Raw genomic sequence first — 240,562 nt, forward strand, 5'->3', positions numbered from 1 at the left:
TCACAAGTGAGAAAATTGAGGTTCAGAGAGGTTCAGCAACTCACAAGAGGCCACACAGCCCTCTCTTGAGCCATTCGCTGTGGCTTCCCTAAGGTTCCAGATGGCACTTTGGGGACCAAAGATGGACAGTAAATACTTGCTGAAATGCCTGTCCCTTTATGAGGGGACACCCCCGGCTAACATCAGCTATGCCCACTTACCATGCGTGGTGTTCCAGCATGCTGTTGGCGGGGTAAGGTAGGGGGGTGGCAGGCATATTTAACCACATCCGTTCATTCCATCATAAGTCTAGTTTCTATAGGACAGACCAAGACACACTGAGATACACTTTGAGATTGTTAATAAATTATGATTAAATCCCCATCAAGATTTCCTGGGGGCTCAGAAGGTAAAGAATCTGCCTGCAAGGCAGGAGACCCAGGTTCGATCCCTAGGTCAGGAAGATCCCCAGGAGAAAGGCATGGCAACCCACTGCAGTATTCTTGCCTGGAGAATCCCCATGGACAGAGGAGCCTGGCGGGCTACAGTCCACGGGGTCGCAAAGAGCCAGACATGACTGAGCAACTAACGCAGATCCCTGTCCGCTCATTTGATCACCACAATTCTGCCATTATCCTAACGGATTGTTTTTCTTTTTTTCTTTTTTTTGAACCAAATCCTGAGTTCCGGGAACTCTACCACTGGTGGAAGAAGTGAGTGGGGGGATGTCCTCCAACAGGGAGAGTGGGTCCTGGGAGCGTTGGCCAAAGTCAAGGCGGCAGAGATTCCAGCTCCTCTCCCTCCTGTTTTTACCTGTGTGTCTTTCTTTATTCCTTTGTTTCTTTCCTTCCAATTTGGAAGGAAGCCAGCAAGCCAGCCCGGTGCAGGTGATGATGGAGGCTGAGCACCATCAAAAGGCAGAACTGGGAAGATGGGTGGTAACTAGAACGTTGTTCAGTAGCCAAGTCATGTCCAACTCTTCTCGACCCTATGGGACTGCAGCACGCAAGGTTTCCCCATCCTTCACCATCTCCCGGATTTTGCCCAAGTTCATGTCCATTGAATCAGTGATGTCATCCAACCATCTCATCCTCTGTCACCCTCTTCTCCTTGTGCCCTCAACCTTTCCCAGCATCAGGGTCTTTTCCAACTAGAATGTGCTTAGCCCTAAATGCCGTGCCAAGAACTGTGCTTAGCACTAAATGTCATGCCAAGAACTGAGGCTTCATTTTATGGTTACTGGGGCATGTGGGGAGGGGGTTAAACTTTCTACGGAGGCATGTGGTGGGTGGGCAAAAGCTGTTTTGCAAAGGCTTCACCTGGCAACTGTGTTCATGACTCATGCAATGGAAGAGAGACAAGGGGTCAGAGGGAAAGAAAAGAGACAGGTTGTGAGGTGTCTGGACCTGCAGCTCTAAGGGTGGGTGACCACTGGCAGGGTGACAGCGAAATTAGGGGAGACCCTGGAGATGCAGAGAGGCCAGGGCAGGGCACCCACAACAGGATGATGGCCAACCCCTCCCGTGCGTGGAATCATAGTATCTCATAGAACGTAGACGGCTGAGCTGGAAGAGTATCAGCCTGGTGAGTATCGGCCCCTCAAATGAGCACAAGGAGCCCAAGGAAGCACCAGACCTGAGCCAGACCTGACGGGCCAGGTGGTGGGCGCAAACCTCCAGGCCAGCGGGTGCAGAACTGCCAAGGACATTAGGAACCACCTGGACCCCGGCTTGTGCACTTGGGACCCCCAGGGACCTCCAAGGTGGATCAGGGCTACAGGGCTGGGGTTGTTTTCCTGAGCCCTCTAGCCCCTCACCCCACTCAAAACACATTCCTGCTTTTATTAGTTTGAATAAAGGGCTTTACAGACAATGAAGAAAGATAATTTTAACCACATCTAGGGGGACTTCCCTACTAGTTCAGTGGTTAAGATTTCACCTTCCAATAGAGGGGGTATGGATTTGATCCCTAGTCAGGAGGCCAAGATCCCACATGACTGGAGGGCAAGAAACCAAAACATGAAACAGAAGCAGACTGGAACAAATTCAATAAGACTTTAAAAGTGGTCCACATCAAAGAAAAAAATCTTTAAAATTAAAAATTAGAAACACACACACACATCAAGGTTTGAAGACAGAAAACTGAGATCCAGAGACAACAAAACCTGCCATCTGTCTAAAGCAGCTGGTTCGGAACAGTTCTAGAATGCCAGATGGGAGTGTCCCAAGGTCATCCAGAGATTCCGATGCCAATGTTCTTGCTCATTTAACAGTCACAGTTTGTGGACCTACCAGGCACCCATCTCTGCTCAGGGCTAACAGGAAGCAGGTACACCGTGCAAATCCTAAAACAGCAGCAATCAGTCCAAACCAAGGGCTGCAGAAAGGAAAGGAGCATCGCAAAGGAGAGAAGGAATGTGAGAAATGGGAGGAGACCCTGCAAGAGCACAGAGCAGAAACAGGGAGCACAGACGCGCTTTTCCCTCCCTCCCTCATTCTAGCCGCATTCACTTTTCTGTTTCTTCCGTTTCCTGTTTTCCTGTCTATGCATTTGCAGGACCTGAAGGGGGGATAGCCTTCATAAGAGTAATGGCTCCAACCAAGGAAGCCTACTCAATGGTCCACCTTCTTTACCTGGAGATGCAACAATTTCAGGTGATGCTAGTGGTAAAGAACCTGCCTGCCAATGCTGGAGACAGGAGAGAGGGGTTCGATCCCTGGGTCAGGAAGATCCCCCAGAGAAGGGCATGGCAACCCACTCCAGTATTCTTGCCTGGAGAATCCCTTGGACAGAGGAGCCTGGGAGGCTACAGTCCATAGGGTCGCAAGGAGTTGGATACGACTGAAGCGACTTAGCACACACACAGGCAGCCATTTCAAACCCCAGCAGGAGGATGCCCATCTGGCAGGCACACCCCAGTGGTCCCCATTGTAGGGTCAGCTTACAGGTCAGCCCTGGGTCAGGGCTTCTCCTGGACCCAAGAAGCAAAGATGTCCCTTCATGGAGCCATCAAAGTCTTCACATTGAATTACTGTTTGGCGTCGAAACTAACAACTTTTGTTTTTAATGATGACAGTTTGCTGAGAAAAGCCCTGGTCGTGATTTAGCTGCTGTGAAAAGGCAGGAGGAAAACAGCCCCCCTATCAGTTGCCGGAGAGCAAATTATAAACTCAGTGTCTGTGCTTACTGGGGAGAGCACCTTGGTAGACGCGTCCTCCTGGTGAAAAGACAACCGCTGGGCAGTCATTGAGCCTCAGCTGCGCCTCACCTGAGAGCTTCGGGTCTAAAACGGATGCTGCCTTCAGGTTACGAGGGGTTTCCTGTTGCAGAACAAAGGGGCTTCGACTCCAGGAGGGGAGACTCGCCTCCCTCCACGCTGGCACACGGACTCCCATTCAGGTAATGGCCTCCTCCATCATTATCTCCCGCTTCGCTATTACACCCATCACCTGAGCAATTAGGAGCAAGTTGAAGCCAATCACAGAGCTCAAAAAATGTCAACTTTTATGAAGCCTTTTTCCATAACAAATGATCATTCTGCAGGCCTCTGGCCTCAGGACTTCTAGCTTATTTTAAATTAGAGTACAGTTGGTGTATCCCTGGTGGCTCAGTGGTAAAGAATCCATTTCCCATTGCAAGAGATGAGGGTTCGATCCCTGGGTTGAGAAGAGCATCTGGAAAAGGAAATAGCAACCCACTGCAGTATTCTTGCCTGGGAAACCCCACGGACAGAGGAGACTGGTGAGCTACAGTCCATGGGGTTGAAAGAGTGAGACAGGACTTAGCAATTAAACAACAACAGCAACAGTTGATTTACAATGTTGTATTAGTTTCAGGTGTACAGCAAAGTAATTCAGTTTTATAATCATTATTTTTCAGATTCTTAATATTCTGTAATAAACTATATGGGTAAAGAATTTGATTTCCTTCTATTTTGTTTACTTCCTTCTGTTTTTAAGGCTGAATAATATTCCACTGTTTGCATAGCAAATTTTCTTTATGCATTCATGCTTTGACGAGCCTTATACCTGTTACGATGGTGATCTTACATGTATGTATGTATATATATATATATATATATATATATACACATATAAAGAGAGAAAGAGCAAGCGTTGAGGTGTTTGTGAATGTAAAATGACACAGCTGCTATGGAAAATAGTGTGTAGTTTTCTCAAAAACTTATGCCGAGAACTCCGATAAGATCCTGCAGTCCCACCTCTGAGCTAGAAGAGCTGGAATCAGGATCGACTTCCAACACACGAAATCCAGAGTCAGGCCAAAATGGGGCCTCGACCAGCCCTAGACTAGGATGGGGACAAGGAGGCAGGCCCGGCAGGGAGACGGTAAACACCAGCTCCCCAGGCTAATTTGCCCTCGTCTGGTTTTGAAGAACAGGGAAAGGCAATGATAGGTAGGAAGCCAGGTGACTAGTGGAGAACAAAGAGGACACTCAGAGTCTGGAAAGTCAAGCTTATCCCCTCCCCGCCCCAGTCCCTGGAGCCCTGTCTTCAGAGCAGCGGGACCTCCTGGCTGGGCCCCCACACAAGGTTCCCCTCACGAGTCACCCTGCTGCCCCCCCACACACCAAGCTCAAGAAGAGCCAAGAGTGTCCCAACACAGCAGGGTTCTGTCCTGCAGTCGGCAGGCTGGACCCACAGCAGAGCCACCCACCCCTCCCACCTGCCACCACTCCCAGGGTCTCCTCAACTGTGTCAGGTCAGCTGTGGGCTGAATTGTGTCCTGTTAACACACAGCATTGAAGTCCTAACCCCCAGTTCCTCAGAATGTGACTGTATTTGGAGGTAATCAAACACAGGAGGTCATTAGAGTGGGTCTGCTACCCAAGAGTCCAAGTTGGCCAGTACATACCAGATGAGGTGTTGAGCCGAGGAAGACGACCTTATTTGGAAAGCTGGCTGACCAAGAAGATGGCAGACTGGCACCTCAAAATAGCCATCTTGTGGGGGCCTGGAAGCCAGGTTCTTTTAGGGATCAGAGACGGGGGCAGGTGAGGAAACCAAGTAAACAGAAACCGTTTAATTCTTGCAAATATCTCCTAAAATGCAAGCCTCAGAGAGGGGGGTGTGTTAGTTTCACTTCCTTCCAAGCCTTCACAGGTGCGCAGGGTCAGGCTATTTCCCTGTGAGCCAAACCAGGGCACCCTAGCCCGAGGGTCAGGTCCAAGGGGGCAGGCAGGGCTCCCTGAGGCAGGCCGCGATGTACGCCTACAATAACAAAGGCGGGACAATCACAGAAGCGGATCCGGACTCAGAATTAACCCTTATGGCTGCGGGGCCTGATCCCACAGGACTGGTGTTCTTATAAGAAGAGGAAAAGACGCCAGGAGCTCATGCCCAGAGGAAAGACCACGTGAGGACACAGCGAGAAGTGGGTCCGCAAGGCCAGGGGAGAGGCCCAGGGGAAGCCAGCCCTGCAGAAAACTGGGTCTTGGATTTGCAGCCTCCAGATCTGTGAAGGGGGCAGAGGCACTGGGGCAGCAGAGCCCACGGCTCGGGGTCTCAGGTAGGGGGTGGGGTGCCCACAAGAGGCAGGCTTTGCGGTGAAATCACGAAAGGCAGGATGTAAACACACCTGATGTGGAAAAGAGACGGAGTTGGGGTGAGGGATGGACGTTCTAGGACAAGAGCATCTCAGGGAGAAAAGGCATCAATTACAGGGTCAGGAACGAAGAAAACGGAAAGGATCTCAGGTGGCCGTGAAGTCTCCGGTGCTCGGGAATTGAGACTTTGCCAAAAGGTCACTCAGCTCACACATCTAAGAGCAGGTGCTAGAATCTGCCAACCTAAGATAGTAAGAAATGGCTACTCACTCCAGTATTCTTGCCTGGAAGATTCCATGGACAGAGGAACTGGCAGGCTGCAGTCAACTGGGTCTCAAGGAGTCTGACAGGGCAAGCAAATTGAGCAAACAAGTAAGACAGAGAAAGGTGCATATTTTTAGGCTCAAAACCAACACAAAAAGTCTCGGTATAAAAATAAGATTCTTGAGGGCTTCCCTGATGGTCCAGTGGTTGAGAATCTGCCTTGCCATGCAGGAGACACCAGTTCGATCCCTGGTGTGGGAAGTTGCCACATGCCTCGGAGCAGCTAAGCCCGGGTGCCAGGACTATTGAGCCAGTGCTCCAGAGCCCGCGTGCCACAGCTGCTGAGGCCCACGTGCTTAGAGCCTGTGCCACACGAGGGAAGCCACCGCAATGAGAAGCTCGCACACTGCAACGAAGAGGAGCCCATCTAGAGCAACAAAGACCCAGCCCAGCCGAAATAATAATCAGTTCAGTTCAGTTCAGCCGCTCAGTCATGTCTGACTCTTTGCGACCCCATGAACCGCAGCACGCCAGGCCTCCCTGTCCATCACCCACTCCCGGAGCTTACTCAAACTCATGTCCATAGAGTCAGTGATGCCATCCAACCATCTCATCCTCTGTCGTCCCCTTCTCCTCCCGCCTTCAATCTTTCCCAGCATCAGGGTCTTTTCCAATGAGTCAGCTCTTCATATGAGGTGGCCATAATAATTAATAAATAAATAAGATTCTTGAAACAAAAAAATTGCTAAGTTGGACTTTGTTAAAATTAAAAAGAATTGAAATGGTATTTCAATTACCCCTGAGATGAAGGGGCTGTTAGTGCCATTACCTCACCTGGAAACTGATCTGTCTCAGGCCTTTTGTGAAGCTGAGATGATACACTCCACCTTGGTGACTCTCAGACTGAGAGTCTTTTGTCATGAAATCAAAGGTTTTACATTAAGCCGATCAGGAATAGAGTTCAGATTTTCCCATTTAAAGCTTTCCAGGGGATTCTAATGGGATTCCGGAGCTGAGAAACACTGATCTCTATGGTACTCAGCTCACATAGGAAGGGCCTCCTAAATGCTATGTCATTAACATTATTATTGTTGTCATTATATTATCATCCCATCCATTCACCCACTCATTCATGTGGCCCGAGGCAGAAGTCAGCAACAAGCCGGGGTAAATTCTCTTTCCACATCCACCCCTGAACATCTCAAGCATTAGGCACCACTGTGGGGAACAACAAATAATTGATTAAGGGGAAAAAATGTGTAGAACTTCTTAGAAGAAGCACCTGCTGTGTCTGTTTAATTCCAGCTTGAGCAAGCCCTTCCTCTGAGATCCCAGTAAATGGAACAAAACCTCCAACTACCAGAGGAGCAGGCATGGGGTCTCCATCCTAAGATGTGAGCCCATCAAGAAGAGGGAGGGGTGGTTCTAATTATGGCCACAGCTCTTCCAAGCAAGCTTCCAGCAAACCCACCTCCAGCAGATTGAGTTAACAATGGAGATGTGTACTTTCCTGGAGTCAGGGGCTGCATCCGGGTCCTTCTGATTCCTAGGACGCTATCTGCGGACACTTATTCCCTGCAGAAACCAAGGACATGCTATAACTCTGAAATCATGAGGATATATGCATGTTAACAAGGACACGTGCGCCGGGCCTCCATGACTGTGTTCTTCATTTGTTGTTATTGTTGTTCAGTTGCTCAGTCACGTCTGACTCTTTGCAGCCCCCTGGACGGCAGCACACTGGGCCTCCCTGTCCTTCAGCATCTCCCGGAGCTTGCTCAAACTCATGTCCATTGAGTCGGTGATGCCATCCAACCGTCTCATTCTCTGTCCTCCCCTTCTCCTCCAGCCCTCAGTCTTTCCCAGCATCAGGGTCTTTTCCAGTGAGTCAGTTCTTCGCATCAAGGTGGCCAAAGTATTGGAGTTTCAGCTTCAGCATCAATCCTTCCAATGAATATCCTGGGTTTATTTCCTTTAGGATGGGCTGGTTGGATCTCCTTGCAGTCCAAGGGACTCTCAAGAGTCTTCTCCAACACCACAGCTCAAAAGCATCAGTTGTCTGGTGCTCAGTCTTCTTTATGATCCAACTCTCACATCCATACATGACTACTGGGAAGACCGTAGCTTTGACTATATGGTCCTTTGTAGGCAAAGTGATGTCTCTGCTTTTTAATATGCTGTCTATGTTTGTCATAGCTTTCTTCCAAGAAACAAGTGTATTTTAATTTCATGGCTATAGTCATGTCTGCAGTGATTTTGAAGCCCAAGAAAATAAAGTCTGCCACTGTTTCCAATTTTCCCCATCTATTTGCCATGAAATGATGGGATCGGATGTCATGATCTTCATTTTAGGAATGTTGAGTTTTAAGCCAGCTTTTTCACTCTCCTCTTTCACCTCCATCAAGAGACTCTTTAGTCTTCCCCATTGCTTTCTGCCATAAGGGTGGTATCCTCTGCATATCTGAGGTTATTGATATTTCTCCCGGCAATATTGATTCCAGCTTGTGATTCATGCAGCCCAGCATTTTGCATGATGTACTTTGCATATAAGTTAAATAAACAGAGTAACAATATACCACCTTGATGTACTTCTTTCCCAATTTTGGGGTTTATTTTGTCATCATAAAAGATATTATATAATTATGGACTACATTCCCCACACTGTACATTTCATACCAGTTATTCATTTATTTTGCAACTGGAAGTTTTTACCTCTTAATCTCCTTCACCTATTTCTCTCCTCCCCCCACTGCTTTCAGACAACCGCCTGTTTTTCTCTCTGTATCTATGATTTTGTTTCTGTTTAGTTGCATTTGTTCATTTGTTTCATTTATTAGATTCCACATGTCTTTCCCAATTTTGAACCAGCCCATTGTTCAATGTCCAGTTCTCACTGTTGCTTCTTGATCTGCATACAGGTTTCTCAAGAAGCCCATAAAGTGGTATGGTATTCCCATCTCTTGAAGAATTTTCCAGTTTGTTGTGACCCACACAGTCAAAGAGTTTTAACATAGTCAGTGAAGCAGAAGTAGATGTTTTCTGGAATTTCCTTGCTTTTTCTGTGATCCAGTGGATGTTGACAATTTGATCTCTGGTTCCCCTGCCTTCTCTAAATCTAGCTTGTATATCTGGAAATTCTCAGTTCACCTACTGTTGAAGTCTAGCTTGTAGGATTTTGAGCATTACCTTGCTAGCGTGTGAAATGAGTGCAAATATATTGTAATTTGAGCATTCTTTAGCATTGCCCTTTTTGGGGATTGAAATGAAGACTAACCTTTTCCATTCCTGTGGCCACGGCTGAGTTTTCCAAATTTACTGGCATATTGAGTGCAGCACTTTAACAGAATCATCTTTTAAGGATTTGAAATAGCTCAGCTGGAATTCTATCATCTCCGCTAGCTTCGTTTGTAGTGATGCTTCCTAAGGCCGCTTGACTTGGCATTCCAGGATGTCTGGCTCTAGGTGAGTGATCACACCATTGCAATTATCTGGGTCATTAAGACCTTTTTTGTATAGTTCTTCTGTATATTCTTGCCACCTATTCTTAATATCTTCTGCCTTAGGTTCACAACATTTCTACCCTTTATTGTGCTCATTTTTGCATGAAATGTTCCCTTGGTAGCTCTAATTTTCTTGAAGAGATCTCTAGTCTTTCCCATTCTATTGTTTTCTTCTACTTCTTTGCATTGCTCACTGAAGAAGGCTTTCTTATCTCTCCTTGCTATTCTTTGGAACTCTGCATTCAGACGGATGTATCTTTCCTTTTCTCCTTTGCCTTTCTCTTCTCTTATTTTCTCAGCGATTTGTGAGGCCTCCTCAGATACCCATTTTGCCTTTTTTGCATTTCTTTTTCTTGGGGATGGTTTTGATCAGCACCTCCTATACAGTTGGAGAAGGAAATGGCAACCCACTCCAGTATTCTCGCCTGGAGAATCCTATGGACAGAGGAGCCTGGCAGGCTACAGACCATGGGGTTGCAAGAGTCAGACACAACTTGGTGACTAAACCACCATCCTATACAATGTCACGAACCTCTGTCCATAGTTCATCAGGCACTCTGTCTATCAGATCTAGTCCCTTAAATCTATTTGTCGCTTCCACTGTATAATCATAAGGGATTTGATTTAGGTCATATCTGAATGGTCTAGTGGTTTTCCCTACATTCTTCAATTTAAGACTGAATTTTGCAAGAAGCAGTTCATGATCTGAGCCACAGTCAGCTCCCAGTCTTGTTTTTGCTGACTGTATAGAGCTGCTCCATCTTCAGCTACAAAGAATATAATCAATCTGCTTTCGCTGTTGACCATCTGGTGAGGTCCATGTGTAGAGTCGTCTCTTGTGTTGCTGGAAGAGGGCGTTTGCTATGACCAGTGCGTTCTTTTGGCAAAACTCTGTTAGCCTTTGCCCTGCTTCATTCTGTACTCCAAGACCAGACATGCCAGTTATTCCAGGTATCTCCTAACTTCTACTTCTGCATTCCAGTCCCCTATGATGAAAAGAGCATCTTCTTTTGGTGTTAGTTCTAGAAGGTCTTGTAAGTCTTCATAGAACTGTTCAACTTCAGCTTCTTCAGCATTAATGGTTGGGAAACAGACTTGGATTACTGTGATAATGAATGGTTTGCGTTAGAAATGAACTGAGATCATTCTGTCATTTTTGAGACTGCACCCAAGTACTGCATTTTGGGCTCTTTATTGACTACGAGGGCTATTCCATTTCTCCTAAGGGATTCTTGCCCACAGTAGTAGATAAAAGGGCCATCTGAATTAAACTCACCCATTCCTATCCACTTCCAGTTTATCTTGATTCATCAATCTGGAGTTCCTATGCAATATTGTTCTTTACAGCCTCAGACTCTACTTTCACCACCAAATACATCCACAGCTGGGCATCATTTCTTCCACAGTGGATTAGGGCCCACCCTAGTAATCTCATTTAAACATATATGATCTCTTTAAAGACTTTATCTTCAAATATAGCCACATTCTAAGGTACTGGCGGTTAAAACTTCAACCTATGAACTCGGGGCGGGGTGGGACACAATTCAGTCCATAACATCCATTTCACATGTTTTGTCTCATGTAGGTTTAAAAATAAGCCCACAAAGTCAGTATTATCATCAGTATCTTGTGAAAATTATCACCACGGTGGTAAGAGGAAAGCAAGGGTGGTAAACCCTGGTCCACAGCCTCCGAAGCCCGATTCATCAGCCTGCAAAGCTGCTGCTGATCCAAGAAGATGTATTTTCATGCTAAAAGGAAATTTGCAGATATTATGCAGAATTCAAGAGAAGAAAAACTGAATGCTTATCATTTCTGTAACATTTATTTAGAAATGAATGTGGTCATTATTTCTTATTGGAATCAACATCCAATTATAAGCAGACCTTACTAATGAAAAAATAGTATTTCCAATATTTTCAGAATGTGGTTAAGTTTCAAACAAGTGGAGGGGTAAAAGGTGGAAGCAATGACAGAACTCCTTTTCTTGGGCTCTAAAATCACTGTGGTTGTTGACGGCAGCCATGAAATTAAAAGATACTTGCTACTTGGAAGAAAAGTTATGACAATGTTAGACAATGTATTAAAAAGCAAAGGCATCACTTTGCAGACAAAGGTCTACATAGTCAAAGCCATGGTTTTTCCAGTAATAATGCACGGATGTGAGAACTGGACCATAAAGGAAGTCAGAGCATCAAAGAATTGATGGCTTCAAACTGTGGGGCTGGAGAAGACTCCTAAGAGTCCCCTGGACAGCAAGATCAAACCAGTCAATCCTAAAGGAAATCAACCCTGAACACTCATTGGAAGGACTAATGCTAAAGCTGAAGCTCCAGTACTTTGGCCACATGATGTGAACACCCAAGTCATTGGAAAAAAAAAAAATCCCTGATGCTGGGAAAGATTGAAGGCAAAAGGAAAAGAGGGCTACAGAGGATGAGAAGGTGAATGGCATCACTGACTCAATGGACATGAACTTGGGCAAACTCCGGGAGATGGTGAGGGATGCCGTGCTGCAGTCCATGGGCTCGCAAAGAATCGTACACAACTTGGCAACTGAACACCACCACCACCAAGTGGGATGTTCTGAGCTTCTAGGTGCCTGTGTCACATTCATGAAATAGCGGGCTTCCCTGCTCCAATCGCGTTTCCCTGGGTCTCCGCAGCAGGTGGACCCCAGGAGGAAGAGCACAGCCCTGACTCCAGAGGCTCTCCTTCTCCTTGGTCCTAGCCTTTGCTGCAAATGGCATTACTCCATTCTTTGTTCTAGCTGAGTAATATTCCATTATATACATGTACCACATTTTTCTCCCAAGTGGAGATGATTCTTCTCCCACCAGATTGTCACAAAGGATAATGAGGTAGCATAGGAAACCAGGGACTGTCCTGCCTGGCTCACGACAGATGGGAGACCCTGCCCTGACTTCCAACGTGATCAGCATCAGTATTTGTATCAAATGATAATGTGAATTAGAGCTTCAGTCTGTGACAAGTGCCAAGAGGCAGGTGTGGTCTCAGTGGAGGAGTAAGCAAAGGGTGAGGGCTGGTTCCCCACAGGGCAGGGCTGCTGTTCATGACCAGGCCAGTCCATGTCGACTGCAGAAGCCTCTGTAATGGAGCAGGATCCTAGGCGGCCTGCCCATGGATAGATGACCACCCATGCCTTCTGCCTGCCTTTTTGTTTGCAAAAAAATCTTTAGTAAAAAAATAAATGCAATCAGAGAAGTAAGAAAATGCTGAAAGAAAGGAAAAGAGCCAAGCAAGGCAAAAGAACGATACTTCAGCCATTAAACAAAGTCAAGATGTGGGAGTTGGACTATAAAGAAAGCTGAGCACTGAAGAATTGATGCTTTTTAACTGTGGTGTTGGAGAAGACTCTTGAGAGTCCCTTGGACTGCAAGGAGATCAAATCAGTCCATCCTAAAGGAAATCAGTCCTGAATAGCTATTGGAAGGACTGATGCTGAGGCTGAAGCTCTAATCCTTTGACCACCTGATTCAAAGAACTGACTCATTGAAAAAGACCCTGATGCTGGGAAAGATTGAAGGTGGAAGGAAAAGGGGATGACAGAGGATGAGATGGTTGGATGGCATCACCGACTTGATGGACATGAGTTTGAGCAAGCTCCAGGAGTTGGTGATGGACAGGGAGGCCTGGTGTGCTGCAGTCCATGGGGACGCAATAAGTCAGACATGACTGAGCGACTGAACTGAACTGAAGGAGCCTTAGCCTCCTCCTCAAGGGCTATAGGTAACATTCTGAGCCATCCATTGTCTTTGGAGCTGTTTAGCAGATACAGAAACCCCCACCATATGGGAGAAGTTAACTGTGTGCTGCCCACAAACATGTAGACCCCACACTGGGTGGAACCAGAAGGTTGATGATGCTGACTCCCAATTACCTCGCCGCCAGCCAATCAGAAGACTGTCCACAAAGTGACCACACCCTGCCCTTTGAACACTCTAAGACTCCGCAGTACCTGTTCCAGGGGTGGTCACACAGTTTTGAGGGCACTGTCTCGCTTTGGCCCTCTTTGCCTTGCAAAGCAATAAAGCTCTTTCTTTCTGCTGTTGTGGTTGTTGTTGGGTCCGGGGTCTCAACCCCATGGAATGGGATTTCCCAGGCAGGAATACTGGAGTGGTTGCCATTTCCTTTCTCCAGGGGATCTTCCCAACTCAGGGATCGAACGTGCATGTCTGTCTGTGTCTCCTGCATTGCAGGCAGATTCTTTACCGCTGAGCGGTAAAGCTCAGTGGGGGAAGCCCCACTTTAACCAAAACTGTCTCCGAGATTTAATCAATCAGTAGTGTACAGAGGCTGAATTTTGGAAACATTTTCACCTGTTGGGTTGTACATTAGGATAGGGCTTTGGGGCATGAGCCACTTGTATCCTTGCCTAGCCCTGCAGTAAACCTTTCTCTGCTCCAAACTCTGATGGTTTGTTTGGCCTCACTGTGCACTGAGCAGGAGAACTTGCGTTGGGTAACACAAGCACTTCCTTACACTTTGCACCCCAGGATCTCACACGGTCCTGCCCCTGGCGGGAATAACCACAGTTTCTAGGACCCTGAGAAGCCTGCAATGCTGAGCAGAGGTCTGATACAGAACAGGCCCTTGATAAAAATTGCAATCATGTTAACTGACTCAGAGCTCCAGGCAGTGAGCTCAGGACGACAGATTCTAGCATCCTGCACACTTCTCTCAGTTCAGTTTCTCTGCAAAGTTTACCTGGAGAACATTCCCAGCTGCACAGAGATGGAAGTTAACCAGAAGCGAGCTCGTTCTTGTGCACATACCCTCGTGACATCTTTGGGGTGGTGACTGCTGTCGGACTGGGCTTCCCTGGTGGCTCAGCTGATGAAGAATCTGCCTGCAATGCAGGAGACCCTGATTCGATTCCTGGGTCAGGAAAATTCTCTGGAGAAGGGATAGGCCACCCACTGCAGTATTCTTGGGCTTCCCTCGTGGCTCAGTTGGTAAAGAATCCACCTGCAATGCAGGAGACCTGGGTTTGGTACCTGGGTTGGGAAGATCCCCTGGAGGAGGGCATAGCAACTCGGTCCACTGTTCTTGCCTGGAGAACCCCATGGCCAGACAATCCTGGCCGGCTGCAGTCCATGGAGTGGCAAAGAGCCGGACAGGACCGAGCGACTGAGCACAGCACTGCTGTCTGACTCCCGAGATCTTTCTCTAGATGGCGCCCTAGTCCAACCCGCTGAATAACACACAGGCTCCTCCACAGCTCGTTCAAGTCCATCACACCCCATTCATGGTCTCTCAGGTAACTGTCCCCTGAAGACCGGGTGCCTTTTTGCAACACAGACCGTCATATTTGCCCTTTTAACACACTGCCTGGCATTCAGTAGACACTTCATGCATGCCTAAAACACAGAATTGTCTAAAGTTTCCAAACTGTTTTTTAAGAAAAGGTTAAAATTTTCACACAATAATGTATCGTTACAGCAGTGGCAAATTATTCAAAAGAATTACTGCAGTAATGATGCAAAGTCTTCATGAGACAGCCAAAGGCATTTCTCCCGGAGTATTTTGGAACAGACTGGCACCTAACCGCATTCAGAGTTTTCCCGTCGATACCGGTTTTTATCCGGATCAGTCTTACTCTGGCAGCACTCGTGTTTGGGTTTGCTTTGGAGGAGGACCCATGATTCCAGGAAACCCGGCGGACAGGACCTCCGGGTCTCCCGGCCCCTCCCTGCTGGACGAGATACAGGGCAAACCCGCGCCTTGGCACAAGGCAGCCGTGTCTACAGCCCCCGGACCAGCACAGCTCCGGGACGTGCAATGACCTCAAGCACAAATGCGGAGACGTGGAGCTGTCCTCCCCGCGGAGTCGCGCAGACGCGGCCCGGTGGGTCGTGAGCCCGTCGCAGCGCCGCGGGGCTGCACAGGCGCTCGCGCCCGGACCCGGCGTCTCTACCTGAAGGCGCAGTGGCCCCACTTGGGCGCCAGGTGGCGCTGCGGCCCCGGCCAGCGCGCTCGGGGCGCCGCGTGGGCTGGCTGGTCCTCCCCGCTTAGGGCTCCACCAGCCGAGGGGCGGCCAGGGTGCTGGGGGGCCAGGGTCGCTCAGGCCACTGGCTCCAGGAGAAGGCGGCTGGGCCTGATGCGGGTGGCCTGATTCGGTTCTTCTTTTTTCTTTTTTTTGCTTTCAAGAAAACCCCCAAGGCTAGATTTTTGCTTGAAATGCTAGCAATTACTGTACTTTAAAATTTTTCATAGAATTCTTTTAAATGCAGTAATTGCTTACTCAAGTACAGTAGTCTTTTTTCAAATAAAGTATTTTTTTTTAAGTAAAAACAACTTTTTAAAGTGCAATAATTACTTATTTAAGTACAGTAGTCCTGTATGGATGTGAGAGTCGGACCAAAAAGAGAGCTGAGCGCCAAAGAATTGGTGCTTTTGAACAATGGTGTTGGAGAAGACTCTTGAGAGTCCCTTGGCCTGCAACGGAGAAGACTCTTGAGAGTCCCTTGGCCTGCAACGAGATCCAGCCAGTCCATCCTAACCGAGATCAGTCCTGGGTGTTCACTGGAAGGACTGATGTTGAAGCTGAAACTCCAATCCTTTGGCGACCTGATGCGAAGAACTGACATTGAAAAAGACCCTGATGCTGGGAAAGATTGAAGGTGGAAGGAAAAGGGGACAACAGAGGATGAGATGATTGGATGGCATCACTGACTCGATGGACATGAGTTTGAGCAAGCTCTGGGAGTTGGTGATGGACAGGGAGGCCTGGCATGCTGCAGTCCATGGGGTTGCAAAGAGTCGGACACGACTGAGCGACTGAACTGAACAACGGTAATTGCTAGCATTTCGGACATGCGTGAGAGACTGAACTGAACTGTACTTTAAAATTTTCAATAGAAGCTTATTTAAGGCATAGGCTTGTCATGTGGCCCATCTGGCTGCGGGAGGCAGCTCCAGGACCCCGCCCAGAGCCTGGGACTTAGCTGGTGAGCAAGGCCGTGGGTCTTAACTGGTCCCTTAAGACTTAACGCACATGGGTCACTCTGTCTCTTTGGCATCTCTGCCTAGCCTGCTCCACCCCCCACCCCCACCCCTGCCAAAGAACCCCATGCCCACCCATGAAATGCCTCCTGATATTCTTACACTTAAGTTTTAAAACTTTTTCTCCTGGAAAAGTTTAAACTTACAGAAGCAATAAGTGTAACATGACGACCCCCCATGCACCTATCACCCAGCTTCAACAACTGATGTACACGGGCATCTAGGTTCATCCATGTCCCCAGGACAATTCCACCTCTGACCTCTACTGGTTTATTTTTTAAAAACAAATAAACTGGGTGTGTGTGTGTGTTTTTAATAATTTTACTTATGTATTTATTTTTGGTTGTGCTGGGTCTTCGTTGCTGAGTGGGCTTTTCTCTAGTTGTGGTGAGTGGGGGCTACTTTCTAGTTGTAATGCGCTGGTTTCTTGTTGCAGTGGCTCCTCTCGTTTCAGAGCACTGGCGATAAGGCACGCAAGCTTCAGTAGCTGTGGCTCCCAGGCTCTAGAGCACAGGCTGAATAGTTGTGGCATATGGGCTTAGTTGCTCCACGGCATATGGGATCTTCCCACAACAGGGATTGAACCTGGGTCTCCTGCATTGGAGGATTTACCACTGAGCCACCAGGGAAGCCCTCCAGTGGTTTATTTTTAAATAAATCCCACACATCCTATCTCTTCCTCCATAAATAAGTCTGTATCTCCAACAGTTAGAAGTCTTTTAACACAACAATACCGTTGTCACAATAATAATACTATTATCACATCAAAAGTATTTCCTTAATATCATCAAACATTCATTCAATGACCCAGTTTCTCCAGCTGCCTTATGGACGTGTCCTTAATGGTTGATTTTTCTAGATCAAGTCTAAAAAGGCCCATGAATTGCATCCATTTGATTTTAAAATGTTTTTTTAATTCAGGTAAAATTTTTCCCATACCAAAACATACAGATCCTTGTTTTGTCAAATACAACCATTTATGTGATGGTTATACATTAATCAAACCATAAAAGGTTTCCATCACCCCTGAACGTTCCCTCCTGCCTCCTTGCAATCCGTTTCCCACCACCCAGCCCACCGGAAGCCACTGACTTCTGTTACCTCGTAGGAGTTCTGCCTGTTTTAGAAATTCACATAGATGGACAGGCACACTCACCTGTGTCTCACTCCTTCTACCCAAAGGAATCATGTTCTTTGAGATTCAGTCGCAATGTCTTATGTACCAAGACTTCCTTCTTTTTCAGTCCTGTGTAGTATTTCACCATGTGAATGGAACACAGCCTGTATGGTAACGTTTGTTGTTTAGTTGCTCAGTCTGTCTTTGTGCAACCCTGTGCATGGAAGCCTGCCAGGCTCCTCTGTCCATGGAATTCTCCAGGCAAGAATACTGGAGTGGGTTGCCATTTGCTTCTCCAGGGGACCTTCCGGACCCAGGGATCAAACCCGCATCTCCTGCATTGGCATTGGCAGGTGGGTTCTTTAGCCACCAGGGAAGTCCCTCCACTGTAACATAGCCTCTCAGGAAACATCCTGTTGATGGATATTTGGATTGCTCCCAGATTTGGATGTAGCTGCTCACACCAATCTTTTCGTGGCAATATGCTTTCATTTCTCTTTGGCAAATGCCTAGGAGTGGAATTGCTGGATCTCAGGGAAGATGTTTGGCTTTGTAAGGATCTGCCTGAGAGCTTTCGTCCTGGTCACGCCGCATGCATGCCCACAGCAACGTCTGAAAGCCCCCCCACCCCCGCTCCACATCCTCCCCAGAATTGGCTCGTCTCTGTCTCTTTAATTTTAACCATTCTTGTGGGTGTGTAACAACAGTATCTCTTTGTGGTTTTAAAATTGCACTTCCTGATGTTTTGGGAATGAATGCTAGTTCTCTGGGCTTGTGTTTATCTGAAAATGTCTTTGTTTACACACACACACACACACACCCCGCTTTAAAAACAGGGTATTTTCCTTGGATATAGAAATCTCCTTGGACAAACTTTTTTCCAACAGCTATCAGGTTTTGCAAAGTCTTGCCCTGGATTTGTGCAGTCCAGCCCCTGGCTAAGGCCCCTCAGCCAAGGTGTCTGCACGCCCACCCTTCTGCACGAGGCTTCTCCTCTTGCAGCACCAACCCCCTCATCGTCTCAGCAGCCCAGTCTCTAGTCTCTGCTCTCTCAGGATGGTGAGACGACTCCTCTCCACTTGGTCTCACCTCCCTGCACCCCCACACAAATCAGAGTGCGGCAGGGGGGTAACGTGACTCCAGTCCTGTGCTTCCTTTCTCAAGGATGCAACCTGAGCTGGCCATGGCCCATTCCTGCAAAGAGTGCCTCAGATATCTTGTTCCATTTTACACTGTTGGCAGTAGGAGAGTGAGTCTAAGACCTGTTTACTCTGTCATAGCTGAATCCAAGAGCTTCTTATCTGCTCTTTTAAATATATAGTTTCCTTCAGCCCCTTTATTTTTTGTTTGTTTCCTTGCAGGACGTTGAAGAAACCATGTTCCTTGTCTGCAGAGCTGCTCACCCCTGAATCTTACCTCTGCCTCTCACTGGTGCTGTTTAATAGGGACCCCTCTCCCTCAAGTTTCCTGGACACTGGTAGTTCCATCCAGAGGCCACACCTCATTCCAGATGCTTTATTCCCAGGCCCCCTTGGAGATCCAGGTGTCCACTGCCTGCAGCTTGCACACAAAGCTCCGTCTCTTTCTGCGATGTGAGCAGCCTTTCAAGATCACTGCCTGGATGTATTTTTTCATGAAGAATTTGCAGAGTTGTGAGATTCTTTTGCAATTTCCCTTCTCTGGGCATTTACTGAATGCCTCTGTAAAGAGAAACGTTCCCTAATCAGCTGCGTGGTTGCCCTGAGACAAGCTCATGTAAGAAAAGACACGTTTTCACTTGACCTTCTCCCATGCTTTGCCAGAATGGGCCGGTTTCATTAAATCCTCTGAAGGCATCCAGTGAGTTTCTTTTCTTTTCTTTTTTTTTTTTAAGGAATCATTGTAAACTTGAGGAATTTGTTTTTGTGTGTTTCAATTCACTGTAGTTTTTTTTTTTTTTTTTTGCTGAATATGAAAGTTTCCACACTTGGAGTACTGTGGCTCCTGGGTCCGTTAGACATAACCCCAGTCATCTCTGAGAGGCATCCTTGTTTATCGATGTGACAAATTAGTTTTGGGTCATCCTGCTCCATTCCTGCCCCTGATATGGAATCTACTATTATTTCCATAGGGAAACCAGGTTTCCTTCCATAGGAAACGGTACTGAGAGGACAAAACCAAGGAGGTAAGACACTCATTAACTGTTGGGTTAGTTCAAGGTCTTTTCAAGGAATCTCTCAGGAACTATGTCTTCTCTTTTACATTTTAAAACAAATAATACAGCCATTTATTTAAAAGGAGTAATACAGCCATTTAAATAATTCTTTAAAAGAATGAATTTATACAGCCATTTCCAATTCAAACTTTACTTAAGAAGGAACCTGACTCTGTCATTATGATGCTTGATGCTGAAGGGTTTTAAGCCTCATCCTTTGCACCCCCTGCCCTCCTGCATGGGCCCCACCCCTGAGGGAGCCGGTAAGACAGGCCAGAGGCTCCCTCCTTCAAAGAGCAGGGCCCTGCCACCCGCTACACTCCCGCCTGCCAGGTCCCCCTTCCCCCACCTGACACCACAAGCCAGGCTCCGCTCCTCATTCCCTCAAGCCTTTTCAGACCTGGAGAGAAGCTGCCTGCTCAGCTAGGGCCCCAGCTATCTGAGTCATGAGACCTTCAGACTCTGCTCTGGGGAGTTGGGGGGCGCCATCAGCCCCTACACACCAAACAAATTTGAGGGGGGGGTCCCTTCTCTGCAGGGAAGCACAGAACACTTCACTGCTGATTTCATGTTTATATCCCTGTTTCTTAGGCTGAAAAAACTCTCTAATGACGCTCACATAATTACCTATTTGCTTTTTCCGATCATAATAAGATCAGAATAATGATATCAATATTACTACCAATGCAATTATTGAAAACCGCTTGATATTATTTTTCAGTTCCTTTATATCCTTAGGGAATGACTATCAAGGGATGGGCCATTAAGTTATTGTGCTTTAATGACTTTAAATTATTGCTCTTTGTGTGGCTCTATTGCTGTCTCAATGTTAGTTTCACTTTCATTTCTACTTTTAGGGTTTTCTATATCTCTGATTCACTTGGTTTTATATTTAAGTAAATATTAATATGATTCAAAAGTCAAATCTATCAAAGAAGGTAGGTTCAGAGAGATCTAACCTCTTTACCTGTGCTCCATCCTGCATTTTTGCATTATATGCATTTTACATTATATAGATATTATATACATAGGTATATGTTCATATATGTACTATATGTATATTGCTTTATTTTAAAATAAGAGCAAATATGCATTTATATTCATAAGCCCATATTTTAGATGAACACAGCATGCTAGATGCAACGTCTCCTACTTTATCTTTTCATTTGATAATATTCGGAGGCAATCACTTCGCAGCAGTTTACAGAAATATCAAAAACTTCTTGTTTGAATAGGCCAGTTAAAGGTATTGAATAATTGATATATTTGATATATGCTTGATATATATTTGTTTTATTCTAAAAGGTATATGGATATAGTTATGTAGTTAGTTATTCAATATGTTATCTGTATTTTCTGCCTCTTCTGTATGTTTTGATGTTTGAGAGTATTTCTAGTCATGGTCTAATGGCTACACTTATACTAACAGCTTTATGTGATATCTTTGTCCCTTCTTTTGGTTTCTTAATATGAGGCTTCTTGAAAATTAGCTAAAACCTTCTCTGACACAGTATTTAATCTGACGTAATATTCTTATACTCCCAGTTCATACCCGGGAGGATGGGAATTACCATAGAAGACAATCAAAGAGCTTGTTTACTTTTCCATATACTCTCACCTCAACCCCACCGTAATCGTTGTTAGCTGTATTAGGTCTGCATGGTCAGAACATATACCCTCTATAAAAGATACGCTTTTCCCAAAAACCATCACTTTGCCTTAGTTCTGCACTTGCATTTTTATTTACTATTCAACAGTGAACCTTACTAAAGGCATCTTCAGTCTTGGATTCCCTAAAGCACGATCGTTCCGAGTGAGGATGGGCAGCCCCCAACCCTGAGCTCTTCCGTATTTCACACAGATTTTCTGCAGCCTCAATACTTGAGGACCTCTTCAGGGTTTGCTTTTACAGTTCTCTAGGGAAATCATTTTTCTTTTGTCATGATAAATGCCTAGGACATTCCACTGCAGTTCATGTCTTTCTTTCTTAGGTGACAGAGTCTTCCTACAGTATTAAGAGAGGAGGTTAGGACTCCTAACTTTTTGGTTTCACTCTATCTTTAGCAACAAGTGTTCCAGTTTGGCCTGTGCTTTCCTCAAGGTCCTCGACGCCCTGATTGGTGCATGGCTCCTCTCTCACCTTTGCTCCGAGGCCCCCGTCCTGCTCAACTTACAGTCGGTCACCCAGGGGAACCATCTCATCTGGAAACTTGGTTGCTTGTCAGCATACTGATTTGTGAAGCAAATAGTTAAGCTTTGCTAGTTACTAACTGCCCGATTCATCACGAACAAAACTTCCTGGCACAAAACTTTGCTGGCACAAAAAGACTGTTGCCCACAAGTAAAACAGATGAAAAATTTAAACCAGTAAGGAGAAGTATTCAACCTTACCAGGACTTTTTAAATTCAAAATGAAAAATAGATAACCAACAAAGATCTACAGTATAGCAAAGAGAACTATACTCAATATCTTATATTTATGTGCAATGGAAAAGAATCTAGAAAATATATGTATGTATATATACATATATATAGTTGTACACATGAAAATGATCACTTTGTTGTTTATCTGAGACTAACACAACATTAAAATCAATTATATTTCAATAAAAAATAAAAATTAAATATTTTAAAAAATAAATTAAAATTGAAACAATATTCCATCTTTGCCTAATCAAAGTAGCAGAGAATTTAAAATGTAAATGCTCAGAACTGGTGGCAAAATATGCATTTTCAAGCATCGCACTGAGTAGAAAAATTGTTGCAAGCCTTTTGAAAAGCATGCAATTTGATGAAAAGAAGCAAATATTATTTGATCTAGATTTTGGCCAATATAAACTAACAACATAATCTGTTATGTCAAAGCAAGGTTTTTGCCAAGATGTTCATTAGCCAATTATTTATAATAATAAAATGTTAGGGAAAACCTTAAATGTTCAAACACAGGGAATTAAGATTATCAAAGTGATACTCACCAAAAACGAATGAGAAAATGCTTACGTAATAATCCTAAATGAAAGTATAAGAAAAACTAGTGTGTGTTTATACAGATATGTACCGCTTATCATGCAAAATAACACTATACAGATAAAAATATGATTGGGCCTTTGTGTGTGCCTGTGTGTGCATCTTGGGATAACTTTTTCTTTCTTCTACACTAGTCTATTTTCCAGATATTCCATAACAACAACATAAACTTTTAGCTTTTTAAATTAAAAAAAATGTTTCTCAAAATTCCTTTCATGTTTTTTTGGTGCGATGTTCTGTCCAGTTTTTTTTCTAAGCTCAGAGAGTAGAAACCGACGCGCTGGTTCCCCTGCTCGTTTGACTGTTAGTCGGGTGTGTGCACACAGGGTAGGTCCTGGGTGGCTGGAGCCATCCTTCGCTGGTCAGGGGCATCCAGGGTGACTCCTCTCCAGGCGGGCTCTTAAACAACCTGTTCTCGTTGTGGTTCAGCCTGTCGGCAAAGCCCACTGCTCGTTCCTCCCGCAGTGAAAAGTTCCCTGGGACAGTGGGTGGAATCAACAGCCCTGAGGCTAGGAGGGATCTGGGCACCTTGGGGGAAGGAAGAACTCAAGCGGCTTGAGCTGGAAGTGAACTGGGATCAAATAGACTGAGGAGGCAAGAGGCCCGGGTCACAGTGGCCTCTAGGTCCTGGCGAGAGTTTTTAATTCAATTCTGAAAGCAGTTGGCAACCTCTGAAGAGTGTGGCCGAGGAAGTCACATGATCTGGGGTCTGTTTGCAGCAGCTCACTCAGTCTACTGTGATCTGATCCTCTCCAGAAGGTCCTGAGCTGAGGTCCCAGGGGCAGCAGGATTGTACCACGCCCCTTCAGAGCTGGGACTAAGGGAATGGGGAGGTGATGGGGAATCTGGAGGGGGAGCTGTGGCCGCACCTGTGCTTGGACCCAGATGCAGTTAGCCTCCCAGAGGAGCCAGGAATGAAGGCCCAGGAGACCCAATGGGGACAGAGGCTGGCAGTCAAGTAGGGGCAACCCCACAGACCCCTTGGTCACCCCACCTGTGGAATGCTGGCCAAGGGGAGTGGTCGAGGAGTCCAACTTCTGACTGAGATGAAAGGCAAATGGCATTCTGTGTAGGCAGCCCAGGAGAACCGGGATTTAGGGCCTGGGAGAGCAAGCCCAGCTTTGGGGCTGGAGTCTGGAGACGGGGCAGGTGCCCGGGGCGCGGTCAATGCCTGGGCGTGGGTGCTGGAGCTGACAGCGACCAGACACCGAGGGGTCCCCAGGGTCTCAGGAGGGTGGCTGACCAACACGAAGGAAGAGCTTGCAGGAGGCACTTCAGAAGGACCCCAGCCCCACCCTCGGCCTCCTTTCTTGTCCCAGATTCAGGCTTGAAGGCTGTTTCCTCCCTTGACTGGAAGGCTGGTGGAGGAGCAGGGTAAATAGAGGGTGGGGAGTGAAGCGGAGAGTCTAGGACCGCTGCTGGGGGGCTCCACGACCCCTTCCTGCAGCCAGGGGTCCTGGGGCCAGGGCGCCTGGCTGGGACCCAAGAGAGCCCATGAACTGGGATGGAGTACCTGCCCCGTGCGGAGGAGACCCTGCGGGGAGACCCTGAACTTGTGTGTGGAGGTGGTGGGGGGAGGGGACGGGCCTGAGGGGCGCTTCCCTCCTCGCCCCTTCTCTGCACCCCAGCAGGACCAGGCGTCAGTATACACAGAAGACTATTAACTGAAACAGGGATGACCAAACAACAAAAATGTCTCAGAGGTGGTGAATATTTATTAAACATAAACTCAGTTTATTGGAAGTACACGTTCTAATTGGGCGGAGGGGCGTGGAGTTTACTGGAACTGTTGAACTGTCCCTTTATTGGGTGCGGGGTAATGCCTCTTCCGGAGTTTCTGGAAGGTAAGGTGAGGAGGGGGAGGGCCAGGGAGACCAGCCAGTGGGTAGGGACCCCTCCAGCTCCCACCCCAAGACATTTTCTCAGGCTGATTAATTTCGCGCACTCGTGCCTGTCGAGTGTGAAGGTCTGGAAGTGGGTTCCCTGAAAACTCCCCAGGTTGGCCGACTCCTGTCCATCGGGGTCGGCGGTGCTTTAACTACAGGGTCCCTATTCCGGGTCCCTTGCAAGGCTGATTGTGCAAAGGGACGCTCCTCCCAGGAGTGAGACCTGGGCTTTGCTGGAACCTGGGGCTGTGGGCCAAGCGTCCCATTCATCAGAAAACACCGCTGCTCCAGCTTACCATCAACAGTTTAAAAGAGGGTCCTCCCTCAGACCTAAGTGCCCCCACTTCCACAGTCCCTGAAATCTTTCCTAATTCCCTGCTCTCGCTGGAGGACTGAAGGTATGGTGTGTGCGGCCAAGCGTTTGCAAGATTATTTGACAGGAAATCTAGCACCTCCTAGTTCTAATTAGGCTGCTCCCACAGGGTCACAGAACAGTCCTGATGACAAGCAATAATCAGAGTGAGAGAGCAGCATTTTACGGGGTGGATCGGGGATGAACTTTGATAGTGTAAAGGGGAAAAAAATGAAACGAATCCTCCAAGAAGGTTGATAGAACCCAGGCATCTACACTACCCAGCCCCAGCAGCTTTGTCACACAGGATCCGGAGCTGGAAATCCTATACAGGAGTCTCACGTTTCTAGGTTCTCTCCCACCTTCCTGTAGGCACTCTGTCTCTGGGTTGTCATTCACGAGCAGAAAGGCTCATGTCCCTTTTCATTCCTTCCTGTAGGCACTCTGTCTCTGGGTTGTCTTTCACGAGCAGAAAGGCTCATGTCCCTTTTCATTCTTAAAAAACCAGAGGACCACTAAGCCCTTTTGTTTATGTAGGCTATTAATATTTTTTTTAACTACTTTAAAATTTTTTCATTTATCAATTCATTTTAAAGCAGTGATGAACCCATTTCATTTTCACATAGAAACACCTTTAAAAAAAAACAACCTCTATTATCAAAACAAATTAGTGAAAGAGCAGCATTATTGTATGTTTTTGCAAATCTCTGTGATACTGATTTAGTAAAAACAAAAACAAAACAAACAGCTGGATTCTCTCAACTGCTTCTGCCCCGAGGAAATGCCACCCTCCATGTATAAGAAATGGCAGTGAAAAGGGCAAGGACCGTCGGCTATTACAAAGGTGCGTTTCCCTCTGCAAGGATCTGAATGATTCCCAAGGGCTCCCAGACCACGCTGTGAGAACAGCAGCTCCCGATCAAGGAAAACCAAGCTCCAAACGCTGTGGGGTGAGCTGGAGGGTGGGCGTCCCCAGTCCCCTTCCCAGCGTGATGGCCCGCGGCATCTCCCCTCGCCCGTCCAGTCACGCACGTGGAGGAATCCCGTGGTTAATTATTTTACAGTTCATCCATTTTGTAGGGCATAAGGTTTACTTATTGAGAATTCTTCCTAACAGGAAAACACAGTAAACCTTAGAAAACCTAAATTAATGACAGTCAGTAGCAAAGATGAAGCAAATTACGATTTCCAAAGCCAAATACTTTATAGCCATCAAAAAGAAAGTAAAAGAGGAAGACGTTCTCTACATCTTTATAAAGCAGTGAATATAAGTGCAGAAAAAGTGTATATTACGATATTGTTCATGTCTTTTTTGAAAAAAAGAGAATCATGTGTGTTTTACTGGGAAAAGACACAAGAGATGGCTTGTAAACAATTGGTCATCTTTAGGGAAACAGAGGAACTTAAAAAAACTGTAAACCTACCAGCAACGAGTAACATACTATGTACCATTGTTAACTGTGCTTGACCCTTAGAAAAAAGGAGGCAAGAAGGTTTTCGCGGAGGTGGGACCCTGTTGCATTTCAGCAGGGTCTGCGCTGTAAGGGTGGAGCATCCTTAACGAGCGCCCTTCCGCGAATGCACGCGAGGCCACCGGGACAACCGTGTCCGCCACACCCCGCGGAGCCCGCCCCGCCCCGCGCGGCCCTAACCCCTCAGCCCCGCCCCTCCATCCCCATTGGTCTGTCTCTACGCCGCTGCGCCCAATCGTAGCGCTTAGCGCCAAATTTGAATCCATGTTATCATTTGAATCGGGAGCGCGCCGCAGCTGCTTTGCGCGCCCGAGCCGCTGACGCCGAGAGCCTCCGGGACGTGGCTGGGCTGGGCCGTCCGGCCGCCGGCGAGGGCGAGGGAGAGGGCAGGGGGTGGAGCGGGGGCCGCGGCCGCGGCGGAGGTGGGCGCGAGTCTGCAGGCCGGAGCCCGGTCGGTCTCTGCGGCGCGGGGCGGGAGGCGGACGCCGGTGGCCTGGTCCCCTGCTCCTCCCGGGACCGGCGCGAGGCGCGCGCCGCGGGGCGGTGGGTCGATCCCCTGGTGTCGGCGCGGGAGACTCGTCCAGGGTGAGCCGCGGCCGAGGCCCTTCGGGGGGCGGGGACAGCTGGCGGGGCCCCCGAGGGGCGTCCGCGTGGACCACTCGGGACTCTGCGGGCACCGGCGCTCTGGGCTGGGCCCTGCCTGCTCGTTCTCAGTGCTAGCGTGGGGTCTCGGCGGGGACTCTGGTGGGCGCCGTCCTGGCCGCAGGTCTTTAAGGGGTGTGCCGACTTGTGGGGGGACAGCCCGGGACCAGCCTGGGGCTTCCACAGCGGTCAGTATAAAGTGTGGGTCGAGGCGGCAGAGGCATTGGTGAAGCGACCCCAGTTGGTCACTGGGGTCCAAAGTGCCTTTTTAGCTCTTTGCTTTAGGGTAACCTCCGGCTCCCGGCGTGTTTTATTTTGTTATTTCCTTCAGTGACCTGTAAGTCTGCTTCAGCAAACCTTTTGATGCCTGACCTTCCCGTCCGGGGATTATACTCAAATTCTTGTTTAGAAAATGGGTCCTACAAGACGCCTGGTTACCATCAAAAGGAGCGGGGTGGACGGCCCCCACTTTCCGCTGAGCCTCAGCACCTGCTTGTTTGGAAGGTGAGCCCTGCCGTTGCCTGGACAATTTAGACAATTTGGCTTTAGAAACCGCTCAGTGTTACTAGTCACAGGTTAACAGATGGGATGCACAGCTCTAGGCGTAGTGGTCACCTTGGGTTTGCACAGTGCTGCCTAGGTACTGTCAGTGGGACTGGTTGTTTCATGTGAAATAGAATTTGAGGACGACGTTTACATAATCGTGTGTGTTTTTAATCAAAGATTTTAAAATTGGTTTGATAAAAATCTATAATTGGAGAAAAATATAAAGGATTCTCAAATCCTGCTTGGCTTCAGGCAGGCTTTTGAAGGCCACTGTATTCACCTGAAATCTCTGTGAACCGAGCATTCCTTGGCTGCTGGGGTCTGCAACGAGTAACAAATAAGGAAGGGATCTTATTTGTTGGCTTGTTGGTCTTTTGGGGAAAAACGTGGAATGAGAAGAAGAGTCGCTCTGGTTGCGTTCTGAGAGCTTTTCTTTGGTTGCCTTCCTGCGTTGTTGGTGGTGGTAACTGGGGTCCGTGTATAAACAGGAACCGTTAATCACACCCTGCTCTCATTTTCTGAAAGTGGTGGGTGAGTTGCCATCCCTGAAGAGCCCTGTGTGGGGGACCCTGACCTCCTCCTCCCCACACTCCACCCTGCTACCAGTCCCCCTGCACCCACCTTCCACCACAGGCCCAGCTCTGGCTCACCTTGGTGCTGTTAGCCAGTTGGCACTTCTGTCTCTGGAATTTTCTCTCTACCCTCCTACATGAGCGATTCCTTTCCAGCTTTCAGATAGGAGATTCGTGTTCCCTGAGAAGCCTTCACTGAGCACTGCTCTTTTCTTTCCTAACCCACATGAGGCTGTGGTTTGTCCATTTCACTCCCAAGGTCCCGAGAACAGGAACTGTCTCGTTAACAATTATGTAGCTGGTGTCTGGTAGGTATGGGATCTGGTGTACGAGAGGAGACCACCGTCTAGCAAGCCGACAGTTGTCCTGTTGAAACATCAGCCGGAGAATTGGGTTGGAGTCAGTATGTAGCAGTGGTTGTCAGCTGAGAGCCATGTGACCCCCAGGAGATACCTGGCAAAGTCTGGAGACATTTTTTCATGTCATGATGTGGGAGCCCCACGTCACTGACATCAGGGAGCAGAGGTCAGGTTTGCTGCCAATCCTACAATGTACACAACGGCTCCCCCTACAAAGAACTGTCTGGCTGGGATGTCAGTGGTGCCGAGGTGGAGAACCGCTGCGCTATAGTGATTCTCACTGGCAGTTTCCTGCCAAACAGATTCTCATTTCTAATGAGATAGTCTTTCTCTCTTGCTGGGATGTTCTCATGCCTCAAAATCAAAATCGTTTCATTGACTCAGAGTAGCTGTTCACGTTCCATAACTTCCACTCTCTTCAAAAGGAAAAAACAACAAAAAAAACCATTTTGGTATCAAATGGCAGTAATTCTTTCATACTGTAGTTATTAAGTATCTTTTTATGCAAGATTGTTTAATCTAGAAACCCATTTGTAGTGTCTGATCGTGATATGTGTCGGAAGGGCTATTCTAAGGCTCCAGAGGTTCCTGTTGAGAACAGAGGAGTCACACGGTCTGATCAAACATGTTAAACCCAGGATGGTAACAGGGGCACCGGAGGCCCAGGGAGCCTTGCTAAGGGCATCTTGGATTAGTTTCTCTGTGATTTGGGGATTTCTCTCTTGTGGTGCTTGCTGCTGACGTCAGCTTCCTGTGAAAAGACAGATCGCATCTAGATAATTGGTTGCTGTTGCTTGTGTTTAGTGTCTGTAATGAGAGGAGACTTGTGACTTTGTCAGTTAATAGTGCAGTTTTAAAGCAATCAAAAGCTCACAAGTTGTGAGCATTTACTGTGTACCAGGCAAATGGCAGAGCTGAGTAACTCGTTTAATTGTATGAAGAGCACCGTGATGTGGGTGCCAGTGGAGCCCTCTTGGTATATGAAGAAACTGAGGCACAGAGAGGTCCTAGCATGAAATACAGCACTTTTGGTGATGATTAAACCTTTAAACATATATAACATTACCAACAAACATATGTAAATCTTTTTTATAACAGAAAAAAAAAGCAGAGTCCAAAAAATAATTATTCTCCAAACAGATGTGAAGTACTCCTTTAGCTGGGTCTCATAATTACAAGCATAAATATTTTAGCAAGAGGAAATTCAGTTTTGTATTCTAATATTTTCCATTATAATTACTTTTAGGTACTCTAAGTTTTAATGATTTAAAGTAGTTGCTTCTACAATACTTGTAAAAATTGTCAGCAAAATGCAAAGATCATTTACATTGCCCAGTTTGTTTTTCCTTTATGTCATTGCATTTACAGATCAAATATAGAGTCAAATGCTGTTTTATTTTGAGTCAGTTAACGTAATTTTTTTTTTAATCGGTGCAACCTAAAAAGTCTTTACTCTTTTGAATTAAGGGGTATCGAGTGTGACATTCGTATTCAGCTTCCTGTAGTGTCCAAACAACACTGCAAAATTGAAATCAGTGAGCAGGAGGTGAGTGGGTTTTTGGAAGTCTATTTTTAAAAACTTTTCACTTTGTATCCATTTATTAGTTACATGTTTTCCTGTGTTTTCTATTTATAGGCAGTATTGTTTAATTTCAGTTCCACAAATCCAACACAAATAAATGGATCTACTTTTGATAAACCTGTACAGCTCAAACATGGAGATATGATAACCATTGTTGATCGGTCTTTCAGGTAGGTAAGAACTAATTGGGTAAAGACAGACTTTCTAAGTCACCAAAAACCAGCTTCACAGTTCACCAGGGATCCTTCTTTAATGTGGGTGAACGTCAACATGTTTGAGGCTGTCATTCCCAACACTATGTCTTTATCTAAATTCATGAGCATCTAGAAGGAATGACAAATGGAGTTATTGCGCCCCAGCTCAAGAATTTGAGAGCACATGTCTGTGCTGAGGACAGTGACCAGGTCCTAAAGGAGAATCATGTTGTTCCAAGTGTTGCGAAACTGCATTCATTTTACTTCTCTATGTTAAAGTCAAGTACACTTATAGAGAAAGATATGAAACGAGATGCATGACCTAACTTATTGGGATGGACCGGCCTTGTGATTTCACCTGTCAGGGACTGAACTGTGCTCTCCTAAATTCACAAATCCTAACCCCCAGCTCCCCTGGAACGGGGCCATTTTTGGACAGGCCTTGAAAAAGAGGATTAAGTTAAAATGAGGCTGTTAGATTGAGTCCTAATCCAACCTTGTCCTTAGAAGAAGAGACTAGGACTCAGAGAAGCCAGGGGAGCAGGTGCTCAGAGGGACAACCCCGAGAAGGCAGCCGGAGCCTAGGAGAGAGGTCCCAGGAAGCCAGCCCTGCCCACGCCTTGATCTCGGACTCCCAGCCTTTGGAACTGTGAGGAAAGACATTTCTCTTGTTTAAGGGTGTGGCGTTTTGTTAGAGAACTAATATACCACCCAAGCCATCAGCAGCATTTCCAGAAGTTTTCCTCCTGCATCTTCTCATCACTATCTCCACTCACCACATAAACCACGAGAGAGTGGCTTTTCTGATAGCCTAAGAGGCTTCGGAGTTCTCCTGCCTAAGCTTGCATCTCTCACCACTACGGTTTTGTCTGCCTTTATTAAACTGCATACACTTGTGACTGAGTTCTGCTCTTACAGTTGTGAGATTCACAGCATGGATGGGATGGGTGGACCCATCCCAGTTGATTCCGTCTCACTGCTTAAGGATTTCTTTGAATTCACCACAGTTTTATACACAGATATACACTGTTCATTCTGGATGGACATTTGAGCAATTTTGTTTTTGAAGTGAGTCAGGGCTTGCTTTTTATGATCAGATGTGGTTAACTCTGTACTAACCTGTCCTATGTGTTTGAAAAGAACGTGTGTTCTATAGCTGCTGGGCAGAGTGTTCTATTTGTATAGGTCCATAAGATTCAAATTCCTAACTAGAATCCTGGTAATGTTTTCTGCCAATTCTTAGTTACTTGGACAGGTAAGTTGTAATCATGTATTTAGGATTTTTTTCTTTTTTGTTTTTAGCTCTGTAGGTTTTTGCTTCCTCTATTTTGAAGCCATACTCTGGGTTTAAATTAAGAATTATCTTCCTCTGGGAGGATGAATCTCCATCATGTAGCATTCTGAAATGTCCTATACCTTTTGTAATGCTTTTGGTGAGAGATTTCATACTATAGTTCTTTCTGCTTTTTTTTTAATCACATTGCTTTCAACTTTCATAATCCTTAAGGTTTTAGACGGTCTCTAGGAACTAGCTGCTAGATGCACTTTTGTCTATAACTGGTTGATCTTGACAGATTGACCCTTTCATCATTGTAAAATGTGCAATGTCTCTAAATAATTTTTATCTTAAAGTTAATTTTGTCTGGTGTTGGTACAACCTCTGCACCTGTCTTCTGGTTATTGTTTGCCTGGTGTATCTTTCTCCATCATTATACTTTCATTCTATTTGTGTCTTTTTAAGAAAATATATACTTTAAAAATGTTTTTACTGAACATTAAACGATTATAAGTACTGTAAGTTAGACATTTAACCAAAGCACACTTACTTACAGGTTAAATACAGTCATAAAGATGTCTTAAACAGAAACTCATCATGCAGGCAAATTGAGTTCCTTGATGCCCTCTTTTGGAAAGTAGAGGGTGAAGAAAAAAGGTCTTTCATCCCATATGAAAGAGAATGAAGTCTAGAAGAATTTACATGCTGTAAGCGATTTTCTGTGACTAAATCGATAAGGTTGCCAGACTTAGTAAAACAAAACAAAGCAAAAAAGCCCAGGATGTTCAGTTAAGCTTGAATTTCAGATAAATGAACATTTTTTTTCCGCAGTACTGTTTGTGTCTTTGATTCTCAACTGTATCTGTTGTAGGAAAGCAATATATTAATAGTTGGATCTTTTTTGTCATCCATTCTGCTAAATGGAACTCCGTTTTCATTATTGCCTTCATTTGTATTCAATAGATATTTTCTAATTTGAATATCCTGATCATTTCTTTTTCTGTGCTTTTTGTGAATCTGCCTTCATTTTTAAAGGGTATTTTTATTGGATAGAGACTTCTAGATAGGAAATATCTGATGTGGAATGGAGAACTAGAACTATTTCCCCCAAATGAGATGCTGCTCAGATTAAGATTGAGATGATTAAATACCTCTAGCAACAAACAGAAAATGAATTTGAGGAAGAAGGGCTTGATTCAGAGCTCTGGTACCATGAGAAACAATTCCAGATGCTTGACAGCTTCAGTCTTACTTGGTGATGTTGTTCAGTTGCTAAGTTGTATCTGATTCTTTGTGACCCCATGGACTGCAGCACACCTGGCTTCCTTGTCCTTCACTATCTCCTTAAATTTGCTCAAACTTAAGTCCACTGAGTCAGTGACACCATCCGACAATCTCATCCTCTATCGTCCCCTTCTCCTCCTGCCTTCAATCTTTCCCAGCATCAGGGTCTTTTCCAAGGAGTCAGTTCTTCGCATCAGGTGGCCACAGTATTGGAGTTTCAGCTACAGCATGAGTCCTTCCAATGAATATTCAGGACTGATTTCCTTTAGGATGGACTGGTTGGATCTCCTTGCTGTCCAAGGGACTCTCAAGAGTCTTCTCCAACACCACAGTTCAAAAGCATCAATTCTTCAATGCTTAGCCTTTACATCTTACTTAGGTGGCATCTAAATTCTTTTCATCCTTTCTTACCTGGGTACCTAAGTTCAGTATGTGTTATAAAATGTTCTGTGAATTGATACCCGAAGTCTGTTACAACAACTATGTCTCTTCCTAAACATCTTTACATCTTCCTAAAACATGCCTTTGTTCAGACACAGACGGAGTACCTGGGAAGCTTGAAGAGCTCATAGTGATCTGAAGTTAAAGTATAGCTCTGTAATTTACTCTGCAGTGAATGACATCACAAAGTGATAAAAGGTGATAGACACCACCCAGCTTCCTGGTTAACCCTCCATGCCGTCAGACGATGTCCATGAGCAAAAACTAGGAGACACCTGATTTTGTTCTATTACATAGTCGGTTGGTTCCAACAGAGTAGATGCTCAGCGATACTGTTGAATCATAAAGGCTAGTTAGGGTTCAGAAATTAATCTGGTCCCAATCTCTGACAATTGTGTTCTGAAAGAAACAAGGCAATTTACCTAAGTTTTTTGTGTAAAAACACTTCTCTAACTCTAAATGTCTTTCTTTGAATAAGGTAATATCTTGAACAAAACCGAAGTTTGTTCCTTGCTCCTTGGACATTAGATAGATATAGAAGTTTTAGTTTCAGTCACAAATCTTTAATCTGAATATGTGTCTGTGATTCTGTGCACTTCAGGTATGAAAATGAAAGTCATCAGGATGCAAGCAAGTCACCTGAATTTCCAGGACAAAGACGAGACCAGGTGATGAGGGATGTTATCCAGCTTTGGGCTCTGAGTCTTTTTTGCATGATGATAGGGAAGCATTTGTCTGCACTGACATTGTTTTTTTAGACGGGAGAACAGTTTACCAGTTACAGTAGGAAAGTGTCACTAAGGTATTAAAACAAGCTGAACTTGGATATGTTAATGTAATTTAAGCTATCGTTCCTCTTTTATTCAACATAGGAGTACTGACTGCTACACTTTGGGCCGCAAAGTCTCCTCAAGTGTCTCACAATCTGATTTTGCAAATCTTTGGTTAAGACAACCCTGACATGGAACTCAGTTTCCAGAACCATAGGATCTAGTGGTTCATTTTGTGTCCCATTTATTCATCCATTTTTATTTTTCTGAGATAATCATATCAGAGTTGTGGGCGCCAGAGATGCTTTCCAGCTTCGATGGACAGATGACCCATGACACTGAAAGAGAGTCACTGCCTTTTGTTTATGAGTGGAGAAAACACATATTCCAAATGGTCTGTCTTACTAAAATGCAGTTCTGGGAGCTTTAGTAGGACTTAGAAGGTTCCAGGTAAATCCTGAGACTTCCTGTCTATCCTCCTTTTTACAAAGCTACTCAAGCTAGTCTTGAGTGACCAGGAACACCCTGGCTTGAGAGTCTTATCACAGAGACTCCTGAGACCAGCCGGAGGCTCTGCATTTGAAGGTGCTCCTCCTGCTGCGTGCTCCTCCTTCGTGAGAGAAGTAACTAATGTCAACCTGCTCATCAGCTTTGGGGGAAGGCTAGCTTCTGAGGGCTTCCCAGGTGGTAAAGAATCCGCATGCCAGTGCAGGAGATGTGGGTTCGGTCCCTGAGTTGGGAAGATACCCTGGAGGAGTTAATGGCAACCCACGCCAGTATTCTTTCCTGGAAAAATCCATGGACCAGAGGAGCCTGGTGGGCTGCAGTCCATGGTGTCGAAAAGAGTTGGACGCAACTGAGCAACTAAACACTCGCACACACAGCTTCTGAGGTATCCCGCCCACCACCGCCCCCTGCAGCTTGTTATTCATTTGCTCAGTCGCGCCCAACTCTGTGGCTCCAGGAACTGCAGCATGCCAGGCTTCCCTGTCCTTCACTATCTCCTGGAGTTTGTAAACTTGTTACTCTAACTTGTGAGTAGATATAAAGAAACCAATCAAAAAGCTGAACTAAGGGTTTGATAGGAGGTCCCAAGGGTCTGTGACCAGAGTGTTATCTGGGTTGTGATAACGGAAATATCGAAATTGAATACTTAGAACGTGTCATCTGACTGCGATCTTTATGACTTGGATATTATTGTGCAAAAAAGTACAGGTTTATATTTTGTACAGATTTTTAAATTTTAATTCATTTTTATTGTTCAGAAACTGAGCCCTCACACAGGGAGTTTGAAAAGCAGTGCATTCAATACCAAGAAATTGGAAATGAATTAAAGACAGAAGTTAAAGTATTCGCCTTTGGGTGTATTTTGTGACCCCCACCCCCGGCCCCCGGTGATTCAGAGGACATGATTTTTCTAACTTTGGAGCAGGACTGGCCTCTGAATCGTGCATTCTAGTTACTCTGTAGTCATTCTTCATCTGATAAAAAGCTGCCTGGGAACGATCAAGAAGGCAGCCAAGCAGGAAAGCTAGATCCGACCCCGGTGCTCTTTCTCCTCTGCCTGAACTCCTGGGCTTTCAGATACACCTCCAGTCTCTGCCAACAGAGCACACATGCCTAACTGATCCCACTTCACCCACGGATCCCGTAGCCAATTTTTGCTAAAACTGAGTGTGAAGTTGATGACCCTGCCTTTGGTAGGTTCCCAGACCCTGAGGGTAGGTGATGTTGACTTTTAGCTCTGATTCCTCTTTCACAGAAGTTCAATGGAGCTATAAAAATCACTGAGGTTTAATTTAAGCAATTTTAAGTTTCTGTTTCTTATTCTAGTACTATATTTGAAAAAATCATCTGAGAAATGCTTGTGTTATGAGCACTAGCACCCGAAGGTCTGGGCTCATTTCCCAAAGTCTCTTCAAGTCCTAAAGAACAGTAGGGTAGAGAAGGGCATCCACCGGAAGAATATCTTAGTAAATGTCATTTACTGTCAGTATCTGAAAAGGCCTCTAAACCACTCTTTGTATTTTGCCCCTTCACAGGAAACTTCGTGTCGGGTCTCAAGATCCAGCTTATCTTCTAACCCAGGTCAGTAGTTCTTTATTTTTGTTTGTTTTCCTGAGATCCTGTAAGATCAGTTCTTCATGTAGATTTGTGGTGAGGAAGGGGCAGACATAGGCAGGCACCCGAGTTAACCTTTCCCCCAGGTGATGTTTGGGCGCCATGCTTGTTGGAGGGTCCACATGGAGACAATTGTCTAGCTCAGTTCCCCCCTTACTTCTGAGCAGATTGGTAGCACTGGATGCCTGATACTGGCTATCATACACTGAAGTGATTTATTTATTTGGCTTGTAATGCTAGTATCAGAATACTGTCACCATACATTTTGGACATTAAGAAAGTTTTAGGCCAAGTGAAAAGCTAGGTTTTTAAGACAATTTGAAATAGTTTCAAAAATGTGCATATTGTACATGTTAAAATCATTGAGAAAATATCGAACTTCTTCTTATTTCGTAATTCATTGTCAAGAAGGGAAAGCTCAAGATTCCAGTGTCCGTTCAGAAGTCACAGAAGAAGCTGTTTCGGGAAGGCCTGTGGCCCACGGGGAGGACGTCACGGCCGCACATGCCGTCTCAGGGCGCTGGGAAGACCATGTTGCCAGGAAAACACCCAGTCGTGTTTGTTCCTCAGAACTTCCTGGAGATAACCGCAGAGGTGCGATGGATCCCACCCCTGGGGACTTGAAAGAAGATCCCAGTGTAGCATCAGGGGCCTGTCGTGAAGAACCTAAAGCTCTTTCCTCCATTCAGTGTCTTAAGAGGAGTGACCAAAGTGAGTCTCCCTTTAAGAAGCTTTATGAGTCAATGAAAGTGGAGCTGGATCTGAACCCAGGAAAAGGCAATGTTCTGCAGCATCGCAGAAAATCAGGATCACAGCATCACTGCACAACAGGCAGAGAAAGCGCTGATGGGTTACAGGACGAGACTCTGGTCTCACCCAAATCCAGACTGAAATCAGGCCGAAGCCCCCACATGAAGGCAGACCCCGGTTTGGGGGAGCGAGAAAGTAGCCAGACTGAGGGAGGGGGGAGCGGGGAGCTGGTTCAGACACCCAAGGAGCCCAGGAGTCCTAGCGTCACCCGCATGGAGATGGAGACAAGGAAAACCAGGGCCCCCCTGCGATCACCGCAAGCCGCCGCCCCCGTGCGACGGTCACCACACAGCCCCTCCCCAAGGCAGCAGAGTGAAGACCCGAGTGTCATCAGTGGCCGTGCATCTCCGAGTCTAGACCAAAATGAAGGCTCCAGGGCAGAGGATGAGACGTTCACTCCCCAGAAGTTCTTGCCTGGAAACCAAACACCCGTTAAAGTTGGGAGTTTTGGAAATATACCAGAAAAGCTTTTCTCCAGAAAGAGGAAGAGTATGCCTACAAATGTTGACCGTCTGATTGCAGAAACAGAGATTTCACATCTGACGATTTCAGCTCCACTGGTCCTTCAAGTTGAAAGGAAGATTCAAAGTGATTTTCTCAACAAGCCTGAGAAGCTGGGCCCGGCAACTGGACAAGTGTGCCCTGGGTTATCCTGTCTTAGCACAGCTGATGTCAGCAGCTGCAGTGATTCCATGAGTAAGTCTATTTAACTGCCCATTTATTTTCCCCCCAAAGTTTACACCTACCTTGTGTCTAGATGTGAATTCGTGATCCCTTCCTTCATTCGCTAATGATTTGCTCTATGAGGATTAAGGGACCATGATAAGAGCCATATTCGTCATCTGCTCATAGATTAATGTGAAAACCCTGATAACTCACCAACCAGAGGAGGTGCTGGCTACTAGGGAAGAATTAGCAGGGGTCTAGGGTGAGAAGGCAATGGCACCCCACTCCAGTACTCTTGCCTGGAAAATCCCATGGACAGAGGAGCCTGGTAGGCTGCAGTCCATGGGGTCGCTGAGAGTCGGACACGACTGAGTGCCTTCACTTTCACTTTTCCCTTTCGTGCACTGGAGAAGGAAATGGCAACTCACTCCAGTATTCTTGCCTGGAGAATCCCAGGGACGGGGGAGCCTGGTGGGCTGCCGTCTATGGGGTCGCACAGAGTCGGACACGACTGAAGCGACTTAGCAGTAGCAGCAGCAAGGAGATAGGGTGGCCCCAAAATGTATTTGATTCTCGGCAGAATAAGCTTGAGCATAGTTGCTTTTCACAGGAGTTCAGTTCTCAACTATAAGTTCTTATATCCTATAAGTTGAGCCTTTAGAATAAGCAGTGGCAACCCCTTGGAAATGTTTTCACGTGGGGTGGTTCCTAGAACACCCTTGGACCACCTCCATGGGTTTACGTGCCAGGCGCTGCTGTGGGTACCCTTCAGACACTCGCTTCCCAGCCTCCCTGCTGGCAGCAGGTGGGCCCGTGGGGCAGGTGTTGCACTCTCCTCCTTTTGCAAGTGGGGAAACCAGTCACCTGATGGCATGCCACAGACGGCAGAGATGTGACCCGTGGAGCAGGCGTGGCAGCTTGGGAGACTCCCACACTGCCTACGGGGCCCCGGGGGCCCTGAGGCTGTGCCCAGCTCTCAGTCCTCACGGGGGCCCCGGGGGCCCTGAGGCTGTGCCCGGCTCACTGTCTTCAGGGGCCCCGGGTGCCCTGAGGCTGTGCCTGGCTCTCAGTCCTCAGGGGGCCCCGGGTGCCCTGAGGCTGTGTCCGGCTCTTGGTCCTCAGGGGGGCCCTGGGTGCCCTGAGGCTGTGCCCGGCTCACGGTCCTCAGGGGCCCCAGGGGCCCTGAGGCTGTGCCCTGCTGTCGGCTCTGCATCTGCAGGGAGCCCGTGGGGTGAGGTGTGTGGTTCTGAAATCAGACTCACGTGTATATCTTCACGGTGCCCCCATGAGTGTCACAAATGGGGCATGTCACTTAGACAAGGGTTCGTGTTGATGAGTGATTCACAAAGGTGCATCATTGGGCCTGTCTGTCCAGATCTCTGGGAGAAGCTTCCAGCTCCTGGTTCCACTCACATGCAGGTCTGGGTGAGACCCGAGTGTGAGTCCCTTGGGAAAGCCTCCTCAGGCCACTGGTGGAGCTCATCACTGGCATCTCCCCCGGTCCACAGTGGGAACCATTGATCTGGAGCTCATCACTGGCATCCCGCCAGTCCACAGTGGGAGCTCATCGCTGGCATCCCCCCGGTCCAGAGTGGGAACCATTGATCAGGAGCTCATCTCTGACATCCCCCTGGTCCACAGTGGGAACCACTGATCAGGGAGCTCATCTCTGACATCCCCCCTGGTCCACAGGGGGAACCATTGATCAGGAGCTCATCTCTGACATCCCCCTGGTCCACAGTGGGAACCATTGGTCAGGGAGCTCATCGCTGGCATCCCCCTGGTCCACAGTGGGAACCATTGATCAGCCATGGCCTTCACTAGGCTCCGTCCGTACAGGGCTTGTCACTGTGTAAACAGAGTCCTTGCACAGTCACGTTGGGCCTTGGCACTTCGTGATTTGTCCTGGATCTTCCATTAGCTTTGTCAGCATCAGGAGAGGATGAAGGTGGTGAGGTGCCAGGCCTCAGTGAATTTGCAGTAGGTTTGTCTTTAATGGTAAGTGGAAGCAGGTCGCACCTGGGGTGCGGTTTCCTCTGCACTCTGACGTCTGAACCCGTTCCTCTAGATAAGACGGAGGGCATGGCTGCGAAGAGGAGGCGGGTCTCCTTTGGGGGTTGCCTGAGACCTGAATTATTCGATGAAAACTTACCTCCCAACACACCTCTCAAAAGAGGAGAGACGCCAAAGCAAAGACGGTCGCTGGCCGCCCACACGCCCACCGTCCTGAAGAAAATCATCAAGGTGAGGTTCCCCGCGGGTCTCCCCCTGGGGTCTGCTGATGGCGTACATCCTTGGTCCAGACTCTTTCCAAGGTATTCCCCTGGTGGTTCAGTGGTAAAGAATCCGCCTGCAGTGTAGGAGACCTGGATTCGATCCCTGGGTCAGGAAGATCCCCTGGAGAAGGGACTGGCAACCCACTCCACCATTCTTGCCTGGGAAATCCCACAGAGAGAGGAGCCTGGTGGGCTACAGTCCATGAGGCTGCAGAGTTGGACATGACTGAAGAGACTAACACTTTTTTTCCCCACTGTTTCCAAACCCCTCACACTAGTAGAATGACAGCAAAGACCTTTTTCTTTCTAATAAAAAAGTAAAAAGCATCAACATCTCTGTGAGAACGCATTTCCAGGGGTGTTGGCAAAGAGACCCCCTGAGTTCCGATCCGCAACCCAAGGATGGCTGAGCACAGGTGGGTCCTCAGGACTTCCCTTCTCTGCAGAGGCCTCCTGCCGACCACACTTCTGGGCCAGGTGGTCACGCTTGGGTTGTAGTTAAATACCATTTGGAAAGACAGAGCTGTAAGATTTTTTTTCCCTTTTAGAATGACAAGGTGAAAAGATAAGAGCTTGGATGGCAAGCACACCGTGGTTTTGACCGTCAGCTCTTTAGAATTTTTCATCACTGACCGTTTAGGGGTGGGATCTTACATCTCCAGAGAGGTGCCCCCCCAGGTCCCCTTCTTTAGAGGGCTTGGGCAGTCTTTAATGTCTTTTCCTTTCGGTTAACTTTCTTTTCCTGTTGGTATAGGAGCATGAGGTATGTCTCCTTCCCGTCTCTTTTATATGAGCCCCGGAAATGTGCTGAACCCATCTTTCCGATGGGTTTGGAACCCACGCTGACCCGAGGTGGTTAAACTCCCACTCAGGGTGTTTCCTTGGATATATAGATCAGAGCCCCACTCATCAGGAAGCTCCTTCCACCTTTCCACTGGAAATGCCTCAGTTAAGACTTATTCAGTGCTTTCTTTTCCCCCTTCTTTTTAAGTGAGAAAGACAGACTCCTGTCTCCACTATACGCTTGACAGACACTGGTCGGAGCAGTCGGTGCTTCAAGATTTACACAATTAAAATTGTTCAGTGGGTAGGGTTTTCACATTCATTACACAGATGTTATATTTGGGGTAAGGTTTCCTACATACATTCCAATCTTGCCAGGAGCAGCCCCCACCATCAGGGAAAGAAGAATCTTCAGAAGTCCGTCTGAAAGTGACCTCACCGGATGGCTTCATGAGCTCTCCGGCTCCTAACACCGTCGCCCATACTTCTCCGGCCGCACCCGACCGATGCCTCAGGCAGTCCAAGGCGTCTTGTGTGTCCTCCAGGGACGGCAGGTCCCCGCGTCAGGCAGATGTCCCCAAGAGAGCAGGGAGACGGAGCAGCGGCCTCCCTCCCCAGAGAGCGACTCTGGAGCGGAGCCAGCACGGGATCCTCCAGACCATTTTCTCCAGGAGAAGGAGCGGTGCCTCGGAGGCCAATTTGATCGGTGAGTGTGTGCCGTCTGCAGATGGGGTTCGGGGAGGACTTTCCTGCTGGTGCCGGTTTGGGAACATCTCTGCATCTCTTCCCTGTGACAGTGGCAAGATCGTGGGCAGACGTGGTGAAACTCGGTGCCAAGCAGGCCCAGCACAAAGCTGCAAAGCGTGGCCCTCCCAGGCAGCTGGGCAGACGGCAGAGGAGAGCCGGCACTCCGAAGGTGCGTGTTCCAACGTAGCGTGTGCTCTTGACGCGTCCGGGGTACATGAAGGGTGGCTTTCAGGCTTTGACATTTTGTTGATCTCCCGATTGTTTTCCAGAAGCCGCCCGGCACCGTTCACAGTCAGTTCAGCACTGGCCACGCAAACTCTCCCTGCACCATCGTCATAGGGAAAGCTCAGCTCGAGAAAGTGACCGGGCCGGCTCGGCCCTACAGGGTGATAAACAACTTCGTGGTCAGCAAACCAAGGGACTTCAGTGAAGATCTTTCAGGTAAAAGCATATCCCTGGCTCTTATAAACCAGAGCCCTGTCCTCCTCCTGAGGGGCCCCATGTGGGTGGGCATCTCGTTTGTTTATCTGCTGTGCCTGGGACAGGAAGATAAATAATCCAGACAACTTGAGGGTAGGGGACGGGGTGCAGCATGGTGTTCAAGGAAGAGGGAGCTGGACTGGAGAATAAGGACCGGTCCTTGACGATTTGGGGTCACATGTCCTGCAGGAAGCAGATGGGAAATGCACACTTGTTTTCCCTTTGGATTGAAGAGTAGTTGGCTTACAGTGTTGCATTAATTTTAGGTGTGCAGCACAGAGATTCAAATATATATATGTATATAAATTTTAAAAAATATATTTCTTTAGCTGTTTTACTCATTTGGCTGTGTCAGGTCTTCTTTGTGGCATGCAGGCTTCTCTCTAGTTGTGGTGACGCAGGCTCAGTAATTGACACATGCAGGATTAGTTGCCCCTCTGACATATGGGATCTTAGTTCCCTGACCAGGGATCAAACCCATGTCCACTACATTGGAAAGCGAATTCTTAACCACTGGACCACCAGGTGACGGCTGTATTCTTTTTAAAATTCTTTTCCATTATGGGTTACTACAAGATACTGAGTATAGCTCCGTGTGCTGTTTAGTAGATCCTCGGTGGTTACCTAAGTAAACGCACATTGTTACCTGGGAGAGCAGCACAGGTCCAGGAAAACTGGCAGCCGCTTTGTGGTGAGGAAAGCAGGCTTGCATTTCTACCAACAGGTTACCCCAGAGTTGGAGTCATTGGTTTAAGCGATACTTTGCTTCTTGAAGACTTCCTCCCCTTGTTTCGTGGAACAAAGGCCTGTGGAAGGGCTTCCTTGACCTTTTCATAGTTGAGCCAGTGTTGCCATTTTTAAAGTGTGATGTGGCCTGCTCACACTTGGACCAGATCAGGACCACGGCAGGGCCCTGGGTTTGCGATTTTATGCTATCAGTGCATTATTTGCCCAGTGGTTTCCACTCTGAGTTCCCACTTCTGGTGGGAGGTGACGCTTGAATCCGTTAGGTGGCATCCCATTTTTATCTCCTGGCAGATTTTCAGGTGGGAAAATATTGTACCGCTGATATAATGATGCAAGATACCCTCTAATTAAAGTCACATCTGGAGCAACGCATTTAGCTTTTTAAAAGCAAACTACGAAAATGTAGAACAGTGGTAACCAGCATTCTGACAGGATGCTCCATGAGGGAAAAAATAACTTTGAGCTCGGGCTTCCCTGGTGGCTCAGTGGTGAAGAATGTGCCTGCCAATGCAGGAGACATGGGTTCAAGCCCTGGTCTGGGAAGATCCCACGTGGTGTGGAGTAACTAAGCGCATATGCCACAAGTACTGAGCCTGCGCTCCTGAGCCCGTGCTCTGCAGCAGGAGAAGCCACCGCCATGAGAAGCCTGCGCACCATAACTCAAAAGCAGCCCCCAGTTGCCACAACCAGAGAAAAGCCCACCCAGCAGTGAAGACCCAGCACAGCCAAACATAAATAAATAAAAATTGTAAAAAAAATATTGAGCTTATGCCACCCAGTATGCAGCTCCATGTGTATCTGGGTATCCCTGTAAATTGTGCGCACTGAGAGGGTATTAAGGTATATGTTGTGAAACAGTGAAGACCAAGATGAAGAGAAGTTTAGATACTCAGTACGTGGGATGTGGATTTTCTCAGCCTTCCTTCAAAACATTTTGTAGACATGCAACAATGGTCACCCTCAGTGTGAGTACTTTTATGACAAAACAATAACAAGTGAGGAAGCCTAAATATGCTGGATGTTTTCAGTGAGGCCTGAGCAGTAGTGGAGCGATGAGGTTTTAAGGGGCTTGGCTGGCTTGGGCACCTTCAGAACAGGCTCCCAAACACACTCTGCAGACGCTGCCACCCTGAGAGCATTGTTTTGATCCATTGTTATCAGAATGAGAACAATAAGGAGAAGGGGGGATAATGAATGCTTGAGAAACTTAAATCTTCCCTTTGGAGAACTGCATCTTTTTTTTTTCCCTTGAGATTTTGTTGGTACTGCCTTTTGGTGTTAAAATGAAAAGAAGGTGATATTATTACTTGAGAGTGCTAAAAATGGACAGTCCTATGTCACTTGTAAAATCTGGAGACATTTTGTTTGCACATAAACTCCAGAAGTGCGTCCCTGGGGACTCAGCTCCTTTTCAAGGAGCTGCAGGGGCCTCGGTTTCGGCAGCACGGGTGGGGAGACCCCCTGGGGCAGTCTCCGCCTTCTCAGCAGCGCTCACACCTGCAGAACACGAAAAGGCTGCGGACGTCGGCCTCCTTTATTCCATCTTCTTTCCAAGAAGAAGGGCAGAGGAGACGTGATATATGATCTAACTCCCCAGTGCCCGCTTCTAAAACTGGGCTCACAACCAAAGCATCACCCTCTCCTAAGACCCTGTGTCCCAGGAATCCTAGGGGGTGACCTGTTCTTTGCCTTCTGCCATCCCCTCCTGGATGGGATGGGCGTGCTTGTTTGCAGGTATAGGCAGTCCACTAACTGCTTGTCCACTGTTGTGTAACAGGGCTGCCTGAAATGTTCAAGACACCAGTGAGAGAGAAGCCACAAAGGATGAGCATGTGTCCCCCATCTTTTCCAAATTCAGAGGATTTGCTTGGAAAAGAGCTTCCAGGACCTCACTCAGGAGAAAAACCTCTGCTGTGCACTTTGGAAAATTTTGGTTGGTTTCCTTTTTTTACCCCAGCACTTTGATCTCTTCAGCCAGAACTGTAGACAGTCTTCTTTTGTTACAACAGCTATGGTATTTTCTCTCTACGACAGATACTCCTGACAGAGTATGCTGTCTAGCTTCTTTGTCCCATTGTTCATGGGAGGGAGTTTCTATCGGCAGTGGAACCAGCACTGGCTTTCAGAGACTTGCATAAAAAGGCAAACCCGTTTACTAACCATAAGCTCCCTGTGTGCACGTGGCCTTCTTCATCTTGCATAAGTGAGGAGGTTGACAAGCAGCCAAGTGTAATCATCTCTCATCATGCGTGTGCGTGTGTGTGTGCTAGGTCTCTTGTCATGTCTGACTCTTTGCAACCCCATGGACTGTATGTAGCCCACCAGACTCCTCTGTCCGTGGGATTCTCCAGGCAAGAATGCTGGCGTGGGTCACCATGCCCTCCTCCAGGGGATCTTCCCCACCCTGAGATCGAACCTGTGTCTCTTACGTCTCCTGCATTGACAGGCGTGTTCTTTACCACTAGCGCCACCTGGGAAGCCCACTGTCATCATGGTGGTGGTTTAGTCGCTAAGCTGTGTGCGACTCTTGCAACCCCATGGACAGTTACCTGCCAGGCTCCTCTATCCATGGGATTCTCCAGGCAAGAATACTGGAGTGGGTTGCCATTTCCTTCTCCAGGAAATCTTCCTGACCTGGGGATCGAACCCGGGTCTCCTGCACTGCAGGCCGATTCTTTACCAACTGAGGTATAAGGGAAGCTCTCATCTTACTTGTATGTAAATTACTTAGATGTGAAAGTGCTGTCAGCAAAGAGAAAGACAGCAGGTGTGCACTGCACAGGTGCTGAGATTTCTCCTGTGTGGACCCCTGTCGCAGGATGAGTGTGAGATGGACACACGATGTCTATCTTCTCTGCCATTCACACTGATCACCAGGTGCCTGTCGTAGAGAGAATAGCATGCTGTGCTTAAGGTGCTTCCTGTCGCTGAAAAATAGATGTTTCCTGTGTAACACAGACCCTAAGCACACTAAGTATAATCCCTGTTATTGCATTGGTGGTCCAGCAGCATTGAACAGCTGTTTCTCTGGTTTGATGAAAAAAATGTCTGTGTCACTGAGACCTGGGTGGCAGCCTTCAGAGGACCCTTCTTTCTTTTTTAAGATTTTGTTTTTTAATGTGGACTATTTTTCAAGTCTATTGAATTCATTACAATGCTGCTTCTGTATTATATTTTCGTTTTTTTTAGCCAAGAGGCATGTGGGATCTTTGCTGCCTGACCAGGGATCGAACCCATACCTCTTGCATTGGAAGGTGGAGGTTTAACCACTGGACCATCAGGGAAGTTCCAGGGAACCCCTGCTAAGGAACTTTTTTCTTTTACCTAATTCCTGTAGCTCCTTACCACCGCCTATGATGACCCCACTCTACAGCACCTGTAACATTATTCATAAGTGGGTGTGATTCATGACAGACAGATTTATCTCTGTCTGATAGAGACAGCCTCATGTCCTGGGGTGGATGGGAGCCAATACTAGCTTTTAAGTAATATTTTATGAGAATCGGATAGCAAATTGGCACAACACAGTGAACAGAATCTGTTGATCATGTGTGTTTTAATATCTTACAGGCGAGAATGTGTTTTCTAGGACTCAGGATACAGCGAAAGGGGCATTTGATCAAAGTTCTGCAAGCCCTCCCTTGAGACGCCCCAGTATTAAGATGAGCGAAGACACTGCGAAAACACCAAGGAGCGTGAATAAAGCCACAGCTGCTGAGATGAAAACTCCAGTGTCCACAGCAGCAACTCCAAAGGCAACATCAAGTGCAAACAGATCTAGAAAGTCTGCGGAGCTCAGCAGTGTGCAGACACTGGGTACGGGGCCAGAGAACCAAGATGCAAAAGCTGACACTGTTGAGGACACCTTGGGAAGACATCTGAGGAAAACACCACAACCAGAGCCGAAGCTGGAGAGAGACACAAAGGAAACGGAAAAGTCTTTCGAACAATGTAAGCAAAACATCGAATCAAAAGAAAATTCTGAAAAGGCGATAGCTGTGAGGAGATCAAGGAGAGCCTCGGAACTGAAGTGTGAACCAGCGGCGGACCTGACCACCCTCCAGAGGTCGCAGGACTCAGAGCCTGAGGAGGACCAGGTGGACATCCCGAGTCTCCTACAGACGCCAATTCATGCCAAGGAAGTGACAGATACAGAGAACATAGCCACAAAGATGAGCTGTGAGTCTCCCAAACCAGGAGCAGTCAGCACACCCACCAGGATGAGCACACAGCTCAAGACACCTTCCCACAAAGTGGATGTAGGAGGTTCCTTGGATCTTAGGAAGCCCTCGGAAACACCAGGGAAAGCCATGCCCACTCACAGAGAACTGGGAGATGCTAAAAGCATCCAGCTGTTTAAGGAAACTCCAAAGCAGAAAATGGACCCTGCAGAGAATTCTGTTGGAAGTAAGAGGCAGCCAAGGACACCCAAGGGAAAGGCCCCACCTCTGGAAGAGCTGGCTGGCTTCAAAGAGCTCTTCCAAACCCCACATCAAGCCAAGGAACCAATGACTGATGACAAAACCACCAAAACACCCTGTAAATCCCCACAATCAGAGCCAGTCAACACTCCAAGTAGGAGGGGACGTCTCAGGACACCTTCCCAGAAAGTGAATGTGCAGGAAGGCCTCTCGGCTCTCAGGAAACCTCCACAAACACCAGGAGAAACCCCATGGTCACCCAGCGAACCAGAGGGTAGTGACAGCGGCATTGCAGTGTCTCAGGAAGCTCCACAAGAGATGCTAGACCTTGCAGAAAAGGTGCCTGCAGCCAAGAGGCGACCAAGGACACCCAAGGGAACAGCCCAGCCCCTGGAAGACCTGACCGGCTTCCAGGAGCTCTTCCAAACCCCAGATCAAGCCAAGGAACCAATGACAGATGCCAAAACCACCAAAACACCCTGTAAATCTCCAGCAGAACCAGTCCACACGCCAAGCAGAAGGGGAGGTCTCAGGACACCTTCCCAGAAAGTGGACATAGAGGAGGAGCTCTCATCTCTCAGGAAACCTCAACAAACGCCCAGGGGAACCAGGCGCTCAGACAGGGAACCAGCAGATGGTGATGGAGACATCAAAGTGTCCAAGGAAACGCCAAGGCAGAAAACGGGCCCTGCAGATCATGTGACTGGAGTTAAGAGGCAGTCAAGGACACCTAAAGAAGATATCCAGTCTCTCGAAGACCTGACTGGCTTCAGAGAGCTCTTCCAAACACCAGTCTACACCAAGCTGCCAAGGGCTATTGTCAAAACTCCAAAAATGCTTGGCCAGTCTCCACAACTGAAACCAGTCCACATAACGCCAACTAGAAGGGGACGTCTCAGAACACCTTCCCAGAAAATGGACGTGCAAGAAGACCTCTCAGTTATCAGGAAGCCTCAACAAACACCAGGAGAAATCACACAGTCACCGAGAGAACCAGAGGCTGGTGACAGAGACATTGCAGTGTCTCAGGAAGCTCCAGAAGAGAAGCTAGACCTTGCAGGAAAGGTACCTACAGCCAAGAGGAGGTCAAGGACACCCAAGGGAAAGACCCCACTCCTGGAAGACCTGGCTGGCTTCAAGGAGCTCTTCCAAACTCCACATCAAGCCAAGGAACAAATGACTGATGACAAAACCACCACAACACTCTGTAAATCTCCACAATCAGAGCCAGTCAACACGCCGACCAGTAAGAAGAGACGACTCAAGTCACCTCCCCGGAAAGTGGGCATAGAGGAGGAGCTCTCAATGCTCAGGAGGCCTGCACAGACTCCAGGGGGAACCAGGCACTCAGAAGGAGAAGCAGCAGGTGATGGCGAAGACATCAAAGCGTTCATGGAAACGCCAAGGCAGAAACTGGACCCTGCAGAAAATGTGACTGGAATTAAGAGGCAGCTAAGAACATCCAAGGAAAAGGTCCAATCTCTCGAAGACCTGTCTGGCTTCAGAGAGCTGTTCCAGACCCCAGATCACACCAAGGAGCTAAGGGCTGTTCTCAAAACACCCCAAATGCTCTGCACATCTTCCCAACCAGAGTTAATTGTCACACCAACCAATAGAAAGAGACAGCCCAGGACACCTCTTGGGAAGGTGGATACAGAGAAAGAACTGTCAGCGCTTAGGAGACCCACGCGAGCATCAGGGCAAACCACGCTTACATGGTGCAGAGAACCAGGTGATGATGACAAAAGCGTTGAATTGTTTAAGGAAACTCCAAAGCAGAAACTGAGCCCTACAGAAAATTCTGCTGGAAGTAAGAGGCGGCCAAGGACACCCAAGGGAAAAGCCCCACCTCTGGAAGACCTGACTGGCTTCAGAGAGCTCTTCCAAACTCCACATCAAGCCACGGAACAAATGACTGATGACAAAACCACCAAAACACTCTGTAAATCTCCAGCAGAACCAGTCCACACGCCAAACAGTAAAAAGAGACAACTCAAGTCACCTCCCCGGAAAGTGGGCATAGAGGAGGAGCTCTCAATGCTCAGGAGGTCTGCACAGACTCCAAGGGGAACCAGGCACTCAGAAGGAGAAGCAGCAGGTGATGGCGAAGACATCAAAGTGTTCACGGAAACGCCAAGGCAGAAACTAGACCCTGCAGAAAATGTGACTGGAATTAAGAGGCAGCTAAGAACACCCAAGGAAAAGGTCCAATCTCTCGAAGACCTGACTGGCTTCAGAGAGCTGTTCCAGACCCCAGATCACACCAAGGAGCCAAGGACTGTTCTCAAAACCCCCAAGATGCTCTGTCAGTCTCCACCGCTGGAACCAAGCAACATAACACCAGGTAGAAGGGGAAGTCTCAGAACACCTTCCCAAAAAGTGGACATGCAAGAAGACTGCTCAGCTCTCAGGAAGCCTACACAGACCCCAGGGATGACCACACACTCACCCAAAGATCCAGAAGGTGGTGACAGAAGCACTGAAGTGTCTTGGGAAATTCTGGAAGAGAAACCAGACCCTGCAGAAAATTTAACTGCAAGCAAGAGGCGGCCAAGGACACCCCAGGAAAAGGCCCCACTCTTGGAAGACCTAGATGGCTTCAAAGAGCTCTTCCAAACCCCAGATCGTGCAAATGGACCAGTGACTGATGACAAACCCACCACAATGCCCTGTAAACCTCCATCAGCAGAACCATTCAACACGCCAATAAGTAAGAAGAGACAACTCAAGTCAACTCCCCAGAAACTGGACAGAGAGGAGGAGCTCTCGGTGCTCAGGAGGACCGCACAGACTCCAGGGGGAACCAGGCACTCAGAAGGAGAAGCAGCAGGTGATGGTGAAGACAAAGCATTTAAGAAAACTCCGAAGCAGGAACCAGGCTCAGCAGAAAATTTAACTGGAAGCAAGAGGCGGCCAAGAGCATCACTTAAGGAAAAGGCCCAGCCCCTGGAAGACCTGACTGGCTTTAAAGAGCTCTTCCAAACCCCACATCAATCCAAGGAACCAATGACTGAAAACAGTATCCCTAAAATGTTCTGCCAGTCTCCACAACCAGAACCAGTCAACATAACACCAGATAGAAGGGGACATCTCAAGACACCTTCCCAGACGGTGGACATGCAGGAAGACTGCTCAGCTCTCAGGAAGCCTCAGAAAACACTGGGGGAAACCACGTACTCACCCAGAGAACCAGAAGGCTATGACAGAGGCACTGCAGTGTCTCAGGAAGGTCCAGAAGAGCAACCAGATTCTGCAGAAAATGTAACTGCACGCAAGAGGCAGCCAAGGACCCCCAAGGAGAAAGCCCAGCCCCTGGAAGACCTGAGTGGCTTCAAAGAGCTCTTCCAAACCCCAGATCATGCAGAGCAACCCGTAATGATCGAAGACCAGCCCCCCACCATACCCTGTAAATCACCAGCAGAACCAGTCACCAGGAGAACAGGTAGAAAGAAACAACTCAGGCCATTGCCAGAGAAAGCGGGTGTAGAAGAGCCCTCAGCACTCAGGAGGCCCACCCAGACTCTGGGGGAAACCGCAGGCACACGTAGAGAAGCTGTAGATGATGAAAAAGACATCCAAGTGTGTAAGAAAACTTCAAGACGGAAACTGGTCTCAGCAGAAAATGTAACTGGCGTCAAGAGTCGGCTAAGAAATGCTAAAGAACAGGCCCAACCCATGGAAGACCCAGCCAGGGTCAAAGAGCCCTTCCAAAAGCCCACCCAGACCAAGGAATCAGAGAGTGATGTAAAAATCCCTCCAGCGCCCCGCCAGTCTCCACCAGCACAACCAGTCCCCAGGAGAACCACCAGACAGAGACAGCTCAGGTCACCACCAGGAAAAGTGGATGTGGAAGAGCCCTCAGCGCCCACAGGGCCCACACAGACACCAGGGGATACACACCCAGAGCCTGCAGGCAAAGGGAAAGACAGCAAAGTGTTGAAGGAAACTTCAGGGCAGAAACTCAGTCCTGCAGAGAATGTAACAGGCATCAGGAGTCTAAGACCACTTAAGAAAAAGACCCAACCCCTGGAAGACTCAGCCAGTGTCAAAGAGCTCTTCCAAAAGCCAGATCAGGCCAAAGAAGCAGACGATGATGTTACAATGGCTCCAGTGCCCTGCCCATCCCCACCAGCAGAACTGGTCACCAGGCCAACAAGCAGAAAGAGGCGGCCCAAGTCATCACCAGAGAAAGTGGACAAAGAAGAGCCCACACTAACCTCAGGGGAAAGCACAAGGGGCCAGCCTGCACGTGATGAAAAAGACAGCAGAATGTGGAAGGAAAACCCAAGGCAGAAACTCAGTCCTGCAGAAAATGTAACTGGAGTCCGGAGTCGGCTAAGAACACTGAGGGAAAAGACCCAACCCCTGGAAGACCCAGCCAGTGTTAAAGAGCTCTTCCAAGACCCAGATCAGGCCAAAGAACCAGAGGGTGATGTTACAACCATTCCAATGCCCCGCCAGTCTCTGCCAGCAAAACCTGTTACCAGACCAGCAAGCAGAAAGAGACGGCTTAAGGCGTCGCCAGAGGAAGTGGACGTAGAAAAGCCCTCGGCGCTCAGAGAGCCCACGCGAACACCAGAGGAAACCATACACAGCGAGTCTGTACGTGATGAAAAAGGCAGCAGAGTGTTGAAGGAGAATTCAAAGCAGAGACTCAGTCCAGCAGGAAATGAAACTGGGGTCAGGAGCCGGCTAAGAACACTGAGGGAAAAGACCCAACCGCTGGAAGACCCGGCCAGTGTCGAAGAGCTCTTCCAAAAGCAAGGTGGGGCCAAGCAACCAGTGAGTGATGTTAAGACGGCTCCAGCGCCCTGCCCGTCTCCACCAGCACAGCCAGTCACCAGGAGAACAGGTAGACAGAGACAGCTCAGGTCACCACCAGGAAAAGTGGACATGGAAGAGCCCTCAGTGCTCAGCAGGCCCACACGGACTCCAGGGCAAACCACATGCACAGAACCTGTAGGCGATGAGAACAAAATCAAGACGGCCAAGGAAACGTCAAGGAGGAACTTGGACTCAGCAGAAAACGTCATTGGCGTCAGGAGTCGGCGAAAAGCATTTCAGAAGAAGACCGTGGAAGACCCGGCCGGTTTCCAGGAGCCCTTCCAAAAGCCCAATCAGGCTGAGGAACTGGAAAACAATGCTACTGCCATCAAGAGAGCCCCAAAGCAAACAACAGACAGAAGACCTGTAGAAACATCCCGAAGAGTCCTCAGGGCCCCTAAAGTAAGAATCACGGAAGACCTTGTGGGCAGCAGAGAGCCCGCCAAACCCGCAGGTGAAAGTCGAGTTTCCCCGTCCCCTGAGAGGGAGCACCGGGAAGACGGGAGGGTCACAGGCAGGAAGAGGCTGCGCCCTGTGACAGCTGCCCAGGACCCCGGGGACAAGAGGCCACTCCAGAAGAAGCAGAGGACAGCCCCCGGGGAGACACGGGAGCCCCCCGAACCCTCAGGAGTAAAGAAGAGAAGCCTACGGACTTTGGCAAAAAGGACTGAACCTGTGGGAAACCTGCCCGGCGATGACCTGAAAGCTAAAGCTACGGATCCGCAAGGAGAAGCAGCACGTGCTCTCAATAAGGTGATGGGAGGAGTGACGTGATCATACCATGTGGGCTTCCCAGGTGACGATAGTCGTAAAGAACCCGCCTGCCAATGCAGGAGATGTAAGAGATGCGGATTTGGTCCCTGGGTCAGAAAGATCCCCTGGAGGAGGGCACGAACAACCCACTCCAGTATTCTTTCCTGTAGAATCCCATGGCCAGAGGAGCCTGGCTGGGTACAGTCCACGGGGTCACAAAGAGTCGGACACGACTGAGTGACTTGGCACAGCACAGCACAGCAACTTGGGAGGATGCCCTCCGTTCTGGCATAAATTTGCCATCAACTATCACCCCAGTGTAAGTGTGGGTCCCCTTTCCCTCAGGGTCCACAGTCAACGCAGTGAGTAGCTGCAGACCATTGGAAAGCATCCCCTTAGGATCTATAGAGTTGTTGTTCAGTTGCTCAGCCATGTCCAAGTCTGCAACCCCATAGACTATATAGCCTACCAGACCTCTGTGTCCATGGGATTCTCCAGGCAAGACTACTGGAGTGGGCTGCTGTTTCACTCTCCAGGGCATCTTCCCATGTTCATCTTCAAAGGTGTGTGGAGCTTTGTGCCAAGAAAAAGTGGGCAACTCAGTTCTGCCTTATTCTAGACACTTGAGAACCTGAGTGCTGAGTACAAGTAGTATCTACATCAGTACTTAAACAATTAGAACAATTTACCCAGGGTGTGTGTGTCCTGGGAAGACCATAACTGTCAGGGTTGTCAGTGAAGTGTTTGTCGCTTAGTTGTATCCAACTCTTTGCTACCCCATGAACTATAGCCCTCCAGGCTCCTCTGTCCATGGAATTCTCCAGGCAGAATACTGGAATGGGTTTCCATTCCCTTCTCCAGGGGATCTTCCCGACCCAGGAATTGAACCCAGGTCCCCTGCATGGCAGGCAGAGTCTTTACCATCTAAGCCAGTAGGGAAGCTATAAGTGTTGTTAGAGAAGTTTGTAAATTGTATTCCAGAAATTGAAAATTTCCTGTCCTGCTCTAGCAGTGACTTAATGGATTAGGAATTCATTTACTGTCTGAATAATGGGGTGCTTTCCTGGAATACCCTTTTGATACTTGTTATAATCACACTGACATATATGACAGACATTGTGATTGGAGTTCATACTGAATTCCTTACTTAGGGTTTATTGGTGGAAATAGTGATTTCTCTGTAGGAGCAAATTGACAGGTACACCCCTGACTTGCTTAGACTTATTGCATCTTAGGATATGAATCAGTGGAAAATGTTGCAATTGATTCCCCTTTGAGTTCACTTTCAAATGATGTTCTCCATGTTGAGGTTTATAATTTGTATTCCTCATTCTCGACATTTTGTGGATGTCTTTTGAATTTTTTTAGGGAGTGTCCCTGCGTTCCAGGCGTCCTGCTAAAACTTCTGTAGAGGAGCCTGAGGTTCTTATATCAACAGAAAAGGTGAAAATAAACAGAAGCGAAAAGAAGTTCGTGCAGCCCTCCCAGGAGATGAAGCTCCAAAGCCCTGAAGATGCAGCTGAGAAGCCTGCCTCTGGGGGCAAAGTTGAAGAGAGGCGAACCCGCTGGCGACCTGGGAGGCAGAACCAGACGCCTTTGCCTGAGGCTGCAGAGGAGAAAGCGAGGGAGGGAAGGGTGGGCATCCGGGAGAAGAAGCAGGAAGAGAAAGAAGAGACAGGACATTCAGACCCCAAGGGTTCGAGATCCAGAAAGGTTAGCATCCGCCCTCAAGGAAACCCTTCGGGGAGTGCATCCGAGCAGAGAGCAACCCGCAGTGCCAAGAGATGTGCCCACAGTCTTCAAAAGGCTAGTAATTTCCTGTTGCTCTTTTTTTAAACGCAGAGACTATTTCAGTAGAGTTTTTACCCCACGTCGCGAGAGCAGACACAGCACATGGAATAAAACGCTGCCACCTCCCACTTAGACTAATGTGAGAAGCAGGAATCTAAAGCATATTCTGTGGCTCACTATTCAGGTGGATGTGGCTTGGGAATTCCATTTCAAATAGTAAATTCACATGGTGAAGTCTTCTTTCAGGGATTTATCCAGTTAGTACTTTCTGAGTTCTCACTGCACACCTGTACTAAGATTCCAGGCACTGCCTTCATTGTGTGGTTAGAGATTGAACAAAACTTCCAGAAAGGTAACGCTTGATTTCAAAGGCGTCCCCTTGGAAAGCTGGGACACAGAGCGGGTGGGGTGTCTGTAGGCACAGTCCTGTGAACACTTCCCATTCAGGAGGCAGTCTGGTGTCCTTTCTCCCTTCCCGAATACGGCAACCCAAGTGTGGTCTCCGCTCACACTCAGATAGCACTGATGTCCCCTTTGGACACACCAGTTGTCTAGAAGGTCCAAAAGACTTCAGCCTGATTACACATTTGAATTCACTTTTTATGAGTAGTATTGATAAAAATCAGTGAAAAATGAATGTGGATTTTTTTTTTCTTTTTTATGATGTATTTATAACTTAAAAATAGCTTACCAACCTGTCCGTCAAGACACAATATTTAACTTTAAAGATGTAAATAGTAAAAAGAGTTTAAGGCAGCTTTTACAGCCTCTATTTTAAAGCTCATTTCCAGCCTCAAGATTAATTTTCTAGAACTAAAGGCCTGCATCACACCCTGTAAGGATTTGGGTTTTTACAGAGTAGAGTTGGTTACACAAACTGTTCTTTCAAATGACTTAAGAGATATTTTTTCTTTCCAAACAGGAAAGTGACAATGTGTGTGTCAAGAAAATAAGAACCAGAAGTCGTCGAGACCCTGAAGATAGATAGCTAAGAAGTTTAAAAGGGAGAAAAAAAAGTAATGAATTTAGTGATAAGTTGTAGTACAATATTTGCCATAAGTTTTAAAGTGAATTCTGTAAATAATGCTGTTGGGGGTGGGTGAGGTGGGGGTTTAAGGGAAGAAGGCTTAGAATTTTCTAACTCAAGAGTTTATTCAAAAGCCCCACATGGAAATTATGAAGGAGACTGCTGAGCTTCCTAAGTTAGTAACAAATGTAAAACTTGAGTAGGAGGGTGGGGGGAGTTTGCAAGGTGTGGCCTGCATCTCGGTGAAACGAAGCCCTGAGGCTTGTGACTGCCGCGGTCAGTCCCCACTGGCCGTGGGCTCTAGCACTTGCCACGCCGCTGTGAATGCTTCCGTGTGTGTCTGTGTCCTCCATCCCAGTGTGAAAGGCAGGGGCTTCTCTCCAGCACCCGGCAGGCACTCAGGAAGCAGGAATGAACGGGCAGAGGACTAGAAAAATGAAAGTTAGGGTGTCCGCCTTCACCCCGGGGAGACCGCGGGTCATCTGCACAGGACGGTCCTCTGCTTGCCGCCCTGGCCTCGAAGGGAAGAGACGTGATTCGGAGGCTGGTTTGTGATGCCACTTGCAGGGTGACGTGACGCTTTGTCTGAGGAAGGCCTGGCAGCTTGCCTTTTTCACGTGAAGTGCCTCTGTCTACACCAGGACTGCTTTCATCTGAGAGGGCGCCTCCCGACGCGGCCTGAGGGCCGCTGGCCCGCATGCCCCTCGATTCCGCGCTGTGACGCCCCTCTGCACGCTCGAGTCACGTCTTCCGAGCTTCCTCTGCTCGCGCCTGTGCTTTCTCTGCCCACACCTGTTGGCCTGACCTCGCGCCTCACCTCGGATGGGAAGCCCCACAAGCTCAGACGCTCCCCACCCCGAGAAAGAATGGCCATTTCTTACGCCCGGACTTCGCCCTTCTTCGGTTTCAGAGCCACCCGTCTCCCTGCTGTTCCGCTCAGTCCTCCGGCTCCTTGGTGTTCCCCGGGTCAGACACGGGCGCCCCGTCCCTCCACTCACCCGTGTGGAGGCCTCCCTGTCTGCCTGCCCTGCCTGGTGGAGGCGAGGCTGGAGGACGGGAGGGTCGCTGCCCGCGCGTGAGCTGTCACCCCTGCCTCCGTCGACTCTTGTGTCCACCCCCCCCCGCCCCCGCCCCCGCCCCCGCCCCGGGCCTGGCGTGGAGTGAGGTCTACATCACAATAAATGCTTTTGAACAAATGCATGAATCCAGGCATGTCTGTCTGAGTCAGCGGTGTTTGTTTTTGCTATTTTGGCTGCCGTAATACAGTTTTAGACGACGTTGCCTGAAATCGGGGTCGTCGTCAAGCGGGGCTGGAAAGAAAGTGGGATTCCGACGAGCAGAAGGGATGGTGTTTCAGAAAGCGCGAGCCTCCTTAGGAAAGGCCTTCTGGACGTGTGAGTCACTAGGGCGTCACTTAGGCAAAGTTCAAGGAAACGTAAAATGGGAATTTTCTATGATTAAGTTGTTCTGCCAACACTTCAGATTTAGCATTGTGAACCTCACATATAGAAAAATTTCAATTAGCTGTGTTCCTGGGGAATGGGATTAAAATTAATTAAGAAGCTATTAGGGTTCATTTCTAACCCAAAAATCTCACCGAAATATATCAGCATATTTTCTTGCTTTCATAAGTAGAGTATTTCAAGAGCATAAGAAGGGTGGTTTTATCTTATATGGTTGTAGGTGCTGAATTAGAGAAGGTCATTCAAATGTGTTTAAAAAAATGCACATCCACAGGACACATCCTTTATTTAGCATTTTTTGGGGGAGGAAGCATCAGATAGAAATATTAACCATTACTATTTAGCCAGGCTAATTGTGTGCTTGAGAATGGGGTACGAGAAATAAACATCTGCTCGCTGTGTGGTTTGGTAACTTCTCTGAGCCTCAGATTCCAAGTGAGTAATAACATCCCTCTGGTGGAAAGCTCTCATTAAATGGAAGCTAGTTTTACTATCTCCAAGCTTTTCCATGATGTGGTTTTTTTGCTTTAATTTTCTACCAGTCAACTCTTGCCTTCCTCAGTTAAGACTCTACCCCCAACATGTAGTATACACACATGCATACATGAACACATACACACCCATTCATTCACACACATGCATACATATGCATGAATATACAAGGTTCTTACATATGCTCATACACACATGCACGTAGTACACACACATATATGTATAGACACACACCCATTCATTCACATACATATGTATGGATACACAGTATCTTACATGCACATGCTCACACACACATGTAGTATATTCACATGCATTCATGTACACATACACAGGCACACCCCCATTCATACACACACATGGATACACACCCATTCATTCACACACGAACCCATGCTCACACACACACCCTGTTCTCTTCCCCATTCCCTGCTTCTCTTCAGCCCTGAGCTCAGCTCCAGTGAGACTCCCTCCAGGAAGCCTCTTGCACCCCTACCCTGGTTTCTCGGGCTGGGTTGGCCCCCTGTTTCATGGCCCAGAGTCATGCTGTACTTCCTGGTGGAATAGAGCATAGTGGGAACTAGGTGCCCCCCTCTAGGATGAAGCTTTGTCCATCCAGGAGGGCGACCGCAGACTGACGAGTCTCTACACTCTGATGATCAGGGGCAGGAAGTGTCTGCGATGAAATGATGTTAAAACTCACAGTAGTTGTGTTAAAGGGAGGAAGGCAGAAAGAAAACCATACCAAACCAGACACTGAGTGGCAGACGGGTGGGGCAGAGGGCCTGCTCCCAGCCTCCTGCCTGCATTTCCACAACTGCCATAGCCAGACAGGGACTCACCCCAGCCCCGGCCAGGAGGCCCACTGGCCCTGCAGGAACAGCCCTGGTATTTGGGGGAGGGGACTCCCCACCACCCAGGCCTTGTCCTGCTTGTCTGGACTCCAGGGGAGTCACGGGACTCCAGGACAGGGATTTGGCCCAGGCTGCAGAATCAGCAAATGACAATGCTTGTTGCCCAGAGGTTGGCCGCCCTGATGTGACCAGATTCTGGGAGTGAACTTGCAGGCAAGTCCCAGGGGTAGGAGCCTGTGGTGCGTTGGCTATAACGTGAATAACAAAGGGTCAGTATCCATGTTTTAAACAGAATTACTATAAATGAATTTGGAGAAGGGAATGGCAACCCAGTCCAGTATTCTTGTCTGGAGAATCCCTTGGACAGAGGAGCCTGGCAGGCTACAATCCATGGGGTCGCAAAAAGTCGGACGTGAGTGAGCGACTAACACATCATAAATGAATAAGGCAAAGTCAAATGACTCAATTAGGAAGATGGATAAAAAATACAAATTGGTGATTCACAGATGAAGTACAAATAAATGTGAAAAAATATTCAACCCACTAGAAGTTAGGGAAATGCAAATTGATAGGAGGCATGGGTTTTTTTTTTCTTTTTTTTTTTGCCTCTCAGCTTGACAAGAGCTCAAAGGCTTGCCATTATCCATGGTTAGTGTTGGGGAGGGAAATGGGGATCATCCACACCATAGACGGTCTTCAATTATTGAAAAAGCCACAGAGCCTGCTAAAAGCCATGCCCCTAAGCTGCGCCATCCAATCCCAGCCAGGTGCTGACCTCCTCTGGCCATCGGCTCACCTGCCGACCCATCCTGAGATCTGTTATCACAGGGGGTGCATTGGTGTGTTTCTGTGTGACAATGGGCTCCTCTGAGGCAGACCTGGGGTCTGTTCCCTTTCAGCGCCTCACACCCTCCTGGGTCTGTGCACCCCAACAGGTGGTCAAGTCCGTTGACCCCTGGTTGGCTGGGGGTGCTGGTTTCTGTCCTCATGGACCCTGCTCCAAACCTCCTCCTCCTTCCCCCCTCTCCCCACTGTTGCCTGCCTCAGGCTGCGTCTGCACCTTCCATTCTCCTGCTCTGTTACGGGGAAGAGAGCCCCTACCACACCAAGAGCAGTGGTGTGGCCCCCCCTTATTCAACAGATGTGCAGACAGACAGACCCATATGTGCGTGCTCAGTCATGTCCAACTCTGCAACCCCATGGACTGCAGCCTACCAGGCTCGTCTGTCCATAGAATTCTCCAGGCAAGAATACCGGAGTGGCTTGCCATTTCCTTCTCCAGGGACTCTTCCCGACCCAGGGATCAAACCCGCTTCTCGTGTCTTCTGCATTGGCAGGCGAGTTCTTTTATCACTAGCACCACCTGGGAAGCCCACAGACCCGTAAGGCAAACCCAATAGCTAGAGGGTCCATAGGAGCAAACAGCATTCATTGCAGGTGAAGGGGATTAAAGGTTTTCAAATGATCGATTTTAACAACTATAACAAAGCTTATAAAATTTATTAAATACAACCAATAATAAAAAGCATATGCTTAAATTTCCACATTAGGCCCAGAATATCTGAAAGAGGAAGCTGGTGAGTGTGAGTTAGGGAAGGTGTGAAACTGAAAAAGAGTGATCTGGGGCCCCAGACACAGATGTAGAAAGGAGACCTAATAGGAGTCGAGGTTTTAGGAGCAGAAGCAGTGTTGGAAAGGCTTTCTGATCCCACCTGGCAGTGGACTTGGAGCATTTGGTCCCCTTCCTTGTATATTCTGAGAAACCCCTGTTAAGAGCTCAGAGCTTCTGTTTGGACTCTAGGAGGGTCGCCCTCCGTAAGGTGGTTATAATCCAGTCTTCACGCACCACTCAGGCTGCTGACCAGTGCATTGGCCATCGCACCCTCACATGCTGGGGTTAGGGGGCTGTGTCTATGCCATGTCTGAGTTAAATTTTACAAGTCCTAAAATTGTCTACATAAATCCATGCTTAGCTCCTGATGAATGTCTTGTCTAGAAGGATTTAAGGCATAGGAATGAGATTAGGAGACTTCACTGAAGAAAGAGACGCAGGCTGGAAGTCAAAGTAAAGATTTATCCTTGCAACAGAATGTTTTGGATCTTGCAATTTGCATATACAAATTCAGCAACATTCACTGGCACTGGAATCAGAGCAAGATCAAATGATAAATGGAATAAAATGAAAAAAAATGATAGTTGAAACCAGAATACATACATATATTATAAAGATTGTACATAAATTAAACACAACTTAGTGAAACACAACAGAAATATCAGTAATCATACATTTAAAAAAAGGCATATCTCCAAATGCTGAAACAGAGGCATCAGGCTCATTTTAAAAAGTTTTAAAAAACACATAAAAATACCTTTTAAAACACTGGTACGCATTCTTCATTCATAGAGCACATGGAGAGAAACAGTAAAGAGAGTCACACAGTGACCAATAAAGCAAGGAGATCAGAATGGTCATCTTCTAATCACTATTTGGCATTTGAATGCAACCGCATGCAACAGAGAAAAACGTCAAAGGAAAAATGACTTTACCAGCATGGCACTCTTCAGTTATGTACAATGGACTTTCTTTGACCCAAGGGGAGGAGGTGCCAACTTTCAGGGCAAGACAGACAGGATGCAGAGTCCTGGCACACCCACCGAGGCTGCAATCAGAGCTGCAGGGTGGTGGCGGGGGGCCCGGAGGCTGGCAACTGAGCCCCCCGGGGAGGCAAGTGCTGCCGTGACTGTGGAGGGAGCAGGGTGCTGCACCCCAGGGCCAGTGCCGTTTGCTCAGTTCTCAGAACCACCAGGGTGGAGCCTCAGCAGATGTAGGCGATGGCCCAAGGGGCAGGAGATACACACAAACGGAGTGCTTTCCTGAGGGCACCCCTGAAGAAGTCTACCTTAATCCCAAGACACGAGATGTCGGCTAGACCACGAAAGGGCCTGCAGGATGCTGAGTAAAGGCTCCTGAATTTGGACCCCCATCCAGGCCCTTGGACGCTATCCCTGTGTTGCCATCGCTGCCAACAGCAGCTCTATTTCTAGGCTTCGGTGCTCAGTTTTCTCTCTTCCCCTTTGGTCAAAGAAGGACTTCGGGCTCAGGACTTTAACAGTGAAAACAAATGGGGCCACCTGGTGCATCTCACAAAGCTCCCTCCGTGCTCCTGTTTGACTCAAAAGCATCATCAGTGTGCCCAGAAGGGAGAGGGAGGCGGTCAGCTGTGTGAGGAGCCCAGGGCTGCCTCTGGTGGCATGGCAGCACTCAAAAAGTTGTGCTTTTGCCCGTCCAGCTGGGCGCCTCCTCTGACTTTTGGGTGGGGCGTGGAGGAGCTGAAGAATCTTAATTACCTGTGGGCCTGTTATTAGGATACCTTGGGTTGTACTTGTGCAATTGGTTACCAGTGGAAATATCAAATTAGGTCTTTAGATTCATATCTCTTTTAGAAAGCAAAAAAAAAGTACCCCAAAATGAACATGTTAAATGAATTCAGAAAGGTAGACCAGATGTCTTTTTTTACATTGTGCTCATCTACTCAGGCACCTAATGACCATAGACAGGAAACTGCCATTAAATTGAACCTTTCCGTGTTCACCCTCTTTTCTTTTGCCCCACAAGCCAATCCTGTCTGGCAATGAGATCATTATTATCCAGTGTCAGAAGTCTCAACAGGAACCATTGAAAAATAAGTTAGTCTTTAGAGTAAGGATTTCTCTTTCCTTTTATTAAATATTAAGGAGTGGGACTTTAAAAAAAACTGTATAAATCTAGATTTTAAGATTTGTTTTTCTTACAAACAGTCTTAACTTTTACAAGACATTTTTTTTTTTTAAATACCAAAACGCTTCTTCTCAGAAAGTTTAAAGCATAATTGCTTGTGGTTGCCTGACTGTTTCTTCCAAGCAGGAGCTCCTGGCTTCTCTGTGCGTGTCAGATGCGTTATCTGACCTTTTGGAATGGGACGTGATTTTTCACTGTGCCTTGAGGCATAGCTCACGACTAGCAGGGCAGAATGGTGGGGTGTGGGTGGGGGCAGAAGAGCGAGAAGGGCAATAGGTGTGATTCTTGGAGGGTCGAGACAGAAGGGCAGCAAGCAGCGCCAGGGGAGTGAAGCTCTGAGAGCTGCTTTGCTGGACCCGAGGCCACATGGCCACTGGACCACTGGCCTTCACATCTCTTTTGTCTCGATAAGATGGCACGACACAGTCTTGAACAAATGCATTTTTAAGTATCACTACATAGCCACCGATTACTCCAGTGTGTTTTAGACCTGGACTCGGGTTGTAAAGTCTTCCTTGATCTTTAAAAGGTAAAGGTAAACCACATGGGCTGAGACTGAGGACTACAAGACTTGTTTATGCCGTATCTTCACGAACAGTTTGCCTTCAAAAAACTGCCACTGCTCAGGGCTGTGAAATCAATATCAGGAAATTTTCCACTAATTTCTGAGTCCTCGACTGTTTCCTAATGAAGTTGTGGTTAGTACCCTGCATAAATAAACACACTCGGCATATTAAGATTTTTAGCATTTAGAAGCGTTGACTGTGTGAAGTTAAATGATATGAATCTAATGAAAAATTAAAATATTTTTTACTGATATTAGCAGAAATATATATTTTATGGGATATTATTTGACCTTAATACATTATTCCAGTTTTTAAAGGGCATATTTAAGATTTAATAACTTTACAGCAGGTGGCCTTTAAAGCATAACAGAATATATACAAAGAAATTAGGAAGGATATTAATGTCAACTATGAAATAAATTAACATGATTTTTACAAAATATACTGACCATTAAATTAAAAAATATTTTAAGGCAGGAATTTTCATTTGAAATTAGCATAATCAGAAAATATATCAATAAAATCTTGTACCACTTTGTAGCAGAATTCATACTGTTCCTGAAAAAGAAAACCAAGAACATATTAAAATAATAGTAAAGATATATTTAATTAACTTAATCAGAAGAAACACTAAAGAGAAGACATAGGAAAGTCTGACCAGTTATTAAACTATTGTATATCCTGATGCGGAGAAGGCAATATCCCCACTCCAGTCCTCTTGCCTGGAAAATCCCATGGATGGAGGAGCCTGGTAGGCTACAGTGCATGGGGTCGCACAGAGTCGGACACGATTGAAGCGACTTAGCATAGCATAGCATAGCATATCCTGATGCATATAAACTTCTGTTACATAATTTAGTTTTTAGGCACACAATGTTTCCAAATAAAGCTATTTTTCTACATAGAAAATGTCAGTGTTTCAACTCAGTGTATTTTGGACTCACTCTCTGAGTGAGAGATCTCTAGTTTTCATATTTAAACTAAAAACCACTACTTTGGAATGAAAAAATAATAGCAAACCTAACATCAAACTTCATAATGCAATGAAAATAACCTATAAAAGTTAAATAAGATGGAAATATAGATTATTTTTAAACCTAAATTTACACTACAAAAGGTCATTGCTTTATATCAATTTTACAAAAATTTGAAAGAATGATGCCTCGCATCTGTGGGTGCGTGCATCTTCAGTTGTGTTAGATTCTTTGTGAACACACAGACCGCAGCCCGTCAGGCTCCTCTGTCTGCAGAATTTTCCAGGCAAGAATACTGGAGGGGGTCACCACTTCCTACTCCAGGGGATCTTCCCGACACAAGGCTTGAACCCCCGGCTCTCGTGTCTCCTGCACTGTCAGGCAGGTTCTCCACCGCTGGGCCACCTGAGGAGGCCCCTAACTTACTAGCGTTCTTGGACATCGCCTGACTTCTGACCTTCCAGCAGCTCTTGGAGGTTGTGGGACTAGAACCAGGTGATGGGTCAACGGGGGCCAGTGGGCGGGGCTTGTGACACCACCAGCAATGAGCACTCAAAAGAAGAAAGGGGGACTTCGCTGGGGTTCCAGTGGGTGAGCCTTAGAGCTTCCAGTGCAGGGCATGCGTGTTTGATCCCTGGTTGGGGAACTAAGATCCACATGCTGGGCAGTGTGGCCAAAGGGGAAAGAAAAAAAGAAGAAGAAATGAAAGAGATGGGGAAATGGCAACGCCTGGACTTTCTTGGCGAGCCTACCATGTGTCTAGGAAAACCATGTGAGCACAACAGGAAGCAGGCGGGGGCAGGGGTGGTGGTGGACCCCAGTGGTTTGAGGAACAACGATGGCAGCTACCCTTGCAGACCCTTGCAGACCCTTGCAGACCCTGGTCACTTGCTGGCCCAGTGAATATGGGAGCTAGGGAAGCAGGGGGCCCAAGGGAGGCTCCTAGCCCCCTCCTCTTCTTCCCCAGCACCTTGGGTTCAGCCTCTTACCTAAATTCACATTGAACAAGAATCTACCGGCCTTTGGGTTAGAAGAGGCCAAACATTAGCCCGTCTAGCCCTTCTGGGGTCTCATTCCAGCCAGCATAGGACAGAACTGTGCTTTCTAGGGAAAGAAAGACGGAGCCGAAAGCTGCTGTCCTATGGTTGCAGGGGCGTTGGGAGAGTCAAGAGTCACTACAGGGTCCTCCCTTCCAGCTACTAAGATCCCATCCAGTCCCAGCCCTTGGAAGGAAAGAGAAAGTGCCTGTGTCAGGACTGAGTGAGCACAGAGAACCAGTGGGCTGCGCCAGGGAGCTGGGAGGGCAAGTCCTAAAACAGGAAGCCTTGGGGAAAACTCCAGTAATTTGGCCACCTGATGCGAAGAACTGACTCATTGGAAAAGTCCCTGATGCTGGGAAAGATGGAAGGTGGGAGGAGAAGGGGATGACAGAGGATGAGATGGTTGGATGGCACCACCGACTCAATGGACATGAGTTTGAGTAAGCTCCGGGAGTTGGTGATGGACAGGGAGGCCTGGTGTGCTGTAGTCTATGGGCTCGCAAAGTGTCAGACGCAACTGAGCAATTGAACTGAACTGGAACTGAACTGGGGAAAATAAATATGTCCCTGGAGAAGGGCATGGCACCCCGGCCCAGTGTTCTTGCCTGGAGGATCCCATGGACAGAGGAGCCTGGGGGGCTACAGTTCATGGGGGTCTCAAAGAGTCGGACATGACAAACACTTTCATTTTTCTTGGGAAAAGCAATGGGTTATAACAGTCTTGAAAACTGAACTTGCTGTTGCAGGACAATCACCGAGTTTGGTAGGGAGGCATCTCTTTTGAAAACCAGAAAGGGTGGGTTTTCACCACGTAATGAAGGAGAACCTATGGGCAACTGTGCTCTACATGGATTCCTTAAGCCCCCTGGGTGGCGTCTGGAGGCTGAGTGAGACCCAGCCAAGGACAAGAGCCTACGTGACCCGTGGGAGGCAGAAGATGACAAGAATCAGGATTGTAAATGTCACTGCCGTTTGTGAACGTCTACGTCTGTAAACATAGACTGGAATCTGCCGAACAGTTTGCTGACATGCAGCTGGGCCTCTGTCCAATGGGTCTTCTAATCCAAACTCAGGGCTGTGCCCCTCCTCACGTGTCTGCCCAGGGGACAGACCCCACCCCGATGCAAGGGAGGAAAGGAGTCTGTGAAGCTTGACTGTACGCTGTCTGGGACTTTCAGCTCTTTGTCCTGGAAACGTAACCTCCCTCCTTCCATCCCAGCAGACCTGAACTCCTTCCATGCAACATACATCAAATGCAACATGAGACAATTCCCAACTCCTCTGGAAGCCGTTTCTTACCAGGGTTTGCACCATGTGTGGCCTCTGAAGTCGTAAACTCTTCACAGCTTGGAATACATCTAAAAGCCCCTCAGCCTTGACCCGTTCCAGGATGTTGCTGAGTGCTATGAAAGTCCCCGTCCGCCCAGCTCCAGCACTGCAGAGAGAATTGGAGTGAGACCCTGAAATTCGCACGTGGGGATGAGAAACCCACAGCCTCCACCAAGCCCTACACGTCAGCGCTGGTATGACCGGAGCTTGGCTCTTTAATGGCCATTTTATATGTAACCTGGTTCTGGAAGGAGAGTCAGCAAACACAGAAGTCCTCAAGAACGTGCCTAAATGTAACATGAGTCAGATCAGAACCAGTGACGAGTTTTCAAGCTGGTGGACCCATTTCCCTTCCTCCTTGTGGAGGGACTCTCAGAGGATGGCCCCTGGACTGGCAGCAGCTACATCACCTGGAAACTTCTTAGGAGCGAAAACCCTCCTTGTTCAGGCATAGGGAGCTGCAATCCTAGCCCAGATTCCCTGTGTGTGCAGGGACCACCTTCCGAGACGGGAGGCGTGCAGGTGGATAGAAGGGGTGCTTGGACACAGGACAGCCCCTGTCAGGAACGGTCATAACTGACACTTCCCGGCAGTGAAGGTCTGCATCTCCTCCATTTAACAGGATCTTTTGGATAAACCCTGCAGGAGCAGACCCTCTTGGGAGAGAGAGAGCAGGCCTAACAGAGGCAGGCTTGGCTGGCCTCTTCCACGGAGCCCTCGGTGGAGGCGGGGTTCCCACAGGGGCCCCAAATCCCGACTGTGGGTTTCACTCACCTTTGTTTGCATCCCCGGTGCCCGACACCCATAACATTCAGTCTGGGTTTGCGGAGGCAGAACAAGAAGGAACTCAGTTCTCCTTTATTCTAAAGGACATCTACGAAGGCACCAGGGACTGAAAACCTAGGTGTGCACCCCCTGCTGGCCATGCCGGATGTGCGCCTCTCTGGGTCCAAAGTCAGGAAAGAGGCCAAACCAACCCTCCTCCAGGTTAAGCTGGGCTTTGCTGACATGCGGGGTAAGCGGGTGGGGATGAATGGCAGTCAAAAAAATGGGAGCCACATGTAGACAGAGGCACAGAAGTGCAGTATTAGAAGCAAATCAGACCCCATCCCAAGATGAGACACCCCAAGCTTCTGCAAATCAGACCCCAACCCAAGATCAGACACCCCAGGCTCCCCCAGGAAGACTTTTGCAAGGGTGGTCAAGGTCCCTGCCAGCAGGGGTCCTAGCCCAGAAGGAAGGAGGACTGGCATGTCTCCACAGGATTGACCCTCCGCCCCCATAAAGCTGTTTATCACGTTTCTTGCTGGTGGGGTGTCCTGCCGTGTCCAGGTGCCCCCCAGTGGGTCCCTCTGTCCACGGTAGGGGGTGGGGGGCTTGCGAGCCAGGCTGAGTGGTGTCAGGGTGGGCTGGGGCTGCGGACCCTCTGCTATGGACCCCGGCCTGGGCATCCCTGAGTAGTTTAAGACAAGCTTCCTGCTGTGCTGGGTGGCATGCCAGCCAAAGCCCGCCGGTCTTTCAAAATGAAGATAAGTTCGGGGTTTGTCTGAACTGTGCTTGAAAATGTCTCTCTTTTTTTTTTTTTGGTGACTTAAAAAGCATAAAGAAATGTGTCTGAGTCACTTCCTGACTCCTTCTCACCAAATGCTTCTGCAAGTCTAGGAAGATATTTATGCATTTGTGTTAAGTCTGGGAGCGGGGAAAGGTGAAGAAGACAGTCCAGGGAAGCGGTGCTGCCGGGAGCAGTGGACTGAGCGTGGGGTCCACGTCGGGCCCACCGGGAGGGGTGCCCTGGCCCTGGGGCCCACTTGCCTGCAGTGCACTGTGATGGGGTGGTTGCCGGTCTGCTGCTGCTGCTTCTGCACGGCCGCGATGAGGTCGATCATGCCCTTGCCCTCGGCCGGGATCCCAATCTCGGGCCAGCCGTGGAAGTGGAACTGCCGCACCACCCGCGTCTGCTCCTCCGGCCGGGTCAGGGGCTGCTGGGCAGGAAGAGGGTCTCAGGGCTGCGCGGTCACAGCCACCCAGCCTCCCCGACCCCAACCCCGCCCGGGGGATTCGGACCACAGTCTCGAGCAGCCCGCAGAGTTCCCATCTGGCTGGCCTCCCAGATGCTGGCTGTTCGTAGGCTGTGGTCACCATAAAGCAGAAGGCCAGCTGTGCCTCCTTCTGGGTGGCGGTCACGACAATCAAAGGATACTCCCCGGAGCCCCCAGGGCCTGCCAGGCCCTGTTATGGCAGTTTTGCTTGAGATGACAGGAATCATCCCTTTTTTGTAAGAAGCCAGGACCCACTTCCCTGAGAGCTCAGTTGGGAAAGAATCTGCCTGCAATGCAGTTAGATTCCTGGGTTGGGAAGATCCACTGGAGAAGGGATAGGCTACCCACTCCAGTATTCTGGTCTGGAGAATTCCATGGACTGTATAGCCCATGGAGTCACAAAGAGTCGGACATGACTGAGTGACTTTCCCTTTCAGGACCCACCATGTCCCTTCAAGGCTGGGGATGAGCAGTTTCGGAGTCTAAGGGCTCTGGGTCTTTCTGCGACCCGTGTGGAGGAGACCAAGTCTTTGGGCAAAGCTGGGTTTCTCTGTACTGACCATCTTGAGCTCAGAATTGGATCCCATAGGTGGGTCGTTTTACCCATGGTTGACATACAGGGAGAGTTCCCAAGACCTGGCTGGTGGAGGGTGGTGAGAGGCTCTGAGAAGGTGTCTGGCAGAGAACCCCGGGAGGCCTCTGTGGCTTCACCCACGCACTCCTCCTGCTCTCTGACCCACGGAGGTTTCTCCCAGGGACTGGGCAGCGGTAGGACGCCTCTTGGAGTTGGCTACTTGGCCCTATAATCCCTGGGCTCCAGCAAGGAGCTGGGGGACGATCATGGAGGTGAAATCTTACAGGAGATCAGCCACTTGGTAACACAGCTGCTTACTGCCCACACTGACCACTGACACAAGCGTGGCGATCTGGAAAGGCCTGAAGGACAGGACATTCTGGCACAAAGACAGAGCCCACACGACAGCTGCAGGGGGTTCTGTCCACAAGAGACTAAAGGTCTCTGGCAACAATACCTGATTGAAGGTGACCAGGAAGTCTCGTATACTGATGGCTTCAGAAAGGGTATCGCTCTTTATTTCGATCGTTATTTCTCCGTGAGTCACTGAGCCCTCTGTTGGCCAATACTGGTAGCATTTATCCTGGGGGATAAAATAAAAATGTTATAAGTCTCGTAATAAAGAATTTGCTGCCAGCAGTTTTAACAATAGGATGCAAACGTGCTGTCAAACCATTTAATGTATTTCATCTGAACAAGAAAATAACACATGAACATAAATGTGAATACTACTAGTGCCTGCTAGTGACCAAGGGAACAAAGCAGACGGTCCAGGAACAGACGTGCGTGTGTCTGCAACTTTGATACAGGAGAGAAATGACGACACAGAGGAGGGGCCAGTCAGTAACTGGAGCTGGGAAATCAGTTCTCTGTATGGGAAAAGTGAGCTGGATCCCTAATTCACCCACTGCCTGGGCTGATATGAATGCCCTAGCCCCTCCTGGAGTTTGGCAGTGTACAACCTGCACTACTGTATATGGTAGCCTTGAAGTTTAATAAAAACAAACCAAGACAAGGGAAGACTTGAAGTCAAAAATAAAACTGTGAAAGCCTTAGAAAAAATATCTTTTCATTTTGGGGTACAGATTTACCAAACAAGAGCCCCAAAGAGCTAACTAACCATGACAAAGAAGATCTCACCATCAGATTATATTAAAATTAACTGTGTCATCAGTAAACATTTTGTTGTTGTTTAGTCGCCAAGTTGTATCTGACTCTTTTGCGGACCCCATGGACTATAGCCCACCAGGCTCCTGTGTCCACAGGATTTCCCAGGCAAGAATACTGGAGTGGGTTGCCATTTCCTCCTCCAGGGGAATCTTCTCCACCCAGGGATCGAACCAGCATCTTCTGCATTGGCAGGCGGATTCTTTACCACTGAACCACTTGGGGAACTCCAACAAACATTGAGAGAGTAAAAGACAGGCCATCAACTGAGATGAGATACTTGCAATACATAAAGGCAACAAGGAATCAGTACCAAGAATATATAAAGAATCCTCTGAATCAATAAGAAAAGTGCAAACAACCCACAAGAAAAATGAGTGAAAGGCATGAACAGACACTTTGCACAAGAGGAAACATGTCATCATCTATAAATATACAAAGTGATGCCTGACCTCAGAGGGATCAGAGAGATGCAAGTTAAGGCCACAAAGAGATGATATTTATACCTATTTAATTAACAAAAACGAGGATGCCAGACAATCCTAGGGATGTCGATGAAAGGTGTTGATCCTGTGTCCGCTTTGGAAACCGTAACTACTTTGGAAATCCATTGGGAACTGCCCTGCCAATCCAAATGTTCACACACTCTCCAACGTGGCCTTTTTGTCTCTGAACCCTATGATTCCTCATGCATCATAAAACACATACGAGAAAGTACCCACAGCACTGTTTGTAAAACAACAAAATGGAATCAAACCAAATGCCTATGACAGGAGGAGGGGCAAGTCAATGGATGCAGTATGCACAGTTTGTGTCATGGAGCATAAGGAAATAATGATGAATGAGCCACAGTTATAGGCAGCAACACAGCAAAATATCGAATGCATAACTTTGAGTGGAAAAGTCAAGCCTCTGAAGACTGTATACCTTGTGTGAATGTCACTCAGTTGTGTCTGACTCTTTGTGACCCCATGGACTGTGCAGTCTGTGGAATTCTCCAGGCCGGAATACTGGGGTGGGTAGCCGTTCCCTTCTCCAGGGGATCTTCCCAACCCAGGGATCGAACTCAGGTCTCCTGCATTGCAGGTGGATTCTTTACCAGCTGAGCCACCAGGGAAGCCCCATTGTATACCTTAATGGTACCCTCTTATATGAAGTTGAAAAGCAGACAAAACTAAACAGTGGCTTCTTTAGGAATATATATGCTTGATAAAAAAAAGATTTCTTAAAAATCTAAGAAAACATCCACTAGGATAGCTTTAATTAAAAAGATAACATAAGTGTTGATGAGGGTGGGGAGAAACTGGAATGTTTGTACATTACTGGCGGGGCAGCTGCTTGAACAGTTAAGTGATATGAGTTTGCAAGATAGTTATGACAGGCCCCAGCAGTTCTACACCTAGGCATCTACCTAAGAGAAATAAAAATATATGTCCACGTAAAAACTTGTCCATGAATGTTCAAAACAGTATTCGTAACAGCCCAAAGTGAAAACAACCCAAATGGCCAAAAACTAATGAATGAATACACAAAATTTAGAGCTATACTATTAAAAAAAAAAAGAGTGAGGAACTGATTCATGAATGCACCTTATAAACATGCCAAATGAAAGTGCTCAATCACAAAAGACGGGTGGTATGATTCCATTCCATGAAATGTCCAGCTGAGGCAAATGCATAGAAGGTAACTAATCTGGGTAGTGGTCATTCATGGGTATGGGGTTTCTTTTCGGGTGATGAAAATGATCTGGAATTAGTAACATTATACAACTCTGTGAATATCTTAAAAACCACTGAACCGTACCCTTTAGAAAGATGAATTGTATGATATGTGAGTTATATCCCAATAAAACTGTTTTAAAAAAGCAAAGAAGTTAAAACCCACAAATTCAGGGTAGTGGATACCTCTTGGGAGAACACCTAGGTAAGTATATGTTATCAGCAAAAGTTTGGTTTTTCAACTGGATGATGGGCTCAAAAGTGTTTATGATGCTATTAAATAAAAACAAGAAGACTATGTGTCTCTGGATGGATCTCTGGCAGAAAAGAAATATTTAACCCATTCACTTCTACCAGGACTATATTAATTAGGCACACATTTCAATACCTCTTGTCTTTTTGTCCCAAGAAAACTGAATAAAGTTCTTTTTCTTCAACAGGTTGTGATCAAACATGTGTTTGTGGCAAACACAAAGTGGCAGAAATTCAAGGCAGATTAAAAGGTGGCTCAGATGATAAAGCGTCTGTCTACAATGCGGGAGACCCGGGTTCGATCCCTGGGTCGGGAAGATCCCCTGGAGAAGGAAATGGCACCCCACTCCAGTACTCTTGCCTGGAAAATCCCATGGATGGAGGAGCCTGGTAGGCTGCAGTCCATAGGGTTGCAAAGAGTCGGACACGACTGAGTGACTTCACTTTAAATAAAATGTAGGTTAAGAACAACAGCCAGTGGGGTAGTTACAATGAACGGGAGTTCCTGGGGCGAGGGGAGGGGGTGGAGTTGAAATAAACCCTTTTTCATTTCCAGCCTCTCTCCCTCCTCACTAGTCGTGGCCTGGCCTCGCAGCTGATGGCAGGTGAGACGTTCCCAAGGCACAGGCGGTCCATCGGGTGGGCTGCACCTTGCCCGTGAGCCGCCCCGGAGGCGGGCGGGGGCCGGGGGGCGGGCTGACCTGCTCTCTCTCCTGGACTTCAGTCAGCATCACGATTGTGTGGCACTTCCACTCCCAGACCATCCTCCAGAAGTCCTCCACCGTGTGTGCCAGGGGCCCCTGGGTGGCGATGAAGTAGTCCTTCTGCCGGTAGCCCTTCAAATGGGAGCAGAGGTTCAAGTCTGGCTTCCTCCCATGCGGGGACACGTGGGTTTAGGACAGCCCAGGGCCGCAGGAGGGACGGGATTCTCCAGGCTTCTGGGGCCTGAGCTGAGCCCCAGATGGCACACACTCAGAAAACAGGTCAAGGGGCCCCTTCACCCCTGTACGGATGTGACAGGACCCTTGCCTGGACTGGCTTTGATTCTATTCAGAATGCGTCTGTACGTGTCACAGCTAACTTAGCATCAAGGCAGGGCAGAGAGGGTGCAGAGTTAGAGGGATTGAGTTAATTCCCCGGTCCTGGCTTGGGGCCCACGTGACCCGCCTCCGGCACAGCGTTCTCTCGTCTGTAAACCAGAATCCGCGCACAGACTTGACTGCATGCTCTCTCCCGCCCATTCAGCTCTGCTGTGCACAAGGCAACCTGAGACCAGGACTGAACTGAACTGTGCTGTTCACGCAGAGGTCACCGGACAGAAAGCGCGTGCAAGCAGGGACAGAGGGCTGGAGTGTAACAGCGAAGCAAAAGAGAAGTTATGATGTATTAAAGGCAGAATGGAAAAGCGGCCAATTATCAAGTAGCGCAGGTACATCCTCTATTTCAAAGTTCCTTATTCATTTTTTTTTTTTCCAGCCAGTGTTTGCTAATGAACTGGTTTGGCTTTCTGGGGGCGTGTGCACCCTTTCCGATTGTGAAAACAAGTAGAGGGAGAGATTGTGATCGCGGGTGAAGGGAGCTGTCATGCACGCACGCTCGGCAGGGTCCCGGCACTTACATCTATAAAGGACGCGTTGATGTAGTCCGTGTACTCCTGGCCCCTCTTCATGGAGAGAATCACGCGGTTGAAGTCATCTGTAAAGCAGTGCGTCCCCTGGGTCAGAAGCGACCCCATCCTGCCTGGCAAACTTGAACTCACTGTTAGGGGCTTCCGAGACAAAGCTTATGGATAAAATCACTAAATACAGTCAACCCCTTGGAAGGTTTCCCTCCTAAACTAGGTTCCTTCAAGAGGCCCCAGGAAGCTGTGTTTTGTGAGGCAAGTTCTAAAATAACTGACTCATTGTTTTCATTGGAAATAAATTGAGGTGCTGGGCTGTGCTTAGTTGCTTCCCCTGGGTCAGAACCAACCCCATCCTGCCTGGCAAACTTGAACTCGCTGTTAGGAGCTTCCGAGACACAAAGCTTATGGATAAAATCACTAAATTCAGTCAACTCCTTGGAAGATTTCCTTTCTAAACTAGGTTCTTTCAAGTGGCCGGGGGAAGCTGTGTTTTGCGAGGAAAGTTCTCAAATAACTGACTCATTGTCTTCATGGTCATAACCTGAGGTGCTGGGCTGGGCTTAATCGCTCAGTTGTGTCTTGACTCTTTGCAAACCCGTGGACTGTAGCCCGCCAGGCTCCATGGTTCTTGGGGATTCTCTAGACAAGACTACTGGAGCGGGTAGCCAATCCCATCTCCAGGGGATCGTCCCGACCCAGGAATCAAACCAGGGTCTCCTACATGGCAGGCAGATTCTTTACCAGCTGAGTTCCCAGGGAAGCCCTAAATCGAGGTAATCCATACCAAAACATAAGCAGTAAGGTAAATTTGAGGAGTCAAAGGAGTGTGGCTGGGCAGGCAATGTGGGGTAGTCTGCCGGAGGCATCACAGCCATAGAGACCCTGGGGTCTGAGGCTGGAGAGGGCTTGCCCAGCCCCACGCACTGCCGGCCTGGGCAGGTCCACGTGAGGGCCTCCTGCTGCGGGAGTCCAGGAGGGGGTGCGGAGGGGAGGTCTGGGGGAGCCTTCCCTCGTCCCCTCAAGGTGGGTGCCTCCCCCTCCCCCTGGTGTTCCTCCGGTGCCTCTGCTCCTGCCAGGCCTGTAGGCTTTCCCTCCCTGAGACCCCAGGCTGCCCAGTGCCTGATGCCTCCCTTGCCCATGGTTTGCCGGCCCCAAGGCCTCTCCCTGGAAGGTCTCAGCTGAGTTCCCTTCGGGCCCGGCTGCACAGAGTGGGCCAGGACCCTGCTCTGTGTACAGGGGAGTGTCATGCCTCCCCCTAGGCTTAGGGGAGGACATGATGACATCTGATAGAATCAGGAGGCACCACGTCAGTCCCGAATCTCATCTCTCCACTTCCAGGAAGTCACCCTCCCTCTCCCGCCTCCGAGCCCAGGTCACAAGCTGCCGCCTGACACCCGCGGGACAGCCTAGGTCACTCACGTCTTCACAGGCGGGCGTTCATTTCCCCACACTTGACAGAGCTCCCCGAGGGCACACCGCCCCGGACCCCTGGTTTACAGGAGCGGGTGGTCAATGACCTTCCAGCGACTGAAGCCCCAGGGTACCCGCCCAACAGCTCCTGCCGCGAGGGCCTACACTCCGCGGGCGGCCCCTTACATGGAATGATCTGGATGACCCTGGCCTTCTTCATGTTCGCGGGCAGGTTGCCTGTCCTCATGTTCTCCTTCATGATGCGGACATTTGTCAGTTTCTGCAGCCAAGAGAGACACAGCTGCACAGTTAAAACCCTGACGTTCCCGAGAGACTGCTCAGCCTTCTAACCCCACTGCCATCAAGGACACCCGCTCAGAGGAAACGCCTATCTCCATCTCCAGACATGACCCGAGTCTTGGGAGATAAAGACGCTGCACGACATCCCCCCTACCCCACCAACGTGGCTGCGGAGCTCTGAAAGTCCCCATTGTTCTTCCCTTGAAAGTCACGGGCAGGACGGACCCCCTGGCTTTTCTGGGGGTTCCTAAGGGAGGAAGCAGCTGCAAGCAGCTTCATGTGAACGGGGTCGATCCTCCTTGAGAGCAGGTCGGCGCTTACCCTGAACTCCTCCTCCAGCCCGATCTTGTCGAAGTGGGCGGTGGGGCCGTGCAGAGCCTGCAGGTGCTTCTCCAGGGAGGACACGTCCAGCTCGGTGTCCCCGTAGAGGTAGTACTCCAGTAAGGCTTGGTAGATGAACGTGTACTGCATCTGCAGAGAGACCCAGATGGGCTCCAAGGGGGGGCCTTGGAGTAGGGGGGCCCTTCTCTTTGTGCAAAGGGGAGGGGGTCAGGGGGACGTCAGATTAAGGGCTCTCTGTAATGACCATCTGCAGCCTTGACGAGGGCCAGGGTGACATGGTCCCGGCCAGGCACCGCTCTGCCTGCACCTGACACGCATCCCGGGGCGTCGGGGTTTGCTGAGCCAAGCTCACACCAGCACGGGCTTCTGGGCCAGAGGAGGGTATGACTCACGTCCGTCTGAACCATCTGAGGTCGCTGATTGCGGATTCTGGACACGAAGTCAAAGACGTCCACCTTCTGCTCTGTGTGCATCATGTCCATCATGGCGTCGATCACTATGAAGGTGCCCGTCCGGCCCACGCCCGCGCTTGGGGAGAGAGGAAGAGGCCACGTCGTGAGTCACGTGTCCCCAATGCAATGATGGGACCTTGGGACACGCCTGCAGTCCGGACCGGAGGACACGCCACCCTCAAAGACGAGCCTCTTCACAGCGCAAAAATTTCCCTCCAGTAATAAAGACAAATCCAGGTGAGGCCACCGGAGAGCACCAAAATCTCAGGGACAAGATCTCAAATCTCCTTCCGGGTCATGTCTGACTCTGTGCGACCTCAGAGACTGTAGCCCGCCAGGCTCCTCTGTCCATGGGATTCTCTAGGAAGGAATGCTGGAGAGGGCTGCCATTTCCTCTTTCCTCTTCCAGCGGATCTTCCCAACCGAGGGATCGAACCCGCGTCTCCTGCAGGTCCTGCAATTGCAGGTGGACTGAAGGCTACTAACAGGCTTATGGAAAAGGGCCACTGTCTAAGCTTTGTGTGAATTGTACTGGTGATTTTTCTTCTATTACCGAATGCTGTCTCCTCATTATCACTTGTGCAATTGAATTTTTTTTAATTGTCACACTTGATGTGCTTTTCCAGGTTCTTCATAAGAAAGTGGGACCCCAGGCCAGGTCTGTTGGCTCTGGAGCCAAGGTCATGCAAATGGGGGCACCAGCTGGCTCTGTCTGGGACCCCCGCCCTGAATTCTGGGCTGGCTGGGGCCGGCTGGTGCTCAGGGGCTCCACCGAGAGGCCTCCTTCCTCGGGAAGCTGCCCGATGCCACTCTGGGCTTGGGTTTCCTTTCCCGCAGGGCCTCCCCACGGCAGTCTCTGGCCATCCTCCCACCTCCACCCTCCCTGTCCACCCAGATCCCCTCCAACCGATGCAGGCCATTCATATGTGTCTCCCCAACACCCAGGACTCAGCAGGTACACAAACAAACTCAGCCAACACCCACGGGACGAAGAAACCCCCTAATGGTCCAGACCACAAGTGCACAGAGCAGCCAAGGGTGCCGGGTCACAAGGTTGAACTGGGCTTGCCCCCAGAACCCCGACCCCCTGCAGCTTCAGCCTCTTTTTAAAAAAGAAAGTCATCTTTTAAACAGAAGGTTCACAACTTCAGGAATGACACCCCCTCCCACCATGTTCCTCTTTTGAGGGGAAAATGGTACCACTCTTTCCAGCTAGTCTCCAAAATGGCACTAGACAGGCAGGGAAGACCTGCCCCCTTGGAGACTCCCTGCTCATCACGGGGAGGGGAGAGCGGACAAGACATGAGGGGCTCCTTCAGGAGTCTTAGTTCTTTACAAACAAAGGAGACAATCGTCAGGTGCGGAGCCAGGTCAAGACAGCAGGTGCATGGAAGGGGCCAGGACGTAGCTGACTGCAGGCTGTGAGAGGCTCATGCCCGGGGGAGCGGGGAGCGGGGGACTTCAGTAGGGAAAGGGGCCAGGCTGGTTCCACCAGGTGAAGCCCCAGGCCAGGTGGCCTTCCCCTTCTGGACTCTGGATGCTGTTGTGAAGCTCAGGGCTGCAGTGAGAGACCTCTCCCTGTGGTTTCATCAGGGCCCGAGTGGCAGTTTTTTTAAGGGATTGAAGGGGGGGTGTTGAGGTTGACTGCCAGAGTGGAGAAGAAAATGGCTAGGCACCCACCCCCAGATCAGACACCCTCTGGAGCCCAAGGAGACCCAAGCGAAGGTACATTTGGAGGGATGAGGCCATCAAGTCCGCTCTGTCCTGAGGACCAGGGGCTGCCAGCCAGTGGGAGCCTCTTCCGGGATGCTGGGGGGCTCTGGCCAGCTTGAACTCCTGGTGGGAACCTCTGCTCCCAGGCATCGCCCGGACCACCCATCTGCCCACATGGGACTCAGCTCGACGGGGACGCACAGACCAGAGAGACGGGCATCCCTTCCCTGCACAGAAAAACCCACTGGCAAAGCAGAACACAGAGAAGTCAGGAGCTGCTGTGGCAACACTGAAGTAACACACTCCCCAGGGAAGAGAACCTCTGTGCCATGGCAGAGGCTGGAATTCTCAGCCACAGATGGCGGCAGAGGGTGGAAACCAAGATGAAGGGCAAATGACCTGCGCCCAGCGCCTGTGGCGAGGGGGGAAGTGGGCAGGGGAGGGGCCAGACGCTGAGGTTCCACTAGCACCAGGGAATCTGGAGGCATCAGAACAAAACAGAGCTGAACCGCTCCCTGCAGCCAGCCCTGACCCACGCAGAGGCGGCTCCTTCATCCCCTGCCGTCTGGAGCCCAGCCGGCTGACTGTCGGCTGATGGGAACAGGAGTGCGCCTGCCCGCCTACCGCAGGCCTTTCAAACTCCCCACCTTGCGGACATGCTGCTGACCGGTGTCCCTTCTAGCTGGGGCCAGGGCGGGCCTGCGCCTCGCAGGGGTTTCCCTGCGCAGGGACTCAGGCCGGTGGCCCTGCTCTTCAAGCTGGAGGATGGACGGTCCTGCTCATGGGGTGTCACACTCACTGGACACGGGGTTTCCGGCTGTTACAGGTGGAGTCATTCCAAGTATCACGGTCCAGCCAGGGACAAGAGGCACCTGCCCCCCTCCCAGGGACACAGGGGCACTGAATCTGCCACAAAAGTGTTCAGCAGAAGCGACACACCGACTCTGGTTTTCAGGAAGTCTGAGCAAGAACGGGGGTCTGCCCCCTTGAGAGGGCCAGACGGGGCTGGACCACGCCCCAGACTCTCCAAAGCAGGTGCTCAGAGGCGCGTGCAGCGTCAGGTCACAAGGCGTTTGTCTGTTTTCGATATTAAGGTTCCCCGACAGGTGGTACTGATGAAGGGCTCTGCCCCTCCGGGATGGGCAACATCCTTCCAGCTTTCGCCCTGAGGGATTCTCTGAGCTGCATCCGGTATGTGGCAGGTACTTCCATGTCACCCAAGCCACCCCTCTGCCCACGCGGATATCCACCCACTGGTCACTTTCCCACTGGAGGCTGGATCCTTCCTGGAGGCCGCCCAGCCCCGCCCCGCACAAACCTGCAGTGGACCACAATGGGCCCGGCGTGCGCGGGGTTGAGTGTCCTCACTTTCTTCAGGAACTTGAGCATGCCGATGGGGGTGAAAGGCACTCCGAAGTCGGGCCAGCTGGTGAAGTGCAGCTGGCAGACCAGCCGAGGGGCTTTGCAGCCGTCAGGGAGCTGCTGTGGGGACATGCGGAGACGTGAGCGGGAGGGACGGCCCCTTCCCCCTCCCCACCCCCAGCATCACGGCTCCAGGGACACTTGCTCGAGGTCCCCCTCTGCCGTCCAGGCGTGAGCAGCCGTGGGTACTCATGCAGAGAGGGGTCCATCAGTGAAGACTGGATGCCCGGGAGTGAGAAGACCCCTGATGCTTACTGGACCCCATAGCAGCAGGAGCGGCAGAGCGGGGCTCACGGTCACCTGGGCCAGGACCAGGCTGGGCCAGGCCCCAGGCAGCCAGGCAATTCCCTGCAGCCGGCCCTAGGGCTCACGGACCAATCGGCCAGCAGGCTGGCTGCGTCCCAGTTTGCCGCGACTTTATGTTGCTGTGTAACTGCCAACAGCATAAGCTTTCACTCTCAAAAGTGGCTTGATTTGTGGGGAAAACATATGGTTGGTCTACCCTTGGGAGACCCCACCCCACCCCAACCCTTCCCTCAAAACCTCTCTCCACTCTTCTACCCAGAACCGAGGAGTTCGGTTCTCTGCCCCAAGCCATGGAAAGTTATATAGTGTATTTGGAAGTGTGTGGGTGTGTGTGTACATGTGTGTTTCTGGGAGGAGGTAGGCCAGGCCGGGGACGGTAGTACAATAAAGCTCATCCTCTTGCTCCTCTTCTGCTGTGGCTTCTAGGAAGCTCAAGCTCATATTCTGCGATCTAACCACACCCATCACTCCTCTACCTTTGATTCTTGATAACAACACCTTCCGCTTTTTTCTAATTTGTTTTTAATCTCTGAAATCTCTTATTTCATCTGCCTTGAGCATAGGTGTCTTTATTGAAGACTGCCTTAAATCATCTCGGGGGAGGAGTGACTAGCAGGAAAACAGTTTGAAAAATAATGAAAGGTTTCAGATATAATTTTGAAACTGTAAAAAACACAAAGGAAAACCTCATGTCTCCATGCCAATGTGTGAAACGGCCCTGTGTGACTGAGTGAGGGACCCCTTCCCACCGCCCCCAGGATGCTCCAGCTGGCTCAGCTTCTTCCACCCAGACGGTCTCTGGGAGCCAGGAACGTCGACCCTGACTCAAGGTCACTTGCGCCTGCCTGTCAGCTGCCCTGCAGACGAGACGCACATCTGTGGCCCAAAAAGGACCGTCCCGGGGCCCTGCCCGGCACTGCCTCCAGCCTCGTCTCCCCTTGTGAGAGCTGCTGGGGTTGGGGGTGTCGGGGTGAGGTAAGCGCTTCCTATGATAAAACACGCACACGTGTGTCTCCTCTCAACCCTGCCTCTGCAGGAAGTCGCGTGCTTACAGACTGAATGCAGAACTTCCGGATGGTATAGTCCACCAGCACCACGCCGTCCTCCACACACACCCGGATGTTCCCGTACGTCCAGCAGCCCTGGTCCGGCCAGTACTGATAGCACTTCTCCTGCGTGGGACAGGTGGACAGAAAGAGGAGGTCTGTTGGGGGGCCTTTCATCACCTCGTCACCCCCCGCCCCGGCCATGGACACAAGGCCTCGCGCACAGCAGGCTGCAGGGACACAGTCCTCAGAAGCCGGGGCAGTGTGTCTCCACCTCATTGGTGCTGGTTAACGGCAGGACTGAGACTGGAATCGGACCCCTCTGATGTCTCCTTTACTCATCCCCTTGCTAACCACACGTACTGACTGGACCGTCGGGCTGAGCTACTCTACAGAGCTGGGGACCCACGTGGAAGCGGCCTCACCTGGGTGGGGCTTCGTCAAGCCCCAGAGGACCACGTGCTCCCCAAACACTGCCCAGCGGATTCGGTGGGTCATTTTTCCTGCCCAGCACTAAGGGCGAACTTAATTTGCATCCCACCCACCCTCTGTGGAAGAGTCATGGACTTGTAGTCAGCTGAACACTCCTGACTTTTCTCCAACCACGGATAAGACTGATGCAGGAATTTGTAGAGCTGGATGGGTGCGTGGTCACAGAGAGGTCTTCCTTTGCTTTGCCTCCCCCAGGACTACAAATGGACCACAAACGAGAGGGTGGGGCCTGGGCCTCCAGCTCCTGACCCCAGGGTGTCCTCCTGCAAGGAGGGCCTGAAGGCATGGGGTCCCCCCTGCTCCACGGCCGCAGGGGTCAGCAAGCCATTGGCCCTGGACATTGCCAACCGGGCACAGCTCACAGGCCAGGTCACGAGGATTAATAATCTTATAAAACAAGAGTCAGCTGGTATTTACCAGAGCCCAGTGCTTGTGTGATGACACCCACCAGACAAGTTCCCCTCCCGCAGCCTGGCCCTGGGCAGCTCTGAAGGGACCCCGAGGAGAAGCCCACCCTGAAGGTCATGGTTTGGGGCAGTCTTGGCCTCCCGGGGGCCCTCCAGAGACTCTCGCCTTGGCAGACTCTCACTCGAGGACCCGAGGGCTGCTTCTCAGACCCCCACAGGGCCCAGAGTGTGCTCCGTTTTCACGCCCTTGGCACTCCCGTTTGCACAGCAGTCACCACCACCCCCCACCCCCGATCAGATCATGAGATGTCAGCTTTCACAACACTGAGCCAGGATGCTGAAGCCAAGGAGACCACAACAGAAGTGTGAGCAATTCAGAAAAGGGGAACTCGATTGAGAAACGATTTCATCTGAGACACTGAAAATCGAGGCCCAAAGGCAGGCTGAGTCTGAGTCACAGAGACGGAAAAACACAGTAGGAGGCTGCAGAGGAAGAGCCGGGGCAGAGTCATGTCAAGTAATGCGGCAACGAGATGACGGATGGGGGAGACCGGGGCGTCTTCCGAGCCCCACCATCCCTGCACCGGTCTCCTCTGTCTCTTGTTGGCAAACAAGCCCCCGAAAGCCTGGCCCAGAGATCAGCTGGTCCCAGGGGACGCCAGGCTCCAGGTCAGCCTCCCCTTCCGGGGCCCGTGCGGCCACAGCATCCGCTCAGAGCGCGGGGACACCTCCTCCACAGCCCCCCCGACCCCCCAGAACGTGTCCCTGCCTGGGAACCCCCTGCTTCCGCCCATCACTCTTTCCGGTGAGAGAGCACGGGGCCTGGGCAGGATTCACAGGGAGGAGGCTGGCCCTCCCCAGTCCTGTCCTAGCTCCCGTGGAAACAAAAGAACACCCCTTCCCACTCCCCAACCGGAAACAGTGGGGTGGGGTTGTAGGCTTTTCTGTTGCTTTTCTGGGTGGAATAAATTAGTGAGTGATTGGGGGGGAGGTGGGGGCCACCTTGTGGCTGCCCTCCCTGACGGCCAGCCTCCCCTCTCCTGCCCCGGCTGAGTTCCCCCACAGTCTGTCACTTCCATCCCAAAGGGCAGCCCCTGGTCCCCTTTACCCTGAGCCCTAGCCAAGTGGCTTGGGCTTCCCTGGGGACAGGCCAGCCAGCCCCCGGCCAGTGAGTGACGATGGAGGTCACCTATGTCCGACTGCAGCCAGGACCACACAGACCCTGGGACAGACGTCTCCTGCCAAGCCGGGTCTCCCTCTTGACCCACTTGCCACCACCCCTGTTCGGGCCCTTGCGCTGGAACATGCCGCTAGCTTCCCATCTGCCTCCCTGTTCTACAATCAACTCTGGAGCATGAGCTCACTTCCGGAAGCGCAGGCCTCTGCTTACTGCTGAGAAAGCCCTCCAGGGCCCATCCATGTCAGCCCGGTATCGAGGCTGCAAGCCCTGGTTGGTTCCCTGATCGGCATTTCTAGCCGTTCTGTTCCTGGCGTGGACATCCTGGTTCTGGGTCCAGCAGATTGCTCCCCGCCTCACAAACACGCCCCAGTGCTTCCCTCCTGCTTGCATCTGGCACAGCTCCCCCACCCCACGCCCAAGTCTTTAAGACCCAGCAGCACCATCATCCTCTGCATGAGTCCTCCTGCCTGGCCTGGCCCAGGACCCAGGGTGGGGGGCTGTCTCCCTCTCCACCACATCTCCAGAGCCCCAGTCATGCTGTGCTCGGGTTTATTCTACAGGTGTCTGTGCCCTTTGAGTTGAAAAGTGAATGCCTCAGCCTCTCTGAGCCGGACACGGAGCCCAGCAGGGCCTCCACCTGGCCTTACATCTTGCTCTGTCCCTCCTGGACCTCCACTGTCCCTGTTGTATTTTATTTTCTGTCTCCATTATGTTTTATGTCACCTCCTGACATGACCTACAGCTCCTCACATTGGAACTGGAATTGTATGAGGGGTCTGCCCAGGGGCTCACTGTCTGCACCCCACCCGGGGCAGTCCTGTCCAGGAGGCACACTTAGGAAATGAATCAGCTTAACTCGCACTTCTTTATAGAGATTTCAAGTTCTTCTAATGTAAATGCATTACTTTTTGAAGTCGAAACAGCTAACGAACACATTGAAATACCAAATCAATACAACTTCAATACACCTTGTTTTTTCCAATGCATTTCTCTGGTCTGAATAATAAGGGGAAAATCACTTTTTTTTTTTAATGGTCTGGGGCCCAACATGTTATGTTCCAAGATGGTAAAAAAATCTCTATATTAAAATTCATTGCTCCCACTATGGCGTAAGAACTGGTGGGCCAACCAGGGATGACTCTCTACTGAAAGAAGAAAATCCCTGCATCATTTTATATCGTAGTCTAGGATGTGAGAGTTGGGCTATAAAGAAAGCTGAGCACCGAAGAATTGATGCTTTTGAACTGTGGTGTTGGAGAAGACTCTTGAGAGTCCCTTGGACAGCAAGGAGATCCAACCAGTCTATCATAAAGGAGATCAGTCCTGGGTGTTCATTGGAAGGACTGATGCTGAGCCTGAAACTCCAATACTTTGGCCACTGATGAGAAGAACTGATTCACTGGAAAAGACCCTGATGCTGGGAAAGATTGAAAGCGGGAGGAGAAGGGGACGACAGAGGATGAGATGGTTGGATGGCATCACCGACTCAGTTTGAGTAAGCTCTGGGAGTTGGTGATGGACAGAGAGGCCTGGCGTGCTGCAGTCCGTGGGGTCACAAAGAGTCAGACACGACTGAGCGACTGAACTGACTGACTGACTAGGACAGTGAGATCCTGGGAACACAGACAACATATTTCAAAACAAAAGTGCTGTGAGCCCCGAGGTGCTTTTTCATCTGCCGCGATAAGCAGGAGGGAGAAGGGAAAAGGAAGTGGTGAGCGTACCCCCAGCCAAGCAGCAGCAGCGGAGAAGAACACGCTGGGGACTCGAGGCTGGGCTTACCTCTTTTCTTTCTTTCAGATTCGTCAGCATGACGATGGTTGCACATTTCTGCTCCCAGATCATTCTCCAGAAGTCATTCACTGTCTCCTGCTTGGGACCTGAGAGGAAAGGATGGTCCGGGTCAGACAGAGCAGTCCCCGGAGCCCCAGGCCTGTCACCCTGGCTTTTGGGCCTCAGGATGACTGCTCCCCCCACACCTGCCCCGAGGAAAGGGGTGATGGGCCCGTTCACTCCCTGCAGAGTCCCAGGACTGGAGTAGGGGGCAGCCTCCCTGTCTGGTCCTGCCTCTCTCTCCCTGATACCCCCCCAGGGGCTGGGAAATCCTCGGGGGCTAAGTTAGTGCACCCAGTTGGGTGATGATTGTGGGCCACAGAGGCTGTTTAAATGGGAGCTGGTTTGCAAGCTGTCAAAGTGGTTTGTGGCCACGGAGGGGCTCAGAATAAGACCTCCCATCCCAAATCGCTGAATCAGACTGTGTGTGGGGGTGAGGGAAGGGAGAGACACTGCTGGCTGCTTGACCCACCTGCCATGTCTAACCCCCTTTCCTCTGAAATAAAAAAAAAAATATCGCATTTCCCAGCTTCCCTCACAGCTAGTGATGCTGTATGGTGAGATATGAGCTGAAGTCCCTGGGGAGGGGGTCTGAACAAAAGATTAAGTGTCCCTGGAAGAAAGTCCTCTGCCTGTTGCTCTCTTTCCTGCCTGACTAGGGACAACAGTGCCTGGAGGTGCGGCAGCCATTTTGTGAGCCCGAGGATGACACTAAGGAGGACAGAGGAGGAATGAAAGAGGCCCCTCTCCCTTGCGCTGCTGCCCCAGCCTTGGGCTGCTTCCTCTGGATGTCTGCTTACAAGAATGAAAAAGACATTTTTATTGGTGTCAGCAAGTATCTGCCAGGTTTTCTGACGTTTTTGACGTTAAAAGCTGGGCATGTTCCTGATGGACTGTGGGTTTATGTGTATATCTCCCTACTTTTCAGGGCAAGTGAAAGTGCTAGTCACTCAGTTGTGTCCGACTCCTTGTGACCCCAGGGACTGTAGCCCACCAGGCTCCTCTGTCCATTCTCTAGACAGGAATGCTGGAGTGGGTTGCCATTCTCTTGTCCAGGGGATCTTCCTGACTCAGGGACTGAACCCGGCTCTCCTGCATTGCAGGCAGATTCTTTACCATCTGAGCCACCAGGGAGCCCATTTTGTGTGTATGCATTTAAATGTGCATTTGAGATTGCTGTCTACACTGAATGTTGGTACCCGCTGCTCTAAAGACTCTTGCTGAGGAGTGAGGATGTGCAGGAAATCTACTTTTAGCTCCCTGACGCTCAGCTTCATCAGCCCTGGCTCCCAGGGATGACAGCCCCAAGCAGATGCTGATATGCTGGATTGAAAGTGTTTGAAAACACAGAGGGTCATGTGCGAGGTTTAAGGGCGTGCTTTCACAGGAAGGTCCCCCGGAGGAGGGCACGGCAACCTATTCTGGTATTTTTGCCTGGAGAGTCCCATGGACAGGGGAGCCTGGCGGGCTACACACTAACACACTTCCACGGATAAAAGCATCCTCAAGGTTATATGGGCTTGATCCGGAAAGTTACTTACTCCCCTCCCTGCTGCTCCCCAAGCTCAACTTGGAAGTCAAGTAGAGCTTAGTCAGCTGAGAGAAACTCAAGGTTTTCTAATGCAAATCTCTACTGCAAATTTCTAACGCAAATATCAACACATTGATGTGCTTGAGACGGCAAGCACCCGTTGGGCGTCTGGGCTTAAATCACGCAGGCGCAGAAACAGATCATGTGTCTGTCTCTCTGCACACACACATCGTGTGGCTGCACACCTGACATGGCTGTGTATGACAGACGCCCCCACATGCTCCCTGTCTGTTTGCTCTGACCACACACACGGAGGCATACAGGCTCAGAGCTCCAGCTCTTGCGCCCGTTTGAAGCCCTGTGCCGTAGAGGAATTCCATCACCTCACAGCATAATGCTCCTCAAACTCCACTGTGCAGAATGACCTGGGAATGCTGGCTAAGGGACAGGGACAGCAGCTGGTCAGGGGTGGGGCCCGCATTCCTGACCCCCTCCCAGGGGAGGGGACACCCCTGGCCAGTGGAGCAGACGCATTGAGTGGAAAGCCTGTGAGATTCATCTTTCACTTCTGAGCCTGGGGAGAGCCTGGACGACTCTGATGAGCTATGTAAACCTAGCAGTGCACACACATACAAAAAGCCTGTATAAGCCCTCAGAATGGCTGGTAACAGGTAAAACAGATAACGAAGCAATCGTCTTCCATGTCATTTTACCAAAATCACGTTCAGACGGTCACTTCATGAAAAGCTTACCTTGAGCTGCTATGAATTTATTCTTCTCTTTATAACCCTAGAGAAATAAAACCAGATTTATGATTTTTCAGGATTGTCATTGTGGAAGGACTTTATGGTTAGGAAAGTAACATTTATTTGTTGTGGGGAATTTGGAAAACACAGAAAACCAAGAAGAAACCTTGCCAGGAGTTTCAGAAATAACATGCTATTTTTGTGCATCCCTTGCCAGTATTTTTCTGTGAATACCTTTCCAGATATGCAAGCAGACACACAGGCACAGATATATATTTTTTAATTGGTTAATATGTACACATTTTCTTATACTGAATTCTTATAATAATTCATAACTTATATTAAATGATCTTTTAAGGTTCAACTAAACTAGATTCTTAACAATCCATTCTATAGGATTTTACTGCAAATTATTTAACTGGTCCTCTCTGTTCTGTTTGGCCCATATAAATGAGTATGAGCTTCCCAGGGGGCTCAGTGGTAAAGAATCTGCCTGCCAAGCAGGAGACCTGGGTTCGATCCCTGGAGCGGAAAAATCAACTGGAGGAGGAAATGGCAACCCACTCCAGTATTCTTGCCTGAGAAATCCCACAGACAGAGGAGCCTAGTGGGTTACAGTCCATGGGGTCGCAAACAGTTGGACGTGACTGAGTGACTAAGCAGCCGCAGCATAAAGGAGCCTCCTTTGGGCTTATCTGCAACTTAGGAATGAATCCTCAGCACAGACGCTAATTCAAAAGGCCCAGCGCTTTCATGCTCTCTGTGTTGGGGGCGGTGTGGCCACTGTGTCCAGGAAAGTGGGGACAAGTTACATTCCTGGCCCCAGGAAGAAGGGGTCCAGTGGTCACCACCCACCCTCAACCAGTCCAGGTGGGAGTGTCGTGCTGGGTTGGGGGTACTTACATCTATGTAGGAAGCATTGATGTAGTCTGAACACGGGGTTCCATCCACTTGGCTTAAAATCACCCTGGAATGGTCATCTGCAGAAAAAAACAGCGACACAAAAACCGTGACATCAGGCCAGGGAATCACACGGACAGGATTAAACACTGTGAAGGACGTAACCATGGTGACCACGGGGAAAAAGGGAAGCTCTTCTTCAACGTTCCCAGGAGACGCTCCGTGTCCTGGGGACAAGGACGCACCTGTTCCATCGAACACAGCACCTCGGCACCCAGGCCAGGCCAGACCCCAGAAAGAGCTGAACACACCCAGGGGATGATGACAGGAAAGAGCTTCAGGGCGCAGGAGTCGGTGTGCTGGCCCTCAGGAGCAGTTCCAGGGGCCACGCTCCCAGGCTGTCGAAGGGGAGCCTGTCCACCTCTGCACACGTGGGCATCAGGCCTGAGGGCTTGGAACTCCAGACCCCAGTCCTCACGCTCAGGTCTGCCCTGGAGCAGGAAGGTAAGTGGACTCACACGGATGGACTGTGCAGGACGGATCACTGCCTGGAACATTCCGGCCTGTGGTTCCAGCAGTTTTCCAGTGTGCGAGGGCTGACCAGGGAGGGCTATGTGTGTGTGTGTGTGTGTGTGTGTGAGTGGTGTGGGTGTGGGCGGTGTGTATGTGTATTTGTGGGGTGTGCAGTGGTGTGTCTTGTATGCAGTGTGTGTAGTGTATGTTGTATGTACGTGAGTGTGGTGTGTATGTTTGTGGTATGTAGGTACACATACATGTGGGGAGGTTTTAGCCGCCCCATATGACTTACATGGGTCCATGTCACTTCTGCCTTCACGGACCCCTTTCTCCATTAAAGAAAAAAATTACACATTCTATTTTATGACTATTGCGGGCGTGTGTACTAAGTTGCTTCAGTTGTGTTTGACTCTTTGCGACGTCATGGACTGTAGCCCGCCAGGCTCCTCTGTCCATGGGATTCTCCAGGCAAGAACACTGGAGTGGGTAGCCATTCCCTTCTCTGGGGGATCTTCCCGGCCCAGGAATCAAACCCGAGTCTCTTATGTCTTCTGCATTAGTAGTTGCTATAAGGATGAGGATGAGCCAGACTGGGCTAGGTATATATTTTCTTCTGATTCTCAAAGAAGTTCGACCATTTCGCGAGTCCCTCCAGGTACAGCAGCTCCAGCTCTGGGTCTCCACACTGGTGTGTAAGCTGCCGACCACTTACAGGAGTAGAAATGTGTGAAGGATGCCCAGACTTGGGCCCAGGGCTCTAGGATCCAGCTGCTTCCAGGTTATTATTCTGTGCTGGGCAGTACACGGTGGGTACTCTGTCTGTATTCACTGCATTAATTATTGGATAGTTTTGTGTCCTGCTCCCTGTTTTGTCCCCTCTGAGTGACCAGAGGACTGAACTGACCGAGGAGGGTGTGTGTGTGTGTGGTGTGGGTCTGGGGCAAAGATCCCGGGCCGCAGACTGGATGTCTCCCTTCTACATGGAGGGCTGCTGGCTTGACAACAAGCGGATGGGCCTGGACACCTGCTGTCTGGACACCATACCCTGCTCCTAGTGGAGGACAGGTCAGCACAGGTCTGGGGCAGTCACGGCCCGCAGGAGGCGGTCAGGGTTTCAGACCCCAAAGTCACTGTCCGCAAAAGCTCGGCCCTGAGACTCTTGGCCCTGAGGCAGAAATAGCACCGGTGGAACACGTATCAAGCTAGTTAAACATGCTTTGGAACAATTTACCCTTCTGAGGACAGCTGTAGAAAGCAGGGGGTTAAAAATAGCCTTTTGGTTAGATTTAGCGTCTTGCAGTTCTAAGAGCTTCCTGTCTTTTCACTCTAAAAAGTCACACTTCTCCCTGAAAACATCATTTCCTAAAATTATCCCTGGTTGGCGTCTTTTTCCAGAAAAGAGGAGGATGCTTGCTCGCCACTGGCCGTGGGGCCATTCCCACACGCAGCCTCTCAACACCCCGGGCACCCTGACCTCTGTCCTCAGAGCTCCCTAGGTTCACACCCAGGACTGATTCCTACCCCAGGGGCATCTTGTAAATAGGATGTACTTACAGGGCTTCCTAGGTGGTGCCCATGGTAAAGAACCCACCTGCCAATGCAGGAGACTCAGGAATGGGGGGTTGGATAGCTCAGTCTGGAAGACCCCCTGGAGAAGGCAATGGCAACCCACTGCAGTATTCTTGCCCTGAGAAAAATCCCAGGGACAGAGGATCCTGGCAGGTTGCAGTCCCTGGGGTCTCAAAGAGTTGGACACGACTGAGGGACTACCATTTTCCCTCTCTTTCTCTGCATGGGGAAGGGGGCGCGAGAGGGAAGGTATTCGGGGCTGAGGGACTTGGGCCCCTGCCTGTCACCTGCCTGTTGACCCTGACCCCACCCCAAGTATGAGCAGGGTCTCCCAGGCCTGGGAGCCCCCTGCACAGTCCTCCTATGATCCAGCTGCCCCAGAGCACCTCTGGCCAACCGCCCAGGTTAACCAGATTGGCTTCTCCTGGGTCTCACTGATGCCAAAGCCAGATGCCCCCAGCTGGCCTCCTCCAGGGTACACCCCGGTGGATCCAGGACACGGTTCCGTAAACAAGCCCTTGGACCAATGTGAAATGCTCACATTGGACAGAGTCCCCGAGCCCGTGGTGACCTCCAGCACCTCAATTTCCTCTGGCCTGGCACTCCTGGGCCGGGAAGGGCTGGGCCAGGACCCACACTTTCACACTTGCAGAGAATGCCAGCTCCCTTCCGTAATACAAGCCAGAGGACGTGGCTTAGACACGACGGGCATGAAGCAGGCCCTGCTGGGTCCTGCTGGGGACCCTCGGGGTGCAGGGGAAGCCCCACCTTGGGCCATCAGAGGTAATTCCCACACCTGACACTCCATGGAGCTCAGGCTGAAACCACTCTTGATTAGCCACGTAAATGTTCCCTTTAGAAGGTAAAGTGTTCCATGATTAGGACAGAAACGTAGGCCAGGAACCTCGGAAAGGGCTAGGCAGTGAGCAGGTCCTCCACACACACATCATGCAGTCAACGCACAAACTAAGCTAGTTAACTCAACTAAGAACAGACACTAACTTCCAAATACCCTAATTTTTATTCAGCGCAAATTATGCCAATGATCCCCAACCTCCTGCATGGCGTTTCTTTCCTTTGAGCTGTTCAAGCCATGGAGCTTGCCTCTGATAAGCCTCACCCAATTTAACAGCAAGTCCTCTGAGCGTGACCTTTGCCCTGAGTCTAGAACCTGACCCTGGTCTAAGCCACCCTCTCTGCTTGGCTGTGTGACCTGTCGTCTCCCTGGTGCTCTCTTGGCTTCCTCTGCAAATATGCGTGGGATAGTACTTCGTTAATATCTCTGGTTTTAGTTGACCCAAGCTCATGGGGGACTCTACAAACACACACACACACACACACACAAACCAAAAGCACAAGTAAATCCTACGCATGCAAAATGGGAATGAATTGCTTCTATCAGGTGCTGAAAATCCAGGGACCACATAGATCAGGTGGACCACAGCTTCTCTTACTCACAGGGCAGACGGACTCAAGTCTGATCCTAAAAAGTCAGCCAAGCACCACCTCGCTGAGGGCCAGCACAGGCCGGCTTGCTCCACCTCATGGAGGCTCTGCCCAAGAAGGGAGGTCCCCCCTTTGTCAGGCCTCCAACGTGAACTCACCGGGGTCCTCACAGGCCACCCTTCTGCTAGCCTGATGGTGAAGTGGACAGGTGGGTCCAGGCTGGAGAAATGACGTCACAACCCGCCCCACCCCCAGGCCAGCTTCTACAAAGGCAGCTTGGAACTCTGGGGGTCTATCTAGGCACCGAGGCCCCCCAGGGCACAGCCCATCCAGCAACGCTCCTGGACACGTGCGTCTGTCTCTGGCCCCACCACCCCCTGGAGGCCACACCCCCTGCCCATGACCCCCGTCAGCTGCAGTGGCAAAGACTGGGATGCTTTCAAGCCTTCCCACAGGACTGCCAAAGCCCAACAGCTCTTTGAAGTCTTGTTACTTCTGTTCTTGTACAGGAGCCTTGATGTTGGTGGCCCAGGGCACCGTGTCCAAGATGGGGAGATGCTCAGGACCCCTGGCTGCCCGAGACCAGGGCTCAAGGCTGGGTCCACAGCAGGAGCCCTGCCAGCCGGGGCAAATGGCATCCTCCTGCCCCCATCCCCTCCCCCAAGCAGCTCAGGTCTCAATAGTGAATGCAGGCTTGGCAGCCAGACCACGAATGGCACAGGCTCTCAGAGCCCCAGGTGGGAGACAGACACCTAGACTCCCATGCATGAAGGCTGAGCAGGTGTCCTGACCTGGGCCCTGCCCTCTGAGCACCTGGGCATCTGCTGCCTGGACAGGTAGAATCACCAGGAGCTGTAAATCAAGGCTGAGTGTCGTTGGAATGCCACCGATCACGCAAAAAAAAAAGAGCAAAATCTTACTGGGAAGGATGTTGGGGTATCGGTTTTTTTCTCTGTTTTCTTCTTTATTGGCCAGTTCAAAACTTCCTTGCACGTGTCCAGATGGCAGAGACTAGAAGAAAATGCAGAGTCAGCAATAAACGTGTGGAATCCAGCACCTCGTCCATGCAGTCTCCCTATCAAGTGCTGCTGCTGCTGCTAAGTCACTTTAGTCGTGTCCGACTCTGTGCGACCCCATGGACTGCAACCCACCAGGCTCCTCCATCCATGGGATTTTCCAGGCAACAGTACTGGAGTGGGGTGCCATTGCCTCCTCCGCCCTACCAAGTGCGGGAATCAAGAAAACGGGTCTCTGAGCAAACTACCTCCCTCACATTGCCCGTCCCTCTGCTCTTGCCCAGAGAAGCCTCTGCCTCGGGCACTGGGCCGGCCCTGGGCGGGGGCTGGGATAGAGATGCAGGCCTATCTTCCCTGAGGCCTCCTGTCCAGTGAGGCCGACAGGGATGTGGACAAAGTGATGACCTACAGCTGGACCCTGAGCTGCATCCAGGCCGCCATTGGGCCCTGCATGGCCAACAAACCCCCGGGACCCAGAAGCCCTGGTCCAGAGCAGGCCCAGCTCAAGGAGGTAGGAGGTGGCCATGGCAGAGCTCTGATCCAGTAGTGAGGACACAGACGCTTGGGCTGAAGGCCGAGGAGGGTGATGGTGAAGGACCGTCCTCCCCCAAGGATGCGGCGTGGACCAGCGGGACAGACACCACTGTGGGCTCCTTGAAAACGCAGACCTGGGCCCACAACACAGTTACCCATATCCCAGGGGGCCTGCACGCTCCGCCCTAACCCCCCTTTTGTCTTGAGGGGAAATCGGGTCTCGCGGCTCAACTAGGGCCCTAGAGCTGACAGGCAGCATAGCAGGTGTGAGCCTGGCATCCTGACTTCTAGTTCTTTCCACGCAGAGCCCCTCGGTTCTTGTTGGAGCCACACCTCTTCCCACGTTTGCTCGCTGCTGGGAAGGGTCCATGCTCAGGATTGGTGGCGGGGGGGGTGCTCTTCCAAGAGCACAGTGGAAAAGAGCCTTCTGAACCTCCTTCAAACATCCAACCTGACCGTCGGGTGAACCAGGGGCCACTGAGACTCGAGTAAGTAGTGTTAACGTTTGTCGAGTATTTTCGATGGGCTGGGCACTGGCAAAGGGCTGGGTCACCGGCCTTCACAACCCAAGCTGCATCACGTGACACTGGGGCCATCAGTCCTGTTCTGTAGATGAGCAAACGGAACCCCAGGGTGGATGTGGAATCGCCCAGATTCCTGGCTGGCGAACAGCAGACCGTGGGAGGGGACCCGGAGCTGGCACCTGGACCACGAGAAGGACACTACCTTCTTTAAAGCAGGGGCTTCCGGGTCCAGTGGTCAGTGCCCAGGAGACTGGGGCCCAGCCTGGGATCAAAGTCCTGAGTCAGGGTCCCCTTCTCCCAGGGCGGGGGTGTCTCCATCACAGACTCAGCCCCTGCCAGCCCATGTCCTCTCCCTGCTCCACGCCCAATGGCCACAGGAAGAGGCTCTACCCAGGTCAGTGTAGAGGCCAGCCCAGTGGGCACCTGGGCAAGGCCGGTGGGCAAGGTCTCCGCCAGGCCAGTACCTCTACTGCCGCAGGGAGCTCTTGGCCCCTCATCAAAGCTCTTAACACTGAGCTTCCTGATCAAACCTCAACATGAAACGTGTGACCATGTTCTAGAGCCTTCTCTTTTTCACCTCAAAGCTATTTTTGACTCCAGCCCTGAAAATAAAAGAGGCATGAGACCATCATGGGGGGGCGCGTGATGTGATGGGTTAGTTAAAACCCATAGAATGTGCAGCTCTGGAACCCTGATCTGACCTTTAGCTGTGATTTTGAGTCGATATTGATTCAACAGTTGTGACAAATGTAACACACTCAGGCAAGATGTCTTCCGTGCAAGGAAAGAATGAGTGTATGGGAACTTGGTACTTTCTGCACAATTTTTCTGTAAACCTAAACCTGCTCTAAGGATGCTCTATTACAATTAATTTATTTAAAAAAAAAGAAGCCTCCCTTTTCCTCAGAAGGTAAGGGGGAAGCATTGCGGGACTGAAGGAGTGACTTGGGGACGTCCGAGTGGTTAGGATGAACTGGGCTCTGACACCTCCAGTCGTGACCCGAGAACAAAGCCGGGACACGGGGTGACGTCCCGACTCCTTGGGCGGCGGCACAGGGGGGCCACACGGGCAACAGAGGCAAAGTGCTCTGAGCCGCGCACCCCGTTTCCACGCGCATGGAAAGAAACAGCCCCTCTGAGCAGGCCAGCCTTTCTCCTGCTGTCAGCCACCCAGTGAATCACATCTCTGAGCTCCGATGGCTCAGGACAAATAAGGGGGGTTCCTGGGGTGGGGTGGGGGCTCTGCCATTCCTGGGCCACTGCCGTTGTGCCCAGAGTGAGTGTCATACCTGTGCCCCCTGACAGATAAATAACTTGTGATCGATTGTCCTGTTATGCACATTGGCTGAAAAGGGTTGTTGGTTTGTTTGAGGTGAGGTGTTACAGTAGCTTAGTTGGTAAAGAACCTGTCTGCAATGCAGGAGACCTGGGTTTGATCCCTGGGTCAGGACGATCCCCTGGAGAAGGAAAAGGCTACCCACTTCAGTATTCTGGCCTGGAGAATTGCCTGGACAGAGGACCTGCCAGGCTACAGTCCACGGGGTCACAAAGAGTCAAACATGACTGTACCACTAACTTTCCCTTCCTTCCTTCCATTTCAAGGAGCGTGCGTGTCGCACACAAGCACACGCACACAGCCCTTTCCCTCGTCCTGGTGTGAGCTGTGCCGGGCCCTCCCCTCGGGGCGCCTCCCTGGCCCTTCCTGCAGCACTTAGGGTTAGGTCGATTCTGGACACTGTGCTTCAAATAACCCGCAGGGGAAGGACAGAGGCTCCTGGGAGGAGGTGTCTGGAGAGAGATGTCTGCATCACTCAACCAGGGGCCTGGAACAGCCTCTGCAAGCTCAGCATTCGACCGCGGCAGGTGGATGACCTTCACAGAAGTCGTCCTGAGCAGGACGGCGCTCAGACCCCGCTCCTGCAGACGCAGGACATACGCCTTAGCTCTTTCACGGGCTGAGACACTCCTGTGGGGGCTGGGAGGCCTCGTTTCACAGACGAGGGAACCGAGGCAGAGGGGCACATGTTGCCCAAGCCCTCCAGGCTGGCGAGAAGCAGACATGGGGCAGGCACGTGGGCCACCGGCCCCGGCATCGGCGCCTCCATCGCCCCACGAAACGGCTCCCAGCCTTGTTGACTTCAAATTCATGTGAGCTTCGATCGGCCAAGGCGCACGAGTCCAAACTCCTCTGGCTCGACTACTCTGAGACCCATCCGTCTCCCTGCACAGATTCTGGGCGGGAGCTCAGGACAGAGGGCGAGAAAAGGGAAAAAAAGGAGTGCGGGCCCCTGGCAAGCGTGGGCACCTGCGGAGGCACACGTGGGCTGGTCCTAGTGGTCACGATGCTCCTAGCAGGGGCTGCCCGCTCCCTTGAGAGAAGAGCCAACTGGCGTCCAGAGGGGGGCGGGCAGTTGCTCAGGGTCCCCCGGAGCCAGGACCGGACTCCACGTCCTTGCTGGACTCAACCTCTCGACCCTCGGTCTTGGCCCTTCCCTGAGCGGAGGCAGTGGGCAGGGGGCTGGCCAGGAAGGCTGCTTAGTGGCAGCGGTGGGGTGAGCAGGGCAAGGCGCTTGCTTTGGTTGCAAAAACAGAAAGGAGTATTCCAAAAATCCCAGGGGTAAGAAAAATCACATTTGATCTCAACATCTAAAAGACCCCTAAATTAACATACACACACACACACACACACACAAATCCATGATGACCAAAATATCAAACTTTTAAATAAAGGCAGGATCAGTCAACAGTGGGGTCACAAGCCCCGTCGGAGCCTGGGGTCACAGCAGACACCAGAGGGACCCTGTCTTTATTTACAATTATTAATTGCTATTTTGTTCAACATGGATGGCTGGCATCTATTTTTAAAAGCTGTGTGAAAATAGTATCTATCCAGACAATGAGGTGTTTTGGCGTCCCCTAACACACTGCATCTGGGGCAAGGGCCTTACCTGCCTGACCCTCTTCTCGGGCCCTAACTTCTGAAATTTGTGGCTCAGCCAGTGAGTTCTGACTCAGCCCTCCCTCAGCAAGGCCAGTCACCAGCATCCACGTGGAGAAACACAAATACTGGAGGAAATGGGACGAGAAACGGGGTGGGGAAAGCGGTCCTGTAGCCGCCAACTTGGATAGTCATTTTGATTTTTTTTTTTTTTGGATAGTCATTTTGAAAACTGGAGAATTAACTTCTGTTGTCAGGCTGAGAGGCTGCAAAACAATACTGCCTGGAGCTGTCTTTCACTCTGACCTAATTTCCTCAAAAAAGGGACACATTTGGAAACAATTAAAAGGAAGCAAGATAAAGGCAAAAGAGGACTTGTGTTAAAAAATAAGCCAAAAGTACAGTCTAAATGCGCCATCAGCCTGCTGTTCCTTCCAGGGTTGCTTCTGGGTGGAAGGTCACTTGTCTGCAGCAGGAGTCACCCTGTCTTCAGAGACCACAATTGTACCATCTTTGCTTTTAACTAAGTCCGAGCCTCACATTTGACCTGTGAGGTCATTAAGGCATCCTCCCACCCGGCTCGTTCATGATGAAGGAAACCAGCTTCCAGGAGACGAACTGATGTGTCGGGGCCGGGGTGACACAGGCAGAGTCAGGACCAGGCGGCCCTCCTGCTGGAAAGCCGCCCTCTTCCAGGCTCGACATCAGTGCATGGACATTTACGAAATGAGGAAGATGCATAAATGGAGACTCAAAACATGATCGGGGTAAACACTGAGCAGCCAAATCCGAGACAACGTTTCCCAGTGTCTGTCTGTTTGCTTGTGTATCCAAGCATCTATCTGTCTATCCATCCCTCTATTGTTACCTATATGTCTGTCTACCTATCCACCTACCTATCTACCTACATACGTATCTATCTATCTCTCTACCTGTCTGTCTATCTATCTGTCTGTCTCTCTACCTATCTACCTATCTATCCACCTATCTATCTATCTAGCAGCTTCACAATTCATGGGACATTAAGAAAAATATTAGCAACACAAGGGGAGGTGTCATTATTGTACACTTGTATTTTTGTCGAGAGTTAGGAGGATCTGTTTCCTATCAGCAGGCTGGACCAGTTGGTTAAATTCATCTTAGTTAGCTTTGCCATTGTCAAGTTCATCCAAAACAGCGGTAACAGGACGAACACCCTGGCTCGGGCAGAATCAAAGGGCTGTGGAGGCAGAGAGATGCCCCCTCAGGACCGCCCCCTCAACCGTCTACCTGAGGTTGTGCAGGGAGGTCCGCGGGCTCCTCTGCTCTCAGCGCCAAATTGTTGCCCCACGGTCTGCTGGCCCTGCTCATGCACATCACTGGGGTAACGGTGCTGCCATCTTACTTGATTCAGAACTCAGTGCTCAGGGTGTGTGATTTGGAAGGAGGCTCTGAAGCTCCCCCTCAACCATCTCATCTTATCAGTGGGGATGAGGGTCAGCGGAGGGCATTGCAGCAGAAACCGGGACCCCGTTTTGGGGGCTGTGTCGTGGTGGATGCGAGCGTTCTGCACCTTTGGGGTAATTTATCGTGTAACACAACACCCCACATCCCAGCGCCCTTCCACAAGACGAGAAAGAGGGCCTAGACTCACGTTGAATTCCTCCCGAAACCGCTTGCAGTCGTCGGCCGAGCGGGCGCGGATCTCGTCCTCCAGGTGTGCCACGGGGATGGGGAAGTACTTCTTGGGCCCCGACGGGGACCTGCTGAGAAGCATCACCCTCTGCTGCTCTGTGGGGTCAACAGAAATACGGGGCCGTTGAGCCATGCCCCCAGATGGGCGGGTGACTTACTAACCAGACGGACGGACAACCTGCTGGAGGAGTGAAGCGGCTGGAGGGGGATGCTCCTCTCAGACCGTGAGCAGCTGAAGGCAAGCTCTGTCTCCTACAACACAGGCACATCACTCATCGTGATGGCTGCACAGCTGCCTCTGGCTGGTGTGACCTGCTCTTGCCAACAGGAGATGCCTTATCCCCCCAGCTCACTCGCCCACCCACCTGTCTTTCCCTGTCCCCTGCTCCTTCTACAAAGGACTTAGGCACCTTCACCCTCTAACTCTACTGTCCAGGCTTGGAACTGAGTTGACTAACGACAGGTTTCTGGGCACAAACTGGCAACACACTGGGAATCTGTCCAGATAGGAGGCCCCCATGGGCACAAACTGGTAACACACTGGGAACCTCTCCAGTTAGGAGGCCCCCATAGCCTTGTCTTTGTAACAGATAGTCCTGGTTAACAAACGTTAACGACAGTAACCTTTGCAACAGTTACTCAAACTCCATCAGCTCCAGGAGAAATAAGAGAAACCACCCTTGGGTTTTTGAGGGGGCGGGGCTAGAGGCTTCGAGAAAAAGAAGGGCCAGACTGCAAGCGGGTCCCCGGACAAGCTGCTTCCACAAACTCAGAGCAAGACAGATAGCGACCCCCGTGGCATGTGCTTCCCATCCTGGAGAGCAAGCCGTTGTCCTCCACGAGGCCCACGTCGCTCTGCTGTCACTGGCGGCAGGGCCAGTCCCCACCTGCAGAGCTGTTCCGACGCCCAGACGCCCAGTCAAGAGCTCCCCGCAGGGCTCACCCCTCCCAGAGACGGACACTCCAGGATGAGGTAGGCGGTCTCGCCAGCTGCACCGTCTTCGCCCCATCCAGGCTGTTGGGATGGGCGGGGCAGGAGCAGGAGGCAGGAAGGAGGGGCCTGGGGGCCACGTGCCATCATCTAAGCGGGGTCGTGGGTACCCCCTGCCCCGCAAAACTGCCCTTCTGGGTCTGGCCGAGGTCTCTCGCTGCTGATGACTCTCTGCAGAGTCTTGGGTCTGTTGTGCAATTCAGGTGAAGTCTGATAGCACCCCTGCTCCCCCAAACCACGGAACAAGTCGGCAGCAAGCTGACTGAGGAAGTTGTAGTCACTGGTGTAAACTGGTATTTTTAAAAGCCTCTGCCTCACATACCTCTCTCGGACATCTCAATGCGTGGGAAGAAAACCAATGTGCCTTTGTAAAGGGGCATATACAAGTTAGTAGCTGAATTTGGAACCTAAAAAATAAATGGTAGGGAATGCCCCTGACCCTCCGCGTTGCCCCGTCGATTCCCTTCTTTCATCTGATCTGAAAAACAGTGCGGCTTCGAGGAAGGGGGACCCTTCTGAGAATTTGGTGATGAGCCCACCTGTCTCCCTGAAGGCTGATCTAAGACTCCCTGATAAATGCTAGATGTTTCAAAATCCTGTAAAAAGGACAGGATGTGAAACACTGTCTCCCTCCAAAGCCACAAACTGAAATGCCTCAAACGTCTGTTTCACACCAGAGAGAAAATGACAAAAACTCTGAAACGGGGAAGCGCTGATTATAAAAGACAGCATGATGCCAGGTAACGCCAGATGAGAGGCACAAAGCTGGAGGGGTTTACGTTTAAACGTTAAGCTGCGAGGAAGGCACGCCCCCGCCCGGCCCCGTCCGGGTCCCCCCTTACCTTGCTCTTCGAGGATCCCGTTGGGCATCTTCTTGTCGTTGGCACTGACCACCGCCTTCCTCTGCTTCCGGAACCTTAGAGACACAGACCGTTAGCGCTCAGCCCAGGGAGCCTGCCCAGCGCCCAGGGCCCCAGGGTGACCCACCAGGGGATACCCATCAGGGGATACCCACCAGGTGAGCCGGGAGAAGCTGCTCCTGCTGCTCATGGCTGAGCCGCTGCCCGCCCAGCCCGGGACCCTGCCCGCCGCCCTACCCTCAGCTGCCCGGCCCCGCCCGCCCGCCCCCAGTCACGGGCTCCCTCTCTGCATCATTTCCTCCCCAGCAGGTCGGGGCGAGTCAGCGGCCCGGACACTCCTACCTGAAGAAGTAGGCGGCGAGCAGCAGAAAGAGCAGGAAGACTAGCAGGGGCAGCAGGAGCCAGGCCAGCAGGGGCTGCGGCGCGCCGGGGGCCGGGGGGCCTGGGGGTGGAGCGGGCCCCCCGTCAGGACTCCGACACGAGGGCAGCGGGGGTCTGGGCAGGGGGCGGTCCCCAGCACCAGGCTCATGGTGTGCAGAGCGGCCCCACCCCACCAGCCCCTCTTCCCTGATGCCAGACCTCGCTTCACAGGCCACCGGCTAGCCCCCATCCCATCAGCCCTTCTTCCCGGACACCAGTGCCCCGCTTTACACAGTTTGCAAACTCTCTCCTTCCAGAGCCCCTCACCTTGGACGCCGCCTCCCCACTTCACAGGTTTGCCATGCAGTCCACCGCCCTGGTCCCTGGTCCCTGGTCCCCTCCCAGGCGCCTCCATAGATGCACAGCGGTGTTGCCGAGAAGAGCCCGATCCGGGGATCCGGTTACCTGACTGGCCCAAGGCCCCTTGCTGCAGGGCAGGGAAGGCCCAGACCCCCATGTGGCCTGTTTCCCCAGGTCCTGGGCACCTGACACTCCCCATAACAGGAGATGAAGGGTAGTCGGGGTGCAGAGGTCCCCCTGCTCTGTCCCAGGATGGGTGCGGAGCCCCCCAGGCTTCCACACGAGCTCAGGGTACAGGCCAGCAGCCTGGCCCTTGGCTGGACAGAGACCTGTCGCCACGTGGTGAGCCGGCCTCTCAGAGCTGCGAGCTTCTGATCCCACCTGCCCAGATTCACCCTCGCTCCCCCTTTACCCCTTTCCTCCACCGGAAGGTCCCTCATCCCTGGACACAAGGTGGCTGCCCGCAACCTGCCCCCCAAGCCTGAATTCCAGCGGGCTCTGGTGGCCTGGCTGCCACCCTCAGACCCAGCTCCTTCCGTGATGCTGACTCATCTCCTTCCTCCTCAGGATGCCCCCTCCTCACCAAAATGCCCTCAACTCCCCAAGGAGCACCTCACATTCGAGGGCACGCCTGCCAGGACTAGGGCCGAATGGCCCAAGCCCCCAGAGAGGGGCTGTGCATGTGGACAGAAGCGGCCAATCACAGTGGCCAACGGGTTTCCCTGCTCTGCTTTCTGTCAGATGTTGCAGCTGCCTCTCTTCTGGAAGGCAGAGGTCAGGTGGGGACCCCCAGGGACCAGCGGGCTCGGAGGGGCTCGGAGGAGCTGGGGGCATGCGTGTCTGTCTTGCTGGACTGGCCATGTCTCAACCCCAGCCCACTGAGACCAAGGAAAGGCGCAGCTCGAGAGCTTAACTCTCCAATTCACCAAAAGGAGAAATCTCTATTTTTATGTAAAAATGATCAGATTTTTAAATATTGGTGAGCAATTCAACCAAAATAAAATTTTGAAAGCCAACCTGGGCCTCCGCAGGCTGGGTTGTGTCCCACCCAGGGCCACCAATGGGCTCTGCATGGGAAGTCAGTGTGGTGACTAAGAGGAAATTTGAGTCACTTTCTGTTTTCATTTCACACTGAGGTAGCTCAGACTGGGTGGGGCTGAGGGTCCAAGCGGCGGGGAGCAGACGGGGGCTTTCCTGGAGGTAAGTAGGCTGGTGGTCCACTCGGAGCAGGCTTCCCCCCAAATCTCCCCCAACTCTATGCAGCCAGTGCTCCAAGTCAGGTGTGGATGGATGTTCATGCAAATAAACATGCCCACACACCTGAGAGGTGTGCACGTGTGTGCACTGGCGTGCATGGACTCTGGTCCTGGAAATTACAAGTCGGGGGCTGTCCTGGGTGTTCTGAGCTTAGCAGTGCATCTGCACACTTAAACTTGTGCAGACCACCCCCTGGGATGGACGGCCCTGAGAGGCAGGGGTGGGCAGCAGTGGGTGGGGAAGCCCCTTGGTTCTGCCTCAGGCCTGTGTGTGCCTGCTGAGTCACTTCAATCGTATCTGACTCTGCGCGACCCTATAGACTATAGCTCACCAGGCTCCTCTGCCCATGGGATTCTCCAGGCAAGGATACTGAGTGGGCTGCCGTGCTCTCCTCCAGGGGATCTTCCCCACCCAGGGATCGAACCCGCGTCATGTCTCCTGCATTGGCAGGCGGGTTCTTTACACTAGCGCCACCTGGGAAGCCTCAGCCCTAAAGAGCTGAGTCAATCATTTTATTTTTGGATGAACCTAGGACTAGGGACCCAGTCATCCTGATGGGGTCCCTGATGCCACCTGCAGGGGTATCAACGCAACTACAACATTTCTTCCCTGCTGCTACTGCTACTGCTAAGTCGCTTCAGTCGTGTCCGACTCTGTGCGACCCCATAGATGGCAGCCCACCAGGCACCCCCGTCTCTGGGATTCTCCAGGCAAGAACACTGGAGTGGGTTGCCATGTCCTTCTCCAATGCATGAAAGTGAAAAGTGAAAGTGAAGTCGCTCAGTTGTGTCCGACTCTTCACGACCCCATGGACTGCAGCCCACCAGGCTCCTCCATCCATGGGATTCTCCAGGCAAGAGGACTGGAGTGGGGTGCTATTGCCTTCTCCACTTTTGGGCAAAGTATGCTCTGCCAGGTTGAATGTTTTTCTAAATGATCCTGCGGGTGCTGAGCCCTGGGCAAGCAGAGGCCAGCTCCTCTCTGCCCGGCCCAGGGGAGCACTGTCCTGAGGGTCTCAGGCCACAGTGCTGGACAGTGACCCGGTACCCAGAGGGCCAGCTTGGAACAAGGAAGCATGATGAATGCAGTTTCTATTTGCTGCCATTTCTGGTCTTTCTTTTCTGTGGTTTTGTATTTCTTGGGGGTTTCAACGTGAAGACGGTGCTACTAGTTGCCGAAGACGGTCAGGCACCTAGAACTGCTCTCCTGGCTGGAGATTTAGGTCAGCAGGGAACGTCAATTCTCCCCACTCTCAGGGGCCTTTGTAGGATGTTTGTTCGAAGTCAGGAAATCATGTGAAGGCCTCAGGCTGGCCTTGAACTCCTGACCCCAGGCTGAACGGTACCAATTCCAATCACATTGGTGTATCTCTCCCTGGAGGGAAGTTGATAATTTTTGTTTTCCTGAAGGCTCGCCATGACCAAGTTGTGATGCTTAATTTCATGGGTCAACTTGACTGGCCACAAAGCGCCCAGTTAATTGGTCAATATATCTGACCAGTCTGGCTGTTTCTAGAGGGACGCTGTTTGGATGAGAATCAACATCTGAGTTGTTATTCTGAGAAAAGCAGATTGCCCTCCTCATGGTGGGTGGGCCACATCCGATCAGTTGAAGGTCTGAACAGAACAAAAAGCCAGGGCCTCCCCATGAGTAAGAGGGAATTCTTCCTGCCTGACTGCCTTCCAACTGGGGCATCACACCTTCTGCTTCTAGAGCAGCCTGCCAGTCTCTGGACTGAACCTAGGACACTGGCTCTGCAGATTTTGGACTTACCAGCCTCCACAATCCAGTGAGCCAGTTCCTTGTAATAAATATAGGTATAGACATAAGTATACATCTTATGGACTCAATTTTTCTGAAGAAGCCTGACCCATATACCAAATGATGCTCTATCATAGATGTCCTGGAGTGTGACGTCTGGGAGTCCCGGGGAGGGTGTGGGGTTGGAGCAGCAGGGTGGGACTGACAACAGCCCCAGGGGCAGGGGGAGGGGGTCCAGCCCCCTGCTGGTTACAGGCTCCTGCTGACCCCGCCACAGGTAGGAGCCAGCAGACACAGACAGACCTACAAGTCTACCCGAGAGGCATGGGGTGCCCCGGAAGTCCCCATCAGCTCCTTGGGAGCTCAGAACTCACCCAACAGGACCTCCCTCTGCATCAGGCACACGTCCAAGAAGGAGATACCAAAAGATGCTGGACAGCCAACTCTCTAGGTGGTGAGAGTCTGGCCAGGGAACAGGCCGCCTACAACATATTCTTCTGCTACAAACAGCCAGCCCTGAGGAGTCCTCTATACCCCAGCACGGTTCTCTCTCTTAATCCTTGCAGCACTGGCTGAAGTGGGTACTATTGTTACATCTTGCAAATGGGGACACTGAGGTACAAGGCGGTGCAGTTACTGACTCAAGGCCGAGGGCACTCAGCCGCTCAGCGGCAGAGCTAGGTGTGAACACAGGCGGGCGATTCAGCAGTATTCGTTCTTGCTTCTCTTCTGGCTTTCCCTCCTCTTCTTTTAACTTTGCGTGGCATTTACTTTGTTTTATGGAGGTGAAATTTACCAGCTATAAAACACACCCATTCTGAGCAGGCAATTCAATGTGTTTTAGTAAATTCACAGTCGTGCAGCCATCACCACCATCCAGCTTTAAACCTTCACCAACCCATTGAGATCCCTCCATCCCCCCTAGCCCCAGTCAACCACTCATACACGGCTCCCTGCAATGATCTGCTGTGCCGGGCATTTCCCACACATGGAGCCACATGACATGTGCTCTTCCCTTCCCTGTCTGGGCACCTGGCGTGTTTCTCTTGTCACATGTATCCAACATTCTTTTTCCTTTCCTCCTTTCTAACTTCCGACATATGAAATTAGTGAGAGAGTAGAGTGAGAAAGCCCCGTGGATCTGCCTCCAGACTTTCTTGGATCAACCCTGTGGGTCAACAGCCCTGCCCACCTCCTGCCTGGTCACTCACTCTTTTCCAGGTCACCCCTAGACACCCCTTTGTTTTCCTCTACATACTCAAGTATGCATCTCTAAAAGGTATAGACTCTTTGTTGTTCAACTGCTAAGTCATATTTGACTCTTTGTGAACTGCAGCACGCCAGGCTTCCCTGTCCTTCACCATCACCTGGAGTTTCCTCAGATTCATGTCTATTGAGTCAGTGATGCCATCCAACCATCTCACCCTCTGTCGCCTCCTTCTCCTCCTGCCTTCTGTCTTTCCCAGCATCAGGGTCTTTTCCAATGAGTTAGCTTTTTGCATCAGGTGGCCAAAGGATTGGAGCTTCAACATCAGTCCTTCCAATGAATATTCAGGGTTAATTTCCTTTAGGATGGACTGGTTTGATCTCCTTGCTGTCCAAGGGACTCAAGAGTCTTCTCCAGCACCACAGTTTGAAAGCATCAATTCTTCAGCACTCAGCTTTCTTTACGGTCCAACTCTCACATCAGTACACGAATACTGGAAAAACTATAGCCTTGACTAGACGGACCTTTGCCTCTTATTTTCTTTTAAATAAACCTAACTACTCTATACCAATATCTCATCATCCAAAATATTAATTTCTTAGTGAATGTCATCAACTGTCATGCCAGCGTTTAAATACCTGCTACGGACTCGTCAATGGTTGTTCAGGATTGGTCTGAATTGGGTCCCACACAGTGGAGTGTTTCTCCTGTTCCCACTGGAGCTGATCCAACTCTCAGCCCGGGGTTATGTCTGCTGCCTTCTGAGTGCCCAGCTTTGCTCAAGCCAAATCCTGTGTACCTGCTCCCAGGAGCCTGATTTACAGACTTGCAACGTCAGGAGCAGGCTGAGGAAGCCACTTACCTGCCCATCGGCCCGCGAGCTCATCAGGAGGAGGGGCAGGGGCCATGGGGCGGGGGCAGCGGGACGAGGCGGTGGGGTCTTACCTGCGGTCGTGGAGGTCCAGTTGCCTTGCGCGGCGGCGGTGGTGGTGGTCTCGTTGCGCTTGAGAGCCTTGGCGAGGGGCAGACTAACACCGGCCAGCAGGAACGGACAGAAGGGCTCCATGGCGACCCTGGAAGAGGCAGGAGGGGCTCAGAGGACTCGCCACCGCCTGCCTGGCACTGGCCAGCCTCCACGAGGCGGGAAACTCAAGGAAGACACAGAGGGATCCAGGAAAAGAAACCAGGGTGGGGCAGGGTTCAGGGTGGCGCTGGGGGTGCTTTGGGAGGGGTCTGTCTAGCAGGAGAGGTCTGTGTACCGGCATGATTTCCATGTGCACTTGGGAATTAATTTCAACTTAGAACAAGCCTGGTTAGGAACTCCATAACTACCCTCAGGTTATAGACGCTCCTGCTGTTCAGGTTAATTTCCTTTTTTGTTTGTCTGTTTTAAGGGGGAGAGAGGAGGCAAACAAGAACGTGGACGTGCCTGGGGAGAACAGACTCAGAGAACAACATGTGGTCCGGGATTCTGAGCGGCAGCTTCACAGCCCTTCAAAGAGGTGGCTCACCCTGACTTCTGGACTGCCGCCAACAGTAACTTGCTGAACATGTAGGAGCAGTTCGCTGTCCGCCAGGACCTGGTGGAGGGTTCCTGTGCTGCCTCATGGCAGCATCACTGCCCTCGGGAAGGATCACAGGCTCAAGAAGGAGCGAGTTGACCAGCCTGTGGTCACAGGACCAGGGGATCGGGAGTGGGGCTCCGGCCACCTGTACAGGGTCCACCTCTCTTGTCCCCCATGGTCACAAACACAGCCACACACACCCTGGCCCTTGTTCCCAGGTGCTGGCCTGGACTGCCTCCCACCCGAGCTACAGGAAAAGGTTCCCGAATACTTCCAGCCCCCGGCCATCTGCCGGCCCCCACTCCAGAGCCTCATTAACTGTCATAAGGCCCAGCTCTGTCCTGAGGGGTCCCAGCTCTGTCCACTGCTGGGGTGTGAACGGTGACCCGGGGATGAAGTTCTGGTGTCCTGTCTCTGCTCCTCTCAGCCAAGCGCTTGGCCTGTGGTGTTCACGCATCATCTCATCTAAGCTTCTCGACTCCGGGCTGGTGGCCTTGCGTCTGGCTCTGCTCAGGTCTGAGCTCCCAGAGGAAGTGGAGGGAAGCCCCCGCCTGAGGGAGGGGGCGGTCAGCTCATCTGGCAGAACCACTTGGGCACCCTGGGGCAGAGGAAAGTATCTTCTGGGTGGATGGATGGATGCACTGGGCAAGCCCGGACCGCGATGCAGCTCAACAGAGAAACAGACTCTTTTGCCCATGAGACCTGCAGGATGTCACCTGTGACCCCCACTTGGCGCTCCATTTTGCCAAGACAGCACAGACCCTTGGGAATCCTGACATGACCTCTGAGTGGTGGAGAAAGCCCTCCTAAACCCCGCCTGCTCCCTGCAGGTGAAGGCAGGCAGGGGCACCTGCCGAGTGGGATCTGATGCTGCCAGTGCCAGCGTGTCCTCTCTCTTGCACACCCCCCTCCATTTCCATCCGTAAACCCATCCATGGTCAGCCTGGATGCCCAGGCCCACAGGCAGCACTTTCCAGCAAGAAGCCTCTCTCAGAAATATGAATGGACCAAAGCCAACAAACACTGGTTCCTTGTAATTAGAGGAAGTTTCTGAGCGAGCGCAAGAAAGCCCCAATCATCTCCCAGCAATCACCACTATTAGAATGAGACCATTCTGAGCGCATCTATAGCAATTATCCCCGAGCAACTACCATCGTCCCAATCAACACTTCCAGTTCCTTCCTCTCTTTTGTTTCCAAAATATATTTCAGATTTACAAAGCAGGCCATACGCACAAAATAGCTCTCATCCTGTGAGCACCTACTGTGTGCTAGACCTTTTCTGTGGGTACCACCCTCACAATAATCCCTCCAGGACTGAGAGATTGAGGCTCCATGGGGGAACCGGCCCAAATCCCATTCAGAGGAAATGCAAGAGCCCCGAATGGAACCCAGAACCATTGGAGACAAAAGCTCTCAACCCCTGACAGGCATTTCCGGGTACGGTGTATTACATAAATTGTTACTGAGTACTGTCATGATGCCCTTAATATATGGGTAAAGAAGACATGGTACAGATATGCAATGGAATGGTACTTACTCCTTTTACAAAGAAATAAGGCAACATTTACAGCAACATGGATGGACCTAGAGATTATTATACTAAGTGAAGTAAGTCAGAGAGAGACAAATAGCATATGATATCACTTATGTGGAATCTAAAACATGATACAAATGAACTTATTTACAAAACAGAAATAGACTTATAGACATAGAAAACAAATCTATGGCTACCAAAGGGGAACAAGGGGGGAAAGAGATAAATTAGATGTTTGGGATTAACATATACACAGGATTATACATAAAATAGGTAAACAACAGAGACCTACTATAGAGCACAGGGAACTATATTCAATACCTTATAATAAACTACAACAGAAAAGAATCTGAAAAAGAAGACCCTGATGCTGGGGAAGATTGAAGGCAGGAGGAGAAGGGGACGACAGAGGATGAGATGGTTGGATGGCATCACCGACTCCATGGACATGAGTCTGAGCAAACTCCAGGAGTTGGTGATGGACAGGGAGGCCTGGCGTGCTGCAGTCCATGGAGTCGCAAAGAGTCGGACACGACTGAGTGACTGAACTGAACTGAATTGAAACTGAATCTTATATATATAAGAATATATAAGAAACTGAATCAAGTGCTGTGCACTTGAAACTAACAATATTTTAAATTAATGATACTTCAATAAAGAAATGAAAAAAAAGAAATGAGGTCACTAAAAAATATTTGAGTAAACGGTAATTAATTAGAAAGTATTAACTGGTTTATTACAACACAGAGAGGCAGAACTCCTAGGTGTAACACTTTTCTCACCAATAGGCTAATTTAAAAACTCTCTCTTCCAAATGTTCAACGGTCTAAGGGGAGGCCAGACAAGACCACCCGTTAGGTATCAGACACCGTGAGGTCTGCAGGTGTCTCTGGGAGCAGCAGGTGATTTGCCCAATATGACCAGCAGAGGGCACTAAACATTCAGCTCAGTTCAGTCCCGTGCGGTCGCTCAGCCGTGTCCGACTCTTTGCCACCTCATGGACTGCAGCACGTCGGGCCTCCCTGTCCATCACCAACTCCTGGAGCTTGCTCAAACTCATGTCCATCGCGTCGGTGACGCCATCCAACCATCTCATCCTCTGTCGTGCCCTTCTCTTCCTGCCTTCAATCTCAGCATCAGGGTCTTTTCCAGTGAGTCAGTTCTTTGCGTCAGGTGGCCAAAGGATTGGAGCTTCAGCTTCAGCATCAGTCCTTCCAGAGTTCAAATTGACCCCACCACCTAGAGTCCGGTAACTGTAGCACTTATGCTGTGTGGCCAATGACAGCGTGCCAGTCCCCAACCACTCACCGCAAACGGTTTACACAAGTGACCTGATGAACATGAATCAGTGCAAAAATAATGCGTCAGACAGTTTCTTGGGCTCCAAAATCACTGCAGATGGTGACTGCAGCCACAAAATTAAAAGACACTTGCTCCTTGGAAGAAAAGCTATGACAAACCTAGACAGCATATTAAAAAGCATAGACATTACTTTGCCAACAAAAATCCATATAGTCAAAGCTATAGTTTTTCCAGTAGTCATGTATGGATGTTAGAGTTGGACCATAAAGAAAGCTGAGCACTGAAGAATTGAGGCTTTTGAACTGTGCTGTTGGAGAAAACTCTTGAGAGTCCCTTGGACTGCAAGGAGATCCAACCAGTCCATCCTAAAGGAAATCAATCCTGAATATTCATTGGAAGGACTGATGCTGAAGCTGAAGCTCCAATACTTTGGCCACCTGAAGTGCAGAGCTGACTCATTAGAAAAGACCCTGATGCTGGGAAAGAGTGAAGGCAGGAGGAGAATCGGATGACAGACCATGAGATGGTTGATTGGCATCACTGACTCAATGGACATGAGTTTGAGTAAGCTCCAGGAGATGGTGATGGACAGGGAAGCCTGAGCAACTGAACAACAACAACGTGGTTTCTAAAATATTTAATTGTTGAGGAGCATTTTGGTGGCATTAAAATGGAAATCTATTAATAGTTATGTTCAAAACTTTTTTTTTTTTAATTTTGAAAAATTCTAGAAAGCAAAATTAATATATCTAAACACAGGTTCAGATGGTAAAGAATCTGCCTTCAGTGCAGGAGACCTGGGTTTGATCCCTGGGTCAGGAAGATCCCACGGGGAAGGGAATGGCTACCCACTCCAGTCTTCTTGCCTGGAGAATCCCATGGACAGAGGAGCCTGGGGAGCTGACGTCCATGGGGGCGCAAAGAGTTGGACATGACTGAGTGACTGACACGCTCACTTTCACACTTTTCACACATCACAGCAATATTTTTTGGACACAAAATAACCTTTTTATATTGACTACGTGAAAATAAAATGAGAATAGGACGTTTATTCTCAGCACATATTCACCAGCCCTAATCAATTTCTTAGCTTTGTTTTTGATATGTTTCACTTTGAATATATTTTTTAATATCCTTAATGTGTACATTTCTTCATAAAATTGTAATATTTTTCAAATTAGCATCTTGTGGGCTGTCATCATTAAAGTGTTTTCCTCCTTCCTTGCTTTTGTAGGAATAGATTTTAATGTCTTCCTATTCATAACCTATGTTTTCAATAACTGCAATTCTACAAAAGCTTCAAAAGCTGAGAGCTTTTGGTTTTGCTTTGCGGTTGTGTCTTTCGGTGTTCTATCTGTTCACTACTTCTACTAAATTCTAATAAACTACTTCTATTTCCAAATCATTTAGAAAAGAATAAAACCAAGAGGGCCTTGTTTAGGGAAAAAGTTCACCATCTTTGGATACTTAAGTTGATTAAGAAATCCTTCTTCGAATGAAATCTGATGATGAGTAGAGAAGAGAAAATGCAAGCTGAAGTATTTTTAAAAAGTCAACATCAGCTTCAATCACTCTTGCAGCTATCAGCATTTATGAAGTCTAACATCTACAGCTTCTATTTTAATTGATGGGACAGTTGGTTTGGACACAATTATAAATTTTTGTACACTGTAATCAATTCCATGGGTGATACATTTACCACAAACACTAAGATTCATCAACCTTGCTATGATCCGACAAAGCAAAGAACTGTATGATAGGTGCTGAACTCTCATTGCATTTGCACCCATCATGTCAGGCACTTACCTTTGATGGAGGGAATTTTCTAGTTGTGGCTGGATTCCATGAAACGGAAAAACAGCAGGAGCACCTTTGAAATTAACTGTTTGAATTTTCTGTTTGAAAATGACTCTGATCTCAAACTGGCCTCTTCTGATGGTTTGTGAAGTTCGTCTTCTATGAGAGCATTAACACCTGTCGCCTCACCTTTGGTGCGTGCACGGTGAAACTTGGAGCTGAAAATGAGTGAAGTTAACGAAGAAGAAGAGCTGTTTGATGTAAATGCAAAGTTCAGCGCTTCCTGCAACTTCCATCCATCCTTAGGCACAGAGTTCCTAAAACAGCGACTAACTGAAGGCTGACACAGAAGCGCCCTGGGGCTCAGCAGAATGACAGTGACAAATGGTGGTGGCCACACGGTCCTCCCAGTATCGCCCCCTAAGGAGAAGGCACCCCACGCTGAGGCCCACTGGCCTCCACTGACCCCCACTCAGGAGTACGGACGACAGAGAAGAAGGCAGCCAACTTCAAGGGCCGGGCGATCCCCGCTGGGTGAGCCCTGGACCACACGGCATCCACCCTGCTGGGGTGGGCCATGGAGACGCCCAAAGATGAAGGGGGGTGGACTGGACCTCAGCGGCCAGGTTTACACACACATTTGACTTCCCAGACCTGAGTTCACCGGCTGCCTGAGTGAGCTCTGCAGACCTGCAGCTCTCTGTTGGTTTGACTGTTTGTTCATTCATTCTCTCCTCTTTCAATGATATTCACCGAGTTGACTGTTGGCCAAAGTCTGGAGAGACAACTGGAGGAAACGACCACCGCCCCGCCTCCTTCAGAGCTTGTGTTTCGGTGGGGAAGTGAAATAACGGAATAATTACCGTGCAGAGCAGCTCCGACGTGCCCGGAGGGGTGGGCACACGAGCTGGCAGCACCTGGCGGGGATGCCTGCCCCCTCCAGGGAGGTCTGACAGGCTGCCGGGGAGGCGGGTGTCTTCAGTGAGGAGTCGAGCGGTCCAGGCTGGGGGTGGGACGAGGATCAGAGGGCATCACGAGGCAAGGGGGGCTGCGTGCAGAGAACATGGTCCCTGGGAAGCCCCGGGATCTGCCCGGGATAAGGAGGACCAAGGGTCTCCGGCAACGGCGTGGACAGTTCCCTTAAAGACGTCCAGGAAAAGCTTCCCAGCAGGACTATGGTAAAGTTCGTTCTGCTGGAGAGAATGACCCCTGCCCCGGGGGCTTCCTGAGGGCAGAGCGGCTCTCACGCATGTGTCCATCTGGCACAGGAGGTGATGCTCAGTGAACGAGGTGGAAGGAAATAAAGCCCTTAGGCAAATCAGAGCAGATTCCATCTTCCCCGAGACTGAAAGCCCGGCTGTGTTGAGTGTTTCTCTTTCTTTCTCTCTGTCTCTCCCCTTCTTTCTCTTTCTCTCCAGGGATGATGGCCTTTGCCAGAACACTTGGCCTTTCTGATCTTCCTTCCCAATTAGTAAATTAGGAGGCTCCAACGAGATAACAAATGTGATTGAGTCTTGTCAACTGTAAGCATCAGCCTGAGCCGGTTGTTAGAACTACCAACCCCACGTTTTGCCAGGGTACCATTACACATGCGGCTGGGAACCTTAAACTCAGCCAAGCGACTGCTGGTATTTTGAGAAGACCTGCTCCCCATCACCCCACCCCGCCCCCCAGGAAGCAGCCAGAACACAGCCCGCGGTGGGGAGAGGGAGGAGGGAAGCTGCTCCTGTTTCCACGACTGAGCCCATGGCCTGCAGCCTGAGCCCCCACTGCCTCTGTGGTCCTCGTCGAGAACGTCTAAACCTTGTCTGCTCCCTCTGCGTCTGTGCGGATGCTGTGCCCTCCTGGGATGTGACGGCGGAGATAAGCTCCCCGTTGCCCCACCAGAGGACAATTTCTCTGCAAACAAGCTTGGGAAACAGCTCAGACCGATCCGGGTGTTCCCACGCTGATGCCCTTGAGCCACCGACGAATCAGATGGGGCCAGGATGCCAGCAGCCCCCGAGCCCCAGGTGTGTGCACCCAGAGGGGGTGGGCAGGGAGCTTAGGCCGGCCCGTAATCAGAGCCCCAGTCAGCCCCAACCCGGACACACGTCCTCTCCCTTGTCCCCCTCTGCTTTAGACGGGGCACTCAGCTGTGCTGCGAGCCGGGGTCCAGGAACAGAACCGGGCTGAGCTTCCTCCAAGCCCTTGCCCTCTGACACCTCCTCCGGGGGGCAGAGCCAGGGTCAAGTGCACTGTGTCCCCTGCCCCCCAATCTTTCCGGAGGAGCAGGGGTCACAGTGACCTTCAGGGGCAGCTGGAGGAAGAGAAGATGGAAGAGCTTGGGGGTGGGCACTCAGCCTGGGCAGGCAGTGGGCTCAGGGCCAGGCGTGGCTGTGGGGGTGCCTCCCGGGGAGAGGCCTCGGAGCTCCCCAGAAACTCCTGGCCCAGAGGCAGCCGAGCCATGCAGACCCCTGTTCAACTGCAGACGAAGACGGCTCCTCACTGCCTCTGAGCCTGAACACCATGGCTTAGAATGTGTGCCCATTCCCCCCCACCTCCCTTTCTGGAAGGTTCTGAGAATCAGGGATGAGACAGGCTGGGGAAGCTCGGTGTTTTCTAGGATCCCAGTGCATCCTCCTCTGGTCTGCAGAGCTGAGGGAAGCTTCCAGGCCCCCAGCTGAAGTTGGAACCACCCCGAGGCCACCTCAGGCCTGCTCAGCTCTGCCTGGAGAGGGGGCGGGGAGGGCAGCCCTGGGTGCGCCCACTCCTTCCATCTTGGGGACCAGGCTCCTTGCTGGCCGCCTGCAGCCAGCACCCGGCTGTGGTCCCAGCCAGGTTGGCCTGACCAGAGGGGCCCCTCTGACGCAGGCGAGGGGTCTCCATGTGGCTGCTTATCCAGCCCTTCAGTGCAGGGCAAAGCAGAAAGAGTGAGGCCAGCCATCGCCCCCTCTCAGGTGACCCCAGACAGCTTTAGGGACCCTTCAAGGCCTACCTGTGCACACGGCGTGGCGTGCGTGCACAGACGGAGACTGCTACCACTCCTAGAGCCGCAGGCCACGCTCCTGGGCTCGGAGCACAGTGAAGACCCCGAGGAGCAGCCTCCTGCCTGCTGACGGACCCCAAGGGCACAAAGGCAGCTTCGACCCCAGGAAACCAGCAAGCACCGCTGTTCACCTACAGTCGGGGACCCCCCTCCCCACCCCTGCGGATGAACCCAGGGTGCCGGCCTCCCCCTATCCCGCAGGCCGCCAAGAGAGGATGCTGCTGGGGAAAGCAACTGCCGCCGGAGCACAGCCAGCCAGGGAGCGTCCACCCTGGGCAGCGCAGCCCCGACTTTCTGAAATCACCCTATGAAGACAAGTCAAGCCCTTTCTGCCTGCCGGGTGCCAGACTGAACCCCTCCAGCCTCCCCATCTATCCTCTGGGAAACTAGGACGACGGCGAGCCTCGGGTCCTTGACTATCTAGCCTGATCCCAACCAGGCCTGTGTTCCAGAAAATCAAGAAAATAACCCCAGGGCCGAGATTATTATTATTATAGCTTTATGCTTTGAGGAAGAACAAAATGAAAAAGAAAGAAATATTTTCACAGTAAAAGGGAAACAAACTCAGACCTTTCCCAAGCTTCAGGTGTGAACATGCTTACATGGATGAGAGGTTTCAGTAACAGCCGTAAAAACAGCTGGCCTCGGGATAGTAACAGCCTTAAGCAGGATAATGTGCAGACTTAGCAAGTTTCTCCTGTATCCAGAGTGATCCTGCCTTTCGGAAGAGGCTTCGCTTGTTAAAAAGGAAAAGAGGCAAAAGGGGGTGCTTTTTATCTGAGCCGGTGAAGGTTGGAACTTAATTGCTTTCGTACAAAAGCAATAGGATGTGTCTAAGTGCAAAACCAGGGAAACATCATTAAAAGGAGACCAGCCAAGAAGTTCATGGACGCGAACGTGAGCAAACTCCGGGAGATCGTGGAGGACAGGGAAGCCTGGCATGATGCAGTCCAAGGGGTTGCAAAGTCGGACACAACTTAGCGACTGAACAACATCAAAGAAGTCCACGTCAGGAAGGGAAAAGGGGAGATATGAGGTGGAGGAAATGGAGGAGGCAACGCTGAGCAGGGTGGCTGGTCTGAGTTCCCCCCACCCGACAGCCACCCAGGGAAGCGGGCGCTGCTTCTGCCTTGTTCAGACAAGGACAAAGAGGTCGGGGGTGAGCTGCTGGGCCTCACGCAGGCAGTCAGGGCAGAAAGTGCCAGGGGAAGGAGGGTGCCCTGCATCTGGAGGCCCGTCCTGGGCTCTGGAGGTTCGGGCTTCACGCTGCCCACGGCGGGCACACACCCTCCACATAGACAGAGCCCAGTTGGGGTTCCTGGGAGATGCAAAAGTCTGGGGGTTCAGGAGGCTCAATTCTGGACAGGTGGAGGTAGAGTTACCAGGGTGTGGGGAGGCCGTGGAAGGCAGCTGGGGGGAATGGTGACAGGTGTCTCAACGTCCAGCTCCATGCCCACCTGCCCGCCAGCCCCTGGACACACAGGCCAGGTGTGTGCACAGACGTCTGGGGTCCCTGGGGGATGCACAGAACGTCTGGGGAGGGGCCGGCCTGACCTCAGCTCCGCAGAGGAGGCGCCCTCAGACTCTGCTGGGCAGAGCGGAGCTCAGTGGACCCGCCTGCAGGGCGAACCCTGCCGTGACTGGCATGTCAGCTGTGGCTATGTGGCTCCTCAGGCAGCAGCCCACCCGTGGCAAGGAAGGCGGCATCTCGGCTCGGGTGGGAGCGGAGGGGCTCAGGAGAGTCGTCCAGGACCCGCGGGGATGAGAAGCGAGAGCAGCCCCTCGAGGCAGCTCGCACCTCCCGAGGACTCGGCGGCCAGCCGGGAAGACGGCTTACGACATCCGCACGAGTCACACACAAACAGCAGAGTCATGGAGACACTCGGCATGGAAAACAGCGGGTCCGGAGCTCAAACGAGAGTTCTCCTCCCCCTGTGAACACCACGAGGACGGGACAGAGCCGGCCGCCCCAGCTCCTGGCAGCCGGCACTCCGCACGCCCGGAGCTGGACTCGGGCTCAGCTCCTCCCACGGGGCGCACACGCTAGGCGTACACCAGGCGTGCGCGGCTCAGCTTTCCAGTGCGCAGGCTTCCTCCTCCCCGCTCTCTGTCTCCCAAAGGGCCGTGTGAATTTGCCCCACGAGGCGGAGGACAGCCGAGCAGGTGAGAGGCTTGGGGCAGCTGCGGGGAGGTGGCACAGGGATGCTGATGTGAAAAAAGGCGCGTGCAGAGCTGCAGGCTCCCCGCGTGGGGTGGCAGGCGGGGTGCTCCCTGCCGCTGCCAGCTCCAGAAGGCAGTCTGCCAGCCTTTCCACCCTTGGGAGTTTTGCCGGGACCCCTGATCCCCAGCCCTCTCTGTAATCACACATCCACCTACGGCCCATTCACGCACAGCCTAGGGTTCACCGTGTGCCACCTCTTCTGACTTTCTATCCATCCTATGCAGTCTCCACGGAGCAGGTGTTAGGATGACTCCTCATTTTACAAATGGGAGGGACGCTCAGAGGACTCAGGGATGCACAGCGGTTAAGAGGTGCCCCCTGCAGCCCACACCCCCCAAATTCTCTGCTTCTTTCTGAGGACTGGCTCCCATGGCCAGTTTGCCCAGGGCACAGGGTGGGGTGACCAGCTTGTTCCAGGGAGTCCAAGAGTGTCCAGCTTTCAATCCGAAAACCCCACCATGGGGATGTTGCGCTCAGATGTCTCCCCAGCACGGAGTCCACTGGGTGAGGGGGCTGGAGGAGGGCGTGAGGCAGCTTTGACTCCTGTTCCTGGAGGGGTGGGGCTCCACTGAGCTCAATCGAGCTGACACAGCCTCTCCCCCCAGAGAGTCCCGGGCTCACGGGGTGGAGCTTCTGAAGCACCACGCAGAGCCGTGATCGAGACCCTCCCACCGTGATCGAGACAGTCCGTAGCAGAGGGGCAGCAGGCTGGCCGCAGCGCCGCTACTTACTGTTAGGTATTTTAACACTCTGATAAAACACTCGTGAGGCACTCTGGCTAAATGCTGGGTCAGGTATGATGCGTCCTTCTGGGCCGCTGGGACAGGGAGTAATACAGCCAGGCTAGGTGGTCTCCAGGTTTAAAAGCCAGACCAGGCAGGGGATAGGGTTCTGATGTCTCTGGAGCTCTGTGTATCTATGAGATCACAGCATCCAGGCAAGAAAGAGGAAAGATGCGAATGCACCTGCAGACTGGAGACATGCTTGGGAAGCAGGAATCCATACAAAACACAGCACCCAAATATCAGTATTACCCAGTATTCACTGGGGTGCTTACACTAAGACTTATCTACTGTTTCCCGGGAACTCAAATGTCACCCGGCTTCCTTGGCTGGGTTTTAATTTGCTGTATCTGGTTGTCTATGGGTTTCCCAGATGGCGCTAGTGGTAAAGAACCCACCCGCCAATGCAGGAGACACGAGACACGGGTTTGATCCCTGGGTCGGGAAGATCCCCAGGAGTAGGAAATGACAATCCACTCCAGTATTCTGGTCTGGAAAATTCCAAGGACAGAGGAGCCTGGCGGGCTGCAGTCCATGGGGTTGCAAAGAGTCAGACTCAACTGAAACGACTTAGAACATACACACGCTGTCCTATTAGATGGTGCCAGGGTCATGGTCTGTAACTCACTGGAAGTAGGGGAGCACAGCCCAGAGAACAGAGAAGGTGACCTTGGGGAGGAGCTGGTTTGGGGGAGAGGTGAGACAGTGCCTTCAAGGTCAAGTTGGCAGCCCTGTGGACCACCGAGCAGGTGATGTCTCTTGTGCACGTGTGGAACTCCAAGGGAGTTCTGTCTGGAGGCGGAGTTTGGGGGCTGCCAGCAGGCAGGCGACCTTGGCAATGGACGAAGGACCTGAGAGAAGCAAAAGTGAAAGAAGAACGGGGCACGGAGTAAACGCTGGGACCACGGACGCCTGGAGGCTCCTGGAGAGAAGGGGGCCAAGGAAGGGTCAGGCAGGGAGAACCAGGGGGTGAGCAGAAGAGGGCCAGTCCCTGTGGGGCCTGGGGAAAGCAGGGCTGGACTCACGACCTCCAGGCCTGCCAGCCCGTCCTCCATGGTGGCTGTGACCTGCAGGGCGGCGACATCCTTTCTCCTCCAGTGACCACAGCAACGGTGACAGCCGCGCCCAGCCTGGAGTTAGCTCGCCGTGCCACTGACGTACCCTCCCCTTCCAAAGACTACAGCATGAGCTCAGATCATCCCCTGACGGGTCAGACTGTCCAGAATCTGGGCCTTCCTGAAGTTCCGACCCTTCCAAACGTGACGCCCTGTCCGCAAAGTGCGGGCAGGAAACTCCACTACACAAACACTAGGGATGACCACGGTAAGTAAGTGGACCTCTGGCCAGTCCTTGGTCCTGATCTCCCATGGCCCAGCCCAGGCAGACGCAGACACAGGCCATCCTGACCCTCAGCTGAGATTTCCTGGGAAACTGGGAGAGCTCTTAGCAGAACTGGGAGTTTTATTCCAAACATCACAGACTTGGTTTGAGGGTTGTCTAAAGTCCAGTCTCATCGCAAAATTCTTTCTGTTTAATAAAGTCAATAGAGTTTGATATTATGATTGGACATAGATTTTTACCCACTCAACTTTTTTTCCTACAAAGTAGATAATTTATCCTCCATGACGGGGCAGAGGATACCTGACATTTCTCTAGGGGCTCAAAGGAGACCAGGTGTGTGGGAACCACCTGTAAATGGGCATGGATCGCTCAGGTACACAGGGCGTGGCTATGTGGAGAGGCTCAGGTCTGCAAAGCACATGCAGAAACAGGGCTTCCACACCCAGGTCAGCTCTTACAAACTGAGCTTTACCTGATTCAAGAACAAGATTTGATCTGTTGAATGAATGGCTACATTCTGGAAGAAAGAGGGCATAAGATATGAGCCCTGGAAGTTCATCCTCTGCCCATATTTGACTGGTCTCTTGGAAACTGAAGTTATTAGATTCAGGGGAAAATGCAGGTGGCTGTGGACAGATGTCTCAGCTCACTCATCTATAGACTGGAGCAAAGCCTTACAGTTACTCCATGCTCAGCTGGCCGTGTGCTGAGCTCACCTCTTAGTGCGAGGCTTAGAATCTGGAGAATGTGTTTCCCCGAGCAAAGGAGGGACACCATCAAGGAGAGGACATAGAATCCCAAGCAGAGCATCCTTGCTGGGAGCTCCTGACCCTACTACCCCTGATGCTGACACAGCAACAGAGATCAGCAGCTGCTCTTCAAAGAACTCGGGAAATCCATTATGTCCAAGAGTGAAATGTCCTTTATGATCCATCTCAGTGCTTTATTATAGACATACTGCTGAAGACCTGTGTGCACACTTGTGGATGATACACAGAAACTAATTTCATCAAAGAATTTTGAAACATCACAAGGACAGTGCAAAGTTCTCGTGTATCTGAACTTCTGATATACCGGTCCACACTGAGCTCCCTGCTGGCCTGATACTCGGGGCAGGTCGGCTCCAGCGAGGGGCTGAGGATGGACACAGCAGCTTTCTGCCCAAACCACAGGAAGGACCTGTAAGAACGCTGGCCTGTGTGCAAGTCTCTTAGGGGATAATTTCACTTTTCTATGGACTGTGCACTAATTTGCATAATTCCAATTACTCATCTTACCCTCTTGAAGATGAAGAGAAAGGGAAGAGCTTATTCTTTAAGAATTAAGTTTTTCTCCATTGCAACAGAGACAACAGAACCACAGATAATTAAAGATCCAAGGACCATTTTCTCCAAAGCACATTTTCACTGACCCCCAAAGCCATACTTTAGAGTGTTTAGACACCAAAGAAGCCACTGACTCATCACCTATCAGAGAACATGAAACATGGTACGTTTCCATGCTGCTGTTGGTTAGTCACTAAGTCGTGTCTGACTCTTTTAAGACCCTCACGGACAACTAAACAACAACATTTCCATAGCTGGAGCCAACAGGAATGAACTACAGCTAGACTTTCACTGGGTAAATTTTTCCCTACTGAAAAGAAAATCATCCTTTTTATTATCATAAAAGAGCAAAGGGGAAAACCCCTGAAAACCTGTAAGCGTAGCTTTCCACTCCTGAGCGGGAATTACATAAAACCAAAGGTGACAGAGGAAGGCTCTGTTGCCTCATCTCAAATATTGCAAACAATGTCTCACAATCAATTGTTTGTAAGCTTCACAAATCATTAATAATTACTCTTTCCTACACTGCAGTAAATGTCGTTTTATAGAAGATGTAACAATTCTTGAATCCTTTATCCATAAAAGTTACCACTTCAGCGGTGACAAGACAGTTCTGTTGGGATACTGTGTGTGCTCCGTCATGTCCAACTCTCTGCGACTGTGTAGACTGTAGCCCGCCAGGCTCCTCTGTCCATGGGATTTCCCAGGAAAGAATACTGGATGGAGTAGGTTGCCATTTCCTGCTCCAGGGGAATCTTCCTGATCCAGGGCCCCGAACCTGCATCTCTTCACCTCTTGCCTTTGCAGGTGGATTCCTTACCACAGTGTCACCTGGGAAGCCCCTGAACAGTCTTTAGATCTTACCAAAACCAAGTTATTGTTGCAGAATAACTATTTACTATCCAGGGGAAAATGCCCAGAAAGTTTATCTCTACTGATTGTTGTAAGTAAACAACAATTAACAGACACCAAGGTCCCTGTCCCAATACTTTCTCAGCTCCTGTTGCTTTTTCAATCAGAAATCGCTGTGGCCCTAGGGGAGGGTGCTGTCAATTTACATGTAGCAAATCTGAGTGGTGATCCTCTCTCCCTGGGAAAGACACTCGGATTATTTTTCGTTCCCATCATATTGTACTTGAATATTCATGGGGACGTGCCGGTGCTGTGGCCCAAAGCACTACAATCTCACTGAAGGTGACGTGAGTAGTGGTGGATTCTTTCTGTCTGAGCCATCATCTCGGGCCCTGGACCACGTGGGCGGCTCACTCACCTCCAGAGCCCTGCCCCCACCCTGGCAAGCTCTGCTCTCTCCACCTCAGTCCCCCACTCCGGGGGGTCTCCACCGGCACCTACAGCTGGTGGGCTTTGATCCATCTGCTCCTTCTTCTGAACTTGGACGTGAGCTCCTGGGACTCAGGGCGTCTCACGGTCTTGCACTTCTGGGGGTGGGGGGAGGAGTCTGCAACAGCACCCCAGAACATTGGAGGGGCGTTGTCAGGAGAAATGGGGGAGCCTGGGTCTCTTCCCGGGGAGACAGCCTGGGGGAAGGACAGGCCCCTCCACTCTGAACCAGCTGTAACTCGGCCTCACTGAAAGCCCGGGGAACACCTATCAGGGCCATGGGGCTCCACCTGCTGGGGTGGGAAGGTTGTCAGAGGCACAGACACACTTTTTAAAAACCCTGGGAGCCCTGACCTGCACTGCGGTCTCACTCGGGCTCCATCGAGGGTCCTGCCTGGGAAGCACACCCGTAGGGAGCAGGTGCTCCTGATGGAGGAGGGCTTGTGCTTTAAGTGAGGCGTGCGAGGAGTTCTCCAGGTTTTCAGAACACTGTCAGGACACTTTCTGGGGGGGCCATCAGGGAGAGACCACTTCCTCCACCTTGTGACTTTCATCTGACTTTTATCCCGACTGTGTCAGGAAATCAATTTGTGACATCCTTCAACCAGCGTCCATAAATAAACCAACACTTCCCTCCCTCCCCGCCTCCGGGGACCATAAACCAACATCCTCCTTCTAGTTGCTTACACTCCCCTGCTGCAGCCTTGGGTTAATTTAACTCAGCAAATATGCCCACTGCCTGGGCACAGACCTCTGCCCATGGTCAATAACTAAATGCATATGCTAGAATCATTCCTGAAAATTGAGGTTGATTACACCGGAAATCAAAGACCTTGGGGAAAAAAAAAATGTAGACTTGACAAAAAAGTCAAATAAAGATGGTGAACCTTCAGCTAAAACATCCTCAGAAGAGGCAAAAGGGAAAGGACCCAGCAAGAAACTTGGAATTCCATCGCATTTCCCTTTCTTTGTTTTTTCCCAAGAGAGTTTTTAAAGAGTCTTGGGACCTTTCTCTTCCTGCTACATAAATTGTAGCAGGCAATTCAGGTCCTGTAATGAATTATGGGAATACTCCCGGGCACAATGCAACCAGAGATCTCGGTGGGACCCTGGGTACTGACAGGAGCAGGCGGTGGAGCCTCGAACGATGGACGCTTGGCTTGGAGGATGCTGCATGCCTACAGAGGGTGACAGTGCTAGTTGTACTTTCTTCTGAGGGCTCTGTCGTGCTAATTCTGGAAACAGGGTGCATTCCGGAGCACCTGCTCCCCGGGGGAAGGGTGGAGAAGGCGCCCGAGGCTGCACGTGACCACAGAACGAGGCGCCAGTCCCGCCCGAGGAAGCCACAGTCTCTTCCACGCCTGTGCAGCACGTGGGGTGGACACGGGATGGACGCCGTATGTACCGGAGCCATGGGGTCCCAGCGCCGGCGTCAATGACACTCGTGTGCACAAATGCTCTCCTTGAGTTGAGCAGGGCTGAGATACGGTTTAATCATGCCTCTTCAACCACATGACTCCCAACAAAGTCCATCCCTCCGCCCACCACCACCACCACCACACCCACCCTCTGGCCCCTTGGGAAGGACCAGTAGCCTCAGCACTGTGAGCTTGTCCAGGGCTGTGCTCTTGACTTTCGACCCATGTGACACTTGAGGGAAAGGCACCACTGGGTGGTCCCAGGGGAGGACGGGTTGGGGGTGGGAGGGCAGGGAGACGGCTTTCCAGGGGCGGGCCAGCGGGCCTGTGCATCCGCAGAAGCTACTGACCGTTTCATCACTCCAAAACCAAGAGTGTCATTTTGTTTTCCCATATAAACTGAAGCGAGGATAGATCCAGATTTATCTAGTTACCCCGGCTCTAAGGCCCAAATACAGGCCCACGGTCTGACTAAAGCAGTTACTTTTAGTCCATTTGAACTGACCTTAAGTAGGTTTCTGCTGTTGGCAACCAAATGGCAGAAATTGAGTGGAAAAAAATTGCTTATACTTGTGGCCTGATTATATATCTGAACTTGGGGTCAAGAGATCCATCAGCAAAATCAAAGTCGAGTAAAATCTGTGCTGCTTAAATCCTGACACTTCAGTGAGAAGGTCCACCATCAACTACCAACCATCAATCACCTTGACTGTGAGCATAAAATCTCCACCTCTCAACCCCACAGCGGCCCCTGCAAAGCCCACATGTGTGTGTGTGAGTGTGGATGAACACACACACACAGCCTCCACTTCCCACCGAAGCCTTTGGGGAGCCAGGGAGAGAATTCTGACCTCCCTGCAGAGACTCCTGGCGCTTCCTTGTAACAAAAGTGCCTGCTCAGGGACCATCACTCCTAAGTCCAGGCAAATCCAGATGGTCCATCCTCACAGCTACATGCAGAGGGGCAGGGGTCCTCAGGGGGCACAGTGGGTGCTGTTGCCCTGGACCTCCCGAAGGACCCTAGCCTGGCACCCCTTCCCACATCCTCTCCATTTACCACCTGGCCTTGGTCTGAGACCCTGATCCAAGAAGGGCCTTGGGGACAACCCCAGGGCAGGATGCTCCAGGATGTTTGCCAAGCAACGACTAAATGAGTGAGTGAGTGACTGACTGGACAGGCTTAAGCAGGACACGCCACCAAAGAGCCACAGAATGGCAGACCCGTGCTGCAGGCTGACGTTCTGGCTACGGAAGGCAAATCCCACAGAGGACGCTAGACGTGTGGCATTTACAGAAACAAGAGCAACCCGGAGTGGAGTCTGGCCTTGATGCTCGCTCCCCAGAACTCTGGGCCTACCAAAGGCCTGGGACAAGCCTGGGGGGACAGTGAAGCTGGAAACACATTTACTGCACCGTCATCGGGGGCTCAGCAACCTTGCCCTGCCCCACTCAGCTTCTGGGACCAGAAAAAACGTGTGCGTTGCCAAGGCCACACAAATATAGGTTGGGCTGTGTGAATGAGACCCATTTTGACTGGACCACGAGATGGGAGGTTTAAGAGGCAGGGCACAGGGAGCTGGAAGATGAAGATTTCATGTCCGATGTGTGGCCAGGTGGATCTGCTTGCCTGGTCCGTCTCTCATGCCTCTGGGTCCCCTCTGCACTGCAGTCTGATGAGCACACAGTAGGTGCTCAATGCACGCGCCTGAATACGTCTGCCTTCTGTTTTCTTGGCTGCGTACCCTCCCTGCCACACTCCCCACACCCTCGCAGAGTCAGAGAGGAACAGGAGGGACGCCACCCAACGTCTGGCTGCCTGGTCCGGGGTCGAGCTGGGGTTTGTGCCCTCTGTCCCTATGCCCCCGGAGCCCCGCCAGCACAGGTGCCCGCAGCAGGAAGACAGGGATGGGCCACTGTCACTTGCCCTGAACAAGGTGAACACGTTCCTCTAAACTGCATTTGAAGGAAAGTCAAAGTCACAGCAACACATTCAAGATGGCTCCACGGCACAGAGTGGGCAGCAGCTTGGTGAGGGGACCCTCCTGCCTGTTCCGCCGCGCCCCGCACCTGCTTGGGAGGGAGGTGCTTCTCCACCTGGGGGCTGATTGAGAGGCTGAAATTCACTGCAGCACGGAAGTCACACACCCAAGCCTGCCGGTACGAGGTGACCCAGAGACAGTCCAGGTTTGGTGTGTGTATGTTTTGAAAAAAAAATGTTTTAAGATATAATTCTATGCAGTCAAGTGCATCGGCTTTAGCCGATGATTTGATGGGTCTCAATACATGTATACCCCATGCGATCAACACGAAGAGCCTTTGCCATTTTTCTAGAAACTTGCTTCTTGTCCACTCTTCCCCCACCCCAAGAAGCATGCGCTGTTTTGATTTCTGTTTACGGAGATGATTAGCTCTGTTCTTGAACTTCTGATAAATGGAACCATAATACTCTTTTGTGTCCAGTTTCTTCAAGTCAACAGGTTTCTGAGGCTCGTCTGCATTGCCGTAGGCGTCGGAAGGCCGCCCCATTCACCACTGAAGAGCTTCCCGCTGCACGACTACCCATTCTCTCGATACACAGTTGGGTTGTTTCCCAGTCTTTTTGCTATTATGAGCAAAGCTGCCACGGACTTCAGTACAAGTCTTTTTGTGGACAAGTGTTTTTCATTCATTCGAAGTGAATGCCTGCAAGTGGAATTGCTGTATTCAAGGACGAGGTGTATGCTGATAACTTAAGAGGATTTAAATTAGCTTGAACTATTTGAAAAGGGGGAAGAATCTACATAACGTCTGGAGATCTGTCTTCTCCTGAGAAAACCAGGTGTGGCCTGAATTCCTGTGAGGCTGTGTGGGTTGGTCTCTCTCCGGAACCTGGATAGGCCCCTACTCCGCCTCCTTCCTCACACAGCCTGCGGCTGCCACTCCACAAAGGGACACTTCGTCCTGTGTCATGTCCAGATTTAAAGTGCTTCTCTGTCCCCAGCACTTTCGCTCAGAACACCAACGACTGATGCTGCAATCGGGGGCAGGGGGCGAGCCTGAATTTCCTCCTGACTCAAAGCTAGAAGTTTTAGGAATTCCGAATGAAACGCTCCTTTTCAGACCACGACTCTCCACCGCTGTGGGCGGATTTTCATTTGGCTCCATCTTCTTTAATATGCCGCAGATGCACGGTTTTTTAATCTTCTTTTATTAAAAGTAAATCCACCCTCCTTGCCCAGGTCTCCTGTGTAACTGTCTAATTAGGGCAGAAGGCTGGCCCAGCCCCACAGCGTGGGTCGCTGTCCCTTAAGAGGGAAAGACTTCAAAGAAGTGCCGGCATCTTCTGAAAAATGTTAATTGGGAAACAATGTGGATGAATTATTTATAACCGCACCTCTGGTTATTTGGAAGAAAAATTTGCCCGCAAATTGCAACTTGGGAAGGAACTCTCCATCTCTCATAACCCAAAAAATCCTCTCTTTCGGAGCCTCCCTGGACACCCTAACCACGGTGGACACACAACACTATTTCTGTCCAGTGGGGCTGTGGGGACAAGGGTCCCTTCTGAAGGCCTGGCCCACTTCATGCCTGAAGCAAGGTCATTTGGGTCTCATCTCAGTAAGTCCACTGTCACTTCATTTATTCATTCACTCCTTCATTCATTCAACTACTTACTGGCACCTACTGTACAACAATGAACGAAATTAACCTCCGTCAGGGACCTCTCTTCAAACACCTCCCCTTTCTACTGTGGGACTGTTTTGTTTATAGGATTGCTTTTCTCAACAGGCTCTGCTCCTGAAAGTTGACTACTACCAAGATATTTCCCACCGCCAGCCCCAGGGGCACTCAGGAATAAGACTCTCCCTCCATTTCTAAATTATCCCAACAGTTTTCTAAAAGATCCTACCTGGTATCTGTCCAGGCCACACGGGTTCAGATCCTCAGGACAACTCTGTGTTTCCTCCCTGCATAGTTTTTGGGGAAGTCTGTTCTCTCCGCCACCCTCCACTCTGCTAACTGATACATTTCCCCCTGCTAAGGCTAAACACTTTAAGTAAAATAGTTCCAGGGTTCCATTTTCCGTTACTGATGCTCTGTCGGTAAACTACAATCAACACCATATAGTTATGGAAAATTATAACAGCAACACAGCAGTAAACCAAAAAACAAAAGGTACCCTTTGGGAATATTAATAAATAGATACTCTTCTCTTTAATAGAAACTTCACGCCTATTTCATGAAATGGTTTGCTCCCACACTGGGAAACATTATGGCACTCATGAATTTTTAAAGGAACACCAATTTGAGTACGGCCAGGAGCCAGTAATAGAGATTTGTTTATGTGTTCATTCATTCAACAAATATTTACTGAGTGTCTCCTGGACACAGAGCATAGAAGGAGGCCTTATTTAATCAACAAGATCAGACAGCGATGCTGCCTTCAGGGGATTTCTACTCTGAAAAGAACTTCCACGGGTCAGGGTGGGGTGTGGGGAGTGACGGCACCAGCCCCGTGGAAGCCTGACCCCCTCCTGCATTCGACATGGGCATCCTGGGTGAGGCGGATGCCTCAGGGAGCAGCAGCCCATTCCTGCCTTTGGGAAGCTGCTATGGGCAAAGAAGTCTGCCTCTCCCACACCTAACACATAGTCTGTGCACCCTCACGACCCCAGAATTGAGGTAGAAACCCAGGCGGTCAGCAGCATGGCTGCTGGGAGAAGCTGATGTGCGGGCTCCCTCCTGAGGCTGGGGTTGCTTGCTGTTCCCATCTTGGCCAGGAGCTTCACCAGGGTCTTCAGCAAAGCCAGGGTAGAAGGTAGCAGTGGGTATTCCAGCCGTTGGGTCCTGGGGATGCTGTGTCTATTCTTACGGGCAGAGTGCAAGGAGAAGTTGGGTTTACTGGTCGGGAACCTGCTGGGCTCCAGAGTGACTGGACAACAGCTATCCTCAGGTCATCTTGCTGTCCCCAAGTAGCCCTTGACGTTTGCTGGGAGGCTCCATCAGGCAGCCAGCCGGGGAGACAGGTGGACCCGGGTTCACAACTGGGATCATCTCCCGGGCACCGTGGCCTCCTCTCTCACTTCTGGAAGCTTTCTTCCCCTCTGTGATCTGGGGCACAGTGCCTGCTTGCTAGGATCCGGGGGGACGAAAGTAAACTCTGGCCCAGGTCCTGCTCTGAGCAGGGGGGCAGAGCCACACCCCTCGTGTTCAGGGTGCCGCCTCTGCGCTAGCACGTTCTAGGCACTCACAGTTGGGTGGTACCCTACGCGGGTACAGGGCGCCCCTAAGATGCTCACAGCCTAACGGGAACAGACACACAGTAATGAGCGTGGAGTTGGAAAGCAGAAGCTTAGAGGGATAGGAGTGTCCGAGGACAAGCTTTCAAGTGATTCAGGTTATTATAATTTTATATTTTTATTTTACGGACTCAACTCACACCGGAATTTGGAGGCATCAAGAATGCAGGTGGGGCGGGCCCCTGTGTCCACGCAGGCGCCGTCCCTGGAGCCCCACAGGCAATGGCGGAGATGACCAGCAGATGGCGCAGGTGGGGAGGCCAAGGACCTGTACACCTGCATCTGCTGGGCGTCCTGGACCTCAACTCAGAAGGTCCCTACCTCCTTAAGGTCAGCATCCTTCCAGGATCACCCCAGAAACGAGGTTTCTGGTACCTGCGCTGTCCCGCAGGGCAACCCCACCAACACCAGTGAGATTATTTGTTCTCTAATCAGCTTTCCCACCATGCATCAGGCTGTAAGATGCATCTGAGTTCCCCCCAATGGGTCCTTCACACTTATTTCCCAGACTGGAATTCTATTTTACAATCTGTGGATACTCTCTCTCTACCTCGGTGAAGAAATTTAACACTTGAACTGACTTTCCCTGCCTGGAGTGCGAGAAACTATAAATCAGACAGCATGCCACGCTCAGGAAATTGGCCTTGTTCCCGCCATAGTGATTCTTCCATACACGTTAAAATTAATTATCCTGGGAACTACAGCTCAAAGTACATGCAAGCAAAGTGGTGGACAGGGGCAGAAGTGGCAGCCAATTAAGACCGAAGACTTCCAGGACATGCTGGCCCATCACTGCCTTCCACCGACTGGGATCAGTTATCAGTCATTTAATAAACCGATTGAGGACAACTGGTATGACATGTGTATTTGGGGGGAAAGAGATGGAGAGAGAAAAAGAGGCCGGGCCGGGAGGGCAGAGAGGACAGGAGAGGGGGTCTGTGAGGGGGGAGACCAGACAGCGTAGGGGCTGCCTGGCTCCGGCGGGGTGACACAGCTGTGCCCCTCAGGGTGGGGCAGCTTTTTATTCCTCAGTCAAAGGGCAAACGTCAGTTCAAGCTGCTCTGCCGGCTCCTGCCTCCGGGGCTGGCCTCAGGGGCCCCCGGCCCCGCCACTTTCCGGAAGAGATCACCTGTCCAGTGTGCGGTCATCTCTGTGTGAGGCTCCGGCCAGGCCATGAGTGAACAAGGGCTCTGAACCCACCGGGTCCCCACACTCCACCATCACAGGACCTGGGCCCCGGGGGCTGCCCAGGAGGACTGGCCAAATGAACGCCCCTCCTCACCGTGAGCAGAGGGGACACACGCCCTGCTTGCCCTGGACAGTCTCAGTTATGCCTGTCTCCAGCCTAATTATCAAGCATCCTCTTTCTCTCCCAAAGCATCAGAGCTTGGACGATCCCCTGTGTGTCCACTTGACTAGGAGAGATGGATAGAGGTGAGGTCACCAGGGTGGCACAAGAGAGAAATTTGAGTCTTCGTTTGAGAACTGACTCAGCAGATACGGGCTAAATAAATCCCCCTCAATCTAATTAGTGGCATTACACAATCAGGGAGATGGAGAGTCCCTAGTTTTAAAATCCCCAATTATTTCATTTCTTCCAGCATCCTTTCAACCACGGCTGCTCTCCCAGCAGCATGGCAGGCACTGGAAGCAGCCTAGACCATCAGTTCAGGGCAACCTGAGATCCAGCTCACTGGCTGTGTGCCCCTGGGCCAGCTCGTGCCCTCTCTGAGTTTGTAAAATGACAAATCAGTGACCTCAGGAGACCTGGGGGAGAAGGGGGAGAGTCTGTAAGATAAGAGAGCCTTTCCACCCTTTCTGGAATGTGGATAAACACTTTTAAAGTATGCTCGGCTCAAAGGCAGCCAAACAGAAGCAACAGAATCCATTTCATTTCAGACTTAAGTTCTGAGTGGGGGAAGGACACCCAAGAGAAGCCTCAAGTCTCAGTCCCAGAGGCATGAAGCCCCAGGAGGTTCCCTGCGGTTCTGGGACAGTGAGCCGCCTGGGGTTCATGCACCCCCCAGCAGGGTCTGGCAAGCAGGGCTGTGCCCGGGCTCTCAAGTACCCACCAACAGGATCCGGCAAGCAGGGCTGTGCCTGGGCTCTCAAGGGTACCCTAGACCGACACAGACAGCTCGCGTCCTGGATGCCACGGGTCTTCACGCATCGTCCCTTTTGTGCCGTGTTCCTGGGGCAGGTGCACACGGCACAGAGCCGGCTGTGTTGTCCCCAGGGCAGCCTTCTTTCCCAGAGGGGCTCTGTCTGCCACCTCCAGTGCCAGCCCTGTGGACAGCGAGGAGGTCCCCGAGCTCTGAGTTCCACCCCACGTTAGCACCAGGAGTAGGAAGCTCAGCCATGCAGCGCTTGGGTACCCAAGACAGAACATGAGCCTGTATCTCAGAGATAGCCATTTCCAGAAGCACAGTGAGCTGGGCAGGTGAGGGTCAGGTAAGGATGCTGAGGCTGACCGTGGTGCTAACGTCACAGAGCACCTTCTCTGGCTCAAGACACTGCCAGTCCAAGTACTTTACACATAAACACACATGATGCTCTCGGCAGCTCTCTGAGATGGTACGGGCTCTCACATGTCTGTCCTACAGCAGAGGACTTTGAGGACCAGAGAGGTTAAGTAACCTGCCCAAGGCCACACAGCCATAAAATGGCAGAGGCTGAATTCAAGTCCAGTTACTCTCCAACAACCAGAATTTGGAAAACCACATCTCTGAGGTCAAAATGAGCTCACCAGACCTGGGAAGTATTCTGAAACACTAAGATTTTATCAGGACAGGCATAGGGAACATGAGACTCCATCTAAACTGACAAGCATTTCCTTTCAAGATAAATGGACACACATTCTGTAAATTCCAAAAATCCACTGAAAATATTTACTTTAACTCTCCTACCACCAGTATGACCAAAAATAAAGAAAAAACTCATGAATTGGTTTGGCACTAACGGATGTTAACATGTTGTGGGTTTGAGATCCCAAACAGGTCTACTCAGATACTTCCTCTTATCTGTTATACCTGGGAAATGATCCTGCATCATAAAATAAGTACTTAATAAATATTTGTTCATTGAGGGAATGAAACGGCCCAAAGGTTTACCCGAAAAAAGCCCGAGCTGAGTTTTCTTCGATCGGTTATCTCTATAAACACCAGCTTGCTGTTGTTGTTCAGCTGCTCAGTCGTGCCCAACTCTTTGTGACCCCATGAACTGCAGCACGCCAGGCTTCCCAGATGCATCCCGCAAATATTTACCAACATAGAATCGCGGGACTTTATGTCCTTTGAGAGAGACTCCTTGTCCTGTTACCCCCCAGAAAGGAAGAAAAGTAACCTCAAAGGAAATGAATGTCACAATCTGCTAGGAAGTCAGGTAACAGGAAAATAGGAAACAGGCCCCGAGAGCTTGAGTTTATTCAACTGTGTTTAGAAACGCTGAGGTCAAGTAAAGGCTGACCGCCTCTAGTACAACGACGCTGCTCGTGGCTGCATCAGACAGAGGCTCTTTCAAGCAAGGAGCGTAGAATTGATGCTTTCGAACTGTGGTGCTGGAGAAGACTCTTGAGAGTCCCTTGGACTGCAAGGGGATCAAACCAGTCCATCCTAAAGGAAATCAGTCCTGAATATTCATTGGAAGGACTGATGCTGAAGCTGAAGCTCCAATACTTTGGCCACCTGATGTGAAGAACTGACTCATTGGAAAAGACCCTGATGCTGGGAAAGATTGAAGGTGGGAGGAGAAGGGGACGACAGAGGACGAGATGGTTGGATGGCATCACCGACTTGATGGACATGAGTTTCAGTAAGCTCTGGGAGTTGGTGATGGACAGGGAGGCCTGGCGTGCTGCAGTCCATGGAGTTGCAAAGAGTTGGACACGACTGAGCAACTGAACTGAACTGAACTGAACTAATGAGGAGAAGGAGGGAAGGAGCAGAGAGGAGAATGCTTTAAGGCAGAGCCATTACAGAAATAAGAGTCTTTTCTGGTGAAAGAGTCTTTCGTGGGCCTTGGCACAGTCTGGAGGGGCCAGCAGGCTTCATTTTCCCGGGGGAGGCTTCCTGCATTGTTTCATCCACTCAGAGGCCTGCCGCTCGCCTTCCTGCTGTCTCCCAGGTCTGGCAAAGTCACCGAAACAGAAAGAGAGGACAGGAGCCCTGATCAGCTGTCTCCCAACTCCATGCAGGGAAGCTTGCAATCAAGATGCAATTCTGCATTGACATAGCATCAATACTGCTCCATCGCATCTATATCTAAAAACTACACAACAATTCAGCAAGCTTGAAAGACTATGAACCTCCTGATTTTTTCTTGGCTCAGACAGGAGGAAACAGACTTAAATTCAGTAGTGATTTTTCAAGTCAAAGTTAGTTATGTACCTAAGGCGCACCTTGAAGTGGACTGTGTATAACATTCTTGTGCTTGGATTTACCCTTGCCTGTGAGTGTCTGCTTCTCCTCCGCCTGTGAAATTGTGCTCAGGGATTCCTGTGCCAACCCCAACTGAGGTCAGAGCTCCAGAGAGAAGAGCCAGAGATTCACTTTGGTTTTGCTGTTCAGTCGCTCAGTTGTGCCCAGCTCTTTGTGACCCCATGGACTGCAGCACTCCAGGCTCCTCTCTCCTCCACTGTCTCCCGGAGTTTGCTCAGATTCATGTCCATTGAGTCTGTGATGCATCCAACTGTCTCATCCTCTGTCGTCCCTTATCCTCTTGCCCTCAGTCTTTCCCAGCATCAGAGTCTTTTCCAGGGAGTCAGTTCGAATCAGGTGGCCAAAGTATTAGAGCTTCAACTTCAGGATCAGTCCTTCTAATGAATACTCAGGGTTGATTTCTTGTAAGATTGACTGGTTTGATCTCCTTGTTGTCCAATGGACTCTCAAGAGTATTCTCAAGCACCACAATTTGAAAGCATCAATTCTTCGGTGCTCAGCTTTCTTTATGGTCCAAGTCTCACATCTGTACATGATTACTGGAAAAACCATGAAGAGGGTTGACACTAACAGATGTTAACATTAGCTTTAACATAGGCACCTTTGTCAGCAAAACGATGTCTCTGCTTCTTAATGCACTGTCTAGGTTTGCCATAGCTTACTTTGGTCTTAGGAAACCCAATAATATCATTACTGCCCTCAAGCCCAGCAGTGGAAAGGCCAGCCAACCTGTAACAGATGCCATACTGGACTGAACCGTGATCCCCCCAAATTCCTGTCAGAATGTGGCCTCTTGGGAAATAGGGTCTTTGCAGATGAAAACAGATCTTCTCATTTTAAGATGAGGTCATAATGGACGAAGGTGGGCCCTAACCTAACGGGTGGTGGCCTTATAAGAAGAGGGGGAGACGCACACAGAGAAGAACATGTGTGACTCATAACGTGTAACACATATTCGATCTTCATCCCGACTCCTGGCATAGAGCTCCTAAAGCCCTTGGAATGTCATAAGTGATAAGAACACTAGAAGCATCTTTTGACTCTATTGTTTGATCTCTGACCCTGGTTTCTGACACAGGGCTCCTAAAACCCTTTCAAAGGCCTGGCTGATGGGAGTGTCTTTTGCTCTAATGAGGCAACTCTGTGTGGGCTCCTGGATGGGACCAGTCACAGAAAGACCAGCCTGTGAATAGAAGCTTGATGGTTTTACCCTCTCTTCCCCCATTCTCTTGAGAAGGGAGAGAGTGCTGGGAACAGAGCTAAAGACCTTGATGCTGGGAAAGATTGAAGGCAGGAGGAGAAGAGGATGAGAGGATGAGATGGTTGGATGGCATCACCAACTCGATGGACATGAGTTTGAACAAGCTCTGGGAGACAGTGGAGGACAGGGAGGACTGGTGTGCTGCAGTCCATGCAGTCGCAAAGAGTCGGACATAACTTGTCAACTGAACAACAACAATGCCTGGTGATGAAGTCTCCATAAGAAAATCCTGATAGTATGGGGTTTGAAGAGCTCCCAGGTGGGGTGAACACATCGGTACATGAGTTGGGTGACATCCCCTAGCTCCCTAGCTCATTAGGGACAGAAGCTCCTATACTTGGAACTCCCCCAGACCTGGTCCTGTGCCTCTCTCCATCTGGCTATTCATCTGTATCCTTTATCACATCCTCTGATAAACTGGGAAATGTGCTGAGTTCTGTGAGCTGACCTGGAAAATTAATCAAACTCAAAGAGGGGATTGTGGGAACCTTTGCTTTCGAGCCCATCAGTCTGAAGCCCAGACGACAACCTGGACTTGCGATTGGCATCTGATGGGGGAGCAGTCTCGGGGACTGAGCCCTGGTCCCATGGAATCCGATGCAATTTCTGGATGATGTCAGAATCCAGCTCCACTGTAGCAGGCCCAGCTGGTGTCACGGAACTGCTCGGTGGAGGGGAACCGCCACCCATTTGAGAAACTCCACACCTTCTGGGGCCAGAAGTGTCCGTCAGAAGTGACGTGTCCCATGTAGACATGAAGGAGACGTACCGGAGGAAGGAAATGCTGAATTTTTTTTTTTTTCTAAAACACCATGTGAAGATGGAGGCAGAGACTGAGGCAATGCAGCCACAAGCCAAGAATTGCCAGGGGCAAGATGAGCTGGAGGAGGCTAGGAGGAACCCTCCCCTGGAGCTTTCAAAGGAAGCTGGGCCCTACTGACAGCTTGATTTCCGAGTTCCAGCCTCCAGAACTGTGAGAGAATCATTTTTGCTGTAAGCGACCAGGTCGGTGTTCCTGTCCTACAGCAGCCCTGGGAGATGGGTACAGACGCCGAGCTAAGAAAGTTGTGAAGGTGTTTCTAAAATGCCTCTAGCTCCCTGTCGGCCCGTCTTCCCCTTCACTGGCTGTGGGATCCTTCCCGCTCCTCCCAGACCTCCTCCTTCCTCCTCCTTCCTCCTCCTCCACGCCCATCAGTCATCAACCTTTCACATTCTTCTTGCAGTTAACTTCCCACCTTTCACTCGCTCTGTCTGCTCACCCTGAAGGTCAAGGCCTCCTTCACCTCGTCAGGCAATCATGAGAATTAAGTGAGGAGCCACAAGAAGCAGTGTTGGGTACAACCCCTGGGGCACTCCGGGAGGCAGTGGGGGCAGCCAGGTTGCTCTCCCATGGTTGCTCAGCCTGGTGCCTGCCGTCCATCCTGCGCCCCTTCCCTAGATGGACCATCCCACCTCCCCCTACTCTGCACCCAGGGACCTGAAGCAGCAGTTCCCACACGCCTGTATCCTCTCATCAGCATCACAAGATCTGTCTCGTCATTCACTCATTAGTGTTAGTCACTCAGTCGTGCCCGACTCTTTGCGACCCCATGGACTGCAGCCCACCAGGCTCCTATGTCCGTGAGATTTTCCAGGCAAGGATACTGGAGTGGGTTGCCATTTCCTTCTCTAGGGGATCTTCCCAACCCAGGGATCAAACTCAGGTCTGCTGCACTGCAGGCAGATTCTTTACCGACTGAGCTACAAGGGAAGCCCAAAAGAAACCAAATACATGCATCTGTAAGGAGATTTCTGTCATTAGCATAAATAAGAAAACCAGCATATATAGAGATGACCTTAACAATCAGCTCAGTGGGGAAGAGAAAGACATTCGTGCTAAACACTGGGCCCATGGAAGGCTCTTGGGCCAAAGCCTCTTCTGTTTCTGTGAAAAAGATGAGTGAAGGTGTTAAAGACACAGTGACATCAATCTGGGCCTCTCCGTTTGAGCAAGAGGAAGCCTGGAAGGGAACAAGGCAGGAAAGGGCTTTCTCCATTCCTGATTCAGAGTCGTTCGCTGCTGTGCTCTGTTTCTACCGAAAACCGCCTCAGGACTTGCATGCATCAAAGGGCCCGAGCAAGAAAGTGAAAAGACACCTTGTAGAATGGGAAGAAGTATTTGCAAATTATATATCTGATAAGGAACCAGCATCCAAAATATACGCAGGGCCCTCAACACTCAACAACAGAAAAACAAATAACCCAGTTAAAAAACAGATAAAACTTGAACAGACATTTCTCCAAAGAAGATACACAAATGACCAACCAGCACATGAAAAGATGCTCAGCATCACTAATTGTTAGGGAAATTTAAACCAAAAGTAAAAGTGAAAGTGTCAGTCGGTCAGTTGTGTGGACTCTTTTCGACTCCATGGATTGTAGCCCGCCCGGCTCCTCTGTCCGTGGGATTTCCCAGGCAAGGGTACTGGAGTGGGTTGCCATTTCCTTCTGCAGGGGATCTTCCTGATTTGGGGATGGAACCTGGGTCTCCTGCCTTGTAGGCAGATTCTTTACCGTATGAGCCACCAGAGAAGAGAAATGTAAACCAAAACAAAACCACAACAACATACCACTCACACCCACTAAAATGACTGGACTTAAAAAATTAATAGAAAATAACAAATGTTGGTGAGAATATGGAGGCACAGGAATCCTTATACTTTGCTGGTGGGAATGCAAAATGGTGCAGCTGCTGTGGAAACTGTCTGGAGGATTCCTGCAACAGTTAAACCACTCTATTCCCAGTAATCCCACTCTTAGGTATACATCCAAGAGAACTTAAAACAGGAGCACAAGAACCTGCACACCAATATCCATAGCAACATTGTCTGCAACAGTCAAAAGGCAAAAGACAACCCAAATATCCATCAGCTGATGAATGGATAAGCTAAATGGAAATGTGGCAAGTCCATCCAATGAGATATTAGGCAGCCAGGCAAAGGAATGAAGCGCGAACACCTGCTCCAGCGTGGGCGACCCTCAAAAACATAATGGTAAGCGGAAGAGACCAAACGAGAAGTTCACCTGATGCCTGATTTCATTTCTATGAAATAGCGGAATACTTCAATCTACATCAATCAAGAGAGACAGAAGTCGTATACATGATCACCAGGGGCCTGGGCAAGGGGGAAATGGGGATTATCTGCTTGATGAGCACAGAGGGTTCCTTGGGGTGATGAAAATGTTTTGAACTAGGTAGACACCATAGCTGTACAACATTATGAAGGTAATAAATGTCACTGAACTATACTCTTTAACATGGCTAGCTTTTGGTTATGTGAATTCTATCTCAATAAAGACAGAGCATCCCAGGATCGACATATACTGTACTTTGGGATAACAGGCACCCTCGCCAGTCTGGCTTCCAAGATCCCCATGAATGAAAACATTAGAAGAGACCCTGATGCTGGGAAAGATTAAAGGCAAGAGGAAAAGGGGACGACGGAGGATGAGATGGCAGGATGGAATCACCGACTCGATGGACATGAGTTTGAGCAAGCTCTGGGAGATAGTGAAGGACAGGGGAGCCTGGCGTGCTGCAGTCCATGGGGTCACAAAGAGTCAGACACAACTGAGCGACGAACAACAATAGAGAACATCCAGAGAAGTGAGTGTGCATGACATGGGTTGAGTGCTGTGTACCCAAGCTTTCCACTGTTCACTCACTTGATCCTTACAACAACAATAAGAGATCAGGACCACTGCTGCCCCCACTTCACAGGTGAGGAAACTGAGGCATGAGAATATTGAGTAACGCAGCTCAGCAGCTGACACAGCGTCTTCTGGGTGGGAGCGGGAGGGGTGTTGGAAACGGGGCTGTAGGCGGAACATCCCAGTGGGCTTCTATACAGGATCCCAGTCTCCACACTCCACCCCTTTCTGCATTAATCATTTCTCTTGAATAAATACTAGTCCTACATTCTGCGGGTCCCATTGTGCTAAATTACATGGTGAGCATGCATTGCATGATTAGAAGGTACACGGCAACATCTATACTAATTAAGTTGGGTCTCATTCCTTTTGCTCTAATTTGCAAACCCCGGCAGAACCCCAGTGCCTTACATCCACATGTTAACAGCCACAAACGGATGAAGTAAAACACACTTTCAATTCCCAGCTTTGCAAGATGATTTTAGACTTAAAACTGCTTACAGCATTGTGCTGCCTTCTTTTTTTATTTTTATTTTTTTAACCCTATGAACAGGATGAATGTAACAGAGTACAGTTCTGAAATGGAAACCATACAGGCTGCTCTTAAAATCGACGTGCTACGATTTGTTTTTAATGCCTTAGAAAACATTTCAAAAGTCTGTTTTCCCTGAGCACAACTGACTTTTTAGATGTGTTTCCCAAAGAAATACAAATGACTGCTACTCAGTGCAATTAGGAGAACATGAAGAAAGAAAGAACAAAAATAGGGACGTTCTACAGAGCCCACTCAGGGCAGAAGGCTTGCTGAGCACTTTGCAAGAATCTTCTCATCTTGCTCCCTTGGCCACAAAGAGGGAACTACGCCCTTACAGGGGTCAAGTCACCCCCGAAGTCTCAAAGCAAGGAAGTAATGGGCCAGGATTTGGACTCCGCGTCTGATTCAAAGCCTGCAGCACTTTCCCATGCTTCAAACTAGGTAGCTACGCATGCGTGTTTGTAGGAAGACAAAACATCACACGTGAGCCGTGATCGCTCCCAAACATCGCAGAGCCAACGGTTGTTGCTTCATTCACCAGCTCGTGTTCATTTATGCGGAGACGGCTGCGTGAACACCTGCTATGTGTCGGGCAGGGTGTTGGGAGCAGGGAACACAAGGATGAGCGCAAGCAGCCTCATCAAGGCCTTCCTGGGGCCTGAAACTGCAGGCTTTTCCAGCCAACCCGCCCGCTGTCACATCTTCCCTCCTGGGACCCGGTTTCCAATCACTGGGACCTGGAGGCAGAGTGAGCCCACTGCACGTGCCCCTGAGAGCACTGTCTCCCTGACCTGGTCCCCTCTGGAGCCCTCCTGTACCAGCCACCTTTCCACACACTTCCAGGGACACCCTCGTCACCTGTCTGCAACCTGGGCTCCAGCACAGGTAAGCAAACAGGGGTGCAGTCCGCTAAGGGGGGATTCATACTCTGCTACGGCTCAGCTCTCTGTTCTGCGGACCCTGGGCTCTGGATCTGGGAGGGGATGAGGGCTGGAGGGTGGTTGCCCAGGGGCACAGCCTGGAAAAGAAGTCCCAAGGCAGAGGGTGGCCCTGCAGCCTGCAGACATCAGACAGGAGGGCCAAAGAGGTAAGGAAGTTTGTTTATGGGGAAACCAGGTGAGACCATAACCTCTTCATCCCTGACACTCCTTATTACAGGTGAACATCAAGCCGCTGCAGGTCTGCCCTGCCCACGGGGGGCTGACTGCTACAGGCTCCGTGGTCCCTGGTGCTGAGAACTTTCCCATTCATTATCTCCCCAGAGCCTGGGAGCCCCCTGGGAGGTCCCCAGGGCAGGAAATGGAAGGCACAGGTCTAAGTTTGCCTGTGTTGTGAAGGTGGTTCCTCAGGGGGATTGGGGGTCCCGAGCCAGCCCAGGATCTGGGGGAAAGAACGGGAGCACCCCCCAGGCCACCTTACGGGCCCCAAAGCCACACTGAGAGGGGTGGGATTTAAATCGCATCTGAAGGAGTAAAATCTTATAAAATCTCACCCTGTGCCCGACTGGGACAAAGTACTATGTGAAAGGGCTTCCCTGGTGGTATCCAGTGGTTAACGATCCCCTTCGCAATGCAAGGGACACAGGTTCAATCCCTGGTCCAGGAAAGACCCCATGTGCTGCAGGGCAACTAAGCCCACGTGCCACAGCTACTGACCTGAGCTCTGGAGCCCGGGAGCCGCGACTACTGAGCCCAAGCACCCTAGGACCTGTGCGCACCAGGAGCAAAGGCACTGCGGTGAGAAGCCCACATGCTGAAACAAGAGCTCGGCCCCCGCCTCGCCGCAACGGGAGAGAAAACCCGCACAGCAATGAAGACCCAGCACAGCCAAAAATAAATACATGAGTAAATGATTTTTTTAAAAAGTACTATGTGAAAAACAAGTCAGGTGTTCCTTATTCTGAGCCTTTTTCCAGGACATCAACAACCACTTAGTATGAAAGAACAGGAATTTATACCTGGATGCTCTTTGCTGCCACCTCCCATAGAAGTGGTCCCTTGCTCTTTTCTGTGCGCTATCCCATACACAACACACACACAGACACACACACACAGACACACACACACACACACACACACACACACACATTCCTCTGAAGCAAAGCACAGCCTGGCAGCACCAAAGTTGGTTGGAAGGTAACAGATGCCTTTTCGTATAAGAGGTAAAGTACTATGAAGTTTTTCACTCTGGCCTTTCTAACGTGAACTAGCCCAATGAGCTCTCATCGTACAAACAGCAATAAAAAAGCCAAATTTAAGGTGAGCTATAGATCCCATTCATGATGTTGCCTGTGGGTGCCCTTCTAACAAGCAGGGAGGCGGTGCTTCCAGGGAGGAGGTCAGCCCTGGCCCAGCAGCTTCCAGCCTCTGGGCATCAGCACCCCCTGAGGCGTGACCCTAGTGAGCAGGTGGAGTCGTTACGGTAACGCTGAGAGGACCTGAGTTCCAAAGAGGAGTGTGCAAGAGCCTAGAGGGGTTCTCTGTACTTTGCTGGGAAACACTGACCTGCCGGGACAAACTGATTTAAATGAAACACTTTGTACAATGCAACCTAGTATTTTTTTCCCTCATCAGTAAGCCTGTCCTCATCATATGTATCCAAAATCATTCAAGGGCGACTAGCATGAGCAATTGAAAAGTAATCTGAGTATCCATCAAAGATACAGTCTCTGTGAGAACAGATGCAATTAGAAAATGATGCAGTCTCAAAGAAGCTGTAGGAGAAAGAAAAGGAGAGAGAGAGAGAGAAGGAAAGAAGGAAGGAAGAAAGAAAAAGAACAGCGGGAGAAGGGAGGAAGAGAAAGAAGGAAAAAAACAGAAAAGAAAATCTTTCTCCTGTTTTTTAATTGGTTAGTCAGTTTTAATGTCAAATATTTCCTAAAATATCTTTACAATTTCCACATTAGCTGAAAGATACATATCCAAAATTTAAGCACGTTCTCTTTGCTTAAAGAACATTTAGATATTACATTTTAAGCGAGGAGAAAGGACTTTCATGTTAAATAGCAATTTAACGCACAGGAAGACATAAAATCTGCACAAATCATTTGGACAAAACTGTTCCCTCACCACCTACATAGATGTTACATTTTACAAACTGGTAACATAAGCTCACAGGCAGACTTGACCAAGAATAGAATTGCTATGACATTCCTAAATTAACATTGAGAGGCAGCATTAGATATTACATTTTAAAAGCTGTTGGAAAATGCATTTTTCTCCCAACCTAAGCCAGAGACATAAAGAAACTTCCGGAAATCCCTTTTCCCATCTGTGTTCTGCAGCCTCTGATACTTACAGAGCAAGGCTTTCTGAAGAGCCCCGAGGTGATCAGCTCATCCAAACCCATGTCTACGGCACCGGAGTCTCACTGGCCGACAATCTGAACATTTCCAAGCAGGCTACTGATGCGAAAGGCGATACATAATTTACGTGGGTATTCCCTCTGTAGTTCTCCTTGTGAGGCGAACAGCTGCCAGTGCCCAGGCTATGTCATCACAAATCAGAGCCCAAGATCCAGCAGGGGAAAAAAAGTGTCAGGAGAGATTGCTCATCTCTGGTGGAAATCAAAACTCACACTCACAAATAAATTTATAATTTGCACTGGTGTCGTATCTTTTTTTTTTTAGTTTAAAATAAATCAGGAAGAAAGGTGGCAGAGAAACAGTCCGGCTGAAAGAAAGGCATCTCGATTGCTGGCTGCTGCAGTCAGCGGTCCCAGCTGGGTCATCAAAACCCTCCTGTGCACTGCGCTTGGAAAGCAGAAGCAGAGAAGACACTGGGCGTCCAGAAGAAGCAGGGTTCACAGCCCGCAGAGAGCAAGATAGGACACGGCAAGACCCATCTCGAGGCCCCCACGCTTCAGATTTCGTTTCCAAATAAAAGCTACCACCAATGTTATCCTCCCCCCTGAATTCCTTCAAGGCGAAACAAAATTGAAATACAACAGAAAGTGAAGAAAACGTGAAGGAAAAACTCTAGCACATGTATGGTGTGTGCCTTTCCCCAAACAGGCTTCCAAGGTAGAAATCTTTTATTCTAGAGTTTCCCACTGAGCTTGGAGGAAAGTCTGTTTCAGGCACGATGCTGCTTTGAAGAGAGGACTTCTTATGACAGAAAGATCTGTTTTCTCTCTACAGCACTTTCTAAAATAAAAGAGGAAATGGACCCCCAGTTTTTACTCTCCAGTCTGTTATCTGAAAATCTGAAGCTCCCACAGGAGCTGCCTGTTCTGACCAAATTCTTCTTTTGCATTAAAGTGGAAGTTGTTTTTTTTTTTTCATTTTTTTTAAACAGAGCTTCTTTCTTTCACTTTCTATGGGTTGAGCTGTATGCCCGGAAACGTGGCCCCTTCATAAAGGAAGTGCCTTCCCCATGGACGGGGCACAAAGTTGTGCAGACAGGTCTAACCAGTTACACATCTTTCAGAAGGAACCTGGGCACAAGCAATGCGCCAAAGCAGCGCAGTGTCTAGAGGATGGTTTGCCACAATGTCTTGCTCCGTCACCACTGTTGTCAGTACTGTTACACTTCCTACCACCGTCCCAAGCACTGACTTCCTTGTCCTGAGAATTTGATCCGAAGTTCTGTTTACTGAGTACTTCCTATCTGTCAAGGACTGTGCTAGGTAGTTATACACTCTTTCACTGAAGTCCCAATTATTTCTGCCTCCAATAAGGCAAAAATCCAGAGGTGGGAAGGCCAGGAAAGATGGCAGCGCAGGTCGACAACAGTCATGCTCTGTGTGGCAGGACCACTGACCAGGCTGCCAGCAGCTCCTGTAAGAGCAGCGTGCATGCACCAAATGCCCTTGGTATCTCCTCATCGGCTAGTCACATTGTCACTCTGCCTTCCCGGGCATCTTAGATGATCACGTTGCTGGTCTGTAAATCCATTCAATTTCTGAAAACGCCACTTCTCGTTCATTTTCTCTTGATAAGGAATTTCTGAAACAGTCATCGGAAACCATCTCTGCTGCAGACAACCAATGCTACTTGCCTGCAACAGGATTTGAGATCTCTTTTATTCCCGAAGGGGGCCATTATTTCTACTGGTTGCCATGGTGATGTGATGCTGCAGTGTTGCTGCCGTGGTTTCACTGCTTCCCGATGCAGTCACACCACACACTTAAGTCGAGCCATTTGTCTCACCTCTCACAGGCTTTTTGGAAAACAAACACCTGACGGTGAAACTTAGACGAACGCTTCGTCTCACGCAGTGACGAATGGGGACAGCCGAGAGGGTCTTTGCATGCCAGCCCCCAGGTCGGCAACACGATTTCAAACAAGGAGAGTGAGCACCCGAAAATACCTTAGTGTTTTTTCCTTTGATAATTTAAGGAGAGATTTCTTACTATGTCCAATGACTTAAGAAATGCTTTTCAAAACACAAAAGTAAGGAGTTTGGGATGAACAGATACACACTAGTTCATATAAAATAAACAACAAGGCCCTACTGTATAGCACAGGGAGTTGTGTTCAATATCTTGCAATACCTATTATGGAAAAAATCTGAAAAATATGCATATACATATTATATATATACACACATCTTAGTCACCTTTCTGTATGCCTGCAACTAATATAATATTGTAAATAAACTTTACTTCAATTAAAAAAATGGGGAAAAGATGCAAAGCAATAAGTTGCCTAAATCTATTTACTTTGGTATGCAACACGTGTTTATTGAATGCCAGAAAAAATACAGCAAAAGCAACACAACCAGAAATGAGGAGCTGTCCATTTTTCATTTTGGGGAGTTCACATCAACTGAACCTCTGCCATATTCTTTTTTAAAGCAGCAACTTAATACTCCTATTTGTACCTCTGTTATCTTGCTTTTGTTTGTAACTAGTAGACACACGGGCCTTCCCAGATGGCCTAGTGGTAAGAATCTGCTCACCAATGCAGGAAATGCATGAGACTAAATTTCAGTCCCTGGATCGGGGAGATCCCCTGGAGGAAGCCATGGCAACCCACTCCAGTATTCTTGCCTGGAGAATCCTGTGGACAGAGGAGCCTGGTGGGCTACAGTCCATAGGGTCACAAAGAGTCGCACACGACTAAAGTGACTTAGCATGCATGCAGTAGACACACACATTCACACACAAATACATATTCGTGAACTTATTTGTGCATTTCTGAGCTCTCTAACCTGTGAAGTTTGGCTTAAATAAGAAAGGTGAATATGAGCTTCCCTGGTGGCACAGTGGTAAAGAATCTGCCTGCCAATGCAGGAGACACAGGTTGGACCCCTGGTACAGGAAGATTCCACATGCCGAGAAGCAGCTAAGCCCGTGAGCTGCAGCTACTGAGTCTGTGGGCGAGAGTCCGGGAGCCGCAACTGCTGAGCGCACGTGCGGGAACTACTGATGCACAGGTGCTCAGAGCACGTGCTCTGCAACAGGAGAAGCCTGTCCGATGCAACGGAGAGGAGCCTCCACTCACTGCAACTAGAGAAAAGCCCATGCGGCAACAAAGACCCAGCACAGTCAAAAATAAATAAATAAAATGTTATTTTGTTTTTTAAAGAAAGGTGAATATTACTGATGGGACTTGTCCATCTGTAAGCTCTGATTTCCAAAAGGCTGAACCGTTCAAGATCGGAACTCACTTTGAACTCAGGGATGCTGGTTCTCTGCGGCTTTAGCCCTGAATCCAGGTTGTGGGAGGGTGTCTCCTCACCCTCCAGGACAGCCCCTCAGCAGAGGAAGGGGAGGTGGGGGGTCACCAGGAAGATGACAGGTGGTAGCCTTCCCCTGGAGCCATGGACTCCCAAGGCTTCTTTCTGAGCAAACACAGGATGGATCTGGATACAGGGCGAGCAGTACTGTGAACAGTAGGACCACTCTCCTACTGTGAATGGTCTTGAGCGCTGGCTTGGACTCCTGACAAGACAGTGTTAATCGAAAGGGGAGACATCAAATCATCTGGATTAGGTTTCAGAGGCCACTTCTTGGAAAAAGCAGGTGATTTACTAAAGCCCGACTTCCAGAAAAATGCCAAATCTAAGTTTGGCCCCAATTCATTAAGTTAATCTGAGTTGAACTCACGTTATCTGTGCACCCTGGTCTTTTTTTCTTCCTCCACTAGATTTGCTTGTTTGGTATTTGCTTTGTTTTGCCTTTTTCATTTTTTTTTTTTGGCCACAACACTAATATTGACCAGTCTTGAAGCTGAGAAGCCTTGTTGTGTTGGGAACAGAAAGAAAACTCTCTCCACGTAGGAAGGAATGCTGTGGGAGCCTGAGAAACCCAGGCTGGGACAAATAGACACACTTCTTACAACACCCACTTTACCGAGAAATGAGGGGGCGTGGGAGGTTGGGGTTAGCAGATGTAAGCTATTATCTGCAAAAAGGATAAACAACAAGGTCCTACTGTGTAGCACAGGGAACTGTATTCAATATCCATATCCGATGGTAAACCATAATGGGGAAGAATATTATAAAAGAATGAGTGTGTGTACACATACATATATACATATATATGTAGGACTGAAACTGTATGGCAGAAATTAGCACACTGCAAATCAACTATGCTTCAATAAAAAAATTAATAAAAAATAGCAAATAACACCATGGCAAGTTGAGACAGACCATGGAAGAAAGGAACAAGATTTTTATTTTAGGATCCTTAGCATTTTTTTCCTGCTTTGTGTGCCTTTTCATTGTGAACTAGGTCCAAAAAAGAAAAAGAAATGGGGATTGCAACATTTACAGTGACCCCCAACAGCCAGGAGGGCTTCCCAGGTGGCTCAGTGGTAAAGAAACCGCCTGCCAACGCAGGAGACACAGGAGATATGGGTTCGGTCTCTGGCTTGGGAAGACCCCCTGGAGAAGGAAATGGCACCTTATTCCCGTCTTCTTGCCTGGAGAATCCCATGGACGGAGGAGCCTGGCGGGCTGAAGTCCATGGGGTGGCAGAGAGTCGGACACGACTGAGGACGTGCACACATGCCAGCAGCCGGGATGCATCAGCTGGGGTTGTGTGAGCTCACGGCCCGAGTGGGTGTGTGCTGAGCCATCCCTGCCCCTCTCTGTCTCCTCTTTTCGGGGAAAGAAGAGTCTCCCTGAGCTCAGCTCGGACAGGAAATGAGGCAGAGGGCAGCTGCTGAGTGCTGGGAGGTGCGCTGGATGGGTGAGGATCCATTGACTTGGCTTCCGGACTGAGGCACCACAGTTAGAAAACCTGGGGATAGACTTGAGAAGAAAGCGTATTCTGCTGCTTTCGGACAGAATGTCCAACAAATGTCAACCAAGTGTCATTTAAGGCCTGTGTTTCCTTATTAATTTTGTGTGGATGAGCTGTCCATTGGTATAAGCAGGGTATTAGAGACCCCACTATTACTGTGTTACTGTTGATTTCCCCTTTTATGGGGGCAGGAACGAGCAAGAGGGAGGTGATATATATATACAAATAGCTGATTCATCTTGTCGTACGGCAGAAACTATCACAACATTGTAAAGCAATTATACTCCAATAAAATCACCTCTGGTGGCTCTAGTGGTAAAGAATCCACCTGCAATGCAAGAGACCCAGGTTCAATCCCTGGGTCAGGAAGATCCCCTGGAGAAGGGAATGGCAACCCAGTCTAGTATTCTTGCCTGTTGAATTCCATGGACAGAAGAGCCTGGTAGACTACAGTTCACAGGGCTGCAAAGAGTCAGACATGACTGGGAGACTTTTATCTTTCAAAAATAAACAAAGTACATAAATAAAATTGTAAAATTAAGTACAAAACAAAACAAAAAAACCTGAGGAAGCCTCCAGTGCTAATCTTCTGGAAAAAAAAAAAATCCTTTAAAGCGGAGTTAGTATGGTTAGAATCCTGAGTGATTTGAATAGACTTTGTCTGAAGTTAGTATCAGAAATGGGGGCACCACTGTCTCTCTCTACACTGCCCCCGATGTGTGACATGCAGCCTCCCCACCCCCAATCCTGTCCTTGGGGTTTATTTTCTACCGTGGAAGCAATGATTTCAGCAGAGCAGGCTGGAGACACCCCCCCCTCTCTAGTATCACACGCATCAGTGTCTTCAGCGCAGTTAACCGCCTTTGGTGAAACAAAAGTAAAGTTGTCCATTTCAGAGCGACGGAGAGCGACGGAAGTGTCTGACAGCACAGGTCTTTCATGGAGGCGCTCTCTCCCTTCCAGACAATTAGACATCATTTGCTCACTGCTCCACATCCATGCTAGGAATAACACAGCCTTTTGAGGCTTCCCTTGTAGCTCAGTCGGTAAAGAATCTGCCTGCAATACAGGAGACCTGGGTTCGATCCCTGGGTCGGGAAGATCCCCTGGAGAAGGAAATGGCAACCCACTCCAGTATTCTTGCCTACAGAATCCCATGGGCAGAGGAGCCTAGCGGGCTATCGTCCATGGGGGTCACAAGAATTGGACATGATTGAGCAATTAAACCACCACTTTCCATCATCTTGAAACAAGAGGTGAAGGGCTCTGCTCCCTGGCAACAACATGTCCCTGATGTGAATTTTTCAAAAGAAACCTGACTCTCTGACACCAAGGCTGGCAGCTGAGACAGGAGCAGGTTGAGTAGGTGGCTTGCTGAACTCGCAGAGAAAGCTCCCTATTTCACGCTAACGCACATTTTAAAAATAGAGGTCAAAACCATTCCACTCAAGGTGGCCCAGGATTTTTTTTTCCAGTGCCTGGGCAAGCGTAGCCTGAGTGTCCACACGGACAGAATGCCAAATGAGCCATGTTAAGAATGATCAGGTTCCTGACCTGACAATTTTCCTCTGACGCTCAGCAAATTCGCCACAATGCCAAGAGAGCTTGCTCTAGTCATTCTGGGATGCCATTCAGAAGCATCAATCAAACACTGCAGCATCATTGGAAAACAGCTTTTCCGCGTAGGTGTTTGAAGAATCTATTGCATGGAGCTATTTCTGAAACCACAGAAGCCTTGGGTACCGTCCAGTTCCAAACCCTGCCTGTGGGCTCTGGGCCATCAGCAGAGCACCAGCTGGTAATTCTGCGCTGCTACTCTGGATCCACAGGCCCCGAGGATTTAGGGGCCTCTGGGACCCAAGTCCTTTGCATGGAGGCCCCACGAAGCTCAGAACTCACTGGCTGTTGGGCAGCCCCTTGAGGGTGGAGCTGGGGGCTGAACCTGGCGTCTTGGATGTGACGGTCATATTCTGGCAAGCCCCTGGTCTGCATCCTTTCTTCCTAGAGGAGGGAGCCACCATGGATTAACCTCCTCTGCTTCAGGAGGGAGAACAGCGGCTCCATCCAGTTGAGATGACCTCTGAGAGCTATGGGATATGCCCACCAAGCAAAGCCATCTACCAGCCTTAAATTTCTGTGTCTTGAAACGGGATTAGTTTGCAGTCTTTTATTTTTTCTTGTTTTTCTTTTTTTTACTGTACCATGCAGCATTCGGGATCTTAGTTCCCCAAGTGGGATCAAACCTGTGTCCCCTGCCGTGGAAGCTCGGAGCCCCAACCACTGAACCACCAGGGAAGTCCGGAAAAGGCGTGTGCCTTCCATCAAGCAACCGAGGATGCACTGGAAGAGCACTTATTTTCAGCCACAGACTTTACACACCAGGAAGAATGAAGAGGCCCTCAGCACCAATCCCGTGTCGCCGCCTCCCATCAGAGCAGAGCGACACTGTTCCCCTCCCCAGGAGTCAGCCTGGCCCCGGTATTCAGCCTCCAGCCACACAGATCTGAAGTCTTTCTTCTCAGGGAAGAGAACCCCAAGCATGGCTCCTGGCTGAACGTGCTCTGAAGTTCTGAGGATAAGGAGATTGTGAGAGTCACCGAGTCCATTCATGAGATAAACCGACCCCCCGGCTACAGCCAGCCTCCCTGGTTTTTGTTTTCCAGGATTTGCTCCATCCATTTCCTAGGAGAGACGGTGTGCTTGGCCTTTTACTCAACTTGTCTGAAGCTCAGGCAGCGAGGAGGCGGCTTCTGCAGCCGGAGCTTCCAGGATGTGACAGAGCCGCGTCAGGCGTCCGAGCTGCAGGGCTCGGCAGGGCTGTGAGCTGTGAGGCAATGCTGCTCTAGCCCTTGTAAAAATAACAGCGAAGTGGCGAGACCCAGCTTCTAAACAGAGCGCCTTCCACGAGAACAGGCTGCAGAAATGCTAACAGCTCACCTGCTTGAAATTCAGGGGGTTTGGACCGAACTGAGGGATAACACAACACCCAGTGTTAATTCTGAGATCCTATCCTCCATCACGCTGCGGGGTCAGCTTGGGCTGGCATGATTTATTTTGTACATTCAGGTCTTTGTCATCCTATTTCCTTGTATTTTCTTCAGTCACCCAAGTCACCCGTTCCCCCAGGACTGGAAGGGTAAGGCAGTGACACCAGCACTTGGCACAGGAAGGTGATAATCGGGGCTCCTGGGCACTGAGAGCTCTTGGTGTCCAGGTGCCATCCCTGCCTGCCTCTCTCCCTGGGTCCTGGGGCTGCCCTGAGAGCTGGTCTAGCCACCTCTCCCCACTGTTCCGTCCCGCGCGGTGCCGGAGGTACCCAGCTCCTGTGGGGACTTGAACCCTGGTCATTCTTCTCAGCGTGTAAACTCGTGGTTGATAAAAGGTCCTCATCTTAGTGTGCCTGCTCAGTGGCTCAGTCATGTCCAACTCTTTTGAGACCCCATGGCCTGTAGCCCACCAGGCTCCTCTGTCCATGGGATTTCCCGGGCAAGAATACTGGAGTGGGTTGCCATGTCCTCCTTCAGGGGATCTTCCTGACCCAGGGATTGAACCCTCATCTCCTGAGTCTCCTGCATTGGCAAGCAGATTCTTGAGTCACTGGGGAAACCCCTTCATCTAAGACTACACCTTTAATTGATTGACCTAAAATGTACCCCTTTCAAAGCAGGAAACTTCAAGGCTTATAGGTGGCTTTGACTGGACAGCCTACTCCTTCCTTCTTAGGAATCCACATGAAATGAACGAAGGGACTGGGAAGAGAACTGCCATTAAAAACCCAAAGGGAGCTGAAATGTGTAGTTCTGGCCTGGTTTGGGGACCAAGGCAGACCCAAAAACGGCTCTCCCCCGAGTTCAGGTAGAATGGGGCCAGAAGTACCAGCAGGCCCACCTGACATCTGCTGCATAGCCACAAAATCAAACAAAACCAGTTTGGCCTCATTTGTGAAAGAAATTTACTGGGACTCTTGCGGGTGTTGTGTGCATGCTCAATCCAGTCTGACTCTTTGCGACCCCATGGACTGTAGTCCATCAGGCTCCTCCATCCATGAAATTCTACCGGCAAGAATACTGGAGTGGGTTGCCATTTCCTCCTCCAGGGGGTCTTCCTGACCCAGGGATTGAACCCTCATCTCCTGTGTCTCCTGCATTAGGAGGCGGATTCTTTACCACTGAGTCACGTTAGTTGCCTTCAATCATTTATTTATATTCCTCTTGCTCCAAAAAGGAGGCAAAGTAGCATAGGGGGTATTAAATCACAATCACTCACTCACATGCCAGCACTCGTGCGCAGGCCCAGCGGGCCAGGGTCCCTGTCCACACAGGGCCTCCATGCTAGAAGGGGAGGGAGTGGATGAATGCAGCTTTTCTGAAGAGTAGTGAGTTGCAGAAAGTCCCCAAGGACTGGAAGTCTCATAGGGAGGGCTGGCAGTCCTAGGGGTGATGGAGGAGACCTTCCCAGAAACTAATGATGAAAGCAGGGAGAACTGTAAAGATCTAGCTAGAAGTATATCATGTTCCCAGAAGGAAAAAAAAAAAAAGTCCTTTATTGCAAAACACCCCCAGGGGAACATTCCAGTGCCCTGATCATCACTGCTCGCACCAGAGCTGGCTTCAGAGTCTGAGAAGAGAGACTCAGAAGGGGCTCAGGGCTTGGGGCTTACCACTGCAGGCCCTGTCCTGAAATATGGAAGAATTTTGTCTCTGAATCTGTGCTTGGCAAAGAGAAGTCCGACGGGACAGCTCTGCACTGTGCCAGGGGCTTGGGAGCCTCGACTCACACCTTCTGCCGCCTTCCCTGGACAGGCTCCTGAGGGTCCTTTTTTGGCCCCGGATACATACACGCCTCCTGCGGAGTTCCAGAGTAGGCGCTGGGCATCCCTGAGGGTCTTTGCAGCCTGAAAGAATCCCCCAGGGAGTGTGGCGTTAAGTGGGAGGTATGAAACCCTCTGGCAGGTCTGCAGAGAAGCCACAGAAGAAAGGAAAAACTCTTTTCCTGCTTTTTGAACAAGCAATCGGGCATCTTGTGTAGCTGACCCTGGATCTGCTAAGTGCCGCCCCAGGCACTGCAGAGAATGCAAAATGCGGTTTTCTTTCTGCTACTTGGTCATCTCCCGAGTCTCCCTCAGACATTCATTCATTTGTTCATTCATCCACGGTACACAGAGGCCTGCCAGGCGCCAGGCCACCACTGGAGATTCGGATTGGAAGATTCTGGGTCCTCCAGAGGGTGACCTGCCCCCACGTGGCCCGGTCAGCCCTGGGGGCAGATCCATTGTTTTCTGTGCCTCTTCAAGGGTCCAGTCAAGCGTTAACTTCCTGTTTTGTGTCCCTCATTACATAAATCATGGGGAAAAGTAGAAAACAGGCATTTTTAAAAATATGCATTTTCTCTAGCTGAAGAGGCAGCTCTATACCATCAGACCATTCTCTGAATTTGGCTTTTCATTCCTCAAGATGAGCATTTCATTCTCTTTAGACCCTGCCCCTGAAGAAAACCCTTTCCTGTGGATTTTTGGAGCGCACCGGCCAGGACTGCTGACACACCACTGATACAGTTCTCCGTCTTACCCACAATCTGGTGGAGAAATCTCAATGAATCATTGTCTCAGTCATCTGTTCACCCTTGGTCAAGCCCACTGGGTTCTGTGATTAGGTGCAATTTCAACTTTTTTTTTTTTCAAATTCCACAGGGATACTGTGATATATACAACAGACACATTTTTATGAGTTACAACCCAGCTGAAGTAGAAGTTATTATTATTTTCTTAACCTCTAAAGTGTGGCTCAAATGGTCAAGAATCTGCCCACAATGCAGGAGAATCGGGTTCAATCCCTGGGTCTGGAAGATCCCCTGGAGAAGAGCACGGCAATCCACTCCTGTATTCTTGCCTGGAGAATCCCATGGACAGGGGAGCCTGGTGGGCTACAGTCCAAGGGGTTGCAAAGAGTCAGGCACAGCTGAGTGACTAACAGGTCCACTCTCAAATTGCGTTTCAGAAAGGGCTCAACCACAACCACAGTCTGATGAAGAATGAAGACTCCCATCTGTTTACAAATGCCCAGACGCGGTGCTTGATATCCTGGCGAGGTTCTGGATTTCCGACATGGTACCTGGATTTCCAGCGTGGGACGGGGGTGTCTGGAGCACACCTGGCTGTCTGACAGCGGTGCAGCTGCTTATGGACGGAGAGCGGGAGGCTCCCGCTCCAGGCCTGCAGTTTGGCCCTCAGGGCATCTGGTTCTTTCTGAGCTTTACCAGGCCTGGGAACGGCCGCCCTGATGAAGATGTGTCTCCTGTGCAGGGAAACAGCTGGGGAGGCCCTGAGCCTGGGCCTAGGATGCTGGTTAGAAACAGATCATCCTCAAAGAAAAGCAACGGCCTCATGCACTTTCCAGCATCCTCACTAGGAACACAGATGACTTTTTGGCTATTCACATTGTACTAGAACTTTTCTAGGATATTCCCTGGTGGCTCAGGGGTAAAGAATCCGCCTGCCAATGCAGGAGCCACAGGTTCGATCCCTGGGTCGGGAAGATCCCCTGGAGAAGGAAATGGCAACCCACTTCAGTATTCTTGCCTAGGAAATCCCATGGACAGAGGAGCCTGGTGGGCTACAGTCCACGGGGTCACCAAAGGCATGACTTAGCGACTAAACAACAGCAAGAGAGCTATTCTGTTGCTTCCGCAGTCTCATCTTGGATGGACAGAATCCTGGAGCCTTGCAGAGGTGGGTGGTTAAGGAGGTGGGCCGCTTGACTAAAGCCACCCAGCTAGCTGGGAGAAACAGCGAGACTCCTGACCCCCTAGGTGGGGCCTTCCTCTGCTCCTTTGCCAGTAGAGTTCTCTGATCGGACCCACTTCACAGGGCTGCCCAGCTGCCCTCCATGGCATGCCCACCTCCCCCTGTTGTTCTTGTCTGATTGGCACCATCTCCCGCTGCCTCCAGACCTTCCTGGTCCCCCATGTGCCATCCTGGTGCTCACCCATCTTCTCAGGCAGCGCCGTGGAGATGGATGCCGGGCGCCCTGGGTGCAGGGAAGGCGCCTGGACTCTTCCCTGGAGGCTCCCTGCTCTCTGCTTAGCCCTGGCAGAAGTGCATCATGGTGAAGACAGTTGGTCTTCACTCCCCATTCATCTCAAGGAGCCGGGCGGAGCTAACTCTGAGTGGAAGCAGTCTGGCAGGGAGACCGCGATGGGAACAGAACAGCTCTGCTCCCAAGACGACCCTGGAGATCCTGTCATTTAAGGTGATGGACACCAGGGGTCACCAGACCCCAGCTGGGCAGACAGAGGCCACTCCGGGGAGGTCATGTGAACCTGCAAGGACACTGACCCCCTTACTAGGCTTTCTGTTTCGGGAAACCTGAAGAGAAGTGAAAGTCGCTCAGTCGTGTCTGACTCTTTGCGACCCCATGGACTGTCACCCGCCAAGCTCCTCTGTCCATGGGATTCCCCAGGCAAGAGAACTGGAGTGGGGTGCCATCCCCTTCTCCAGGAGATCATCCCAACCCAAGGCTTGAACCCAGGTCTTCCGCGTTGTGCGTGGATTTTTCACCATCTGAGTCACCAGGAAAGCCCTACCACATGGCATTGCAAGCGGACTGGATTTGCTGCAACATGGGAAAAAAAAGTTTAAAAAAATTACACAACTTACAAAAACACTGTTACAGAGAGAGATGTTTTTGGCTGTTTGACGAAGCACCGTCCCCTCTGGTGGAGAACGTCACAGTCACAGGATGACGTCACTGCCATTTCGTAAGAGCCAGCGGAGGCTCAGCGCCTCGTCTTAGTGACACTACTGTGTCCCCTTGTCCCAAACCCACATTACTCAGATTCTATCAAAAATAATTTTTAAAAGGAAACATGACTTAATCCTCAGCTGCACAGGAGGAAAACATACAGCCATGGGTAGTGAATCACTCATGAAAGATTAAATAAATCCACCCACGGCGGGAAACAGCACAGCAGAATGTCGGTGCTGGCTTCACGTTGGCAGGAAGCCCAAAGCAGGTCTTGGAAACGATGATGCCTCTGAATCTGATCTCGCTCACATTGTGTGCATTCGAGATCTCCAACTTCATCTCAGTAGCACATGCTTCAAGGCTGGTTTTACTTATTTTTTTGGAGAGCCATCACAAGAGGGGAACAGAGTGGCACTGGTGTTTCCACGGTACCCGACGAGACTGAGCAACTCGCCCTCCTTGTCCATCACTTCTGATGAAAGAGACCCCATCGCAGGCCCCCAGAACCCTTTGCCGGGATGCATTGCAAAACAGTGGAAAAGGGACCCTTGTTTTATTAACTAATCCTTCTGCTTAAGTTCTGAAATTTTCAATGTATGTGAGCAACATCCCAGAAAGAAGATCCCTTTTCCAAAATTGTTTTCCGGGAGCCAAACGCTCCTTAGAGGTTCCCACTTCTCCTGGAGCAGAGTGGGAGAGTTAATACAAGTAAGAGGGCAAGGACGAGAAAGCACCAAAATAGATGCTTGCTTTTCAAAGTGAAGATTATATAAAACATTGACATCACGATGTACAAATTTCATCTTGGAATGGAAGGCGATGGGCCCCGGGTATGGAGGAGACACGGCAGTGGTTACTTGAGGGGCATTTCTGCTGTTAACGCAAAGTCCAGAGAGGAACCACCCTTGAGCACAGACCTTTCTGTCATGAAGGGACCTTTAAAAAAATCCTCACCAGGCTCTCTACTTTTTAGACAAAGAAGTTGTGACTCAGACATGAAGGGACATGTCTAATTCATTCAGCTTTCTCCAGCTAAACTCTATTTCTGTCCACTCCTTGTCTGGCCTACTGGGCAGAACACACATTCAGACTTGCTAAAGAAAGGACTCTAATATAGACCCTACAGGCAGTATTTCCTGAAATCAGAATGAGGATCTACCACTGTGTTTTTTCAAGGCCTGGCACAGTCCTGAGCCTGCAGGAGACACCAGATAAACGCCAGGCGAGTGAATGGACAGGCTATTGGCCACAGAGAAAGGAAGCCTGGCAAGAGTGTTGGAAGAGATTAGAAAACTGGATTCAGTCAGCAGATAACATGTGGGAACATTTCGGAACCCTGGCCAAGATCCACTTAGGCGATCATAAAACTGTTTCCAAATAGAATTATCTACCAGAAAACTGCAGAATCCATGGGATATGCTCTTAGTTAGTAATGAACTCTATTACTTTCATAACAGCAAAATCACATTTTCCATAAAAATGTGATTTTCATTTTCGACAGGTCTGCCCCTCACTTTTGGAGAAGTTGTTGAGAGCTGATTGGTCTCCAGGTTTGAGAGGAGCCTGGGCTCTGTGCAGGGGACACGAGGACCGGTGAGCCCCCTCCCCACTGTTCACTCACTTCCGCACAGCCCCCCACGTCTGCCTCCTCGTCTTTAGGGCAGAAGGGAGAACACACTCCTAGACTGACTCCAGGGGTCGGTGAGGCTCAAGGAGCCAATGAAAGTGAGCTTGCTTTGCAGACCGTCACCTGCCCCATAGGCATGTCAGTTGGCAGTGCCACTTAGCTTTCAGGATAAGGCATTTACGGCATTATCTGGCAAAACAGGAAATAGAGCAAGTCCTGTTTTGGGGAATGATAATTTCCACCAACATGACGTTTAAAAAAAAAATTAACTTCTCAACAGCAACACGGTAGCTTTAAAAATATTTATACATATCTAACACCTGAACACAAAATCAGCACCATTTCTGAGAGCAGATCTATCTTGGGAGAGTTGTCTGAAATCAGTTAAATACCATCAACACGTATTTTTAAAATGTTGTCAGAATGCCATCGGCCCCCGTCACGAAATAACACAAATCTAAGTTCTGGCTTTGGTTTATGTTCATTTCACTTCAAAACACGGAGAAAACCTACTCAGAGAATCCATTGTGTGATACATTTTGGTTCAGCAATTCCACGGGGATCTTTCCTTTTCCAACATTTTAAATAGTTGATAGCAAACTCTGCATCGTAATAAGCAGTTTTTAAAAAAGTCACTTCCAATTTGGTAATTTTGGAAAGAATGCATAGACTCTCACGTTGCCTGCATGTCCCAGTTCACACAGGGATGCCCCACCCCCACCCCTGCCGCCCAGGACGGGACTGCAGCTGGGGGCGAGGCCTCGTGTCCAGTGGGCACTGGTCCACGGTCCTTCCACTGGACTGCAGGACTCCTTCCTGACTCCGCGGCTCAGTGGGTCCGAGAACATTCTCTGTAAGTCACGCCCCCAACGGTTTTATAAATGGCTTATCTTCCTTCCCCCCTGCGTCAACGCCGCTTCTCGCCAGGCAGTGGGCACAGATCTGCAGCTGACTATGCCATCTGTCCCCGCAATATCCGCCACACGGACGGGACAAGCTTGTCCCCAGACGGTCAGCCCCGCCCCGTGAGCCCAGACACCAGCCCCCAGGAGACCTGCTTGCTGCCCGACCACCCGGGCATGGTCCACTTTCTCAGCATGCCACTGGTAACTAAAATGCCACTTCACAAATCTAGTTGCTACGGGAAATGAAAAGGGTGATTTTGACTACAAAAATAGAAAATGTCCGACTTTAAACGGATAGGATTCTGATGTGTCATCCAGGCAGCCCAGGGCCTCGGCGATGGTTGGGGATTGTTTTCCTAAAAAGTGAGCCTCACGTGACTTCCTGTCAGCCCCCAAGCAGACCGTTCTCTGGACCATCCCCACGCACCACTTGGCCCGGCCGTGGCCAAGAATCCTACGGGGCGCGTTAAACAGTTTCCTGAAGCATCGGTTCCAGATTTCCTGCCCAGGGCCGCACAGAGTTAACCAAAGGGCTTGCTAATGTTTCATTTGATGGATGCTTCCTGATAATATTCTTTAACCCAGTTTTTAAATACTTTAGGAATGATTGGGGTGAGCAAACACTTCGCTTGGGTTTTTCCATCAGATGTTACAGAAAAACCCAAACAAAGGTTTTGATCAACCCAAAATATCACATAAATATAAAACACGGCATAATTCCCCGGGGATAAGAAAGGCTCCCCTTCAGCTTCCCTTTACCTCGTGTCCTACGGGGACGATGCTGGGCACCCATCCTGGCCTGAGAGAATCCATGTCTTCCTGCCAGCTGGAAAAGGATTTCTAGAAGAATTCCAGCTCTGAGCTGGGTCTGCTGGGAGCTCAGAGATGAGAAGCACATTTATATAGAAGACCTGTGTTCCTATTTTCCCTAAGCGGAAACTCTGACAGCTCAATATCCCTGCCTTTGCTATATGACAAATGAATACCTAGCAGACGCTTTCAGGAGGCACTTCTCGGAAGAATGTTGAAACTTTCCTGGGGGTGGGAAATGGAAATGGAAATAAGTGAGGGATTAATGCATTTGTCACCATCAGACCCAAAGGCATTGTTCCAACCGGCTGTCAGCTTCTACTCTCAGTCCGCGGGAAAGGAACTGCTTCGTTGTTGGGAGAAACACATTTTGCTTGGACGAGACAGTCCACGCGTGCTAATGAAACCCCCGGGACGTGGGAAATGAAGGAAACAGGAATCGGATCTCTTAGAAAGTTTTCAAATCTCCTGTGCTCTGCACATGATGCTTCTCTCGTCCTCCTATAGACTCGGAAATCGGTACAGGCCACAGAGCACCTGTTCTGCCAGCAGGAATGCAACCTGAGATGGGCGGAAAGCATGCTTGACGTGGCCACCCTGCCCTGGGAGAGCAAGGCCCCTGCCCGTGATTTGAAAACCTTCAGATTCTTCATTCCTTTCCTTTCTACCATGATGGCTGTTTAAACCAACAGCCAGGAAGAAAAAATGACTTGGCAGAGGACAATCACGTGTATTGAAACTGATAAGAGTTGGAAGCACAGACCCTTACAGAGGACAAGGCTAATGAATGAACATTCTAAGTGAATTTTAAAATTAAATTCACCATTACTTAATATTAACACTTCAAGTTTTCTTTTATTCCTGGGATATTTCCATGAACCACAGTGAAATTACCAAACTGCAGTATCATTTAGTGTTATTTACATCTATTTCTGCTTTATTGACTATGCCAAAGCCTTTGACTGTGTGGATCACAATAAACTGTGGAAAATTCTGAAAGAGATGGGAATACCAGACCATCTGGCCTGTCTCTTGAGAAACCTGTATGCAGGTCAGGAAGCAACAGTTAGAACTGGACATGGAACAACAGACTGGTTCCAAATAGGAAAAGGAGTACGTCAAGGCTGTGTATTGTCACCCTGCTTATTTAACTTATATGCAGAGTACATCATGAGAAACACTATGCTGGAAGAAACACAAGCTGGAATCAAGATTGCCAGGAGAAATATCAATAACCTCAGATATGCAGATGACACCACCCTTATGGCAGAAAGTGAAGAACTAAAGAGTCTCTTGATGAAAGCAAAAGAGGAGAGTGAAAAAGTTGGCTTAAGGCTCAACGTTCAGAAAACTAAGATCATAGCATCTGGTCCCATCACTTCATGGCAAATAGATGGGGAAACAGTGGAAACAGTGTCAGACTTAATTTTTTTGGGCTCCAGGATCACTGCTGATGGTGATTGCAGCCATGAAATTAAAAGATGCTTACTCCTTGGAAGGAAGGTTATGGCCAACCTAGATAGCATATTTAAAAGCAGAGACATTACTCTGCCAACAAAAGTCCGTCTAGTCAAGGCTATGGTTTTTCCAGTGGTCATGTATGGATGTGAGAGTTTGATGATGAAGAAAGCTGAGCACCAAAGAATTGATGCTTTTGAACTGTGGTGTTGGAGAAGACTCTTGAGAGTCCCTTGGACTGCAAGGAGACCCAATCAATCCATCCTAAAAGAGATCAATCCTGGATGTTCATTGGAAGGTCTGATGTTGAAGCTGAAACTCCAATACTTTGGCCACCTCATGCGAAGAGTTGACTCATTGGAAAAGACCCTAATGCTGGGTAGGATTGGGGGCGGGAGGAGAAGGGGACGACAGAGGATGAGATGGTTGGATGGCATCACCGACTCGATGGACATGGGTTTGGGTGGACTCCGGGAGTTGGTGATGGACAGAGGGGCCTGGCGTGCTGCAATTCATGGGGTCGCAAAGAGTCGGACACAACTGAGCAACTGAACTGAACTGAACTGGTGGATACTGTTTGGTATAATAATGTATTTAATAAGACCTCAAAGAGCCTGGAGAAAATATTTAAACCTTAATGTGTATCTTCCATATATTCTTATTTCTGAAATTTCCCTAATTTTTAAAAACACTAAGCAACTGAGATCTTCAGAGTTACAAGTATTCCCCCGTTGAGGAAACTTTGGTCATTTTTGATCGATATGAACTACAGTATTATTTCCCAAATCTATTTTTGAATATTGAAAAAAGAAGAAAATATGAGAACGGGTGGTTGTACTAAAAAGACTCCTCTTAATCCAGTTTAAAATTGACCTTTTTTTTTTTTTAAAGAGTCAAATATTAAGCCAGTGTCTTTTTCTAAATGAAAAATCATGTTATTGCTAGACAAGGAGATGATTTTCGCTATCCATTATAGTACAGCAAATATATCACTACCCTGTTCAATTATTTTTTTAATAATTTTGTTTTCTTATTGGTTTTGGCTGTGCTGGGTTTTCGTGGCTGAGCGCGGGCTTTCTCTAGCTGCAGGGCATGAGCTTCTCCTTGGGGCAGCTTCTCTTGCTGCAGAACATGGGCTCCAGGGCACGGGCTCAGCAGTTGTGGTGCACAGGCTTGGTTGCTCCTTGGCGAGTGGGATCTTCCCAGACCAGGGATCAAACCCATGTCTCCTGCGCTGGCAGGTGGATTCTTTACCACTGAGCCACCAGGAACAAAAACAATTTTATTAAACACTTATTCTTGGGGTCATTTCACTTAAAGTCACAAGAATCCTGGGAACTGCTGACAGATAAGAAAGAGCTTGGCAAGTTCACTCCTCTGGGGCCACTAGCCTGAATGTGGAAGGTGGCCTGGGACGGCCTCCAACCCAGGTGACCTGTTTATTTAGCTCTAAATGACTCAAAAAGCAAGTGTCCAACCTCACAAATTAGAAATAAATTCCTTTCTATTAGTTGAAACCCTGAAGCTCTGGAATAGATCTCAACAATTTAGCAATGAATTTGCCATAGGCTAAGAGACCTATGATTCCAAACACAGCAATAAGGTAGCTGTGGTAGGTAGGCAAGTTCATGCTTCCAACAGACTTCCCTCACACTGAAGAGGAAGAGTCTGAAAATCAGAAGCACTCTAAGGACTCACGGTACCCTAAGCACAACTTTACCTTCCTGCTGAAAAGGAGGCCGAGGCTGGGACAAGGTGCAGGAGATGCTGCCCGAAGCTCTGGCTGCCAAGCGCCCCTGGAGGAGGACGAGGTCAGAAGTCGGACTCCCACACAGACACTCAGCAGCTTTCAGGGTAGGAACTTCCAAATCTGCAGCTGGTTTGAGACAGCGGGGGCTGGGGCCCCCTGGAAGCACAAGTCATGGGCTCACTCCACTGAGAGGCAGGCTGACCCAGGCACGGCCAGGCAGCAGGTCGACTAGCTGAAAGGGCAGGAAACCCTCGAGTGAGCGGATGTGACATCGAATGTGAAGGGGCTGGTGCTGAGCCAAGAGCCAAGGGAGGCAAAGGTTGGCCACTTCTAATACATCGTAATCCGGGCCTAGTTTCAGAAGGAGATGAATCTGGGGGCCCGCCCTCCAGTATTTCATTGCAGCATGGTCAGGACCTGCAGCTTTTCATTGGCAGCAGGTTTAACATCCTTGCCAACCCATTTGAATGAACAGTACCTCTAACTTGGGATCCTAAGACAAGAAGGGATGGCAAACTTCCTATAATTGAGTCTCCATCCCATTAATATTGTTCCAGTAATGACCCTGCTCTTTGATTTCCACCATGGACATTTGCCCGAGGAAAGTGTGGCACTCAGAACCATCAACATCCAATAATTACAGGATAAAGAACATGGACAACGGAATGAGTTGAGTAAGTAGGAAATGGAAGTTTTCCTCTTCTTTGTCTTGATAAATCATTGACTATATTTAGCATTTTTCGAGATAAGGAGAAACAGTCCATACGACCAGAATATCCTTGATCATACCAGGAATAACCATAAGCATGGATGCCCAGATGAAAGGCACAGCCTTGAAAAAAGGGGCCAAAGAATTGACCCATCGGCTTTAGACTAATTCTGAACAGAGTCAAGGTTTTTCAAACAAGGTGATACATCTGAGAAAGGCAACTGCCCAGCGTCCCACATCCCGGTTCACTCACGAAAGGCACGCACACAGGAGGGCAGAACAAATGTTACCTGCCCACAGGCTGCAGCCCCTTCAAAAGCTCTTAAATGGTCTTCCCTCAATTTCTTTGGGAAACTTGACCGCATTAAGTTAATTAGGTGAACATATATAAGGTGGATGGTATCTCTTTTCCTAAGTACCAGGACCTGGAGGCCGTAGAATATTGCCTCAAAAGGCAAAAACTGAAGAAATGCCAACACTGTTTGTTTTTTTTTTAACTAAAAGTGCAATCTGGAAAAGCTCCTTTTCAGCAGTTTTCCCCACAGCAGATCAATTTAAGAAGCAATTACCATCAAAGCAATTATGTACCCTGTGCTCCCAATAGTCCCCGAATGTGTGCCACTGAGATAAGACAAGGCCCTTTTCAGTGAGGACAAGCCAGTGAGGGAAAGCGTGTGGACACTGTGTTCTCAGCAATGCATTTCAGGGTTCTGAGCTGCTGAGCCAGATTCAAAACACAAAAAAAAAAACAAACAAAAAAAATTGTATAACCAAAAGTGTGATATGGGCCTGCTCAAGCCAGTTAAGGCACAAAATTCAAATATAACGTGCTGACCACATGGCCTTCTTTCTCTAGAAGATAATGCTTCTCTAACAATGAAAGCTAACACATTTTTTTTTTCACTAGTTAACTACACACCAGAGATAATTTTTGAAAAGTTTTGTACTCACCAAGGGAAAACAAGGGCTATAGTCTGAAAAAGAAAGAGAAAAAAAGAGAGGGTCAGTTTTCCGGTTAAAAAAAGTGTTCTTTTTTGCCACTGCTTCCTCTACTGCACTAGCGGAACGTGCTCATTTTCCCCTCATGATTTGGGACCTTCAGGAGACCCAGGTTCAATTCCTGGGTCAGGAAGATCCCCTGGAGAAAGGGATGGCTACCCAGTCCAGTATTCTGGCCTGGAGAATCCCATGGACAGAGGAGCCTGGCGGGCTACAGAGCACCGTGTCGCAAAGAGTCAGACACGACTGATGAACACACACACACACACACACCGACACCTTTTAATCCCAATAACAGTAACACCTTTTCCCCACAAATATCGGCTTTCAAAGCATCCTCCCCGAGCGCTCCTGTAGTCTCTGTTGTTCCCTGGCGGTTGACCATGGGGTGGGGGGTACCCTGGGTCTGAAGTGTTGGCCTCTGGCCCCCAAGGGCTCCATCTGTCAGGGTCTCCCTCTGTGACTAACAGTGTCCCTCCCCCCGAGCTGCCCCATCAGCCCATCTCTCCACAGACAGCCTCTTCAAACCCGCAGAGGCCACCTCCCTTCACCCCAGTTGTCCAGCCCAGTCAGTATCCAGCTTACTCACCATTCATCCAGCTCTCACGCTCTTTTGGTATTCAGTAACTCTACTGAGATATCATTTACATCCCATGAAGTCCACCCGATTAAAATATACAATTCAGCAGCATTTAGCACAACCACAGGCTTCCCAGGTGGCACAGTGGTGAATAATCCACCTGCCAATGCAGGAGACGCAGAAGATGTGGGTTTGATCCCTGGGTGGGGAAGATCCCCTGGAGGAGAAAACGGCAACCCACTCCAGTATTCTTGCCTAAAGAATCCCATGGACAGAGGAGACTGGCAAACTACCGTCCACGGGGTTGCAAAGAGCTGGACATGACTGAGCAACTGAGCAGGCACACAACACCAGAAAAGTCCCAGTAAATGCCCGCATGCACCCACGCAACCCAGCCACAGTTTCACCACCATCCTCACCATCTACTTGGAGCACACCTCATCATCCCAAAGGAAATCCCCTGCCCATTAGCACCTAATTCCCCCAGCCCACCCTCTCCCCACCCATTGGCCCCAGGTAACCACTAATCTATTTTCTGATATGGATTTGCTGAATCTGGAAAATTCATACAAACGGGGTCCAACAGCGACTGGCTGCTTTCATGAAGTACGCTTTTGAGGTTCATCGATGCCATGGCCTGTACTAGCTCTGACTCCTTTCTATGCATGGATACTGTTATTTAACTTATATGCAGAGTACATCACGAGAAACGCTGGGCTGGAAGAAACACAAGCTGGAATCAAGATTGCCGGGAGAAATATCAATAACCTCAGATATGCGGATGACACCACCCTTATGGCAGAAAGTGAAGAAGAACTAAAGAGCCTCTTGATGAAGGTGAAAGAGGAGAGTGAAAAAGTTGGCTTAAAACTCAACATTCAGAAAACTAAGATCATGGCATCTGGTCCCATCACTTCATGGGAAATAGATGGGGAAACAGTGGAAACAGTGTCAGACTTTATTTTGGGGGGCTCCAGGATCACTGCTGATGGTGATTGCAGCCATGAAATTAAAAGACGCTTACTCCTTGGAAGGAAGGTTATGGCCAACCTAAATAGCATATTTAAAAGCAGAGACATTACTCTGCCAACAAAAGTCCGTCTAGTCAAGGCTATGGTTTTTCCAGTGGTCATGTATGGATGTGAGAGTTGGATGGTGAAGAAAGCTGAGCGCCGAAGAATTGATGCTTTTGAACTGTGGTGTTAGAGAAGACTCTTGAGAGTCCCTTGGACTGCAAGGAGATCCAATCAATCCATCCTAAAGGAGATCAATCCTGGATGTTCATTGGAAGGGCTGATGTTGAAGCTGAAACTCCAATACTTTGGCCACCTCATGCGAAGGGTTGACTCATTGGAAGAGAACCTAATGCTCGGTAGGATTGGGGGCGGGAGGAGAAGGGGACGACAGAGGATGAGATGGATGGATGGCATCACCGACTCGATGGACATGGGTTTGGGTGGACTCCGGGAGTTGGTGATGGACAGACGGGCCTGGCATGCTGCAGTTCATGGGGTCACGAAGAGTCGGACACGACTGAGCGACTGAACTGAACTGAACTGAACTGTTCCATTATGTGGATGGACCACCTTCTGTTCATCCATTCTGCTCAGCCGAACAACATGACCATGTTCTAGGATCTTGTGTGAGTGGCCAGTAAGGCAGCCTCATGCCAGGGCTGCTGCTGCTAAGTCACTTCAGTTGTGTCCGACTCTGTGTGACCCCATAGACAGCAGCCCACCAGTCTCTGCCGTCCCTGGGATTCTCCAGGCAAGAACACTGGAGTGGGTTTCCATTTCCTTCTCCAGTGCATGAAAGGGAAAAGTGAAAGTGAAATCGCTCAGTCGTGTCCGACTCTTAGCGACCCCATGGACTATAGCCTACCAGGCTCCTCCGTCCGTGGGATTTTCCATGCAAGAGTACTGGAGTGGGGTGCCATCACCTTCTCTGCATGCCAGGACTGGGAGCCTTTATCTCCCAATGGCTGGAGACCTCACCCTGTTGTCATCACCTTTCTGTCCTGATGGATGGTGGAATCATACTTTGATGTCACTACTTTTTAACAGCAAATGCAGTATGTGGCGTTTTTCACCAAAATAGACTACTTATCTTAGTCATGGCCAGGCTAGATATGTTAAACCAATTACATTGAAAACAAATTGTTGCACTAATTGAAAAGTTGACCTGGGAAGTAGGTTTGAAGCCAAAGCAGCAGAAGAAATCATTCTAATATTGAGGAATCTTGCATCTGTGTAAGTGTATGTGTGTGTGTGCTTAGTTGCTCAGTTGAGTCCGACTCTTCTGTGACCCCAAGGACTGTAGCCCATCAGGCCCCTCTGTTCATGGAATTTTCCTGGCAAGAATACTGAAGTGGTCTGGGATTGCCATTTCCTACTCCAGGGGATCTCTGGCCCAAGGATCGAACCTGCGTCTCTTGCATCTCCTGCATTGGCAGGCAGATTCTTCACCACTGCACCACCTGGGAAGCCCAATCTTGCATCTACTTATTCATAATGATGGAAGACTGAACGCTCCCCCCTAATACTGAGACAAAGGCAAGGGTGTCTACTCTCTCACTCACATTTAATATTGTCTCGGAAGTCTCAATCAATGTGATAAGGCAAGAAAAAAAATACATAGAAATTGGAAAGGAAAAAGAGGACTTTATGCTCAGATGACAAGATCATGCACATAGAAAACTCTACAAATCTACAAAGAAGCAATGGAGACCCAATCTGTTGTGTAGCCAATCTGTTGTGTAACCCAATCTGCTTAAAGTCACAGGGTTCCCAAAGTGCAAAGGAGCCCAGAATCACACAAAGTACACCAGGGGGAAGACAAGTGGGCACTGAGTGCTGGGTGAGAGGGAATCACTGGGGGTACAGAAACGACTTTTTTATAGAAATGCCTTATTACAAGAGTCCACTTCTTCCAATCCCACAAAAGGGCTTGGGAAGATGCTAGAAAGAGTGACTTCTGGTCTTTGTCTGGGGCCAAGTATGGGGAGAGGCCAGGGGTCCCAGGTACCCTTAATATCAGAAGGATTCGTAGAAATGCTCAAAACTCTCTTCCAATACAACGCTGAATCATCTTAACGTAAAACAAAACCCCAAGATGTGCAGAAGCAGGGCTGCAGCCTTGAATCAAACTGAACAACCACAAGACCAAAAAACCAGTGGGACGTAGAAGCAGGTGGGCATGGTGGCAACGGATGGTTAAGTAAATGAGAAAGTACAAAGGACTACATCCTAAACGAGCACAATTATTATCATTTTGAGTTAAACTTTGAAGCGATTTTTTTTAAACAAAGCAAAAATACATGAAACAGTGGGCTCTACAGAGAGATCACACATTACGTTGGCTCGGGGCTCACACATGCTCACTTGAAACCACAACTACCAGCTTCTCTGAAAGACAGAATTAGAGCAAAACCCCAGCAACCAGAATATCCTCTGAAGTCAGCTTTCATCACACAAATACTTCCTTTAGCCCAAGATCCTTGTGCAGATGGCTACTGTCACAGTGGGCTAAGATCTGAAAAGGTGAAATAAGCACGTTTTAAAGTGAGGGTAGGGGAAGCTGGCCCCATGGACAAATCCACTCTTCTCGGAAGGGGGCTGTCCCTGGGGGAGCTTACACGGCAGTGCCAAGGCTGGATGGGCTCCTGGTCCTCCCGGAACAGCACTGTCCTCCAAAACAGGAAAGGAGAGAAGCTGCTGCTGTCCATCAAGTGCCTTGGTGCCTGCTTGTGGTGTCTCAACCAGAGCCAACAGCCAATTGCAAGAGGCAAGAGGAGTCCCATTTTAAGGATGAGAAGACTGAGGCCTGGTGAGCTCTCTGACCTGTGTCACCCAGAACAAGGAAGCAGGGATGCTGACCCAGAGATGCTGGGACCACTCTTGGCTGGCCGCCCAGGGGAAGGCAGCCTACGCCGTGGCTTCCTCTGGTTTGCTTGTGCTTCCCTTTCTCACCTCCATCCCCCCAGGGGAGTCGTCACTTCTCCAGGGCCATCTTTCTTTTCTTTACATTCCTAGTGACTGGGGTGCTGCCTGCCAGGAGGAGGGCCCACAGAAGACGTTTTGTCCAGGGTGACATGGATCCTGGAGAATTCCTTAAAGCCTCTTCTAACTCTAGAAGGAGCTCCACTGCGGTCTAAGGGCCGGAAAGATCTAGAAACGCCCAGGCTGACCACACACTTCCTGTGGGGAAAAACAGTTCTATGGGAGAGGCTTGGCTCACAGAAGCCTGGGCTTCTGACCACAGATGTGTGGAAGTCTGTGCCCAGGATGGACAGGGCCAGCCACCCGGCTTCAGAGAGTGGAGGCTGGGGGATGGGGCCAGCTAGAAGCCTGGGAAAGCGGCTGCGCTGAGCGAGGCTGTGGAACAGGGGAAGTCCACCAAGGCAGGCGGGGAGGGCAGCCAAGGTCAGGCGGGCGGGCACTCCTCCGGGAAGTGACCCGGCCACAGGGCTGGTCCTGATCGCTCACAAGATATGGAAAGACCCAGTGACGTCACTGTGCATCCAGACCTCGCTCAGAAGAAAAGAAAGCGGCACCATGCAGAATCAATCCATCGGGACTGCTCTGTTTAAGGCAAACATTAAGATTATTCTGACTTGTCAAGCTCTGAGCTGGGCAGCCTTTCCAAGCTCAGATAGAAGTGAAAGGTCCTTTCCCTGGGCCTGAAGCATCATAAACACGCCAGTGGTTAGACTGTATGTTGCCGAGGGTGTATCGACAAGTTTTTCTTTTAAATCGGTGGTATTGACAAGTTTTTCTTTTAAATCGGCGGTGGAATTTTTTAAAAATTTTGGATGCACATTTGCATTTTATTTTTAAATATGTATATATGTATTTCTACATGTACAGGGTATCTAAAATGTGAACTTTTAATGATGGGTTAAAATTTTATAAAACAAGGGCACACAAATAAAAATCTAACACGTGCGATTAGATACCATAAACTCTGGCCTTGAGGTCACCTTCCAGGAATGATCAGCCCCTAGAGTGAAGTGCCTCCATCCGGGCATTCTCTTGGGCTCTGTGTCCCCCAGAACACCACCTTGTCCTGAAGTGTTGCTCACAGCCCTTGGAAGAGCACCAAATGTCGTTCGCTCTCAGTCATGGTGACACTCCAGCACTATGACCAGGACTATTCATGTGGATGGGGTCCCCCAGGAAGATCCCTACACCTGGGAAAGCAACTAAGACCCCATCGCATGCACTAAGGGCAGTGGAAATGGAGGAAACCTCCCCCAAATGACCCATCGCTGCTTCAGCATCATGTCCAGGACAGAGTTCACCCTGCTTCCTGGTGCTGATTCAAAGGATGGGAGAGTACAGAGATGCCTCTGAATCATCCGCCTCAGATCCTCGCTGACCTCGTAACTCTGCCAAGTCTCACAGCTTCCTTGTTTACCTTCCCGGCATCATCAAAGCTGTGAGTTTCTGTACTTCTAATGCACGAAAGGAAGGCTGGAAGTTGCTGCTGAACAGGGGAGGTAACCTCCCTGAACGATGAGCAGTTTGGTAGAATCTTCTTCTGCCCACCCTGCAAAAGGGGGAGAAGGGTCCCTAAACCGACATTGCCAAGGCTGAAAAAATTCCATTTTATCAAGCACCTGTTCTGTCAGTCTATGGCAGACAAGCTGGCCTTCTAAATATTTGGCAACTTTTAACAATTATCCATGGGCAGCTGCTCAGAAGAAGATCCATGCCTGCTTTCCAAGAGTGTTTTCTGAGGCACAATCCCCTGCCCCCCAAATGCACATATCTCTAATTGTCCCACAGTTGGGGGTCCCCTCTTTGGATGAGGAAACTACGCAAATTAGTAAGCCCAAGACTCCACTTTCGGAAGTACAAACAGCTCCCGGTCTCCACTCTTTCACGTCTGTCTAGGCCATGATCAAAGAGATGTTTTTCTTGGTCTAATGAACGTTCAGCGAAGCTCAGAGAAAATGATTTCTCTCTAATATTTAAATAGTGAATCAATGCTTGTAGGTGTTATTTCTTGAAGAGTCAGTCTGAAACGCCCTCCCTTCTCACCAGGCGGCTCAAGGCCTGCGAGCAGGCCGCTGAATGTGTGTGACCACCCTAGCCTCCACCGGAAACAGCAGCACGGTGCAGACGCCCGGGGCAGAGCCGTGCTCTCCAAGGGCTGGGCCACCGCGTTAAGTCATTGTTCAGGAGGATAGTAATTCCTGTGGACCCAGGATGAAAGGAAACTTACCATGCACTTCTTAACTTGAAAATATCAATTGTTGCTGTTATTTAAAATATCAGTTACCAACAATCATATACAAATGGCAAGGGACAAGGAAAATATGCCACCTGGTTCGTATTAAGAGATGTGTTTGGGAGAGAATGGATACAGGTATATGTATGGCTGAGTCCCTTCACTGTTCACCTGAAACTATCACATCATTGTTAACTGGCTATATCCCAATACAGAAGAAAAAGGTTATTTTAAAGAAAGAAATACATCAATGGAACATAATGGACTCCGATAATAGATCCCAATAAATATAGTGGTTTACAACAAAAAAAGAGATGCAATTTTATTATTACATAGTAATAAGTATTGCTAATCCTAGCTGTGGATGTGACTGGTGATAGAAGCAAAGTCCGATGCTGCAAAGAGCAATATTGCATAGGAACCTGGAATGTTAGGTCCATGAATCAAGGCAAATTGGAAGTGGTCAAACAGGAGATGGCAAGAGTGAATGTCGACATTCTAGGAATCAGGGAACTAAGATGGACTGGAATGGGTGAATTTAACTCAGATGACCATTATATCTACTACTGTGGGCAAGAATCCCTTAGAAGAAATGGAGTAGTCATCATGGTCAACAAAAGAGTCCGAAAGGCAGCACTTGGATGCAATCTCAAAAACGATCAATCCTGGGTGTTCATTGGAAGGACTGATGTTGAAGCTGAAACTCCAATACTTTGGCCACCTCCTGCGAAGAGTTGACTCATTGGAAAAGACCCTAATGCTGGGTAGGATTGGGGGCAGGAGGAGAAGGGGACGACAGAGGATGAGATGGATGGATGGCATCATTGACTCGATGGACATGGGTTTGGGTAGACTCCGGGAGTTGGTGATGGACAGAGAGGCCTGGCGTGCTGCAGTTCATGGGGTCGCAAAGAGTCAGACACGACTGAGCGACTGAACTGAACTGAACTGAATGATAAAGGCAACAGCACTTCTGCCCATCAGATTGGCATCAGTAAGAAGAGCCAAATGTGTTGGTAAACACCCACGCTGGATTGCTTCACAGAGCCTGAAGTTCCTGGGGAAGAACCTCAGGACATGGAGAGGCCACAAAAGTGGTACCTGGACACTCTCCAACTTGGGGCTTACGCCCTACTTCTAAGCCCTCCTACTTCTAATGCCAAGCTCCCCTTTCAGTATTCCCCTCCAAAAGCCACAACGTGCTTCTCTCAACATTGTCCAGGGTGGAAATTTCTAGAGGCCTCTTCCCCAGAGAAACTGTGTTTTACTGCCCTCCAGACACACCAAGTTCTCCCCACATCATCCCTTTCCTCACGCTGCTCCCCAACCCAGAAAGTTCCCATCTCTCCCAGACTTGCCAGGGGGTGCTCAAGTCCTGGCCTCTCATCCAAGCCATCAGGTTACTTTGGTCTTCTTCCTCCTGCCGCAGGGACACAAAGCTGTTCTCTGCTTCACCCTCTGTCTGCGTCTTCTTTCTCCAGCCCCACCTTCACAACCATGTGATGTACGAGACAGTGGATGGAGATACGGCCACCCTGGCTGCCGTCTCGGCTGTCCTGTGATGTGGATGGGCACAGCCTACAGTTCACAGATGACAAAAGCAGGATGCAGAAACTCACCCCAAATCCAGAGTCTGTGGCGAGTTCTCTGCTTTCTGAACAGAAAACCTTTACCTCTAATTCGAACTTCTTTGTTACATACACAGTTCTGTGCACATACCAGAAATGCAGAGAACACTGGTCGGAAGAATGAGTAAGTGCTTTAAACCAGATGTCACTGTTCATTAAGCATCTACTTATATGGTAGGGTCATGCCAAGCACGGAGGATTTAGAGATTTAAAAAAGTACGTGGATGGAAGCTCCAGGTGTTTAAAGGAGTCCAGAGACAGGCTCATCAACAGGTCACTGAAACACTGGGGTGAGCAGGGTCTGATCTGGGTGGGTCCAGGGGCTCTGAGAGATGACAGTAGCGGCCCTAAACCATATGGGCTAAAGTCAGGTATCTTTCTCGAGGATGAGATTCACAGGCAGATGACACAAACATAGGCTAGGAAGCTGGGCAGCTCGCGGAGCATTCTAAAAGTAGCAAATAATTTGAATCTCGGCTTTGACCACAGAACAAGTCGCTTACCCTTTTTGAGCCTTAGTTTCCTCCCCTGCAAAATAAGGATACAAATCCCTACTGTGCTGGGCTGATAACTGAGAGATGAAACCCCATACAGGACGCAGCACTGAGCTCTGTAGATAGCCGAGTCACTGAGAAGGATCTGGAACGTGAAGCAGACAGGGCCTGGGAAGCCGCAGAGGCACTGGTTTGGATTTGGGCTGAAGCCACGGGTGGACTGCAGAAGTCTGCCAGCCTGGAGTCCCTTTCTGCTCTCCTCAAAGGTCACTGTGATGGCTGCAGGGAGGACAAAGTCAGGGGTGAGCTGAGCATGGACGGCGGGTCCCTGATAGTCCAGGCAAGAGATGGAGAGGTACTCCTGAGGTCAGTGGCAGTGGGCATGGAGCTGGGGGGAGATGACTAGTTAAAGACCCAGGAGGCAGAGCCCACCAGCCTTGAGGAATGTATGTGAAGAGGAAAGCAAGGGAGGAAGAAATCAAGGTAACCTTGCACTCAGGCGCCCGTGTAGATGGTTTGCCACTCCTGGAGGTGGGGTGCTAGTCTCAGATTCACCAGGGAGTGATGTGTGTGCAAATCCTATAGACACACAATGTCCCCGAGAGACTGAAAACAGACATCCACATCAAAAGAAAGAGAGAACACCGTTCTGGAAATGGTACGATCCTTTTTCAGGTACGTGGTACCCAGAGCAGAGAAGTTTGTTAGGTATTTCTAAGAAAGACTTTGAAAATCTGTAAATCGGACAACCGAAAGGTCTACGAATCAACCAGTTATTTTGCTCCAGGCCCCTCAAACACTTCGTGATTTCCCCTCTCTTTAACTGGCTGATCTGAACCATCTAAACTAGCTATGTTATGAAGAATTTGTGGACAATGCACAGAGAAGAGGCTTTAAAACAACACAGGGAAAGGGAAGATCTCCTACATTCACTGTGTTGTCTCCAAGAGGAAAAGCTCAATGTCTTCATCTGACAGCCAGCTCATGACGAAAGGTGAGCTTTGGGGGAATTCATCCATCGCTGAGCTTTTAACAAAAATGTCTCCCGGCTAGATATGCGTTGTTGCTGAGGACAAGCCCTGATTTTTCCCCCGGCCCACCACAGAAGAAGTCCTGTGAACTTGTGATGAATCCCTCCTCCACACGTTAAGAACACTGCGGCATTCATCTGCAAACAAAAACGGCATTATGACACAAATATGCAGCCTCGCATCCGGCAACAATATACTGCCACAGACGTGTCATGTTTGATTGGCATTCTGTTTTGTCTACCTAGAAAGGTCAGCCCTCCTATTCCTCGGGGAGGCAGCGCACCCATCATCCTCGAGGAAAATGGTTTTCTTTCTTTGCAGCTCAGGGAATCATCTTCCAATGAATGGATCCGAGCTGCTTCTACAGGCAATCTGTAAACGTTGTGATGTCAGAAGCAGGAAGTGGAATGCGGACCCCAAGGCCCTCCCTGCCTCCCACGTGGCCAGTGGTCTGCCCTGTGGTCCGAGTCCGAGGGAAGGAGGGGTGAGCAGCGCCTTTGCACCCCAAGCCAAGCCCTGTCCCCTGCCGCCACGGGAGGCGGGGTGACCTTTCCAGGTAGGCGACCTAGGGCAGGCCTCTCATACTCGCTGTACTTCCATGGCCTCCGGGCAGGAGGTCACGGACGGCCTCAGAGGAAGGTCTGAGGTCCACAACGTTGTGAGAAGGAGCTTGTAAACAGTGCTGGTGAGGGAGGAGGTCCAGGTAAGGGGCAGCACAGGACGGGGGACGTCCCTGCTGGCCGCCTGGGGGGTGGCGGCGGGCTGGGGCCACATGCACAGGGGTCAGAGGGGCACTGATGTCCTGTCAGCCTCAAGGCTGGACACGCTCACTGCAGGTGCCCCCCTAATCCGCACGACGACCCGGAAGCCAGCTGCGCGAGGTGACGAGGTCAGAAAGAAGTCAAGCCTGAGACCAACCCAGCTGGATTCATGTTCCCTGGCCCAGGGCAGTAAGACCCTCCTGAACGTTCGGGAATCCTGGTGCTTCGATTCCCCGGGGCCAGGAATCACTTTCTGGGAGACGGGTCGTGTGCGAGGAGCGGCCCCCAGGGCCACGGCTGAGGAAGGGGTCCTGGCCCAGCCATCCAGAGATGCCTCCTCAGCCACAGCCCCCTCACTTCCTTAAAAACCACCGCTAGCCTGATGTGTTTCAGCCAAGGACACCGAAAAGCCTTCTGCCTACCTAACCTCAGGGGAGGAACTCAGGTCATTGAGCAAATTCAGCTCTGCTTGATCAACACGGAGTTGGTCTCCGAAAAGGTAAAAGCTCTGGGAGTTGGATTTGCAGAAGGTGTGCAGAGTTCAAGGCCAGGCCTGAGCAGGACCTAAGGGAGTCTAGCAGACCTTCTCTCTGCCCCCTGGCCACCCCAGGAGGTGTTCCTGACTGGCCTGGGCAAGTGCCCACCCTCCTGCCCACATCTTTGGCCAACAGAGAGCTGGGAGTCTCACTCCAGGGCTGCCAAGCTTCTAACAAACCTCCTTCCATGTTTAAACGGGAAACCACAGGCTCCCGGGAGCCTCTGAGAACCACCTCATGAGACAGACACACTCAGGGCAGGACTGGACATGACCCGCTTTCCCACGTGGTCTTTTCTGTCCGAGAACTGAAATTGCTGTGACCGTGAGCACAGCAAGGCCGGGGCCGCCATGCGTGGGCTGGTGTACACGCGGCTCCGCTGTGCGTCCAGCCCCGGGCAGGCAGCTCCTCCCTGAAGCCTCCCCTTAGACCGAAGACTGAGGGCAGCCCTCCCCGTGACAGAGGAGGAAACAGAAGCCCTGAGACTGGGTGACATCCCTCAGTTTTGGGACAAACCTCACTCTCCAGTCAAGTCTGTTACTGTAAGAGCCGTGTTCCCAACAGTTGCCTCATCCCTCGCCTGGGGCCGGATCCCACCTGTGCAGTGGACTCAGCGGGCTGTGCACATGTGGGTGACCCTCTGTGCAAACGTGCCAGCCTCTGTGACCGCCATGCATGCCAGTGTCTGTGACCACCATGAGTGCCAGCCTCTGTGACCGCCATGTGCATCGGGGTGTGGTGCTCACGAGGAACGAAGCTCACATCACAGGTCACATTAAGAGCCTCCCTAACACTTCAGTTCCGTGTGACACAGAGGCAGGGCCTCTTCATGGGACAAGGACACAGGGGCCTGTCCTGCTGTGTGTTAGGACAGGACATACGTGTGACAGGACATACAATTCAGGATAAAGACCCCAGGTGACTTTGCTGTGTCAACTTTACTTACATTAAAAAAAATTGTTTATTTGGCTGCTCTGGGTTTTACTTGCAGCGTGGGGGATTTAGTTCCATGACCAGGGATTGAACCCGGCCCCCCTGCATTGGAAGCATGGAATCTTAGCCACTGGACCACCAGGGAAGTCCCCGTGTCAACTAACTTTAATGGCATAGAAGTCAATCTATCCAACTACTGGCCCTAGGTAAATTTCACCTGGGGAATGGGTTATTTTTAAAATGACTAACCATTCATAACTAAAAGGAAATGATCTTTCTCCCATGGGGCTTCCCAGGTAGCTCGAATGGTAAAGAATCTGCCTGCAATGCCAGAGACATGAGTTCGATCCCTGGGTCAGGAAAATCCCCTGGAGGAGGGCATGGCAACCCACTCCAGTATTCCTGCCTGGAGAATCCTATGGACAGAGGAGCCTGGTGGGCTACAGTCCATGGGGTCGCAAAGAATCAGACATGACTGAGCACGCACGCATGCAAGCACTCAAGAGAGAAGGTTCATGGAGTCTCAAAGAGTTGGACATGACTGGCAAATGACTTGAGTAGAAATACTATCCACCTAAAATCTCCAATAAGGAGGGAAACATCAAGTTATTTCATTTGTGAATGCAGCTGTAATGGAAAATTTAGAATCCGTTAGTGAACTTTGTATGCTGTTGGATTACTGAAAAATTTGTCAACATTTTCAAGCTTCAGAGTTTAGAATAATAATTTAAAAAAAAAATAGGAGTCTCTAGGATCTTTCCATCTGTGGTTGCAACATGTAATCAGTTGACCAGCAGATTATTTCTTGAATGCCTACTATGTTGTCCTGGAGCAGGAAATGGCAACCCACTCCAGTTTCCTTGCCTGGAAAATCCCATGGACAGAGGAGCCTGGCGGGCTACAGTCCATGGGGTCACAAAGAATCAGACATGACTGAGCACGCACGCATGCAAGCACTCTACTATGTTGAAGCATTTGATGAGGTGCTTTGGGCTACATAGAAAAGTGTCACAGATGAGCTGTCAACAGTGGTGAGGGCAGATCCTCCCATCCTTCCGCCCACCCCTGACTCCAGGCAGCAACGAAGGAGGACGGGTCAGCTGCCTCTCAGGACAGGAACCTGAACTCCGGTCCTGGGTGAGTGGAGGGCAGGAGGAGGGTGATCCAGTCCCATAGCTCTGATTGCAGCCAATTCTGCGAATGCAGACCATTCACCTGCAAAGCTGCGGTTACAGTGATAGGATCCACCCCGCCCCCTCCCGCCACTGCCCTTCCCTGGCTTGGCCGGCTTTGAGAGCTACGGTGCTCTCTGTGCCAGGCAGCAACTTGGCTCCTGAAGGCCCTGGGAGGACAGAGTCCCCAGGATCCTCACAGCGCAGTGGCCTCTACATTTCCCAGCCCCTCACTTCTGATCCTCCAGGTCCAGAGTCTCCATGTGGGGATGGCGTGCTCCCAGGCCACCGTGGGCCAGGGAAACCCCTCGGTTACCCACCATTCTGTGTGTGTGTACGTAAGCTCCTCCAGGGGGAAAAAAAATAAAACAAAGAACTCAACCACAATGATGTGGGCAAATGAATTCTCGTGTTTCCAGGCAGGGGAGGGGAGACACCCATGCTTTCTTCTGCAAGGCTCCTGACCCTGGATCCGGTGCCCTTGAGCCTGGGCAGCGGAGCCCACTGTCAGCAGCAGCATGTCCATGAACGCTGAGGACCATGGCAGCCACTCACTCTGGGCCTGACCAGCCAGATTCTACAGATCCCAGCACAATTGGCTTCTCTACAGATGCCGAAGCCAAGAGACCACCAGGCGTGGGGATGCATGTCACCTCCTTTACCCGAGAACACTGGGTGAACCCAGGGCTCCTCTGGTTCCTCCAGACTATGTAACCTTTCATTTATGCTACCCTTATAAGAGTCCACTAAAAAGAGAAGGCGAAAGAAATGAAAAGAACAGAATTTACTGAATCCTGTGCCACGGTATTAGCTTTCCATCCTTAATTCAGTACGACATCCTCAGGTCAGTATTTTTTAAATTAAGGGATTAATCTGAGGAGACAGAAAAGGGATTTCTCCACCTTCTGGGAGGGGGAGGGGTGGGCAGGAGGAATCATTGTTGCAAACGCCATCAACTGAATGACTCAGGCTTTCAAAATAAAGTCCTCATAGAATCCAGCACCAGGAAAGTGTTGATGTTTCCTGAAAAACTAGGACGTTCTTCTAATCGTACTGGAACAATACCAGCCATTGTGTTTTCGTTTTTCGCGATGTCAGCCAGGAAGCTTAGGACTGAATTTAAGGCACAATTACAATCACGTCTTATCTCCAGGGAAAGGGAGCTGGCATTTGTGGAATGCCTACTTGTGCAAGGCGCTTCCAACCAAATATTTTTAATTGAACACTCGCAATCGCCCGGATATTATTCCAGCTCACGAGGTAGAACAGCGGAGTTAAAGAGGCAGACTCACCAGACCCAAACCCGCCCAAACCATGAACCACCCACACCACACTGTGCAGCCTCTTGTCCCTCTGGCATCCCAGAAAGCCTCTTGTCCCTCTGGCATCCCAGAAACTTCTCGGCGGTAAAGAGCACAGGTTATCAAGACGTCCCTATGGTAACTCTGTCCCCAGGATGGGAATGATCGGTGCTTCAGGCCCCGGGCTCTGACTCACAGTTCCCTGGTCCTCAGAGGCAGCCTTGAGGGTGGCCAGGATGGGTGAGCACTTTACTGGGTAGACCCAGGGCTAGGCAGGGTCCGTCCAGACGGCCGTGCCTTCGCTGGACATCAGGCCCTGGGAGGCGACGCCCCTCCGCTTTCCCCTCCATCTCTCACTAGCGGCTGCCACTCTCTGTCATCCCCACTGGCCTTCTCCAGACCAGAGCACAGATGATTTCAGCGTCCTGGAGATTTCCCAGCAACACAGAACCGAAAGCACTCTGCTGGATCCGTCTTTATGCTGAACGGTAAAGGGTCGATTCCCATAGCGGTGACGCCTTCCCTGAACACACACAGTGTGTCAGCTGGTCACCCGGTGAGAAGTGGCCGCTAAGACGACGACTCCGTGACCTACACAGGGACACCAGCATCCGTGAGGACCAACTGGGATGCAGTCAAAGCCAAGGCACAGAGATTCACTGGAAATCTGCACAATGCCTCGTGCATCGTGGGTGCTCACGAAACACGGGGGGAAAGGTGGTACACGCTCTCTGATTCCGTTTATATAAAGTTCAAAAGCAGATTGAACGAAGGTGTGAGGAGCAGAAGTGGGGAGAGTGGTTACCCTGGAGGGTGAGCGGGGGGGAGTGGGAAAGAGCAGCAGGAGGCTTGCGTGGGGCAGGGCCTGTCCCGTCCCCTGGCCAGGCTGGTTACCCAGGGGCTCACTGAAAACCCAAGGTTACGGGCATCCCGCCAGCTTGTGTGTCCAGTTCTGTAGGTATGATTTACTTTGATCTGCTATTTCAGATCACTGCTAGTATTACTTTTCTCCCTGTATAAACAAACAAACAAATTAACCAGTGTGGCTCAAAACATCAATTTGCAAATACGGTCAACTGAAAAACGTTCTCACTCTACCTTCTCCTCACTCAGTAGGGTGACAGATGGCCCTCAGAACGGAGAAACTTAAAGCGTCGAAGGGCACAGGACCCCTGGCCTGACTGTGCCCCGGGCATTTGCTTGTTTGACGTCAGAAGCCTGATTTCTTAGAGAACAAGCTTGTTTACCTTTAGTCATGAACTTTATTTGAAATGACTTTTGAGCCTTATTGTATTTGTTTTTATCTTGTTTTTATTTCTAACTTTAACCTTTTTATTTTGCTTTGCGGTTGTTGTTCAGCCTCCCAGCTGTGTCTGACTGTTTGCAACCCCATGGTCTGCAGCACGCCAGGCCTCTCTGTCCCTCACCATCTCCCAGAGTTTGCCCAAGCTCACGTCCATTGCATCAATGATGCCATCCAGCCATCTCATCCTCTGATGCCCTCTTCTCCTCTGAGCTTAATCTTTCCCAGCGTCAGGGACTTCTCCAGTGAGTCGTTCTTCGCATCAGATAACCAAAATACTGGAGTTTCAGCTTCAGCATCAGTCCCTCCAACAAATATTCAGGGTTGATTACCCTCAAGATTGACTGGTTTGATCTCCTTGCTGTCCAAGGGACTCTGAAGAGTCCTCTCCAGCACCACAGTTTGCAGGCATCAATTCTTTGGCTTTCTGCCTTCTTTATGGTCCAGCTCTCACAGTCTTACGTGACCACTGGCAAGAGCATAGCCTTGACTATACGGACCTTTGTTGGCAGAGTAATACCTCTGCTTTTCAACACACTATCTAGGTTTGTCATAGCTTTCTTGCCAAGAAGTAAACGTCTTCTGATTTCATGGCTGCAGTCACCATCTGCAGTGATCTTAGAGCCCAAGGAGAGGAAATCTGTCACTACTTCCACCTTTTCCCCTTCCATTTGCCATGGAGTGATGGGGCCGGATGCCATGATCTTAGGTTTTTTTTACTATTTAGTTTTAAGCTGGCTCTTTATTTGAAATGATTTTTTATTTATATTGCATTTGTTTTTACCTTGCTTTAACTTTTTTTCTAACTTTAGACTTTATTTTGCATTGGGGTACAGCCCATTAACAATGCTGTGATAGTTTCAGGTGAACAGTGAAGGGACTCAGCCATACATATACATGTATCCATTCTCCCCCAAACTCCCCTTCCACCCAGGCTGCCGCGTACGATTGAGCAGAATTCCATGTGCTCTACAGTAATTCCTTGTTGGTGATCCATTCTGAATATAGCAATTAAGTGTGTACATAACCTTCCCAAACTCCCTGACTATGCCCTCTCCCCAGCAACCATAAGTTTGCTTTCTTAGTCTGTGATCACGTCTCTTTCTGTTTGGTAAGTTCACTTGTAGGGATAGGAATCTCCAACTTGCATGCAAATCTTTATGATGTTGATCTCGATCTTGACCTTGACCCTTCAGTGGTGGGAGAGATTGCCTCTTAGGGGTTGACTGGGTGCTCTGGTCAAAGCACCTGGATTCGGATCCCTCCTCCTGCCAGGAGAGGAACCTGCACAGCTAACCTCCCCTTTCTGAGCTTCGGAGTTTCCATTTACAAAATGAGGGGAGTCCCCTTTGCCCTGGAGAGGTGAGCAGGGGGATCGACTAGCCCAGCTTGGCCTGGGACTTTCTGTTTCTACACTGAAAATCCCATGGGCTTAGTTGCTCAGTCGTGTCCGACTCTTTGCGACCCCTAGGACTGTAGCCCGCCAGGCTCCAATGTCCCTGGGATTGCCCAAATGAGACTGCTGGAGTGGGTTACCATTTCCTCCTCTAGGGGATCTTCCTGCCCGGGGATCGAACCCATGTCTCTTATGTCTCCTGCATCGCAGGCAGATTCCCTACCACTAGAGCCACCTGGGAAGCCCACACTGAAAATTTCTAGGGGCCTGTAAACCCCTCAGTTCAATTCAGCTCAGTCGCTCAGTCGTGTCTATCTCTTTGTGACCCCATGGACTGCAGCACGCCAGGCCTCCCTGTCCATCACCAACTCCCGGAGCTTATTCAAACTCATGTCCATCCAGTCAGTGATGCCATCCAACCATCTCATCCTCTGTTGTCTCCTTTCTCCTCGTACCCTCAATCTTTCCCAGCATCAAGGTCTTTTCCAATGAGTCAGCTCTTTGCATCAGGTGGCCAAAGTTTTGGAGTTTCAGCTCCAGCATCAGTCCTTCCAATAGGACTGATCTCCTTTAGGATGGACTGGTTGGATCTCCTTGTAGTCCAAGGGACTCTCAAGAGTCTTTTCCAGCACCACAGTTTAAAAGCACCAATGTTTTGGCGCTCAGCTTTCTTTATAGTCCAGCTCTCGCATCCATACGTGACCACTGGAAAAGCCCTCACTCCCTGGCAAACTGAGTGGCTGGCCACCGGGTGGGAACGTGGGATGTGCCAGGGAACGTTTGTGCTGGACCTTCTGTGTGTGGGGTCTGGCCTAGGCTGTGAGCTCAATAAATACAGACTCTTTATCATTGCCGGGACCACAACCTTCTCCCGAAAGTCTCCCTCGGCGTGTGCTTCGACTGTCATGTCTGTTGATGCATTATACCCAAGACATCTCCCCTAGACCTCCCTCCACTTCAGTTTCCTGACCCACTTTAAAACAGAAACACACACACCCCTTCGGGTGAACCAGAAGGTTCATTATAGTGTGTTCATTCAGAATGTGAGTGTCCAGAGGGGGGCGGACGCTGGCCAGAGACAGTGAACCCCGCTGACCAGGAGGCAGCGCCTGGCCTGCTGAGCTCCACTCCTCGTGTTAAAATGAGGATGAAAGTCCGTGCACATCCTCAGGTGGCTGGATGCTGTGTGAAGATCCGGTGCTCCTGCTCATTGCCCTGTTCAGGGAGTGTGGGAGCTGGTACTGCATGCAGCGTGGGGACCAGCGTGGAGACCAGCAACTGTCAGAGGCATCTAGGGGCTGGGGACCTTGGCACTAAGGTCAGAAGGAGGGCAGTGCAGGCAAAGGAGCCAGTAAGACACAGAGGAGACCTCAGTGATCAGGGCTGTGGTTCACGACCCGTGAACAAGATCAGACACAGTGCTGACCCTGAGCTGGCCAAGGTCTGAACAGCGGGAAACAGACAGAGATAAGGTTTCTGGGCTCAGACCCTCACTGTATCCAATGAAGGGTTCCCCTGCTCAGCTCAAATTATGCTAGTTTTTTCATCTAATGTCTGGCCACTAAAATACATGAATATTTGTGGTTTAATATAAACTGTAAGAGGAATACAAAAGGAGACAGGTTACGTGTTTACGTTTACAAAGAGCAAGAGAAGAGAAATCATGGCTTCCTCCTAATGTAAGGAAACGGAAACATTTTTGATCCGGGTCTGTCTCTTACCTTCTACTGCAAATACCTGGGGAAGAAAGGAAAGGAGATGGTTTATAACAGACACACTCCCAGCGGAGTGGACAAACTCAATCCATGCTTTTTTTTTCACATTTCCACGGGGATGCAAATCAATTTAAGTACTTAAAATAGCCACAGAAAGGGGGAGTAAAAGGATCAACCTCTATTAGTTACCATGGGAATTACTAATTGAAGCACTTCTTTTGTCTTTTCAAGATCCTTGCCATCCTGTGACATTTAGATAAAATTAAGGGAGCCAGCATCTATTTCCTGCCGTTTGATGATTATAAAAATATCATTATGGAAGTTCAAATTGAAGAAGCTTCTTCGGAAGTGAAACTCACTTATTGTAGTGACATACTTATTAAGGAATCCACCTTGGATGGAATTTCGCAAGTAGAGTCTAGAATCTTCATAGGGTTATGAGATTTGGGAAAAGAGTCATTTAAAGCCCAAATGCTTCCAGGACATTTCAGTGGGAGAATACATGAAAGGCCGGCTGGCTGGACCCTGTCACTCACCCAGATCACAACTTCCTGCCAGAGAACCTTTCCGAAAAATGCCAACATCTACAAGATTGCTGCCGAGCCCGGGGTTCTGAAAATCAGACATCTGACCACTAGTGCTTCTTGAAAATGAAACTCTTGATGGCATTCATTAGGACAGTGCTTTCAGGGTTTGTTTTTTAAATCATTACTTGCACAGAGTCTGCAGTCCCCAAAATAATATTCCCGAATGTTACCAACCTCTGTCTTCATGGGATGGACTGCCATGAAATGCGAGCACCCTTGGAATATGAGATTGGTTGCTGAGGCACTTGGGTTTAGGAATAAAGAAGTAAATCTTTCCCTTAAAATTGAGAACTGTTTACTGTTAGGCTTGGGCTGACAAAATGGAATGAAGAACTCTGTTAATTCTTATAGGTGGCTAGACGTATCATCTATGAAAATAGATTCTTAAAAGTTTAAATTAATAAAGGGAAAGGATACCCTGGCAGCCAGGAGTAGGCAATGAACTGCGATTACACTGGGTTCAACTTCAAATGCAATTACCTTTGCAAGCGGTGGTCTGGACAGGAAAGAGGCTGGACAACACGAGGATGAAGGCTTAAAACCTGGGCCTGGTGCTAACCCTGATGCTGCTTTAGAAAATAAGACTGATCCCCTGAACCAGCGGATGAGCAGTGAGAGAGATGGAAGGTAGGGGAGCTGGTTTCTCCCTCAAGGAGAAACTCCTCCAAGAGGGAGAAACCACCTTTCCACCTCAGCACAGAGGGCAAGGCAGCTTGGGCATGGGCATCAGAGACCCTCAGCTGGGAGCTGATGCCCCTTCCTTCCTCTTGCAGAGAAGCCAGGGCCCAGGATCCAGGCTTTCCCAGAAGGTGAGCTTGCGCTGTGGCCTAAGAGTGCTGGAGGGCACCCCAGCCCAGCGGCTTCTACACGCACACACAGATACACAGACACACACACACACAGACACACACACACACACAGTTATATAGACAGACCCCTCCCCACACATACACACAGACACACATATATACACACACAGACACAAACATACACAGACACACACACACATACACACATACAGACACACACAGACACACACACACATACAGGCACAGACACACACACAGATACACACAAACTGACACACACACAAACACGCAGACACACATACACACACAGTCACATACATACACAGACCCACAGACCCACAGACACACACAGACACACACAGACAGACATACACAGACACACACTTACACAAACACACAGACAGAGACAGACATGCACATACACACACAGATACACACAAATGGACACACACATAAACACGCAGACACACATACACACACAGTCACATACATACACAGACCCACATACCCACAGACACACACAGACACACACACAAACACACAGAGACAGACACACATACACACACAGTCACATACATACACAGACCCACAGACCCACAGACACACACAGACACACACAGACAGACATACACAGACACACACTTACACAAACACACAGACAGAGACAGACATGCACATACACACACAGATACACACACACAGACACACACATAAACACGCAGACACACATACACACACAGTCACATACATACACAGACCCACAGACCCACAGACACACACAGACACACACAGACAGACACACACAGACATACACACAAACACACAGAGACAGACACACACATACACACACAGACACACACACACATAGAGACACAGACACACACACAGATACACACAAACAGACACACCCACAGACACAGAAACACACAGACACTCACACACAGACACACACATACACAGACACACACAGACATACACAGACACGTACAGAGACACATACAGAGACACACACACACAGACACAGACACACCCACACAGACACACCCACACATACACACAGACACACCCACAAACACACAGACACACAGACACACACAGTCACACACATACACAGACCTCCCCACACACAGACGCACACAGACACACACACATACAGACACACAGACACAAACCCACACAGACACACCCACAGAGACACACACAGGCACATACACTACTCCTCTAGGAGAGGCAGGAGGAGACCTCTCCAGGATTGGAAATGCTTCCCTCGCCCACTTTGGACTTGTCAATTCCACTTTGTCACACAAGTGAAGCAAAGAAGACCCTTCCTTACTTATCAAAGACAAAGTGTACTCATATATGAAACCTTTTCTACATGCTGGGCTCTTTGCCAACAACGGTACGTATAGCCAAAGCTATGGTTTCTCCAGTAGTCATGTCTGGATGTGAGAGCTGGACCAAAAAGAAGGCTGAGCACCAAAGAACTGATGCTTTCCAACTGTGGTGCTGGAGAAGACTCTTGAGAGTCCCTTGGACAGCAAAGAGATCCAACCAGTCCATCCTAAAGGAAATCAGTCCTGAATATTCATTGGAAGGACTGATGCTGAAGCTGAAGCTCCAATACTTTGCCACTTGATGAGAAGAGCTGACTCATTGGGAAAGACCCTGATGCTGGGAAAGAGTGAGGGTGGGAGGACAAGGGGACAACAAAGGATGAGATGGTTGGATGGCATCACTGACTCAATGGATATGAGTTTGAATAAACTCCGGGAGATAGTGAAGGACAGGGGAGCCTGGTGTGCTACAGACCATGGGGTCACAAAGAATTGGGCACGACTGATCAACAGAACAACAACTGAAGATACCAACCCAGTATCGATGGGCCAGCACAGAGGCACATCTGGCTCTCAGGCAGCTCACAGGGTGGTGGGGAAGACAGACAGGAACCATGTGTTTACATCGGCAAACAGCTCTTTGAGAGGATGCAACCTGACCCAGACTAGTAGTCAGGGAAGCCTTCTTGTAGGAAGCAACTTTGGCTGAGAGCTGAAAGGAGGCGTGGGAGTTAATTAGATGGGAGGGTGGTGGGAGAGAGCATTCCAGACATCTCATGCAACCAGTGTGTGGAGAAAGGGCCCACACCTCAGGCCTTGGCTGCATCTGCTGGTCTCTGTCCTCCTGGGGCAGGAGGTGGACCCAGGTATCTGGGTTATCTGCACTTCGACATGCCTGGGGTGGGGTAGGGCCTAACTGCCCTCTCAGCGGCTGTCTGTCATGGACCCCGTGCCTCCTCCAGCCTCAGCCAAGGTTTCTCAGCCCACGCCTGCCCAGTCGAGGTCTCAGGACCCACGTCTCTACTTCCACAGAGGAATCTGTAGATGCCCTGACTACGCAGCACAAAGATCCCAGCCCTGGCTTCTGAGGATGGTACACCCCTTCCTACCCACCTGGCCGCTACCTTAGCCTGCAGGTTCTCCGCTTTGGCAAGATGACATCTTGGACCAGACGACCCTGTGTCCTAGGGTCTCTGTCCTGGTGTCACCAGATGTTTAGTAGTGTCCCTGCTCTCTACCCACTAAATGTCAGCAATGTCCCTTCCCACCTTCCCAGTCATGACAATCAAATGCGTCTCCAGCAAATGATGGCAGGGGAGGCTCCAAAATCCCCCGTAGTGAGAACCACTGCCGTGGGCCACTCTCCTGACCCCACAGGGCATCCTCAGCCTCAACCACCGCCTGTGAGGATGCTGAAAGCAACCCGTTCTCAACCACCTCCAGCCTCAGTTCAGCTCTGGCTGCTTACGTCCAGATTCAATCAGAGGCATCACTGTTTCCCATTCACTCTCCCAGCTCTCAACACAAGCCCTGGTATGTATTTCACATTTAACACACGTGTGTCTGTGTGACGAATGGACTCCTGTAATAGAGTCCCAAACATTCTCACAAACCTCATCTCCTCTTGCCCATCTGCTATCTTCCAAGGTGCAGGGCTAACCACACCATAACCTTGCTCTAAAACATTCTCTGGCTCCCCACAGATGTTACGAATTATCAGACTGGTTAACAACTTTTCCAAACCATCTCTGACTCATCTCCATGTTTACCTTGTTGCTGTGACCCCACGGACTGTAGCACACCAGGCTTCCCTGTCCTTCACTGTCTCCTGGAGTTTGCTCAAACTCATGTCCATTGAGTTGGTGATGCTATCTAACCATCTCATCCTCTGCCACTCCCTTCTCCTTCCGCCTTCAATCTCTTCTAGCATGAGGGTCTTTCCCAACGAGTCGGCTCTTTGCATCAGGTGGCCAACCTGGAGCAGGGAATGGCAAACCACTCCAGAGTTCTTGCCATGAGAACCACATGAACCAAATGATAGCTTTTTCACAAATACCCCTTGCCTCATGTTCAATGGTAAATGCTTGAGATCCCGGAGAGCTTGGGCATTGCCCTGGAACACATCGATGGAGAGGACTGATGGGAGAATGGGACAGGGTGTGGAGACTCTCCAGGGTAAAGCTTTCATGTCCTTTTGAGGCCAGGAAGATAAGCCTTCTTCTGTGGCACTGATCACAGTGATGAAAGTGTCACCCATCTTAATCAGCCAGGGAAGGGAAACATTAGCCAAGAACTCTCTCTGTCTGGACCTATTTATTAAGTGGTCTAGGATAGGCTATCCCAGAGGCTTGATCCAGAGAGCAGACTGTAGGAAAAAAATCAACCTTCTTGAGAGCAAGCATCATCAGTCTCTCGGGGCCAGTGGTGTGAGCAGTCAGAGGGCTTCTCGGGGACAAGGTTCATTCCTCCTTCCCCCGTAGAATGTGCAGGGCCCTAACCCTGAGCACATACCCCTGCCCCGGGCGCGGGGGGTGGGCGGGGATCCCAGAGACCACCTGCTGCGTCTGCTCCAGGGCACCCAGTGCTGGGCTCTGAACAGGACGTGCATCCCATAAACACTGAACTGTCACCTGACTGTGGCTGGTTAAAAATGCAGGGGTCTCATCCTGACAACGAGCTGACCATGCAGGCGACGTGCCGATGCCGGGGAGAACCCGGAGGGGCATCTGCAGGTCCGGCCAGTCCCCAGCCCTGCACACGCTGTGCATGAGGGCACGGCCCCTGCCCTCTGCATCAGAGTGGCCTCTGTTCACCAGAGTAGACCAGCTGCTGGGCGGGACCCGCTCTGGCCTGGACCCACTATCGGGTGAGCAGAGCCGAGCCACCTGACCTTTGGGCCCAGGCTCCCTGGCTGGCCTCTCGGTGCCCTGAGAGTTCTGAGAAAGAACCCGGGACCAGGCTCTGCCTTGCTGCAGGCGCAGGGGTGGTACCCAGGGCATCCCTCCCCTGGTGGGGGCCAGAGCCTTGTGTTCCGAGTGGCCAGACTTCCCTCGACCCCTGGGGCGGGGCGAGGAGGACAGACAGGTTGTTTACTGCGCTTCCCTGTCGTTACCCTAAGCTTAAAGGAAAGAAAGATATGAAGGCTTATTGTCCAATGAAATTAAAACAACCCAGTAGTACATGAAGGAAGTTCGGGGCTCTCCCAGCCCCCAGTGCGAGCATCTCCTGGGTGGTCATGATATACCAGGCATCATGCAGGGCGTTTTCCTGCTTTCTTTCACTCATCCATTCATTCATTCCACACACACCTGCCAAGTACCTGCACTCAAGGACCGACCTGTCCTGCCCGGGGATAATGTGTGAGCAAGAGGGTCCCGGCCCTGCTCAGCGTGGTTCACCATCACGCGTGTCTGTGTGTGTGGAGGGGGACGAATGATCACATTAACACACAATGGCATACATGACAGCAAGCAAGGGATGATGCTGGTGGGGGCAGCCACACCAGGCTGTAAAGGGCGGCTTCCTGATGAAGGCGCGCCCGCCGTAGTCAAGATGCCTCCACCCCGGGCGCCCCCTCTGTTCACTCTCAGGTGCCAGGCTCCCATCCCGCAGCCTCCTGGGAGAGCCCCCATCTCTGCTGGGTCAATGTCCTGTTGCACCGTCCCCAGTCCTGGGCAGAAAAAGAGGCGTCTTCCTGCAAGGAAGTGCCACGGCTGCCATTGGCCTTTACCAAGACCCCCTTCTAAACACCACCTCCCCGCACCCGACTCCGAAGAGAGGGCTCTAAGGAAGCATTTTCAATTCTCCACCACTGGGCGTCTTACGGACGGCTCCCCAACAAACCCACACTGTTCTTGCTCCCCTCCTGCCAACCCAGCTCCCAAAGGAGGAGGCTGTCACCGATCACGATATGAAATAATTAGGCTGCAGCTGGGATATCTTGCTGAATGTCTAATCGTTTTCATTTGTGGGAGCTTGAAAACGAGCGCTTATATGCCCTGGAGAAGGCCATATGCATGCGGGACACGTGGGGAGGAGCAAAGGCCCCTCTGAAACCCACGGCTCGGCCTGGACCGGGGAGTTGCTGGCATCATGTGAATGAGCGCTCACAGCTGACGGGGGCCAGTGGGGGCCACCTGCTTCTGGGTAAGAAAAAGCCTCACATTTGTGGGTTCTTAAATTCCAGCAAGGCCTGGGTGACAGCAGGTTCACACACTGAGTGAGTTGGGGTCCAAACAGGACTTGGGTCCACTCCCGGCTCCAGGGACATAGCTATGTGGTGAAAAGGTGTGTGTGTGTGTGTGTGTCCCCAGGAGCTCAAGGTCAGAGGAGACTGGATGAGATCAGACCCCAGGGAGATGAGCTGGATGCAGATGAGCAAGAAGGGATCCTGAGAGGCCTCAGTCACAGCAGAGATGTCATCCTAGGGCCCAAGACCAGCAGAAGGTGATATCACTGACTCAATGGACATGAGTCTGAGCAAACTCCGGGAGATGGTGAAGAACAGGGAAGCCTGGCGTGCTGCAGTCCATGGGGTCGCAAAGAGTCAGACACAACTTCGCGACTGAATGACAGCAACAACGAAGTCTTGGCTCTTAGGAAATAGAAGAGGCTTTCCTCTCTGTGGTCTCTCTGAAATCCAACTCAGTGCCTGTTTTCTCCATGTCTGCTTGACTCAGAGGCCAGTGTAGATGCTGCAAGTGGGGGAGGTCCGCTCCCCACGGGAGAGCGGACCTCCCACCTCGCCCTTCTAAGGTCACTGCAGATGCCACCGCCTGACCACCGAGCACCAGGCACCCTGAGTCCACCAGGCCCGGGGTACGCCAGAGAGCCTGACACACTAGGGAAGGGGGTCTCGGTTCTGACCAACTCTGTCATGCATTCACTTCCTTTGAGCTGTGATCACTTTCCATCTCCTAAAGTAACGATCTGCACTCTGTTCTAGCTTCCCAGGCAGTTGTATTCTCTGTGAGGACAGGCACTTTGCACCCTCTGCAGCTCTGAGGAGAATCCCAATATAGCTCCACTCACATGACTTCATAAGTACAAGAGCTTTCATGGATGGTCTGCCAAGCCTTGTGCTAGGAGTTTGTAACACTATCTCATTTATTCTCACAAGCGGCCTGTACAGTTGATATTATTATTTGCATTTTACAAGTGAGATAGGGCTTCCCAGGTGGCACTAGTGGTAAAGAACCCACCTGTCTATGCAGGTAGACTTAAGAGACATGAGTTCAATGCCTACACTGGGAAGATCCCCCGGAGGAGGGCATGGCAACCCACTCTGGTATTCTTGCCTGGAGAATCCAATGCACCAAGGAGCCTGGCGGACTACAGTCCATGGGGTCACACAGAGTCGGACACGACTGAAACAACTTGCTATGCAAGCACGCACAAGTGAGATAAGGGAGGGTTAAGGGCTTCCCAAGAGCTGACTCATTGGAAAAGACCCTGATGCTGGGAAAGATTGAGGGCAGAAGGAGAAGGGGACGACAGAGGATGAGATGGGTGGATGACATTGACGACTCAGTGGACAGGAGTTTCAGCAAGCTCCAGGAGACAGTGAAGGACAGGGAGGCCTGGTGTGCTGCAGTCCATGGGGTCACAGAGAGTCAGACATGACTTAGTGACCTAACAACACCACCAACAAGGTGGCACTAGTGGTAAAGAATCCGCCCGCTGATGCAGGAGACGTAAGAGACTTGGGTTCAATCCCTGGGTCAGGGAGATCCCCTGGAGGAGGAAATTGCAATCCACCTCAATATTCTTGCTGGGAGAATCCCATGGACAGAGAAGTCTGGCAGGCTACAGTCCATGGGATTGCAAACAGTCAGACAAGACATTAGACTTACTGAACAAGACAAGACTGAGCAGACAGGACAAGACATTAGAGAGGTGAGGAGACCATCCTAGGCCTCCCTGCTGGCACGCGGCTGAGCCAGGGTCACTCCTGGTGGGGCTGGCTCCAGCCGTGTCCGAAACCACTATGAAGAATGTGCTTAAAGTGATTTGAACAGCCTGTTATTTTCCAATAATGGACTTACACTTCTGACTTGCCTGGTAATCCTTTCTTGGCTTTCAGGAAGATTGCCTTCTATCAAGCTAGTTTCAGTGGTTATTAAAAAATGTAGATTAATTAAATCTAAATTATTGACAATGCGCATTTACAATTTAGAAGCAAAAAAAGGTAAGGAATTCAAGAAAAAGCATGGAGGACCCAAGACATGCATATGCTGGCATCTTGACACAGGGTTCATCACTGTTAAATAGGTTCATTAGGTGGCTGTTGAGTGACTGAAGGTGAAAATGAGCATTGAATGAGTGAGGAATGTGTCAACTGGGTGGTCTTTTAGGATGCACATGCATTGTACTTCTCCACTGCCCTCAAGCTCTAACCTTCAATTAACCTGGATTTTTCTTTTTTAAAAAAAATTAAGAAATAAAGACAAGTTGAATATAACTGTACCTATTTAAAGAAAATTGAAGCAATAATTAATAACCTCCAAAATCAGAAAGCACCAAGAATAATATACCAGGTCACTGGTATATTCTATTAAAACCAAACATTTAAGGAAGAAATTATATTATACTATCTGTCTATAATCTCTTTTAGAAAGAAGCAAAGTAAATACTTCCTAACCCATCCTATGAAGCCTGCATTACCCTAATATCAAAATCAGACACAGACATTATAAGAAAAGAAAACTATAGACAAATATCCCTCATGAACATAGACACAAAACCTTTAACAAAATATCAGCAAACAGAATCCAACAACACATAAAAAAATTATATACTACAACTAAGTAGGATTTATCCTAGGTATATAAGGCTGGTTCAACATCTGAAAATCAATGAATGTAATCCATCACATTAATAGTCTAAAAAAGAAACATCCCATGATCATATCAATAAAAACGGAAAAACCGTTTGACAAAACAAAGCACACGTAAATGATAAAAACTCTCAGCAAACTAAGAATAGAAGGGAACTTCCTTAAATTGATAGAGAACACCTACTAAAAAAAGCCTACAGCTAGTAATACTTGACGGTGAGAAACTAGAAGTTTTCCCATAAAAATGAGGAACAAGGCAAGCATGTCCTCTCTCATCACCACTTTCAACATCATATGGAAGCCCTAGCTAACGCAATAGGGCAAAAAAAAAAAAAAGGAAATACAAGGTGTATTGAATGGTAAGTAAGAAATAAAACTTTCTTTGTTCACAGTTCAGTTCAGTTCAGTCGCTCAGTCGTGTCCGACTCTCTGCGACCCCATGAATTGCAGCACGCCAGGCCTCTCTGTCCATCACCAACTCCCGGAATCTACCCAAACCCATGTCCATCGAGTCGGTGATGCCATCCAACCATTTCATCCTCTGTCATCCCCTTCTCCTCCTGCCCCCAATCCTACCAAGCATTAGGGTCTTTTCCAATGAGTCAACCCTTCGCGTGAGGTGGCCAAAGTATTGGAGTTTCCGCTTCAACATCAGTCCTTCCAATGAACACCCAGGATTGATCTCTTTTAGGGTGGATTGACTGGATCTCCTTGCAGTCCAAGGGACTCTCAAGAGTCTTCTCCAACACCACAGTTCAAAAGCATCAATTCTTTGGCACTCAGCTTTCTTCACCGTCCAACTCTCACATCCATACATGACCACTGGAAAAACCATAGCCTTGGCTAGATGGACTTTTGTTGGCAAAGTAATGTCTCTGCTTTTAAATATGCTATCTAGATTGGCCATAACCTTCCTACCAAGAAGTAAGTGTCTTTTAATTTCATGGCTGCAGTCACCATCAGCAGTGATTTTGGAGCCCCCAAAAATAAAGTCTGACACTGTGTCCACTGTTTCCCCATCTATTTCCCATGAAGTGATGGGGCCAGATGCCATGATCTTAGTCTTCTGAACGTTGAGCCTTAAGCCAACTTTTTCACTCTCCTCCTTCACATTCATCAAGAGGCTCTTTAGTTCTTCTTCACTTTCTGCCAAAAGGGTGGTGTCATCTGCATATCTGAGGTTATTGTTATTTCTCCTGGCAATCTTGATTCCAGCTTGTGTTTCTTCCAGTCCAGCGTTTCTCATGATGTACTCTGCATATAAGTTACATAAGCAGGGTGACAATATACAGCCTTGACGTACTTCTTTTCCTATTTGGAACCAGTCTGTTGTTCCATGTCCAATTCTAACTGTTGCTTCCTGACCTGCATACAGGTTTCTCAAGAGACAGGTCAGATGGTCTGGTATTTCCATCTCTTTCAGAATTGTCCACAGTTTATTGTGATCCACACAGTCAAAGGCTTTGGCATAGTCAATAAAGCAGAAATAGATGTTTTTCTGGAACTCTCTTGCTTTTTCGATGATCCAGCAGATGTTGGCAATTTGATCTCTGGTTCCTCTGCCTTTTCTAAAACCAGCTTGAACATCTGGAAGTTCAAGGTTCACATATTGCTGAAGCCTGGCTTGGAGAATTTTGAGCATTACTTTACTAGCATGTGAGATGAGTGCAACTGTGCGGTAGTTTGAGCATTCTTTGGCATTGCCTTTCTTTGGGATTGGAATGAAAACAGACCTTTTCCAGTCCTGTGGCCACTGCTGAGTTTTCCAAATTTGCTGGCATATCGAGTGCAGCACTTTCACAGCATCACCTTTGAGGATTTGAAATAGCTCAACTGGAATTCCATCACCTCCAATAGCTTTGTTTGTAGTGATGCTTTCTAAGGCCCACTTGACTTCACATTCCAGGATGTCTGGCTCTAGGTGAGTGATCACACCATCGTGATTATCTGGGTCGTGAAGATCTTTTTTGTACAGTTCTTCTGTGTATTCTTGCCACCTCTTCTTAATATCTTCTGCTTCTGTTAGGTCCATACCATTTCTGTCCTTTATCGAGCCTATCTTTGCATGAAATGTTCCTTTGGTATCTCTAATCTTCTTGAAGAGATCTCTAGTCTTTCCCAATCTGTTGTTTTCCTCTCTTTGTTTGCACTGATCGCTGAGGAAGGCTTTCTTATCTCTCCTTGCGATTCTTTGGAACTCTGCATTCAGATGGGAATATCTTTCCTTTTCTCCTTTGCTTTTCGCTTCTCTTCTCTTCCCAGCTATCTGTAAGGCCTCCTCAGACAGCCATTTTGCTTTTTTGCATTTCTTTTCCTTGGGGATTGTCTTGATCCCTATCTCCTGTACAATGTCACGAACCTTTGTCCATAGTTCATCAGGCACTCTGTCTATCCGATCTAGTCCCTTCAATCTATTTGTCACTTCTACTGTATACTCATAAGGGATTTAATCTAGGTCATACCTGAATGCACTAGTGGTTTTCCCTACTTTCTTCAATTTAAGTCTGAATTTGGCAATAAGCAGTTCATGATCTGTGCCACAGTTTGCTCCTGGTCTTGTTTTTGCTGACTGTATAGAGCTTCTCCATCTTTGGCTGCAAAGAATATAATCAATCTGATTTCAGTGTTGACCATCTGGTGATGTCCACGTGTAGAGTCTTCTCTTGTGTTGTTGGAATAGGGTGTTTGCTACTACTAGAGCATTCTCTTGGCAAAACTCTATTAGCCTTTGCCCTGCTTCATTCTGTACTCCAAGGCCAAATTTGCCTGTTACACCAGGTGTTTCTTGACTTCCTACTTTTGCATTCCAGTCCCCTATAATGAAAAGGACATCTTTCTTGGGTGTTAGTTCTAGAAGGTCTTGTAGGTCTTCATAGAACCATCGAAGTTCAGCTTCTTCGGCGTTACTGGTCGGGGCATAGACTTGGATTTTTGTTCACAGATGACAGTAATTCTCTCTGGAAAAAGTCTGAAAGAATTGACAGGGGGAGAAGCAACTCCTGGAACTAGCAAGCAATTACCAAAGTTGCAAGACATAAAGTTGAGAGCAAAAGTCACTGCTCTACCATATACTGGCAATGAACGAATGAAATTTGAGATGAAAAACACAATACCATTTATACCAGCACACCTCCAAAATGAAATACTTAGGTATAGATCGAACAAGATAAATTTCAAAATCTATGTGAGGAAAACTGCAAAACTATGATGAATGAACTAAAAGAATAACTAAATAAATATATATTCCATGTTCACAGGTAGGAAAACATAATATTGTCAAGATGTTATTTCTTCCCAACTTGAGCTATTGATTCAGTGCAGCCCCAATCAAGATACCAGCAAATTATTTGTGGATATTGACAAACTGATACTACATTTATATAGAGAAGCAAAGGACCCACAATACTAAAAGAGAAGAAAGCTGGAAGACTGACATTACCTGGATTTAATGATTTACCATAAAATTATGGCAATCAAGACAGTGTGATATTGGCAGAAGGACAGAAAAATGGAACACATCAGAGAGTCTACAAAGAAATCCCCATCAACATAGTCAACTGATCTCTGACAGAGGAACAAAGGCAATACAGCAGAGGAAAGATAGCCACGTTCAACAAATGGGCTTGAACAACTAGACAGCCACAAGCAAAGAAATGAATGCAGACCCAGAGCTTACACCCTTCCCGAAAGTCACTTCAAATGGATCAGTCTTAAACATAAAACTTAAAGCTATGAAACTCCTAGAAAATAACATAGGAGAAAGTCAGACAATCTTAGACATGATGGTGACTTTTCAGATGCAATACCAGAGACATGATCCATGAGAGAAAGAACTGATAATCTGGATTTCATTAACATTAAAAACTTCTGCTTTGTGAAAGACAATGTCAAGAGAAGAGAAGGCAAGTCACACAGTGGGTAAAAGTATTTGCAAAAGCCATATCTGATAAAGGACTTATCAATAATATACAAAGAATTCTCAAAACTCAACAATAAGAAAATAAACAGCCTGATTTAAAAATGGGCAAAATGCCAAACAGATACTTCAGGGAAGAAACATACAGATGACAAGCATATAAAAAAAAAATGTTTCTACATATATGCCATCAAGGAAATACAAATGAAAGAAACAAGAGATTCCATTGCACACCTACTGGAATGGCCAAAATCCAAAACACTGACAGCAGCAAAGGCTGGCAAGGACATGAAGTACAGAAACTCTCATTCATTGCTGGGAATGCAAAATGGCACAGCCACTCTAAAAGACAGTTTGGCGTTTTCTTACAAAACTATAAACATACTCTTATCGTGTGATCCAGAAATCATGCTTCTTGGTATTTACCCAAATGAGTGGAAAACTTATGTTCACACAAAAACCTGCATACAGACGTTTACTCACAACTGCTAAAACTTAAAAGCAACTGAGATGTCCTTCCATAGGTGAATGGATAAATAAACTGCGATCCATTCAATGAAACACTGTTCGGCATTAAAAAGAAGTGAGCTGTCAAGACAGGAAAAAACATGGAGGAATCTTACAGGCACATCAGTAAGTGAACGAGGCCAATATGAAATGACTACTTGTAGGTATGATTCCAACCATGTGACATTCTAGAAAAGGCAAAATGATGAAGACAGTGAATAAAGATTAGTGGTTGCCAGGGGTTGGGAAGGAAGGAGGGATGAAAAGACAGAGCAAAGAAAGTTTTTAGGGCAATGGAACAATTATATAGGACACTATAACTGTGGACACATGCCATGTGCATTTGTCAAAACCATAGAGTCTAACGTAAAGAGGGAACCCTAGTGTAAACATGGACTTTGGATGCCAACGTGTCAACGTATGTTCACTGATTGTGACACATGTACAGCCATGAAAGTAAAAGACACTTGCTCCTTGGAAGAAAAGTTATGACCAACCTAGACAGCATATTAAAAAGCAGAGACATTACTTTGCCAGCAAAGGTCCATCTAGTCAAGGCTATGGTTTTTCCACTAGTCACATCAATGTGAGAGTTGGACTATAAAGAAAGCTGAGGGCCAAAGAATTGATGCTTTTGAACTGTGGTGTTGGAGAAGGTTATTGAGCATCCCTTGGACTGCAAGGAGATCCAAGCAATTCATCCTAAAGGAAATCAGTCTTGAATATTTCATTGGAAGGACTGATGCTGAAGCTGAAACTCCAATACTTCTGCCACCTGATGCGAAGTACTACCTCATTGGAAAAGACCCTGATGCTGGGAAAGATTGAGGGCGGGAGGAGAAGGGTACGACAGAGGATGAGATGGTTGGATGGCATCATCGACTCAATGGACATGAGTTTGGGTGGACTCCGGGAGTTGGTGATGGACAGGGAGGCCTGGCGTGCTGTGGTCCATGGGATCGCAAAGAGTCGGACATGACTGAGCGACTGAACTGAACTGAACTGAACACATGCTCTACTCTGGTGCGGGACACTGTGTGGAGGCAAGGGCTAAATGAGTCATCTCTTTACTTTCCCCTCTGTTTTGCTGTGAACCTGAAATTGTTCTAAAAAATGAAGTTTATTAAAAAACAGAAACAAGAGGCTATGGGGCGGGCTCTGGAGTCCAGGCCTGGCCTCCTCAGCCTGCTTGCCCTTCCCCAGAGCTCTCTATGCCTTCCCAGGATAAAACCTAAACACCTAGCCAGAGAGCCCCTTCATCATGAGGTCCCCACTAACCTGAGGACTCCATCTCCTCCCCCCCACATCATTCCCCTGAACTCCAAGAACACTGCGCTTCAGCGATCCACCGCCAACCGTGGTCTTCCCACTCCTGGCTCCAGGGTAATGCCAGTTTAGTTTGTATACTAAATTTTAAAGCACATGCGATCCAGTACAGACACATGATAACCCGCAGTGTGTGCCTGAATATCTCTGTCCTTGCCCACAAGTACAGAAGGACAAGTGCTCGCGGGTTTAGGCTTTGAGATGATGATGCATTTGTGTATCTTATTCTTCTCACTGAGGAAGCATCGCAGACCCCCCAACCCTGCCAGCCTCTAGAGATCTGACAGATGCCTCCAAAGGGCTGCACAGTGGTCCATGATGCAGAAGTGGAAACAGTCTTTTATCAACCTCTCTTTACTGACGGACCTTCACATTTTTAAAATAATTTTTATCTTTTGCCACAGTAAACATCTTTGTGCACATTTTCCTATTTGTTGTTGCTGTTCAGTTGCTCAGTTGTGCCCAACTCTGCGACCCCATGGACTGCAGCATGCCAGTCTCCCTTGTCCTTCACCATCTCCCAGAGTTTGCTCAAATTCATGTCCATTGAGTCATGCTATCTAACCATCTCATCCTCTGTCATCCCCTTCTCCTCCTGCCCTCAACCTTTGCCAAAGTGAGGGTCTTTCCCAATGAGTCGGCTCTTCACATCAGGTGGCCAAAGTATTAGAGCTTCAGCTTCAGCACCAGTTCTTCCAACGAATATTCAGGGTTAATTTCCTTTAGGATTGACTGGTTTGATCTCTTTGCTGTCCAAGGGACTTGGCCCTGAAATGAAGGCAGAGAGTCTGACTTCTTATTTCTTTCTTCCTATAGCCTTGAGCAGGATTGGCCACTGAGGAGATGATCAATACTCCTTTCTAATGGCACAAATGGCCATCACACTCTCACCCGTCATGTATTTCAATGGAATTTTTGCTTTGTGCTTAGGCCCTGTGGCAGAATCTGCCACCAAATACCTAAATTATTTAATTTGTTAATGAAGCTAAATTGATACACATTTATTTTTAATCACTTGAGGCTTTCAAAACATTCTATGTGTTCATCCTTTAACACAAACATGGAAACATTTAGAGGAGAAGCATCATTTCATTCACACCACTGCAATTTGTCCCAAGGACAATTTTCCCAACTTTAAGCACCAACAATGTTAGATAGCATCACTGACTCACTGAACATGAATCTGACAAACTCTGGGAGATAGTGAAGGACAGAGGAGCCTGGCGTGCTATAGTCCAAGAAGTTGCAAAGAGTCAGACATGACTTAGCAACTGAACAACAACGTTACCACATTTTGGGGACAGTAAATAGAGAAAATTGAAATTCCTCTGAAGCAAGACAAGGGAAGTTCAAGAACTAAAGTTTGATGGTGTGGGTTTTCTCAGCATGCACTGACCTTATGGGATCTTTCCTTTCTAACTTTTTATTTTGTATTAGAGTATAACTGATTTATAATATTGTGTTAGCTTCAGGTGTACAGTAAAGTGATTCAGTTACACATATACATATATTGATACTTTTTCAGGTTCTTTTCCCATATAGGTTATTATAGAATATTGAGTATAGAGTGCTCTGTGCTATACATAAATAGGTAGTTGTTGTTTATCTGTCTTATGTATAGTAGGGCCTGTCTGCTGATCCCAAACTTCTAATTTATCTCTCCCCTACTCCTTCCCACTTTGGAAACCATAAGCCTGTTTTCTGCATCTGTGAGTCTGTTTTATAAATAAGTTCACTTGTACTATTTCCTTTAGATTGCACATATGAGAGGTATCATCTTTATCTTTACCTTTCTCTGTCTGACTTACTTCACTCAGTATGATAATTTCTCAGTCCATCCACGTTGCTGCAAATGGCATGATTTCATTCTTTTTCATGACTCAGTAATATTCCACTGTATATATGTACTGCACCTTCTTGTCATTCACCTGTCCATGGACATTTAGGTTGCTTTTCCATGTCCTGGCTAATCTTTCTAACTGGACTCTGACAAGAGGAGCTGAGTGCAGCTCAACTACTTTGTCTGGAAGATTGGTGGGGGCCCCTGTAAGTCACCTCTGATGGTCTCAGAAGTGCTAAGGGCAGCAAATGTATTTCTGGAATAACCATGAGAAACAAGGAGGCCCCTCTTTCTTCTGTCTCAGCAGCAGATTATCAGCTTGACCCAGGCGGTAGGAGGAGCCCCACTGCCTCCTAACTCGTCTGGCCTGTCAGCTCTCACCTTCCCACAGGACTGACTGGAAGTCCTTCTCTAGCCTCCTGACCCTGACCCATCCCCGTCCTTCTGGGGCTGCCCTCACCTCAAGCCGAGGCCTCCACACAGCACGCCCCTCTCAGAATCCCTCGGAGATGCCTCAGGGGCAGTCATGGAGTCACTCAGATCAAAGGCAAATGGCCCCCCAGATCCACCACCCTCTCCTCAGCTACACCACAGGACCAGAAGAAAGCCCAGGGTCAGGAGGGATGGTGACGGATAAACACAGAGGACACGCCTGTGTGTCCGTCCACCTCAGAGCCAGCAGACAGGGAGGGAGTGACGCGTCGGGGAAGGAAGTGTATCACTGACAGGAAAACAAAATGGCTCCGGCCCCCACCGTCGGGACCCCAAGAGGAAGCCTCGCTCAGCCCCTCATCTCCCCCTGCTTGGCCCCGGGGACGGCCCTGGGGACACCTGACCCACTTCCCCAAGGCCATGTCATAACAGTCCGTCTTTGGTGAACCGCCCAGCCCAGTTCATGTGAAGGGCGGCGGCCCACCCCGTCCACAGCGGCTTCCTCACCGTCGGAGCTGGCAACGTGTGTCACAAGCCAGGGGCCTCCTCTCACTCGGGCCCAGCGCAGAGAAGCGAGGCCCGGGCCTCTGGGCGAGGAGCCCAGAGTCTGGCTGGCACACGGCCCAGGGCCTGAGGCGTGGGGCCAGACCCGGCCACTTGCTTTGGAGGCTCCTCCACGTTGACCTGCCAGCCAGCTCCTCGAGTGACTGCTCTGCCCCCAGGTCCGTGTCACGGCGGTGGCTCGGCTCAGGGGGGAAAGGCTGTGGTGGGGGGCGACCGGTGAGTCCATCTTCAAACACCCTGAGCTGAACGCGGGGGACGCGGGGAACTGAGCAAGGACAGGGAGGGCTCTCAGGGCCCAGGACAGGAGGCGCTGGCCGCCAGACGGACACCATCACGCCTGCAGGCGCTGTGACCCTCACGACGACCCCTCTGTCTTCCCAGCCTGACCCCCCTCCCTCCCGAGGCCCCCGTGGAAGGTGGTGCTGCACCCCCCTAGCCATCTAGTCAACTAGGGGGTGTCCTGGTGTCTCCCGCTCTAACCCCAGCCACCTAACTAGTCATCTCACTGACTAACTTAGTCATCTAAGACACTGCTTCCCGAGAGCTCTGCTTCTGGAATTCGTGGAACTGGCCCACTGACAGCATCCTCTTGTCCCTCAGCCTGACTGCAGGGCACCGTGGCCTCTCCCTACAACGACCTTTCAATTGGTCCTCACTTCCACCAGCCTCTTGCCCACACGGAGCCAGGAGGGCCGCTCAGACTCACAGATCTCCCGCTTAAACTCCGCACGTACCTTTCCGCACTATCCGCAGGCTCCTTACAAGCCCTTCATGGTCTGATCTTGGCTACTTTTCTAGCTTCATCAACCTTCGCATCCAGTGGTAATTCATGCACTTACCTATCCATCCACCTCTCCACCCTCCTGCATCCAACCACCCATCCGATCAACGTCTGCGTCCCAGAGCTGCTCACCTGGGCCTCACGGCACTCTCATTATGACGACAGCGGCTAAGGTCTTCCTGTTAGTCCTAAGTCCTGCCTTATCCCCAGGCTGCTTCCCTAGGTCCCCAGGGCACCCTCCGCGTACTTGGATCTCAGCCCTGCCATCAGTGGGGCCCTGATCTGCGGCCTCCCTCCGCCCAGTCCACTGGTTGATGTGTGTCCCTGATGGGAACCCCTTCGCCTTCTCTTGAGCTCCCCCCACCCCCTGACTTGCTGGGACAGCCCCAGCGCTCCTCACCAGGCTCCCCAGCCCTGGTACCCCATGGGAACCCCTCCTCCTCCTTCCCCAAAGTCGGCAACCCGAGCGGCACTCTCCCCTCCACGTGCCTTCCCCACCCCGACCCCCACTGCCCACCGCAGCGGGCAGGGCCACTGCCAGCCCAGTCCGCCTGTCCAGCTGCTCAGGAGCAGGGTCTCCCCAGCTCTGTTCTGGGGAGGTCCGGAATTAGGAGTCAAAGGAGGACAGAAAAACCCCCGTGGGAAGTGCTGGCCACAGGACGGAGTAAAGTGATGCAAGTCTCCCCAGCTCCATCTGCCTCAGAAATGAGATCGGGGGTGCCTCTCCGGCTGGGGAGACCTCCAGACCTCTCCAGGCAGCAAGACTCCCGGGGGGCCGGGTGGGGTGCGGGTCCTCAGGTGCCTGGAGCCTGGCCTGGGGGGGGGGGGCTGAGTAACGTGCTCCCGAGCCCCGCCCCTCTTTCCGCGCCCTTTCTTCCACGTGTGGGAAAACACAGGGCGGGGAAGTCCAGGAGTCAGCAGAACCGGAACCAGAACCGGAGGGATCCCGGGGCCCCTGGGTCGAGCGGGAGGCAGCAGCTAGGTGGGGACCAGCCGGGCGCTGTTACTCCACACATGTCACAGACGCGCCGAGACTGGCCGGGGGAGGAATGAGAGCTTCTTGATACGGTCCTGATTTTTAGAGATGAGCATCCATTTATATCCAAAGCTGATGCGGACAGGACCACATTCTGCTCGGAACCACAAACGCAGAGATCGTTTCCTTAAAAGGCCTCTTATCAAGTTTAAAGAATCTTACCGCTTTCATTAGGACAGGATGTGATGGTACCTGGCGAGCAACAAGAGACAGATAAAACTGATAAAAAAAGATCACTGAGGTTTCTGCTAGACTGAAGAGGGAAGAAGACAATTCTCAAGAACCCTGGTCTGTGTGATAGAAAAGAGTTTGGAGTCTCCCAGATGCTGTCCTGAGAGTCTGGCGCCGGTAGGAATTTTTAAATTGTGGTGGAGACGGCTCCCCTTGTGGCTCAGTTGGTAAAGAATCCGCCTACTATGTGAGAGACCTGGGTTGATTACTGCGTTGGGAAGATTCCCTGGAGAAGGGAAAGGCTACCCACTCCAGTATTCTGGCCTGAAGAATTTCATGGACTGTAGGGTCCATGGGGTCACAAAGAGTCAGGCATGACTGAGCGACTTTCACTTTCAACATAGACTGAACATAAAATTTACCATTTTAAGCCTTTTTGAGTGTACAGTTCAGTGGCATTAAGTCCCTTCACAGGGCAACCTTCACCACCAGCATCTCCAGAACTTTTTCATCTTCCCAAACAGAAACCCACACCCATTTAACATTTCCCATCCCCTCCTCCTCCAGCCTCCGGGAACCTCTTCTCTGCTTTCTGTCTCTGTGAATTTGACTATCCTAGGAACCTCCTCTGAGTGGAATCACACAAGGTTCATCCTTGTGACCGGCTGATCTCACTGAGCCCTCAGGGTTCATCCATTACTATAGCTGTGTCAGCATTCCCTTTTCAAGGCTCAATAATACTCCATTGTGTGGACAGACCCCATTTCATTTATCCATTCTTCTGTTGATGGACTCTTTGCATGGCTTGGCTTTCAGGTCTAAAGACAAAGGGTCAAACTGAATTTGATCCAGTTGACCTTTCAAAGGCATGGGCCTGTTAGTTAATTCAATTTTCAAAATCAAGGCTATCATACAATTGAATGAAAATTTTTTATTTTCTAAAATTTCGCTATAGACAGGCAGATACCCAGCACCCACCTCCATGACTCCCTCATTTCCTGAGTCCTCTTTCAGCCCTAATGGTTTTTACAGCCTCTGATCACAAGTAGAGGGAGCGAGATTCCTGGATTCCCTTTCTTTAAAATGCCTTCCTAGAATATGAGGGTTTCCTCTCATTACTTCCGGCAGGGCGGTCTCAGGCTCCCTGGCAGGTCAAGCAGAGCGTCTGCACACTCTTGATGGGACGGCAGGAGAACCAGGCTGCAGTAGGCGATGCTGACCTACTTTCTCCCTGTGAGATATTATAAGAAGACGCTAGACTTGGCAGCTAAGTGTCAACATTTTGCTTGTCTCCTTTGCCTTTTTTTTCTCCCCCTAGTGACACAGTCTACAGCCTCGCAGCAGCTCTGCACTTGGCCTGGAGGAGGGCTGGGCTGCCTTGCCGCCTTATCTGTTTCCTGCTCTTCAAATCACCTGGCCGCAGGTAAAGGCACCCGGGGCCTGAGTCCACGAGTCAAAGGAGCCTGGATATAAAGACAGAGCCTTCGAGGATGCCCATGGGGACTTAGGGAGATGGAGGAGGCAGAGGTGTGCTGTGGAAAAGACAGAGGGATGGATTTCTGGAGGTAAAGAAATGAACAAGGAATGAATCAGTTGGGGAGGGGAAGGCGACTGCCCAGAGACCACATACAGCCAGGAGATAGCTTGTTTAGCTCACCTGGTGTAAAGAATATTCCACTCAGTTGTCCACATTTTTAAATTATATCATCTACATACACAAAGGAGATGTCCAGCTTATCTTGAAAAATCAGATGTTCTCCGCCCCACCCTGCTGGGCATACCCTGAGCAGGGCGCTCCCTGTGGTCGGGGCAGGCGCTGATCCTCCCAGCCCTGCCCACCTGGTCCCCAAACACACCTGCCTGTGGGGCCTGTGCCCTGTGACCCTGCCTGGGTCTAGGGGACCAGGCACTGGACAGAATGGGCATGCAGGAAATTGTTCCCATGAGTACTGGCTGTCCAGGAAACCCAGGGTGAGGAAGAAGGCGATTCGAGCTGGAAAGAAAGTTTAATCTGACGTTCTCGACTTCAACATTTGGAGACATTCAGAATCAGTGCACTTTCTGCAGCCTGGCGCAAGTCCAGCATTTTAAATGGTCTTTTGACCTTGATGCCTGTGGACACTGCAGGGCCTCCTGCTTCCACCAGCCCTGCCCCTCCTTCCAATCTGGTCCAGCCCTGTTCCTGGAGCTCCAGCAGACAAATGCCTGCCTCTGGTAGCTCATTGCCTCCTCCCGGCTGGTGTCCTGCCCTCCATGGGCCCTGGGGGAGACCCTTCACTGTTGGTTCCCAAGCTCACGCTGGGCCCTTTCTGAGTGCCAGGGACCACTCGTGAGGAGGGCGTAAGCTGAGAGCACACAGAGGATGGCAGGATGAGGGGGTCAGAGGTCAGGAGGGGCCTGGGCTGAGAAGATAGGATCCCTTCATGAAGATGACACGGGGCCTCCAGGGTGTTTAATCAAGGAAGCATCCAAGTCAGAGCAGTTTTCAGAAAGATGTTCCAGGAATGGACGTACGGAGTGGACCACAAGTATGGGTGAGCTGCCCCCACCTGCCTCTCCTCTTGACGGGGACAGAGTAAAGGGACAAAGTAGGTGATTAAATAGTGAATCCCACTAGGGGACTGTAGATAGAAAAATGTGGGAGACCCCTGTAAATTAGTGATTACTCAAGAAAGCAGGTTTGCTTAACCACAAAACCAAGCAGGCTTGCTCAGCAACAAAACCATGCAACAGAAGTACACGACAAGCCCCCAAAACAATAAAACCACGGTGGCAAGAGACCCACAAGCTGCCCAGTGAGCTCTGAAGGTTAATGATCCCTAGGACACGCTCTCCGCACACATGAAAAACAGTAATTTGTGGACCTCACTTGATCACGCAGAGACAAGAAAATCCCCCTGCTCAGCCTAGAGGAGGAGGTGACGGTGGAAGCATGACATCTACTCAAGAAAGACAAAGAAGCTCTTCTGCCTCTCCCCACTTTTCTTTTGATTATAAAACCATAGCCCACTAAGTTCTCAGGTGTGGCATTTCTTGCCTTCCCCCTTGTAGGCCTCACAAGTGTCCTATTCTGATAAATCACTTCTCGCCCATCACTTTGCCTCTCCCTGAATCCTCCTCTGCCCGAGCCCTAAAGGACTGTGGTACCCAGCTCTTCAGAGCCCCCGAAATGACAACCAAGTGGCTCCACTTTGGTGCCCATCTCTTCCCTCTGCTCCTCCAGGTACTGTCCCCACCCCGCCCATGCAGAAAAGTCGCCGAGGTTGTTTTCCACCTGTCCTGTATCTGAACTGCCTGCCCACCTGGACTAGAATCCCAGTGAGGGCTGGGCCATGCTTCCCGCCCCTCAAGTCCCCTGCGAGGAGGTACAGTGACCTGGGCTCAACGGACCCTTGAAAACATGTGCTGCACAGTGGAGACGTAGACACAGAGAACAGACCTGTGCACACAGCAGGACAAACTGAGAGATGAGCATGGAAACACATACATCACCATATGTAAAACAGATATCCGGAGGGAATTTGCTGTGAGAGCGCAAACTGGGGCTCTGCAACAACCTAGAGGGGTGGGATGGGGTGGGACGTGGGAGAGAGGTTCAGGAGGGAGGAAGCATATGTATATCTATGTGTGATTCGTGTCGATGTGCGGCAGAAACCAACACAACATTGTAAAGCAATTATCCTCCAATTAAAAATACATAATTTTTTTAAAACGTGTGCACTGCATGGCTGGTGATCACAAACAATCCTGTGCACGGACCTCTTCTTGGTTTTGTTTTTTCTGGAATAACTAGATCTAAAATGTGAGATTCCTTTTTGGAAAACTACACACTGTAGTCATCTTCCACAGTTTAACATGTCCTGCCTGTTTTTGCCACAAGAGACTAGAATGTTTGAAAAGTAAAGAAGGATGAAAGAATTTTTTAAAAAATCCCAGAAAGAATTCTACAGTTGAAAGATTGATTCCCTTTCATTTATAGGAGGGAAAAGTTCTAAGTCATTTTACTGAAAAAGCTGTACTGTGAAGCACAAACAAGTGATTTCACTTGGCGAAATACCTGGTTGCTGGAATGTTGTGCTATTTAAAGATAATGAACAGTGGGGATTAGCTCATAGCTTTTGTTCAGAAAGACATTTACAATTTTGCTTCGAGAAGGAAGCAGCTGTCTGGGGTAGCAGGCCTTGCCCATCAGGTTCCTCGAGTTTGTCATGAAAGGTCTAATATCAGGACATCCTAACACACACCAACGTGGAGCACCCTGGGATTTCCTGGTCCGTGCCGGGTTGAAGTCCACAAATCTGGGGCCTGAGGGTGGAGATGTTACCTTAACAGGGGTGATGGGCTCTGTTTCTGGTTTTCCAATTTGAAATGCAGAAGCAAGGATACTAATTTCATCAATTTACACACTTCCCATCCATAGCAAAAAAGAATACTAAGAGGTAATAACATGTGAAAGGTACCATGATGCTGCTTAAAAAAAGTGAAAAGAAAAGTAATATTGATCCAGCAATCTCAGTTCTGGGTAAATATCCAAAAGAAATGAAATTATCTCAAAGAGGTATCTGCAACCCCATGTTCATTGCATTCATATATATATATATATATGTATATATATATACACACACACACACATATATAGAGAGAGAGATGATGGAATATTACTCAGCCTTGAAGAAAGAGAGAAATCTTGCCATTTGCAACAACATGGGTAAACCTGGAGGACATTCCGCTGAGTGAAATAAGCCAGACACAGAAAAACAAATACTGTACGATCTCACTTATATGCAGAATCTAAAAATGTTGAACTCAGAAGCAGAGAGTCGACTGCCAGGTGGTTGCCAGGGGCTGAGGATGGGGGGGATGGAGAGCTGTCGTTTGTAGACACTTTCAGTTACAAGATAAATAAGTTCTGGGGAGCTAATGCACAGCATGGTGTCTATAGTTAACAACACGGTACTGTATACTTAAAATGTGCTAAGAGAGTAGAGCTCAAGTGCTCTCACCACACAAACACTAAAAGGCAACTACTTAAGGTGAAGAGTGGAAGTGTTAATTGCTCAGTCGTGTCCAACACTTTGCGACCCCATGGACTGTAGTCTGCTAGGCTCCTCTGTCCATGGGATTCTCCAGGCAAGAATACTGGAGTGGGTAGCCATTCCCTTCTCCAGGAGACCTTCCCAATTCAGGTGTATATTAATTAGCTGGATTGTGGCAATCCTTTCATAGTGTATACATATCAAATCATGTCCTACACCTTAAACATACACAACAAAAAAGTAATGTCTAAAATTACTAATTTAATCTTTTAAATTTAGTAATTCTAAAAATATTCTGGATCAAAGAAAACATAAGATTACTTTAAAAATGTCCATTTAACCAACAATTAGTTATGACCGAGCTGTGCTCCATGATTAGAGCTTAGAGGATCCCAGCTCCATGCACACGTCCCCTAATTAAGGGGCTGCCAGGCCGGCTCATTCACAACTATTATTTCATTGAAAAATTTTGTCAACTCCCTTCACAATGAAGAAACTGGGTCTCAACATGAAAGCAATTTTACGTACATCATGGCAAGATTCAACAAGTATACCAGGGCTCTTGACTTTTAACCAGCTTCAAACCTACTAGGCTGCTAGTCTGAGACATAGGAAAATGAAAGCTTTTCTTTAAAAAATATGAGGACTTCTTTGGTGGTACAGTGGATGAGAATCTGCCAACACAGAGGACATGGGTTTGATCCCTGGTCCAGGAAGATCCCACATGTCTTGGAGCAACTAAGCCTGTGCACCGTAACTACTGAGTCCTCACTCTACAGCCCAAGAGTCTCAACTGAGCCCATGCGCCCTAGAGCTGGCGCTCTGCAAAAGAGAGGCCCCCGCACCAACCCAAAGATATCCCCCACTCACCACAACTAGATAAAGCGCATGTGTGGCAACAAAGATGCAGCACAACCAAAGATAAATAAATAGAATAAACAAATAAAGAAAAACACATGTTTAACAATGAGATAGTATTATCAAATTGAATATTAGCTATCAGTCAGTTCAGTTCAGTCGCTCAGTCATGTCCGACTCTTTGCGACCCTATGAACTGCAGCACGCCAGGCCTCTCTGTTCATCACCAACTCCCGGAGTCCACCCAAACCCATGTCCATCGAGTCAATGATGCCATCCAACCATCTCATCCTCTGTCGTCCCCTTCTCCTCCCGCCCCCAATCCTACCCAGCATTAAGGTCTTTTCCAATGAGTCAACCCTTCGCATGAGGTGGCCAAAATATTGGAGTTTCAGCTTCAACATCAGACCTTCCAATGAACACCAAGGATTGATCTCTTTTATGATGGATTGATTGGATCTCCTTGCAGTCCAAGGGACTCTCAAGATTCTTCTCCAACACCACAGTTCAAAAGCATCAATTGTTCGGCGCTCAGCTTTCTTCACCGTCCAACTCTCACATCCATACATGACCACTGGAAAAACCATAGCCTTGACCAGACGGACTTTTGTTGGCAAAGTAATGTGTCTGCTTTTAAATATGCTGTCTAGGTTGGCCATAACCTTCCTTCCAAGGAGTAAGCGTCTTTTAATTTCATGGCTGCAGTCACCATCAGCAGTGATTCTGGAGCCCCAAAAAATAAAGTCTGACACTGTTTCCACTGTTTCTCTGTCTATTTCCCACGAAGTGATAGGGCCAGATGCCATGATCTTAGTCTTCTGAACGTTGAGCCTTAAGCCAACTTTTTCACTCTCCTCCTTCACCTTCATCAAGAGGCTTTTTAGTTCTTCTTCATTTTCTGCCATAAGGGTGGTGTCATCCACATATCTGAGGTTATTGATATTTCTCCCGGCAATCTTGATTCCAGCTTGTGTTTCTTCCAGCCCAGCGTTTCTCATGATGTACTCTGCATATAAGTTACATAAGCAGGGTGACAATATACAGCCTTGACGTACTCCTTTTCCTATTTGGAACCAGTCTGTTGTTCCATGTCCAGTTCTAACTGTTGCTTCCTGACCGGCATACAGGTTTCTCAAGAGACAGGTCAGATGGTCTGGTATTCCCATCTCTTTCAGAATTGTCCACAGTTTATTGTGATCCACACAGCCAAGGCTTTGGCATAGTCAATAAAGCAGAAATAGATGTTTTTCTGGAACTTTCTTGCTTTTCGATGATCCAGCGGATATTGGCAATTTGATCTCTGGTTCCTTTGCCTTTTCTAAAACCAGCTTGAACATCTGGAAGTTCAAGGTTCACATATTGCTGAAGCCTGGCTTGGAGAATTTTGAGCATTACTTTACTAGCATGTGAGATGAGTGCAACTGTGCGGTAGTTTGAGCATTCTTTGGCATTGCCTTTCTTTGGGATTGGAATGAAAACAGACCTTTTCCAGTCCTGTGGCCACTGCTGAGTTTTCCAAATTTGCTGGCATATCGAGTGCAGCACTTTCACAGCATCATCTTTGAGGATTTGAAATAGCTCAACTGGAATTCCATCACCTCCAATAGCTTTGTTTGTAGTGATGCTTTCTAAGGCCCACTTGACTTCACATTCCAGGATGTCTGGCTCTAGGTGAGTGATCACACCATCGTGATTATCTGGGTCGTGAAGATCTTTTTTGTACAGTTCTTCTGTGTATTCTTGCCACCTCTTCTTAATATCTTCTGCTTCTGTTAGGTCCATACCATTTCTGTCCTTTATCGAGCCTATCTTTGCATGAAATGTTCCTTTGGTATCTCTAATCTTCTTGAAGAGATCTCTAGTCTTTCCCAATCTGTTGTTTTCCTCTCTTTGTTTGCACTGATCGCTGAGGAAGGCTTTCTTATCTCTCCTTGAGATTCTTTGGAACTCTGCATTCAGATGGGAATATCTTTCCTTTTCTCCTTTGCTTTTCACTTCTCTTCTCTTCTCAGCTATCTGTAAGGCCTCCTCAGACAGCCATTTTGCTTTTTTGCATTTGTTTTCCATGGGGATTTTCTTGATCCCTGTCTCCTGTACAATGTCACGAACCTTTGTCCATAGTTCATCAGGCACTCTGTCTATCCGGTCTAGTCCCTTAAATCTATTTGTCACTTCTACTGTATACTCATAAGGGATTTGATCTAGGTCATACCTGAATGGACTAGTGGTTTTCCCTACTTTCTTATCTTTATTAATACCTCTAGGTAAGAGTCATGGAGTCTACACACACACAGGCACACACACAAACTTACAAGCACATTATTAAAGGCATTCACCAAACTAGTATATATAGAATGGATAAACAACCAGGTCCTACTGTATAGCACAGGGTATAGCATACTCAGTATTCTGGGATAAACCATAATGGAAAAGAATATGAAAAAGAATATATACATGCATAACTGAGACACCTTGCTGTACAGAAGAAATTAACACAACACTATAAATTGACTATACTTCAATTAAAAAAAAAATACACTCAAGAAATTCCCTTTTTTTCCCCCAGCTGAGATATTGATTCTACTTAGGTGAGAAATGATCCTTGGGATTTCTGTCTCCTTATGAGCAAAATGTCATCCCTGGTTGGGCAACTGCTAGAACCTCCATTCAGCTCAGAACGTCTAGGTTTCTAACTACAAATTATGCTCATAATTTGATTTGGGCAAGTGCAAATTTGCAAATCACCTGATTTTCACCAATTCCAACCTGAGTGAACTGTACAGAATGGTGGAAAGGCATTTTAGCTAAATGATTCATGACAAAGTGACCTTGATTTCTTCCTGAGGCAAGGTTAAGGTTATGCAGATTTTTTAAAAGAGCATTGTTACCTGAAAAAAATGTAGTTTAAGGGACTTCCTTGGTGGCTCAGTGGGTAAAGAACCCGCCTGCAATGCAGGAGATACAGGAGTCTTGGGTTCGATCCCTAGGTCAGGAAGATCCTCTGGAAAGGGAATGGCAACCCACTCCAGTATTCTTTCCTAGGAAATCCCATGGACAGAGGATACTGGCAGGTTACAGTCCATAGGGTCAAAAAAAGAGTTGGACATGAATTTAAATCACATGTTTAAGACCTTAATCCCATTCATAAAAATTCTGCAGCCAGAGCACCGGAATCAGGCTTCCCAGGTGGCACTAGTGGTAAAGAACCTGCCTGCTAATGCTGGAGATATAAGAGACACAGGCTTGATCCCTGGGTCGGGAAGGTCCCCTGGAGGAAGGCATGGCAACCCACTGCAGTGCTCTTTCCTGGAGAATCTCATGGACAGAGGAGCCTGGTGGGCTCACAGTCCATGGAGTTGCAAAGAGCTGGACACGACTAAAGTGACTTAGCACACACACCAGAATCAGCACCTTTACTTCTGTGTTGTGTTTGTTTTCCAAGCCTTTTCAGGCATAAAAACATCAGAGTTCTGTCTGCAGGAGGATGGAATTGCCTATGAAAGGAAAAGCATATAGATGTAGGGATTGTGAGTCTCAGCTCTCAATACCCTTCTCGGTTCCTACACAGGCCACATCCACTGTACCGAGAATCATTATTTATGCCTTTTACAGGACAACAACAACAAACACTTGGCCATCTTTAAACTGAATTGGAATTAGAAATTCTCAGCTAATAGTCGCTGGAATACCAGAGAATGATTCTGAACAGTCATTGAGTCTGGTAAGCAGTTCTGGGAGTTCCAACACCACCAGCCTCGGAGTCAGAATCAGTTCTCTCTTAAAAAGGGTTGATGATCCAGACAAACTCAGGTACATGTCTGTGTGTGATGTACATATATACACACACTGGCCATGCTTAATTTAATGCCGTGAATATCGAATAAGCAGCTCAAATAATGTCAAGTTTCAAATTACATTTTATTTAAAAGACAAATCCCCAATTCACAGGCATATACAAAACAGTCTTGACGTGAACTTCATTACAGGATCACCTCTACCATGCTGTGATTGTTCGTAAGACTGTCTTCGAGTATAACATAGGATACAGTACAGTCACCATTTAAAAGGTGGCATCAGATCTCCTGGGATGTCATACAAACAGAGAGTAATTTTCAAATTTATGTAAGAGATAAGAGGTGGGTTGTGCTCAGTGAAACGTGATGGGCTGGGCTGCAGTCTGGGGGGCCGAGGAAAGAGCACCCCAACTCCCCCCACCCACACAATGCTCTGTGGCACCAGGAGAGTGAGCCCCAGAAGCTGCATACCTGAGGCTCAGAGGCCACTGTCACCTGCCCATCAGGAGTCTATATTTACTGCCTCTGTAAGAAATCGCGTGGTTTCAGGGCTCCGTTTGAATGACTGGCACCAGAGCCCCTTCCAGGAGCTTCTGCCTTGGTGAGGACCCTGAGGGCAGTCCCTGGGACTATCCGGCCTCTCAGAAGACCCTGTCTGGGGCACCGGAGGGAGACGCCCCTGCCCTGACGCCCCCAGAGTGACCTTGCAAGGTGGCTGGACCCTCTCCAAGCCAGGGAGCCCTGCGAAACGGGTCAGAGAAGGGGCCTCTGGGTGGAAATGGGCTGGGTCCTGGGGGAGAAGGGGTTCCCCTGGGACAGAACTGGGAGCGAAGGATGGAGCTGCAGGGTCCAGACACCGGCTGGTGGGGGGAAGGACCCGTGTCATAATCCTTCCTGGGGGCGGGGGTCCGGGGGGAAGGGGAGCCCCAGCCCCCACAGCACCAGAGGGCTGCTCCAGGGGGAGGACCACATGGACACTCACGTGTCCCCCCTGCCAACCCCTCCAGGGAAACCAGAGAAGAGAAAGGCGTACGCACGGGGCACCCGCTCATTAGTGGAGGCCGAGGCGGGACGGGGAGGGCAGCGTAGGGGCGGGGCGGGCGGAAATCCCCTCTCAGGAAGGATGCTCACCGTGCGGGGCCCCACCCGCCAGCCCCACGTTCAGCGCCGCCAGTGAAGGACAAAGCAGGAGAAAGGAGGAGGGCGCCCAGCGGGTGCTGTCTGCGGCCGCAGCCTCGCAGACACCTGGCTCCCTCCGAACCTTGTGTCCCTGGGGGACAAGCGTCTCCTTCCCCATGAAAGGGAACATGCGCTAGAGGGGGTCTTATGCAAGCTGCATGGCGTCAGCTTCTGAGTTTCCAAAACCAGAGGGCTTGCCTGAGAGCTCGGTTGGTAAAGAATCCACCGACAATGCAGGAGATCCTGGTTCGATTCCTGGGTTCAGGAAGATCTGCTGGAGAAGGGAACGGCCACCCACTCCAGTATTCTGGCCTGGAGAATTCCATGGACTGGATAGTCCATGGGGTGGCAAAGAGTTGAAACCCTAACTTTCACTTGAACTAAACCAGGGCTGAACTAGGGGGATGAGGAAGGGCCATCCTAAAGATGCTCTTATCCCTGGGGAAGGAAGCAGAACTCAGGGAACCGGAGCCACGGAGCAAACGAGGGTTCCCAGTTTGGAGAGACAGCCAAGCTCAGTCTGCAGGCAGCATCGTGTTTCTTGAGGGGGGATTTCACAGACAAGTCCCAAAGGGCAAATGTGTGTGACTCTCTCCAAAGCAAAGAAACAGTCTAACACGGGAAAGGCCAGGAGCATCCTCTTAATATAAGAGCTTCACCCTCAGGCTCTTGATAGGGAAGCAGTGGCACAGAGACTGGGGAGCCCACACCTGCCTCGACGAAGCTCCTCCGGGGCTGGAGAAACAGGAAGGCGAATCCCACCTTTTTTGCTTTTGATTCCAAGATTATCCTCTGCAGAGAACCTTCATGTGAGAAACCCCATCTCCTCTATACTGATTCCAGCAATTGTCAGAACAAGTGTGGATTCTCTCTACGGTTGCTTAACTTGTTCAGTCGCTCAGTCATGCCTGACTCTCTGCAACCCCATGGACTGCAGCACGCCAGGCTGTTCTGTCCTCCAGCATCTCCGGGAGTAATTCATGTCCACTGAATCAATGATGCTACCTAAACATCTCATTCTTAACTGTGTGGGCGCTAAGTCACTTCAGTCGTGTCTGACTCTTTGTGACCCTGTGGGCTGTAGCCTGCCAGGCTCCTCTGTCCGTGGGATTCTCTAGGCAAGAATACTGGAGTGGGCTGCCATTTCCTTCTCCAGGGGATCTTCCTCACTCAGGAGTGGAACCCACCCCACCCTGGGGCTCCTGAATTGGCAGGCAAGAGTCTTTACCACTGATCCACTTGGAAAGCCCTTACCTAGCAGGTGTCTAACTCTTCCTGATTCACAAATTATCTTCTTCGATGCTACTTCACTAAAGCCTCATTAGAATTATTCCCAGATAGTAGGACGGAGGCTTGAGAACACGGAACTTGCCCAAATGGCCCAGCCATGAGGTTCGGGGCACTGGAGGGAGGAAACAGGATCCATTCCCTCTGGGGACGTCCCTGGTGGTACAGAGGATAAGAACCCTTGCCAGTGCAGGGGGCACAGGTTTGATCCCTGGTCCAGGAAGATTCCGCATGCTGCAGGGCAACTAAGCGCCTGTGCCAACTCCTGAGCCCTGCGTCCTAGAGCTGTGCTCTGCAACAAGAGAAGCCACCACAGTGAGAGGCTAGAGAGGAGCCCCCGCTCTCCGCAGATAGAGAATGTTCAGGCACAGCAATGAAGACCCAGCAGAGCCAAAAATAAAATAAATTAATTAAAAAAGAAGAGAATCCATACCCTCTGACCCCAGCCCCAGACCTCCACCACACGGGGGTGATCCATCTTCCCAGGCGATAGAGGTCCCAGGTCTTGGGCAAGCCTCCCGAGGAAGATAATATTTTTTTAGGATTCCTTTCTCTGTTAAATGCCAGAGAACCTCAGATACATATTAGGATAGTAGATGATCTCATAATTAACTAGTTTTGCAATACTAATTTGCAATTATACTGACAAGGAGGTTCCTAGGAAACCTAAAATATGCCATACATTCCAGCCCATTTCCATCTATCCTACTTCGGAATTCTCCCAGAGTTTAATTTGGTCCATGATGTAAACAATCCCTCATTTTCATCCAGAATATGTGGCATGTTGCTGTTTTCAGGAAAGAGACAAATCGTCTTAATTTATGTAAAGAGTATTCCTAAAGATATGTATAATGGAGTCTGAGAGGCGTAAACACCAAATGTGTAAATATCACAGAATTATCTCGCACATATTGTCTCAGAAATGGAAACAAATCCCTTTGCTGCAAACAGTCACTCAGGAGAACCTTAAATTTTGTCATTTTGATGTTAACGTGGGTGTGGAGGGGGCTGGGAGGCAGAATTTTAAAAATATCCCCCAAGAGTCCCACCCAGCGTGCAGTGATCCAGGTGTGCTGCTGGGAAGGGACTTAGCAAGGGAATGGAGATTCTTAATCTGTCAGCTTTAACGTGGGGAGAGGACCCTGGATTCTCCGAGTGGCTCCAGGGTGGTCATAGGAGCCCTTGAAAGCAGGAAAGGAGCAGAAGAGAGATGTGACTGTGGAGTGGGGTGGGGTAGGGGCGGGGAACAGATGGTGGAAATAGGAGAGGGACTGCTGACTCTGATGATGGAGGAAGCAGGCCTGGAGCCAAGGAATGGGGCAGCCTCTAGAACCCGGAGACCACCCTCCACCTTCAGCCACCATGGAAACGGACCTCACCTGAATGACCTGAATGCAGGCTCCTTCATCCCAGAGTCTCCAGCTAGGAGCACAGCCCTGTCGACACGCTGATGTCATCCTATGAGACCCCAAGCAGAGCCCTCCAGAGAGAAGCCATGGGGTTAGAACTGGGTGTTGCTTCAAGCTGCTAAACTGGTGGGAACTTACCGCAGCAGCGATGGATAACTGGTTACGATGAGCAGGAAACTGGCCATGGGCACACAAGTGTGTGCAAATGAGCAGAAGAGCCTTTCCCTGACCGCCTTTCTCTAAGAGGAAAACAGAGACGCGACGCCGAACACTGTGATGAGGCACCCACGTGAGATCCACAAGACTGGCCGCGGGCTTCACGTGGGGCTGCCTCACAGCTGTCCTTGTCTCTTCACCTGTGTGGCTCTTCTTTCCCAGAGGGACTGTGCACAGCTGGGAGGTACTTTTTACATCTCTGATTTCCCAAATTATAGGCTCTCAACATATATTTGCATACGCTAATGTGCCAAATGTAAAATGTAGGGCATCTATTTATCACTAAAATTCACTCTAAAGCAATAACTAACACATGGAAGAATTCTTCATCATGGCATCATTTTGGGTGTGTGTGTGCCAAGCATTCATTTTCAGTATGTACACTGCATTTACTTTTCCAATTTTTTTCTTTCCAATGGGGAAGAAGAGAATCCTACCTAAGACACTTCATTATAATATAATAAAATATTGTGGCACAAATATCTGTACCTTATATCTTCTTTATATTCCTTAATAGAAGAACCACAAAACAAGGCTAATCTGTTGATCATAAATAAGGATATGATTCCTAAAATCGTCAGCCACTCAAGATTATATTGAAACTTGACTCATAGATTCAGATACGACTGAGTCAATATTTAGCTACCCACTTAAGGAGTCTGCAGAGCCTTTAAAAAATAGCATCAGTAGATAAAAAAAAAAAAAAAATTGCTGGGAGATGAGTTCTGTTAGGGAGCTGGATGAAAAAGACAGATCAAGGCAGAAAAATGTCAGTCCTCTGTGTCATGGAGATAGTCACAAACAGCGATCAAACACACAGTCAAACTTGTCTCCTGCCTGAAGAAACAGCTCTTAATTTTGAAGGTGGAACAGGACTATTCTCTTGGAATATGTTGATTCACTTTTTCCTACAACTTAGGGTTTCTTCCATTTGGGTTAGGAATCAAAGAGGGCCAAGGGATTTCATAAATAAAAATAGAAGAAATGCTTTACCATTCACCAAAGAGGAGGGAGACATAAGGGATCCTGCTCACATTTGAGAGTGATGTGAAATCCTATTTTATGTACACAGAACAGAGAAAAAGAATGATGGTATGCTCTGTCATGGGCAAGCTACCTACCACTTGGGACTTCATGGACTGCAGCAAGCCAGGCTTCCCTGTCCTTCACTATCTCCCTGAGTTTGCTCAAACTCATGTCCATTGAGTTGGTGATGCCATCCAGCCATCTCATCCTCTGTTGCTCCTTTCTTGAAGGGAACTAAAAATGTAAATACCAAAGATATTTCAAAGATTGTGTGTCTCCCAAGGGTTTTTAACCTTTTTGGTGACTTGTATCCTTTTGGCCGGTGAGTGAAGAATATCCTTGGAATAATGTTTTTAAGTGCATAAAATAAATTATATAGGACTAACAACTCAATATTTTTAATGGGCAGAATATTTAAACAGACACTGTCAAAGAAGATGTACAGTTAGCAAATAAACCCAGGAAAAGATGCTTTAATACATGGTCATTATGCAAATTAAAACTGCAACTAGATATTGTGACTCACCTATAAGAATGGCAAAATTAGAAAAGTAAACAACTCTTCAAGAAAATTGGAGACATCAAGGGCACACTTCATCCAAGGACAGAAATGGTATGGACCGAACAGAAGCAGAAGAGAGTAAGAAGAGGCGGCAAGAATACACAGAAGAACTATAAAAAAAAAAGGTCTTGACCCAGATAACCACAGCGGTGCTGTCACTCACCTAGAGCCAGACATCCTGCAGTGTGAAGTCAAGTGGGCCTTAGGAAGCATCACTACAAACAAAGCTAGTAGAGGTGACAGAATTACAGCTGAGCTATTTAAAATCCTAAAAGATGATGCTGTTCAAGTGCTGAGCTCAATATGTCAGCAAATTTGGAACACCCAGCAGTAGTCACAGGACTAGAAAAGGTAAGTTTTCATTCCAATCCCAAAGAAAGGCAATGCCAAAGAATGTTCAAACTACCGCACAACTGTGCTCATTTCACATGTTAGCGAGGTTATGCTCAAAATCCTTCAAGTTAGGCTTCAACAGCATATAAACCAAGAACTGCCAGATAGGCAAACTGGGTTTAAAAAGGCAGAGGAACCAGAGATCAAATTGCCAGCATTCAGGGGATCATACAGAAAACGAGGGAATTCCAGAAAAACATCTCCTTCTGCCTCATTGGCTACTCGAAAGCCTAGACTGTGTGGAGCACAACAAACTGTGGAAAATTCTTAAAGCGATGGGAATACCAGACCACCCTACCTGCCTCCTGTGAAACCTGTATGCGGGTCAAGAAGCAACAGTTAGAACTGGACATGGAACAAAAGACTGGTTCAAAATCAGGAAAGGAGTAAGACAAGCCTGTACATTGTCACCCTGTATATTTAACTTCTATGCAGAGTACATCGTGTGAAATGTTGGGCTGGATGAATCACCAGTTGGAATCAAGATTGCCGGGAGAAATATCAACAACCTCAGATATGCAGATGACACCACTCTAGTGGCAGAAAGTGAAGAACCTCTTGATGAGGATGAAACAGGAGAATGAAAAGGCTGGCTTGAAACTCAACATTCAAAAAACTAAGATCATGGCATCTGATCCTATCACTTCATGGCAAACGGAAGGGGGAAAAGTTGAAACAGTGACATATTTTCTTTTCTTGGGCTCCAAAATCACTGCAGATGTCGACTGCATCCATGAAATTAAAAGATGCTTGCTCCAAGGAAGGAAAGTTATGACAAACCTAGACAGTATATTAAAAAGCTATGACAAACCTAGAGAGTGTATTAAAAAGCAAAGCATCACAGTGCAGACAAACATCCATATAGTCAAAGCCATACTTTTTCCAGTAGCCATGTATTGATGTGAGAGTTGGACCATAAAGAAGGCTGAGTGCTGAAAAATTGATGCTTTCGAATTATAGTGCTGGAGGAGACTCTTGAGAGTCCCTTGGACTGCAAGGAGATCAAACCAATCAATCTTAAAGGAAATTAATCCTGAATACTCATAAGGAAGGACTGATACTGAAGCTGAAGCTCCAATACTTTGGCCACCTGATGGGAAGAGCTGACTCACTGGAAAAGACTCTGAAGCTGGGAAAGACTGAAGGCAAAAGAAGTGGGTGGTGGGAGGATGAGATGGTTAGATAGCATCACTGACTCAATGGACATAAATCTGAGCAAACTCCAGGAGATAATGAAGGACAGGGATCCTTCAGGACTTAGCAACTGAACAACAACAAAACAACAGACAATAGCAAATGTTGGCAAAGATGCAGAGCAACTGCAACCCTCCTTCACTGCTGGTAGGAAAGCAAATAGGACATCACTATGGAGAAAAACGTGCTTTTTTTAAAAATAATGTTACACACATGTGATTCAGCAATCCCAGCCTGCTTACTTATCCAAGTGAAACAAAACTAGATTCACAGATAAACTTACATGCATATGTTATGGCCATATTATTAATGTGTGTGTGTTAGTCACTCAGTCATGTCTGACTCTTTGTGACCCCATGGACTGTAGCCTGCCAGGCTCCTATGTCCATAGAATTCTCCAGATAAGAATATTGGAGTGAGTTACCATTCCTTCTCCAGGGGATCTTCTGAACTCAGGGATGAAACCTGGGTCTCCTGCACTGCAGGCAGATTCTTTACTGTCTGAGCCACCAGGGAAGGCTTATTTTATTTATAAGTGCCCCCAACTGGAAACAACCCAAATGCAACCCCATGTGGAGAATGGTTAACCACAGGTGAATATATCCATACATAGAATACTACCCAGCAATATTGATATACACAACAGCAAGAATGACTCCTAAACCCATATGCTAAGTGAAAGAAGCCAGACTCAAAAGGCTACATATTGTCTGATTCTATTTATAGAACATTCTAGGGAAAGCAAACACTCTAGGAATGGAGGACAGATCAATGGTTGCCAGGAGTCAGGGGTGGAGTTAGAGAATCTGACTGTAAGCATACAGCCCAGGAGAGTTTTTAGTTGGGGAGGCAAAGCTTGTTTCTTGATGGTGGTGGTGGTTACATATCTCTATGCATTTGTGAAAGCTCATGCAGCTGTACACCAAAAAGAGTGACTTTTAAATTTTGAAAAAAAAAGTTTAATTGTTCCTAAGTGAAGTAAGCCAGGCAGAGAAAGACAAGTATCATATGATATCACTTTTATGTGGAATCTAAAATAATGATACAAATGAACTTACATACAATACAGAAATAGACTCACAGACATAACAAATTGATGGTTAGCAAACAGGAAGAGGGGAGGGATAAATTAGGAATTTGGGATTAACATTAACACACTACTATATATAAAATAGATAATCAACAAGGACCTGCTACATAGCACAGGTATAAAAAATAATCAACAAGGACCTACTATATAGCCCAGGGAACTCTTAGTATCCTGTAATAATCTCTAAGGGAAAAAAAATCTAATATATATATATGTGTGTAACTGAATCACTTTACTATACACTTGAAATTAACACAACATTGTAAATCAATTATAATTCAATAACAAATAGAAATTAACCACAAACTAAAATACATATATATACATATATATTCTTCTGACTATGAAAAAAAAATGTTTAAAGATGTAAGGAATGACAAAGGAAGCCAATTATATGGAAATAAAGGTGTAAATTTTTCCCCTAATCTAAATTTCCAGACCCTCTGGATTCTATCCGTAGACTCCCAGGAGACTCCAGGTTAAGAATTCCAGAGTGCACACCAACACGCTCAGGGATGTTACCAGAACAGTCCGTATGGCCAAAACTGTTTCGAAATGCATGCTGAGTCGCTTCAGTCGTGTCCAACTCTTTTCGACCCTATGGCTGCAGTCCGTCTGGCTCCTCTGTCCATGGGAATACTACAGGCAAGAATCCTGGAGTGGGTTGCCATGCCCTCCTCCAGGGGATCTTCCCAACCCAGGGATCGAATCCTCATCTCTTATGTCTCTTGCATTGGCAGGTGGGTTCTTTACCAGTAGAGTCATCTGGGAGACCTGCTGGTAGCCTCACACCTCATCAAGTGGTATCTGCTGCACCTACAGCTCTCAGCACACCTGATCACGCTTGGCAGAGACGTGTGGGGAGGGAATACAGTCACCAGAGAGCCCTTTGGAAACGCCATGCCGGCTCAGCACTCTTGGGCACAGCGCCCACGGTTTCCTGCTGTTCCGGTCCCCAGCACCTGGTCCAGCTATAGACTTAATAAACTACCTACATTTGTGAAACAAATAAAATATCCATCTTTGTTGATTTCTTTACAAAAACCAATTTTACCTATTTACCATACAACTCATACTTCCACGTAATTTACTTAAAATTCCTTATTGCTTTAACACTAAGTGTTTATATAATAATTTTAACATGAATCAGGATTGATAACTGTATTATTTGGGCTTCCATGGTAGCTCAGCTGGTAAAGAATCCGTCTGCAATGCAGGAGACCCCAGTTCGATTCCTGGATTGGGAAGATCCCTTGGAGAAGGGATGGGCTACCTACTCCAGTATTCTTGGGCTTCCCAGGTGGCTCAGATGGTAAAGAATCGGCCTGCACTGTGAGAGACCCAGGTTTGATCCCTGGGTTGGGAAAATGCCTTGGAGAAGGAAATGACAACCCGCTCTTGCATTCTTTCCTGGAGAATCCCCATGGACAGAGGTGCCTGGAGGGTTACAGTCCATGGGGTTGCAAAGAATCAGATGCAATTAAGCACAGCACAGCATCTTGTGGCTTTAATACTAAGGATTTATATAATAATTTTAACATGAATCAAGATCGATAACTTTATTATTTACATGACATATACCATGGAAGTAATTAACCTGAAAAATTATAGTTGACAGAATCTAATTACATAAATCACCATGAATGCAAAACACCTCCTAATTTTTATTTTATAGTGCATATTCAACTCCTTCCCCCCAAACACAATGGCTTACAGTTGTAGCTTGAAATGTATACCAACCCAAGGTTTAATTTTGCTTTTAAGATTAAGTAGCACATGTGTAATTTAAAAGTGATTTGAAACAGCAAACAATGTCATTGGGCTTACAATTAATGAGGTTTTGACAACTGCAAACAAATTGAATGCATAAATCTATTCACAGCAATCTCTGTATTTAACAGACATGTCACTGTGCGTGACTATACAGTTGATTTTCATTCTCCAGTGTGAAAGCTGATTTACGGTCACTTTGACCTCTAATACTGCTCTCAGCACTTGGTTCAGTTATGAAAGTTAGGCTGGACATGGAACATTATGAAATCAAATGCCATGATTTCTTTCTTTCATTTTAACTTTTTTGGCCGCACCACATGGCATGTGGGATCTTAATTCCCTGACCAGTAATGGAATCTGGCTCGCTGCTCTGGAAGCATGAAGTCTTAACCACTGGACCACCAGGGAAGTCCCATGATTTTTTTTTTCCTGTAACTTCAGTACAGCCCTTATCTACCAAACACTGTGCTTTCCAAAATGTTATTTCAAAGATGGGCACACATTTCCAGTCCACCCCTCCAAGTCTGTACTCAGGGTAGGATGTTTCCTATTTACTCAGCCTTGTAGATGGACTCAGCATAAACATGCATGTTGAGCTAACCCAGCACATAAACCTTTCACACCCCCAGGACAATCGGTTCTAGGTACACAGAGAAAAACCAGTAAAGACATGAAATAGGGGAATGGATTGGTACTGGAACACTTCCAAAAGAAGGCCACATAGAATCAATACGAACCGATGATAATATGTGCATTTAAAAATGGTTAAAGAATTGCTGTATCTGCACTAAGGTTTCACCTATTTCCTTCCCACTCAGAAGTTCCAAGCTCTAAGGAAACAAAATGGGCTTGTCAATAACAAACACGATTTACTGAAAGGGAAAGAAGGCCAGGAAGTCGGCACACAGATGAGAGTTGGATAAACAAAATGGGAGCAACTGAGAGGCTGCTTTCTCCGTTAAATGAGAGGAATGTTAAGGTTTGTTCAGATGGTTGCGTGAGAATGGCTGGAAAATGAGTGAAGAACTGCAACAAATCTTCTTTTGAAGTTTTGCTCTAAGTATAAATCTGAAGGCTACCACTAACGTAATTTGTGAATCTTGGGGGGGGGGAAAGCAATTCAGGGTTATTGTATTAGGAAATCAATATTCCCTCTAATAGATTTTGCAGAGTGCATTAATTTTCTTGGCCAAAAAAATGATGGTGCTTTTTCTGTTTTATACCAAAATATAATACAAAAATATGGGGAAATCCATTTAAATAAGAATAGCAAAATAATAACCATAATAAATAACACATTAAAAGGCACCCAGATTAATGGAAATTACTATTCGCTCTTAAAAGGAATGGCTTCCCAGGTGGCACTAGTGGTGAAGAACCTGCCTGCCAAGGCAGGAAATGTAAGACACACGGGTTTGACCCCTGAGTCAGGAAGATCCCCTGGAGAAGGAAATGGTAACCCACTCCAGTATTCTTGCCTGGAGGGCTACAGTCCATATGGTCACACAGAGTCGGACACGACTGAAGCGACTTAGCACGAACTTAAACGTAAAATTAAATCAGGAAAGTAATTCACTCTATGTCCCACCACGGAATCAGAGTCATTTGTATTCTGACATACAGACTAAAATAACCCACTAAAAGTGTTATTTACTGTATGTTCTTTAGCCACATGTTTTATTCAAAGGTGTGGCCACCCCAGGATGTCCATCCGAATTACAGGAGGCTGAACACAAGCTGCCTAGGTTCCCAGGTGTGGCTCCTCCAAGCTGTTCTCTCATCACAACCCCGCCTGCTGGTGTGTTGACAGGCCCTGCTCGGACAGCCGACAGACCCGGGATGGAAGCCCAGCTCTGCCACCTTCTAGGGGACAGGGCCCCGAACAAGGCTTAGTTTTGCTAACCATAAGATGCGCTGACATCTTACACACATTCAACTTAAGAGAATTCAGAGAGATGAAGTCAATCCACTCCATCCTCCTGTGCCTTCTTAGAGGGGGCATCTTGCCACAAGAAGTATGATTCCAAGGTCTATTTTCTTTAAAAAACAAAACAAAACCAATATTTTAAAAAGGAATCTATGTCTTCATAACACAGTCTCTGAAAAGAGAAGTCAGTGCCTCCTCGAGTGTCCACCAATGACACTGATGGGTCCCAACGCTGGAGGGAAAAAGGGGCTGAATCAGTCTTACTGATGTCATAACACATGTGCCACCTCCCTACAGGTATGAGAGACCGCCCTGGGGTGGAGATCAACCCAGCTTTCCTGTCCCCCTTACTCTGTGGGGTGGAGACTTGAGCTATGCACACCCATGGCATGCAGGGGCACCTGCATGGCAGCAGCTGACTCCAGGGTCTCCCCGTCTCCAGGGTCTCCCCGTCTCCAGGGTCCCCCCGTCTCCAGGGTCCCCCCATATCCAGGGTCTCCCTGTCTCCAGGGTCTCCCCATCTCTGCATCTCTCCTCTCTCTAGTAGATTCCAACAGCAGCTGCCTGACTGCCCCCACCCCGTTCCTCATCCAACAGTTCTCCTCGCTCCTGTTCCACCTGGATCCCTCTGCACACACGGAAGCTGTCACGGTCCCCGAGGAGCTGTGCCCATGTCTCTGTCCTGCTCCCCGCGCCCCTCCTGTCCAGGCTCCTGCACCCAGTTAACCAGGAAACCTGAAAACAGCTCTTGGAAATGGAATCAAATTTTCCTGCCATGATGTGGAAGCCTCCCACAGAAGGGAGAAAAAAAAAAAAAGTAAACTAACAATAAAGGTGAATTTTCCAAATCTAATTTCCCAGGCAGAACAGCTAAAAAATGCTTGCTTCTTCCCTTGTTCACTAAACACGCTCATGTTAAAACAGCCTTGCGGGCAAGAACAACATAAAAACAAGCTTTTTAAAAATTTTAATAGCCTGTGTTTCCTTCCAGAAGACAATCAATTACAGTAGATAAGGAAAAATGAAGAAAACAAATAAATAAACAAAACCTCAATGTTTTTTTCTTCCATACAGCATGAGACACTGCAAACAGTTATATATAAAGCTGTCATGGTCCCTCACTATGAGCAAAGGAGGAACCCTGAAAGTTGGATCCTCTGCCTTGAGAAAACACAATACGCAGTCTTGACCTTAAAAAAAATCATTAAGAAGTGATTATTTGTTCCCTAAAAGGATTAGCTGCTTTACAAAAGGATTATCTACAGACTTCTAGAAGGTATTAAGCTTAGCCAGTGTATATAAACCATGATTCAAATTCACATAACTTTTCAGGAATATATTAATATGTAACACAGGGTGTACTTGGAGACAAAAATAACCCTGGGCTCAGTACAAACCAGGCAGCATGAATGCCGGTGTTTGGGGGATGGCCTTAGCAGCCTCAACTCTTCCTCTTACTTTTGAGCATCCTTCTTAGGTGCACCATCAGTGGTTCAAAGCGCTCCACCTCCCAGGGCAGGATCCCACCTACACCCCACCCTCCACGCACCTGCAGCCCAGTTTTGACAGGGAGGTGACCCGGGCTGCAACCATCAATCCTACCAGGACTGATTCTTCAGGGTGAGTCGTGGATCCAGGGATGTCCTGAAACCGCGGGCAGAGGGCGCACCTGTGAGCATCCGGTAGCAGCAACATCCAGCAGCCCCAGCACCATGGACCACAGGCCACATCCTCCTAAAAGCTCCCGGTGGCCCCGCCTTGACTGCGGTTCAGACTGTGAGCCTTGGCCTTGCCCCCTTTCTGAAACTGTTTATCCAGCCTTCCAGCTGATTCCAAGCACCACTCTGTAAACTGCTGCCAGTTCCTTCTCTCAATTCTGCGTTGTTACAGCTAAAAGCCACAACTAACACATCCAGGATAATACAAGAATAATGGTTCCTCACCAACACCTTCCTCATTGGAAGGGCTGATACTAAAGCTGACGCTCCAATACTTTGGCCACCTGATGCAAAGAGCCGACTCATTGGAAAATACCCCAATGATGAGAAAGACTGAAGGCAGGAGGAGAAGGGGATGACAGAGGATGAGATGGTTGGATGGCATCACAGATTCAATGGACACGAGTTTGAGCAAACTCTGGGAGATAGTGAAGGGCAGGGAAGCCTGGTGTGCTTCAGTCCATGGGGGTCACAAAGAGTTGGACACAACTTTGCGACTGAACAACAACGACCAACACCTACTCTTTGGAAAGGACTGGTCATAACCTGTGTGACCAATGGAATACTGCAGGAAAGACCTTGTGACTTCTGAGGCTAGGTCTTAAAAGATGTTTCAACTTCTGCCTCACTTTCTCTGGACCACTGTCTCTGGGGGAGACCAGCTGCCCCTCAGGCAGCTCAAGGATGCTCAGTTGGTCCTTTGTATGTCTCCACATGGGAAGGAACCGTGGCCTCCAATCCACAGCCGGCACCAGCTTGCCAGCCATGGAAGTGGGTCTTCCAGCTCCAGCCAAGCCTCAGATATGCTAGCTTCAGACAGGTGTGTGTGTTCAGTCGCTCAGTCATGTCTGATTCTCTGTGATCCTACAGACTGTAGCCTACCAGGCTCCTCTGTCCATGGGATTTTCCCAGCAAAATACTGGAGTGAGTTGCCATTTCCTCCTCCAGGAGATCTTCTCGACCCAAGGATTGAACCCGTGTCTCCTGCACTGTAGGCAGATGCTTTACTGCTGAGCCACCAGAGAAGCCCCTCAGACAGGTGAGATGAGATAAAATTGCCGACTCTGTTCTGGAGCTTGGAAAACTGAGGTCTGTGCCAAAGGCTGCATTTGGCACAGACCTTATTTCACAGAACCACCTCTTCAGTGTCTGGAAGTGTGCATTGCAAAGTATCCCAGGCACTCCTCTGAAGGCCTCTGCCTAAAACAGCAAGGGTACTGAGGGCGGAGATTTTCTGGCTTTGCTCATTCATTAGAGCAGCTACTTTCTAGCAAGCTCAGCTACAGTTGTACCAATGCTCCATTACTTCTAGATGTAAATGTAAAAATGATACATTGTCAATAGTTTTTAGGGAAGATGAAAGCACCAAGGTGTGTGGGTCAGAGCCAATGTTTCCATGTTCTGTTACCAAATGGGGCCCTACTGAACATCTCACCCACACTGTCCTGGTTAATCTTGAAGTTTTTATTGCGTGGGTCATGAAATAACCCCTGAACACACACAGAAAGGGAAGTTGGACAGAGGGGAACATGCCGGCTGTAGGCTGACGGTGAAATCCTACCGACAGCAGTTGTTGTTGAGTCACTCAGTCCTGTCCAACTCTTTTCAACCCAATGGACTGTATCTGGCCAGAATCCTCTGCCCATGGGATTCCCCCGGCAAGAATGCTGGAGTGGGTTGCCAAATCCTTCTCCAGGAGATTTTCCTGACCCAGGGATCAAATCCACGTCTCCTGCATTGGCAGGCGGATTCTTTACCACTGAGCCACCCAAAATTATACATGTGCCAAATCACACATCTCAAAAACACCCCGTCCCCCTTCCCTCATCCTTCCTGATGAAGAACCAGGTCTGTGACCCTATAAAAGTTAGTCAGTCACACAGTCACGTCTGACTCTTTACGATCCCATGGACTGTAGCCCGCCAGGCTCCTCTGTCCATGCAATTCTCCAGGCAAGAACAGTGGAGTGGACTCTGTCCATGCAATTCTCCAGGCAAGAACAGTGGAGTGGATTGCCATTTCCTTCTCCAGTGACCCTATCATTCAGCCCCATTTCCAGCCCAAACTCTTTCTTGATAAAAACGCTTAGGAGTTCGTTCCCACATGTCCCTTTGATTTGTTCAGACACGCAGTTTCCCAGAGACATGGCCTGCCTCACACCATGGTTAATTGTATTTTTTATGCATCTTGACACAGTATTTAAACCTCCACCCAAAGGCTCCTTGTACTCGTCATGGATATTTTCCAGCTTAAGTCTCCTGCAGGGAAACGTTCCCCTCCAGCTAGACCAGACAGTGCAGCATTTACACAGACTTTATCCGGATCTGTGCTGCTTGATTAAGGGGCTGAGCTCCTACCGACCAGAAATCAGGTAGGGTGAGGTTGAGGGCAAGGGAGCGGGAGCCCCACCTGAAGGTCAGCTCCAAGCCCAGGTTCATCCAGACCCTGCCAGAGGCAACAGGAAGCAAAATATGTGTTGTTTGAACTTTGCATTAAAGAACGACTGTGACTCCAACACTAGGGTATCTTGATAGAATTTTTCCCAACGTGGAAACTCTCCATGGAGCCGTTAGGACTAATTCAAAATGATTCTCCAATCAGGAGCAATTGGGCAAATCATTCTGGTATTCGGTTCTCCCCGGCTTGTAGCCCTCAGCCCTGGGAATCTGGGGTCCCTTGGGCAGGGTCTCTCCCACGGCCCCTGGTGGCGGGGGGGCATTCCCGGAAGTCCGTCCCCCTGGGCTCCTCACGTGATGAGGCAATCGGGTTTTTTTTTATTTTTTGGAGACTGGACAACAGCAGGCAGGAAACAATGGGCATTTCTTGGACCGGCTTGGCTGTTACTCATTTCAAAAGAATGGCATGCCGGCGGTGAAGTGCCAGTTCCCAGGGCTGCTGGCCGAGGCAGGCGTGCAGTGGGCAGGAAAGCTGCCCAAGGCACGAGGCCACAACCACTGCCATCTGTGGGCCCTCATCCCACAGCATGAGTGTCCCCGATGCAGGAGGGTGTGCTCAGGAGGGCTTGGGGTTTTGGAAAAAAGAAGCCCCAGGGGTGGAAGTGAGGGTGGGGAAACGTGAGAGTCCAGCGGGGAGGAGGGGACAAGGCCGGCCCCAGCCACTGGGTGACCCTGCCACCCTCCCCATCTGGCCTTAAGAATCCAGCCTCCTTCAGACGTTAAGCTTAGGAACAGAGTCCTAGGAATCTGGGTTCACTACCAGAGAGATGGGCTCTTGAAAGAGAAACTGGCAGAACTGCAGTTCTGGGGGGCGGGGAGCGACAGCCACCCAGCCCTCAACACCCAGTGGAAATGGGGGCCCCTGTGAACACATGCTGCTGCAGATCTACGGGAAGGGAAGCAGGGACGGGAGGCCCTCTCGGTCCCACAGGGGTGACACCAGGACCTCAGGGCGGTCCCCTTGCCACACATGGTCCCCTGAGTGAGGCTGAGCTGTGTGCCACTGGCCTCTGAAGGGAATCCTGGGGGAAGACAGACAGACACGGAAGCCCAGGCCCCAGGTAAAGGCTGCAAGGGCAGGATCTGTACATTCTATTCAGCATTGGAGCCCCAGCACCCAGTAGGTCTCTCCCACTCATGTTTACTGAATGGATGAGTGGATGTATGTATGTACGTGACTATGAGTCTCCTGGGGCTTATGGCTGCGGGGAGGAATGCCCCCCACCTCAACCATCACCCCCACCATCACCACCATCGTCACCACCATTATCACCACCACCGTCACCACTGCTATCACCCCCACCATCACCACCACCATCACCACCATCATCACCACCATGATCATCATCATCACCACCACCACCATCATCATCATCACCACCACCATCACCGCTGCTATCACCACCACCACCATCACCCCCACCATCACCACCGTCATCACCACCATCATCACCACCACCATCACCACCATCATCACCCCCACCATCACCACTGCTATCACCACCATCATCACCACCATTATCACTGCCATCATCACCACCACCATCATCATCATCATCACCCCCACCATCACCACTGCTATCACCACCACCATCACCACCATGATCATCATCATCATCACCCCCACCATCACCACCATTATCACCACCATCGTCACTACTGCTATCACCACCATTGTCACCACCATTATCACCACCATTGTCACCACCACCATCACCACTGCTATCACCACCATCGTCACCACCATTATCACCACCATGATCATCATCATCACCACCCCCACCATCACCACCATCATCACCACCACAATCATCATCATCATCACCATCACCACTGCTATCACCACCATCGTCACCACCACCATCACCACCAGCATCACCCCCACCATCACCACCATCATCACCCCCACCATCACCCTCATACTGCCAGGAACCAACCCTCCAATGTTTACTTGGTTTAGTACTCCTCATTCCGAAACTGTCATCTTTTAAAAAGCAACACTTGAAACTGGCCCCCAGTCAGTCCCCAACACCTCGTCGTGGGTCAGTCTATCCAAGAGCTCTCACTTAGGATGGCAGTGGCTGGACCAGGACTGAAAGGGGAGCAGAATGCAAGCAAAGGAGATTCCCGAAGATACCAGCCACCCTCAGCTCAGCACTCAGGACTGGCCCCCTCCCCATGATGGTTCCACTTTGGTCCTGTAAGCCATGGATACCAGGTAACACCTCAACCCCACTGTCAGCCCTGCAAGGCACTGGTGCTTCTTCTCCACCTGCCCGGGCAGCCACGGTGCCACCCACTGCCCTCTGCCACCATGGAAAGTCCTGACCTCATTCCTGGGCCCCTGAGAAAAGCCCCTGATTTTTTCCACCCAGCCACAGGTTGGGATTCCCTGGGGAGCTTTGTAAGAAATGCAGCTCCTGACCTCATGATACGCAGGGGGCTCTGGGACCTGCCCTGTGACTCAGAGGCATGGCCTCACTGGAGGAGACCACCTAGAAACTCTCCTGCCCCCTGCTCACCCCTCATCAACCGCCCCCAGCACACATTCATCATCAGCGCTTCCCTTCCTCAGAACTCTTCTTTGCCTCCCCCAGCCCAAGACAGAGCCCAAGTCCATCCACTAATTCTAAGACCATTCCTGGGCAGGCGCAGGGGTCCTCGCCTCCTCTCCCTGAGTGGTCCACCCTCTTCCCTTCCCCTGACGGCCCAGCCACTCCCCCCGAAGGGTACAGTGGTTTGAGGGGAGCTGCTCTACATCTGACCCCTGGCAGCACCCAGGGCCCCAGCCCGAACAATCAGAATAGAGTGAACCCTGGCCCCCAAAGTGCAAGCTTTGAGGGCGGCGAGTGACTGAGGCCTGGCGCATCAGAGCCAAGGAGACTCACTCCGGAGTCCACGGGCTCACCTTCTCGGGGGGGCTCTCTCCTGCGGGGATGATGGATATGAGGCTTCTGGAGACACCAGAGGAAGAGCCTGTCCCAAGAAGGAGGAAGGGGTAGGGCCTTGACAGTGATGCTGAATCACTGGATCCTGCTCTTTCCCAACCTTCAGTTACGTAAGTCAGTGAGGCCCCTCGAGAGATGAACTGTGTTCCTGTCTCTGACACCCCAATATTCCTGATCATATGGAACCTGCCTCTCCCAGCCTGTGCGGCGACATCACACCTTCCTCTGCACTGGGGCCCCCGGAAGTTGGGGCAGGGGTGGGGTAGGTGGAAGAAAGAGGGAGCACCAGCCTGAGGTCCAGACTTTCTAGCAGACCCTCCCATAGATGGCCCTGGAGGCCACAGCTGTGTCAGTCATGGAAGTTGTTTCCTCTGCCCCACCACCAGGACCCCCTCCTGGAGAGGGTGGTGACCGCAGGGCGGTGGCATGCCCACCAGCATCCTGGGGACGGGCACCCTGGCTGGGGGCGGGGAGCACAGTGGACCCTCAACCAGACTCGGAGTGGAGGCTGCAAGGGGCTCATCGCGGAAGGCACAGCCTGCTCAGGCTCCGGGGGCTGCCCCTTTCCAGGGGGTCCCAGGGACTCATCTCATGGGAGACTAACCAATGTCTCGTATCAGAGGCGACGGGGTGAGCCCCAGGTGACCAGACACCAATCATTCCATGGGTGTCCATGCACACTGCTGTCATCAATTAAGCAACAATGACACCCACACAGCCAAGCCATTCCCACTCTGTCGTTCAGGCCATCAGCTCAGAAGTTACCCCAGGAAGCATAGCCACACTACCCACCTGGCGGGCCTGAAAACAGACACCACTCAGCACATCGAGCCTGACTGCACCAGTCTCCAAATTACCGGTCCCAAGAGAAAAGTGCCATCTCTATACAGCACCTACAGCTCACTACCATACTGAAACAAACAAACAGAAAGAAAGAAAGAAAAATCCTTTGCGCAGTAAAGTAACCAGGATTGATGTCATTGATTTCTGCCCAGCACTGCCCATTCATTCAGGATGTGCATTTTAATACAACAAATAATAAATCATTTGTTAAACCAAAGCATGCCAGGCACAGAAGCACACGTGTGACTGACTGCCTTCTGAAATACCGCCTGGATACAGCTGGCCGGGCAGAGCCACACCCAGAGGGCCGGGCCGGCGAGACTCAGGCCAGGCAGACAGAAGATGCAGACCTGGCTGTGAGGTGGGAGTCCCTCTCCTTCAGGCTCTGCTGGGGGCTGGAATGTTCGACTCCTGTCGAAACAGAGAGATAGGCTGGACTTTTAGGTGATGGAAGCAGACGAGAGGCCTCCTTGTCCCGAGACCCCAAAGCATGACCAGGGGGTCAGATATGGGAGGGAGGTGAAGGGGTCAGCCTACCCCTTCTCTCATGAGAACGTGAGAAGGAGGCTCCATCTGAGTCAGGATGTGGTCCCGGGAACGGGCATCGTGACCCCGGCAAGTCTTAGGATGCTCACCCGGGGGCAGGCGTCATCCTTGGGCTCTAAACGGGGGGATCACGTGGGTCCCCAAACGTCTCAAACAGATAAAGTCTAAAACAAAAAGGGCAGAATTGGCTTTGTCTTTTAGCTACTTCTTTATGGAGTTTTTCTTTTCCATTATGATTTATCACAGGCTATTGAATACGGTTCTCTGTGCTGTACAGTAGGACTTTGCTGATTATCCATCCTATATATAATACTTTGCATCTGCGAACCCCAAACTCCTACTCCGTCTCTCCCTCAACCCCCTTCTCCCTGAGAAACCACCAGTCTGTTCTCTACGTCTGTGAGTCAGTTTCTGTTTCCTGGATCAGTTCATCTGTGGCATATTTTAGATTCCACATCAGACAGAGCCCAGACGCTGATAAGGGTCTGGAGAAGGCCAAAGCTCTTCCATCTGTTTGGTTCCGGCCTCCTCACCCCTGGGCTCCAGGTCCCCAAGTCACCCGCCGTTCCCCAGAGAGGTCATGCCACTGGGCAAGCACAGGGAAGTCTGTCTGGAATGTTCTAGACCTGTTGGCCACCAAGAAAACATTCTTGAAAATGACACCTACTCATCGGCAAAGCTCTTCCAGGCCCCACTTCACAAGCCGTCGTGGCAACTCGGCTTTACCTCTGCGTCCACGTCTGCATTATGTATGCCCTGGAAATGACCAATTCTGCCCTCCTACGGGTGTAGGGCAGGGGACTCCAACCTCCAGGATCTAATGCCTGCTGATTTGAGGTGGAGCTGAAGTAATAATTAGAGAAATAAAGTACACAGTAAGTGTAATGTGCTTGAATCATCCCAAAACCATCCCCCAATCCCCACTCACAGAAAAATTGTCTTCCATGAAACCGGCCTTGGGTGCCAAAAAGGTTGGGGCCCACTGGAATGTTGGGCGCCCACAGGACAGGTGTCGTGACTGCTTTGTAATGCCAGTGTTAAGCCCGATTTGAGTATACCACAGATACTCAATAAATGTTTAAATCCCCATTTGTCACTTACATACCACCTTACAGACTACCTTCCAATACTACCCACATTTGATGAAAACCAAGAAAGATCCTTTGAAAGAATATTGTTGGCTGGCTAAGAATAGGACTAGCTTGGCACAATTCTGTGCAAAATTATTAAATTTCTGGCTCTTGCATCTTTATATTATGTTGAGCCAAAATCAGGACTTTGCTCCAAGGAATTTAAATGAGCAGACTGATACCATCTCCAATACATGACTGAGCTTTAGCTGTTGCTTGCAACACAGCTGAAAAGTAATTTATTGAATTACTGATGCACTTAATAAAGTGCTGCCAAAAGCTCAGAAGGAGAGGGTGCTGAGCCCATTGCACTTGAACTTGAAGGACGGGGTGACTGTTTCAAAGCATTTTTATGTCCAGGATTTAAATGTTCGGCTGTTTATAAAACTAACGTCACTTTCAGAGTCAGAAAAATCACCTACTGAAGAAAAGTGTCCATTACAAGGAATGATTTTACTAGTAACCAGAGAGGTTTTGAGAGGACTTGAAATAACATGGTTGCAAAGGAGAGTTTCTTTTGATTAGCCAATGTCTTAGTGCAACTAAGATGGGTTTATTTGTACATGGTTAAGAAGTTAAAATATTTTAATCTCCTTGGAAGAGCACTTATGTGTCTAGTAGTCATTAAAGCAAGTGCCCTAAGGCAACAGTTTGGGAGCCCAAACTGAGTTACTGCAAAGCCTTGAATGTCATAAAAGGACACGCACATTCTGGCTTCTGGTTAATTCACGCTGATTCCCCACCACCGTCCCTCTGGAATTGTGAGAGAGCTTCCGCTTCTGAGATTCAGTGAGTTTGGTCTAACTGGCAGCCCCAGTGCTTAAAGGGAGGGACAGGTCACCCTTTTGCTCTCTGAAACCATCTGAGACTACACCCTGGAATTTAACTCCTGCCTACAGGTACCTAGATCCAGGCCTCCCATTCTGGATCGAAAGGGAGTTTGGAGGCCTCCTTTGATGCCAACGACTGGAAGATAAAAGCTCAGTATCTGAGTCTCTCTGTCTCTCTGCTTTGTACCAAGTGCATTAGTATAAAATGGCTACGAGCAGGCCAGCCCTGGGAAAACTGTAAGAAAAACTGACCCCTGATATCCTCAGAGCCCCTCCTGAGACATATTTCAAATGACAAAAGAAAAGCTTTATTCCATGACAAGCATCCAGACAGACTGGTGAGTGAGGTGGGGCAGAGCGGGGGAGGATGGCCCATGACATCACGTCACGGAAGTGGGTACCCCCCTTCGGGGCCAGCTCCCACAGTTTAACAGGGGGCCTGCTGGGCCAGGAACCTGCACCGACTGAGCTCTGCGCCCCCCAACTCCCAGGGCCCTCGTGCACGTTGGCCAAACGGTCAGGGCCAAGTCTGCTGGAAGCCAACTGAACTCGGCAAGCCGACCCGTGGAAGCCCAGGGACACTGCCTGAAAACACCAAGTCCCTTTGGGGCGAGGGACAAAATAAAAAGGCTGAATCCAAAGGTCACTCAGAACACACTCTGTAACCAAATAGCTAGGCGACAGAACATTCACAAATCCCGGCTGAGAAGAAAAATGGAACTTGTTGGCTCTCGAGTATAAATATCAGTGACTAAAGTTCGGCTGGAAACAACCAAATGGATCTCAGGACATTAACAACCAAAAACGATGCCTGCGTCTTACAGAGTGGACATGGCGTGACTTGCTTTGAGGACACAGCAGATGAGGCTGAGCAGAGATCAGAGCTCAGGTCATCTTGAGCCTGGACACGAGGCGGTGCCGTGACCTTCTGGCAAGCTCGCTCAGGTGACGGCGATCCATCCACGTGACAGCCCTGTCGGGGACGTGTGACCGCGCCCATTACAAACAGGGAGGATCGCACCGGGAGGTGTGTTAAGTCACTTGCCCCTAACCTCAGCGCCCAGAGCCCCGGCCTTGACCCCGTCCCTCTGGTCCAGTCTGTGCTCTGAGTGCTGGTCTGGGCGCCTCCCAGTGACAAGCGGAGCCTGGGGCTTAGATTCACTGCTGGTTCTCAGGCGGAGTGAAATGACCGCGAGCAGGGGCGAGACCTCAGCATGCAGCCTCCTCCCCGGGCGCACCCTGGGGTCTGTCCACCTCCCTTGGAAGCCGGGCTATTCTGGGAGCTCCGGGCACCTGGCAAGCATCCTTCATCCCTGGGGAGGAGGATGCAGCCACGCACCTGCTGGGGGAGGGTGGCTGATGCTCAACACTCATTCTGGCAGGAGCCCTTCTGCAACATCACACTTACTGCTGCTGTAGCCCAGCCCCAGGGTCCAGACTAGCTTTCCCATCAATTCCTCATTCCCTACCCAATAAACATAACACCAAACGCTTGCCCAAAACGCTTCAGGTTTTTGGCACATGAAAAGTGAAAGTGAAAGCGTTAGTTGCTCAGTCATGTCCAACTCTTACACGACCCTATGGACTGCAGCCTGCCAGGCTCCTCTGTCCATGGAATTCTCTAACCAAGGATAATTTTTTCCCTTCTGTCCCCAAATGGAGTTTATATTTGTTCCAGGGAGAAAGAAAACGTTGGCCCCTTTTTTGGTTATCTCATCCAGCTTACATTCACTGGCTATACTAACACATCATTGGCTGGGGGATTTTTGCAGAAGCTAAAGCCTACAGTGTTAGTACATCTCTGGTCAATGATGTGTTAATTGGGATTCTCGATTATACTTGAAACATATTTTAAAACACACATTTAAAAAGTATATTTATTTGGTTCTTATTTTCTGGAGATCAATATAAAAGGATATGCTGCTTTTCTGAAAGATAATGTTAAAAAAAATTTTTTTTTTTCATAAGCTTCGACAACTCCTTTGAAGTGTCTGAGGAGTTGAAAGAAAGACATCAGGCTCGCATTTCTGGCTCTGAGCTGGGAGCTGTGTGAGTTCAAAGAGGCTGCGAACCACATCAAAACTCCTGGATTCGAACACCTGGGTGGGGCGGCCCTTGATGGACGAGGTTTGGGGAACAGCAGCCAGAGCGAGAGAAGCAAAGGAAGCCAGCGTGGTAATCCCCAAACCAGGGCCCTCCTAGCCTGAACCCAGCAGACGCTGCCCCCCCAGCAACTGTGTGCCTGCATTTGTGAAATCCACCAAAACCCCTTTACCTCTGGTGCAGCTGATCTAACACCCCATCCATCCAGAAGGTCATCCAGCACTCTGCTATCAGAGAAAAATGGAAGTGACGTGAAACAGTGAGAAGTTAACTCTCCAGAGAAGCCTTCTGGTGTGTCTGGGGTCAGCACGTAAAATTAACGGCACGCTGAAAGTGCCCATGAGCCTAATCGTACTCTGGGTAGGCCTGGCACCCAGAGCAGACAGAGATGTGGCGACTGTGATGACCCAGCAATGGGAGGCAGCCCAGCTGTGGATGGGGTCGGGGGTTGGGGGGGGCTGGGGGGAGCTGCACCACCTAGACCAAGTGAACAGCGTGAAATCGGTCAGCACCCTGGGGTTCGGAGGGGCTCAGAGATGGCCCAGTGCCTACACGTCTCTCTCTGGAGACAAGAAGTGTGAAGTTCTGAGGGTCTGGGCGGAAGTCCGTGGCTTCACAGCCTTTATTTCCTAGAATAAAGAAGCCCTTCTCTTGACCCTGGGGCCACCCTAGTTGTAGACTACACTGCTTCTTGACCCCAGGTTTGGCTGGCTTGCGTCTTAATACACAGCCTGGTTTAATCCAGCCTGTGGACACAGGCTAACGTACATAAAAGACTGCATCTCCGCCTCCCAGACCACTCTAACACTCAAGAGTCAATGGTGTGTGTTAAAGAATGGACTGGTTCAAGGTGCACAGTTCATGTTATGAGATTAGAATACTAAATCACACAGATCTTACATCCTTGTTCAAATTATCATAAAAAAATAAAGTTAACTGGCATATCTCACTGCATTGATTTGAACAAGCACTTTGGATGGCACACAAAAAATATGTATCCATTAGTGTGGATTTTGCAAACACTAATGACCTTAGGTAGAGGGGTTAGGAAGGCTTTGTGGAGACCCAGGCATTTGAAGTGGGCCTTGACATATGGGTAGGAGTCCCAAAGATGGAGATAAGCAGGAAGGAGATTCAGATTAGGAGGCTGAGTAGGCTCTACCTTTGAGGATGTAGAAAGCCTGGGGCTGCCTTCAGGGAGCATGGAGCCATGGGTTCACTGGAAGGCAGCATGCCAAGAGAAGGAGTGAAGGTGAACTTGGAACATGCAGTTTTTTCCCAGTGATCATCAAATATTAAGAAGGCCAGTCTTTATCTCAATGGATATATTTGTCCCTGTTTTGACAGCAGAACCTCTATAAGGGTAACTCAAATATTATAAATGGAAAAGACGTGTCAAATAAAGGAATGGAAAGTGACTTCCATGGTGTTCTGACTGCTCTGCAACTTGCCTCCTGGGGAGGTCATCTGAGGTCACTTTGGTCCAGGTCAGACAGTCATTTTAGCAAGTACGTTCAGCACGTCTAGAAGCACTGGCTGTGTGGTCCCTAGGCAGGCATCTCTTCTCTCTCCATCAGAGTTAAAAAAAAAAAAAAAAATGGGTGGCTGCCTATCAACCACAACAGACATCCCCTAAAAACACACAAATGCCTCTACATCCTCAAACCAGTTCCTAAAATGTTTCCATTCGTCCACCGATAAGTCACCAGAGCCTCCTGTCAGATACCTGGCTGGGTGCTGAGAACACAGCATTTTCCTCGGGGAAACAGCAATCCAGCCCGTCTTTTCCGCAGCAGGATGGAGGCTGGTGTGGTTAGAAGGATAAAGGAAACATTAGGCGCTGTTGGGCTGGGTGGGAGGTCACAGGTGTGATTTGACACGTGTTCAGTTGGGGGCATTTGCCATCCCAGAAGAAATGTCAAGTGGGCACCCGAGCCTGGGACTCGCAGAGGATACGCCTAGTGGGATGTGCTTCTGACCTGGAAGGAGGCAGTTTTGTTAAAGCAGACAGCTTGGCCTGGGGTGACGCCAGAGGAGAGAAACACACAGCGTAGAGGAGACCCTTATCCACGTTTCAGCTCCACGACTAACCAACCATCAACTGCGGTCAACTCCTCACGCATCTGCCTTCAACACGCCCCCTCTGATGGACCCCGGACCCCCACCCCACAGCCGCTGCAGCCCCTCTCCAGGTGGACGATTTGCACACAACCCCCCGGATGGATGGGAGGGGTAAAGCATGAAAACACGGAGCTCCGGAAGGTGTCCGCTGGCTCCCTGGGGCACCGGCCGGGTCCTCTCGGGGCTGGGTGAGGTCCCTCCACAGAGCCGAGAAGTGGCCCCCACGCAGGGCTGTGGGCCTGCCAGCAGCTTCACACCCTCTGCGCCTCCACAGGTGTCCCAAGAGGGCTCCCAGCGACAGTCACGAGACTTCCTCTTTCACTGCCCACCACCCACGTGGCTGGGGGCGCTGAGCAGCTATGGTTTCACATCTAAAACCATCTGGATTCAGCCAACGACCTGGCCTTCTACAGGAACAAATCTAGATCCTAGCTCTTGTTGACACGAGGAAAGTTTCCGGGCGGCGGGGGGCAGTGGTTGGTTCACAAGCATCGCTAACACCAGTGAACAAAGGCCAGAGGTCACAGTCAGAGGCAGTGCCACATCTGGGAAGGGCCTGTTCCATGTCACCACCTAGCCTTTTGCTCCCCGAAGTCTTCAAGCCTATCCACAGAAAGCCTGGACCCCCAAGGCTCTTTGCACACACAGCGCTGCCCCAGGCCACGAAGGCTGAGAGACCGCGCGGTCAGGACACCCACAGCCACCCTTTCGCATCCTCCTTGGGTTGAGAGCTCTGGTTCTGAAAAGGCTCAGCCCTCTCTTCGCGGCCCATCCCAGCCCACCCACAGTTGAAATAGGCACAGGTCTTTATTTTGCAAAATCAGGATTTCACTGACCTTTGAGACACAAAGATCTCCAGGCACCCCAGGTCAAGGGGCACCCGGGGTCAGGAGCTGGCTGGACAGGGGCACAGGGAACTTCTGAAACACATGACCAGCCTTTGCTGGTTGTCATCCCGCCCGACCACCTTTCACTCTAGAGCACAAATGAGCCTCAGTCCTCTTTGCTGGAGTTTACCGGGTGGAAACTCTGGTAGAGTGGTCCTCATCTGAGATTGATCGCATAATTCTGCGAGTATAATTGTTTCACCTTTCTAGAAAGGCTTGCGGAGCCAGGAAGGAATTTAGGTCAAGTCCAGCAGGATCACTCCAGGCTTGGCTCTGCCTCTCCATCCGAGGGGCTGTCCAGCCCTTCCCAGATGGTCCCGGGGAGCTGGCAGGCTTGGCTGTGTGCTGCGCTCCAGCCCAGGAGCTCTGACAGGTCACCCCGCGGACACTGTGAGCCAGCCTGGGCCAGAGGCGGGTGCCCACTTTCCCCAGCGCTCCCTGTCGCATCTCTGAAGCCCCACAGCGGCACCCCACTCCCCTGCCCTCCCTGGGAAGGCCAGGGGCGCCCGGACAGCAGCCTACGCAGCTCGCAGGAGTTGCTGCAACTCGGAGTCACTTTCTCCGAAGGCTTGGGTCTGACCCCTGGGTGTTGAAGCCCCCAGCACGAGCGCCGGCGCCCGCTCTGGGTCTCGCCTGCCTTCACACACGTCGCCCTGTCGCCACCGCCACCCGCAGGCACACTCGCTCTGCTGGTCCGTTTACCCAGAGGGAGCCCGAGAGAGCTGCCTACATGGTCGCCAAGTTGGGCTGGGGGTACCCCCCACCCCTCGCGAGGCCCGATGGCCGGGGTCGCGCGCTCCCCCAGACCCCGGTTCCGGGCGCGCTCCCGGGCCGGCAGGGACCCGGCTCGGAGACCCGGCACCCGGGCGCGGCCCCTCCTTCCCGCGGCGACGGCCGAGACGGTGTGTCCCCGGCCTGCTCGGGCCGCCCCGGGCGCACGGCCACCCGCAGGGGCTCGCCGGGGTGGGGGGCAGTCCCAGCACCCCCGCGCGCGCACTCACCTCCCGGGAGCTCGGGCGCTCGCGCCGATCCCGCCGCCGCCGCGGCGACTCTGCATCTCCCGGGGCGCCCGCCCGCCGCCCTCCGGGGCGCCCCGCTGTCCCCGCCGTCCCCGCCGGGCGCGCAGGAGGCTCGTGGGGACGCGCGGAGGCCGCGGGGTCCGGGCGCCGCCTGCGCCGCCGCCGCCGAGCAGGAAATTTGTGGGGCCGGGTCCCCGCCGCCGCCGCCGCCTCCTCCGCGCCGCTCGGCTCGGGCTCCGCGGCGGGGGCGGGGGCCGGCGCAGCGAGGAGCGGAGGCGACGCCTGCTGCCCGGCGCGGGGAGCGCACCCGGCCCGCCCCGCAGGGACCGACCGGCCGCCCCGGACCTTGACCCAGGCGGCCGCCCCACGCGCGGGGACCCTCGCCGCGCGGCCCCACTGCACGGACCCGGGCGAACTGTCGGTATCAGGGTGTGACCCTCTTACTAGCAGGAAAGGCCCTTCCTTCTCAGCCTTGGTCCTGGACACCTGGGACTGGTGTGGCTGGACACCCGCTCCGGGTCATGCCCTTGGTTCAGGAGGGCAGAGGGCAGGCGCCCAGAACCTAAGAGAGCCCATAAATCTCTTGAGCGGCTGTCTCTCTCCCTGCAAAGAGGGAATAAGGGTACCGCTGGGTGGATGTTGTACTGGGCTTACTCTGCCTGCAATGCAGGAGACACGGGCTCGATCCCTGGGTGGGGACGATCTCCTGAGGGGGGCATGGCCACCCGCTCCAGTATTCTTGCCTGGACAAGAATGGACAGAGGAGCCTGGCGGGCTGCAGTCCATGGGGTCGCACAGAGTCGGACAGGACTTAGCAGGCAAGTGTGCACTTGTCATTAAGGCAGTAACCTGCAGGCACAGGAAGACCAGGGACTGCCAGGAAGGGTCTGAACCAGGTCTTCTCAGGGACTGCTTTCCAGCAGGCTTCCTGGAAGCTCCTTGGAGAAGTTTCAGAGTGAAGGAAGTCCTGCGGGGAAGGGCAGAAAGAACACCTGTTGTCTCATCTTGGTTCTGAGCCTTGGTGCTGTGCCCTCCACGTTAGTCTCAGGCTCCCGCCCTCATGTGGGAGATGCATCTTCCTTGCAGGGACCTCACTCAGGAGGGAGAGCTTGTGAATGACAGGAGCAATGGTGAGAAGGTGGCACTTAGCGTATGGTACCCTGGCTGCATCAGTAACCAGCAGACACCTCCTGGGACCCCCTGGCACCTGTTCTGGACAGAGCTGTGGTCTCCAAAGGCTGGAGACGGAGGCTGCCTATTGACTGGGACCATTCGCAATGCTGTGTCCCTTCCGCACAGTGTAAAGAGAGGTGAAAGGGTGCAGAATTTGAACTTGGTGCTTTGCCCATGCTGTCCCTGGGGATCTTGTCCGGTGCCAGGGCTTTAAGTACCATCTCCATGCAGGGGGAGCCCAAACAGCGCAGGCTGTGTGGCCCTCTCCTCTACGCTCTGGCCTCCTGGTCGTCTGCCAGGCAGACCCAGGCTTGCTCTGACTC

The 240,562-nt window shown here is 49.7% G+C and overlaps 2 protein-coding genes and 2 long non-coding RNA genes across 21 annotated transcripts; 3 read left to right on the forward strand and 1 right to left on the reverse strand.

Annotated features, from left to right (window-relative positions):
- Window positions 1-26,683: 26,683 nt before the first annotated feature.
- MKI67 (marker of proliferation Ki-67) lies at window positions 26,684-56,688 on the forward strand. Of its 3 annotated transcripts, XM_081573382.1 has the most exons (16): window positions 26,684-26,965; window positions 27,354-27,526; window positions 29,967-30,045; window positions 30,136-30,251; window positions 33,878-33,944; window positions 36,089-36,134; window positions 36,576-37,673; window positions 39,712-39,887; window positions 41,081-41,408; window positions 41,500-41,618; window positions 41,719-41,890; window positions 44,454-44,609; window positions 46,247-52,674; window positions 54,043-54,480; window positions 55,388-55,481; window positions 56,060-56,688. In XM_081573382.1, the coding sequence occupies exons 2-15, from the start codon at window positions 27,435-27,437 to the stop codon at window positions 55,451-55,453; spliced, it is 9,381 nt and encodes a 3,126-aa protein (XP_081429508.1). In that variant the 5' UTR covers window positions 26,684-26,965; window positions 27,354-27,434; the 3' UTR covers window positions 55,454-55,481; window positions 56,060-56,688. The 3 variants fall into 3 exon arrangements, with proteins under 3 accessions (XP_081429508.1, XP_081429509.1, XP_081429507.1); XM_081573383.1 differs by having other exon boundaries at window positions 54,043-54,484; window positions 55,388-56,688; XM_081573381.1 differs by having other exon boundaries at window positions 55,388-56,688.
- Window positions 56,689-60,355: 3,667 nt separating this feature from the next.
- On the reverse strand, window positions 60,356-239,297 carry PTPRE (protein tyrosine phosphatase receptor type E). Of its 15 annotated transcripts, none has more exons than XR_014077756.1 (21): window positions 239,049-239,297; window positions 161,455-161,477; window positions 105,401-105,528; window positions 99,853-99,952; window positions 99,493-99,566; window positions 97,619-97,755; window positions 91,894-91,984; window positions 87,446-87,522; window positions 86,549-86,585; window positions 84,215-84,312; window positions 80,360-80,479; window positions 78,898-79,061; window positions 75,807-75,942; window positions 75,394-75,543; window positions 74,959-75,052; window positions 73,357-73,433; window positions 72,440-72,574; window positions 69,059-69,184; window positions 67,797-67,967; window positions 65,959-66,094; window positions 60,356-63,203 (listed from the first exon to the last, which is right to left on the reverse strand). XR_014077756.1 is itself a non-coding variant. In XM_081573390.1 (21 exons), exons 3-21 carry the CDS (start codon window positions 105,519-105,521, stop codon window positions 63,129-63,131), a joined length of 2,112 nt encoding a protein of 703 aa, XP_081429516.1. In that variant the 5' UTR covers window positions 105,522-105,528; window positions 161,455-161,477; window positions 239,049-239,297; the 3' UTR covers window positions 60,356-63,128. The 15 variants fall into 15 exon arrangements, 12 of the variants coding, with proteins under 12 accessions (XP_081429516.1, XP_081429515.1, XP_081429514.1 ...); XM_081573390.1 differs by having other exon boundaries at window positions 67,801-67,967; window positions 78,898-79,058; XM_081573389.1 differs by having other exon boundaries at window positions 67,801-67,970; window positions 78,898-79,058.
- LOC145539386 (uncharacterized) lies at window positions 98,373-101,332 on the forward strand. Its single transcript, XR_014077759.1, has 3 exons — window positions 98,373-98,632; window positions 99,328-99,668; window positions 99,817-101,332. It is a non-coding gene; the product is annotated as an uncharacterized LOC145539386 (long non-coding RNA).
- Window positions 101,358-107,497, forward strand: LOC145539387 (uncharacterized). Of its 2 annotated transcripts, XR_014077760.1 has the most exons (3): window positions 101,358-101,430; window positions 105,850-106,238; window positions 106,671-107,497. It is a non-coding gene; the product is annotated as an uncharacterized LOC145539387 (long non-coding RNA). The 2 variants fall into 2 exon arrangements; XR_014077761.1 differs by lacking the exons at window positions 105,850-106,238; window positions 106,671-107,497 and adding an exon at window positions 102,067-103,313.
- Window positions 239,298-240,562: the final 1,265 nt, after the last annotated feature.

This window comes from Giraffa tippelskirchi, chromosome 2 (assembly GCF_054371585.1).
Source record: "Giraffa tippelskirchi isolate mGirTip1 chromosome 2, T2T-mGirTip1v1.2.pri, whole genome shotgun sequence".
NCBI lineage: Eukaryota > Metazoa > Chordata > Mammalia > Artiodactyla > Giraffidae > Giraffa > Giraffa tippelskirchi.

What these genes read in the sequence shown, in the direction of transcription:
- MKI67 (XM_081573381.1), top strand. Translation starts at nt 27,435, where the DNA reads ATGGGTCCTACAAGACGCCTGGTTACCATCAAAAGGAGCGGGGTGGAC. An exon ending in TCCTGAAGAAAATCATCAAG is followed by an intron (nt 39,888 to 41,080) that starts GTGAGGTTCCCC and finishes CAATCTTGCCAG; the next exon opens with GAGCAGCCCCCACCATCAGG. An exon ending in CTCGGAGGCCAATTTGATCG is followed by an intron (nt 41,409 to 41,499) that starts GTGAGTGTGTGC and finishes TCCCTGTGACAG; the next exon opens with TGGCAAGATCGTGGGCAGAC.
- PTPRE (XM_081573384.1), bottom strand. Translation starts at nt 100,429, where the DNA reads ATGGGGAGTGTCAGGTGCCCAGGACCTGGGGAAACAGGCCACATGGGG. An exon ending in GTGGGGAGGCGGCGTCCAAG is followed by an intron (nt 99,953 to 100,197) that starts GTGAGGGGCTCT and finishes CTCCACCCCCAG; the next exon opens with GCCCCCCGGCCCCCGGCGCG. An exon ending in AAGTCCAGGAGAGAGAGCAG is followed by an intron (nt 69,185 to 72,439) that starts GTCAGCCCGCCC and finishes TTTATCCCCCAG; the next exon opens with GATAAATGCTACCAGTATTG.